This window comes from Lonchura striata, chromosome 11 (genome assembly GCF_046129695.1).
Source record: "Lonchura striata isolate bLonStr1 chromosome 11, bLonStr1.mat, whole genome shotgun sequence".
In the NCBI taxonomy this organism is placed as follows: Eukaryota; Metazoa; Chordata; class Aves; order Passeriformes; family Estrildidae; genus Lonchura; species Lonchura striata.
In genome coordinates, this window is record NC_134613.1 from 22,010,209 (window position 1) to 22,279,835 (window position 269,627).

General features: G+C 46.9%; 4 protein-coding genes and 1 long non-coding RNA gene across 6 annotated transcripts; all 5 read right to left on the reverse strand.

Moving 5' to 3' along the window:
* Window positions 1-3,112: 3,112 nt before the first annotated feature.
* PARP16 (poly(ADP-ribose) polymerase family member 16) lies at window positions 3,113-8,146 on the reverse strand. The gene is made up of 6 exons (XM_021552568.2): window positions 7,955-8,146; window positions 6,973-7,110; window positions 6,166-6,372; window positions 4,920-5,091; window positions 4,438-4,579; window positions 3,113-3,814 (listed from the first exon to the last, which is right to left on the reverse strand). The coding sequence occupies exons 1-6, from the start codon at window positions 8,144-8,146 to the stop codon at window positions 3,670-3,672; spliced, it is 996 nt and encodes a 331-aa protein (XP_021408243.2). The 3' UTR covers window positions 3,113-3,669.
* A 30,143-nt stretch (window positions 8,147-38,289) lies between these two features.
* On the reverse strand, window positions 38,290-133,809 carry IGDCC3 (immunoglobulin superfamily DCC subclass member 3). Its single transcript, XM_021552600.3, has 14 exons — window positions 133,693-133,809; window positions 123,511-123,816; window positions 76,913-77,057; window positions 74,034-74,164; window positions 69,446-69,583; window positions 62,467-62,625; window positions 55,112-55,277; window positions 46,121-46,368; window positions 45,409-45,573; window positions 40,507-40,695; window positions 40,179-40,283; window positions 39,038-39,176; window positions 38,611-38,818; window positions 38,290-38,486 (listed from the first exon to the last, which is right to left on the reverse strand). The coding sequence occupies exons 1-14, from the start codon at window positions 133,757-133,759 to the stop codon at window positions 38,322-38,324; spliced, it is 2,331 nt and encodes a 776-aa protein (XP_021408275.2). The 5' UTR covers window positions 133,760-133,809; the 3' UTR covers window positions 38,290-38,321.
* Window positions 133,810-137,554: 3,745 nt separating this feature from the next.
* Window positions 137,555-225,355, reverse strand: IGDCC4 (immunoglobulin superfamily DCC subclass member 4). 2 transcript variants are annotated; one of them, XM_021552575.2, is made up of 20 exons: window positions 225,196-225,355; window positions 195,115-195,444; window positions 188,317-188,458; window positions 183,164-183,297; window positions 167,128-167,262; window positions 164,472-164,627; window positions 163,532-163,942; window positions 162,669-162,833; window positions 161,537-161,674; window positions 159,937-160,107; window positions 159,123-159,356; window positions 154,738-154,845; window positions 154,281-154,464; window positions 153,536-153,663; window positions 153,159-153,329; window positions 152,516-152,653; window positions 151,911-152,016; window positions 150,765-150,999; window positions 143,770-143,934; window positions 137,555-142,207 (listed from the first exon to the last, which is right to left on the reverse strand). In XM_021552575.2, the coding sequence occupies exons 1-20, from the start codon at window positions 225,302-225,304 to the stop codon at window positions 141,683-141,685; spliced, it is 3,885 nt and encodes a 1,294-aa protein (XP_021408250.2). In that variant the 5' UTR covers window positions 225,305-225,355; the 3' UTR covers window positions 137,555-141,682. The 2 variants fall into 2 exon arrangements, with proteins under 2 accessions (XP_021408250.2, XP_021408249.2); XM_021552574.2 differs by having other exon boundaries at window positions 159,937-160,110.
* A 16,858-nt stretch (window positions 225,356-242,213) lies between these two features.
* Window positions 242,214-268,257, reverse strand: DPP8 (dipeptidyl peptidase 8). The gene is made up of 20 exons (XM_077785942.1): window positions 268,197-268,257; window positions 265,919-266,188; window positions 264,332-264,444; window positions 263,273-263,446; window positions 262,226-262,394; window positions 260,921-261,031; window positions 260,449-260,577; window positions 258,930-258,991; window positions 257,780-257,880; window positions 256,287-256,464; window positions 254,937-255,096; window positions 254,095-254,174; window positions 253,554-253,706; window positions 252,864-252,999; window positions 251,967-252,112; window positions 251,313-251,459; window positions 250,756-250,908; window positions 247,740-247,882; window positions 246,966-247,077; window positions 242,214-246,415 (listed from the first exon to the last, which is right to left on the reverse strand). Exons 2-20 carry the CDS (start codon window positions 266,175-266,177, stop codon window positions 246,293-246,295), a joined length of 2,649 nt encoding a protein of 882 aa, XP_077642068.1. The 5' UTR covers window positions 266,178-266,188; window positions 268,197-268,257; the 3' UTR covers window positions 242,214-246,292.
* On the reverse strand, window positions 247,908-248,385 carry LOC144246955 (uncharacterized). The gene is made up of 3 exons (XR_013340682.1): window positions 248,344-248,385; window positions 248,029-248,264; window positions 247,908-247,976 (listed from the first exon to the last, which is right to left on the reverse strand). It is a non-coding gene; the product is annotated as an uncharacterized LOC144246955 (long non-coding RNA).
* Window positions 268,258-269,627: the final 1,370 nt, after the last annotated feature.

The following is a 269,627-nucleotide window of genomic DNA, read 5'->3' on the forward strand; positions in this document are numbered from 1 at the left end:
GGAGACTCAGAGGTCTTCTCTGAGGAGCAAGAAATACTTTTTTCCTTGTGGGAAGGATTTTGCACCCCATGGGTACAGTAAAAAGGTAAAAATGGGTTTGGCTTCAGGGGGACTCGGTGATCTTGCAATAATTTAGATTGGATAATTTAGATCTCTATGAAGAGCAGGAAAATGGGGATTCTGGCAAGCATTTGTACTTTAGTCCTTAGGGGAAGCATGGCGCATTCCTTGGGACGCTTGCAGGCACTCCAGTGCTGCTCCTTTTGCCCATCTCTTTCACACCTTCCCTCCTGTTGCTGATGTTAGAAGTGACATCTTGTGGAGTCTGGAGTGTGGGCAAGTTGCCCAGTGTGATAGCTTTCATGAGAGAAGGAAAATGCCACTGAAAGTGTGTGCTGCTAAGCCATGTGTCCACTGCAGGCAGGAAGGGCTCAGAGCAAGCAGGGGGGCAGCACCTTCCTGGGGAAGCTGGGATCAGTCTGGGTCCTGCCAGAGGTGGACCAAAGCTCAGGCCTGGTCTGGATATTCCTGCATTTCTGATTCTGCTTTTCTTGTATTTGCTCACACTTTAGAGAGCACAAGATTTTTGCATCACTTATTAGGAGCATGAATCCCCATGTCTTGCTTTCCCCCTGAACTCAGGGGTGGTCCTGCTTTCTGTGGTGCTTCCCTCTCTCTCCCCCATTGCCTCAAACCCTTTGTCTCCAATAGCACCTGCCCTTCTCCTCAGCTGGCTCCTGAGATCTCTGTATATAAATATATATAAAATAGAGAGAGAGAAAATACTTTTTATATTTATTATCTATTTATGCTTGTTGGAGGAAAATTCTCCCGCTTCCTCAAAACCTGCTCATTTCCACCAAGGAAACACCACACTTCTTGCAGTCCCAGCCAGGATCAGATTTGTCTAATTCAGTAACAATTCCTTAATATTCACCACAGTAATGTAATGAACATATTAATAAGAGCAGGTAGCTCTGTATTTTACAACTCCTCGACCTCACCCTGGGCTGCCTGCTTCAAACACAGCGGCCCTTTGTTCAGGAGGAAATTCTGATTCATTCCCTGTTAGTGTTTTTATAGCACTGTTCATGTTCAAAGAGCCAAGCAAGTGGCTTAAGAGGCTAACACAAACCTTGGGTTAATTCATAATACTGTTAGTTACTCAGCACAATACCCGCATTAATCCAGCTGACTGCCCCTCGCCACGTTGGGAAACACATGCTGAAATCAGCAGGGAGCTCAGAAAACAAGCGTGGGAGTAGGATATTAAGTATTTTGCCAGGCTGCTAGGTAGGATCTGAGCACCTTAAATGTATTTACAATATTTTCCCATTGGTGTTGCCTTGCTCCACAGCTGTGGAGCTGAAGCAATGATGAGGCTGTGCCCAGAATCCCTGCAGGCCTGAGCATGAGGTATGGGGCTGCAAGCTCCCTAAGGGATACTCCAGACACATCCATCAGGATTCAGCCCACACCTGAAACTGCCTCCTTTTTTTTTTTTTGGGATCTAGTCAAACTGATCAAAGCAGGAAAAGCTGTTTTTTTTTTTTTTTTTTTTTCCTTTGATACCTGCTGATTTCATTGCAGAGCTGGACTGTGCGTGTCTGCCATGAGCCCCCACAATGCTTTCTCTCTGGGGACATAGCCTGGAACTATTATTGCTTCTGCTTACTCAGAAACTTTCCTATGCAAAGAAACCCTAAGAAAAGAGCTTTAAATCCCTGCTGTGTTCTTTTCATCTGGCTCAGGAGCTCTCAGGATTGTGCCTTTCTGTGCAGTGCCAGCAGACAGCCATCCTACAACTGCTGCTCAACCTCCTCCTTTTCCAAAGGGCCCCAAACAGCCCATCTGTTCCAAAAGATGAGGTGGGTTTTTTTTTTCAAAAAAACCCAGGCTTTTACAAACCAGTACCCTTTAGACAGTGTCAAAAATACCTCCAGGTTTTCTTGCTGGCACATTATCTCCCCTAAATTTGTGTATTTACATGGCACAACATTTAATATAACATGCTGAGGAAGATAAACATAGGCAAATATTCCCACGACCCCTGTGCACATCTCAAACCCCAAGTTTCTGCACTGAAATATCAAGGAGTAAACTATAAAGTTGTTGAACCTGTTGCACAATAAATTATTTGTTTATGTATATTTTAATTGCAAATCTCTGCTATAATTAGCACGGACTCTTCTTGGGCTGAGGCGCTGCAGTGTCCTTTGACAGTGAGCATTATTAACGGGCTGGAAAAGGCAATGGGGAATTGGATTATAATGTTCTTGTTTTGCAAGCTGTATAGTGAATAAATAAATTTGTTCTGGCAGCAAAATTAACTGGGATAAATGTGTTTAGCTCCAGTCACCAAGAAGAGGGTTGCTCTAAATGAACTTGTTCTCAGCCTTGAATTAAAAAATCTGATTACCAGAACATTATTTCTGGCAATTAGGTACCAGAACAACATCAGTAAAAGAAGAGATTTTCTTTGAAATATTTAATGAGTAAGGTAGTAATCACAGACTCATTTGCTGGAAATATGTGATGAGTTGGGGGTTTTTTGTGGTTAGGGTTCACTGTGCAATGAAAATCTGCATATATCACATCTACTAAAGGCTGGACTGAGAGACTGAACTGTGGCACCTATCTGACTTTTCCTTGCCTAGAATCCCTGGATCTTCATGGGGTTATCCCATCCCCAGTCACTAATTAGAGGACAGTGCTTTCCTCTTTTTTTCTGTTTCAGGCAGTTGTAGGGTGCTTTGCAAACACTAATGACAGGAGGGAGAGAGGAGAGAGCATTGCCCTGTGTATGCTGCATTACTAACTTGCACATGGTGTATTCTCTAACCAATCCCCAGTTTGGTAAGAACAATCCTTATTCAGTATTGATGCTGAAAACCCTGAGTTTGTCTAATCTGCACAGTAAACTAGGATAAGATAGATCAGGGCTGAGACCACAAGCCTTGTGGATGTTTGTGCTGGTTTTGTCTAGGATACAATGAATTTTCCTCATAGCAGTGCAGTAACTATGTTTTGGATTTGTGCTTAGCTGCCAGCTGGGATTAAAACGCAACCATGTTCTACAGAGGGGAAAAACACATACTAGAAACTGTTTAAGTTCTTCCATTTGGCAGTTGTTTTATTTCTTCTTGTTTTTTTTTTCTTACAATTATTATGCTCAAATATAAAAATTCCTGGCCAAAGTTAGTTTTAAAAGTTTAAAAGTAATTCCATCTGCATTGATACATGCCAAACATCATAAGATTCAATTTCTGAAAACATAATGATAAGACTCCAAAATAGGTTGCTTTGCCTGACATCCAGAAAAATCCTCCTTTCCAACTTGTGCAAACACACTTCAGCTTGACAGAAAATAAGTTACACCTGAGTGTTTCCATGCTTAGTTTTCATTAATCTTAACCTTTTTTCCATGGACCCTTAACGATTGGCTCATGCTGAGCTGCACCACTGTGATCCTTTTCAGCTGTACTAGGCATCCTCATGAATCCCAGGAACACAGAAATAAGAATAAATGCAGAGGTGCCAAGAGGATTAATATACTGGTGACAGAACTGGGCAGATTTATTTCCAGAGCTCTGGAATAGATGCAGTGCACTGCAGATCAGCTATTGTTAAGGCACGTGGTGAAATCAACAGTTTATCATCTCAGGTGGTTCATCTCTCCGAGTCAAACATTCTGTGCCAGTAGTAGATGAAGGTTGGTGAGTTGCTGGCACCTATCACTATCAGCAACAGCAGGTACAGCATCATCAATACAGCAAAACGGTGGGTGTAGAACCAGGAAGATTCAGGAGAAGGCCTGAAAGGGGAAAAGGGCATGAATTCTGTCAGAGATGCACAAATGCCTTGGCAAAAAATACTTCAGGCTTCATTATTTTAAGCAAATCCACAAAACCAGAAAGTTGTTCCACAATGCCTGTAAATAATGAAGCCTGACTTTTTTACCACATCCCTTTTTCTTAAGCCTCCATGCACAATCCTGTCTTTTCTCCCCATGTTCACACCTTTCCCTGTGGTCTGGAGCTGTAGCTGCCTGGCCTGTAGACGTGTAGCTGAGTAGCTGAGTGAACACTGCCACTTAGGATAGATAAGGGCAGATTAAAACTGAGGCAGTTTTAAGAGATGCACTCACCAGACATCCACACTTGGTTTCCTGCCACAGACACTTAGACCTCTCAAAGACTCTAAGTGCTTAGAGGTCTGTCTGGTAAAAAAGCAAATTTAGCTGAGCCTGGGAATGTCAAAGAGGAAGAGAGAGGCAACATGATGGTGTGAGACTTATTTCCACAGGAAATGGGCTACATCAAATTCTGGCAGTGCAGTGTATCTTTCTTGGTTGTTTCCTGGGGTTTTTTTCCATCAATGAGATGTGTTTATCTGGCTGTTGTAATAGCTTATCCCTTTAGACAGCTGAACTCTTACCTCCTATGCTGCTTCTGTGAATACACTAGCAAGTATTTAACTCGTAAAAGCTGGTTGTTTGTGACAACAAAGTATTTCTGTGGTACATCTCCCCCTTCGCTATTTTTCACTCTTGCTCTTTTTCTGTCTATTTCTTCTGAATCTGAATTGGGAAAAGAAAAAAAAAAATGCAGTAACTGTAAAAAAGTAAACAACCAACACCCCCATACACACCCCCCAGAAGAATGGGAATGAGATAACCAAAAATCTAGTCTTGGTATTCCCCTGAATCCCTCAGCATCCAAGAATAGAGTGAGAAGTTTGCTTGAGGCTATACCACTCCTAGTCATCCTTGGTATGGGTGACATTATGGCCCAGACCAGGGTGACAAGGAGGTAACTCTCCCATCCAGTGCTCAAGAAGCCACTGATATTAACAGGGAAAAGAAAACAACATGAAGGACAGAAGTAACTACTACACAGTTATTACTGTGATAGATTTACCTTTCTTTTTCACCTGGCACTTTACATCTGGGTGGTCAATGATCTCACAAACAGCCACACAGCTGAGGATAGAGCCCAGAGCACTTTGCTGCCAGCCGAGACCATGAGGGCTGTACAGCAGAGCCAGGCTCAGGTCACTGGTCAGATAGGTGCCTTCACCAAACAGGGATGTCTGAAAGAGAGCAAAAACCTACCCTAAAATACATGTACTGCAAACCTCAAACAACATACAAGTGATCTTTCCTTTCAGACTGGCAGTTCTGCTCCTGAAGGTAAATTACGAAAGGCCTTTCTGACCCATGCTGGGCCTGGTCCATGCACTGTTTTTGTCCTGGCACAACTTCCCTGGGGTGGGGCTGCTGCCCTCTCCCATCCCTCAAATTAGCTGCTTGGCAGAGCACTTGGTGTGGACAGATTCATGCTTTCCCGGATTTGGAGTTAGTTTGCCAGCAAAAGTATTTTACATCAACATGACTGTGCTGCTGTTAAAAGACATTTCATCGATTTATTGAGACTGTCGTCATTCAAGTAATCCAAACTCCCCAAACAAGGCAAGGCTTTACTTCACTTAAATCCATGTTTTACTAGAAAAGAGGAAAGAGCTGCTCAATTTGCCACACTGGCTAAAATTACTACTCCAGTAAGTCCATTGTACCCAGTAAACCACTACTCATTGAGAATGTGGGGAAAAAACATACTTCAGGTTGACTGGAATGTCGAGCAGGTGCTGTGTCAAAGCTGCCTCACAGCTGACACAAAAAGCCAAGAGTCTCAACTTCCCTTCCACTGAAATCAGAAGATGTGCAAATCCTATGGGATGTTCCCTAAACCAAACCATTTTAAGAAGGCTCCACTGGCAAGTAGCACCTGAAACTTTGCTGATCTAAACAAAAGGCTAGGCAGAAACTCTCCATTATCCTCTGTCTCTGCAGACAGGCACTTCCCACCTGCAGGCTGTCAGACAGGCCAGGATTTTCAGAGGAATTATACCTCCTTATAAAGAAGCAAAGGACAGTCATAATTTGTCACGCTGGTGAAAAGAGTTTCATGCTACTTCCAGTTTTTGCCCTCAGGCTGCACTAGAAAATCCAACACAGCCATCCACAAAGGCCTACACTGAAATGAACACAGCAATACAAGAGCATCAGCACATTTCATACCCTGAAAGGAATCTGGGCCTATTTTTAAAACATGTCTCCAGCTGCAAGTGAGCAAGGGAAGATGCTGTCAATGGCAGGAGCCTCACCCTGTTCAAGTGGCAGTGCAGGCCGTGGTGCAGGATGGAATGGAAGTTCTCCAGGCGGCTCCCATGGAAGGCGTAGATAAGGTCCCGCTCTCCCTTGGTCTCAGCAAACTTGGTGTTCATTTGATCACAGTACACGATCTCAAAGAGGTAGTCTGGAGCAGGAACCGCAGCCCCAGACATCCCTGTGAGTTCCTGGATCTTCTCGTACTTAAAAACAGGAAGGAATCTCTCCAGAAAAAAACCCAACCCTGAATTATAATTATGAATTAATTTATGATGTGAGGACAATATCCCAATTCTACTTTGGCTACTAAGACAATATATTCATCAGCTGATCTTGCAAGAGAAAAAGCCATGAAAACAGAAGTTGTTTTCAGCTTGCTGCTAATCTCTACAACTATTTTGATCCCTGTTACAGAAGTGCCTCAGTGGCTCTGAACCTTTCCCTTTTTGGGGCAGAACACAAGAGCTGTCTTTCTCAGTGACAAACAAGACCCAGCTCCATGACACCCGAATTTGTCTCTCTCAGACTAAATCATGCATGTACATGTTATGTTAACTGCAGTAACCAAATACAATCATTGCTCATCATCAACTACTGACACTGGTAACTATTTCTTCCAACCAGTGTTCCTGAAAATTTACTTAAAAAAACCCCTCTCTATATACAGAGAAGAATGGATTTATGTTCAGCTGTCAAGCTCTCACAAAAACCAACTTAATTCTGGCAGGAGGATATATTCTCTGAAGTGCAAGTTTGACTCAAAAACCAAATTCTAATTAAGATTTTCAGAATTCAAAACTTACCTCGTGTTTCTTAGTACTTTGTATCATGAAGACTTTAGATGATAGAATCCAACTAAACAGGTCCCAGGTCCTTTTATCTGTATTTGGAACAGACCCCAGAAGCTCTTTCAGGCTTGGCAGAGCCTTGGTATCTGCAAGCTAACAACAGAGGCATTTAGCAAAAGCTCCTTAGTGCCACTGCGATTAAACAGGGACCTCTAGTGAAAACAAAACAATATTTCACCCCAACAAACCGAAAAACTGGTTCTGTTCTGAGGTATAAACACTTGTTTCAAGTTTGTGGGGAAGTCTGACGATTGCTCTGAACGCAAATACCAGGCAAGTTACAAACAGTGATATTCACCAGTATCTGCAGGGTTTGTACAGGAACAGTCAGACACACTCCTGAGAGAAAACAAGCTGTGACAGGACATCCCCGACATGGGGGTGTTCAGACCATGTAATATGCAAATCCTTCAATATGAATTTGAATTTAATGTTGGCAAGCTCTCATAACAATTCACAGAACATTAGAAACATTAAGACTGGAAAACACGTCTGAGATGATTGAGTCAAACTCCTAAGGTAACTTTGCCAAGCCCACCTCTAAACCATGACCCCAAGTGCCACATCTCCATGTTTTCTAAACACCTCCAGGGATGGTGATTCCAACCCTTCCCTGGGCAGCCTGGTTAGCATTTCTAACCACCCTTTCAGGGTAGAAATGTTCCAGAATACTCAATCTTGAGCAGCTTGAGGCCGCTTCCTTTCGTCCTGCTGTCTCACTAGCTGTTACCTATCGCTTGTTACTTCACGCGCCGTCCACACCGGATCTGGGCGTTTCCCAGTGTGGGTTTATCGGTCAGAATCCCAGATACTCTTTTAAACCTGGATCTCTTGACTGGATGAACCCTTCATCCTGCTTTATCCGCTGCTCTCAGCTCTGCGGGCAGCCCGTGCTCCCCGCGGCGGGAGGTGCCCCGGCCCGGCCCCCGGCACTCACCAGCCCCTCGAAGTCCTTGCTGTCGCCGCTGGCGTAGCGGCCCGGGAAGGGCCTCAGCGCCGAGTCGCGCTTGTAGCTCTGCAGCGCGGCGGCGAACAGGCTGCACCGCAGGTCGGCGGCCAGCGGGTCCCGCCGCGCCGCCTCCCAGGCGCCCGGGGCCGCCTCGCTGGGGCCGGGGCCCGGCGCTGACATGCCCGGCGGCGGCTGCCGAGCGCCGGCCGCTCCGACGAGGCGGCAGCGCCCGCCCCGCCGGCGTCGCCCCTTCTGCCGCCGGGGCCGCGGCGTGGCCGCCCCGCCCCGCAGCCGCTTCCGCCCGCCCCGCCCCGCTGCGGAGCGCTCGGTCCCTGCGCCGCCGGAGCGGGGGCGGCCGGCGGTTGTGCCCGTTACGTGGGGACGGGGCGGAGGGACCCCCTGGGGGACGCCAGCCCTACAGGGGAATGGCGCCTTCGTCTTGGTAGGGACCGGAGGCCATTACAGAGGACAGTGCCATCTTCCCCTCAGGGAGAGCGGGGTTCAGGGGGCAGTGGCTTCTCCTCAGAGACTGGGACAGCGGTTCAGGGGGCAGTGGCATCTTCCCCTCAGGCAGAGACCGGGAGAAGGTTCTGAGGAACAGCGCTTTCCCCTCAGGCAGAGACTGGGGCAGCGGTTCAGGGGGCAGTGGCATCTTCCCCTCAGGCAGAGACCGGGAGAAGGTGCGTGAGGAATAGCGCCTTCCCCTCAGGCAGAGACCGGGAGAAGGTTCTGAGGAACAGCGCTTTCCCCTCAGGCAGAGACTGGGGCAGCGGTTCAGGGGGCAGTGGCATCTTCCCCTCAGGCAGAGACCGGGAGAAGGTTCTGAGGAACAGCGCCTTCCCCTCAGGCAGAGATCGGAAGAGGGGTACGAAAGAGAATGGCGCCTTTGCATCAGGTATGAGGAGGAAGTGGTGCTTTCCCCTCAGGATGAGACTGTGAGAGAGGTGCGGTGGGAAAATGGCGCCATCCCTCAAGTGTTGATCAAGAGATGGGTGGAGTGGGCCATGGCATCTTCCCCTCAGGGGGTGACCAGGAGAGGGGTATGGACAGCAGGGGCACCTTGCCCTCACGTAGAGATTGGGAAGAGGGGTACAGGGGAAAATGGCGTCACCCTCACAGGTAAAGACTGGACAGGGGTATGGGAGAATGGTGCTTTCTCTTCAGGTGGAAACTGTGAGAGGCCTACAGAGTACAACAGCATCTCCTTCTCAGGTAGTGACCTGGAGGGGGTAAAGGGAGCAATTTCATCTTCCTCTTAGACACTGGAAGGGGTTGTGGGTTGGGGGAAAAATGTCACCTTTACCTCAGATACAGACCAATTCAGGTCCATGGCCCATGGGGGAAGGAAGGACATAGAGGGGGACACCATCTGGGGAGTTTGCATCCGTTTGAAATAGCAGATTAACCAGAAGGGCAAGACTGCTTTTTGTGTCAAATTTGTTTTATGCAGCTCTAATTTTAACAGACAAATCAAAAACATGTAGATGTCATTCCCTTTATCATCCAAATTTGTAGTCTCAAGGAAGAATCCTGGTTTGTTTGGGTCATCTCTGCAGGCTGGCATTGCAGGATTAAGGGAGACGAATTCACTTTTTCATTGAACCTCTTCATCAGGTTGCATTCCCTATGTTGCTTGAAATTGAGGCTCAGTGTTCCTCCCTGGAATGCTGGTGTGGTGTTAGTGCTGCAAAGCATCTTTTCAGTCCCAAAGTGTCTTAGAAATTCAGGGTAGAAGCCTCCTCAGCCCAAAATACTTTTGGTGTCCTGAGTAAAATTTTGGAAATTTATATCAATATTTGATGTCTTCTAACACCTTTATTCGTTTCTTCATTCAGGAGGGATATTGCACATACCCATGAAGTAACTGATACAGGCATGCACAGATGCTCAGGAAAGTGCTAAGGTCAGTTGTGAATACCTGTTACTGGGCTCTCATCTCATAGCTGGATCTCCAGAAATAGCTGGAGCTGCAACTTTGCAGCTTTCTTGAACAGGAACACCAACTGTGTTATATCCTGTCTAATGCCAAACTGGTATCAAAGCAAAAAAAAAAAAAAAAAAAAAAAAGGGGAACTTGATTCCAAAGTGCAGAATTCCTATTCTTAACTATCCACTTGAATGGCTTGAAGTTGAAGGTTTTCATAATTGTGAATACACTTAATAATAAGGAGATTTCAAAATTTTGGATAGAACCAGATAGATTATAGCCTGTGCACAGTTCCATTAAATTGTAAGATATTTCACAGTGATATATATAATTGAATTGAGTTGTAGCTTTGTTTGCTTGCTTTTTACTAGTTTATCCAAAAAAGCACTTTTCCATAGCAGCTGCATCAAAAAGTCTCTAACAGGAAGCCATCATTTCTAGGACAGTACAAACACTTGCTTGGGTCTGACATATTTAATGGCAACATGTAGACAAAAATATTTTAAAGGTTTAGTTTACATTATTCAATTTAGTAGATATCTGTACATATTTTTATCTTTAAAACATTGTCCAGTCTGTGAGGTCTGTGCTATGTTTTGACCCTCTTGCTCCAGAGGGTCTCCCACATGCCAGCAGCATGGATGGGTGCCTTAAGAAGAGAACTAGCACCACACAAAACCTTTTCTCTGGAGTTATGGAAATTACCCAGACTTGAAATGCAGCTAGAGTGATTCCTTTCCATATTTCTATATCCTTGAGAGGATGTATTTTACTTTATCTGATGTGGTGCCTTATTCTGGTGTAAATATCTGATATCTCTGACAGGCTGTTAGCAACACCATTCAGTGATCCAGCTCAGGACATATTTATTATCTCCCATGATATTAAATTGTTCTGTGTGATCCTTTTGAAAAATCAGTCCTTGGCTGTCTAATTGGATGATTTCATTCACTACTAAATCATTAGATGTAATATTTTTTGGTGCCTGTTGAAGAAGTTTAGAAAATGGTAGAGATGTCTCTTTCAATGCATTTGGGTGGAATTTTACATTGTTATTTGAGCTTTTGAACTGATAGAATTCCAGTGCCCTCATTTAAGATACCAATTACTATGTTAGAGGAAAGAGAGGGAGTATTGCTCTTGATATGTGTGGGACAGGTAAAGACAGTCCATGTAGCAAAAGGTGTATCTCTTGTTTGGGAATTTCTGCATGCTGCATCTTTTACCTCACAGCATGCCCAGGGCTGTGCTTTTGGGACAGAGCATGGAGTCAAGAGCAGGACATGCAGGGCACTGCCTGCTGGGGCCCTGCTGTTGGAAGTGGGGCATCCTGGCATGTGATTAAGGAGTGGGAATAGGCAATAGTCCCTGAGGAGAAGCTGGAAGAGAAAGACAGTGTGGTGAAATGGGAATGGAGAGCTGGAGGGGAAAGGTTTTCCTTGGAACCACATCAGTTCTGGGGATGCTGGGCTTCCCGTGCCACCACTTTATTATTGTAAGAGAGTCAAAATGCAGTGAAAGACCTTCTGTGGCCTTGTTATGGTTTAAAGAAATGAACCCAAAATAGATCTAAAACATCACTGGCATTTTAATAGTTAATGGAGATTCTGAGAGCATTGATCCAAAACTGATGCCTACCTTTGGGATTCCAAATGGATGGTGCTCCCATTACGGCAAGCTCAGCTGCGTTTGGCAGTGACAGATACTGATGAGATAACAAGTTTGCTGTATTGATGTTGCCTGAGAGTGCTGCCTGCTCAAACTCATTTAACACTGGGCTAAACCCTGTTTTACAGAGCTGTCCCTAAGCCAGAGGTGAAGTGCTGAAAGCTTTTGGGGCTGTTTTAGGGGACGTGCCCCTTGGTGCACTGGTGATCCTGAACACCAGCCACTGTAAACTCAGGCCTGCAAAATGTGGGAGGATAAGCTTGGATAACATCATTGTTCCTTTGGAGGGGAAGCACAATTCCCCTCAGGGTTAGCTGCAGCAGATAAGGTTTTCCAGCCTGTGCCTTGCAGAAACCCCAAACCCAAACAGAGGTTTCTACTCATTTCTCTCCCGACAGCTCCAAGAGGCACTGTGGTGGCAAGGCTCTGGAGTCAGGAGAAATATGGAACAGCTGCTGGTTTAGCTTTGGTGTTGCTGCTTTTTAATTAAGTGCTGTGAGTGTGTGCCATGGGCTGGAGGTTGAAATTCAAAAGCATATTTCCAGTCCTCTGAAAAACAGCCCAATGAGCAATGTGTTGTGCACCTCAGCATTTCTTTGTGACCACATCCCACATTCCAAGCTTTCTCCCACACCTTTGCGCCCCTGCTTGGTGTGTTTCGATACCTACAGGCAGGCAAGACTGGCTGGAATATTGGCAAGGAGCTCTCCTTTGGTTTTTTTTAGAAGGGCCCTTCAAACATGTTTCTCTTTTCCCATTTTATTTTCTTAGATAGAAAAGCTATCCTTGGTGATTTGCTGTGATTCAGTGCAGAGATGGCTTTGTAAAAGATACTGAAAGGGTCGTTGCCAGTGCAGGAATTTGAATAACATAGCTGTGTGGCTTCTTGTGAAATTGAAGATCTGATTATTAAACGTAGACTGTAATAAAAATAGTTTCTGGTGTTGGCGGATGCATTTCAGCAAAGAAATGTGGCTTAAATGTCTTCATTTAATTCCAGTGTGTTTAAAATTGATCTCATGGACCGGAAAAGAGGTTTTTATTCCCCCTTAACTAGGGTCTGTGAAGGAAATTAATACAGGGAAGGGAAAATAGAAATACAATACCCCACTCAGTGAAACAAATGCTTATGACTGAGGGCCTCGTTCCTTGCTAGCACCACTGGAACAGCCAGCTGTATAAGGTATGTTTTATTATGGAATTAACCTTGACCTAAGGTTCAAAGAGAAAGGTTAGTTTGAAATAAATCAGTAGTATGGTCAGGTCACTTCAAAGAGTCTAAAGCTGAGCTTGAAGATTGCATGCTGTTTATGTGTATCCAGTTGGAATAGAACATATGGTAAAGATAATAGGAGTAAACTATTTATCTCTTCCACCCGCCCCCACTTTGGATTTAACGCCTTTTTGTCCTTTGCATAGATCTGCTGCAGGGGATGTTTTTATCCTGGGATGTTTATTGAAAACAGAAATGTGGAATGAAACAACCTTTTTAAGTCAGCTGGGTAAAGCAGTTTTGCCTTTAACGTTTTTCCAATTGCTTAGATTAAAGTAAACCATTTTGGAAGTAGTCATGAATATGGTGAATCATATTTCTTTGTCACTTGTCTCAGTGAATTCAGACAGTCTTAGGAAAATCAAAATAAAATGTGCTCAGTTTTGAATTATTGTTGTTCTGACCTAAAAGCAGGATCACATTTCACTGTTACATGTGGGTTACATGGATTTAAGAGCTTCCCAAATACCAGATAATTCATGAAACATCCCAGTAAACTGGGCATGAGTATCCCAGCTAGCACAGGGAATGGGAACCAAGGATGGTTAAGCAATTTATCCAAAGCCACTTGTAAACTGTAGCAAAACACTCATTTGTCCTCATGGCTGCTTTAGATTCCAACCCTTTTTGATGGAGAGGATCAGAACCCTGCCTGGGAACTCCTGAATGACACTCTGCTGCTTTATCCAGAAGACCAGCTGTATCTTTTAGTCCATGTGCCCTTATTCTTTTGCTTTCTGTGCCATAAGAGAAGTACCAGGACATGAAAGGCAGCGTGCCACCAGGTTCAGCTTTGTGTAGGTCACTGCATAGGGGAAGTAAAAGAACTTTTCTCTTCTAAACACATTGGATGAGATGTGGTCTATTGAAAGGTGTTCCTGTCCATGGCAGTGGGGTGGAACAGGATAATATTTAAGGTCCCTTCCAATCCAACCATTCTTGAATGGGATGAAAGACAAGGCAGATGCAGTGAGGGGCTGGCAGTTGTCTTAGATGCAGAAGTTCTCCTTGTTGATTGCAGCACTGAATTGCTGTAGTGTGAGGCCAACACTGTAGTTTTGCAGTGCTTACAGGGAAGCAGTGGGAAGAGCAGTGCTTCTGGATGCTGGGAAGCAGAGGGGATCCTCTGCTGAAATTAAAACCAGCTGCTGAGCCAAGACATGGTCACTTGGTAATAGCTTTCCTCCACAGATTGGTTTTTCCATAATGCATTACATGCAGTTTGCAGACAGTAGCATGTTTTAAGATTTATGATTGCCTTTTTCCATTAATAGGGAAATCTGATAATTGTCTATTTTAAAGCGATTGCTGAACAATAGGAAGGAGTATGCTTGTTGGAAGTAAACATAAAAGCGAGCTGGATCTATGTTAGGGTGCTGAGCCTTTGATAGATTTTCTCCTTACAGCAGTCTTTGATCTGCCACACCAGAAAATAAACTCAGTGGGAGACTGGATGGGATATAGAGCAGTTCACCTCTAGGTCATGGACACCAATCCAAGCCAGGTCAGGAGTGAGGCTCTGGGTCAGTTCTGTCGGGAGCTGGGGGTGGCAGCACCCCCAATGTCTGCATTGCACCTGTGTCATGGCACAGGGGGTGTGTGGGTCTGCAAAGGGGGGACCTGTTGCTTCTTCCCCACATCCCAAATAAGAGCTTTGCAGCTTTGCTAAGAACATAAATTACATGGGAATGCCCAGGGAAGTGCAGGGGCTCCATCAGGATTTGTCTCTCAGGAATGTTCTTGCTGGAGAAAGCTGAGTGTTCTGGCTTGGTTTGTGTGCAGGTTGTGCTCAGTCTTTGACACCAATCTCTGTGTTCTCTATCTCCTAAAAAAAAAAATGCAACAGCTGTACCTGTTAATTATCAGTTAATCTAAACAAAAGGGAAGTCTGCAAAGTTGTCATATCAGCCTTGTAGTAAGAGACGTGTTCATGTGCAGCAGCTGTCCTGGAGGCAGCAACATCTCTCTGCAAATAAAGGGTGATTTCCTGAGAAATATTTGAGCCCTGTGTCTCCCCATCTTTGGAGGGCTGATTTCAAAGGAAGAGCTGTGCAGCTTTATTTTGGAAGGAACAGAATGCAAATTTCTCCACGTAGGAAGCACAGCATATGTAACAGGTCACAAATAAATTGATAAAGTAGACTACCGTAAGGTTTTGGGGCTATAGAATGTGAATTTCTGGCTATGAACCTTGATATAAGCTGAGAAGGAACATGGATGAATTTAAACATCAGAACTGAAATACCAGAATTTCTCACTGTCAGGGAAGTCACTTGAATTTCTTTCTGATGGTTCCAAAAAGAGCAGAAACAGGGATTTTATTGCGCTTCAGCTGTGTCAGATGTGGGGAACTGGTTCTGTTTAATCTTGTGCAAGAGACAGCTGCCAAGCTTTATCTTTACAAGAGAGGAAACAGAAGTGAGAAAGGTTTGGAATCTCATGTAGCTCTGGCCAGAATTCTGTTATCTGAATGAACTGGTTATCTGAAGTTTGGCCAAGCCTCACTCTGCTGAAGAGTCTCAACAAGAGGCTAGATCTGTAGGGATAAATAGGAAGACCCAGGCTGTCTGCAAGGGGACTGGATTCTGAAGCTCTGGTCCAAATTCAGCACTGTGTGAACAGTACATAAGGAGCTGCCAGAGTGATCTGACTTAACTGAGTCCCAGCCTGGGACGCAGTGAGGCTTGTCCTTAACCTTCTGTGACTCACCTCCGTGGCTTTGGAGAGGATAAAGCGGCATTTAAAGGAAAATGTTGCCAGGAGAGGTCCAGCTTTCCCCTTTGAGCATCCCATCTGCTGCGTTGCTCTTTTTTGAGCCTAAGGATGCCTCTTCTCAGTGAAAACAGCCAAGGAGGGGCTTGGTGTAAGTGGTGTGTGTTGTGTCTGCTTTAGCTCTTGTCCCACAGAGAAGCCCTGTGCTGGATTCCAGTTGCCGGCTGATGGCAGCAGCGGATCTGCACAGAGGCAGCTCTGCCTCCTCACCTGCCTCTGCCCTCCGCTGCTCTGACCACATTACCCCAAACATTGCAATTTCGGGTTAGTCCCACTGCCCTGCTGCAAACCAGCCATTGCTTCTGATCAAGCAAGTCATACACAGGAGAATGGTGTGGAAATAATTCTGCTGCTTTGAAGGGGAAAAACTGCCAGAAACTTTCACTGTCTGCACACCCACCTGCTGATGTGTCCTTTCATGCACAGAACTGGTGAATCATCTCTAAAAATGTATGTCAGGTGCTGAGTTGTTCCTTTTTTAGACAGAGCTGATATTTCCTTGGGAGCTAGGAAACGATGGGACAATTCCCCCTCCCTTGGAGGGACTGTGGAGTTTGCCTCACTGCGACCCTGCTTTTCCCTGGGATGTGTCAGTGCATGGCATAGACTGAAAGGGAAAGATTCCCTGCTTGCCTTCTTAAACACAGTGATTTTAGGGGAAGAAAGGGGACAATATGCTATTGTTACATTGTTCCCTACCTCTGCCTCACACTGAAATATTTAAGGTCCCCCATGAATAATGCAGTCTCAGCCCCAAGCTTGTTTTACACTTCACACTAAGCGGGCCCATAAAACACCGGGATTGCTCCTGGCATACATTATGCTATATAGAACATCTCCTACTGAGCAAAGCTTTGTCTTCACTGCCACAAAGGCTGTTGGGATTTTTTCCTCTGTCTCCAAGAGAGATAACGAGTACAAGAGCTCTTGTTTTAAAATGTAAGTGGGAACAAGTCACCTGTGGTGTTTTACCTGCTGCTAAGTAGCTGTGGTCCACACTGCATCTTCTTATGCTGATCCCATGTCATTCCCTTTTAATCCAGTGGCTAATGGCTTGAAGTTCATAACACACTCTATACATCCAGCACGTCCCTTCCCAGGCCCCTGTAAAGTTCAAGAGAGATTTTTGTAGCATTTTAATGATCCTGTTATTGAGAACAGGATGCCTTTGGTGTCTGGTTTAGTCACTTCCAGCCATGCTGTGCAAAGGAAAACTGAGGCGAGAGGAAAAAAAAATGTGTGGCCTCAACCCCTTCCAATGAAGATACCTTTGCACTCACCCTAAACTACAAAGGTGAGGCTCTTGATGAATTTTGGATTAAAAGGAGCATTATGTCTCCCTGGACATCTGGTTTGTCATCAATAATGACATTAGGATCTGTCACATAGGAATTGCCATCTGTGATCCGGTCAGAGGCCTTTCAAAGGGAAGAAAATAGGACGATGGAAATCAAGGAATGCTTTGGTGCAGGGAAGAGTGACTTAGAAGCCCCAGAGGTGACCATGCCCTTCCCTCAGCTCAGCAAATCACACCATTCCACTATCAGCTCTAGGGCAAAGGTTTAAAAGTATTTTTGGGTTTTAGAAAAATCTTGGGAAGTGTTTGCTGAAGGGAGGAGATGAAGCAGGGAAAGATAGGATTGTATACAAGGTGGTTTAAAATAAAAGAGAACCATAGAATCTTAGAATAGTTTGGGTTGGAAGGGACCTTAATGATAACCTAATTCCAACTCCCCTGCCATGGGCAGGGACACTTTCCTCTAGAACAGATTGCTCAGAGCTCCCTCCAGCTTGGCCTTAAACACTTCCAGGGATGGGGCATCCACAGCTTCCCTGGGCAGTCTATGCTGGTGCCATCCCACCCTCACAGGGTAAGATTTCTTTCTAATATCTAATCTAAGCCTACTCTTACTGAGTGCAAAGGTGCTTTCTTGCATTGTCTGGGTTACACCATCTTCTAACTTGCCCTCAAACCAGTGCTGTTTGGAAAGCTGAACATCTCTGGAAACCCACCTAATACCAGCAATAATATTAAACCTCCCCAGGGACCCAATGATGCTATTTTTTCACATATTTTGTTTATCTCTTTATTAGCCAGGTATGAACTTTCCCCATTGATACTTAAGATTAATCAGATCATCATGCTATCAGCTGTTTATATAGAGGTAAATCCTTATCCTGTATTTTTGCCATCAATTCCCATTAGTTTCTCTATATGGGTGATTGAATAGTCCATTGCCTGTACTAATAAGCACCCATTAGTTGTCCCACAAAACTTTAGCTTTATTAGGAACAATTCATGTCAGTCTAGGCCAGAAGAAAGGCTTTTAGCTGGATTGTTTTGATTGCATTACTTAAAAGGTGGCTTTTGAGCACCTGGAAGGTTAGAGGGGTGCTGAATTCAACGGGGATGCTTTTGTGGAGAAATGCAGATGATACATCTGTGAGCAAGATGAAGATTTGCTGCAAGGACACACAAAATACATTTAAATCTGCAGAAATGGCTCTGTGGTTTGCCCTGTTTGGGTCAGTCTAGAAAGAATCTCCAAGATCTCAAAGTAAATGTTTCTGACACCTGTCTGGCTTAGGCCTTTGGAATGCCAGTCGATCTCAGGACATGCCATTGGTGTTTCTCTTCCTTTTTCATTCTCCCTCTTCATTCCTCACACCACCAGCCCAGAAATTTCCTTTTTTGCAGCATTTCAGGCTGCAGTAAGCTGGTTACAAGCAATTTGGCTTGCTGCTCTGCAGAAAAAAAAGTGTGGAAGGCAGGAGGAATTGCTGCAAATCACTATTCAGCTGCTCTTCATCACACTGGCTCTGGCTTCCATCTACCCGACAGCCCTGCTAAAAGGATAATAATGCTTTAAAAATTAGAGTCAGCCGAACAACTACTTCATAAATTCATGGCCTTGCCCTGATCCTTTCCAGAAGTTTTTCTTTCAGATTGAGTCCACATCAGACCTCGGATCTCTTCCCTTTGGAAATACTGCTGCTTTTCTACTTTGGGAGAACTCTCTGGGTCACCCACCTAAGCAAAGGGGGTTACTAATTATCTCTCATTACCTCAACAGAAACAAGCCTCATTTCAGGATAATCTTGTGCTCTCTCCTTCAGAGAATACAGGATAATCTCTCAGTGATGTTGTCTCATTGTGGGATTTTGTCCTTGATAGATAAACCGGTCCTGAAATCCTATTAAGAGATATTCTGCCTCCCCTTAAAACAGACAAACTCATAGATTAGACAAAATTCTGTGGAACGTGGAAGAGACCTTTGGCTTTGCCTACCTGATGGGAAACAGCTCTGGTTTGCAGCAGCTGTTCCCATCTGTGCAGCTTCTGAAAGCAGGTATAAAACAGCCCTGGCTTTTATATGGGACTGATGGTTCTTCCCATCTGCTCAAATCCACCTCATGCTACCAGCAGGAAACCACAGCAAATGGACTGGGGGCTTGCTCGAGATGTGTTGGGAAGGGAGCACTGGTTGAATGGGTGGTACAGCATCTTTTCAATCCACATCATGTCCTACCAAGTGGCAAGGGATGAACTGTCCTGTTGGCTTTTCCACCTGCTCCAAAGGTGTGGAGTGCTAGAAAATGTGGATAAGAGAGATCCCACCATTGCCAGATGGAGGTGAGACTCAGCATTATTGTTCTGCTTCATAATTTGAAACTCAGCAGGAAGAATGCCTGACTGGCAGCTTCGAGGGTTCTCAGCCTGGTCCGCTAAGGAAGGCAACCTCTTTGTGTGTTCTCCCAAAATAACTTTGGTCTCACTTCATCTGTGTGAAGACAAGGATGAGATTGCCATTCATGAAGATATTAAAAGGCTCTGCAAGCATTAAATCCCTTCAAATTTAGGGTCTTTATGTCATTAAGGAAGTTTGGACAATAAAAGAAAACCATATCCATCAGTTGTGAGGGAAGCTTGAAAATGTCTTTTAGAAGGAAATTATATTACATAAAATTGAGTGAGGTGTAAAAATGAAATCTCTTATTTTACAAATGTAACAACTGCAGCAAAGTCAGGTTGCTTCTCAAGGGAAGAGAGAACCTACCCAAGTCTGGGCTTTGTAAAACTGGAAAGAAAATAGTTGATGTTGTGTTAGATTTGTTTGGGTTTTTCTTATTTATTCAGAGCTATTCAGCTGTGGAGGACTCAAATCCTGCTCTGTATCTGTAAGTTTTGTTGTGCATAGAATCGGTGTCTCTCTGTCGCTGTCTTTGTGACTAAAAGTAGTGACAGTCATCTCTTTTCTTGGGTTCTTTTCTTAGCATTTTGCTTTTGGCCTTCTCTGAGCTTTGAGAGTCAGGGAGCTGCTTCACCCCTGACTCAGGAAGCACATCTCCTGGTTTTGGGATGTACGAGAAGGGATCACCACACTTCTCCATTTCTGGGGGGAAAAATGTATGAATGGCTTTTTTTGAAAGTATGAATATATGAGATATAGTAATATATCTCATATGATAAGAATAATTTCCTTTCAGTGGTGTATTTCCATGTTCCCCCAGTTATACACTCCCCAACCCCTTCTAGTGCCCTTTCTTTTGGTGCACACAATAAATGCAACTGTGGAGATTAATTTTGGTAGAGCTGCAACAGGGTCTAGGTCTGGCACATCTCCACATAAAGAGAGGCTCTCTCCTCCAACTTGCAGAAGCTGCTGGGGCTGTAATCTGTCTCCTGTGCCTCATCCTCGCCCGAGGACTGGCAAGCCTGAGCCCAATCTTCAAAAATAAATCCATCACAGCAGCAGGGAGAGGATGAAGCCTCTGCAGATATAAAGGTCAAACGATAAAGGCCATGTTAAAATATGCTCATAGGAAATGGCAGCTTATAAGTACTCTGTGATCTAATTACTTATGTCAGGCAGATAAGCCTGGACAGCAATTATTTTTAACCTAAATCACGCAAACAACTACTGTAGGAGCTTTGCCAGTTCTCAGCATTTATTTCAATTACTTTTGGAGCAAAATGAGGAGCTCTTCAGGACAAACAGCTGTCTTAAAGAATTGCTTTTCAGTTTTGTGAAGGTTTAGTTATGTATGGTTATCTTTCTTTTCCTCTTCTGAGAAAAATAAAACCTACATGTTATATGTAGTCCATGGGCAGCCCTGGTTTGCAGTGCACATGGAGCGGGACTGGGGTTTATTTTCCTGCTGGCATGGCTGGATATGGGCAGAGGGGAAAGCTGTAGCTGAAGACAATAGTTCCTCACACAGGAGGGCGTCAGCTCCTGGGATCTGCTGGGTTGGTGAGATTGAACAGTGATTTGGAGAGGGAGAGAGCTGGTCCCTTCCCTGCCACAGATAATGGCCTTAGGGGTTGAGCAAAGGACTGCACCTGAGAAAGGAGCCACACAGGAGTACATCAACTCTTGGTCTCTGTGAATAAAGGAGGTTCCATCTTAATTCTACACAGAGATGCTGTGAATTGACCCTAAGCCCAGAGCAAGAGCACAGGATAGGAACCTCATTGCCCTTTTGCAGGTGGCTGTCACAGCCTTCCGCTCCAGCCTGGCACACAAAATCCAGGTCTTCTTGGTCCAGCATCATCTTCCAGCACCTGCATGATTTAAAATTTTCCTTTGTGGTTCTGGAGAAGCTTTTTAGCCAAAAATATTTCTCTGTGCCTTAGAGAGAGATTTTGGGACCATATATCATCTTACATGATGCTTCAGTCTTGGCTTTTTGACCTGTGCCTGAGGGAGCTGCCACTGTTATCTCAAGGTCATTTGAATATCAGCAGAGATGTTCATCATCCTGGGGCCTCAAGGAAGGTATTGATCACCTATGATGAATTGGCACATGTGCTGTGCAGGAGGAATGAGTAGTTAATGGATGAAAGATGTGAGAGCTCGTGCATTCATCCAAGTCACTGCTTTTTCTCCTTCTTCACATGAGGGTCCTCCTGCCCCAGTGGTGTGGGAGATGCAGAGGGGAGAGAGACAGAGAAACAGAGAGCCAGTGGATGTTGATGGCCTTCTCCTGGGACACAGTCTGGTTGTTCCTACTTACTTTTACTTTCCAACTTGGCCTTGACTGACCATCTCTGAGCAGTGGGTTTGCAGCTCTAGCCATAAATGGTCCATAAGGAACACAAGAGATATGGGTGAGAGCCTGAGGCACCAGTGTGTAGTGGTATCATTTTGGAGTTCCATAGCTTTGGACTGAGGAGGAGGAGATGCTGTGTGCCTCTCAGTCATGCTGCTCTCCCAGCCTGCAGGAATTACTGCAAATGGTGATTTATTAAATCTTTGTAAACCAGCACGATATCGCATGCCCCACTGAGAACTCTTCTGCACGAGGTGTTATTACAAAGGGCTGTTTCTGATTGATTTTTTTCACCTCTGATTTTTGTCCTGTATGAATGTTTTGGAAGAAAAGCATATTATTCTAAATGTGATTAAGTCATTTGGAAGAGGATTATGGTGTTTTGGAATAACACCCTCTTATTCCAGAATGAGATCAGTCACACAGGGAGTTAATCGGAAACAGCTATTTTGCTCCTCTGGGGAGCCTCTACCAGCATGACAAACAGTCATGAAGGAGCTGCTCCTACCCCTGCTGCCCACTGGTGCCTTGGTCCAGGTGGGTCTAAGGCCAGGTGGTACATTATGGCTCGGTAATTTAGAGATATAATTTAATTACTTCTGGCCTTGACCTTCTGGATTTCTGTAGTAGTGAAACCTCAGAGTCCCCCACAAAAGTCACAACAAATATAAGCATTTTGTGACTGAAAATCAAGATGAATAAAGGAGGTGTCACCTTCAAGAGATGTTTGCTTCCCCAAGAGCCTCTGTGTTTATTTCAGTAAGTGCTTGACTGAGCTGCACCAGAGGCAGCTGCATTCACCCCTCTGCATTGCTCTCCCAGTCAGCTGTGGCGAGCTGCATCCCTTGGCCTTCACACCAATTGTCATGAAGACGTTGGTGTGACCCGTGGTCTAGAGCAGCCTGGTCTAGCAGAAGTGCCCTTGCCCATGGCAGGTGGTTGGAGCCAGCTGACCTTTAGGTCCCTCCCAGCCCAAACCATTATAGGATTCTACAGTGCTCTGATCACACTGCATCCTCTGCACACACGGCTCTGCCGTCGCACTTCATGATGCAACAACCCAGAAACTTGTGGCTTCCATATGCCACAAATTATATTTTTTTCATCCTCTGATACGTATTTATTATTGAAATTAAAGGGTTTCCTAAATTTTTATTTCTGAGCTGGGCCAAACACAGCTTAGGCAGTAAGCAATGCATATTTATTTCCAGCTCATGAAGGAAAAATATAACATCTTTCCTTGTGTTTCTATAATTTCTTTTCTGTGCATATGCAAATTGCTGGTTTATTTGTGCAAGATTTATGCAACTAAATGATGGGGAATTATAGAGGCAATTCAGTGCTTAGAAAGAAGAGACACAATTGCTGCAATTTGCTCGTGCCATGCACTAATTCCTTCGGAAAATGCTTTTGCTCATTTATTTGCACCGAGCACTGCTTTCTGCACCCCTAAGCAAGCTTGGGAAATGTTCTCTGGGCTCAATAGACTGCAAATGGTTTATATTTCTTTCTGCCTGTGCCATCACCTCTCCATAATACTTTATAGCAATTAGTAACAATAATGAAATATAGCTGTGATTTCTCAGCACTGGAGAAACGCAGCCAGCGGTTGTGAATCAAGCACATTTTCTGGTCAAATTGGCCATTTAAACATGCTGCTCAGGAAGCTTTAAATCCACCTCGATGGATCACTCTGAGCTAAGCTCCATGGGGGGCAAAACCACTGCTGGAAACACATTTTTTTTCCTTTCCAAAACTGAACCTGCTCTGTGAGGAAATGCTCACAGGTTTGGGAGAACCTCTCACCCAGGCACAAACCAACGCATTATGCTTGCTGACAAGCAGCATCCTCACTGCTGCAGGGAGACTTGGCTCACAAAGAGAGTGGCAGCAGGAGCTGAGAGAGCTCCTAGATTTTTCTTCACATGCCTCCTTGGTGTGGCAAAATAGGGAAATCCTATGGGGCTGGGATCATGTAATGAAATCAATTAGGTTGGAAAAGATCATCAAGATCATTGAGGCCAATTGAGCCTCCTTTTCTCCAGACTGAGCCCCCTCAGCTCCCTTCAGCCACTCCTGGCACTCCAGGCCTTTCCCCAGCTCCATTCCCTTCTTTGGACATGCTCTAGGCCCTCACTGTCTGTCTTGGAGAGAGGGGCCCAAAACTGGCCCCAGGATTGGAGGTGCCTCAGCAGTGCCTAGTACAGGCAGACAGTCACTGCCCTGGTCCTGCTGGCCACATTATTGCTGATATGGGCCAGGTGCCATTGGCCTTCTTGCCCACTGGACACACTCTGGCTCATGTTTGCTGTCAGCCAGCACCCCCAGGTCCTTTCCCACCAGGCAGCAATTCAGCCACTCTTCCTAAGCTGTCATGTCACATGGGGTTGTTGTAACCCAAGTTCAGGACCCAGCACTTCACTTAATGCCTTATTTCCGATGCCCGGATGGGGACAGGAGACAGGACACAGGGATGGAGGTCCAGGGCCCCAGGAGCTAACCTGGAGGTCCTGCAAAAGGACTTGTTGTAGTTAAATGTCACAAGACAGCTGGTGCCCAGCACTTAGAGAAAGGGAAGTGATTTAGTTTTGGTCATTATCAGAAAAACATGTGTGGAGGACGGGCAATGAGAAGAGCAGCCGTTTTCTATTAGGATAAGAGTAGGTCAGGTGTAGTTAAAACTGGGTAAATGGAGCAGGAAATGTGGCTGTATATTACTCACCCAAGATATATTGCACACATTAGCCTTGTTTGATCGGGTTATTCGGAGATTCGGTACTCTGAGTGGTGTTTTAGGGTGGCCAAATCCAGGCTTTGTACTCTATTAAAATAAATATATTGCTCATGTTTAATAAAGTCTCTGAGTTTCCATTAACTGAAAGTCTGCAAGTGGTCTTTGCTGGAGTCTTAATGAGTCCCTGTCTGCAATAGGCTTTTGAAGGTGGAAGGTGTGATATTAATATTGTTTATGTAGCAAAATAATTTATGAATATTCATTTAATGATGTTGCTGGCTTCCAGCATGTATCTGCTCTTGGGAGCTCTAATGGGTTTTCTCTCCTGCCAGAGAGCTGCCTCATGGAAGTGCCAGAGGCTTTGCTGTGAGAGCTCCATGGGCTGCCCTGTGCTGTGGAAGTGTATCAGACTGGTGTAGCAAAGAACTGCAAGGCTGCTCTGCAATTTGGCTGTGAAAACTACCCTAGTTTTGCAGAAGAATTAGGAAAAGTTGCTTTTCTCTATTAAAAAGGCCCATGCCATGCAGAAGGCTTTATTAGCACTGGATGAGACAAAATATATTAGGTTGGGTTTTTTTTTAGTTTGTTAGAAGATTTTGAATCTTAATGAAGTGTGTCTTCTCAAAAGAAGTTGAGAGGGAGGTGCTAAGATGGACAGTTATTATATGCTTAATTTTACTTTATTAGATTATATTCTAAGAAATAATACCTTTTATCTCAACTGTATCCTTTGCAGCATCTTTGTCTGGATTTAGCTTTGGTGCTCTTTGACCGCCCTTTGGTACATGGACAGGCATGTTCCTTTAGCTCCTTCCTAACCTCTTGGATAAATATGATGGATTAATACATGCTTCTGGCATGGCAGCATCCTGCTTTCCTTTCAGAGATGGAAGACTGAGGTCCAGGTCTCTCAAATACCTTAGTCCACACAGGCAGGCTCTTCCCATGGTAGGGTGATATAAAAGGCAGAGCAAACCTCTCTGGGGCAAACCCTGCTCTGCAGCTCAGATCAGCTCTCCAAGCTCGGGAACTAGACATCCCAGCAGGACAGGGAATGAGTACAAGCAGGGAACCTCAGCCAAGCATTGGATCCACGAGACTTCCCAAATCCTGATGTCCAAAGAGCAGCCTTTGCTGCAGCTAAAGATGATGCTGCACATACAAAGTAGGAACCAAACTAAGTATGGGGGCACTTTCCCAGCTCTCTTTTCCCTGGCTGCCCCAGGGCGATGCTCGGTGCATCATCCACAACCACCATCCCATCTGTGGGCCGTAAATCCAGCGGCAGCCATCGGGGCTGACTGCGGCTTCGTTCCCCCTTTGCCTCTGACAAAGCTGTATTGTTTAGGTGTGACCTGCTTTTAGGAGCCCCCTGAGGTCCAGCCATATATCTGTCCTTGGCAGATCCTGGAGGGTGGCTGGGACCCCGGCGGGGTCAGCAAAAGGGTACGTCACGGCTGGACGGCAATTATCCTCTGGGCTGGGAAAAGCCAGGGCCGAGGCTGTGCCGTGACCTGGGGTCTCTTAAGAAACCTTTGAAAGGTTCCAGGCTAGTGAAGGTTGGGTTGCTTTGCCTCAGTGCCTCCTCCACATCCTCCCGCAGGCATCCTCTGCTAAAAAATTTCACTTGTTCTGCTTAACAGTTACTTTATTTGGACATCATGTAGCAAACACATCCTGCTTTGCCCTGCGCTGGCACCCCTGGGCTGGAGGGAATGTCCTTTGACCCTTTCTTATGACATCCTGCAGGACTGAAGTACCCTGCTTCAAATCATTAGTCCCTTAGTTTCCCATTCTCTAGCTCTGGGCACCATCTGCCTGACAGAGTCACTAAATGGGCTTAAACCCAAAAGAAATGGCAAATTGTCCAAACTGCTGAGCTTGTGTTAATCAGGAGACAGAAGCAGAGTCTGGATTGAAATAACCAAACAACCCAGAAGACTGGTATCCAGGACAGCTCAGGAGGGGACAGCTGGGGAGGTGTCAATGTGCCCAGAAGACTGGTATCCAGGACAGCTCAGGAGGGGACAGCTGGGGAGGTGTCAATGTGCCCCTGTGATGGGCAGGAGGGGTGGCAGCCATTCTGGAGGGGAGCTCCACGTGCCACCTTCTGATGCTCGGCATCACTTTATTTCTTTAATTTCCTCCAAGCAAAAGCAGCCCAAGTCCCTCTCTAAGGAAGCTCCATGAATCAGTGGCAGAGCTGGCCAACCCCTTCCCATGGCTCCATCAGTCCATCAATCCACTAGAATAAAATAAAACTATGAGCAGAAGGTGTTAGTTTTGTGGGAAGGATACTGTCGCCCCGGGGAGATGCCAGTGTGTCCTGTATGCATTAATGAAACACTTTCTTTCCGGTTAGGACTTGAAGGATGCTCATTGAAAATCAGGCTGCCATGGAAACCAAAGGTGTTTAGTCTTTTGGGAATGCTGTTGGACAGAGGCAGGGAGAGGTGTGGGAGGCGGGAGAACAGTCCCTGAAGAAAAGGCATTTTAGCAAAACCCTCGATTCACCATCAGTCTGTGCCTGTCTGTTGCCTGTGGCTGCTGATTTTGGGAGGGAAGGGTTTATCCCTGTACTGGATGCTCTTCATGGCTCCAGGGGCCTCCTTGTTCTCAGAGTGTCCCTGGATGGATGGGGCATGTGGACCCTGCCGGCTGCAGGGACAGGGATTTGCTGTGGCAGCAGTGCAGGGTGAGGAGGGGATCGACAGCCGTGGAGCCCCGAGCAGCCTTGCTGCTGTCGGCACCAGGTCCCTGACAGGAGGCAGCAGTTCAGGGACCTTCAGCTGCTCAGGGACCCCGGTCCTGGCACCCTGCCCCTCCTCTCCCTCCTCTGCTCCTCGAGGATGAAACACAGGAAGGTGCAAGCATGGAGAAATAATGGAATTATTGCTCTGTCATGTACCATTCTTTTTAATTAACGCAGCATGCTGGCGCTGTGACAGCAGCATTAACGAAGGTTGGGAGATTACTCAAAACAATTTTGTCGTCCTACACCTTGTCACTTCCCAGCGCTGTCCCCTGACCAAATCCTCTCTCCTTCCCCTGTTCATTCCATTTTCCATTCTCAGGTCTTGCTGGGGGCTGCTCCCACTCCCTCTCGGCCCCGCACAACCCCTCACTATCAGAAGTACCTACTAACGCATATTTTAATTAGAATAATTAATAAGTTGCATTAGGGAAAGGACGGGAGTGGGTCCCTGTTGCACGCACAGAGCAGCTCTTTGTTGTGGCTCATACAAACCCTGCACTAATGCTGCAGGATGTTGTCATTAAGGCAAATTAATTGCAAAGATACCCTGTGCCTTCTGTTGGGCACCTTTGGACTGGGGGCTGCTCGGTGCAGCAGGGACAAACCCGCAGTGGCTCACCCTGGGCTTGAAGGCAAAATGCAAAGAAATAGATTAAAAGAGCTAACAGCCATCCTTCTTCCCATCAAATATTCCTGAAATCAGCACGTTCCTGCAGAAAACTTCAGCGCATTGGAAAATCCTCAGCGCTGAGGGCCGGGGCTGTCAGTGCCGGCTGCCTGAAGATCGATTCACCCGTGATTTGGATTTTTCCCTTCGCAGCAGTTAATGCTCTGCCCGTGTTTTGCCACCACATCCGGCTCCGTAATTACAGTGACTGCACGGATCAATTAGCACCGCTTAAAGCCATTAGCAGCCCAGCCCCTTAGCCTGCAGCTCACGGCCTGCAGCCCTGTGTGTGGGGAAGCCATGGAGGGACCCATCCGCACAGTATCTGCAGTGGGCAAGCCATCACTTCTTTTAAATTCAGCTTTATTTTGGTTTTCCATATTGTAACAATCTAATGATGGCCTTAACAGGGACACTGGGACACACTTTGTCTGGATGAGAATGTTTCATTTCACTGGGATTTCCATATTGTCTCTTGGGGTTGCCCAAAAGGTGACAATTCTGTTTTGTGATGCGGTTTGTTATCAGAAATTTATTTTTGTTGACTGCCAAATTCAAAGCCTCTGAAGGTCTGGGACTGTCTTGAAGCATCCATTTGCAAGGGAGTAGCAAAAACCTTTCCCAGTGTCTGATCCAGGGGGATGAGGGAAGTGGAGCGAGAAGCAGAGCAGGGATGAGAGCAAACATATTTTCATATCTGAAGGGGAAGACAAATATTCTCTCAGTGCCTCAGTTTCTCTTTTAGAAATGCAAACTCTGCCACTACTGCCCATGTCACCTGCAGACCCAGAGCTCTGTGGGCTTAGTTAAATGATTTATCAACTGCAGGAAAACCAGGAGCCAGCCAGCTCCAGTTGGGTTGCTCAGTTAAAGGATGGAGATGAAGATCCAGGCTCTCCACAAATTCATCCCAATTTATTCATGAGCACAAACACCTCAAACACCAGGTTTCCATCTCTAATACAACTATTTCCATTCATTTTTTGTCTTACATCAGAATTTTCCCAAATGAGGGCTTTTCTACCAAGGTCTCCCCTAAAAGCATAGGTTAAAAAAGTCCTAGCAGAAGCCATGGCTGTTAACCAAATTTTGTAGCATTAACATTTCCCATGCAGGGACTTTTCCTCTCTTTTCCTTCCTTTGATGGAAGGCTTTTCTGGGTTTAATGCTGGCATGTCCCAACCTGTGTCCCCAGGCTGTCCCTGGGCAGAGCTGGGTGTCCCCAGCAGGGAGGATTCCTGTGTATTCAAAACATAAATAGCTCCAAGGTGCTTTCATTTTTTTTTCTTATTTCTTATTTCTCATAATTTTATAATATAAGAAAAAAATTAAGCTGGTGTAAACCCCATAGTTTCAACAGGAATGAATAACCCCATGTTCTGGAGACCCCACTGGGGATATGTTGGTCCATGAGGCAACTTGGTGGTCCCTGGGAGAATCTGGGGGGAGGGGGAGCTGATTTCCCAGGCCCAAATCATAAATCATGCATATAAAAAGTCACTCAGGGCACTCTAGCCCAGCATGGAGCAACTGTAAATATTTTTGATCTAAGGGATTATTTCCTCTTTGGGCAGTGTCTCACTCTGTGTGTGACATCTCATTCCTAGATCAATGTTTTATAGGCACGTGGGCCCTTGTATCTGCTCATGGTTAGTCGATAATGCCAAAACATATGGGCTGTTGTGTGCCTTTCCATGTATTCCTGCTATATAGACTCCGAAAATAACTTGAGGGTTAAAAACTAAATAAATCTCGAGGATGGTATTGTTTGTGCTAGATAAAATCCTGTGAACAAAGAAATTGGCATCATTTCACTTGCAAATTGAGCAGTGAAGCAAAATACCGTTTATGAAACTGTAATTTATTCTTGGAAAATCAAGCACTTACAATGTCGGCTTGTCGCAGGTTAAGTTACAGAACAGGGAAAAAATAGATTAATGATGAACGTGACAACATTTCAGGGGAAATCATCACAGCTAAAGCCTTTGAAAAGCCTGTTTGCTCCCTGCACAAACGGGATTTTTATTTTTTTCCTCCCAAGAATATTAAACCAGGGATTGCTTTGGGTTTCAGTGGTGCTGGGAGCAGCTGAGCAGGCAGTGGCAAGGTCCTTGTACCCCCTTTACCCCCATTCTGCTGCATCCTGTGTTGGGGAGCCCTCACTGCTTTTGGAAGCCAAAAAGCAAAGTCTGGCTCTTTTTTTTTTTCCCTGCCTACAAATAGTCCATTCCTTAAATATCTTCTTTCTTGCAGATGTTATTATATTCACAGAATCACAGTCTAGTTTAGGTTAGAAGAGACCTTAAACACCATCTAGTTCCAACCCCCTGCTATGGGCAGGGAAGCCTTCCACTAGCCCAGGCTGCTCCAAGCTGGCCTTGAATGCTTCCAGGGTTGGAATATTCTTATGTTTTGGTTCTGTACAACTAACACCAGGCAACGTGAACAAGCAGCTCCCCAGTGGGGACATCACCAGTGCCAACAGTGGGGCATCAAACCTCATCATCAGCTCCTCCATATGATCCACAGATGTTCCTTGACAAAGATCTCCCAAGGTCTCTCATTTGCCCTGGCTTTTATTCCTTAGCCCTCTTAGCTTTTTTCCTTCTGGCCAGGAGACCATTCTCCACTGACAGATACGCCTTGAGAGTTGACAGACACCATGGAGTTGTTGCAATGGGGATGGGAAGGAAATGAATATAATTTGCACAACAGGACAGAGCTCATCAGAATAAGTCCATAGGTGATGAGGAGGCATAGCCTTGTCCCCTGCCATGTGAGAGTTTATGGACCAGTTGGAGCCACAAATCCCAACATCCCAGAGCTGCACTCTGGGTGAGAATCTTATATCTTTATTTAAGGAAATATCAGCAAATAGTCCTAATCCCCACGATTTCTGCACCAGCATCTTTAAGGTCTCACTATTAAGTCCCAATCACTGCAATGACAAGGTATTTGGGGCAGGAACGGGTATTTCCATGATTCTGGCCGAGGCATCGCTCGTCCCCCGCGGCGCTCGCTGAAGGTGACGGTAAAACAGAGTTCACAACCCGAGGAGCGATTGCCGGCTGTAATAGTGTGTCACGTATTAAGGGAGCATGTTTGAAACCACGTTATATTATTAAAATTCATGGGAGTGATTTATAGGGGTTTTTAAAAACAGCAGCTTGCCAATATAAATTGGCTTAGGAAAGTCAACTGTAATCCACCCAGGTCCAAATAATGACATTTCCTCCAATACATCCAAAAAGCTGAAAAGCAGAAAATAATATCCAGGCTCCAGAGATAAGGCGAGCACCCAAGGGAAAAAGGACTCTGAAATATTCATGCAGCCGTAGATTGGATGGTGGAAATGGCCATTCCCAAAGGCTGCGTTTAGGGACTGATGAATTTAGTTACTGTACCTTTATATTTATCGCTCAATAAACAAGACAAGCTCCTTTACAAGGCCGAGCAAGACTAATTTAGCTATTTTAGCACTAAGGAAATGGCTTTCTGAGCAAGGCGAGGGGTTGGTAATTTTGCATGAAATTAGGAGACCTTTAATTTACCCAAGGCAGCGAGCACTGGTGGGGTCTGAAGGTGCTGGGAATAACAGGGCTGGAGATGACATCTGAGGGTTAAATCCCCCCTGGAGCAGTGGGGTTGGGGTGATCACCCTGGGTTTTGGGGGACCCCACACTGAGAGCAGAGCTTTTTCAAGCCACCTAGACCTGCTGATGAAGATGTTCCAGCTCTTGATTTTTAAGATGATATTTGGAGGCTTAGGCCATTGCTGTAAAGGTTTTACAGCAGCCGTGCTGGAATCAAGTGTGGCTCTGTAAAAGTGTCAGCAAATGAAGCGGTGATACCCGAGTGGTATTAACGCCAAAATGACCTTTGCGATAGTTAGGGCTTTATGGGATATTATAAATTCTCCCTGTGTTGGCAGGGTTATAACTAGGACATTAGCAGTAACATCTCCAGTGAAACCTGAGGCACGAACGCAGTGTTTGGAGCTGAAAACACCCAACTTAATTTTTTTTTTAGTGTTTCTGTAGCTGAAGAGTTGATTTGAGGTGTTTCCAGCAGAAATTTGAATGCACATGGTCAAAAGGAGATTGCTTCTACTTAAGACGAGCACTCAAGTAGGGTTTTTTGGAGGGCTCTTAATATTTCCAACAGCCCAAAATCAAAGTGACTTAAACATATTGCTTGGGTTTTTTATTTCCTTAGTTTCTAAGACTTCAGATTAATATTGTCAAACCTTTTTTTTTATTGCCATGAAGGCAGGGAAAGTCCTTTTTAATGAAAGCCACAAGCTCTATACAATACCTTGACTCTGCAGCTGCTATCTGCAGTACCAGATTTCACTGAACTTACATGAAAATCCCCTGAGTGAGCCCACTCTGATCTTTTTTCACCTCTTGCATTTCCACTGGGAAATAAAATCAGTTTTTATGCTGTTATTTATTATGAAGTATATATTTAGACAATCCATGCTGCAATTTAGCAGTTCCGAGAGCTCTGGGGAGTTGTTTGCAGCAACTTTTCACTCGCCTCCTTATTGAAACCTCTTTAGAAAGTGCTGCTGGGCTCACTCTCGCTCATTTATTCTTCATAGCCTCTACTTTGCCTGTCCTTTGGCACTGAGGGCAGCAGCAGTAGTACATGGGACAGTGGCCATGGTTCACAGCCTGATTTGGGGAAAGGATACATCTTAGAATCCCAGAATGGTTTGGATTGGAAGGGGCCTTAACAATCATTCTGTTCCCACCCCCTGTCGTGGGCAGGGACACCTTCCACTATTCCAGGGTGCTCCAAGCCCCATCCAACCTGACCTTGGATACTTCAGGGATGGGGCAGCCACAGCTTCTCTGGGCATTTGTGCCAGGGCCTCTCCACCCTCACAGGTGCTGTCCTGTCAGTGCTGCAGGCAGCGGGAAAAGCAGCTGCAGCAATAGCTGAGCAAGAGCCAAGAGTAATTGGAAATTGATTTGCACTTCTCAGCACAGGTGTCACACTGTGACCCTGGAGGTCTCATCTCACCCAGCTCCCAAAGAGAACCCGTGCTCCAGCAGGACTCTGCTGATGGCTGTGCTGGAGTTTATGAGGAAAGCATAAAAATAAAAACCCTTCAGCCCTTAAATGCTGAATTTTGGAAGCTGCTCTTTGAGAGGAACCAGATTCATTGCCAGCCACTTGAAATGGTGATGTCCCAAATCGTCCTGAACAATCCCCACACCACAGTCCTGCATGTGAAAAGAAAAGCTCCAGACAGGCTCATTTATTCTAGTTTTATTTTTCTTGTACAAGTAGCCACAGGCTAAAATCTAAACAGAGCAAACTACAAAAAACCTGGGTTTTATTTTATTATTATTTTTTAATACAGAGCTAACAATCGTGGGATCAGTGGGATTTCAATATCAAGACAGTTCAAAGTAAGAAAGGTAGAAAATAAACAGTAGAAAAGTGCTTTGCAATTTGGGTTTTTTAGTATTACTCCTAACAGTTTATTCCCAAAAAGGGCTGGGACAAAGGTTTATCATTGGTTTTATTATGACTTTCTTACAAACGCAAAGATATTGCAAGTTTAAATGATGGAAATAGGATCAAAGTACAAATCCCTCTTTGCTTTTTAAGTCAGACCCTGATCCAAAGCCCCGTGAAATCAGGCTTGTCCCCGACTCGCCGGGCTTCGCACTGGCCCCGTCCCTTCTTCTCACATGATGCTGAAGTCCAGGCTCTGCCCTTGGAGGAAACCTGGAGCCATTTCCCTGATTCCCAGTGTTCAGGGGGTTTCAGTGCCATGGCCCTGTGCCAGCAGCACTTTCGGCTGGGGCTGCTGGTGCTTCACTCGTCCCCATCTCCCAGCCCACAGCTCCAGCCCAGGCACCTTCCTTTTTCTTTCCCTTTTCTTAATTTGGCGGGTGAGGGAAATAAATGAGCCGGCATCAAGTTGCTCGATGGGATCTGTAACCTGCCTGCTCCGGCGCACACAGGGAGGGATAGATTTCCACACACTGTTTGCACAGATGAAGCAAGGAGCTCCCCCGCTTTGTTTTCATAAGCTTTTAATTTCCTTTTTTTAACCAATTTTCCCAGACTTAAGTGCTGTCAGAGAGGGCTCAGATACTGCACTGATCCCCCCTGAAATGCCATGGGATGGTTATCCCAGAGGAACACCCTCACAGGCAGCAAACTCTTCCCTTCACTATCCAGAAGCAACAACACTTCATAGCTTCTTTCCTCTTTTATTGCCAACTTAAAACCTACAGTCCCATGGTATAATTTTGGATGGAAGCTTTAAAATTCCCAAACTGGTCCAGCACTTAAATATATCAGCCCCTTTACAAAACAAGGAAGAAGAAAGATAATGGTAGACAAATAAATACCTGAAATCCAACAGTGTGAAAATACCCTGTCACAGCATAAAACTATTCCCTGTTCAACTAAAGACAATGTGGATACTATCCCTGAGGAAGCAGCCGTCTCTGGTTAACTTGACATCTCTAAGAAGAGGTTCTGCCCATTATGGGTTACCAAAAATAATTTAAAAAAACATCAACTTTTGGATATTTATTCTTTCCTATAATTTCATCTCACCACAGCCAGAAAATAAGAGGGGTTTTGGGATCAGCTGAGAAAAGGCAACAGGTTGAATTAGTGTAATTATTTGAAAAGTACTATAAGGATGAGATTCCTACCCCAAACACAGGCAGTTTCCAGCAGTTTGCACTGGATCCAACACCTGCCCATCATTCAGTGGTTTTACCTTTGGGTAGAACTGTTTCCTCCCATCAGGGAAAAGTGGGGGAAAAAAAAAGGATTAAGAAACCTGGCAAGCTGTTCCTTAAATGTTATGGTATGTAAAGGAGTGAGAAGGGAGTGCTGCCCTTGGATGGCAGGTGGGTGCTGATGGTGAAAGGCGCTGGGAACCACCCTGGGACTGTCTGGCTGCCTCAGCCTCTGGTCTGGAGACATCAAATGATGCCTCAACCCCTTTCCTATAGCCTATCTGCAACACACGGGGACCTGCTTTCCCATATCCACCCAAATACAATATGTCTACCCAAGTACAACTTGTCTACTTGAGTACAACTGTGCCCCAAACACAGAATGAAATTCCAACAGTTTCCTTCAAAACCAGGGCAGCAGATTGGATGAACGAAGGACAGACTGTCCCCCATGCTGAAAGCAAACACAAGCTCTTTTTAAAATTCCTTTTTCCTTCTCATTTCACAGATTAAGGGCCAGACATATGCTAGGTGATGTTTTCCCAAGTTTTGGACTGGGACAGCTTTGCTTCCAGCCCTGTTCAAGCACTGCAGTACAGCGAGTGGGGCTGTTACGTGTCACTGTACAAACAGCTTAGCGGCAGCCAGAGGCACAAAGCCAATATGTAATTTCGAGTGGGTTTTTTTTGCCCAGTTTGGTGGACTTAGATAATTTAGGGAAGACCATGGATCACCAGACTTCAGCCTCATCCCTTCAGGGACAGAGCTGCCACAACCGTCTGTGTTTGGTCCCAACGGTACTAATTGACAAGAGCAGAAAAGAAACCCCAAAAAAGAGGAAAAGCTAAACATCTAAAAATAGTCTTTAAAGATTTACATCCATCTTCAACCATCTCAAACCAACACAGAATCTGCATTGGTTTAAGCCACCATGTTTCTGCATAATTATAAAACAACAAAAGAAAAAACTCTATTCTTGACATACTATTGTAATCCAACTAGTCAAATGGCACAGAATTTCCCTTTAATAAAAGGAAGTAGTGACAAATACTTGTTACTATTACAATATCACAATAATATGATATTAAATTAATAGCATGTTCACAGCTCCAGGAAGTCTGAGCTGAACACTACTCTAGGTTCTGTGTTCACTTTGGCAACGGTACTTATTCAATGTGAACGGCGGTGTTACACACACAAGAAAAACAATAAAAAGAAAAACTGGGCTGGAGTGGGAGTGGGATGGCAGGAGAGGGTCGGGTTATCTTTGATATGAGGTTATAACTTGAGCTGTTTGGTGTCTTCTCCTCCCTCCTGCCTTGCCCTAGCCCTGGCATCCTCTGGCTCCTGCGATGGGGTGGGCTGTGCTCTTGTCTCACACAGCACTGTCCCCCCACAGTCCCTCCCCAGGCTGTCTCCAGGTCCAGCATCACAGGTGTGAGCAGGGATCAGCTGACAGCCCATTTAGCCTCTTTGGTGGGGTGGGGAAAGGTTGTTTGGGGGTGTTAATGAGAAAATTTAATCCTTTCCATCTTTTCTGTTCTGCATGATGTCTACAGGAGGACGAATTTTAATGGAAGAGGGCTAGGAACACTGAGCCTGAACAGCTCCTTGCTCTTGAGGTTGGTGCCATTACATCTTCTTGGGCCGAGCTGGATGAGGACAGAGTCATGTTTGCAGGTAACCCTGCCCTGCACCAGGACTCAGCTCTGGGAAGAGGCATTTGCTTAGCCTCCTATGTATTGTACTATTTACACAGTCATTGGTTGCATTCCATTGCCAGCTGGGCAGGTGACAGGGGTGTTTTTGACACAAGGGACTCTCCCACTGGTACCATTTAAAAAAATACAATTCATACTTTTTTTAAAACTTAAATGATTTTCCTTTCCTGATTCTGTTCACTGTCCTTGCAAGTACAGCAACGTTTGATTTACCACCACCTACACAAAGAGATCACACCTTCACATTTGCCTGGATTTAGCCACCTCACACAGCAGGGAAAGGGCTGCCCTCTGGCACCAGCTGGCACCTGGTGTCCCTGTCCCCTGTGTGTGCCCCCATCTCACCCATGGATGATGCTGGTCACACACTGACTCACAAGGCTGCATCATGCCAGGACAACCCAACCTCCACAGTGTCAGGTTGGTGGTTGATCTCTGGAGGGGACAAACCCTCTCTTTGGTGTCAGGAGCTCCTCTGCCCACCATGGGCATGGGAAGGGGCAGCTCTGGCAGCCCCCAGCAACCTCCTTGCCTTGTCCCTCCCAAGGAACCGAGCCCTTTTTGGCTCCACTCATCCTTTGGACGTTCCCTGTGGCTGGAAAGGCGCTGGAGGAGCTGGGGGCAGCTCAGTAGCATCTCAAGGGATTCTGGAAGTGGGTTTCCCCACGGGTTTCCTCACTGTGGTTTCCCCATGGGTGCTCCTGATAGCAGGGTGGGCTTTGGGACAAGACAGTGATGTCCAGGTTCTCACCTCCCAAGGGTGTTGTGCTGCTTATGCCAGCACATGCCATAGATCATCCTGGTGGGAATCAGCCTTGGGGAGCAGCACACTGATGGGGCAGAAGGGTGCTCTAGCCCCAGCACCGGAATCTGAGCACCCCATCCCTTCAAACCCAGGATGACCAGTGCCCAAATCAGCCCTGGAAAGGCAGTGGTGCCAGGGAGCCACAGGGCATCACACTGCTTGTCTGTGACCTCCCCAACAATCTTTAAAGTAAAAAACCACAACACAAATCTCCGCCACACAAAATCACACTGGAGCCCGCAAAAGTAAAGCTCATAACACCGGTGAAGCATAGTGCTTCATGTGGGGCTGGGTGGGAGAGGCAGGAATTGAGGGAGAGGGGAGGATACACACACACTCACACACACATGCGCACACACGAGTTTCTCTCACGCTTGAGGTAGAACATTGCTTTCAAAGGTTTGGAAGTGCTTTAGATGGGAACGACAACAAGGAAGCCACCAAGGTGGCGGGTACAGAGCGTGACTGCTGAGGTAGGACCATGCTTGTACTGACCAAGTGCTACACTACTTGTTTGTTTGAACACGAAGGAAGACGCAGGTATTTCTGCTTCCCAGAAGACATTCATTCCGGTTGAGGTAGGTTCTGAGTTCACTCGGGTTGTCTGTCCAAGTCTTTCAGTAGCCCTCAGGCATCCTTTGACACACACACACTCTTTTTTTTTTTTTTACCTTTTTTTTCATATTATTTAGAGTCCATCAGCAAAAAAAGTATCCTGAGAAATAGCAAAAGTGTACAAAATCATCAAATCCACGGAGAGACAGCCTTCCTAGGCCTCAATTTTTGGAGTCAAGTTAGAAGGATTTTTCCAAATCCAGTCTTATGGAAATAAAAATAGATCCAAAAAGTAGTTCTAAAGCTGCTGATGAAGGAAAAGTCTGGGATACCAAGAGATGGGGGCTCCACTGTATCCCCAGTCTGTCAGAGACTGGAGAGTTTGCCAAACTCTGCCAAGGAGTCTGTTACATAGCAGCTGTGGGGAAAATCCATCGTGACCAGTCTCCAGAGAGCCATCATTGGAAGAAATACATTGAGAGGCTCAAGAGAGGTCAGAAAGATAAACTTCACAGAGTTTCCAAAAGGCTGTATACATATATATATATATATATTTATATATATATATAAAAATAAAGCAAAACAAAAAAATAACAATCACACCATAGAAATCTTCAATTGACCTGAGATTGACAACTCGTAAAGACATCACCAGCCGCGGGTTTGGTTTCTGGTAACTCCTACAAGAGGCTTTGAATGTTGGCAGTTTTATCCTTCATTGGCAGGACCGTGGTTGGGAGCCGGAGCAGCAGGACTGCTGCCATGGGGGTTTTTTGGGAGGGGGTCCGGCTGCTCCTCAATGATGCTGAACTCATCCAGAGGGAGTGTGGAGATCTGGGTTTCATCGTGGGGGGCTGACAGGCTGTGAGCCGACTGGAGAGAGAGAGAAAAGGGGACAATGCAGTGACAGTGACAGTGACAGTGATAGTGACAGTGACAGTGATAGTGACAGCTCTCCAATGCACAGCCAGGTGTGCTCCCATGCTGCTGGACTTACCATTATTCCCTTCTCCTGCTGCTCCTGGGATGGGGATGATGGGAATAACCTCTCCAGCTCGTTCATATCCAGCTGCTTTCCATTCAAGTCCCGGTCGTCCCTGTCCCTACGAGTGGCCCCATTCAGGACAAGGCCCGTGGCACTCCGCTGGCTCCGGGGGATCTGAGGGGTTGACAGCTGCTCCTGCACATTTTTGCACATCAGCAGCCTGAAAAATAAAGAGATGGAGCCTGAGAGTGAGAGGGGTGGTTCATCCTCTGTTCCTTCCCCCAGGCTGGCATCTGCCTTGTCCCTGTGCTACATTCCTTCATCCTTCAATCCATCTTATAAAGTTCAACATTACACTGGGGATGTGAGACTCAGGTGGGCACACCCACAGTACCAGGGAGCAGTATACCCTTGTGAGCAGTGGCATGAGCATCCCTACCTTCCTCGGTATCCAAACATAAGGAAGAGGATGCAGAATATGATGCATGTGACGCCGATGTGGATCCCGATGATGATGCCAGTCGTGGAGGTTTTATTGTTCTGCTCGTCCTTCATGCAGTCACAAGGAGGATTCAGCACTGCCAGGAAAAGGTGGATAAGTCAGTGGTGCTACTCTTCTATTGCTCCTCTGCCTTTTGAAGAGCCCAGAGCCAAAGTCAGAGCCTTGAGCAGTGCTGGGAGCTGTGTATAGGAAGAGGAGAACCATGTGGGAAGCAGGGGCTTGCTCCTGCCTATGCACCTCCCTTGCTCCCAGCACCCCAGGAAGGGAGACATAGCAAGCACAGGATTGGAATATCTGTAGTGAGCCAGCCCCATTACGTGGTTACTGTCATTAGACACAATTAATGAAAAAAATCCACTCTGATGATAATTTTTGCAATACCCCATGCTACAGTGGGAGGTAAGAGGCAGTCACCACACCAGAGCAGGCTGAAACTTGATGGAGTAGACAGATGCCAATGAGATTAGTATTTACTCCAGCACAGACAGAAGAGTAATAACTATCTCTTGAAGATATTCCCACTGGAGGCTTAAAAGGCTTCCAAGAGCAGCAGGATGTTTTTTACACATAGATGAATATGAAACGTGTGATAATTTAAAGGATTCCCTCTAGAGATTTCTCCCTTGCTGCCATGTAACACAGGGCTCATGCTCTGCAGCCATTTCCCTTTCCAAAGCCACGAGTCCTCTCTTTTGACCAGTGAAGGCCAAAATACCCAGGACAGCTCCAGGAGAGCAGAGATGCTCAGTGCACCATATCTCACCTGAGGATGGCACCTGGTACCTTATACATGGGGGGTTGTTCATATTCATAGCTTCACCTCTGTCTCAAGCTTAGGGGACAAACCTGGCATGTGCAAAACATTTGGTCTGTCTTCTCCCCATTGGTAAAAAAGCCATCCAGGTGCTCTTAGCCCTGCAGAGTTTTGCTCAGCATTATTTGTGATGCTGAAAATAAATGAGTGTCTGAAGGTGAGATGAGGGTAATGCCACAGGGGGCACACAGGATGTGTTTGGTCCCACCACCTTCCTGCAGAGCTGTTTCCCAGACCAGCACTGAGACCACGGTCCCATCTCACCTGTCCTCTCCACAGTTTCCCTCAGAGACACAAAGCGGACAGTGGAGTTTCCGTCCCCGTGCTGGTTGTAGGCGAGGAGTTTGACTTCATACACCACCGACGCGTCTGCCCAGGGGGACACAAGAGGGACAGTCAGGTGGAACCATGAGCCTTATCTCCCCCAGTGAAGCTTATATGGGAAAGAACACCTTACCAAATACACACGAGATGTTGCAAACAAGTACCTGTTGCTGGGAGCATTTAGGGGCTGGGAAACACATTTCAGCTCTCTCCTGCTAATCACAATAGGGTGGGCAGAGGGGACATGTCAAGGTGTCACCATACTCACCCAGGTGGGTAATGTTGTAGGCTGTGATGTTGCTGGCCAGGAGGACTGGACCTGTGTACTGGGAGAGGTGGACTTTGCGGTAATACAGCTTGAAGCCTTCATGCTGGCCCAGTTTGATGGAAGGTTCCCACGTTGCCTGCACAGTGGTGCTGTTAATGACTTTAATAAAGAGGGATGGCATGGCTGGGACTGAAACAGAGAGAGAAAGACAGTGGGTTGCATGTGCTTTTTCAGTCTGCATGATGAGAAATTCCCCAGCAGCCTTTCCCTGCAGTCACTGCACCAAAGAATGTGTCAGCTGAGACTGAGAAAAATCTGAGCAGACCAGAATCTGGTTTAACAGCTTTGAACTTCTTCAGGGAGCTGCAGGAGATTGCAAGGGTTCCCTCTGCTCAGATGAGCAAGGACAAACTACTTTTACACTTTGGCTGCAATATGATGCTCAGTCTGGCCGGGTCAGGGCAGGAATGCAGCAACTTTGGCAATACATTCTCAAATTCCAATTTTTGCCCTCACCCTGAGGCACAGAACTTTCAGAGTGATTAATCCCCCTGAGAGGAAGAAACCAGAAGGGACAGAGCTGGAGACATCTGTCTTAAATGTGTGCTAGGTACCTGTGCTGGCTTGCAGGGGGCTTGCTCTCCCCGTCAGCTTGAGGAGGGGGATTTGTGACTGTGCTGGGGATTCAGGGGAGAACCAGAGCATCTTCATCAACAGCTCCAAACAGCTGAGCAGCCTGAGATCCCTGCACAGCTGGGGCTGGCTTGTTTTGGGGGGCAGGCACTTACCTGGCCTGAGGGGCACACAGGGGATTAGCTGGGAAGATGTCCCTGCTGCTGATTCAAAGTCCACCAGGAACATGCTCCAGTCAATGCCCCAAAGCCCTGCCCTTGTTCTCGGGGTGTGCTGCAGAGTGGGTCAGACCATTCCCTCTCCAGATCCCTAAAAAGCTGCCTGTCCCCATCCTGCCCCATCGATCTTGCTTGAGAGGCAAAGATCTGCAAATTAAAGCCAATTTTCTTGTGATATCTGGGTTTTCCAAAGCTGGCTGTGCCCCAAGCCCAGCCTCATGCCCTGGGCAGCACTGGGGCACACAGTCCATGTTTTCCCCTCCCTCCCTTTCTCCTACACTGATCACACCATTACCAGATGTGTTGCAGCAGGACATTTCACTGATGATTTTTTTTCTCATTTCCACCAAACAACCCCAGGCTAAACTCTCCCATCAGTTCCCCAACCTTTGGCACCATCCAGAATGTGGATAGCATGAAGTGCTGCAGTCTCTGCCCTGCCCAGGGCTCTGCTCCAGCACTGACACCAGGAGGGAGAAAAGTTTTTGAGCACCAGGTACCAAGCTCAGCTCACCCCACAGCAAAATCATCCAGCAGAACAGCTCTACTTCTCCAGCATCCTCCAGGCTTTGAGGATTTTTCCAATCCCACAGGATTACAAGCTCAGCAGTTCCCACATACAAGGCTTGCTGGGCTTGCACTGGACCAAAGCTGCTTTCTGTCTTGTTTCTCCCCAAAGGGTCTCTAAGGATGAGTGGTGCAAACCCGACCTTTGGCAGAGAGTTCAGCACAACCATTAGTGAGCGATGTGGAAAAGCAGATGAAATGTGGCCATGTCAGAGTAAGACTGATGAGAGCTAAAAAGGGCATTTCCTCAATTTAACAGTAAATCTGCACAGCACAGCCATTTGCCTTTTCCCGGGTACTGAGAGCTCAACCTTTCCCATAAGGAGATTTTAGAGGAAGGATGGATGCCTCTCCAGTTGAGCAGGAGGGTCTGGGCAATCCTGTCTCTTCCCCAAGTGTTGCTCTCCCTCAGGCTGCATGGGCTTTGCTTGATGTCCTCTGAATAAGCCCATGGAGGTGAACAAGTCCCTGCTGACTGCCACATATCTCCACGTGGATTCAGGAGGAAAGACCCAGTGTTCTGAGATAAATGAGATTTCATCCTGCTTGAGTGCTGCCAATGGGAAAAAAATGGGCTGAAGTATTCCTTCTTGATAGGATTTATTCTGATGTGCATTTCATTGCTGGGAAGGCTGAACTTAACAATTCCTGGGTGCAAAACACAGAGTAAATTCTATTTATATCAGAATGTGTCATTCTTCCCAAGGCTGCATATTTTTGCAGTCCAATTAAATTCTCCTTTTTTCTTATTCTCCCAATTCCCTCCAGGACAAAAATTCCCTCTCTGAGAAGTTGGACCTTTGCTTAAAGCATCACTTTTCCAGCCAAGGGTGAAAACACCACAGAAAGGGAAATTATCACATTATCCCATGGACAAAGAAAGACTTATGTGGGCCATCCTGATTTGTGAAGAGTTGGCTTTATTTTATGGTTGCAGAGCCTTACATTTTATAAAAACCACAAGAATATCTCTCCTTTAAAATATGGAATATAATGTATTTATTCAAACTTTGAGTATATATATATATATATGTATAATACTGATTATAGGTATATGCACTCGCAGAATGCATGTGCTGTTTATAATGTGATTACACAAATAAGTGTATACAATGGAATATATCTGTCTGTGTGTAAATATATGTACACACACCAGCAGATAGGTGCTTCACAGAAGTATATATTAGACATAATATGGAGCTAATATAAGTGAGGCATCTCCCTCATGCTAAGGGCTGGGATACTTGTTTTCCTCTTCCGTGCTGTTTGGAATTTTCCCCAGGTCATTTCAACTTTCTTCTTGAAGGCGTCTTTAGCCGAAGATGACTAAAGGAACAGTCTTCATCCTAGAGAAATGTCAAAAAGTCCTGGAGAAAACCCTAAAAAGCATTAAAAGACAAGAACAAGGAGTGTGTGCTGCTTAATGAAGCAGAGAGCGTTTGAGATTTAAAATACCATGGCATTTGTGAAATGGCATAAAGAGAACGACAGGGAGGAGGCAGAAAGGCCTTCCCAGAGAGTGAGGCTTATGGAGGAGGGCAAGGTTCACTCGAGTCCCTTCTCTACAGCATCTTCCCTTCTACTCTCCATCCAAAATCAGCGCTGGCACAAAGGAAGGAGCACTGTGTCCCTAGAAAGCATCAGAGGCTTCAGCCAAGCGCCCTCTCAGCGTGCTGCCAGCCCTGAGAAGCTGATGGCCCCAAGCCAAAAGTAACCCTGTCCTCTGTTTTCTGTAGACTATTTCATATTCCTGCTCCACATAATACCAGCATAACATGGTCACTCAGAGCAGTCTCCAGCTGGCAGCATCTCTGCTGCCCTGGCTCCACTGAGCTGTCCCTGGTTGCCAGATATGGCATCTTGGAAAATGCATCCTTTTCTGAAGCTGTTAGCACAGATCCAGAGGCTCCCCAAACTCAGGGGGAACTCAGCTCTCCTGTGCATCATTGTGAGGGCACAGGGTGAAGTGGCCTGGCCATGAGAAGAGACAAATCTGTGTGAAACCTGAATTTGGTGACAAAAGTCACTGGGCCCTGGCTCTCTGAGCCACTCTCTCCTCTATGAGCAGAAGGCAACAGGCACCTGAGTGAAACAAAGTGAACAAATGAAGCCAGAACTGGGGCTTTTAAATGTTTTTACCTTCCTACAAGGCAAACACAGGCTGGGTTGAGTGATCTGAACCGAGCCAACTTGTCCATCCAGAACAGGGAGCTAATTCCTAAAGCTTTGTTACACAGGACAAGCCTTTTTAAAAGGACAGCATGTCAGAGATACCTTAAAACTTCAGAGAGCCAGGAAATTTATGATCCCATTACCAGATACCTAACTATTCCTGTCATGATTGAAGGTAATAATGACAAAAAGTTCTCTCTCACTTGACCTGGACTTCTGTACAGTCACCAAGCTCTATAGAGCATGGCTGTCTTGTAGCCCCTGGGGCTGAACTTAGGGCATCAGGTCAAGAAGTTTCAAGCTTCCCCATAGGCCATCCTTCTGCCTCTAAATTGTGAGGAAAAACAAACTCCAAGGGTGACTGATTCCCTGCAGAGTACCAAGGAAAATAAACTTGCAGAGCAACAACCCAGCGGGTGAGGATTTACTGGTGTTTTGGCTTAAAGTCTGTAATAAATATCTGCAAGGGCTGAGAACAGAATGAAAGGGATCCCCCACCTGGAAGTCAACACACTTCCATTTGATCCTAAATAACATCCTCACACCCAAGGCCCTCTCCGTTGGAAATTCATAATTACTGAATGTTCACAAGAATGACTCCTAAGAAATTAGCCTCTCTATCTGAGACAAGCCAGGATTCAGAAATAGATGAGTCTCTAGAAAAACATTCTTCCAGTTCTGACTGACATATCGCACTGGGGCTGTGGTTTCTACCTGGTACCTGTGTGCAAGGGTCCTGTATTAAAACCCACTGTCTTTCTGAGGAATCTAACTGGTGGCTAAGTCAGAAAAAAAAGCCTTAGAGATCACCTTAACTTCCCACTGAAACAGAAATCTGCTCCAGGGCATGGATTTATAGGTCAGGACAACTCAGCTCTAGTGTGATTTGCCCTGAACAGAGCAGAAAATAATAAAATCTTTCAAAGTATGGAACTTATCAAGTAAGAGCTGTGAGTACCAGAGCTGCTGGAAGATGATGAGATGCTGCTTGAACAGGAAGTCTGCATTTAGCAAGGAGTTTAGGAACAGCCCAGAGCAGCTGCAATGCACAAGGCCAGGCAGGTTTGCACTCACCCCCTGCTACAACATCAGCTGGGAGAGGCGATGCTGTGTTTAATCAGTGAACCCCCCTGCAAGGATACAAGTGAGTTTTACACAATATCCCAGAGTACGAGGAGCAGCAGGAACAAGGAGCAGCAGCACCACAGGCTACAGTGCCGCAGCGCTGCGGGGCGGTGTCGGGGTGAGTGGCGCCGCTGCTACGCACAGCGGGCGACGGCATCTGAGGGTCCCTGCACAAAGCGTTCCTTACCTTCCCCCAGCGTGCTCACCACCGTGACTTCTGAGGCTTTGCTGGCACCCCGGGACGTGTAAGCCTTTATATAGAAGCTGTAGCTGGTCGAGGGCTCCAGATCAGTCACTAGCTGCTGGAAGGTGCTCTTGCTAACAGCCTCCTGGTACTCCATCTCTACAGGATCTGAAATGCAAAGGGAGAGAGAAATGAGTGGCGTTAGGTTTTGCAAGAGGTAAAGAGAATAAATAGATGTTGCATGCAGTAATTTTGGTCCCTGGGGTGGATATGTACCTTTTCACACACATTTCTGGTTACATTTCAAGGCCATTGAAATTGGTAATATTGGGACACGGTTTAACCTGATCTAGTGGGAGATGTTCCAGCCTCTGGCAGAGGTTGGAACTGGATAAGGCCCCTTCCAACCCAAACCATTCTATGATTCTCTGATTCTGTGATCTCTGTATGCTTTGCCAGAGCTAAATGGGCAGCAAGACTTGACTATGCGGCTTCATCCTCCCCGCCTTTTGATAATTACAATGGTATATTTAGTATTTGCAGGTATTTACAGTATATTACAGCCTCCTCTCTGCCCTTCAGAAACTGGGAGGTGACAGAAAACAGTGATGGCAGCATGGACCACTACAGTGCAGCGCTGGTTTTACTTAATGGGCTGTGTGGCTGAATTATGGGGAGGCTGAGGGTGCTCTGGGCAGTGGGTGTAACGCTGTACCTGCAGCTTTCCGGATGTGCAGCACGTAGCCGATGATCTCCTTGGTGTTCTGCAGGGGCTTTTCCCAGGACACCTGGATGGTGGTTGCAGAGACAGTCTCTGCCCTCACGCCCTGAGGAGGGCTGGGCAGCCCATCAGCCCACAGCACGGTGAGGCGGGCGCTGGCCTGCGTGGAGCCTGCACTGTTCTCGGCCAGGCACTGGTAGATGGCTTCATCTGCCTGGTTGATCCCATAGATGGAGAGAGTGCTGTGTGGGGACATGAGAGGGACAAGCATCACACTGACTGCCGTGGTCCCTGTGCTGACTCCCATGGCAGGGCATCCCACGGCCTCTGTTTCCACAGAAAGCTTTCTGGAAGCTATGGGCTGGTGCTTTTGGGGAAGAAGTCCAGGAGATGGATGTGTCATTCCCTGCGACTGGGCAGTTTCTCTGTCTCAATCTGCAGATACTGTGGTTCAAGTATAGCCAGATGTGGACACAGAGTGGGACAGGGACCAGCAGGATCTAAAGGTGTGGATTCAGGAAGATCCCAGCCACACCACAGAGCCAGTTTTGTGGCAAGTGCATCCACACAGCCAAAACAGCTTTAACTGGCTTAGCTCCAGTACACACCAGTGAGACCCATCCAGGCACTGCATGTAGTTACAAAGCCAAGTCCAATCAAACACAGCCAGAAAGCCCTCTGGTGATGCTCTAATTGCATTATAGCACACTAGAGCTGTCTAAGGGTAACACTGGGATTAGCTGATTTATTCAGCAGGGTTATAGCCTCAGCTCCCACTTCTGCACTTTCAGAAACACCATCACCAAGAGCCAAAAGCTGAAGCTTATGAGCAAGTCACAAGTTTTGTCTGCAGAACCTCTGAGTGTATTTTTGATGCTTGTGCATCAAAGCTTGCTGCCTTCAAGGGAAACAACCAGAGCAGTTCTTCCAGCCTGCTGTTGGAGGTTTCCATATCAGGTTTAGATGCTGTTTCCACCATCCAAGAAATGACAGGCACTGACTACCCTAGAAAACACCCCTAAAGCAAGGGGAAAGCCAGCCATGTACTAGCCTCCCAAATCTCTGCACAGGGACAGCCAGAATTTTAGTACATGTGGCCACATGAACTGGAGCCCCTTTCTGCACTGCAGGACCCTCCAGCAATGGCTGTGGACAACTGGAGCAAGTTCAGAGCCAGCTCAAAAGTTGCAACACCCAATATCTTTAAAACAACACCAGTGAATACTGACTTGGAAATAATTGTGCTCCACATTAGCTCTGTCTTGCCATTTGAACTCACAAAGCAGCTTTTCTTAATAACATCTGTTCACAAACAGGGACCCATCAATGAAAGCTCCACTCAAAGCCAAGCCAGAAACAACACGATTCAGGATGTTAACACATCAGACACAAGGCCTCCTAAATAAATAAATAAATAGAAAGTGTATCTCCCTTCTAAGGCATGGCATGGTCACTGTCACTACTGGGTACAGCTCTGAGCTGGAAAGGCAGATTTGACACAAGATGTTTTTTTACCCAGCTCTGAGACAGCAGCTCAGGTGATGGTAAAATCTGCCTACAATGCCTTTGGTCCTGGGAGGACCAAAGGACATCCTTAGGAAAGCTTCAGAACATGAGCTTTTTCTTACTTTTCTGTAAGAAATGACCAAAACATAACGAAATCCATATCCACTACTTGCTTCTAAGGAGAAACAAATTACTTTTTTCTCCTGAAGTGAATTCTAGGTGGACCTGGAACTTGACTGCACATGAGTAAATCCCAAGCATCCCTGCTGATGCAGGGGGCATTTCAAGGCTTTTTGGGAATCACAATCAAAGCTGCCTTTTATGTAAATGAAAAACTGAACATTGGAAATGGAAATGATAAATAACCTGCCACTGCCTGCCTGTATGTCAGAAAAAATGCTTCTTCTAATTGCAGCAAAATATTGGTCTTCATATATTAAAATTTATTATTGCTGTTGATTTAACATTCCTATTTCTGCCTTGCAAATTATCAGGGGCATGGTGAGTGAGCAAATGTTTAACAGTCATCTATTTATGTCCTGTGCCTTTGTTTCCTTGGAAACATTGTAAATGGAATATCAAATGTGATGGTTTCAGCTGATATGGTGATTTTCGAGAATCAGCCCTAAGCTCCTCTCATAGCCACGGGCTCAACGTATCTGATTAAATGGAAGGAGAAAGGCAGAAGTGGGAGAGGGCGCGGGGAGGAAGGACCCGATGTGTGGCTCAGCTGTGTCAACAAGGGCTGACTCCTGTGAGGACAGATGGCAGAAGGCAGAATTACACCATCCCAGAGCTGCACTCCCAGCCCTGCACAAAGCAGATGTGTGGAAGAAGCAGCAGCACTTCCTTCTGCCCCATGAATGCAGGGATTATTTCCATGTGGCTGCTGTGCATCTGGGAACCCAGAGCGGTCAGGCCGGGCTGCCACACAGGGCTAGAGCAGCCTTAAGCTTCCCAAGCACAAAGCAGATCTGGACCAAGGAGTATTTAGGCTCCACCACCTCCAGGTGCATTTACTTGCTCTGCTTAAAGAGAGGAAGATGTGGAGCGAGGAAGGAAGAGGGGAGGTAGGCTGAAAAGCAGTGCAAGGAGCCTGATGGCAGCGCTGTGATTCTGTGACCAAAGACTTCTCTCTCCTTGGAGGATTTGGGGGTGAAAAAAGCTCCTCGTGTAGGACACAGATGATGTGAAGGATGCCATTGGTCATGGAAGAATAGCACTTGGACACTGGGATCTGGAGCTGAGCAGAGTCTCTGTCACACACAGTCAAGTCAAAAGAAATAAATACAGTATTTTCTAGGAAGTTGGCATGGCACATAGCTGGAAATTTGCTTCAGGCTTCAGAAAGTTCATTTTCATGGAGATTTCTTTGGCTGTGTTTGGATATGCTGTGCAATGAGAGCCTTGGCCATCCATTACCTGGAGCCCACATCGCCTAGAATGATACACAGGCAATGGGACACTAAAACAGCTGGAGTTTTGGCTATGAGAGCATGCAGAAGCTGATGAACAAAATGCCCAGCATCTAGACATCAGCTCCATGAGAATCACCTCCCAACATGTGGAGGATGCAGTGCAGCAGGGCCAGTGTTCAGTCATAGGTTTTGCTGCTTTTTGTCTTTTTTTTTTTTTTTTAAGAAAGCTCAAACAAAAGGAAGATCTGTAGTTACCATGTGAGAAGGCACAGAGCGTCTCTGTGTGTCAACCATGTGAAATATGCAGTGTCCTTTTATTTCTTCCCATCAACATGAAAAAATCTGTCACTTTGGGACATCTGCTGCTGGAAAACTTTCCCGCGAGTGCCAGACTGGCAGCGCCGCGAGCACGTCAGACGAGGCGAGATGCCAGAAGGCTTTCTGCTGGTCACCAGAGCCGCTCGGCGAGCCGAGGGCTCCATCACATCTCCACACAATGCCCTGACAGGCATTGATGGAAGTGGGGAGAGGAGCTGCTGCAGATTCACACCCGGCTGAGCTGAAACGAGAGGCCTCCGCCGCTTGAAAGCCGCAGTATTCCCAAGCTGTCTTCCCAGTTCATAGGCAGTCAGGATGACTGATCTGGCTCGGGTCAGGGGTCCAGGCCGGTGACCGGAGATCGGCTTTCCAAAGGCTCTTCTGAAAAAGTCTGTGAACTGAAGGAAGCCTCTTCATCGATTCAGGAGCACAAAGAAGAGGGGCCCATCTAGGAAGGCATCAGCCTGCGCGCGCACAGGCACACAAAGGAGGGAGTGTGATGAAATTAATGCAGAGAGCAGGCTGTGGCTAGCAGGGACAGCATTCTGAGTGCCAGCAGATACAGAAAGCCACCAGTGCCACATTCAGATGCCCATCCCTACTCTAGCTCTGTTTGTCATGGCCTATGTTGTGCTGTGCTGCACTGAATGATCTGTTCCTGGGGTTGGTGGCCTGTGACATGCTGGGAAGGATCCTTTGTCCCCCAGCTTTGCAGAAATTCCCTGTATTCTGAAGGTTGCCTCATACAGGCTGAAATTAAGGTGCAAAGCTTGAAAAGTGACACTCAGCAATCCAGAGGGACACTGCATATCATTCCCAGCATATATATGCAATATATATGAATATATGCATATTCTTATACATTCAGAAATTGAATATCATACAGAACATCCTAGGTGAAATTGGGTTGGGTTATGCAGAAGGACTAGTTTCTATTTTGCAGGTACTGCAGCTCACTGGCTAGGATTCCAGCCCAGTCTTGTGATTTCAGACTCATCCAAGAACAGCTTCTGGAAGGATGTTGCTCGTCCCACTCACTCTGTTTTTATGAGCCACAGAGTACAATCACAGACTTAACTGAATACTACCCCAGGAAGCAAAGAAGTCTTTACATCTTCAGGCCCATGGGGAAGCACAAAACATCTCAGGAAAAGCTACTGGAAGGGAGGGCAGAGCCTGTATTGGTAGGACTGCAAATACAGACATCTGGGAGAGCTCTCTGCTGCTAAATGGAAAGTCCCCCAAACCTTTTCCCAAGCAAGCAGCACACATACTGGAGAAGAAAAAGACCCAGCCAATTTAGGGGAGACTAATTTTAGGCTGCACCACGATGGGCTCAGTCCTGCCTCAAAGCCTCCTGTGTAAGGACCGTTCTCTGCCGATGGATTTTGCTGTGTGCAACAGTTGGAACAAACACTTAAACTCCTGACTCAATGCACTTCAAGAGCAGCTCAGTGGAGCAGCACAGAGAAATTACACAGGCAACTTGGCAGAAAAATAATCACAGCCACATGAGAAAGAGAAACTGATGCCTGTTGCCATTGGCTGATCTGGGGCTGCTGCAGGTCCTTTTTATGGGATATGGCTGTGTGATCCCAGCACAGGATCCCTGCTTGGAGCAGGGATCACACTGATTCCCCACTGCTTAGAGGGCTTTGTGCACTCGTGCAGCCATCCTCCTTGCAAAGCCATTTCCACGTGACTTCCAAAGCCAAACCCATAAATTATGCTTCAATCAGGAGCAGCGGGTTCACATCCCCATTCTCCATGTACTTATTTGTCATGCTTCTGGGAACTGAAATATGATTTGCTATAGAGCACTCTTCCCTCAATCAGAATTGTCCTCAAACTCACAGCATAAGGAACTGCAGGCTTGCCTGTCCTCCCTTATGTGGTCCAAAACCGTACAAATGGAAGTATTTGTAGGGAATGGGCACCATGAAGGGATATACAAACCCATCTGCACCTTTCCACGCCCAGCTAATGTAGGTTTTACAGCAAAAAGCCACATTGTGAATGACAGGCTCTGGTTTCCCTGGGTTTGGTACCAGAAGGGCTGTCAGGTCCCAGGTGCTGGGATGTTTGTACTTGAAGATCCCTCTCTGTTTCAGCACTGGGATTTAACAGCATGAGAACTGCAAGAAAAGCAAAGTTGCCTGATGTTTATTTACAAAGGAATATTTCCCCTGATGAGTCTTGAACATTCATTGCCCTGGAAGTGAGACATTTCCAGAGCATTAAACCAAGTGCAAACCGGTGAGGAGGAATTTACAAAGGTCACCGAGCAGAGCGAATGCCACCTGAGCCCAAATTCTAACAAAGCCTTTTTCCGGTGGAACAAATGAAGTCCCTTAATTACAATTTGTAAATATAATCTTCTTGGAAAATCAATATTTAGAGAGCCTGCCTTCTCTGAAGATGTTGGCCTTTGTTCCTTGCTATTATGGCAATATAAACCCCATAGAGTGATACACTTCCAGGCTGAAAATTACCCCCCTGAACCTGATTAGGTCAAAGGAAGAAAAGCAATAAACCTTTCACAGTGGTAATTTCGGGGCTATTTCATGCTTCCTTGTAAATGTTGAAGTAATAACCTAGAAACATAATTTTACACAAGCCTGTGTGTAAAATAATTTTACGCAAGTCCAACTTGGCCAGTAACCACACTTTCCTTCTGCAGCAGTACTCCACTTCTGGGATGGGCTGGGTAGGAATTTTGCTAGAAATTCCCTTTATACTGCTCAGGCATTTGGATCATGATCTATCAGAATCACTCCAGGAGCAACATGGGCATCTCTGATCAGCACAGAGGGACAAACTCTGCCACTGCAGGACACAGGGATGGCTCCACCAAAGGCCAAAAGGCTCCATCAGCTTCTCCCTTGGAGAGCTTGGCTCAGCACAGCATCACCTTGACAGCAATCAGCTGCATCCCCAGCCCAGGGGCTGCATGGCAAGGCAGCCCCATCGTCAGCTCCTTCAGTCATTTTTATTCACAGCTTTTAATGGAAAAGACCACAATTCCCTATGCCTGAGCCTTCATGCATTTTTCATTAACAATTATCTGCTATCCCAGAACTGCTTTTGATTTTTTGCTAATCATCGATTGGCTATTTTGTTCCCACACAGCTGGCATTTTCAAAACATAACAACCACCTCTGGAGAGGGCACAGCAGAAGGCTGATCTTTAATGCTAATGTGCCCAGAAACCATCAACACATCAGGTGATGGGAATTCACATCTGAGGGACCACGAGAGATGAGATACTTATTGGATGCAGCCTGTGAGGCTGATTTTACTGTGCTGAAAGCCTGGCAAGTGAATGTCTGATGTTTACCAGCAGTCACATCCAATGTCCAGTGAATCCAGTCCTGAAGCTGCATCCCAGCAATGAAGGGTTTCTGGAGTCCCCTCACCTTGTGGGGTTTGCTCTCCTTGGATATGCAGTTACTGCATATGAGAGACAGTGTGGGGTGAGGCAGATGCAAAAGAGCCCTTCACAGCTTTGGGAAGCAACAGATCCACTGGCTGTGGGTTTGTGCTGCTGCCCACAGGGCCTCAAGCTTGCAGGAGTAGAGCAATATCTCAGACACACCATCTTCTGCAGAAGAATAACCTTGCTTTTGGCTGTGTTAGTTTACAAAAATGAAGTTGCTCCCAATTACACATTTTGCAATCAATTAGCACATGATATGTTTTGGGATGATTTACTCCTTTTTTTCCCCTAAAAATCCCTTAGGGGACATTCGGGCCTCTATGACAATATTAAGCAGAGTTTTAATCCAAATGAATTTTGTAGGAAACCATGTAATCTAATTAAAAAGCTCATAGTGTAGTTTAGTAGCTTCGTTACTAGTATATTTGAGATCCATCTTTACACAGACAAATATTTTCCAAGTGCAATAGACTGATAAATCCAAGACATTACCACAAACTGATTCCACCTGGAACTAAGTGGGTTACAGCACTTAGTCCTGCCCATGAGAGTAAAACAAAGGGCAAACTTGAAAAAGCTCAGGTAAAAAATCATCCATTGATGTGTCTCCTCCACGCCATGGCACTCCCAGCCCTGCTGCACCAGTGAGGGCATTTTACAGACTGACAGCTTTGGAAACCACCAGGCATGGCCACTTGCCTGGAGCTGGAGGTTGGAGTCGACCAAGACTACTGTGAAAGACAACAAAAGTTCAGCACTGTTGAGTACAGCGGCCTGAGGGCTCAGCTTTACAATCGTGTTACTATAGCTTGAGAAGATGCCACGTGTCAGCTGAGCCCCAGGAACGGGCTGAGCTCCCTCAGCCTGTGCCAGATGCTGAAATCTGATCGTTCAGCTCGCTGTGGAAAAGTCTGATGCTAAATTGCATTAAATGACTCCCATAAGAAAACGATTACTGAGATGTTCACTGAGTTGCAGTTCATGGGCATGGGTAGCACAGCTCCAGGCACAGGGACCTGGCCAGGAGACGTGACCATGACCAAAGACCTGACCCCTGCTCTCCTCAAGTGAAGAGGAATGATTTCACAGGGAAAACATCTGGGCAAGACACAAAGCTGGATTCAGTATCAGTTTTGCCATGGATTTAATGACCACTTGGACTTCATCACTTTTAGCTTCACTTCCTCATCAACAAAAAGGGATGCACTAAGTTCCCTCCTACCCCTTCTGCTCTGTTCATACCATTAAGGGCAAACATGCCTCAGAAAGCCATGCCATGAACTAGAAGACCACAGGCCTGAACTGTCATCTGTGTGTGCACAAAGTTTTCTGAAGCTCTAAAAATTCCAGTTTGGAGAAAACCTCCTCTGATTGAGATGGTTTTATTACCACTCACAACTTACCCTTCTTGTATCACACATCCTTCCATCACTCACATAACAAAGCTTTAAAACCCTTCAAATGAGAAAACAAAAAGCCACATTATACAGACACTCAGAAAAAATAAACTCACTCTTGTCCCCTGAGGAACAAGCCATGGTGCCTGCACAGCACTTCCCAACTGTCTAAACTGAAGGTCCAGACCCTCCAGTGAGGCTGGGTAGTTGCTTTCCTGAGACACATTTGTTAATATAGAGAGCAGCTCTATGACACCACAGAGGTACAAACCTCTACCAATATATCAGGTTTACAACACAGGTGCTATCATTTTGTAGTATATTTTTTCATGCTATTTCCATAGAAACTACATTGTTGACTGGTAATTTTCACACTAAGTGCATCATTTCCTCAGTACAAACATCCCCTCCCCTCCCAGGAAAATGCAGTTATTTAGTACTCAGAGTACTCACTCTTCCCTGGTGAGATAAAAGGCTAAAGTTTAGTGGAAGTCAGGCTCCACACAAATATTATTTCTACTGTATTTGCATTTGCACACCCAGGCAGGTCAATGTTCCAGTGTTAAAGCACAGTTCCTCCACTGAGGAGTCTGTGTGGTCCCTGTCAGCTACAGGTACAACATTTAGCCCTTCCAGACACACACAGATGATGACCAAGACAAAACAGAAACTTTTCCTGGGTTCCTGCATCAACACATAAAAAATCATGGAGCACCAAACTGTAAGGCTACAAGGTGCAGCCAGTAGGACCGGAGTAGTGTTTCAGTTTATCAAAGCCCAAGCTGAATCCCCAGAACTGCTTCAGAACACTGCCACCTTCTCATCAACTCTTTGCTATGCAGAAGGAAATCCAACATCTCTGCCACTCCCATTTCCACAGCAGTGCAGAGCCCAGTGCACCAGGACCTACCTGTTGTTATTCTTCAGCTTGATGTGGTCGCTGGTCTCCAGGATCTGCCCGTTCCTCAGCCATGTGATCTGGGGAGGGGGTTCCCCTTGGGCCACGCATGTGAAGATGGCAGTAGTCCCCACAGGTCTGGAAATGGACTGGGGATGCTGCACAAACTCTGCTGGGGCTGAGAGGAGAAAGGAGAAAGAGGGTGAGAAAAGTTATGATGATCCCACTTTATCCTGTACAAAAAAACACCTCGTCAATAAGTCTTGTCTACCTGGGAATGTGGAATATTTGGCCAACCCACAGCACAGGCAGCAGACAACTCTGGTTTGGATGGTGTGTCTGTAAATAATGCAAAGCTGCCTTTTGGTTGCCCACCCTGGCAGTCATAGCTTCACAGGAGGTGCCTGAAGGCCAAATCAGAAGTGATGGAAAGCCAAGATGAGTCCTGTGGGGTTCAGGCAAACAGGACCAAGGTTTAAGCCCCTTCACCTCTCTCTGGTCTCCCATGGAAAGCACCCCCAGTGCTGCAGCTGGAGAAATGGGCTGTTTCCTCAATGGCAGAGCTTGCGCAACATCCTGGCTGTGTCCAAAGGACCTGAATGGTATTAGCAAACTGCTTGAAACGGAAAGAAATGTATGGATATCATACAGCAATCTGGCAGGGTGTTCTCTCCCCAGTAAATATCAGATTTCCTGCCAACTTTTCCTGTCAGCAGAAGATTAGGGAACCTTTTTTATTCCAGATCTTCAGCCTGGGGCTTCTGCAATCCTGCCAAGCCTTGCAGAAGACTACACCATGCCTGTAACAGCTGCTCACCTTGTCACCAAATGTCTTCACCTTTGGCAGAAACATTTTTAAATGGAAAGCGATCTCTTCCTTCCAGCAGCTCAAATTAGATTTAAAATCATTTATCAGAATAAACCAGCGTATCAGCCTACAGAAAGCAGGGCCTGACAGACACTGTCAAATAGGTGAGATTATTCAAGCAGTTCTGCTTCAAAGGGCAAAGTGATAAATATACTGCATGTTGCTACTGAAACCTAAAATCAGGTGGAACCAGCAGCAGACACAATGAAGACAAACAGATAAGAGGCACAGACCCATAATAAATTTACTGACTAACATCACATAACGGATGGCTGACATTAAATTTTTTTGACAAAAGAAAGATCATTGAGGGAGACATGTTCAAAGCCACTCACTGGCACTTTCTAAGCATGAGGCTGGTGGCTGTGCCACAAGCAGAGATATAGGGATTGGAGAAGAGAGCAAACTGGTCTAGCAAAATACACTGAGGAGTGGCCAGGCTGCAGGTGGGGATGCAAGAGTTGAGCATGGCCAAAACACCCCTTGGGGTTTCCTGCAGCATCTTGAGGGGATAAAGGTCTTTCTCAGCTGTGTGCCAGTAAGGAAGAACATGGCCACTGCTGTAACACAGCCAAACTGCAGGGACAGGTGCTTGTGTGAGAGTAAAAGTCCAGATTCTAAGTCCTCCAAGCAGGAAGACAGACAGGTGCTTGTGTGAGAATAAAAGTCCAGATTCTAAGTCCTCCAAGCAGGAAGACAGAGGAATTCATCACAGAGCCCATCCCCCTTGAAGGAGCACCCTCCTTCATTTTTAATAATCAGAAGGAAGTGGAGCATGGCAGGTTTGACTTACGTTACTGGCACAGGGTATCTGCCAGCAGAGTTTATTGTCTGGCCACCGCTGTCAGCGCTCAGCTCCACTAATGAACCTGATCACAGCAACCCAATGGACACGTACTTCCAGAACCTCCTGCTAAACTTCCCCATGTGCCAATCAATCTCTTGCCCTTTTACTTACCTTCTGTTTTTGCTCTAGACTTACAGATTAAAACAAAATTCAGGATGGGTTCAATAAAAGTTGGAAGCAAGGATAAACAGGGGAAAAACCCCTCATCCCTGCCATGAATGGCCCTTTTGTGGTGTACAGTGAGAGCATTAGAGACTTGATTTTCCTCAGCCTCCCGCCCTCCGCTTTGTGCTGGCGCAGTTTTGCAGGAGCAATTATTTTGCAAGTGGCTGTGCACCTCCCTGCTTTCATCTGGGCTCCCGAGCTGCACCCGCAGCACTCGCAGGTGCAAACCCACGATGCCAAGGAAGGGCACAGCCACCTTCCAGCTCCTCGCTGCAGCTTCATGAAAGATCCTCTTGGCTCTTTGCCTCTGCCTCCCCCTCGCTTCATCAAATCTCAAACCCGCCGTTTGTTCCAGCAGAAACAAAGTTGAAATATGGAAAGAAGCATCCGGCATAAGCCTTCTGGAACCACCGGCTCTCCTTATCCTCCCTTATTAGCCCGTGTCAAGAGGCGGTAATTGGAGCGGGGTCGTGTGTGACTCGGGGTAACGAACGTGCAGCTGCGGCCGCTGGCTCGGTGCCAGTCACACTGCTTGGTGCCATGGCCCGCGGGTTGCTCGGGTCCCTGCTCCCCTCTGCCATCCCTCCTCTTTGCTGCCTTGCTAAACACAACCCCAGCCCCTGCTTAACTTGCTTAAACTCTCTGGGGAGCAGGATCCCACCTCTGCTGTGCCAAGCTGTCCCCTGTTCCATGGCATCCCTCCCTACGAGACATAGATTGCCCTTCTACTGTTCCTGCTCTTCCTGGCTTTCCCCAGACATTGCTCTGTCCTGTTGAGGTCTCAACAGTGTAAAGTTGTAGTGCAAAAATGGCCCAGGTCAAAACAGAAACTGATGGAGTCAGAGGACATGGTCTGGGAACAGATGGAGTTTAAAGGACATGGATTGAGTGGGTGTCCCTCTGCTACCAACCTCTGCACCCAACCTCTGTTCATAACCAGTGCCCCGAGGAAGGTGCCCTCAGGCGACTGCTCATATGTGGCCTCAGAGCAAATGGTTCCTTTCCTGGGCAGAAAACCATCTCCTCTCCTCTCCTAGGTCCTCTCCCCTGCCCTTCCAAACAATTTCAACAGGATCCAAGAGTTTGCCTGGGTTAGTGGGGAAAGAGCAGAAGCCAACCCTGCCGACTGCCAGCCTTGTCTTCAGCCAAGCTCTGCCCACTGCCAGCCCTTCACCCTCCTCATTACTCATAATTAACAGAGCATCTTGTCAGGGCCCATCTCACCCTGCATGGAGGTGCAGTAGCCTGAACACCTCTGCGCCTTCCACACTACATGCCAAAAGACCAATGCAGGCAGCCAGAGGATGCATTTTTCAGTCCTCCATTAAGATTTAATAAAGATACTAATGGAGATCACTGTTAAGAGCAGAGGATTCAAACCTGGCAAGGAGGAGTGGGCAGGATCCAGCCCTGGCTTGTGAAATATGAAGAAACCAGAGCGTTGATTATTCAGGACTTAACGGGAGGGAGAGGATCATGCAGTTTTAATGAATATTTAAAGGCATGACATTGGCATCAAAAAGCAGTAACAGTTAATACTATCCCCAGAATTATTAACAAAGTGATTCAATAGCTTTTACTGTGCTCAGCAAACTGTGATAGCATGAAGATGCACTGCAACAGCAGCTTCTAACAGGAGACCCCTTTTGGGACATGTCAGCAGGGACCAGCAACCAGTGTGTCCCCCAAGGTATCAGGGAACTTTGCTGTCCTTGCTATGAGGTTGTGTTGTAGTGCTTATGGCAGTGCCTGATCGCTCACAGAAGATCCCAAGGATCACTGAGAAGATCCTAAGTTTGAGAGAGCACTCACAGCCAATGCTCTGGTGCCAGACCAATGTGTGCCTCTTGCATCTCAGTAGGAAGTGTCATTAATTCTCAAGTGGACAGAGTGGCAAGGTCAGGGAAGGAGGCTGGGGTGAAGAGAAGAAAGAATAACATGGAAACAACAAAACCTCATAAATTAGGCTACTGGCACCCACAATAAGGGTATAAAGGAGAAGTCAGGTCAACGGGGAAGTCACTCAAGCACAGCAAATGGTGACAGGAGATTTAAGACAACTGCTTCTCACTTGGCTTCTCTCTATTCACTCTAGAGGATACTCAGATGTTTACTTGAGTAACTTACAGTAGCAGTGAAGGGACTGCAATGGCCAAAGATGGAAACTGTGCTCATGTCCCCTGGAAAGCAGGCAGAGAACACTCAGGGGGGCTACCATGGAGCCTGCCTTTCATCCCTCATGAAATTCTTGTCCCAGCAAGGTGCAGGCTGGTGCTCCACAGCAGCAGGGTATGTTCCCATGTTATTCACAAGTGTGGTCCTGGAAGAATGGTCCACAGCGATCAGACACCCCAGTTCACTCCAGCATCCTGACAGACAAGATTTGAATATCCACCTGTCCTCTTGTGGTGGCTTTTCTTGAGAAGAAAATTGTGGACAGGAATGGAACTGCTCTTTGGGTGACTCTGACTCACACAGCACATATTGAAGCTGGTTTGCAAAATGAATTCAAGGCTAAACTCGAGGACAAACCAAGTACCACAGAGCCAAGCCTAAACCACAGCAACTGCATGAATTCCAGCCCCAGCCAAGGTTTGTGATGCCAGCAAGCAAGAACGATGGAAGAAACATCAGAAAGCGCAGCGGTGGCCGGAACTGCTGGACCAAGGAGCGCTGCCCAGTCCTGCCAACAGCAAGCAAGGCAAACAAGGCAGGCATTGTCAGCAGAGCCTTCAAACCCATGTCCTTAAGATGGGCCCTCATTTATGAGATGGGATCTCATTTTTCTGCATAGCTTTCAGGAGGAAATGAAGCGTGGAGTGGAGAACACTGGTGACCATCTGGCCATTCACAGCCCATCAGTTTGTTATGACACCAAACACATAATAAAGCACAAAAGATTGCACAGGAGGTAGAGGGAAAGTGCTTTGATAGATTTTTTCCCTTGCCACTGAAGCCTGCTCTTCCCTCGCCTCACTCACACGCACACCCTCGGTTTCAGTCGGCGCCGCATTCGGCCCTTCGACAACTCCCCCCGTGAGACTTTCATTCGAAGCCCAGCACAAAGCAATATTCAAATGGCTGCGCTGGGATCTGAAGGGAAAATGGAAACTTTCTTGTGTGAGAACCTTACAAAAGAGATCAAAGGAGCCTAAATAGCCAAGGGAGGGCAGGGAGGGAAGGAGTGGGGGATTGAGCCTTATCCTCTGGAGGGAGGAAGAATTCCCAGGAAGATAATAAAATGGTGTTAGATTATCTGAAGGGAAACCTGCAATGGAAAGGACATTACTGCTGGAGGAAGAGCAGAGCCCTGTGCTGGGACACCTCTGCCCATGCAGCTGCTGGATGGGACAAGGACCACCGCTGGCAGCAGGAGGGAGGACTCAGTGGTCTCAGTTCCAGCCTCCCGCTAACTCCTCGCCTTACAACAGGAAACATCGCCCTTTCTCCTCCAGTTTCCCACCTATAAAACGTCCCGCCTTCAAAAGACTGGAGCGAGTTAATTTGTGCCTGCAGGCACTTCAAGGGCCCCTGCATAAAGGCAGCAAGTACCTGGCCTGGTGTGCTTTGAGGATGCTGTATTGTTCTAGCCCTCTGCTAACTTCCTCTCCAACCAGGCTTTTGATAGCCCGCTCTTTGCTTTTCTTCTCTTTACGGATGTAATTTGCATCGCTGACATCTTGACAAAGATAAAACCCACAGTCTCCCATGTCAGTCATTATCAGTGTTTTCTTCCCAGACGAACCTGAACAGCAATCATTTGTACCTCTCAGCTGGAAAATTCAGGCAAAATGAGATGCAGAGGCAGGAAAAACTGCTTCCACAGGGAGGGTGAGCGAACCTGGGATGAGCTCAGCTGCCTGGCCAGGGTCTGCCCCTGCCCTGCTTGGGGAATGTTCCCCTAAAAAACCATGAAGCATTTTTAGAATGGGCAATACAGGCTGGGGTTCTGGACACTGCAGGTCCTGTCTAAGAGCTACTCCAAGGACACACTGGCCACATTTCTCCACACCACTGCCAGCTTCTCTGCTGATGCTGAATGCAGGAGGATCCTGCTTCCATAGAAAGACTGGGCTCCAATGGCCCCGTGAGTGACATTTTAGGGACAAATTCTTGTCTTGTCTTGCCAGAAGAAAATCCACAGTAATTCTGCATCAGCTTTGTTTTGGATCTGTCTCCCTGCCTCCTGGACATCATGGCATTTTGACTTAGGAGACCTCTCCTACATGCACCATGTGCAGAGCTGTCCTGCAGCAGCTCTGAAGGGTTTGTATCAGTACAGAGAGGTTGCTCTTAATGCTGGGGTTGATGTTTGTTAATAAGGGGATTCATAGCTGCGCCACCTGGGAGGTCCCCTCATTGCACTGCTCACCCAGAAATCCAAGAGCAATAGAAACAATGAGTTTTCACCTTGTCTCATTGTCTGATCAGCACTTGGGGCTCAGAAGGCACAGGCAGCCCTTCCTACATTGCTCCTCCATGGCTGGCAGGATCCCTGCCTGGAACTCCTGCGATCTGTTGGGTGACATCAGGGCTGGAGCAGGTTGAGCATCAGGGCTGGAGCAGGGCACTTTCCCCATCAGCAGCAGAAAGGTTCAATTAGCAGCTCCGGCAGGAGGTGTGTAATTTTAGATTCAGGATATCATCAGTCAATAGTTAATGAGTGAACTGATGAGAGCGTGAGATGCTTTAAGTGGACTAGCTTGAAGAGGAGGTGAGTGCCCGTAATCAGGGGCGGATTGCTGCCATTCAGAGCACACTGCCAGCTGGGTTTGCCTCCTCAAATGCTTGCCTGGCTCCCCTCACCATGGAGACTGGTCGCAGGGAGCATGTGGTAGGGATTTGTGTGCTTTCCCTAGTGCTGATCTCTATTTTGAGCTGAACTGCCCTTTACAAGTAGCATTTCAGGACAGTTGCTGCAGGAAGAGGAGCAACCTGCATCCCATGGCCACAGTCCCCAAAGGGTGCTTCACTAGGTCCTGGCAACTGGCTTAGACATAGTGTCAACTGCTACATGAAACAGCCTCACAGGCTTTTTGGAAATGGTTTTAGACTTAGTGGTGTGCCATTTCAGTTGAAAAGCAATACTCTGTGAGTGGCATCCACTGCTGCATATCACTGCAGGAGTCATATCTGTCATTCAGAGGTGTCCAGTATAAGAACAGAGACCATGTCCTTATACCACTAAGGACCATGAGACAAATTTGGCTGATCAATTCAGGCTTTCTGCTGAGATGTACAAGTATGGTAACAAGTAACAAGCAGTGTCTGCTAAGACAAAGCCTGTGATGGGGTGAGAAATCACTGTAGGCCATACAGCTGATGCCTCAGTTGAATCATACCTGGTTGTGACTCACCTGTGTGGGACACAGACACACACCCACTTGGGAAACCACATGTCTGGAAAAGAAGTTCTTTGTCTGGTACCACCAGAGAAGTGAAGTCAGCACCTGTCCAGCCCAAGCCCTCAGGGTCCCAGGGGCTCACCTTGCACCACGAGGCTGCCCTGTGCGGTGCGGCGCACGCGCGTGCCGGGTTTGTTGGCGGCGCACACGTAGATGCCGGAATGCTGCACCGTGAGGTCCGAGATCATCAGGTTTCCTGTGCCCAGCACCTGGATCCCCTCCACGCCAATCGGGCGGCCGTCTGAAAGAAGGGGAGAAGGACAAGAGTCACATGCTGGACCTTTGGGCAGGTTCTCCGAGGCACAGCCCTCAGTGAGATCCAGTCTAAGTACTTATGGATGGTGCCATGTTCTGCTACTGCCATTTGCCAAGTAAATTCAATGGGATTTAGCTGATGCTAAATCCCAAATCCCTCTTTGTTGCTGCTTAAAAACCCAAAATAATACCACAGGAAAAGTGAAAACTTTCAACCACATGTTCAGATTGAAATAAAGCACCCAGAACACAGTTCAACAGAATGGTTAAACCAAGCTAAATCAGGTTCCCTCAGTCATTGCCTGGGTTCTTGCATTAGAATCAGCAGGGATGCAATCAGCTCAATAGCCCATTTCCAACAGAAAGGTTTCAGGAAGAAGTCCACCTAACCTACTGCACTGCCTCCCTGATGCACTTTCCCAACCACCAGCAATTTATGACCTGCAGATTACCTGACCCAGAAGTTACACCACTTTACCTGATAACCCTTGATAAATTTTTGTGGCTTTTAAAAATAAGAGAACACTGGATTTGTAATTCCTTAGCCCTTGAACATACACTAGCTCAAGCCTGAGGAGCTGGTTTCTCACCTGGTGGTTAGATCTCATTTACTCTGGCTTGGAAGGGCAACTGAAAAGGGCTGCCCCCACCCTGAGTGCTGGATATGAGGCACGTGAAATAGTTCAGTATCAGGGAATTCACTTTTATTCTGGTTTCTCTGGAAAATTCCCAACCAGCTCTAATTACAATGTGTTTCATTAGTATCAGGCTATTGCTTTCTATTGTTTCATTGATTTGTGTTTTAAGACACTGTCTGACAAAGGCAGCTCTAAATCAGGCCTAGGACATGTCAGGGTGTCTGAGCAGAGGGGCAAGGCAGGGGAGGAGTTTTACTAGAGGAGCAGTTAAAGGGAGCATATTTTCATCAGAAAGGAATCAGGAATTCAGTTCCCTCAGGTTTGCTCACGGAGTTTAAAGAACCTACAGAAACCAGAGAAGAAAGAACCAGCCCTGGTGATGTTCCCACCTGACCTCCCCCTAAGACTTCCGTACTCATGTGCTCCACTACAGTAGAAGAGCCAGGTCTTGTGCTCCAAAGTGTGCTATAATCTTGCCAGGAACTTACACTTCAACACACACAGCATGCAGGGCTAGCTAAAAGTTACCCTGAAATCACATGTTTTGGATTTAATATCATGCTTTGCATAATAATAAATATTAGAGAATTTGGGTCATTCATAACAAACAGGTTCTGGAAGAGATTGGGAAAACTCCTTCTACACGGACTGCAGATGGATCTCTGCTTACCTGTGGAACTCCATGGGCTGCAGTGACACAGCTGCCCCACCACAGGCTGCACCCCAGCCTGCAGAGGAATCTCTGCTCTGGTGCTGGGAGCAGCTCCTGATCCTCCTTCTGCCCTGACCTTGGGGTCTGCAGGGCTGTTCCTCTCACATGTTCTCACTCCTCTCTCCAGCTGCAGTTTGCTCTTGTGCACTAACTTTTTTCCCTTCTTAAATTCGTTATCCCAGAGGTGCTACCACCACTGCTGATGGGCTTGGCCTTGGGCAGTGGTGAGCCCATCCTGAGGCTGGGTGGAATTGGCTCCATTGGATATGAGGAAGTTCACAGCAACTCCTCACGAAATCCATCCCTGTAGCCCCCACACTACCAAATCCTTGTCATGCAAACCCAATCCAACCATAGGAGTGAAGGATCCTATTTCAGATTTCAGGCAGCATCCTGCTAGGAAACATGGGCAAAGCATGGGCTGAGAGCTACAAAAGCACTTTCCAAACCTATCTCCTGCCATGCTCTGCATATATTGCTTTTCAGGAAATTTTGAAGCTTAAAGGTTTTATTGCTTCATTAGACAGGAAATGCCAGACTTCTTCATTATCTGCATCGCAAAGAAAAATGCTTGGGTCTTTTAGAGAGAGAAAAACAATGTCATTAAAGGATCACACTGCTGGCCAAGCCACCACCGCAGTAAATGGTTCAGCCATAAAAAGGACAGTGAAACACGACCTGTCCCACATTTAATGAGCAATAACAAAGAACCATTCCTTCCAAACAGCATTTGAACTGAAGTGTAAAGAGGTCTGAATTAAATCCAAATTGAACTTGATTTCATCTTTTAAATTAGACCTTTTGGAAATCTGTATTACAATAGGTGTAAAAATCAAATCTCTCTCTTGAGGGAGGGGTGGGACCAGTGAAAAACACAAAATGGTCGTACCTGGATCCTTCATCACATCACTGCCTTGAGAAATACCACGGAAATGTGACTTGAATGTCAGCAGTTTTACTGTATTATTTATAACGTGCTCCATCATTTAAGCATGCAAAGACAGCCCACAGCAGGTGCTCCCCCCTCAGTCCAAATACCAGCATCAGTATGCCCTCAATTATCTCTCTAACTCCAGCTATTAGAAGTCTGGTGGTCTGAGGAAACATCTCCTGTCCAAACATCTTTCATTTTCCTGGAGAACAAAGCCCTCCAAGCTCAGACGCCTTGGTGGATCTGCCATTTGGGTCAGTTTGGCCACCTCCAACAGCCAAAAAAGATCACTGTATCTGATCATCTCAGACACCTCTCACTCAACTCCTCCCTTTCCAAAAGCACTGAAAAGGGCTTCTACAGAAACATCTCTACTTTCCCAGTCTGTTCCATCCTTCTCACTCTACTGTGCCTCACTCAGCCTGAGCCATCCTGCAGTCAGCTAGAAGGTCTTCAGCTAATAGATCATCCAACTTAGCAACACTGACAACACATATAAATAATACAGAGTGTTTACACAAGAAATTCTTGCATCCTGAAAGCTCAGCACTTTGCAGAACCCCTGTGCTGAGGGACTGATGTCTCACACCTGCTTTGCAAAGGTTGCTATTTATTTTAACCCTGTTTTCTTTATACGGAGACCTGAAGAATAGTTTGGATCAGGCAGTCCAAACCCTGCAAATCCACCTTCCTTGCATCACCTGCCACCACAAAGTCATCTCTTCATGGAGGAGATCTGAAAGACTGCAAAACCCAACACTTGCTCAGTTCCTGAAGCTGTCAGGACCCAGGCAGGCTTGAAACCACTGCTCATTTAACATGACCTTCTACTTCTTTTAAAGAAGTCAAAAGCAGAAAATCTGAGGGCTGAAAAGAATCCAGTCTGGAGGGAAATGCCTGACAGATTTTCTCTTTCGATCCCTCAGCTGATGAGGACAAAAGGGGGAGGTTCAGCTCTTGTGAAGAGCAGAGTGACCTCTCATTAATAAAGGAGACCATTCTCCAAATGGGAGAGGTTCCCAAAAGATGCTCTGGCTATAGACAAGTAGAGACTTCACTGAATCACAGGATGGTTTGGTTTAGAAGGGACCATAAAGATCATCTCATTCCAATCCCTCTTCCATGGGCAGAGACACATTCCACTATCCCAGGTTGCTCCAAGCCCCATCCAACCTGGCCTTGGACACTTCCAGAGGTGAGGCAGTCACAGCTTCTCTGGGGAACCTGCACCAGGGCCTCCCCACCCTCACAGGGAAGAATTTCTTCCTAGCACCCAATCTAAATCTACCCTCTTTCAGCTTAAAGCCATTCCCACCTTGTCCTGTCACTGCACACCAGTGCAAAAAGTCCCCCTCCAGCCTTCCTTTAGGCCCCTTTAGGTACTTCCAGGTTCCCCATGGGGCTGAAGTCGGGATGAAGGATGCTTGCAGTTTGGGAGCCACATTATTTATTTTTCCAAGGTGTGTGTGATGCTTTCTGGAGCCCACTCTCCGCCTGCTGAGTGATTGGCACACCAGCACCAATTACAGAGCCCCTTAAAACGTGCCAGGCGATATGAATATGCAACAACACGAACGCCTTTCTTTTATAAGTAGCAAGTAGAAAGAAAGTAACAACTTTCTAATGTTGATCATTTAGGTCTTTTGTGAATTCTTTGTATTGTGTCATAGTAGCCTTCCACTTTTTAGACACATGGGTCTCCTGCTCCTGAGGACACTGGGCACTGTGGATTAGCATATTTAGAGTACATTGCAACAGTTGACTATTCAGTATGTGAAGTGGTGAAATTTACTCTATTATTTCTAAACACTTACGGGAACGGTGCTCCTGTCAACCAGTCAGCCATCTATTGCAAGCTTCTGTGTCCAATAAGTTACCAATTAATTGGCTCCTACAATTGTTGTATAGTTTACTTCTTGAATGGCTCCCTCTTTAGTAATTTCCTTCCCATTGTGCGGCCCTTTCTGACAACTTCTGTATAACGCTATCAGATAATCACTGTCCTTTCTTTCTCGCCTCACTTTTCTGTATCTCTCTAAATAGTTTATTATTCTGCTTTGGTACCTTTTATGGAGGCCAGCTCAGTGGCCTGTCAGTTAAAGGGTAAGGATACATTAAAATCGTCGTTCATTCAAAAGGCTTTGCAGTAAGTGCCCAGGATATTCATTTGTGCACACATACAGGTCCAAGCCTGAAGTGCGTAGCTCTGAAAGGAAAAGCCCTATCTTCCCTGAACAAACCCTTAATGATTTTACATCTCTCTCAGAGCCTGCTCTCTAATGAATGTTGACATTTCATGCACGGCAAGACACGAGAATTCTGTTTGTGGTCAGGGGCTACAACATATTCCCAAAGAAATTAAATTCAAAATTGATTGTGTGACACTCAAAAACTGGCCCAGAATTTGAATGATTTCCTTCAAGCAAAATATAGCTAGCTGCTTTTCCCACTGAAAACCGGCCAGGTTTTAGCAAAGCCAAAGCAAGAAGTGCAAATGGTGTTTATGGATTGCTTTACCCTGTACCAGAAAGCTGTGAAAGTAAAATTGTTCTTTTGCTCCTTTTTGACAGAAGAAATGCTACAACAATGTCAAAACTGTGAGCAACAGGGCTCAGAGAGAGTTTCCAAAAAGGCAACGTGCCCTGTGCAAAGCCCCAGCACAACAGCAATGCCACAGCTCTTCCTTACTTCTACACAGCAAAAAAGATGCTCACACAGAATTGACTTCTTTTTTGCTTAAATTAAGCCATTCCTATTGTTAAATCACCTGCTTCTCTCTAAGACTTTGTGCTGTGGATTTTTTTTATTTCTGCAAATGGATTAAAAGTGATTTTTTTTCTTAAGTTGAGTGAGTTATCTGTAGGAGGAACTTCAGGAAGAAGACCTTCACATGGAGGAAGCCAGAGATGACAGACACTCTGAGGACCTCCCTGTCCAGCACAAACCCCTCTCCTTCCCTGTGATCACACAGACAAGGAGACATGAAAGTGCTTCCGAAATGGCTACAAAGAGATGACAAACCCTCCAAGTCATCAGAGAACCCGTGCATCGCGTCGCTGTCAGGATCACTGTCATCTTAAATGAGACCTTGTGATGCTTTGGACAGGAAACATTCCTGCTGAAGGGAAGGGAAAAGAACAAGATCTTTTCCCATTCAGTAGCTCTGACTCTGCCACTGTGCTGCAAAGTAGCGTGGAGAGGGTATTTATTTTTGGTGGAAGGCAATGCTGAGCTCAGACCATCCAGACAAACATTACAGGGTGCTATTACATCTTCATTATTGCACTGCTCTGTAGAGACAAGTGTTTTGAAGAAGGTAATAAGCACTTATAATTAAAGCAATTATAAAGTAGTTTATTATAGTTGAGCACTAACATAGAGCTGTCTTGTGTCTAAGAGAACCAAACCAGTGATACAGAGTATCTGGGGAATTTTTAAAACAGCATCAATCTGATGCTTATGGCTCTGGAGGCAAAAATACCAGTTAGTGGTATACAAAGGCTGATTTTACAAGCCACTAGAGGATGCAAGGAGGGAAAACATGGAAAAAAATGTGCAATTGATACTGGATACAAGTCCTCATTCCCTGGCAGGCAGCTCTGGAGCAGGAAGTCACCCTGCTCATGAGCTGACCCTGACCCTCGGAGAGCCATGGGGGTGGAGTCCCACATCCAGCACAGCACCATGAGACAGAATTATCCCTGTTATTGCTTCACAGCCACCTTGGGAGACACTGGGAGATGAGCATCCCAAAGCTGATGTGACCTCGAGGACCACAAGATCTCTGGAAATCCCAGCTGAACCCAACCCCACTGTGCACACAGGCAGAGTTACAAGCTCTGGGAGATAAAATTCATCAGCTCTTCACTCAGCACAGGTTTCTGTAGGGAACGGCAGTGTTGCTCTGAGCAAAAGAGTTTCTAAGTTATTGTCACAAAGTTAGAACCTAAAATAAACCTTAGAGAAACACAACCCTTTGCTCCTTCTCACTTGCATGATGCCATCAGACACTGTCTCTGGTTTCTATGCTGATTTAAAAACATATCACGGACCCCAGCAGCAAGCATTTGTTTTTTCAAGGCTTCAGACACACTTTAAACACTCTCTCCCCCTTAAAATTGTTTTAAAACTCCCTGAACAGGCAGCAAATTTCTTTCAAGTCTGTTTTTATGTGAAAGATGTGTTTGTGTATGATTTTGCTTCTCTAGGCCAACAGTGGTGATGTTTTTGATGCAGCAGCAGAAGATGCTGTCACTTGAGAAAAGATAAAATTATCACCTTTCATGAAACATCTACAGGTTTAACCAACCCACTTCTCTAACAGCTGAAAACAGAATCTTGGCAGAGAGAAAAAACAAAGTGTAGACATGAGGATAAAAAGCACTTCAAGCCTACAATTACCTTCTGTGGGAAGGGAGAGGGTGAATCAGTTGTTGTATAAAACAGTCAGTGGCACCTACCTATTTCCTATAGGATGGCTACGGAGAGGAGGAGGAGGAGGAAATCCCAGTGACCCGGGGCTTACCGAGGCGGCTCCAGGAGACGATGGGCCGGGGGTTGCCGGTGGCGATGCACTCCAGCACCGCGGTCTGGTGCACGGTCAGCGTCAGGTTCTCCGGGCCCACAAGAATCATGGGGTCCTTGTACACAGTGGAGTGGGAGCCTGCAATGACAGCACCATCATCAGAATGCTTCTGATTCCCTCTTGTTTAAAGGGAACATCGAGGACTTTGGGCATCCTCTAAATATATCCCTTCTAAGTACATATCCTCTTTCATCAGGAGCTGTAGTGACAGGAGTAATGAGTTCAAATTGGAAGAGGAGAAATTTAGGTTAGGTATTTGGAAGAGATTGTTCCCTGTTAGAGGGGTGAGGCCCTGGCACAGGTTGCCCAGAGAAGTTGTGAATTCCATCCCTGGAAGTGTTCAAGGCCAGGCTGGACAGGACTCAGAGCAACCTGCTCTAGTGGAAGGTGTCCCTGTCCATGGCAGGGGGTGCAATGAGATGATCTTTAAGGGTCCTTCCAATCCAAACCATTCAATTTAGGATTCTAAATTATGTGGCTGGTGTAACCCTCAATAAATCTCAGATGTACAGGAAACAAAAGGAGCACAGTGTTTGTGTGACAGTCACACTGAACATGTTTTAAGTGTGCATTGATTATTCCTGGGGAAAACCCCTGAAGCAATGATTCAGACACAATCAGCCCTGTTAACACCTAGATATCAGCAGCATAAAGAAGGAACTGCACTGTGAACTGCAAAGAGAAGATGTTTGTGGTATATAAGGAAAACACAACAAGAAAGACAGTAGGAATGCAAATAAATGAGGGAGCTGCTTTATCTTTCAGCATTTCAAGCCACAAAGTAATCCATACAGACCACAATGCCTGTCTCTGTGAGGATCCTCTTTTGCTGCTGGTGTCACTTGCTCCAAAAGATCTGGCCTGGGACAAGGTCTTGGATGTGATGGAGACAAGTGATAGGACAAGTGATGGAGGCAACAGTCTCTGACTCCTGCTGAGGAGCTTCCTGAGAGGAAACTCCTCTGATGACTGCACCCCACTTTTTCCTACCATTTTCCTGCAGGGTGAATATGCATCCCATTGCATTGATAGAACTGTGACATATTGGCTGCTCATGATACAATCCTTTATTATCCTTTTATTCCTATAGTAGCACCAAGTGGCAGCAAGAATAAAACCCATCATGCAAGATGGATGTACAGACCCATAATAGAACAAAATCCTGGCACAAGGACCCTGGACACCAGACAGGCACAAGAAAGGCAAAAGAAAACACATTTCACTAGACAGAATGACAGCATGGGACAAAAACACCATCCTATGTTATGTATACCACAGCTGAACCCACATCTCCTGAGTCCCTAAAAAGTGCCTTATCCCTGGGCCAAAAGTCCCTGGTCCCATTTACTGGAAGCAAGAGATATTCTCAGTTCTCCATCAGTAAACAGGAACACTGAAAATTAGTCTTCTTCCCCGTCTCTGATGAGAGCTGGGTTGTACTCCAGAAATGCTGAGTTCAAAGCAGTGTTTAAGGAATTCCATCAATCTTACAGCTGCTGGCAAAAAAAGCTGTGTACACCTGCAAAGAGAAATACTGGGCTGCTTATCTGCCCCGAGCAGGAGTGGGGCACAGGGAGGGCTGGGGAGCACAGCCCTGGCTGGACTTTGCCATAGGGATCAAACCACAATGACTCCCGTACACGGACTTCCCAATGTTTGAAAGAAATCTATCTACAGGGGCTTTTCTCCAAGAAAAACAATTTCTTCCTGCACTTTTAAGTGTTATCCTTTCACAGCAGCTCAGGGGCTGGAATCAGGGCATAGCAGGGGGATTCCACAGTGGTCCAAGGGCAAGCACAGATCAGAGCAGCTTGTTTGTTAATTGTTCCTACGGGGGCTAAGCCGGGACCGATAAAGCAACTCAGAGCTTGTGTGTAAATGGGCAAAATCCAAGAAAAATCACCGTGTCAGTGTGACTTAAGAGCTGAATTTCTCACTAAATGCATTTCACTGCAAGCCATAAAATGCAGATTTTTTGATGAGAACCAGAATGCACAATAAATTCATATGACCGGCTGGTTAACCCCAAGAGATCTGAAAAACAATACCTTCCCCTCAGTACCTCAGAGTGCCTTTAAAACCCTTGTAGATTTATTGTTCTGAATCACAATACTAAATGTTCACGCTTAGAATAATATGGTATTATCAGCGTATTATACAGCGATTTCAATATTTCAAAACATGGAGAAATGAAATGAATTGTCCAAGGTCACCCAAGAATATCAGCAAATGGGAGCCAAGCTCAAAGCAGAATTTATGAAACACACTACTTTGACAATAAAATATTTAAATATCACATTCTTTGATTTCTACTCTGAGTCTTAGATATTCAGTTTTTTTAGTGTGGATTCAGCTCCCTGAGTTTGGGCAAATGCTGTCCAACTCTGGAAATGGCATTTCCACCACTGCTCACCTTCTCCTGCAAAGGCCATGGAATGGCCCCATAGCTCTGCTGCTGAGTCCACCACCCACAGCAGTGACAGCTCCAGGGCCAGCAGGGACTGGGACACAGCAGTCACATGCCAGCACTGCACAAAAGGGAACAACCATGTCCCAACATCAAGGAGGAGGTTTCCTTCTTCAATCAGACCAGGTCTTTGATGCAAGGTCAGGCAGGAAGGAGTGATAAAATGAGGGATTTTTGGCAGGCAAGTGCTGCTAGAGCTCAACAGGGTTCAGGGCAGCGCAGGGATTTATTCTGAAAAAGGAAAAGGCTCTAATGATGCCCGTGGCCCCCAGGGACTCAGCCAGCAGCAGTCACAGTGAGGATGGGGAGGTCCCCAGCACTGCCAGCAGTGACAGGCACTCCAGCAGGGATAGGAGCGTCGCCTGCCAGATCTTGATCAAAAGGACAGCAGCAGAGAGAGCCACAGCTCACACTGGAAAGGTGTCAGTGCAGAGAGGCAGGCAGCCCCCTCGGGAGCAGCTCCGCTGAGCAAGCACTTGAAAATAATCAATCAGCAGGACTGGAAGACATCTCCGTGCTGCTCACCGCCGGCAGCCCCGCCACCACCGGCAGGCAGAGGAGGGAGAGCGCTGCAAGCAGGCTCCTTCACTCCCCGCGGGCAGCCTGCTCCTCCTCCTCCTCTCCTGCCGGCCTTGGCAGTGCCCTGCAGGGCACAGGCTTCCAGAGCCCATTCTCACCCTTTCCATCCTTCCTCCCGAGCCAGGGCTTGGATTGGAAACCTCAGGTAGGCAGACCTGCTGCTTCTCTGTGGGTGAAGCTATGGCTGAAGCTGCTGCGTGGCCGGGAAAAGTGGGAGCCCTCCTGCCATCATGAAGAGCAGAGAGACCATTCCCTTCACTGTGACACAAGAGGGAGGTGATACAAAAGGTTTTCAAGAATTCTGCTTACCCCATCATGCCTAATGCCATGTGCACAGCAGCACTCACGTTAGCTCAGTATTTACTGACACAAAACCCACACCAGCAAAGCAATGCCCTGTGCACCTCTGTGGCTCACCACAGCCTCTGCTGCCGTGCCAAAGCCCTGAGTTCACATGCTAACACATACCTGCTGTCCTGATCTAACAGATATTTGTGTGTTCTTAGCAAACACCACAGAGTATAAACCTTTTCCATGGAGGTTTAACCCAGTACAATGAGTTTTCCTTGGAAATGTCCAGTTACAGCAGTGCAGGCAATGAAGCATGATCCAAACCCTTCAACAAACACTTACACACGGTGCCCATATACATCAACCAACTGCTTTAAGGAGAAGAAAAAATCACAAATGTTTCATGGACAGGAAACCTGGAAAATATCCATCTGCAATGAGGGATGGTCAGATGAGAACAACGAGAGCTTTCTGCCCTGCAAGAAAAAATAACTCCAGCCACTAAACTGACACAAAGAACTTCAAAACATTGATAATTTACTGCTCTTTATTCCCTCTGTGTGGCTACTGTTTGCATAGATCAAGCAAACAGATAAGTAACAGGCACCCAAAGCTCCCAGGTCTTTCAGAACCAGTTAACCTGCTTTCTTTCCCCTACACAGCAACACTTTTCCCTCAGCTTCACCCCATTTCACATGTGCTGCTGTTTTACCATCAGCAGAGGCTAATATGACACTTGGTACAGGTGTTAAGTCTCTGCTCCAGAACCACTGGCCAGGCAGTGTTTTGGAGGGTGATGGGAAGCTGTGAGATGTATGCTGGAAAGCCTGCAGCTCCTGGGTACCAGAAATTACGTGTATATGAGGGACAGGAGCATCACAGCTCAGGGGAAAGACCTTTGGCTGCATGTAAGAAAGAACTCAGAAACATCCACTCAACCATCCCTGGGGAGACTTCCCTTGCCTGTTATCTCCAAAGATGCAATCTCCATTTCCACAGGGAATCTGGGATGTCCCACACTGGAGGGGATCTTAAAAACTAACAGTGCAGAACAAGGAAGATGTTATGGCTGGACAGAGGAATGCCTCTCAGTGTGTTAGTCTGAAGCTCTCTTAAACTGTCCTGGTCCAGAACAGCAGTGGAAGAAGACAGGAAGGCAGACAGGACCAGTGCAGTGTAGCTGGCACTAACCGGACACGGTGAGTCGGGCCTCTCGGCTGAACTTCACGTTGGCAATGTTGGTGGCAACGCAGTGAAATATCCCACTGTCTTCTGCCCTCAGCCCCGTTATCTGGAGAACCCCCTTGGGAAGCAGTGTGTACCTGTGGGAAGAGAAAATAGAATCAAAAGCTTGCAAAGCAGGACACGATGTGACAGCAGGCTGCACACCCATCCAGGTGAGGCAAACTGGCTCCCTGCATCTCAGTGCAGAGGTGCCAATACCACCAAGATGTCAACACCTCTTTAGGCAGCCCACACCTGCTTCTGCATCAGTTTTTACTTTTTTGGGGATATTTGAGCCTCTGGTCTTCTTTTACGGGGATGGATGGATGGGCGGGGGGGGGTGGTGGTGGTGGTAAAAGAAATTTATCTCCTGATGCATCCTTGAGAAATGGTGATTTTTGTTGGAAGGCTACAAAAAAGATGCTTCCTATTTAACCCGTGGAAAAGCTCTGGCAGTGCATTTGCATGTGAAGACAGCTGACAGTAAAGTATTGTGATGTGGGAATTACCACTCATCAGCGGAAGCACAGTGACCATGGACAGGCATTAGAAACCTGTGCTCCATGCTCCCCACTCCAGGTGCAGGACTCAAATCCATATGACCTTAAAACCTCAGATGCATGAAAAGGTATGTTTAAAATAAATATTGAGTGGGCAAATGTAAACATCAATAAATATTTTATATCTTTAAAACACAGGCACATTTAAATCATGCGTGCATACACACATATATGTACACATACATTACAGGTTGCTTGGCAACCACTTGTTTAAATTGGCTGATAGTAAGTCATTACAGTGTGATGAGTTAATAATCCATTTCCGCCCGGAAGATGAAGAATATCTTTCTCCATATCAGCATATGGTTAAGTGCCTATAACCTGCTCCCTGCGCCGGTTCCAAACGTGTGGCTCTGTGTTGGTGGCAGCGTGACAGCAATCAGTTCTACATGGCCCGAAGTTGATTGCAATCTCTCTGGGACTTTAAAATGCCCATTGTTTTGGATGAATTATACTACAAGAAGCCTTCATTTTTGTTAACAATCTGCCCACAGCATTAGAAGATTCAATTCCAAGGCTATTATTCTGCCTTCAAAGCCTCCCAGTGCAAGACTCGGCATACAAATTTATATACACTTTATTCGCAGAAATGCACCAAGCATGATTAATGCAGAAATCCAATTCAGTTAGAGAAGCAACTCTCATCACCCAGGCTCTGGTGTCAGAGATTAATCTACTGAGCTGACAATAAAAAACTTCCCCAATAACTTTATTCTTACAAAAAGCCAAATCTCTTCAAAATCATGACACAAATGTAGGGAAACAGTTCCTAGGCTACATCCTCCAGGGCTTGGGCAAACTCCCTTCCCCAGAAGAGAAGCAGCAGGAGCAAGCACAGTTTGGATCTTTCTGGGTTGGAGAAAAGTCTCGGCTTCTTAGCCCTGGGGTTCCTCAGTCCTGGAGTTCCCCAGCCTTGGAGAAAAGAAGTCCTGGTCCTATTTAAATCCCTGCCACATTTTTGACCACAGCTGTGTCCCTGGGCTCAAATGCAAAGGATCAATGATGCATGAAGGACTTCAGGGGAACTTCACTTGTCCTGCAACATCTCACTGGGATGTCACAAGGCATCAAGCACAGTTCTCCACCCCTTACTTCTGCTGATGCCACCTCAGATCAGTGGCTCTGCTCTACCACATCCCCAGTTCAGCACCTGTATGAGTAAGAAGCCTTCAGAGGAGATCAAGTTCAACAAATCAACGCTGCGCTGGGCTAAAAAAAACTCAGCTGAAAAATGCAAGGAAAAACAAAACTTGACAGTTGCAGTTTTCCACAGCAGATTTGGGCCTCTTGGGTCCTTCTACTGTAAGTTCACTGCCACTCTGAGAAGGTCAGGCATTGTTCTAGCCCTCGTGTTTTCTCCTGCCTCCAAAGAGCCCAAACCACATTCTGCTGCAGAACTGACATTTTTAAGAATAGGGGCTTTCAGGAAAATATTTACACCTTCCTGGTTTCGCCTATTCCCAAGGCAGGGCCGTCAATCCGTGCTGGAGGTGTGCTGTGAGCGATTGTCTCCCAGCGCCGGTTGTGCGGCTCCCGAGCTACAGCTGGGGCTGCCGGCAGCGGGCACGCGTTTCCTGCCACCTGTCCCGCGCCGGCCGGGATCAAACCCTGATGGGGAACGTTTCCGGCGCCAAGGGAGCAGCCTGTCAAACACAGGAAGCGGCGACGTGCTGCTCCAGGTCTAGGCTGGGAAGGGAGGCAGCTGGAGTTTCTCTTTAGGAGATTGTTTAGGAAATGGCAGCTCAGGGTGCTGTGGGAAGCTCTCTGCAGAGCCCCCCAGTTGCCACACATGAGGGAGTCCACCTGGGAATAGCAGCCACAGTGTAATTCAGCACTTGCAAGAGTCCAGGACCAATATGCAAGATCCTAAGTCAAAGATCTGTTTCAGAATAACAGAAGAGTTACACAAAATGGAGCCATGGAAGGATGAAGGCTGCCAAAGCCACCCAGCTCTTTGAGGCTTGCTGGGCAGGTTTCAATGCTGGAAAATAAACCTCGAGCAGGGTTGATCAGAGACGATCAGTGCAAGCCCTTCAAAATCAGCTGACAGTTTTATCTACTTCTCCTGGGAAATGCCGGTACTCCTACAATATGTTTGGCCAAAAGGAGAACCAAACCAGAAAAGCAACAACACACTAAACAAGAGTCTTCCATGGTAGAAATACTGGCCAAGACCCTTAGCCCAGGTTAGTTGTGTCCAAGTACAACCATGGAAGCAACAGAAAATCTGGCCATCTTTTCCCACCTGGAGAAAGGCCAGCAGCACATGGCTTAGACATGCCTTACCTTTCGTTGTCTGTGTTGACAGGCATGCTGTTCTTATGCCATAGGATGACTGGCTCAGGCAATCCATGGATCTGGCACTGGAATCTTGCTACACCTCCTTCTTCCACCACTGCATTCTGAGGGTGGATGTGGAAGTCAGACATTGCTGGAAGACAAAAAGAGAGACAAAATTATTCACATGTGAAGAAAGACCCTTTGCTCCAAGGTCCTCAGCAAGGTCTGTTGGGGCAGCAAGGAACACAGACTGCACTGGCACTTATCAGAGGTCATTCCCAATAGCTTGAGCAGTCTTTGGATCCTAGTCCACATCTAAAGAGAGACAGATTCTTTCTGTTGCCATCAGTGTCTTACCTGTTGTAAATATCCTTCTGATATGTACAGCTTGACTCCTATTTAAATACCTTGAGCAGAAGAATGCCAAAATACCCTAGTGAAACATACAGCCCTCGATTTTCACCTGTTTGCATGTCCTCCTGCTCATTGCATACTCTGCCTTCCAGCACCACAGTAGGAACAGCCACAAGCCCAGGTTGGGGAGCAAAAGGATTCCGCCAAAAAAAAGAGCAGCTGCCAAGAGCTCAGCAAAATGAGGATTTTGGGGCTGGGGCCACCCAACAGCAAATGATAAGCCCCAGCACGCCCACACAGGGTGAATACAGACCAGCCCATTCCAGCAAGCCACAGCTGTAACCACTGTGTGGAAGCACTCTGGCATGCTGCTAGAGCTACATAAATAATACTGTAATCATTACTATTAATTAATTGGAAGGTGCTGCCTGTTGACTCCGCAATAAACATATTCAAAGCTAATAAACATCCCAGTGGTTATTGAGCTCATGATTCATTTAAAGTGCTGCATCCACAGGAAGGTCTCTCGCATTACCATACAAAACAAACTCCAGGAGAACCTCCTGCTCTGCCACCCCAGCCTGATGATGCCCCTCTCCCCAGCAAGAAAACCTCGTCCCCTTATACAAGCATCAAATGCAATGACTGTGGGTCTGCTAAGGAACAAGCTGCCTATGTGTCAGGGCAGCTTAATCATTCATCTGCAAACTGCAGTTGGGCTCAGGCAGATGGGAGATGGCCATTAGCAATCATACATTAAATATGTGTTGCATTAACCTGCGCTGCTCCCGCAACCACCGCTCTCAACCCGCTGATGGCAGATTTGTTAAGCTGATGGAGTAACACGGAGCAAAGACCCAGCTCTGCACAGTTGCAGGGTTGGGAAGGTTTTGTGGGTATGAGGGTGGGATGGGCAGCCAGCCCCACATCGGGAGCCAGACCAGGGAGTGGCTGCATAATGTTCCAGCCAGATGGCAACACACCAGCACAAGGTGAAAGAGCACAGAAAATTGTATTTCTCGTTCCCAGGATAAAAGCCAATGCAATTATCCTCTCTGGTATAGGATTATAGGATGGAGCCCAATGGTGCAATGGCAATTTACCCAATTCATATAGATTTAGCCTTGAAATGAGACTGATCATGGCCCAGAGCATTCAGACATGGAAAGGAACTCAAGGCTGCTAGGAGATCTCTCATCACCAGGTGATGCTGCTTCCAAGGTGGCAAGGGATGCTTCAAAAGATGCCTGCAGCAGGAGAGCTCAAGGGAGCCTGCAGAACATTTCAAGGCTGGAGACCCAGAGCAGGGTCAGCATTTTTGCAGAGCCCAAGCTTATAGATCCTCACCAAGAAATTAATCTAAGAATTACTGAGAATGACACAAAGCTCTCTAAGATAATTTTTCAAAAAGCAGGGATTCAGATGCCTGTAGGAAAATTCCTTTAAAATGTACAGGTGTTCAGTACTAAGGTTTTCTGGAGGCTGACAGGGTTGATAAAAGAGGGACGTGTGAATGAGAATAGCCCCAACACAGACTTCGTTCTGCTGGCTACAGAATTCATCGCCATTCCCTTATTTCAATAATATCACCTCTTATAGGTAAAACTGCAGCAATAACCTCTACTCTTAAAGACACCAGTATTAATATTTATCATGAATAAAACATGGCAAGTTATAAATAATTCAGTTATGAGGATGTTAAGTAAAATATTACTCTTCAACGACACTATAATGTGGCTTTGAAGCACAGTTTTATGTTAAATGCCTAGGAAACACTGTGACCCTTGCCAAGACCAGCTGGTTTGCAGAAGATGCATTAAAAATTCATGCAATGAGCTACAAAATGCTATTTTTAAAACAGTTTTATGAGTTTATTTACAGTTGCAGAGACAAAAGACTTTTGGAGCATCTCCTGTAAAACAGCAACAAAACTTCAATGTGAGTGATTACTGGGTCTTCAGCCTGGGAATAAATTGCCGTGGAGAAGGAGAGGAGAGGGATAGGAGCTCAACTGCTTCACACGGCATTGCCTGGAGGAGCTAATTCTCTGCTGACCCATGAGAGGTTTTATATGTGTCCCAACTGGCTGTAACAAACTCATGCAGTAGTGTTTGCTCCTGTTTGTCACTTGTCTTCCTGTGGCAAGCAGCAGGACCCTGTTACCAGCCAGGCGCTTTTGTTCCAGCCGCCAAGGAGAAGAGCTGCACGTCAGCCCGGGTGGGGTTGGCCAGCAGCCAGGGAGCTGCAGCTCATTTCTATGCTAATGGCCATAATAATTTTAAAAATAAATACATGCAATCACAATATTCATCCACGAGCTCCTAAGAGGGGAGGCACTCACTAATCCATCTGCCAGCGGTCTCTGCCATCCAGCAATGCAGCATCCATGTGCCAATGGAGGGACTGGTGCTGCCCCAGGCCTTTTTTACCATCATCAGAGGGCTGAGTGCCACCATTAAACTTCCCTTTGCCATCTCCTTGTGTCATCAAGCCATAAAAATAACATAAATCACATGCACACACATTGCTCCACATTAATGCTCCAAGCTGTGATATCTCAGCGCTTCTGCTATCATCCCACCTGGATTTTGGCTGTGGTACTCAGCAACTGCCATAGGGCACAGAAAGACAAAATTAGGGCTTACAGCAGACAGGGAATAGTCCTAGCAGCCCTTTGATGCTGCAGGCATGGAGGAGCCTGCCCAAGGCTAAAGGCAGATTGAAAGTTGACTGTCTACAGGCACACAAACACATGAAGCAGAGGAGTTACTCTTCTTGTCTCCTTCTGCTGTGTTATATAACTAAGGACCTCAACTTGGGTGATGCTGGATCACAGGTGAGGCTCTTCCATAAAGAAACTCCCATGCTTGGGATTGCCCACCACTTAACCCCCACTGGGATGCAGTCCCTGAAGGTATATCCTATGGACACAGGTGAGCAGCAACTCTCATCCTCATCCATATTCATAGAGGATTCATTCTGGGGTCTCCTCTAATCAAATAATAAGCACTTTCTCCATCCCAACAGGCCCAGTGGAAAGGCCAATGGAATAAAAATGAAAATAGCTATCGAGTGAAATTTTCTCTACTCCATAAAAAAATAAATTGAAACCATTAGTGGCCAATCCTTTTTTTTTGCTCAGTGCAGCATTAGTGCTAAGCCAGAGATTGACCTAGATTTGATATAGAAAAAGAAAACATTAACTTGGTATGTCAAAGCAAATCCCAGGCCTTTAGAGTCATTAAAACACAAACATTGTGCAGGCATAAGGCAAGGAGGAAGACTTGAAAGGTTCAGTGCCAAACATGGTGTTAGGAGAGCATTTGGGAAGGCCAGCTAGTTCTGCAATCAAATTCCCTCTTAATTTTAAATTACTTACAGGGAAACAGAGATCCAGGTTGGCTCTGACACAAGATGCTGGGGAGGAGTGAGCACCCACACCACCACAGATGCCACACAGTCCACAAATAGCAGCACACAGGTGAAGATCCTTTCTCCACATTTCTGCCACCAACCTGGTAAATTCAGACCTTTTCCAATGGAGGCACATGCTTAAAATGCCTCTCAGTTAACACAGTATAAGGAACAAGAGCTTTACAGGGATGTGCCTCCAGTACTGGAGTACTGGGCTTCCAGATGCTCCTACCAAGGAAGGCAGGATTCATTACCTCTGCCACAACTGAGGAAATTGAAATCTGGGAGGTAAATTATTTGCCCAGAGCAGAGTACAAGCCATGGGCAAGCTGTCCCCTTCCAAGATTGGCTGCATTCCAACAACCCTGAGCTGCTGATTTTTATACTGAATTTCTCTACTAATAAAATTGAATTCCTCCTCAGGTCAGCAGAAGCCAGGGTTGTTTTTAAAACACAACAAACACCATGCCAATTAATGCCAAACTTGAACCACTCTCAAATCAGGCTGACAGCTCCAGCAGAACCAACAATCAATATCTGTGAGACTCACGGAGCACCCACCTCCTTTTCCTGAAAGCCACCAGTGCCAAGGCAAGCAGAGGGATTAAATTTTCAATTCCCTCTTGGCTTAAGAGACCTTCACCACTAAGTCAGCAACCTGCCAGGGAACATTCTCAAAGAAGTCAGCAGGTGAAGGCTCTGCAGACTCAGGTCTTATTTGTCCCCTCCTCAGTCTGGAAATAGAAAATTTGCCAGTGAGAAGGAGCCAGCACAAAAGACGGGAGGTGTGTGGACACCACAAATACCATCCTCTCCTCTCTTCCCCCTGCCTTCAAACAGCAACGCCTGCCCAAGCCTTTAAGAAAAAGACACTGAATCTTCTTCCTATACTTTTTTTTATAAAGATGCATTTTTATAAAGCTAAAAAACAAGCCCATGGCAGGCCAGCTCGGTGGCTACTCCAGCTGCAGAGCAGCCTCTGCGCCTGCAAGCCGGCCCTGCGTGTCTAATGACGCTATTGTGCGAGGTTGTTGCTGAACTGCCATCAGCCCAATTTTGAATGCAAGTTGCTTTGTGCATAGTGAAGCGTGAACAACAGCGCCGCCCATTTATCTATTTAATTCTCCAGGAGTAGCAGGAGCGGGGCCCTTCGCTCACATCTAAAGGGAAGAAAAATCGCCTTTCTCTCAGCTTTGGAAAGGGAGGGAAATATTCAACAGCAGCCGTGCCTCTCCCAGCACAGAGGAAAATCCTCTCTGTCCCTGTCTGCTAATCGTAGCAGGGAAAATCCCAAATCTCTATTGTCCATGCTGAGCCTCAGATTTCAAAAGAATATGGGCTGCAAGATTCAGGAGAGTTTGACACAAGGAAGACATTTTAGAGGAATGTAGTTCATTTAAGAGGAACCTGGTAAGATAAAAGAGGGAGGATGACGCACCTTGGTCTGTGCAGAGGTACAGGGAAATGGTCAGTCCTGAACACTTTTTATTTGGAATATTTGCAAACAAGTGCTTATTCCTCTTTGGTTTCGGCAGTTGGTTTCTTCCCCTGGAGCTAACAGGATGGCTCAGAGCATGAATGGAGGACGGTGCAGGCTCTGTTCTCTCTGCATTTTGCATCCTCGTGTCTCTTGTTTTCACCCGCAATCAAAGCTGACTGGAAGAATTTAAAACAGGCTGAGGAGACAGCACATCATACAGACCTCTCTAGCTGAGGAACAAAGTCTCCACCTGGCCTGTTTTCTTCTCCTGTCCCAAGCTCCTGGGACAGGGATGTAAAGGGAAACAACAGAGATAATGCCTCACAGTGGGACACAGCAGCTGCCCATGGGAGGGAACATGCAACAGATATTTTACAAGAAGAGTAGGGGGGGAAATCTACTACTTCATGACTCAAGTCAACCAGGAGGCGAATTTTTGTCTGGTCTGGGACTGTGGCTTCTCAACTTTTTGCATAACACATTAAATGATTGTGAGCCAAATCCAGCTCAGGTCACCTCCCCGCTGCATCGCAATGAACAGCCCTGATGGGCGCTACTGACCCATGACTTATTGTTGGGTTTGCTGCTTTCAGAAGCAGAAAAAAGCACAGAGCCCTGTAGGGGCTGCTTCCGTGCAGGGATGATAAATATCCTGTGAAAGTAATGAACACATCTTCGCTGCATGCAGAGCAGGGGTCAGAGGGAACATCCTCAGGAGCCCCTGGGTGCTCTACCCACCCTGCATGAGCAAAGGAACCAAGCTGTGGGAGAATGATGGGTTCTTCCTGAAAAGGTCCCTGTAGGGTGGCACCTGGAAACCCTTTGAATGTCTGCACTGCAGCTCCACTCCCCTTCCTGAGCATGACTGAATGTGCTGCTCATTGCCAGCACACCCAGTCTTTCCTGCACAATCACAGGTGTCTCCAAACCCATATTCCAGTCCCAGAGAACTTTGTATATTCACGGTATTTATTATAGCTCACTTATTGGAAAATTAACCATACCACCATCAGTTGTTGATGTAGGGGTAGTCTCCTGTGAGTGGGAAAGATTTTTGACTAGATAAATGCAGCCTCTGCACCATGCATGGAAATGAACAGGGGCCCTATGGCCCAAGGACTGTTTTATACTGCAGTATCTCACCATTTCTATAAAACTCACAAAATGCTGCACCTCTAGAGAGAGACTGTCCCCACACTGTTCCAGTACAGCATGTGAGGGAGCATGCCCAACATTCAACAGCCCACCACCCATTTGTCTTAACTTAGGGGAGCAGAGAGCACCAGGGAGCTGCCAGAGGAAACCCTTGAGAGCATGTGGCATTTGCCATGCTCTCCCTTGTGCAGCAGCACTGCCCAAATGCTGCTTCCTGAGACCCAAGACCTACTACAATGTTGCTGCAGCCAGAAATCATCCCAGCCTGGAAGCTTGAGCAGAGAGTCCCTGTGCATTGGCACAAACACCCTCTCTGAGGTGCAGTGAGCAACCAGGGCTGTCTGAGCACACTCACACCTTTCCTATAAAGCCATTGCTTATTTTAGGGACAGGCACTAAGTGCCACCCATGGTCACAAATAAAACCCAACATCATCCCTCCCTTGAGTACCAATAGCACACTCTACCCATGAGGCAATGCTACGCCTTATAAACCACTTTGAAAGATGCATCTTGGCAATCTCATTTCATATTTCTCACTTCCCTCCATGCTCAGAGCACATGGCAGCATCCCATCATGTTACCTGCTATGCCAAGTGCCCAGCAGACAGCCCAGGGTAGTTATTCATCTTCCAGCACCCTCTTGTTTTGCAGGGGTATCAACTAACAAACAGCCCCTTTAGCGCTCTCAAATTGCTTTCAGGGAGAGAAGAAGTTGCTGGTGGTGAGGGAGGCATTGCTGGGAGAGACCTTTATCAGGGAGCTCTATTGCAGTAATTTTTCAAGATGAAATTGCTCTCTGGCTCATGACAGCATTTAGTGTATCCTGAGGCGACCATTTGTGAAGCCAAACCTGTGGTCCTGCTGCCCTGCTGCTGGAGGGAAGGGGGAGTATTAAATGTCATAAACAACTCTTAATTTGCCTGGGTGGACTGCACATGGGGCTGATGATTCTGCAGTGCAGGAAGGGTTATCTGACAACTGCACAGGGCTCCAGCACCAAGGGTGGTGTTGGCCAGGCAACACTGGCTGCTGTGACACCTGCCCAGAGGTACTACAAAGGGCTCCTGTATTTTTGTGGGGTGACTTCTTAAGAAACCCCAGCATCACACGAGGCGCCTCCACCCTAAAGCAGGCCTCCCCTCCAGCAAGATATCCCCTCCTGTTGCATTCACAGCAATGGCTTCTTCAGGACTTTCCTCCAAAGCACACATTAGCTCTTTGCAAAATAGCAATGATTTATCCCACTCAAGTGCCCCTGCAGACCCCTGAAGTAATGAGAAAATGAAAGGCAAGCTGCCCACAAGCCTATGGGAAAGGTTGGCTCGGCAAGGGCAGAGCAAAGCGTGCAGTATGCTGCCAGCAGGCAGGTCTCTCATGCCAAAATCCAGAGCTCCTCGTGTTTTTCCTACTCTGACACACACAATTAAGACAAATTACATAGTTACCATTTTGATTTGTTGCACAATACTGATGTTTTCCATCCCTCTCCCAAATATTGATGGAGATAGTAAAAGAGGAAGCTCCCACACAGCTGGTTTTGGCCCTGGACCACTTTGTTTGCAGCCAACTCCTTCCAATATCGAGCGCGGATGGACGAGCCATCCTGCTTTTCATCAGCTCGGAGGGGCAGCGAGCCAAGCAAGCACGAGGTGTTATCCTCAGCAGCCCTCACAACACCTCTGAGTAGAAACATCCCAGTTCAGACCTCCCTGAGCAAAGTCAGCAGCTTCCCTGCCTTTTTGTGCTCACAGACAAGCGCACACTTTGTTTTGGCATCTCCAGAGGCACTGGTGGAATCCGTAAAGGTGAAGGCAAGGAAGCTTTTCATCACGGCTGCCCACGGAAATGCCATCAGCCTTGCTTTCAGACAGGGAGCTGTCCTGATTTACAGGCTAATGAATTTTAAATGAGATGCATTTTTTAATTTTTTGTTGTCAGCCCCCATTTTTCTGCCAGCAATCATTCCAGTAATAGCTTTAAATTTTCAGCATCTGTTTTTACCAGCTCTCTTGTAATTAGTTTACTAATGTATTTCACTGCGCCTTTGTTATTTTCAGAGAATTACTTCATTCCCAGCTATCAGAGATAGTGCACTTCAGTCTATAAGGAGTTTGGCCTTTGTTCCCCTGTGGTTATTCACATGGGGGAAGATGGCTCAGTGAATGACAAGCCTTTCTATCACTACACATTCTCCATTTAATGTCTTTATACTGGCTCATTAATTACCACAGAAAACTCCTTTCCAAATGGAACCTGTGATTTATAGAAGACTTGGGCAAGGTGCCATTTTTATCGGGTCGACAGCAAACAGCAGCAGTGCTGGCAATTCACTCTTCATTTTCCTCCTGCTGCAGCAGGGTCAGCCCTGCTGAGGTGGGAGCTTTGCAAGGGAGCTCAGTGAGGGCTCAGTGCTGCTGAGCTACAGGCATCATGCTTGGCTGGGATGGGATGGCCAAGCCCATGGCAAATTGAGATGCAGCCCGTTCTGCCTGCTGTACAGATTGAGATATTCCCTTGGGCAGCAGCTGGGGAGTGCCTGGAAGAGGTGAAACTGCCTCTAAGATGATCTCTTTCCTGAATCTGGTGGTCCAAGGGGTGGCAGTACATACAGCAAAGCATCTCGTAGGTCTTGGCCAAAACCCAAGCACAGCATGGAGACTCTGGCTTTCATGGTGGAGTGGGCAGCCAGAGGTGATGGGCCCTGTGGCACCCAGAGGCACCTCTCTGCTGTGTCCCATCACACAGCAGGCCTAAATGCAAACTGGATCCCTCAGACCCCAAAGCATTACAGACTTGCAAACCTCCCAGCACATGGGGTCCAGGCAGGGGGAAGAGCTGCCCAAAGACACAAGGCAAAGGCTCCCTGTGGACCCAAGGCAGCCAGAGCAGGGGGGAAAGGCGGCTGTGGAAGTACCCCAAACAACGGTCTCTCTGTCCGACGGAAATTAACTTTAAATCCTTCAGAACAGTATGTCTTTCACCACGTCCATACTCTGCTGAGCATGATAAACTATTCCCCTCCTTTATTAAGGAACGACACAGAAGTGGAAATGGTGCACACGATAACTAAAGAAGTTATTTAAATAGAAAAATAATCACAAAAGGCTGGATTCCCACAGAGGAATTGCCTTACATCACAGCAAGGGAAATACTCAGCATCCCCTGTGCACAGGGAGAGGAGAGACCACAGGATCAGAGCACTGAGCCAGAGCAAGTGGGGCACAGGGTTAGCATTGCAAAGAACTGCTCTAAAGCTCTTTTCTGCTCATTTTAACTCTAAATTTCACTCAAACACAGGTGATTTTTCTAAATGCTGAAAGCTTCTCTGCTCCCATCTCTTGGTGTTGAGCACAGATATTGTGCTTCGATGTTGCCCAGTCCAGATTGAAAGGGATAATGTCAAAGCTGTAGAAAGGACTGACTGTTGTGATCCTGAGAAAATCCAGGTTCCTCCCAGGTCTGCTTTTCCTCCTAGCAGCAGCTAAGCCGTTAGCTGTCATCTCATCCCTGTGGCTGAGTTACTATATAAATTCCTGTTCGCTCCTTGGCAATAGCAACAGCTTCCTATTTTGCTGGCAGCAATCCAGGGGAAATTCAAGCTGAATTACAGCCATTCTTCAGAAAAGAGGCCAAATCCACGAAAGCAGGACACATGACCGCAGACGTAGAGCTCGTCGTTTCTTCTATTTATTTCGCGGCGAGAAGCCCCGTTGGCTGGAAATAGCTTATCTCTGGAAGTCCCCCTTTCCGTTCACGGCCGCCGCTCCTGGCTGCCAGCCAAACCATTACCACCTCAAAGAGAAAGTTCATAGCTCCAGCCTATCGGCCCCACGGTACAGGACGTGCGGTTTGATGTTTTCACTGATTTCTCTCTGGGAGCTCAGAGGAGATGGGGATTGTATTTCTGTGCACGAGGCAGTGAGTGTTAACTCCTTTCCTGCGCCTCCGCTGGGATGTGGGATGGGTGCACCTGGGGCTGTACCCCAGCATTGCCTGTCAGAGTAGACACAGTAGTGTGTATGCATGTGCACCTATGTGGACATATGATAGGAATAAATTTTAACCTGTGAGGGTGGGGAGGCCCTGGCACGGGCTGCCCAGAGAAGCTGTGGATGTCCCATCCCTGGAAGTGTTCAAGGCCAGCTTGGACAAGGCTTGAAGCAATCTGATCTGGTGGAAGGTGTTCCTGAGCATGGTAAGAGGTTGGAAGTAGATGATCTTTAATGTCCCTTCCAATGCAACGCAGTCTAGGGTTCAATGATTTCATGATACAGTATGGGGGTGGCAACACAGGTCGGACTCTGCGAGCAAGGGTCCCTCCAGACACCCACTCCCACGACAAGGTGGCAGCTTCCATTTCATGCCAGGTCAATGTGAAGAAGCCACTCTATCAGAGCACCTCTGCCACCACAGTGAACCTTTTCTCCTCCCTGTGCACCCCATAGCATCCTAAATATGACTGGGAGACACATCACCACCCTGGCAGACAAATACAAGTAAGGATACAAGAAAATGGTTAAAGATAAGGATGTGGAAGATGGTGACACAGAGGAAGGAAGTGATAGCAGAGTTAGAAACCAGCAATCTCACCATCTTTATCTTCCTCGCTATCATCAAACCACCACTGAACCCGAGGAGCAGTGATGCATTCCAGAAAACACAGTTCTCCAGGGAGGACTGGCTTCTTGTTGATAAGAAACAGGGAGGTTTATCACCTAAACCCACTGTGACACCTCACCCTGGGCCCAGTTTATCAAATTAAACTCATTACCTTTGAGGACTCATTGAAAAGAGGTGGCAGGAGAAAAGTCACGGGTCAAGGAGGCAGCACTGCCATCACCCTGCAGTGCTGCTCCTGGATCAGCGTGTCCTTTCCAGCACGTGCCGAGCAGCGGTGGCCGGTGGGACAACACTGCCTGGGAAATCAGCACCAGCACTGAACCATCCCAGAGCAGCACATCAAGGAAGCAAAGTGACAGAAAAAGGGGACACACTGATTTCCTGACAGGCTCTCTGGTTTACTACACCTAGAGCTACACCAAGCAGGGCTTTGCTCGCCAGGTGAGATTCCTGATAGAAGATGATTTACAAGACCAGGTTTCAATACAGTAGAAAAACAACCTGGCTGTGCCCATGGGAGAGCCACAACTGTGATCTGCCATCACCCAACCTCTGTACTGTGTCACAGGCACATACAGAACTTTGCATATGCATCTCTTACTGCCACAGAGAAATAACCAAGTTCTTTATGTGAGGAATTTTTTTTAATGAGCAGTCAAGCAAAACTAAATTTCAGCTTTGAGCGCATTGCTAAGGCATTCAGATATATACTTCAGATGCTTCTAATTTTTTTTTGCTTTTTTATCCTTGATTAAACAAACACAGGTCACCTCAGGTGGTGCCTCTCCTCTTTTTGCAAAGACCTTTGGTACTGTTTATGGGCATAGGATATGACAAGAAGCCCTGGGCAACAGGAGGAGAGGGCAGTGAGGCTCAGGAAGCCTTTGAAGAGCATTCCCATGGGATGCTCCAGGATTAGATAACTATCAGCTTGAAGGGCTACAAGGAGGGGCTTTATCAATTTGTTGGGAAAAGAAGAGGTTGGAAGAGCCTGTGTAAAAGATCCTACTGTAAAATTTGCAAATATTTCACCCAAATGTTTCTGCTTCTTCCTATGTTTGTGCACCCTGAAACTCGGGCAGGTTGTGGGGGGAAGGCAGCCAGACCACCTGAGCAGTGGTTCCCTGGCTAGGAGTCACAGATTCTCCTGTGACTACCAGCACCTAAGCCCTCTGCAAGTGCACCAAGTCCCTGTACCCTCCACTGATCTCCACTCATCCTACCAAACAACCCCTGGCAATAAAATTCAGTGCCATGGACGAAAGACAAGAGGAGGTGCTGAAAAAGAAACCCAGCATACAGTGCCAAGCCTGGAGAAGAGCTCAACCCTGACATTGCAGCTCCTGCCAAAGGAGGAAGAGTTAGAAGACATACTGGATAGTCAGGCAGCCACACAATTCAAACTTAAATACCAGCATTTCCTTTCAAAGACTGTCAGTGATGGGGCAGCCAGACAGTCCTGCAACTGCCTGGGACTCCTCTGTCCCCATCCCTGCTCATGCACTTGCTGTTCTCATTTGCTTCCCAGACTCATTCCCCATCCAGGTGCCAAGGTTAACATCATTTAGCCACTTAAGCTCTCTGTCAGCATGAAAATTCATTTTAATTAAAGCTTAAGTCTGGGATGCCCACATGAATGTGGAAAGCTGCGTGGGCTGGAGTGATGATAAATGCCAAGCAGCAGCACTGCAAAAGTGATGTGGGTTTTAGGGAGCAGGCAGAGGTCAAACACTGCACCTGAAGGGAGGGATTGCAGAGGGGCATTTTTAGTGAGTTTGAGCTCTGAACTTGAGCTTTGCCCCCTGTGTTTGCAGCACACTGGGGAAATCAGAGCCAAAGCCCTGTAAGCCTGACCTTCAGGGGGCCCTTGCAGGGATGCTCAGTGTGTCCTGTACCAAACCTGAAGAATCAGTCCTCTCCCTCCTAAAATGTGCATCTTCATCAGGAGAAAACACTTGCGGCCCAAAACAGATGCCCCTCCAGTATTAACAAAAGAGATGAAAACTCTGTAACAAACAGGTGATTGTAGCACAGACTGTTAAGAGACCTGAAAAACTGCTGGAACACCTGAAATATTCAGGCAGGCAATTAAATCTATCTTAACAAAACCTCATGGCATATAATGGCCCCCCAAGAGACTCACTGTAATACCCTAATAAGTTGTTTATGTGACCCAAATGTCCAATGATGTTCTATGAGCGTGCGCATGCACATGGGACTGTGCACCCCACATGCATATTCAGGAAGAGAATAAAAAACAGGAGAAGCAAAGTCCTTAAGATACTTGTGTGGTGCAAGGCAGGAGCATCCGCATGGAAAACACTGTCAGCAACTTCACAGCCCTCGCCTCCACAAAGCAAATAAATAAATAAAGAGAGCTGCAGGAATTAGCTGTGAGGGTGACAGCACTGAAAGAAAATGAAAGCAGAAAGGGGGGTAAGAAAAAAAAACATCCAGCCCGGCTTGCTTTTGTGTTCTCGCACAATGGGGCACGTCAGCTCCGGAGCCTCCGCAAGCCATCACCCGCCATCTGGCAGCGGGCTGGGCCGCTAATGGGAGGCCCGGAGCCCCAGCTGACTCCAGAGCCACAGGGGAAATCAAGCTGATGATCTCCCCACATTAAGCCATCGAAATTAATGCAGATGCGTGGCCCGATCGCGAGAGATTCGGGCGGGGAGCGGCGGCGAGGGGAGCGCAGCGCAGCGCTGCCCGCAGCAGGGCCGGGCCGCTGCGAGCCGCCGCCGCTCGTCCGCAGCACAAATCGGTGCCGAGGGGTTCTGGAAGCGCTGCCCTTTCCATCCAGCGCTGGCAGCTCGGCTGCCAGAGGCACAGCCCCGACCAGATGCGAATTCTGCAGCAGCGGGGACAGCCCAGATTAACTCAGACCGTGCTCTCCGAACCAGCCTCATTAACTAATGTCCCTGTAATGCCCTAACGGAGCAGACTGGCTGGGAAATTACCGTGCCTGGGGTCCAGGCAAAGCAGGGGATGGAGGTGTCGATGTGAGTGCTCTGGGCCAAGTTCGGCAGCAGGAGCAGCCCCGATGGTTTTGGCAGGGTGAACCCCAGAGGACGCAGGTCCCAGAGGAACGTTTGCAGCCATGAATGTCTGAATTCCCTAAGCACTATGGCACTGGACAAGGGTGCAGAGCCTGGCAATGAATCACAAGGGAAAAGTCAGTGCTGGTGCAGCAGAGGACTGGCTGAGCGCCTTGTCAAGGATGTGAGTTCAGCTCCAGCCTCTCCCCTTGCTAGCTGTTGCATGAGGATCAAGAGAACAAGCCACAGGGGGTTAAAGATGCACAGTGCTCTCAAGGCATGGAAATGTGTGCTGGAGAGGGAATCTTCAGCCCAAGGGGACACACAATCCCTCCTTTTCCCCTGCACCTAACACAACTGTGCCTCCAAATTCTCCCAGGTGCTACCCTAGGGACATCTGGATGCTGATCCATATCTGTTGCAGGTCAGAGCTCTTTGAAGAGACTGAGCTCTGGCTGGAGCAATGCACAGAGATCTGCCCCCTCCATCTTGGTGCAAACAGGAAAGTCAACCTTCAAGGAGGAATTTTGTTTCTGCCCTCCGTCACTGGCTTCATGGAACTGATGGGAGCCCAGTTCCTGTAAACAGCAGTGCCACTTATCATCAGTGCCAAAAAACCACCACATACCTCCCCAGAGTGAGCTCAACCAGCAGAGGCCTCCTGGGAATTGCTGCGACAAACCTCAGACCATGTAAAACCCAAACTTTTAACAACTGAGGCACATTTCAGCCTCCCCAGGTCCAGCTGCTGTTGCACAGCCCAGGGAAGCTCTGGGGGTGGCAGTGATGCCTTGCAACAAGCAGGTATTTGGGGATCCATCACTGTCACTGACAGCTGAGATCCTGCTTACAGCACCAAGGGTAAGCCCAGACCCTTTCTAATGACTTTGAATTCATAACCTATTCCCCACAGATGGAAAATTTTATTCCCAAATGCACTGAGACCCACATGACAGCAGCCTGAGTGATTAAAGTCTCTGCTATCATTTGCAGGGAGGCAGAAAACCCCCCCATTTTACCTAAAGGGGAGGGTGGTAGCATATGGTAGGCGTAGGTTACACTCAGCCCCAGGAGCAAAGCTGCAGCCCTTACACAGCTCACACTGCCTCTGAAGCCTGTTCCAGGTCAGTAATATCCCACCAGAAGAGAGGCAGAATTTTTCCTGGGGTAGGAGAAGGGGAGAAAACCTCCTCATGCAAAATTTGCTTCCAAATTCAAGCTAGTTGAAATAATCTGTTCATAAACACAAAGCACCATTGGGGTAAAAGCTGAGTGGAGGCCTATATTAAACAAGCATCTTCAGATGAAAATATCACTCATCTAAAAGGCATCACTATTCATTCATGCTCAATAAAACACAAAATGGTTACAGATAGAGCTGATGGAAAACGAGAGAGAGAAATGGAAGTAAAGGTAAAGCTGCCAGGCAGGAAACAGCACAAGAAAGGAAAAAAAAAAAAAATCACTGTGAAGAGGTTGATTTAACATTCTGCTCTAGGAGAAATTTCAAAAGCAGGTTTTAATATCTGATAAGGCTTCACTGCTGGTTGCCATACTGCCTGACAGAAGCACAGAAGGGGACTAATAGCCCTGGCATGCGACGTGATAAAACATTTTAAGCCGCATAACTTCACTTGGACTTGCCACTTTTCAGGCCGTTTTACGGTTCACTGCTATCCTTCAGTGTCCTACCAACAACCCCTGAGCATGCACAAGCTCTACTCTACCCACCAGGCAGGTAGCTTCCCCCAAGGATGAGTTTTTCCAGCCTGCAGATTGTCACAGGTGAATATTATCATTTGGCAGCATTGCTGCAAGAAACTGCAAGGGATGAGTGCAGGGTGCCCAGGCTGGTGGCTCTGGTCTTCTCACCAGACATCTGATTCCTCTGGGGCTCTCATCCCACTAAAACAGGATCCCTTCAAAGTCCTACATCATCCAAACCCTTCATCTGCCCAGCTGGATGCTGCTGAGTTGGCATTAACAAAAGACGTGGGGGGCTTGGTTTGAAATACACCTCTGCTTTATAGATGATTTCCCAACCTAATAAAGAGACAAAACATTATCTATCTTTCCTTCTCTTATTTCCCAAGGAACAGCAAGAGTAGAAACATCTTTCTGCCTCACCAATAAAACTTTTATAACCCACTTCCCTGGTGGCTTCTAAGCAAAGGCCCTTTTCCCAATGAGAAGCCTGGGAAAAATAGGGAAAGGAGAGGTGTGATCTGTATTCACAGCCCATCCTAGCTCTGGTGGTAGCACGAAACACTGGAGTCATGCCTGGATGCAGGCAGTAAAAATACTCCTTTTCCCTGGCTGCCTAGGGATTGTTCTTGCCAGGTAATCAATGCAGAGGGTTATTGGATACAGCACAGGAAAACTACCATTACCAAAACTTAAAAGCTACTTGGTTATTTGAAAAAGAAAAGAAAAGAAAAAAACAACAACAACAAAAAAAAACCAAAAAAAAAAAAAAAACCAAACACCAGGCAACTGAAAAATAAGGCAATTAAAAAAACAAAGGCAACCAAGACCAAGATAGGGTGTATTGTTTAGGTTATTTTTTTCCAGTGAGCTGGTACCAGCTTTATCTACTGGCATCTATCCTGCCTTTTACAGTTTAATTTTACAGTATGAGAGGAGTGGAAAACTGGGTGAATTTGGGCACAGACTGGGTAGGTTTACCTACACATCCCTCTGGACACAGGCCTCTCACTTGTAACTCTGCATTTCCAGGACTGCCAAACTGCTACAGGTGTATGGCCAAAACAGATGACACTACAGAGCTGGACATACTTTAAGTTAATTTTTTAAAAAAGCACAGGATTATCAGCACACAAATACATCAACAGGTAGCAGTATCTCCACACTGTATTTCCAGCTGGAAGGAGGAAGAGCCAGCAGAAAACAGGCTGTCTGTCTGCAAGCAATAGTATTTCTCACGGTCTGCCCTGTGATTCTGACAGAATAATACTTTATAAACAATCACAAAATCGCAGAATGATTTGGGTTGGAAGGAACCTTAAAGCCCAACACATTCCACTCCCTGCTATGGGCAGGGACACCTTCCACTACCCCAGGCTCCAAAACCTGTCCAAATCAGTCCTGAACACTTCCAGGGATGGGGCAGCCACAGCTTCTCTGGGCACCTTCTGCCAGGGCCTCACAGGGAAGGATTTAATCTCAAAATCTAAGCTAACTCTGAGCTCCTTCATTTTAAAATCACTCCTACATGGGAGACAAGCTCATCAGAACGTGTGAGAAGGGGCACAAACCCACTGACTCACATCACAGCTCCAGCTGAGTAAGGACAGGATGGGCCAAGGCAGGTGATTATAACAAAGCCCTAATAAGAATGGACAGGAAGGACATGGAAATGGAAAAACATCAAAGCAATATGCTTAACTATCCTGGAGGAGCCTATCCCAAATGATTTGCTACAGCCTCCATCCACATATAGTTATCTTTTAAGATTGTTTCTAAATCCAGGAAACTTTTCCTGGCCATGAACACAGGGTCAGGAGGGGGAAGAAAGGAGAAAGCAAACTACTAAGGAGGAGAACAGGAAACTTATTTTTTAAAATCACATAAATCAAGCCAGGGAAAAGACTTCATGCCTCAGAAACCCAAGGCCAGGTTACTCATACATTCAATCATAAACTCCAGGAAGGAGAGGTCATTCCTTTCCTTCTGCAAAATGCTTTGGGTTTTTTTGGGGGTTTTTTTTGTGGTTGTTTTTTTGTTTTGTTTTGTTTTGCTTTGTTTTTTTGGTGTGGGTTTTTTTTTTTTTTTTTTTTTGTCAGGAATGGTTTTAATTAGTGTGCCCAAAGCTTGTGAGCAGCTCTGGGAGCTGAGAAGCCTGCTCTGCTAATGGTCTCAGAGAAAGTCAAGCACACCAGCAGGATTTGTCTCAGCTCCCAAATCTCATCCCTTTGGCTCCTTTGGAGATACCATTCCCATTTCCCTACACTTCTTTAGCCCACTCTTTAGTAACTGCTCATTAAAGCAGCATCTTGTTTAGAAGAGCCCACACCTCCTCCCTCTACATTAAAACAGCAACCTGACCTCAATAAAATATAAAACAATTAACTTACTAATTAGTCAACAAATAACTGTTTCACCCAAGTAGATACCAAGTTGTTAGGAAATCTATTAGCATTTCCACTGTAATTTCATGCTTTGCTGATGATGAATAAAACAAGGTTGAAAGGGACCTATTCATGTCCAGAGCACAATGCCCAGTGGCTGTAAGATATTTCGTGGAAAACTTCCTCAGGAGAGCCGAATACCAGCACCAGAACCAGAATCTGGACAATGTCACCAACACCACAGCAGCACCAAAACCTGGCAGGGTCCGTGTAAGGGCCAAAAGGAAGAGCAGAGGCTGAGAAATTCTGCCTGTACTTCCCAATCAATGTGTAGGACAAGTTCAAGTGTATTGGGCCAAATAACCCCAATGTTTTGCTTAAAATGATTCCTTTAAATTCCCTCAGTCAGCTCAACCATGGACAATACAAATCCTACTAAAAAACCCTCGGTTTTAGACACATCTCCATGTTTCTTTGTGCTGTGGTCAACAAGGAAGGCTATCAAAGTCTGCCCTCCTGCAAATGTGAGCAAATATTAATGTGTCTGTTCTGGTCCCAAGGATAAAAATTTGGGTCTCCCAGATGACATCCATTTTCCTCTTTCCGTGCCATCCTCTTCCCATGTCAGGACATGCTCCTTGGTTGCATTCTGAGAAAGGAACAGGGGAGATCTGAGAGCTGTCTAGTCCTGACTGGCTTCATGCCTGCCCTGGGTGTGCAGGTGGATGGGACCCCATCATGGCAAGGAAAAAGGACACAGCCAGCTCTGAAGTTAAGTCTACACAGTCTTGGATGAGCACACATGTCCAAGGATGTTCTGACAGTGATGGTAATACCTAAGGGACAAAGCACACAAGTTGCTGTTTAACAAGATGTACCAGAACTTAGGTCTCTGGTCTCTTTCCTACCTATGCATGTAAATCACCTAGAAAATGGGTGTGAAATTTGGATCTCATATAGTGAATCACTGGGTGCCCTGGACTGTCAGCAGGCACAGTCTGTCTGCCAGGGGCACATTCAGCCCACACCCTGACTTCACAGCTGCTCCCTGGCAAGGGCAAGAAGGCTGTAGACAAGCTGGTCTGTTCATATGGAAGCACATGGACAATCAAACCCCATGGAATGGGTCTTATGTAGAGAAAAAAATGAGTCACAATGCTTGGATCAGTGAAATATTCTGCAGCCATACACAGCTCTCCCCTTTCAGGCAAGGGGCTGCTGTTTGGTTGCATTTAACCAACACTTCATTCATCCAGAAGACAACATCACCCTTGCAATTCCCAGAGAGCTTCTCAGAGACCTTGCACACAACACATCCAGGTCAGCACATCCAGCTGCCTGCAGAGAGCCCCATTCCACCCACACAACCTACACCCATGAAAAACATCCATTGCTTTCCTCTTAATCCAGCATCCACCAGCGTTGGAAAAAATTTGCATGTTAGAACAATTAGATGTGAAACATTACACGCCTTATCTCAGTGATATTACATAATTGGATTTGCGGCGTACACAGATAATGGAAGCCAGAGCTTCCAGCAGTCAGAAATATAAATCATACGCTGGATTTTCTGCAGTTAAAGTTAGGAATATTTTAAGAGGTCACAGCAAATACATTGTTTATATTAAGAAATTGAATAATGTTATTAGGCTCACTGTTCATCTAGTAAAATCTTTAAAAAGCTCATAAACTCGTTACTTTATTAGTTCAGACTTATTATATGTATTTGAAGCAATACTCAGAGGTATTGTTAAGCTACTGCAGGCAAGGGTTACAGGCCTTATGCATTTTCCTTTTGGTAGTACCAGATGTGTTGGAGGCAGCGGCTGTGCTGAGGGTTTGCTGGGAATCTCAAAGCAAGCCCAAGCAAACTTTCATGCGTGTGCTCCTGTTCACTGGAGACCACCGGCACATTTAGTGCACAGGCAGCTTTGCTTTTTCCACGGATAAATCTTCACCTGCCTGCCTGCCCACCCCTCCTACCCATCCTCACTCAGAAGAGGCCACCTGAGGGCTGCCAGTGTAAATGCAGCTGTAATCCTGCTCCAGAGGAAAGGATGCCTGGATTTCTTGCAGTAATTAACCTAAACAAATTCCTGCTCTGCATCACCCATGGAGAGTGTGCAAGACCCTTCTCTGCATCACCAAAGCACCCACAGAGGGTGTGCAGAACTCCAGTGTGACATGTGTATCAGGGAATCATTTACAGTGCTGCTCCCACAGCACTTCATTTCCACCATCCTGTTGGATCCAGATTTATGCAAATAGCTTAATGTGTTCATTTACATATTTGATGAATATGCATTGTCACACACATAGAAATGACAGCAAACATCCTAATTACCAGCACACAAGCCTGATCAGGCTGCAGGATGGAAGGAGCTTGAGAGCTGTGCCATGTTTCTGCTGGCTCCAGCTCCTCCATGCGCTGCCCAGCTGTTCCTGAAGCTGCTGCCCCTCATCCCATCAGCTCCTGATGTGCCCTCTGCATCAGGGCCCTCAGACTTTGCAGGGGCAGGTCAAAGACCATCTGATCCCAGAAGGCTCCCGGTATTGCCAACACATGTGCTTTGATCTCCAGCCTTGCAATGGCCAGAGTTCCTTCCCAGCCACACTCGTGGGGACCGGCAGGAGGAGCTTGGCTTATTGGAATAAACAAACCCATCCCTGCTGGCTGCAGAGGAAAGTATCCTCTAAACATCCATAGCACAAATTCACAACACCAAAATGAGGGTAGTTTTCTTATCCTTTGGCAATCCTGTAATTTTTAACCCACTCTGTTGAGTTTTTGGGGTTGGACCTGACTCAAGAAAGCTGAAGTCTATCCAAAGCAGGATGTACGAACACAAGGACATGGAGCACCCCCAGCAAGCCTAAATCATGTTCCAGAGTCTCCAGGAGATGTTCAGGACCCAACTAAATCATTCTAGGCAGCAGTGCTCCAGTGTTCAATGCTTTCAACAGTCACTCTCACACAGGCAGGGCTTCACACCACCATCCCAGCACCATGAAAGATCTGCCCAGCCTGAAAACTGCACACCGAATTTGGCAGGCTATGGGGTAAAAGGCTCTCCCCACACTGCCTTCTCCATCCCTCTGCTTTCCCTGGGCTCCCTCCTCCTGGAGCAGCTGTGCACCAGGTGAGCTGGCCTGCAGGAAGGCTGGGCAAGGGGCTGGCAGGGAGGCTGGCAAGGGGCTCACAGGCCCCCTGACCCCACAGCTCCTCTCCCGCCTCCCCGGGGCCTGCCTGCCTTTGAAGCCTGGCTAATGACAAAATGACATCCTGCTCCCTTCACCTCCCCCTACCCACCAACGGGCCCCCTCGCCTGACCTTAAGGTGTGACGGCTCCTCAGGTTCAAAGCAAGGAGAGGATGCTCAGAGCTGAGCCCCAGGGGAGGTTGAGGGGGGGTGAAGGGGTTGTGGTGAGGAGCCCCACATCAGTCCACACTTCAGCTCTCCCCTCTGACCTCTTCTGACTGCTGGCTGAGAGGAACATTGCCATTTTGCAGCCACAGGGATGACAGATCTAATGGACAAGTCAAACCACCACGTTTCTCCTTCTACTGCAGCCCTGAAAGGCTCCAGAGATGGTTGATTTTCTCTGTCTCCTTTTGGTCAGCTGAAACCTCAGCAGATTCAATCACTACACTGAGATATTTTACCTGGAAATCAAGTCCTTTCCAGGTGATCAGCCACTGCAGCTCCCTGTGCCACCAGAGCCTAAATTCTTTATAAGGTCTAATTATTGATGCAGACAGGCACTGATCACTCCTCAGCAGCATTTCAAAGAGGGATCAGATGAGAAGCAGCTCTCTATTTGATATGTCATTAAATCAGGTTTCCCTTACATGCTGCTCAGCTCAAACACTGGCAAAGAGAGACAATGTATTTCTTACAGTGTTTCCTATCTCCTCTTTAAATAAAACCACAACAAACCACTAAACTTGAACAAAGCCATCCAAAGCTTTCCAAGCAGACAGGGAAAATATTTTTCATCTCTCCCTCTGCAGTTTAATATCAGCAATCAGTTACCACTGGCTCAGATTTATTTAACAGGATGTACAGCATGAACAAGCAACCCTCTACTATTAGAAACTGGGGATGCAAAAACTCCATCATTGGCGGCTGCAGCCATCGTAAAGGCCATTAAGGGAGCTACTCTGCCTAAATGCACATAATCAGCAAATTTATGGCCTGTTTCTTCTGCTCAGAGAGGAATTGGTAGAGTCTACAAAGATGTGTGATGCTGACAGCTTACAGGCAGGGCTGATGTGCTAGCTCAGAAACACTCTCAGCCCCAAAAGCGCAACAGTTTGGTGCACAAATGTGCCCCATGCATCTCACGGCAGCTCCATCAAACATGTGCACAAAGCTGCCCCCTCCACTTTAATTGATTCCCCCAAGGGCTTTGGGATGGGTTTTATAGTGCATAACTAATACTGATAAGCAGGCGTGATAAGGTAGTGTTATTACCCAACTAATGGGTCACTTCATCCACAAATACTTTCTAATTTAATTGAAAACAGGAACATGAGCTGCGAACAATCAAACCTCGGGTATCATCTGCACCAGCGTTCCTGGAATATTTTTTACTCTCCCCTTCCCACCTTCAGTAGCTGATGAACCTCAGCAGATGTCACAAATCCGTGTTTTGTGGCTACAGATTCACAGTTGAAGATCTCTGGATTCAATTCAGCCACGCAGCGAGGAAATGCAGCTCCCAGGAACTTCAAAGAGAATTGTATCCATCACTTTCAGCAGGGCTGAACTGGCCTTTGCTTATACCTACCTCCCTAGGTCTGCCCTGGAAAGGAAATTCCTGGAATAACTTTCATGTGCTTAACCCTTCGGAAATGGTAGGCATTAATAAAACCCTCCTCAGCATCCGCTTGCCTGGCAGAGGTTGGAGGCCATCCACGCCTGATCAGCAGCAATGTTTGCAGGTCATTAGCAGAAAAACATAACTCTGAATTTCCACTGTGCTGGAAAAGAGTGTCTTTCCAGTCTCTCCCGAGGACATTCCCGAAGAGCACAGTTACCATTATGCAAATTGCTATAAGGAGAACCTGGCCTCCTCTAACAATACCTATGACCAGACAGAAATATCAGATTAACTTCTCAGTTACTGGGGTACTGTGGAAAAACACAGTGATTTCAAATTCAGAGAATAAAGTCTTTTCTCCATTTTCAGTTGGTCAAGTACAACTTCTCCTCCTTGGGGTATTTTTCCCTGTTCTCACCAATCCTGTGCCCAGTACCATGGGATGTTACCACACTGCAATGCTCTAGCTTGGCTCACACTTGTAATCAGACCAATGTGTAAGGCTCGAACCAGGAATTATTAAGTATTAGTGATTACATCTCCCCCTTGTGCCTGCAAATGCTGTGAGAGACTACAAATCCATGTTCTGACACTGTTTCGCATCAGAAGTTTTCTTTTAACTGGGAGAGATAGACCTCATAGCAAAACTGAAGCCAGTCTAGCAGCAGAGGGCAAGGGCTTGACATGGTTAGAGTACCAGAGCACTGCTTGTGCCGTGGGTGGGCACACAAGTGAGCTCACACCAGGAGTGCACACCTCATTTGTCAGAAAACACTGGGTTTTTCTAAACTTTGCAAATCAAATGCTTCCCAGACTGTCTGTAAGTGCATTTCCCTTCATTAGCACTAAGATCAACAATTTAGCAGGAGGCAGCTAGGGGATAGCAAGACCAATCCAAACAGTTTTACTTAAATTCCATCTAAATGAACCCAGTTTTCTGGGCTTTTAGCAATAGAGGGATAATGTATGCCTATTAAAGAGCGTGTCAAAGTCCCAGTCACACAGTCTGGGCATTCAGTTAAAGCGAAGGTCACAGATCTATGCCCTGGGGCCAGGGGAGAAAGGCTCAGAGGAAGAGGAGTGGCCATCTGGTCCCTCACTTATGCAGAGGTCACTGCTTTCTGTCACCCCCCCACCCGTGGCCTCTGACTTCTAGGACTCAAAGAGAAGGAAAAAAAAAAAAGCCAGGCATGATGAAAGTGGGGCCCTGATGTGCTGAGACAACTCGCTAAAAGAGCTCTAACTAAAAACAGCCACATGCTCTGCGTGGTTAAAGGGATAGCTCTCCCCTTCCCAGCGCACGCTGCAATGCCAAGATCTGCACGGGTGCATTTTTCCACACGTGGAAAATAGCTGGGATAAAATACTAAGCACGGTAAAAGCCGACCAAGCCTCCAGCAGCCCTAACGGGGAAGCCATGAGCCTTTTGTAACACGCAAATACAGCAGCAGCATGACTGGGAGGGAAAGAGAGGCAAAAAGCAGAAGTACAGCCTGTTTGCAAAGCTCTGTGAAGTGCCAGATACTTGCACATGCCTGAAAATCAGATTGATGCTATTCATGCCCGGCGTGCTCGTTTCCTGCTTGGCAATGGCATGTGCACTGTATCGAATCCACTAATTGTTTGTCTGCACCACGATTTGCAAACGAGATCGCTTAGGAGCCAAAAGAAAATAAATGAGGTGTTTATTAGAAGGAAGGCTGATTTCATATTCTTCATAAAAGCAAAACAGTTCAGATGCTCAGTGCCATCTCCAACCCGCCTTTCTGGTTGAGATGTGACTTTGAGCTGCTAAAGCTTTTATTCCTCTGGAGATACTTGTTCAGCATTCAAAGCAGAAAGGCATTATAGCAACTCTGCCATCTATTTTCAGAGTAAACAGGTTTCTTATTCATTAATTACATGGGTCTTCAGATAACACACAGAATTTCCCATTACCTGGACTCTGTGCAGTTTGTTCCCTGCATGCCAGCACACTGCAGACTTTTTATCAAGCAATTCTACTTCATTTTCATCTGTGATTTATCTGAGGGCCCAGCATCGATGCCTGAAGGGTATTGTTTAAGTAACAATACTGACGTACACATTCCCACATCAAATGTCAAGGGAGAAGAGGGCTGCTCCAGAGGATGCATGGGCTCAAAGGAAATCATTAAAAGCCACTGGCCTGCAGAAACTAAATTGTATTTGAAAAGAAAAACTAACAACAGACAGGAAGCTACTGGCAACCAGGCATTGCTTAGGAAAGTGGCTCTGAGGGGGAATAGCTCGGTTTCCTCTTACAAACTCTCATCATGGCCCAGATTTCTTTCTTAGGCAGTGACAGACACAAATTTAAATTCCAGTTCATACACACAGCCGCGGTGCATGGATCGGTGTTGTTTGGATTTAATTCTTGTTTTTCCCCAAAGTGCAGCAGAGTCTCACCACATCCCTTTGAGGCAACAGCAAACCTGCCACCACCCATGGATGGAGCTGGGATTTCACCAGCCTTCCTCACTCCTTGCCAGCTTTGAAGCCACTGGAAATTAGTGCAGCCCCATCAAAAGCAACAACTCCAATTAAAAGCTGTTGAGAACCTTCCCCACTTTATATCCCAAATGTGTTCCTGTTAAAGCACACCCTCGAGCAAGCACAGATCAGTCTCGGGAATGCCACAGTTTTGTGACAACAGGAAAAAGAGATATTTCATATTTGCTGACTCTGTCTATATTTGTTCAGGAAAAAAGAAATATTTATTTCTAGGATGTGATCTGCACTGTGATGCACTTAGAAGCTACTTTTAAATTAAGGGGAGGGCTATTTATAAGTGAATCAGTGCAATGCAGGGAGAAAGCAAACCATTAGTTTGGTCAGAAAAATCTTAAAAAGAGCTAATAAAGCAAGACTTCATTATCTCATTCCAGCTGCTCAAAAAACATCAACAGATGCTGCTAACACAACAAGGATGGAGGCAGCTTCCAAAGGTGTTGTGCAAAGAGCCCTCAATCCAGCGGAGCAGCAAAGCACCTACACAATTTACAGCTGAGAGTAATGCCACCAAGTGTTGACTTTGTGGCTCTGATCCCAGAAAAGTTAACACTTCTGGAGACTCCAAGGAGATGGGTCCTACAGCTGCTGAAAAGCCCCAGGGTGCTGGCAGGAGCCCACACAGATGCCATTCTCCACAGACACATCATCTCTAAGAGTTTCCAGCTCTGCATGTACCTGTTCCTTGAGGGAACAGCATATTTTAGGGAAGTATTTGGGGCAGCTCTTCGAGCCCCACAACATCTCTTTTCCTCCAAGAAGCCCAACTCTTCAGCAGATCTTCAGGAGCACATGGCACAAAGCTCTGCAGGACTTCCAAAATAAGGGAGCTACATAGGTGCTATTTCTTTAAGAAACCGATACAGAGCAGAGGGAGAAAGGGAGGATACTCTCCTTATTTGGCACCACCCCACTTCACTAGCAGGCAAAACCACAGCTACTTTAAATGCATTGTTTTGTTCAAAAATTAGACTGTTTTACTTTGCAGCTCCAGAAGTCCACATTCCTGGCTCACCAATATGATGGCTCCTCCAGCAGTTAGGAGTTCACTCACAACTGACACATCAGCACAGCTGACATTGCCTGATCCAGGCCCAATTCAGGAAACATCCCACATAAGAACAGCCAACCAATAGGCTCAGCCTGGATTTACAGGTTCTTCAGCCCACAACGCCATGCTGCCTAAGATAAGCTGCAAGTCCAGCAGATCTCACAGATCATCTCTCAGAACAATACAAAATACTCTCATCTTCAGGGAAGAAAAAAAAAAACATTTCCAATGTACTTCACGCTAAGGAAGGGACAGAGGAATTAGATGCTAATTCATCTGCAAGTATAATTAAACTCTGCAACACTAAGACTTCACTGTTAATTTAGTTGCAGGCCCATGTCATATGTGCAACAAATCATAAACAGGCCTATTAATTTACAACTTTACATATAATATATTCAGAACATAGCATAAAATAGCAGGAATAGAGGCAGTTCCATCTAAAACTCTGCAGTTGGTAAATTAAATCTATTTGCAGCAAAGTAAATTGAAAAACATACTGAACTTATTACTGTCTCTGGTTTAATATCTACAAATGGGTTGGATTTCTCCAGGTGAATATTAGCCATATGCACTGAAAGAAATTTGGCTGTTTCCATCTCTCTGCTCAGAATATTGCTCTCATCCTAGAGGGGCTAATCAACCCTGACTGGCACTGGGGTTTGGGGTGAATGACGTGGCACGTAAAAGTTTCAAAATTTGCCTGTTCTCCAAACATTTATAGGAATAAATATTGTATTTTCAAAACACATCAGTGCCTTGTAGTGACACTGCAAGGTGTCAGAGGCACAACTGGGAAAAAAAAGGTGTTTTGGTCTGTCACAGAAGCATTTAGATGTTTTCATACCCTGGGGACCATCAAACATGCACTCAGGAAGGTCAGGGATGTCCCACAGGCTACTACAGCTGAGGCTTAGGACACAATGTAGGGTTGAGCAAAAATTTTAGGAGGAAGAAAATACTAATGTAACATCTTTTTTTCCACCCAAGACAGTTTCTAGTGGTAGGACCCCTTCACTCCCAAGCCAGCAAACCCAAAGGCAGTTGGACCAAATGTCTAATCAAGACACCCAGCCTGGGTGTGTAAGGATTTCCTAACTTCAGAGAGAAAATCCAGACCAGTGTGTGAGACTGTGCATGAATTTCATGCATCCCCTTTCTCCACCCCCACCACACTGCCCCTGCCTAATGGGCTTTATTTAAACTGGACTCACCAACAGCTCTGCCCCCATCCCCCTTAATACTTTCAATCCATAATGCCTGAAAGGCTCTTTCCCTGGACCTTGCACGGTTTATAGGGTTAATTGAATGCACACTGATCTACTAAGTGTCCATAAGAAGAAGCACCATTCTTTAAGATGTCATTTCTCCCCCTGGCCCCCTCCCTGGCCCCCCGGACAATGCTGCGGGGCTGTGCCCGGCCAGGCTTGGCCCCAGTGAGGTATTGTTCCCCTGCCGGGGGGGCCCTTGGAAAACAAAGCAAAACAAAAGAATCCCTCACATGCCTAAAAAAGGAGACTTCATGCCAGAGCTAACCTTTGAAGATTTATTCCCCGCTGCCCTTGTGACCCAATTCAACCTCCATTACTCAGGAATTCCCCAGACGAGCCCGGAAAGGCAGGGATGGAATTTCGGACTTTCTAACTCATTTGTTTGTGCAGGACAGGGTGGTCTGGCAACCCCAGCCAGACAGGGAACTCGTGTGCTGGGAGAGGCTTTATATAAATATACATCTGTATTTATAGGTACTTTAGGTATTATATGTCATTATCATGACGATTCCCTCTCCCTCTGCTTAAAATTGCAAATCCTCACCTTGCACAATGTGACTGGATTGTAATAAGCTTTTGTGTGGTTGCTTCCCTCAAGCCTTAGAATTCACCGCCTACTTTTGGGGCTGGAAACTGGAGGGGAAAAAATAAAAAGAAAGAAAAAAGAGAGGCTCATCTACATTATAAAACTGAAGCATGCTTCTCTTGAGAATATCTCTAGTGGGGTGAGAACTTGGGAAATGTTCTTTTGGGACATTTGCTCCAAAACACCTCTTGCAACAAAGCCTTGGGAGGGCTGCAGGGTGAGTGTGATCCATGATGTGCTGGGCTGGGCAGATCTTAATGCAGGGCCTAGGGAAATGCCCACAGAGATGTGTCTGTGCCTGGCAAAAAGTCAGAGAAACCTCAAAGGAAAGACATAAGAGCTATAAAGTCAAGACAGACCCACCCCAGGAGCATTATCTCTGCATCACTCTTCTGTCTGCAGATGGCTTTCCCAATGGCACCGGGGCGTCGGGGGAAGAAATCCAATTTTAACACTAAAAACTTGAAGGAAATAGCTTGGGAAGGAGTCATAAAAATGTCACATATGCCTAGTCTCATTAGTCCAGCAAGAGATGTGTCCCCACCCCCAGCATGCTGAACGCAAACTCATAGGGAGTGTGTGATTATCCCAGGTCCAGTTTGAGCCCTGGGTTTGAGCCCTGCTCTGCTGGGTGGTCACAGTCCACGAAAGCAAGGCCTTCACAGCCACTGAGGTCTGGGGCAGGAGCTGCACCCTCTTTTCAGGGTCCACTTTCTCTCGCTGTGCAGTAACGTGTGTGAGCTTTTTGGCCTGTATTTTGCTCAGGGCTCACTAATCAGCCATGGTTACCCTTGGACCCTTCCTCCAGGATGGCAAGGGGGATTTTACATGCCTCAGGTGCTGGGAACAATGAGATCTCGAACTCTGGAGGAGGGGGGACATTCTCTCCTTGTGGGTAGTGGTAGGTGACAAAACCTGGCTGAATGGAAAATAACTGCCTGGCTCTCCTGCTGCCCACCAGGAATGTTCTGCAAAAACAGATGCAAGCTGGCTGCAGAATTCCTCAGTTTTGAAAGAGCTCAAGCCAACATCTCCCAAGGTGGAGGGGGACCTTTCCTGAGAATGCTCCCTACTCCAGTCCAACTGCATTGTGCTTGGTTGAGGAAAAATAACACTGTTAGAGCTGCTGAACACCTCACAAACTGAGAATCCAACAGAGGTTTATCTACAGAAAACCTCAGAGACACATTTGTCTTGAGACGAGGTGATCCACACTCCCACAGCACAAAATACTGTTCCAAAAGACATGAAACTGCCTGCCTACCTACCTGGGCAACAAGGCAGGAGCAGAGAGCTCTCACAGGCCATTAAGCCATGACATGAAAATATTCTGGGCCAAATGGAGTTTATACCCCAGCACAGATATAGCTCTTTGGAGAGCAGGGAGTTGTTGTCTGGTTCCACCACCATCCAACCTCAACAGCTGGCAACACCCTGCTCTTCACGTACAACACCAGAAAGATTTCACCAGCTCAAGAGTTACTCACAAACAGAGTGTCAAATCACTGAAGCTGCTTAAGTGCAATAATTAATGATCTTAGTGCCATTTGTGTGTTAAAAAGCATCGAATTAGAATGGGACCTTTTGATGTTGGCTTTGAATGAGCACGAATGACTCCAGCAGAGCAGGTTTGAATTCCTCCCCAGGCAGGGCACGCAGCCCCATCAAGAGACTGCAGGCTTTCCTGCTCCACATCAGCGCTGCAGCACAGCTCTGGACTGTCTCAGCAGCATCCCACCCCTCTTATTCCTTCCTGTGCCCTCTGAAAAATGACAGTGATACCGTTCACCTGCTCTGCTGGCCCTTCATGAATTCCCTCACTAATCTTGGCGTAGTTCTTTGTAGATGGAGGGCTGTTCTCGGCTGGAGCTGTGCTGATACAGGCCAGCTGGAGTTCTGTTTCATTAAGGGGTAGGTGTTGCTGGGGTCTATGCTCAATACCTAGGAAACAGGCTTGAGAAATGAGGTTATGCACACAGCATGGTGCTGCACGTGAACTAGTAAAAAGAGCTTTACTTCTGCCTAGTTGCTGCAGCCCTGAGTGACTGCCTGATTACTCCATCTATATACAGTAAGGCTACACTGTAAATATGTCAGCATGGTGTCATACAGACCTCAGAAGTGGTAAGTACAAGGTGAGACTCTGGAATGTAAAAACAATCCCCCTTTTTTGCTGGTGTCTGCTAAGTACATTGGCTAAATGTCTAAACTGTTATAGGCAAGATCTTCAAAGTGACTGTCACTCAGCACAGCACATCTCAGGTGGATGCAACACAGCCCCACACTGGCCAGGGAAAAGTCATCTGCAAAATCCACTATACCATTATCCCAATCATTTACAAAGTCACACCAGAAAGCTTCCTGGATTTATTCTAAAACCTCTCTCCCTAGGAAAGACTGCAGAGGCCCTTGAATCCCATGCAGCCAAATCATTCCAGCCAAGCTAAAAAGCCCTGTAAACCTAAAATGCAGAGACATCTCCCAAACAAACACAAAGTAGGCTGAAACACCCTCACTAAGCAAAACTCCATTAAACTCCTGACCCTCCTCATTAAGATAAATGAGGTCTGACTGTCACTTTAACTTGCCACCCTTTCACTTAAAGCTGAGAAGGAAGCAGATGCTTAATTAGCATCCCTCATGGGTGTTCACAGGTCTCAGTGTAAGGAGGAAGCAATCTGCTACTTCTTCAAAATCCTGGGTGACATTCTCCATGCATCGACAGCAATGCACACTGCTCAAGTCCTTGGAGGAACAAAAACTCCAGGTGTGAAACTTGGGCTTTGCTAGGAGCCCATCTCTCACCTTCCTGTCCCAAGGCAGCCCAAGTCAAACACCTACAGCTACAAGGTCCGTGTGGTCTCTGTAGCTGTGGATAAAATTAAAGGTTTGCTGGCTCCTAGCCAAGGTAACTCATTCACTCCAGTTACAGACCCAGGAATGGAGTATTGTACAGATAAAAATCCCCATACGCTAATAGATGTGCAGTAAAAATAACCCAAACAAATAAATAAAGAAACCTCACCAAACCCCCCAAAATTTGTTTTCAAAACTTTTTAAATACCAAGGGTTTAAACCACTCATTTGAAGACCAGCAGCTACAAGGTGACTCTGATACAAACCACAAAACTCAAAAAACAAATGATGTGTATACAATGAGTGGAAATCTTCAGCCTGTTTTCAATCCTACAAAGACAACTTGGATTTAGCACCTTCATGAATTTCCCTGGGAACTTGCATCTTCCAGTACTACTCACCCAAATATCAGGAAGGAATTACTACAAGAAGCACTAAGAGGGAATAAAAAATCCCCAAGGTGCCAAGACTGTCTAAATAAATCACACTTTGAAGAGCAATTCAGCTATTCTTGTTCCCACCTGACAAGACACTCGGTGACTTTCTCCAGTGAAAACACAGCAAGTCTCCAAGTCAGAAAGAGCAACAGATTAGACTCCTTAGGAAAAAGATAAAATGGGCTATTGGTTGTTAAAGAGTCCTTGATTTGAGGATGGGATTGCAGTTCAATTTTATCAGCTGCTCAATAGGTACATTTAGTGAACCACATTTCTCAACTCAGGAATTAGCATTGAACTGGGAGAAAACAAAGCAATTTGACATAAAAACACATGACTGGAGCAACATAGGATGGAGACCACTTTGACCTCCACAACACCGTGGAAATTTGCAGCTGAACCCATTGAGAAGTCCACAAATACCCTGGATTAAAATCCCAAAAAGTCACCTTTAAGCACCCCCTTCCTTTATTTTCCATTAAAAACTCCTGGTTGTGTAAATTGGATTCAAATGAACGTATTTACATTTGCAGTAGGAACCTGAAGTCAGGCTGTCAAAATGTCACTCTGTCACTCATGTTTTCATCACACCCCGTCACAACACCAAGATGTTTCACTCACCGCCTCGACAGCCTCCTTGGACACAAGGGAATGAGTGGCAGGAAGGAAGGACGGCTGCTGGGAGGGTGTCTCGTAAGGATGCTCTAGTGGAAAAGTGTTATTTGCCTGTGAATTCTGGCACACCAGGCTCTTATTGTTGTTGGATTTCAGCCAAGCACTGCCAGGACACAAAAAGTTAATTTATTTCAGGATTTTCACTGACTCACTACCGCTTGTCCCTCATGGTTTTGGGGCAGCTTATTATTGAAGCTGGCATTGGCTAAAAGAATACTTACTTTTCACGTAACCATTCATCCTAATTAACAGCATGCCAGGATGGAGAGTAAATTACAGCAGGACAAGATCATCTTCACTGTGAAAAATAGTGTGTTATTAATCTGGGACAAACTATTGTACGTCAAGGATTACATGATTCCTCTCATCTTAATTTAAAAAAAAGAGCCCCCAGGGAAAAAACCAATTCTCTAAAATCAAACAGTTTAGAGCCATAAAATCCCACTCTTCTACATGAAGTTTCTGAAGGCAGTAGAAATCTCCAGAATGAAAATAAATCCCAAGCAGGACCAGGATTTAGTACTTGAGGCTCAGCTTTTAAGGGAAAGCATCACTATATTGCTACTTTATGTTCTGTAACAGGATGCTCACAGTACACTGGACATGAGGATATTTGCATCAGTCCCTACACAAGGACAGAGCAATGATGAAGAACCTAACCCCATTTCTTCTAGTTTTTGTTCCCAGAAGTGTTCTTTCCAGACTCTCTTTCCAGGTCTTTTGGGTAGCAGCTCCCAAGCATTTTGGAACCAACTTCAGAAAGCAAATCAGAGATGCACATGGGATGGTGTGAGACCAGCATTGTAGAGAAGACACTCACACAACCCAAGGGCAGAAATTCACCTCTTTTTTGGCTACTACCTGACAGATATTCCTGCAGAAAGAAACATCCAACTGCTGCCTCTCAGAACCCTGGTTTCACTTCTCTTCAGGAAAAATACCACAAAGGCCAGAACTGCTGCAACAGGATAAGGTTTTTCAGCTCCTGTCTAGTTACCTACCATGTCAGAGCAGTCTACTAGCTTTCCTGGCCCTATACTGGAAAGAAAAGCTGGAAAACAGTATGTTTACAGTCTCCAAAACCAGGACACTAGCCAAATTATCTCTTAGGAATCACCTCTTAAGCCCAGGTTATGATTTTTTAAACATAGCTACTCCCAGTCCAGAGATGGAAGCACAACCCATGAACCAGAATATCCAATGTTTAACTAATTATTTTTTAAATAAAAAATACTTATTCTCGATACCCCTATGTTGCTCTTTTCTCTGAACCAGCTGTTTTGGACCCTATCAGAATCAGGAGATTGCATTAACCAGAGCTGATGTACTAACCCATCAATTCTGCACTCCTCTGAGATGTTGCCTTCAAGCTCATTATCCAAAGCCTAAATTGACAGGAATCAGATACATTCACTCTGCATATCAGCAGGAAAAGGGGGAAGGAAAAAAAAAATCAAATATAATTTACAAGCCCACAATCTAATTAGGAGAAAAACTTCTAGTCCTGAAGCGTTTGTCAGTTTTTCATCCTGCAAAATGCATACTAATCCCCTGTCCCTGCCTGCTGCCTGGGATTGCCATTACTCCGCTTCCACAACATGCCAGGAATGATCAGCATTAGGCCTTCCTAATGTGTCTCCGAAACAATAGCAATTACAGAGTCGTCCATTCATATCTAAAGGCTTACAGACTACAACTTCCCTCAGGAGGCTAAAGACATTTCATCGAAGCAATTATATTTATGTAGCATTAAAATACTTTCTTTAAAGCCATGGCAGTCACCTTTTTGCATTCAAAGCAGAGCAGTAACGAGGAGCCCTCTCACCCCATCCAAACTCCTCCAAGCAAATTTTTTGCCTGTTTAAAGATTGCTAACGCACACACACCTTGGGGGTTTTGCTGCCTTATTTTTAACGTTATTACACTCCTTTCCCCAAGGGATCTGACATGCAGATTGGAGCCTATTTACATGACAAGGGACCAGAATGGAAGAAGCTCATCAGTTTATTCAGCTTTCCCAGCTCTCATCATGTCATCAAGGAGCTTCTGATGTCTGGCAATGCCGTGAAACCCCAACTTCCAGGATTTCACAGTTCTGTCAACCTTAGCTCTCGTTATGCTAAAAGCAAAATGTTTTCAAGCTTCTTTTTTTCTCACAAATCACAAATGCTGGGAACATTTTTAAAGTGCATCAGCTAAAAGTCAATAGGCAACCTAAAGGAAATAATAATTTCTTATTTTTAAATATCAAAAATCCAGAGCAAGTGTTATGATTTTGGGAGCGAAAAGACAGCTCAGACCAGGTTTTTAACACTGGAAGCTGTCAATACAGAACATCATTTATTTTCCACTCTTCCACCTCACTTCTACAGGAAGAAACACAGCTCCCTAGAAATATTCCACCTATGAATTTCACAGTATGCCTCACAAAATCAAAACGTGAAGCCTTGGCGTGACGTCTCAAATCTCTGCCATTCAACAGCTGATCATATTTTCCCTTTGAGCCGCACCAGCTGCACTCCACCGGCACGCCTGGCTCGCGCGGGGCTGCCCGCGGCAAGTTTGGCATCCTGGCTTGAAAAGACATTTCCTTCCAAAGCAAAGGCTGTGCCTTGCTCTGGTACAGAGGGGGGATTTTTTTGGTGCTTGAAACATTAACAAGAGGAAGGGATTCCTTGTGTTTGGCCAACATTTCCTTGGATCTGGGCTCTCTACCTTCCTTCCTGAGCTCTTTGTGTTGGTGGGCAAGAGCCATCACGACTCTACAGATGAGTGCTGCCCAGCTCGTGACCTCAGAAGGATCTCCTGCAGTTCTCCTGTGCTTTTTATGAAGTGAAATCACCAGCTTTGAATTTTGAAGCTAGTAGAGCACCTTGCAGGCACGAAACCTTACCCCATCCCTCCTGACTCCCTGAGTTCTGCTGTGGATGCCACAGGCTGGACCAGCTCCTGGTTGCTTTACCACGCTGCAGCCAAGCATTGTCCTGGCCTAAGGATGAACTTGTTGCCATGGCAGGAGTCGAGGCATGCGTTGCGCTGCCGGCATGGCGGCGAGCAGCAGCTCGGAGCGCCGGCTGCTCCGCCACAACGGCTTTTTGTTGTTCCTTTCTCACAGTGCGCCCGTCCTCTCTCCGTGCTGAAGCAGCCTGGCAAAACCCAGCTGACCGTAAAGCACAGTAGCACTGTGGCTGAGGGCTCAGCACTGCTTTTCTCTGCTGCAAACTCTTCCTCTTTCCTGCCCGCTGCAGGGCACAGCATGGGAAAGCCAATCCCATGGCACAGGTGAGCGTCCCACTGCAAAGACAGGACGTAAAGGGAAGCCAAAGTTCTGAGGCAGGAGCTCGGGCAGAGATTTTAAGAGAGGGGAGATAGCATCACTCCAAAAGGAGGTTGTCCCCAGCTAATGCATTTCCTCACTGCTGCTGGAATGTTTGCACAGGACAGGCTTAGCTTGGCTGCCTTTTAAAACTCCCTTACAGCTTTGATTAGCCTTGCTAAAACTAAGGGCATCTCTCTTTCACACACTAATTAAGGACAGGCTCAGAAGAGGCCAGTATCCCTCATTGCTGCAGATTTTAACAAGAAGAAATACAAAGGTAGACTTAAAATTAAAAGCAATGCTCCTTCCTGAGCAGTGGTTTCAGTGCCTCAGAGATTACAAGCCAGCCCCGCTCTGCGTGTCAGCAAGCCTTTCCAAAATAATGAGCTTGCTTCCGTCCCAAGCAGCTCCTGTTGCACTGGAGAAATGAGCAGAAAGGTATTATGGGCTCACACTCACCAGATGGATGTCCTGCTTTGTTCTCCACTTACTGAAAACCCTACACATACAGTTTGGATTATCTTCATTGTAATTCTAATCACTACCTCTCTGTTAGGGAAAGAAGCAGAAAGGGAGGGATCCTTGCCTCTGTCAGGAGAGCTAATTAAAAGTTGTGAGTCATCCAGACTTCTCCACACATTGGAAATGCTTTTGGAAGTTCAGGTAATCTCTCATTCTTGGGAGAACCTAGTTAGTAAAAGAAAAATTAAGCAGGCTCCCCTTGGGCAGGGAGCTGTAGGAGAACAAATCCATTTTCTGCACGGGATGCAGCAGTGTGAATCATTGAGGTGCTTCAAACATATGCAAACCACTGTCTAAAGCAGAAAGGCTCATACATGTTCCACAGCACAGCAACACAAACACTTCCCATGCACCTACACCATGCCAGCTTTTAAAACTCCTTCTCCAAGAGGCTTTTACATATGAATATCTATGGTGCAGGGACTTCTGTTTTCCCATGAAAGAACTTCTGACCCCTCTGGCTGGTACCCGGATGGTTAGGCACAAGCTCAAAGGTCTCAGAAAAGTCAGAGCCAGAAGGCTCATGAAAATCGACAGCTGGCAGTGGCGTGAGGTGCACACAGTGCCCCAACTCCTCAGCCCCGATTAGGCACAGAGCAATCAGCACCGAGCAGCCGCCCCGAGGCACCCGGCCTCCCTGGCCCCACCGCGGTGGGAAGGAGCTGCCTGTGCTGGTAACGAGCTCTGACAGCTCCAAGTGGGGCAAGGGTCCCCCACACCAGCTGGGCAAGGACAGTGTGCAGGCAACGGGCCCCCAAACCCAATAGGAATGGGGAGATCTGGGGAGGACCAATGCCACCATCCCTAATTCCTAGAGATGCACAGTTGTCTGAGATCAGTAACAAGAGCCAGGCTTCCCAAGGCATCAACCAGGACACTGCTTTGGCAAAACAGTCAAGTCTGAATCCTTTAAGTGTAGCACCCAGACTCTGTATTTAAGATTTTGACCAGTCCCTGTCCTTTAGAGGTGGTGAGTGCCTACAGAGCTTGAGCCTGTGTGAAGGTCTACAGCACCCATGGATGTCCCAAGGGACAAGAAAGCTGTTTTCTCTTTGGTCATGCAAAAAAGCTTTAAAAAAATGGTAATTTCTGCTGTCATCGTTCCAATGGCCAGTCCAGCATGTGAAGACTTTTCTTCTCTTTCCCCTCCCTTTTTTTTGAGAGACAGTTCAAGCTGACCCCCTTGGGGCCCTGTCTCTTCTCCTGAGCATTAGGATCACTGATGGTAGATGCAGTCAGGACTTTCCCTCCCACCCCTTTACATGTTGCCGTGGGAAACTGTGGTGAGCTGGACACTGATGCTGCTCTGAGGAAACGAAATGCCTTGGCAAGCGCCCTCACCTCAGACACAGCTACCCTGCTGGGGCCCAAAGGGATGTGACTGCATTGCTTGGCCATTCAGGCAATGTCACCACAGGAGTCCAGGAAAAGAGCAAACCTCTGGACTCAGTGCCTGCTGGGGAAGATGCTGAGCTGCAGGGAAAAATATGTTTGTGGGCAAACAACGCCAAATAACAAGGGAAAATGAGATGCACTGCTGCTTCCACCTGATCATTTTGGAGATTTGATTGGTACCATAAATCTGTTTGGATTCAAATTCATTTAGGCTTTGCTTCATGGGAACCCCAAAGGCCCTGGAGAACTTCTTGGTGAAAGAATGCTCCAGCTGATGTTCCTACCTTTCTATTCGAGGCATATCTGGTCAAAAATAGACACAATTTTACCAAAGCCATGTGCAAACTAATTTTAACTGGCACAGCCTGGGCACCTGGACATTTGCAACCAGCCCATCCCAAACACACACTAGTCCTGACATTTTGTTGTATATTAAGGCTTAGGAAAATTGGAATCACACTTTTGCAATACTTAGTGAAGCCATGAATCCAACTGGTGCAGTCTTGTTTTTCCTTGTCCTCCTTTCTGAATCCATGACATTCTCCTTGATGGAAGTTCACTGTGTCCCTTCCCTTTCTGACACCTCCAAATCAGCATTCCTCTGAGTCTCAGCAGACAGTGCAATCCTTGGTGGGGTGAGCTATGGCTTGGGATGAAAAATGGGCATCATCCTGCCCACAGAGCTGGTCAGGGACTTCCATGCACTGCACTCAAAAGGCACCAGGCAACGTGCAGTGTCATGCTCCAAGATGGACAAGGCAATTAAAAAATACAAGCTCCTGCTCCTGGTCAAAAACATCTCACAGGGATCAGCAATGACTTGATCTGGCAGGTTTGCTGTTCCTGCCCTTCCCAGGCACAGCAGGCAGGAAAATGCTTGGTTTTTCCTTGATGAATAAGCAACAGAAGAATCGATCAAATGCAGCTGAGTACAATGCTACAGCTGAAGTATGCACACACTGAACTCTTCTGCCACTGCAACACCGCCACTCATTTACACATTAGCAGCCTAAAACTATCTCTTTTGTACACCCAAATTGATCCTCACTCTTAATTAGTGCTCTCAGTTGCAGCAAAATTTCATTTGTTTCATCCAAATGTGGCCTGATCCATTGTCCCTCTCCCTTGACCTGTGAAAATTAGTCATTGAGCTCAGTGACAGTGGTAAGTGCAAAATGCAGCATCAAAGGGACATAATGGGGCCTCTTAGGACTGACAAAAAAACACCATTAATCAAGGCCTGCTCAAGAGGTGCCAGCTTACTTAGGCATGTGAGTGGCGCAGGAGTGCAGGCCATCCCTCAAAAGGCAGAATGCAGAGGGATGCGTGGGTGCAGGAGAACCCCCCCTGCCCCAAAAACTGCAGTCTGCCCCACACTCCCAAGCACTCACTGCTGCTTCATGGGCAGATGGCCTCTGTTCTGTATGTCCCAGGCATTTGTACACCGGATTTCCAATAGAGGTTAAGGAGATGCACTTTTCCAGGCTGCTCCCTAGCTTGGAGAGCAGGAATGGAGTTCATCTTTAAAATGCTCTTTAAAGCTCTGCTTTAAGCTCGTCTGTGGCCTCTACTCTATCAGGAGTCATGTACAGGATGGACACCAGATCAGGAGGGAGATGTCAGCATCTGCTTTTCCAGAGCTAACACAAGAGTCTGCAGATTGACAGAGGTAAACACATGACGCTGTCCCTCCAGTAGCACCTTGCACTGACCCCCTTCTGTGATCCCAGAACCAAGCTAAGGGGAAAGACACAAACTGCACACACAGACCAGAGAGCTGTGGTGCTGGGGAATTAGACCAGGGATCAGGACCCAAGAGACCTATGGAGAAACCTGCACAGGTACAAAGATAGGGCAGCCCTGCAGTCAGTGAACTTTCAGGGCAGCTGAAAGGGTAAGGGACCAATTTTAGCTGGTCTTGCAGAGAGAGTTTTAACATCAGAAAACCAAAGCAAAGAGATAAATCTCTTCAAAATTCCTACCTCAGTAGCAAACAGTGTGTTTAAACCCTCTCTTGCAAATCCATGTCATTAAACAGAATAACTTGGACTCGGCAAATCCAAATGACTCTCACTTTCAAGGTCCTGCATTCAGAAGCCCACAATGGAGAACAATGAGGTGGGGAAAAAGCTGAGGATCTTGACGCTGCATTCAGGAGGCCATCTGGTCTGGCCAGCACAGCCAGCGCTGGGAACGGGCAGCGTCATGGGCTGAGATTTAATCCGAGCCACTTATTGGGTGACCTCAGGCGAATCGTTTGACCTCCTTTTGCCTCAGTCAACCCAACTGTAAAATTGGGTTTAAAGCAAGAACCTCTCTGAAAACCATATGCTGTGCCTAGGAGGAGTGGGAGCAGACTCCTTTCCCAGCAACAGGGTAAGCCAAAACCAGAGCGGAAGAGAAGGTGCATAGTTAGAGCCAGCATCCCTTGGTGTCAGGAGGCTCTGGCTGATGTCTTTCCCAGGTCCCATCCTGCCACCTCTGGGACAGCAGCTTTGGCACCTGTCCAAGGGACTCACCTATAAGAAGGGATTTGTGAGGTCTGACCTCACTCATATCATTACTGCACGCAAAGGCCCAAAACATTCAAAGAAAGGTCCTCAAAACCCAATCTCAATGGTTACTCTCTAGATCAAGAGCATTGATTGCTCTGGTGATATGACCCCCCAAATTGATTCCTCCTCACAGTCCTGCCAATGAACAGTGGCAGAAAAGCAGCTTCTCTCTCACCTGGGCCCCAGTCTGGCCCCAAGACCCCTTGGAGAGAAGCAACAGTGAAGATGAAACACCATGGCCAGCTAACCTGGCTCCCTGATAAACACAAATCAGCAACTTGGCCCCCCAGTGTTCACAGGAGTGCGCAAATCATGGCACTGACTGTAGACACATGCTGGCTTCACAGAAGGGAAACTGAGGCACAGCAGGTGCATGGATGTCACTGGCCACAACATAGCCAGCTGGGACCCTTGTAGGGCAAAATGAGAGTGCAAGCCATATAAGCAGAGACCTGCCCTCCTGACTAAAATAACACAGGAGAGTGGCCCAATACTTTGAGGAGAGGCTGGAGCAGAGCAGCAGGCAGAAGGACGAGCAGGGTACGAGCACATAGGGCTGGGCACTGTGCTGTCCCCACAGGACTGCTCATGCAGGTATCAAAGAGCTTCAACCCACCTTAAAAAAGAAGCAGAGAACTGCCTCATACTGCAGGTGCAGGCTGCAGCGATGTCAGAACTTCCTCAGCTGTGCTCCAAGAGTTAATTGAGACAAATAACTCAACAGTGCTGCCATTAATGAAATTCTTCTGATATATTTCCCCTGAGCTTTCTATAAATGACTAAGTGACATTACTGCCTGCAGTGCAAACCCCCTATATGAGAGATAACGCTGCCGGAGCTAAGGTTGGCGCATCCACGTTAGAAGCCTTGGAAAGAAGTGCAAGATGATATTTAAATAACTATCACACTGCTAAGAAATGAGCAGCCAAAAGAAATATGGTCTTATAATATGCTCAAGTCTCAGGATGAATCCTGGCTGTTATGTGCAGACGCTGAAATGCAGTGGGTGGTAAGTGACAAACTCTTTTAATCCTGCAGATCTACTAAAATTCCCAGTCAAATCTCCAATTTTCCCCTGGTGACTCCTATATTTGTACATTTGTTTTGCAACACACACAGGGCCAACTGTACTGCAACAGTACAGATGTGAGAGGCAGCGTCATGTGAACCAGCATGTCCTAGGGGCAGCCAAAAGAGCTGATGGAGGGAAATAACCCATTCACCCATCATATCCATCTTCTGGAAACCTCTCACAGTGTTTCTGCTTTACTTAATTTCTTTTGCTTTCCTTTTTTTCCTCTTTAGTAATTCCTCATGGGTATTTTTCCCCTCTGCCACCCACTGCTGCAAGCCCAGAATTTGCTCTGGGCTTGCCATAAGCACTCAAAGCACAGACAATATAGAAACATCACTGGCATTAGGGCTGAGCCCTTCTGCTAAGCACTGGAGAAGAAAGAGCAATAAATATGAGCAGAGCCACAACAGGGGTGGGGGAAATCTAGTTTATGGATGGAGGAAACTTGGTAAGTAACACCAACAGTTAAACTGCAATAAAATTCAAATGACCATTAGAAAAAAAGTTCCTGGGAGTAAAAGGAAGATGTCTCCAGAGCTGTAACTGACACAAGGGCAGACCTTTACCTCCAGCACATTTTGCACCAGTAAAGCAAGGAGTCACAAAAGTATCCCATATCCAAATGCAAAAACAGGTTAACTTGTCCTAAGCACAAGCCATAGGTAGGGCTCTGCTGCAACACAGATACTGTACAGGCACAAGATAAACCACCAGCAAACCCACGTGTTTAAGGTCTGCCTCAATGTTTTGAGCTGAGACTTGCAATCTGCATCCGAACAGTGGCATTGCCCAGGAAATACCTTGGTGACAACTTTGGTGCCACCTTATTTAAACCTTAATTTAAAATGCTAACTTCATAATGAGTGGAACAAAACTGTGTAAAAACATTTCCCACTCTAATCCTGGTTTGATCCCCCCCAGTATGGCCTTCTTTTGTAATTACATCCCTTTGTGATCTCACTCTAATGCCTTGTATTGTGACCCATAAAATAATCAGCCCCCTTTGTCTCTCCCTAATCCTTTTAGACTTCCTTCTTGTCTCTACACTCTTATAAATGCTGCCATTATTTGGGCTCAGCAGCTCTTCCCACCACCCCAGAGCCTGGAAAGGGGGCTGCAGGTTAAATCCTGAATATATTCTGTGCAGAGAAGCTGAAACGATGGGAAGATCTTTGGTGCTTTAAAATCCCTGTGATTCCCAACCTCCTCCCATAGCCACACAGCTTGGCAGGGAAACCAACCTGCAAGTTTGCATATGCACTAGCCCTCTCCACTTCTGTATCTTGCTGATGACCTGAAGACCTTTGGCCTCGAGGTCACAGTGGCCAGTGTGTTTGTGGGGACCAGCATGCTTGTCCCCAGGCTGGGTGAGGGGAGCTGCTGCTGCTGTCTGCAGGGATCCATGCAGAGAGGAGTCACAGCATCTGCCTTGCCCAGGCTATCAATCCTGCCCTCCTGCTGGCAGGCTAAGTGCCATGGGCAGCCACACTCGGTGGGATGGAGGAGCAGAATTTGGAACAGGATGCAGAAGCAAAGGGGGTCAGGGAGAAGAGAAGAGCACAGGGATGTGTTCTGCTATGCTAACTACAAACCAGTCACCCTGCAGCAAGACATAGTGCAGAAAATGTCTTTACAAGCTCAGATCTGTCCAGAGTTATTATCAGGTCCTGCAGTACTTCAAATACTGGGCAGGTCCAATTCACCAAACTCCAAGAAATCTATTTGGCTGTAAATTGCACCATTGACTTAATTCCCCTTGTTCCTTTTTTTTGGTGTGTGGTTTTCTTTTGGTTGGTTTTAGTTGTTGCTGTTGTTTTTGTTTGTTTGTTTGTGGGGCTTGGTTTTTTATTTTTAGTTTTTTAAGGGTTTTTTTAAGCATCAGATCAAACAGGGAAAATTGCTACTCTCAAGCTGGATACGTGCAGAGCCTGATCTGATACCCAGTTTGATGGTGATTTCCAATTAGTAGTAACTGCTTGTTATTGAGTAATATAATCAATGGGTCTTACTCCACTGGCTCGGCTGTGATTTATGATGATGTAGAGCCAGGTCCATCAAATTACAGCATCGGCAAAAAGAGCTGTAAATGCCACGAGATGACACAATCAGAGCAAGTGAGGCCAAGTTAAGCAAAGGGTGGTGATGAGAAGAAAGGTGGCTGTGTTCTGGGGAGCCCACCTTCCTGAGGAGTGGACTCTGGATGTTAAAATTGCTGAGAGGGCATCTTCATCCACAGAGAGCCAAAGCATGTTCAGCTTCTGGCATGCATAGGGGAAATCCAGCTCCTCAGAGACCTGTGAATACACAGCCAAGTGGTGCCTCCAGAGAACACTCTGACTATGAAACTGATTTTAATTAAGACAGCTCACAGTCATGTGAAGCTACGAAACTGTCACTGAGAGACAGAAAAGATCTGTATTCAATAACCTGATCAGATTATAAAAACATGTTGCATTCCACAATCTTTTAAACTAACACACCAGGGTTTGAACAGACACAGAAAGAGCAACTGAAAGAATTCCAGCTGGGGTGTTAGGCAGAGAGTAGAAAAGCTGAGGGCCTCCCTGCTCAGTTCAGTCACACGTAGGCTTCTTGCACACTTGTGCTTGTTCAAAAAAAAGTTACACTACAAAAATGTTAACAATGTTTTTAGCACCTGACCAGTCAGTCCACAAACCACCCAAGGTCCACTCCTTCTGCTGAGTATCTTTGATTAATAATGGTGACATACAGAAACACCCCAGAATTTAATGAAATCAATTTACTGAGTTAATTTTAGGAGGAAGGGTTTAAGATGCACCCACTTGGTGAGGAAACTGCCAGCACCTTGAGCCCATCAGGGCCGCACGTGCAGCGGCTGAGAGCAGCATATTCTTCCAGTTAAATTTTACTCAATGCCAAGTGTTGAAGTAAATTTGAAACATAAAAATATTATATCCAGCCCACATTTCCTGAATGCAAATATGTACATTCCTCTGAGCCAAGAAGATTATATTCCAAGCAATAATACAAAGCCCGGGTCTGTAACGGTGATACGAGACTAACAGCCTGCCTTTGAAGACAGCAAAAAGTGCAACAGAGCTCTCAAGGGGCTCCACTCTGTCAGATCTCTTTTATTCCTCTATAGCATGGCCTTGATCAACTTTCAAGATTTTTGTTTGTGAAAGGTTTTTATTTCTCCTTTGCTTTTGTGTTCAGATGTCAGGCTCAGAGGGAAGAAGAGATCAGCACTGGGATGAGGTTTTACCCACCGGCAGTATTTACTCTGCTCCGCAAAGGTCTGCTTAGCGCTTGGGTTTTTTTTTCCTTCCAGGCAGCCAGCACCCATTCCTTCAATGCAAAGGTACCTAAAATGGGGATAATTACCCTTCTCCTTTGACTTGCTGACTGGGACTTGGAGCAAGGAAAATCACTGTCTCTTGTGTGTAACCACCCTGAGACTTCAGGGCTCAGGGTATAACTGTGATTAATTCTCAGGAGATTTCTTCTGCGATTAAGCAGAGTCCTAAGTGTAAGTGTGTGTTCCTGTGGCTCAGGCACAGCAGGGGAGCTTGCCCTGAGCAGCAGGTTACATTTGCCCACAACATCCTGTTTTATTCCCATTATTTGCACGCACCTGTGGCATCAAGGCTGAGGGGGCCCTCTGTTTGTGCTGGCTTCACCCAGACCTCTTCTCAGGGCTGGCAACAAACCAAGCCTGAAGCTAGAATAGAGTCCAGAGTATTTCAACACGATCCCTTTTTCATTTTGATTCATGTGAAACTACAGCTACAAAAGGAAACACTATTCAGGGACACACAGCACATCACATACATATTGATGCAGGAGCCAAGATAACAGTGTTTATTGACAATCCACAGTCTCAAAGGTAATTCCTCTGGCTCTCATGTCTCCAGTTTACAGGTCCAAGAAGTTTGACATTGTGCTTGTGCATGAGTCGGCTTCCAGCTCATAAATGCCAGAGCCATTCACCAAAAGTGCTCCAAGGTTTAGCACCACAAGACTGACAAGTCTGAGATCCAGCTGCTAATCTGGCACGGCCCCAAAGCCCTTGGCTCCTGGACAATGTCACTTCTTACACTCCTGAAAAGCTAGGTTTGCAGATGGCCACTTCATGTACTTGGGAATTGTTATACACAAGGGCTGGAGTGTTTCCTTGGTGGGCTGCCAGCCGGCCCTGGCACTGCGGGGAGTGGGCGGCAGCGTTCCAAAAGACCCCCTAGTTTGGGAAATGCACACAAGACCTCAGCCCCCAACTTTGCCTTTGACTTTTCCAGCTTTGCACCAAAAAATCATAGTGATATTTGCAATTGCAACAGAAGCATTAGTAAGTTGCTTGCACAGAAAGAAGAGCAGTAGCTATCTCCCAAACAAGTTGGAGAATCCTTCAGAAAACTTAACAAACCAGTGTTCCACCAGGTCTCACAGCTGTACCACACACCCATCCTCACACTCACATAGAAATTGCTCCCAGCAGCAGCTTCTGGTTGAATGCAAAAAGAATCAGTGGCTGCACTCCCAGAGCCCCCAGACAGTCTGTGGGCAAAGAGAGCCACCAACACAACAGGGACAGAAACCACCACGGACCCCCAGCTCTGCTGTGTGTCAGTCCTGGGACAAAAACCAACCAGCAACCAGAGCTGACAAAGGAGAACCAGGAGATCCAACAGGACAAACTGCTCTGACCAGGATAAAGCAATGGGCTAACATCAGGAAGTGTGCAAAGCTGGAGTCACAGCCTGCCCTGGACTTCTTCCTCCCCCACCTTTAAATTTCATTCCCTCATTGGCATTTTCATCTCTCTTCTCCTCCAGGCTCTCCCATCAGACAATCTGTCTGGTGTTGTTAGCCTTGCCCCCAAAGGCACTGCCACGCCAGGTAGTAAATAAGATCTTGCTGCCTCTACACTGCCAGCATTAAATAACAAAATGAAAGATACCATGACCTTCAGGAGGTCTTTGCCTATGGTTTGGGAAGCACTGCCTGCCAAGCAGAGCCCAGCTGTGCTGCACAGCAAAGGGGCTTCCAAACTCACTGCAGGAGATACACAAACCACAGACTACTTCACCACATGATTTTAATGTAACTTACACCTCCAACACAGAGAATTTGCTGTTGGAAGGTTGCTTTTAGTTTTCTACCCAAGAAAGCTGATGAGCTCTTCTTTCACATTTGGACAGCTACATAGATGCCTGCCAGATTTTGACACCAGCTCCAGGGCTTTTCTCTCTTCCCTCTCTTTAATCCCCACTCCATGAAAACCCAGCACCCACCATGCTGCCCTCCTGCTTCCCAACAAAGCCAGTGCCCCTTGTGGGATTGCCCTGTGAGGTGGGGGTGGGACAGTGTCTGTACTTACTTGCTGCCTGAATCTTCGCCTTCCGGCTCACCAGCAGCCCGTAGTGGTTCTGTGCCATGCAGTCGTACTCGCCTTCATCCGAGGACCCATCTCCCCGGAGCCTCTGGAAGCGGGAGACGTAGAGAGACCCGTTGGCCAACATAAAGGCGTTCTCACTGTCCACGATCATCACGCCATTCTTCCGCCACGTGATGGTGATGGGCTGGATGCCCTCCACCTGGCAGTAGAGGATCAAGGGTTGCTCCTGCACTGCTATGTCATCACTAGGCTCCACAACAAACGCCAGTTCAGAGGAACGGCCAAAATCTAAAATGAAGAGAGAGTAGGGCAGAGTTAGCAGCATGTCCAGGAGCAGCAGGAAGAGTCAACTGCTATGGCAGGAAACTGGGGATGATGGAAATATTTTGAATGTGCTACAAACTGCAAGTGTTTCCGAGAAACACAAAACCCACAGGAGGCAGGCTTTGCCTCCCAAGACATTACTCTCTGAACCTCAGGATACAATTTCTTAAAGCACAACCACAGGCAAAATCCTTCAAGGCTGCCTTTGGAGGCTCCAGTGAAGGGGACAGGCGGGCATACCCCTCCAGCAGCTTGCCAAACCCTAGCTCCACTCCATACTCCCCTGAAGATTGCCTCTTCACCTCCCATTGCAGGTGTGCATCGTTAGACAATTAAAACTTGCACAAGCATAGGGCGTCATCCATTCCCTGCCCAGGAGAAGTGCACACCAGTGCTGGAAAGCCATTCCTCTCCTGACATAACCAGGCAGAGGGGCTGTGCCGTGCCCCAGACCCGTTTGCAGCACAGCCGGCGGGGGTGAAGGGAGGATCAGCAGCTCCCGATTCAGACCATATTGCCACCGGCATCTTCCCGACACTTCTCCCGCCTGGCAGAGCGGGAGGCTGTTTGCCTCTCACACGCAACACCGTGCCCTTCTGTCGCTTTGGTCTCTCTCACGCTGTAACAGGCAAAGCATGGTGCTATTCAGCCCTTAATGAAGAGCAAGTTAAGCACCAAAATACAAATGCACAATGTTCCGGCTCAGCCACACAAAAGGTTTCTTGCAAAGCAATTACGCTAAACGATGTCCATGAGAGATAAGTTATTGCAGAATTTGTACCAACAATAGGGAAACCCTCACTTCCCATGACACAGATATGTCCTAATTTACTTCTTTTGCCACAAGAACATGCTTAAATGCTGTGTCTTTGGCACATTATGCTTCACTTGGTCACAGCACACCTTTTGAGGGTATAATTTGCCCTACAGTCATGATCAGACACTACAGAAGATGACAGAAATAGAACTATTGCTTAAAGACTGGCCAAAATACATGGAGACATGAAAGACAAAAAGAGACCAAGAAATGGGAGTTATATAGATATTTGAAGGCTGTAAATGCAGGAATGGAGGTGAACTGGGTTTTTTTAAAGAGGAGCAATGGTGAAGAAATTCCAGCAAAGAAAACTATAGTTTCATCCAAATATCGAGAGAGAGCCTTTCTAACAGACCCTTCAAGGTGGGGATTTCCCAACCTGTGATACAGCTTCTTTCCTCTTTCACAGGCTCAGGGGAACCAGTTTCACAGATGCTCACAGAATTGGGATGCACACAAGCAATATCTCTTGCCAAACACCAGCCACAGCACGGGTTTTGTAATGCCTGTCCCTCATACAGACCCCACCAAGGATAGGATTCCCCCACATTAGGCTCAAAAGCAGGGTGGAGGGCAGACTGTTAATTCATAGTAAGAATAACAGAGATGAGAAGAGGCAGTTACACTAAAGAAAGAGAAGAAAAAAAAGCTGTCTTTTCTGCTCTGCAAACCCAGTGAGATTTTTTTTTCTTTCTTTCTGTAAATCCCCACTGCTTTCTACGGCAACTTAAATTGGATTACGGGGGATAAACATTGAGTGCAACCTGAGCCGAGGCAGATGGACGGAGCAGACAAAGACAGCAGTGGCACTGCAGGGCCAGGCCAAAGGTACTGCCAACGAGGTATGAGTGTGTGCAAGGAATGGACAAACCCCACTTAGTGACAGGCACCTAAAACACACACTTTATTAACCCATTAAGTCTTAAAATGTCAGTCTAGCTCCAGCCATCTCGGTGATCTATCGCTCACTGTGACTCTTTTTTTATGAGATAGCCCTGGGGTCCTCTCAGCAAGTCAGACTGCAGCCAGCACAAACCCATCAATTACTTTTTTTTGGTGAAAATTAAGGAATTAGATGAATGCTCTGCATTTTTCTGCAAAGTGGCCAGAGTCTCAACACCATGCTGGGGCCCCATTCCCTATGTGGGTGCTCTGGTGAGTTAGGTAGGATAAGGACCCTTGCATCCTGATACTGAGCCAAGAGGGACTTGTGACTCAATTTTCTAATTGAAGATTTCAGAATTTAGCCTAATGCACAATCAGAAAAAAAAATCCACAATTAAATAAATGCCCCATCTTCCCCCAGCACCCCTGTACTCTTAGATAAAACAGCTTATTATTATATGTACAATAAAAGGAAGAATCAACATAATTACATGCCCTTCCTACAATTGCTGTCATTATAACAACCATCATTAAGGCCTGTGATTGGAGATAATCATGTTTGCCTCCATAAACATTCGGTCTGCATCCTCACTCCAGGCTGCTTGAACTGCAGGAGTGATGACGCTCGGAATTAGGACGGGGGTCCTCAGACACTTGCTGGAGTGGGGACAGACACTGGTCCTGAGGTTTCCTTGGGCTGCACTCAAGAGCAGGACTGTGCCTTGAGGCGTGACTCTGTGCAACTGGTTTGTTACCTGTAGACACCTTGCAGTGTCCAGAAGCACCCAAATTCCAACTCAACTCAGGTTTTTCTCATGGGATGTTTATCAGACTTTTAAGAAATCTTGCTGCCTCCTTCCTGGAGTTTCAGGCCCAGGTGACCAGCTAACCAGATGCATGGGGAGAAGCTAGTTCACCCTATCTGGGGATCTGGGAGAAGTCAAGCTCTGTCTTTCACCTCTCTTAAAGGCAGACTCTGAGCACAGAGCCCTCTTTTCCCAGGATGCTCAGGATGAGAGACAAAAGGACAGACACTCCCAGAGGAATCTCCATGCTGGGACAAGAAGGTTCCTGGTGTTTGCTCTAGAGATCAGCTCAGAGGAGCCAGAGGGAGAGCACAGAAAGGATAAGGAGGCAATGGTGGGAGAAAAGAACCCACCCAATTCCATCAGCATAAAGAACTGATTACGGTTACCAGTGAGGCACAGAAATTATTCTGCAAAGTTGGAACTAAAGACACTCCAAAGACACGTGGAAATAGTAAAAGTGCAATTAATTGAGAGATCACAAGGAAATTGCTGAGGCTGTGCACATTCACTCAGGGAGTCTGAAAGCCCCATCCCTCTCCAACAGCTGGCTGTGTATCTAAACCCCTCTGATCCCACACAAATCCCAGGTACCTCCCAAAACAGACTGTGAGGCAGCGTGGCTCACAGGCACTCCCTGCTCGAGGCAGGAACTGTACAACTCTGCTCGTGGCAGCTCCAGTTTGCAGTTGGAGTCGGGGCATCAGGCAGGCAGCTGAACAGCCCGCTTGTCTTGACGCCGCAGCGCGCGAGGGAAAACTGCTTTGCTCTCTGCAAAGGGATGGAGGGAGGAAGCGTGATTAGCTCTGACATAAAGGCCACAAGAAAATTACTGGAATCCTCATTCTACAAGTCTCCTTTTGAGAAACATTTACCATCTCCCTGAGCAATATAATATGTGACTATATGTGCAAATATTTAACAAAAACTATTTCCCCTATTGATCAAGCAGCCAGGCATACTCAGAGAAACCAATTAGCACTTGTGCTTTTGAACCAAGAGATTTATTTAGTGCTGAGAGAAAGAACTTTGAATTAATGGGAAGCTTAAACGACACTTTGAAGTACATTTAAAAAAAAAAAAGTTTAATTATTTTTTACTTGACACTGTGATGCACATTCAGGGCTTCCAAAGAACTTGCTTGTACCCCTCTATTGTCCTTTTCCATTTGGGAAACACGATTTTGGCTTTCCGTCCTGTGTTTCAGTGGCTGACTAATGTCACCACTCTAATTAATGGTGACATCCATGGCCAAGGACCTCAGTCACATCCTGGCTCATCCTCCTGGACCCTATCCAGACCCACAGCCAGCAGGGCCATCCCTGCCTGGGAGCACATGGTCCTGACAGATGAAGCCCATATTATACCTCCTGTTCTAGACAGGGAACATTAATCACAGAGGGATGAAATAAGCTGCCAATGGCCCGTTCTGAGCTTGTGGCAAGGCAAGATATTGTGGGAGCAGTTGGGTCCACCCCACTTTTCCTGGTGCAGCATCATTGGGAGCACTGCTGGGGAGACCGAGGTAACATCAGCTCCTTCCTCATCACACAAACAGCACGACATCCACCTGCAAATTGCCTCACATCAGCACAAATTTGCCCCCTTCTGATTTACTGTGTTTATTCCCAGCATAACACAGCCTTAATCAGCAGCATAACCACCACCAAGGATAACCGCTCCAGTCCTGCTCCAATAAAGCCAAAAGATGTGCAGGACCAGAGGATTTTAGTGGGATTTTATAGGTGAGTATCAGGACCAAAAACCTGGATGTAGATTGGGCCGTGCACATGAAAAATAGCTCCTGTTTTTCTAGTGGTGGGTTGTTTTTCATTCAAATCCTTCTGCAGATGGAAGGATATGGAAGGAAGAGATATATGGACCTAAAAGATGTTCTCCAACAGATTATAACAAGCTTCAGGCTCATGAAATTGGCAGCCTAAAAATCCAGCTGGTGCCCTCTTAAATCTCCTTGAGCCTGACCCAGACCCTAAGGAGAAAAGCACTGCACCGCAGTAAAGTGCAAATTGGCTCTTTAGGGCATCCAGAAAATTTACATTTAAAGAAGAGGAGAATAGGCTGTAACAGGCCCCACATCTTGCTGGCAGTAAAGTTTACTAGCTCAGAATTTTTTATTCCCTTTCCTTTTGGACAGGAGGTTATATAAAGCGATTTTTCCATCAGGGAGCATAAACCACATCCACTCGTTAAACGATTGCAGGAGGTCTCTGACCTCCTAAAAGAGAGGGATAACACAACCTCTCAGCCACCTGACAGAGAGCCCAAAAACACCCAGCATCACTGACCTCACTGGGGACACCGATTTTAGCTGAGGAAGGGAAGGAGCATGGAAAGCCAAAGAAGTTGCCCAAAATAATTTTCAGATGTTTGAGACCAGACTGAGCAAATCCCAGGAGGTTGCTTGTTGAACACTGTGGAAGCTGGAAGCATTCACAGCACAAAGAGCCTTTCTAGGACAAGCTCCAAGTCCTTGTGGGCTCCCCCATCTCTAAAGAATGCAGAATAAAACCTGTTGGTATAGCTGGAAAGGGCAAAGACCTTTCCTGAGCTAATTACCCACAGTAGCTCCATCCACAGCAAGGCATCCTGAGAGCATGGCAGCAAGCCGAGTAGGATGCGCTGTTATTTGCATTCCCCACGTGTTTAACAGCCCTGACCAGATCACAGCCTCACCGCAGAGGGCATCAGCGACACAAACACAGAGCAGGAAACAACCGTGCACAAACACAGAGCAAAGGCACAGCCAAGATGGGAAATGCTGTGCCAGAGCCAGGGTCCCCCAGGCTTCAGCTCCCGAGGCTGCTTTAATGTAGGACAGGGGAACGGCTGGTTCATTCTCCAACCCTGCAGGAAAGCATCAGGGAGGTGGCTGTCCCCACAGCCAGGCCCTTGCACAAACCCAGCAGGAAATGGACTGGCCACTCAGTGAGTGACAGTGCTCATGGATCAGAGATGGTGGCTGGCATGATGGCACAAGGCTGCCAAAAAAGCCACAGGCACCTTGGCATCACAGTGCCAAACCCCACCAGCCAACACAGCCCTGCCACCAAGCCCTTGAATTTCAGCTTGAGTTCTGGCAGGCAGGGATGGCATGCAAGGAAAAGGAAAGGAAGGTCTTTCCCACAGGAAAGTTAGTGTGACAAACTGTGAAACTCTTAATTGTATCCAGGGGATACAATTAGTAGCAATACAATTACAAAAAGCAAACTCAGCGCTCTCTCCTCCCTGCTGCTCCCTCTGCCTTATCACCTCCCACCCTGAAATTCAGGATGGAGGAAAGCATCTTGGTTCTTTTCAAAGAGCAGAGCACTGCATGGATCCCTGCTCCTCCAAAACCAGCGCCTTGAAACACGAGCTCTTCTCTCTCTTTTCACGAACTCTCAGGTTTCAGCAGCAATGACCCTTCTGCAAAAGCATCTTCACAGCTCAGCAGAACCATTCACCACTACCCACATCCCCTGACTTGCCATCAGCTTCATCAACACTATCTCATGTGCTAGAATAACAACCACAAAAAAACCCCAAAACAAAACAAAAACAAAAACACCAAAACTGGCAGCAAATCCTTGACTCCACTCTGAAACTCTGGTTTTAAATTACCAACACGGAGCAGGTCTGGGTTGTTAAGTGACTGGGCTGCTCTCGAGTGGAAGGTGCGATACAATGGTGACATCTGATATAATAGCAAGGCCAGATCAGTGTGCTCAGAGCTTTCCTCATGCACTTGCCTATTTGCCTCTCGTCTCTTAAAGTGCAATTATTGACATGTTCTCCTTCTTAACCATCAGTTTTATATGCTTGCCAATGACTCCTGAACATGTGTAAACAATTATTTTTATTTTCTTGCAAAACCAAAATGTTGGATATTCTTTTGGATAAGCAGACTCGGGTAGATTTTCATGAGCCCTGCTACATAATTTATTAGTTTCTAAACTCTGTAAAACTAAAAGCTCCACTAAAGTTCAAATAAGTTTGTGATTTCAAAGCAATTTTGAATGGACTATTCCTGTTTCTGACTAATGTTAGGCAATTGATTTAAATGGGAATTCTTAATCTACAGAGGTAGATTCTTGCATTGTTTTGTTAGTTAAATAAAAGGACAATATCATGGGCCAGAAGCCCGGGAGTGCAAATTATGAAATATTGTGGGGAAAAGGGACAGAGAAAAAAACATATTCTGTCCCAGATCTGCTGCAGGCTCCAAAATTAAGTGCATGATCTGCTCATCCCATGGCTTTGGAGCAGAGTCTAAGGGTCTGTGAAGCAAGGGCTGGCATGGGGTCTGCTTGGCACTTCACACACTGTGACACAGGACCCTTAAGAAATAAGGAAATCAGAAATAAAAAAGGTCCAGCAGACAGAAAGAGGGACAGAGATTTTCTCATTTGCACAAATTAAATTAAAGCAGTTTTGCAGCTCTCTGCCAGGCAGTGTTGCTGAGCTTAACCATGCTGGCCCATGCCAGGCTGACAGCACATGGGCCAAAACTGGGATTAAACAGGATAGAAGGGAGTGGGGAGCCAAGCTGCAATCCTGAATCTGGGATTCTCTGCCCAGATCCTCTCCCCTGGAACCCTCTACAAGCTCCTAAGTGAGCATGGGAACTTGTTCTGTGCCACATCCAGAGCCTGACAGGTAACAAGAAGAAGCACAAGTACACCAGCTTAATATTTCTAACTCCCTTTGCCAGGGGTGGTGAGGCAGATTAGAAAGGGAGAAACCTGTCCTGTTGCCCCCTCTCTCACCTTGCTTTATGCACTTCCAAAGTTTAATTTTGGCACCATGATGCCCCAGCAGGCACCTGAGTGCCACGAGCACAGATGGCTGCACACTCACACTGCTGTGCCAGCTCTGCCCCGAGCACAGGTCCCAAAGGTGGTGCATGCTGACACAGCTGTGCGACGCCTGCCCCATTTCATGGGCTGCCTGCTGCTTCCACGCGGGAAAACCACGTCCTGAGATTCTCCTGTTGAACTCCCAAGAGAAACAAAGTCCAAACGTGGGCTTGAATTTCATACCAAGTCTCTGAGCGTTCCTGGGGAAATGATACCTGATACTCTCTATGTGTATTAAGAAAAAAGACAGGGTATTACACCAATTTAGTAGAAAGCAATCCTTCTTTTTTTTTTTTTTTTTGTCTGAAAAAAGACAACAAAGCCATACAGAGTAGAAATTAGTGAAAGCTTATAGCTTCAATAATTTAGAAGTTAAGCCTACTTAAACATAAATGACGATGTTTAATTCCAAGGCTGTTACTGAGCAGAGCCGGGGAGCCTCTCGTATCCTATGCCTGCCTTTGAATGCCGGGCTCAGCAATAACAGACAAAAGCTGTCCACCACCCAGAACAAAGAGCTCCAGGAAATTAAAAAAAAAAAAAAAAAAAAAAGAAAATACTGTCGCGCTGCTGAGCCCACTCCCGCACGCTGACCAACAGCTCCCCGTGCCTGGTTCACAGTCGCCAGACAAGCGTTCTGGGGAGTTGGAAAACCACAGGGCTGGGAGTGGAGCATCGTGTCCCGCACTGCTCCGACACAGCATCCCCGGCGAGGCTGCTCCGGCGCTGATGGACACTGATGCGGGAGGGTTTATTAAACTCAGCAGAGCGCACAAACACCTTAGCTCGCTGTTATCCACGTCGAGAGCACAGAAATCCACCGAAGGTGGGGGGGGGGGGAACCGTCAGAACCAAAAAACTTTGAAAGTGTAGTCAAACACTCCTCAGCGGGGCCAGCAAAACACACTCCGAAGTCAGGAGCCACTGACCCGCCAAGGCGCAGCATAAACAAACACAGAGCAATTTGGACAGCAGCAGGCGATAAACCTAGACACAAATTCAAGTTGCTAAAGTTCTGCTTTTAAATATTCACTTCTTTTCATTTCTTCTGTCAAAAAAATAAATAAATAAATAAAAGAAAAAACCAAACCAAAACAAACTTTTTAAACCATCCTCATTTTACTACTCAGGAATCTTAACATAATAACAAGATCCACTTCTATTTTCCGTAAGTTACACTGGCTTCTCCTCCTCGAGCGGTTGCTACGGACCACGTGGCGAGATTTATGATACGACTAACCCACAGCTTTGCTTTCCAAACACCCTAGCTGCTAATCTTTGATAAATCTAACACACATTTTTCTCCCTCTGACCATGCTGGGCTGCTTACACGGCTTTTTTTTAATAGTTCATAGAATAAGCACAGAATGGTTTGGGCTGCAAGAGACTTTAATGACCGTCTCATTCCAACCCCCCCTACATGGGCAGGGACATCTTACACTAGCCCAGGTTGCTCAGGTCCTACTTTTCCTTATCTAGAAGGCTGTTAAAGAGAGACTAGAACAGGCTACACACGGGTATTTTGCTGCAGAACAGCATCTTTGTCAGATTAGACCCATGCTTAAGTAGCATCACCAGTAGAAGAAAAACACTACCATTTCTCTGCAGGACATGTGCACAGTAGGTCCAGGGAAAGCTCTCTTTTGATGTTTTGTTGTCCAGCCTGGTGGACTGTGTTACCAATGCGGACAGAGCCGGCGTTAACAGGAGAGCACAACATACTTATAAGTCTGAAGTTGATCGCCCTCATCCCTGCAACTTGTCTCCCAACATCTCTTCCCTGTCGCTATCAGAGCCTTTGCGGACGAACGCGACGCGTCCGTCGGGCGCTGCCTCCCGCTCCCACCGCGGTGACGATCCCGGCGGCTCTTACGATCCGGGCACGGGTAGATGGCCAGCCACACCACTGCCCCGGCAGCCACCACACCCCTTCCCCAGCGCCAGCGATGGGGGCTCGGGCTCCACAAACACCACCGTCCCTCCCTAGAGCCCCCCGCACTAGGGGTTTCCAACTGGAAGCACAGTTTCTGGGGAGCACTTCGGGATCTCTGCGCATGAAGGCGCTGGACGGGCTGGTGTGGGATTCTGCAGCCCCAAGCCACCACCCCTGCTCGCCCTCCCGGAGGGGGATGCTGGCCCGCGGGGACCCCACGCCGCCCGGGCGGACACACGCGGAGCTGCTCGGCCCCGTTCAGCCCCCGCGGCGGCCCGGGGCCACGGGGAAGGGCAGAGCGCGGGGCTGCCAGTGACCGCGGGCGAGCGAGGGAAACGGGACCGGCGGCGGGGATGGCGAGGGACAAGGGGACGAGCAATGCCCTGGCCAGCTCGGGGGTGATGAGGGGACGCGAAGTGCTGGAAGGACGGACGGACGGAGCGGCCGCGGGGAGCGGCGCTGGTGCCGGGTGCGGCGGCGGCAGGTCCATGTCCGCGCCCCTGCCCGCTCCCCCAGCCCAGCCCAGCCCAGCTCGGCTCTTACCTCCGCGGCAGACAAGCAGCAGCAGCCCCAGCAGGCAGGCGGGCAGCGCGGAGCCCGGCGGAGCCATGGCATCCCGGGCGGGCGGGCTCGCCTCCCTGCGCCCCACGGGGAGGGAGCAGCCCGCCGGCAGAGAGGGAGGGAGGGAGGGAGGGGAGGAGGGAGGGCGGCCAGGCGAGAACCACCCCCAGCTGTGGGGAGGGCGGGAGAGGGGGGAAAAAAAGGAAAGGGGAAAAAGGGGAAAAGCGGCTCTCAGCGGTGCTGCCCTCGGCGCGAACACGCCGCCGCGCCGGGCGGGCGGGGGGCGGCGCTGAGGGAGCGGGGCCGCCGGCGGGCGGGGGGCGGGCGGGCAGCGCCTTGCGCCATCTTGCGCATTCGCCGGGGCGCCGGCAGCGCCGGCCGGGCTGAGAGGCGGGGGCTGCTCCGTGAGGGGCCACTCCGCACCCGGGACCCGCGGGGAGTGTGCGGGGAGCCTCATGGGTCTGCCTTCACCGGAGCCCCCTCACGGCACTCCCGTCACAGAGCACGTCTCAACACCCACTCACGGGTCGAGCCTCACCGATCTCCCCTCATGTGTCTCGCTCACCAGAGCCCCGTCGTGTTTCTCCCTTCACAGGAGCCCTGTCTTCAGAACCCACTCACGGGTCTCCCCTCACTGGTGCCACTTCACGAGGCTCCCCTCACAGGGCTGCTCTCACCGGTGCCCCCTCACGGGGCTCCCGTCACTGAGGCAGCCCCACAGGTCTCCCCTCAGCAGAGCTGCTCCAGGAGTCTCCCGTCACCGGTGTCCCCTCCTGTGTCTCCCTCACCAGAGACCCCTCAAGGGTGTCCCCTCCCTGCCACCGGAGCCCCCTCACAGATCTCTCCTCACCACTTTCGCTTCCCGGGGCTCCCTTCACAGAGCTCCAGGGATACATCAGGGGGCTTCCCCTCACCTGTCTCCCCTCACTGGCGCAACCTCGCAGGGACACAGAAGAGCCTGGCTTGTCCCACCTCTGTGCTCCTGGTTTTAATGCTGTCCTAAGTGACTTACCCGAGTCAGTAATGCAGGTGTTGGACCAGCCCACTCACCTGGGAAGAAGCCCCAGTGAGGAAGGGCCAAGTAAGGGATGAGTGTGTTCCTAAATACTAAAGGACAGGACAATTTTCTGCCCTCCTGGCATAAAATAAGGATAACGTGTTCTCACAAGGCTCTCACCTCCTGTGCCCACACAGTATTTTGTGCCTTCCAACTGATCCTACCCTGTCCCTTGGCCCATGTTCTCCACAAACATAACTCATATCATCACTTCGAGCAGCAAAAGCCAGCTCTGCAAAGACAGCTCAGTGTTTTGTGGTGTTTGCTTGGCAAAAAGGAACTAAAATGAAATAAATGTCAATCCTAACCAATTTCTTTCTTCAGACTAAAACCAGATTTTGTGGACTGGGTTACTAAACCCTGTAACCATTCCTAGAAACCTGGGGAAAATCTCTTTTTGAAGAGGAGCAATGTGAGGCTTCCCTGGATGGTGCACCCTGAGCCTGTCGGAGTCGGCTAACGAGGAAAGAAGACGTCACTACATCTGCTCCACATTAAAGCTTCCTTCGTTTAGCAGAGGGTTGAGCTGTACGAGGCTCCTTCCAGCTGGGGAAGAATTTGCTCTGGCTCCGCCAGCCTCACGGTAACATCTGAATTTCTGTGCTGTCCCTGACCTTTTGGCACCAGCCATGCTCTTGCTCCGACTCCCTGGCTCCTGCCATGAGGCCCCATCAGCATTTATGTAATGCTTGAAGCCATCATGGACTTGTGGCCATTATTACTGAGGATGGCTTGTGGGAATTAATAATTCCAAGAGAAACTGAGCACTATGTGCTTTACAGGGCTGCTTTCCCTGTTAACCACAGATTTTGTGTGCTTTTGCTGCCATGTGCCCTGGCAGCAGCCATGGGCTGGGGGAGGTAGATACGTGTTTAGGGTATCACCAAGTTCACCTTCACATTTTGCAAATTACACTGGTGCCAGCACTGGTGGCACATTCTGAAATCATCCACTGTGGCCAAACAATAGGACTTATATGAAAAACCATGAGATCTTTTAGGGAATAGGCAGGTTTGGGGCTTTTGGAGCCACCTAAGAGCAGGAATTCAGAGCACTCATATGTAAGTATGAGGGCTTAGAAAAGTTGCTTTGTACTGGAGGCAGGAATTTGCTTATCATACTGCGAGCAGAAATTGGAGCCTTTGGAAAAGCAGCTGGGTTACAGGAGTGACGGTGTCCAGCCCAAACTGAGGCTCCAAACCCTTTCCTGCAGAGCAGTTGATGGGTCCATTCTTCTGTCCCCCTTGCTGCTGAGGGGCACAGGATCTGTCTGTCCCTCTGCCCTCCCTCTCCATAATGCCCTCTGAGGGCATCGCTCACCCCTCACTCCCTGCACAGCAAATCTCCATCAGCTCCAATTGTGCTCCTGATTTACACCAATTAACTGCAAACTGAAGTCCCCAAGACACCATTAGTAGTTTCAGTGGATGAAGTGGGAGATTAACTTGTCTGAATTCACTCCATTTATTATTCTATGTGTAATTGTGGTTACCCTGCCTGCTAACAGCCTGGGAGCTTTTCCCTTATGTATGAAGATGCAGGGTTTTAGCATCCACTTCATGGTCAGTGAGCAACGGGGAGTGGGAGCTAAAATTGTGGCACTCACCTTGAGGCACTGAGCCAAGAGCCATGCCAGCAGTGCTGGGACAACCCCGGGATCTGCTTCTGGAAGATGTTTTCCCCAGCAGAAACCGTTTTCTCTGAGTCTGTTGAGAATCTGTGAAGCAAACCTGACCACCTCACTGCATCACACAGCCCACCGTCTCATGCTGTGCCTTGTTCCAGAGGGCTGAGTGGGCCATGCACTGCACTGGAAATTGTAACTCCCTGAATTACCTGAGACCAGGAGAAACCCAAGCCCACTGTAGTGTATTTCCAGCTGCATCCTTACACAGTGTGTCGGGGTGACAAAGGTTGGGAAGAGAAAGAAATGCAACCTGATGCTTTGCTGTTCACTTCTCTCCTGTAACTGCTGTGTCAGTCCATCTCTGTCATCCATTCCATCCCACCGTGGCTCCTCTCAGCAGCCTCCAATCAGCATCCTATGCTGTGAACTGGGAGCTGGAAGAGTGATTTGCAGTCACCCATCACCCCCTCCAAGGTCCTTCCTTGCTCGTTTGTGGGGTTACCTATCATTAGGAGAAAAACTCATCAGAGTTACAGTCTGACAGAGTTCCCTTTAACCACTATCAGAGAACACTGTGCTAAGTGCAGATTTATTACCTCTGTAATGCAGATAAAATGAGATTTTATGGCTCTGTAGTCGTGGCAGCATAAAGTAATAATGGAAACTATGTACTGAAGTAGGGAATGCATCCCAGGAAGGGAGATGCACAGGAGGGTAATAGTAGTGTCCTTGGGCACTGGCAGGTATCCTCTCACCAATCCTGCTGGACACAAGCCACCAAGGGCTCAGCCCAGTGTGCCATCCAAGAGAACTCTCACCACTCATCTGCTAGATGCCTCTACTTATTTTTACCATTAAAGTTTCCCAACAAGATAAAGCATGAAACTGGACAAATAGTTTTTCCTAAAGGAATCAGTTCAAAACTGAGAAAGCAGCAAGCATCCAGAAATGCCTAATGAATCCAAACTCTGCTCATGTCTGAAATTCCAGAAGAATCCCTAAGGAACCAGGTACCCACTGGTAACATCTCACAACCTTCACAGTGATGAGCTCTGGTGCTGAAGTGGCGTGAGTGTGAATCCTGCATTCTGCTCCCACCACTGCTTCTGCCAGCAAGGTACAGCCTCACACAGCAGGAGCAGACTTAACTGTAAGATAAATTCCACTGTTTTTAAAAAAACATTTTATTAATAACTCATTAGTTAAGGAATATAAGGACAATGTATTACACTTTAACACTAAAGAGTATTTGTGGAGTAAGAACAGTGTCTGAAGAAAGAAAGTTATAATAAAGTACAGTATGGAACCAAACACAGACACAACCTTCAAACAAGATCAAGTTCTGGTTACACATCTTTATGCACTGTGCAGAAAATGAAATTTAACTTGAAAATACAAGCAAGGGAATACAGTAACAGAAGTAGATGGTAGATTTCTGCTGGTTAAACACTTCTTTTCTAACAAAAGTAGCAATTAGAAAAGACACAATGATTCCTTCAAAACACCTATTACTAATGAGATCAAAACCATATACAGCGTTCTATTAAAATGGTTGGGTTTTTTTACACAGCAATATTTCATGGGCTGATTGTTAGCTAGTAATGTAAAAAAAATCACAACTCTAAATCAGAAGTTATCTCATTTGAACTATTTAAACCAGAACTTTGCTGCCTGTTAAGTAAGAAATCAAGTCAACAAAAAGTTGATAGAGGTTTTTATCTGAGTTGCATGTTTCATGTAACAAGAAATGAAAAGAAATAAAAGGATGAGAATTGTGACTCTCACAGCAGCATGGGGAATATACAGTTGTGTAGCCAAAAAGTAACATTAATACTAGAAAATTATGCCAGTGAGACAAACCTGACATTTTAACAATGTAAAACAATATACACCAGCAAAAAAATTGAACAGCAATAATCTTTAGTGTTACTGAAAGGAAGAAAATGAAGAAAGGAGCCTGGTGTGCAGGAACATTAAGCATGATGGGTAATTAAAGGTATCAACAGTTTGTGTGCCTGTGAGAAATCTGCAAGAAAAAGCTACTTATTTCATGATAAAAAAATAGATGCACTGGTTGTTTCAGCTTTACACATCAGAAGTGTATTATGTGTCTTCGATTCAGTTCCAGCTGAGACTGAAAGGTCCCTGCACGTTCAGGGCAGGGGGGACCTGGAGCACAGCTGAGTTGGACAAGGACATCCAGCACTGTGTGGACGTGTGCTCATCCAGGGACAGCTTTGGTGCTGCTGGTCAGTGGTGGCCTCTTGGCTCCAAGGGAACTGTCTGGCTTTTCTGCAACTCAGGTTTGCCCTACCAGACCATGGCCTCCACAGTTCTTGGACAGCCAAACACTGCCAGCTTCACACCCTAGTATAGTTTGGTGAAGTGTAATGAGATCAGAACAAGCCTCAGCATACGGTGACAAAAGTGTTTTGGGGATGCATAAACAAAATTGTTTGTGGTCTGCTGCATCTCCCCAAAGCTCTCTGAGCCTCTAACTATTGTGTGGTTTGGTCCTCAGACCAAAGTGATCCAGGGGAATGGTGCCCACTGTTCCTGCTGCAGTGAGCTGCAGTGACAGGCAGGGACAGCCTTCAGGCAGCTCAGGGCTGTAGGACTGCTGAAGGCTGTACAGGCAAAGCAGGGGGTGCATGTACAAGGGAGCACCCCCAAAAGTGTGGCACACTCCTACCATCCTGGATGGAAAGTGGCAATGGCAGTGTGGTTTGTGCAGGGCCTGTTCTGTCACTGAAGAAGGGCAAGAACTCTTCATGGAACTGGGACCTGAAGGCCACCCTCTCAGGTCAATGTCCCCCCACGCACTGCAGCGAGCGCCTGGCCTTGCCCAGCTGGAGGGTTTGTACGTCTGTGACTGCATCGCTCCCAGGGAACTGTGAATTGCCCTTATTGCCTGCAATAACACTTCACTGCTTATCTGTAACCCTGCTAAGTCATGAGTTTCAAAGTCTTGTGGCAGTGGGTTCTGGAGGTTATTGACACACTTCCTCTGCCCAGTTATGTTTCCTTGTGTTTTCCTCGCTCCAATAGCACACACACCAACTCCTGCCTTCACCTGCTCACTGGCACTGGTTTCCAGTCTCTGTCCCACAGATTCCAGAGTCATGGCTAGCTAGAGCACGGAACAGCATTTCTGAGACTCCTCAAGACACCAAGCTGGAGAAACAGAGCAATCCCAATGACTGGAAATACAGCTGGTTACCAGAACAGTGTGTCATACTGGGAGGAGATGCTGCCAGCTGAGGAGAAGTGGAAGCTCCAATATTCCTTCCCATCAGAGTACATGGAGGCTTGGAGGTTCTCATTTGCTGAAAAGCTGGAGGTTAAAGGGTTGCAGGGTGCTGGTGAAGTGACGTTTGCCATGCTGCAAGCAGTGGTACCTCCAACCCAGTCGTCACCAGGAAAAACAAAATCTAAAGTCTTTTACAGGATCTCAAGTTGGCACGCAGTTTCCCCATATACCCTGGGGAGAATTTCAGCAAGAAAAGAGGAAGGTGGGTATCTTTTCCTTCACTTTTTTAACAAATGGTGAGATGTCTGAATCCTCCAGGAAGGCAAAACATTCATCAAACACCCATGAACAGAATTATTGATCGTTGTTAACTCCAAGCAGCTGGTCCACTCTTGTAGCATTTGCAGTCAAACCATGCAAGCCTAGAGCAGGACAGAGACCAGCTAAAAAAAGTAGAGAAAAGTCCACCTTCATCAGGGCCAGGCTGAGAGACATGTCAGCAGTAAGCATACAGCATCAGCAGGAAGAGTCAGTGGATGATTTTCAAGCCAGACTGACTCGTAGGAGACCAAAGATTTAATTTTAAGGCTCTGGTGGCGCTCTGCTTTAAAAAAAAAAACAAAAAACAAAAAGCACCCAAAAGCACTTTGGCCAGGACTATCAGAAGTGACTGGAAAATTTCACTTGTTCATCCAAGGCTTTCAGCAAGTCCACTGTTTACAGAAGGCTGGGTGCTGCTCTCTGTAAACCAAAACCATCTGAGATGTCTCCACACAGGCACCCAATAAAAGAGAAAATAAATACCTGCCCCCAGTATCACAAGTTACTTTTGCAATTGCTGGTTCTTCTTTCTATTTGTTAGTATAAGCTTGTTGAGGAAAGATGGATCGACATCCTGCCAGCTAAAGCAGTCTCCTTTGGCAGCTGCTGCAAAACACAGTCCTACAGAGAGACACAACCCAACTCTCTGGCTGTAGGGAAGGTGTCAAGAAACAAAGCATGAGAGACATCAGATCTGCAGCACTATGTGTTAAAGAAGAGTCAACAACCAGTGCAAACATATTCTTTAGAAAAAGGCAGTATAAGAATAAGTTAAAACCTATAATGGACTATAACAAATGAGTAGATCTACTGCTTTTTTTTTCCAACAGACATGAGGTAGTTGTGTTGTTAGGGAGGAAAAATAAAGAAAGAGAGAAGTAGTAAAAATGCTACTCTATACCACACACTATTCCACTTTATAAAATTAAATAATATAAAGATGTTCCAAGGAAATAAAAATACATGTTGTACATTAAAAGGACAGATGTGTACCTAAAATATTAGGTACAAGAACCTACATAAAACAAAGCCCAGGCTGGTGAAAAGACCCAGACGCTGCAGAAGGTTCTATATAGTACAAGTTGTTAGAGGCACTCGTAGAGTGTGTAATAAAAGGCCACTACATCAGCCTGCTAGTAGTAGTTACTGCAGCAGCGCACACAGAGAGCCTGGTAATCCTTCTAACCACGGGAGGGCAGAAAAGGCTGGTGCTTACAGCTCACTGCCTTTGTTTCTGGGGCTTCCACCCGCTCCTGGGACTCCTGTGCCAGAATTTATCCCAACGCTGCCAGGCAGTCAGTAGTGCCCGGGCACTCCCCAGGGAAGAGGCAGTTGAGAAGGATCCCTCGGTGCACTCTGCCACTTCCCAGTGTTAAAGGATGTCCTGCCAATCGCCTCGAGGGCCATGGTGAAGTGACAGCCCCAGACTAGTGCAGAAGGCTCTGTTCCATCGTGGTTCCACGGCAGACTTTGGCAGATGGCTCAGTCCTGCTCCCACCAACACTCAGTTCTTCAGCAGCTTCAGTGGGAGGAAGATGGGCCCTTTCCAACCCACCTGGCTTCCCGAAGGCCTCTGTAGAGCTGACAGGTCCAAGCCCTGCTCTGGTGAGATGCTGCACCAGCTCCTGCTGGGCTCAGCCAGCTGAGGGCAGGCAGCACCTCATAGGGACAGGCTCTCCTCGTGCTTCAGCCCTGCTGTGATCAAAATCAGTTTAGTTCATTCTTTGTGATTGTGGACATGTGGCATGTTCTCAGATGCTGAGGATGGACTGGTTAAACCAGAGTTACTACAGAGCAGGTCCTCCTCAGGTGCTGTGGAAAGCAACTGGCACTTGACTGGCTGCAAATCACCCCTGCCTTCCTGGCTGGAATCCGAATCTCCACTCTCCAAATCCAGACTTTCTCCATGCCTGTGGAAGCCATTGGTGAGCCCATGGATGCAAACAGCCTCTGGTTTGTCAGTCTTTGTGTTGGTACAGAGCAGCTCAGCCTGGGCCTGAACCTCCAAATTGTCCACACAGTCCACCACCACTTGGCCAGTGTCCTGCTGGGAACTGGGAAGAGCCAGCTCTGCTGAGGGGAGCTCTTCCAGCTCCCGGTCCTCAATTTCTGTCTCTTCGCTCTCCAGGGTGTGCAGCTGGGAGTTGTAGTCTCTGTCAGAGGCTGAAAAATCAGAATGGACGATGACTTCTGCTTCTACATGGTGGAGGCTGGCTGGCAGGTGGCTTTTCTTTGCTTCATTCTGTTATCAAGCAGGGGAGAAATTAAAAAAAAAAAAAAGGTAGCATAAGTGAAATTCAGATAACTGAGGCTGTGACCAAACCAAGCAATAAAATTTATTTATTTTTAATCCCATTGAGTGCAATGGGATGTACACATGTCTCTATTAAGCATTATCTTGATATGTTTCTCAGGGCTTAGGTCTTAAGAAGCAACTCAAATCATCTCAGGATCATTATTTCTATTTTACGTTTGAGAAAGCCAGTCCCAAGGGATCAAAGTGATTTGCTCACAGTTTCTTGGCAGGCTGGAGCAACCATTCCTCCAAGCTTCTGTCAAAGACCACAATTTTCAAATCTCATCAGTGTGTTTCCATATTAAGGGCCAGATTGTTAGAGGCTGAGTGGGCAGCACTGTAGGAAACTGGCTTCTGAGATGGATAAAGGGGCTCCCTTCACTTTCCTCATTTAATTTTGGCTACATATTACAAAGTGTGTGCTTGTTGAAGCCCTGGTCACAGCCTGCAAAAGTCTGTGTAAATTCAAGCACTTTAATTCAGAAAGAAAACAGTAAGTTCTGCTCCGCAGTGCTTAAGTGGAGTTCAGGCTACAGATCTCCACAAATCTGGCTGAGAAGCAGGTCATTTTGTGAGATTATCACTCAGTAATTTACCAGACAAATTATTGTAGAAGCTCACAAAGAGCTCCCTAGGCAATCAACGCTCAGATTCTGGGCTGAGTGTGATGTAGCAGCAAGAAGACAATTCAGAGTATGGAAGTGATATCCCACGTGTAATTTGCACTTTCTGTTGAAGCCAACTTTGAGCATCATTTACATATTTTAACACTTTTCTCTTTTGTTGACAAACTCTGATGGGTAAGCTGTGCTGTATATGCTGCCCTGTAATTGGGCTGTAAAACATTGTCTTAACTCTATCCACAATGTTAATTACATCCTGTGTATAATTGATTTTCACACCACAGCCTAGGTAGGTTACTTAGAAGTATTTGCTGGGGAGGGGGAATGAACTTTTTCAAAGAATAACCAAAGAAATCTGGTACAGAGTCAGTCTGAGCAGGTGTCAGCTTCCTTTGCTAAGACAGTTACACAGATGCACACTCTCCCAAACACAGGAGTGCATATTTATTCCAGTGATGCCATATCAGAAACAGGATTTCCTCCCAGAACACAAGCGCACTGAAAATTGCTCTGCCCTATCTGGAGAAGGGAGTTTAAATCAACCCTTGATCTTTGACTCCTCTTACAGCCAAAAATACAATTCCTCTGTCAGGCAAGCATGCTGTAGATCTTACTGACTGTGCTGAGCACTGCAGCTCCTAACTCACTCAGGCTGATTGCTGCCCAGCCACAGCAAAGACTGCAAGCAGACTGCTGGTGCCTGGCACCAGGTCCTCAGGAACCAGAACTGCCACAACCCTGCTGACAATCAAGCTTCTGACCCCACCTGGCCATCACCAGACCACCAAGCCCACAGAAAGGGGCTGGAAAAAGGAGAAAGGAAGATGGAGAAATAAATGGAAACCCACATGAGAACACACAAGTCAACAAAGCATCATCACCCACCATCACAGCGTCATAAACCAGGGCTTGTAAGAGAAGCTTCTGCCCTGCACTGGAGGGGAGCTTCAGTGACCCATTGACAGCAGAGAGAGGCTCTTTGGTGATGGTGTCCCCATATCTGGTGATGCTGTTTGTCCAGGCCTGGTTGGTTGATTTATTCCATGAAGACTGCAGGAGAAAAGTGGCAGGAGAAAAGATGCAGTTATCACAGACATGTATTCTTATCCTCATACACATGAAATGAGAAGCAGCTTGAAAAAGGAAAATGCAAGTTGTGAAAATACCATAAATGTGGAGGACACTTCTGATAGCATCAAAATAAAAATGCTGTGCAATGGACTCACACGGTCCCTGCCTTAGAACTGGCTTTATTGCTGTTACATGGGCTGATGCAGAGCACAGGGATAAAAGATGCCAGATGGTTCACAACTGGTTGCATAAGGGGCTTTCCACTGATTCAGTGGGTAAATCATGGCACAGACATCATTTAGAGGTCCACTAAAATCAACTCCCTGCAAAGCTGCAACAGCCCAGAGCAGAACAAGCCTACTGAGAAATACCACAGAGCTGGGAAGGGACAGGGAAATCTGGAGCTGAGTGACCACAGTCTTTGCTTTGGCAGAAGCCATGCTCCCCATCACAGAGGAGGACCCTCACCCTTGGGCAGTGCCCTGTGTGCTCCCATAAGAGCTCGACATTCTGCTAAACCACTCGCTCTGCAGCACAGACAAAAGCTCCTGCTCCAAGCCAGGACTTAGGAAAACACTCTGCCATTCCTCATCAACACAGAGGCACAAAACTGGGGGCTTTAATTTTTTTTAATTTTTTTTTTTTTTTTTTTTACAACAGACCACCAAGCAATTCTTTGCTCAGCTTTAAATCCCCTGGGCAACCAGTGTTACCTTGTTTGTAGATCTAATTAAATTATATGGGCTGAACGCAATTTGTTCTGGGTTCTTTCAGCTTCCCCTTGCAATAAACTGTTGAATGCACACCTCTGTGTATGGGAAATGTGTGTCTTTAAGAGCTGAAGTTATTTAACAACTCAGACTATTAGTTCACAGGCAGAAAAGTATTTTCTTTCCAGGTTTTGATTTTATTGGGCTGTCCTGCATGTACCTGAGGTAAGTACTTGCTAGTACTCACATACATATACACATGAACACACAACTCATATTTAAGGACCACACAGGCCCATTATCTCTGGCTTTGTTCCACAGATGCTACATTATTGTGTGGGTACAAGAGAGGCTGATGCAGAGAAGAAGAGGAGAAAATCCTGACACGACAACAGCGACTTTACACATGCATGCAGAACACTGGTGATGTGAGGATGATGTTGTGTAGGGTGAAGATACCCTGCACATCTATTCAAACCCATGGACCCTTTATTGCTCACTGCCAGCAGAAGCCCAGGTTCCTGCTCTGCATATGTGGCTGCTCCTTAGGCCAAATCTATTCCAACAACTGCCAACGTAGTGTGAGTCCAGCTGAGACAGCGAGGAGATTTCTGACATCAGCCTGACCTTGGGTGAGTCATTTGACCTCTTTGTGCCTCAGCCCATCTGGCTGAAAATTAGGTAGAAATACACCACCAGATGTTGTATGTGAGCCAGGCATTCCTAAGTCAGCTATTTAGTAAGAAGCAAATGCCACCTCGTGCTGCCAGGGCTGGCAGAAGGACACTGCAGCACTCGTGTATGTGCTGAAGGGCAGCCAGAGCTGCTCCCAAGCTCTCTGTCCACCTTCACTCAGGCACCCAAATGGCTCAACACCTTGTGGGAGGCAGAGCCATGTTACATCCCAGCACCACCCCCAAGTCACAAAAGCTTTGCTGCTGCCTCAGGACAAATTTTTAGCAAATAAATAGTGAAAGGCTTCATTGATATGCCAACACCCTGCAGAACAGTGATGTCCAAGCTCAGCACTGTGGCTATCAAACATTTGCTAATTTAGATGTGGATGCTTGAGGCAGTGTCTTTTCCATTTCTCTCTCTGCAATCCTCAACAATATATTCTGAGCCAAAAGCCTTCCCTAATTGCTCTGTTTCTAAGTGGACAATCATTAAACTACGCTTTAATAGCGAGAAATCAACCAAGCGATCACAGAGAGCTCACAATAAGGAATATCTCCACATGCGAGTGCTCAAGGAGCGTGTTCAATTTGCTTCTGCTGCCATCTGAAAAGCTTTCTGCAGCTACATCCCTGACTGATGGCTTCTGTGCCTCTTCCAAGGAACATACGTTACTGAGCAAATAGTGCCTGGAAATTTCAGCGCTGAACCTACACAAATCTGCACACATGCACCAAATGTGTGTCCTGTTAAGAGATGCCTGCATGCATATTTGCCATCAGAGAGATCTGAGCATCATACGCAGACACACACACAGAGCAAACTTGAAAACCTTCTTGCAGGCATCTTGTGAATACCAAAAAACGTGGAAAGAAACAGGCAGCTCTACTGCAATCCCCCATGGACCATCTGTTAGCGGAAATGTCAATCTGCCATGTTTACATAGGTTTTGATGACTCTGGGAACAGCCTGTTCAGCTCTGGCTGAAATTGGCTGCAATGAAGAACAAACTTGTTTTGTACCAGTTTGCAACTTTCAACAAACAGAAAAAACCATCAGCCACACAACATGGCCTGTGTCCCACATGTTGTTCGAGCGCATTATGTTTGAGAAGGGGAAAAAAAAAAAGCAAAAGACAAACCCCTCTTGGGGCTTAGCCTCTGAGGTTGGGCATAGCAATTAACTCTAGGACTGTTTTCATCACAGACCTGAAGAAATCTTGTGTGCCTGAAAGCTTCACTGCTTTTTTAAGCAGCATTTTTTGGTGTAATAAATGATACTATTTCTTTTTACTCAAGGGAAGCTAGTGGGTGGCTGAAGGAAGGAAATATTGTCTTGGTTTTTACAACACAGTAATGAAGGAAAGGAGCAAGGAGTGTCAGCCTAATACTAATATAAAGAGGGAAGAATCTCTTTGTCAGTTCACTGCAAACACGAGAATGAAAACTAATAAAAACATTTTCCAATAAAAGACATTTCCATTACAGCTAAATCCTTATCAAAGCAAACAAGCCTTTTCATTTTAGCCTTTTTATAGAAACTCCAACTGGTAAAAACGTGCCTAGATCGTGTTACCTTCTCAGTGACAAGTCATGATTTCATGCAAATATATGAGCTGAGAATAAACACATAGCAAAAGTTCAACTTGAAACCTTCCCTGTTTTTTCAGGGTGGTTATTTAAAGTAGCTTGAAGTCCTGTGCAAAACCAGGCTGGGGATGTTTCAATGTGCCCAGGTTTTGAGAGTGGTGCAGCAGAGAGAAAGGATTCATTGCTGAACAGCAGCGGGTGGGAGTGGGAAAGCTCCGTGTCACGCAAACACAGCGACATCCCTGCCTGCATCTGGGATGCAACACAACACAGACCTCTGCCAGCAGATAAAGGAGTCTCTGCTTGCTGTCACCAGGAACACAGCTTTCGTCTGAAGCTTCTCAGAAAACACTGGGACTTCTTTTCCATGCAGAAAAATTTCAACATGAAAATGACAAACAACCCGGGTAGATCCAAGTTCCCTGATGTGTTACAGCTTCTGCTCTCCGAGTCACGGGGATGCTTCGTGGGAAGCGCAGTCCTGTGGGAAGGAGGCCCACAGGGAAGGAGAAGGGCAGCAAGCAAGGAAGGCTCCAGCTCACAAGAACAACAACAGCAAACATTTCCAAACCAAAATGCTTGGGTTTGGCTTCATTCAATGAAAAGCTGACGTTTTCCATGGAAAGCAGATGCTTTTTAACATTCTCCTCCACCCTTTAAATTGCTTGGCCCACAAGCAGCAGTGACAGAGATATCTGGAGCAGAGCCATTTTATCATCCTCAGCCCATCTGTCAGAGGAGACAGAGCTGCATCACCACAGCCTGTGCACAACTGTGTCATTTATAACAGGGCTACTGAGGGCATCAGTCCGGGGGGTGCTAGTAAGGGGAAGAGAGTAACAGAGGAAAATCACTTGTCAGTGTATTTAGAAATCCTTGTGTGTGACCACTGGAAACACATAAAGGAAAGAAAATGAACCACTGAATGGCAGGTTGTGAGCATCCAGAGGGGTCACATTATGACACCTTGACTGCAGTATTACCCTGCTGTCCTGGGGTCCAGGAGGTTCCTTTGTGACTCTCCCACCTTCCACTTGCACCAACCTGCACCTCCAGCACTGTCTGTAACAGCTCAAGAAGAATCACAATCCTAAATTTGAAGGAGCTGATGATCTTAACCTGAAAATGACCAAGGGGACATCTCACAACTCTTCCCCACAATTCTTTGCAGGAATCAGCTCAAATCTCAGAGTTTTAAAGACTTCCTGCCCTCAGTCTGTTCTCCAGTCCCCACACCTGTAAAATGACACTCACTCATTTCTGACTCCATATGGCATGGGGACAGTCCCTTCTTTGTGTCTAACATGGAGCATCCAATCTCCACTGGAACCTCAGGCTGCCACAAGCATAAAAACAATAAAGAATAATCCATGGAATGGTAAGTAATGAGTCAGCATGGGAACAGCCTGCAGGGACAGAGCAGCCACTGCAAGTGCCAACCAGCCAACACAAACCAGGTTTCAGGAGAGTAACCTGAGGAGAGAGGGACAAGCAGGCAACTGGAGGTCACAGCTACACAAACCTGCCCTGCAGTGCCTGCAGCCTCAGCCCAAGGGTCTGCCCCAACCAACGTCCTCAGCTCTGTGGTGACATGATATGCTGCTAAACAAAAGGGATTCTTGAGGCATTTCTCACTCCCTCTCTTCAGTGAATAAGACTGTAAGTCATAGTATCCAATCTAGAACACCCTGGGGAGCTTCCCCTTGCCAGGCTGGACAGGAATTTCCTTCCACAATGATTTTCTCTTTCCTGTGCCTCTCTTGCATTCCTTGCCATGGATTTTCACAGCCCCAACTTCACACAGCATGAGAGGAAAAAAAGAGAAGGCAACAAAAGCAGCTGGTCACTGCAGGGTGCAAAGCTTCCACAACACTCTGTTCCAGGCAGGGTCCCTGGGGATTTCCAGCTTTAATGGATGCTGGGGGAAGATATTTGCAGCACACAGGACACCCACACCCACTCCACAGCCTCAGAGGCATTTTGTGTACAAGCAGGGAGATGCACACACTCACAACTGCTCCTGACTTGGTTTACACCCAGTGTAGGCACTAGGCATGTGTGCACCACTCTAGCCATGTACCTGAGACCTGCCCAACTCCCTGACTGCCCAGCCAGGTAACATCTCATCACCATCCATGGGGCCTCTTGGCCACTGCAGCATAAAGGTGTTTCTTGGCCATATTCTTTTCACGCTTGATTATACAAGTCAGAGCAGAGAAAGGAAGTGATGGTGCTCAGGTGGCACTTCCAGCAGGAATGGGGCAGTGCAGGGAGCAGGGTCTCCTGAGTGGGAGCACATCTCCCTCCAGTGCCCGCTCCCAGCAACAACAGCCTGTTGCTCCCGGCCACCACTCGATCTTCACCTGCCGGGTCACCCTCCTGGTCGGCACGGGTGACAACGCTGCTCTCCGGGTGGCTGCTTCCCAGTGACCCCTGCTTCTCTAGCCACATCCATCAAAAAAACAAACCTCTCAGTGAATTTATCTCTCAGTGGCCGCTCCCCATCCAATTATGGAAATTCTACAGCCAGAACAGTCCATCTCCCACAAAGCTCTGGTCTGTGACTGTGACTCTGCTGCTGGGCACTGCCCACTCTGAGGGCCCCCAGCTCTCAGGCTGGGCCTCACGTGGCCACGCCTTGGCACTGCCCTCTCCAGCCCCACTCTGCATGTATTCAAATCTTGGTGTAAGCCCTTGCGGGCAGGATTGCTGCTCTGGAAGAGAGAGCTGGATGTGCTGCCCCCAGAAAGGCCTCACAAAAAAGGAACTTCCCCCCACCCTGACCTGTTCTCAGGGGTAAGTCCCCATCACTGAAAACATTTGTTCCTTATTTAACTGAAAGAGCTGTAGGAAATTCCTCACACTCTTCGGCTTGGGTCCAGACAGGCAGCCACATTCCACCAAAATCCATAGATGTGGCTTGGCTGCAAACAAACAGCCTCTCCTCCAGCTGAGCGCTGGTCTGCCACAGCACGCAGGGATGGCCACGGGCACGGCTTCAGCTCGTGGGGCTAGTAAAGCCAGCAGAAGACTTTGTGTTTCCCAAAGATCACACCTGCACTGCCTCTAGCAGGCTCGTGGTCAGCCAGGTACCTGAACTCACCTTCCCTCCAGTGACACACGAGTGCATCGTTGATGCAAACGTGAAATCCCATGTGCTCACAATGCATTTGTTTTACTGAACCTCCTAATTACTTTACAGGCTCTCCCAGGGCTACAAAGAGAGACATAAACAGATTAACTAAATTAGGCCAATTAAAGGTTCCCTAATGGAATGAAATGTTTCAGGCAAGCTTGAAAGAGGAAATGGGCAGGGAAGAATGAAAGACAATGCAGTGTCAGGCAAACCAAGTAGGGCAGGAAAAGACTACTTCAAAAAACAAGGTTCACCAAACCCTCTTGTTTATCTTCAAGAGTATTCCAGTGAACACACTATTTATGGAGACAGCTCCTTTTAGACAACCCTGGAAGGCACGTGTCTGCTCTAGACATCACACTTCCTCCCACCATCCACATGCCACAGCAACACGAATACCACAGCTTTCTGCAGCACCAAGTTTGGCAGCAGCTTCTCAGACTGAGGGGTCACTGTCCCAGGAGATGAAAATGGGTGATAGATTCACAAGGATCCCAAATGATATCCAACAGCCAAGGCTGAGCCAGTCAAGTTTTACAGAGAGGGGAAATGTGTGTCTGCCCAACACCAGCCTGCAGCCAAGACTTCTGTCACTGCAGAGCCAGGACAGGATCCCACCCTGGCTTCCCAGCAGCCACACACCAAACAAAGGCCCTTGTCAAAGGTGGCAGCCCAGTCACCATGTGCATGGGTCCTTACCTTCCTCTTCCCATGGAAGATGTCCTCAGGGAGGCTCGTGTGGATGAGGCTGTGCACTTCTGCCAGCTCGGTGATGTCCCCCAGGGGCACAGGTGCATCTTCTGGTACTGGAGACATGAGGGACTCGAGCTCATGTGAGTCCAAGGTGGCACTGGGAGAGGCCAACCCTTGCCTGCTCCTGTGGTAGTATGTGTGGTTGCCAGCAGCCTGGGAATCCAGGCCTGGCAGGGCCTCCCTGAGGGAAAACAAGCAAGAGTTGACATCTCAGCTGGTCCTTGTACAAGTGACTAAGCCGAAGTCATGCCCTGCCACTCCTGGGGATATTCTTTATCATCACATCCCACCATAATACCGTTCACTGCAGATGTATCTCTGCACCACCCTGGTTAATGCCAAAGCTCAGACAAATCCTACTGTGCGATGCAAAGCTGTCCCTCTGCCAGCAAACCCCAACAGCAGGAGATACTACAAGTCCCAGCACAAGCAAGAGCTCATCCACTCTGGTCCCCTGGTCCATGGGCAGCTGTGTCACTCCGGTCACCTGTGTTTTACAGGTTAGACATGCAACAGGACAGGAAAGTTTAGTGGCCACATTAGGATGAGACTTCAGAAGGTCTTTGTTGCTAACCCTGAGATCTGCTGTGAGCTCAGAGCTCTTCTGAACAACTGAGCTGTTTTCTGCTCATGGTCTTTTTCAAATGCTTGTGGCTGATCTAGATCCCTGGGACAGCAGAGGGCTTTGGGCTCTATCCAATCCTCCTTAAACTCACTACAAAGTCTTTCGTCATTTTCCCATGGAAGTTAACAAACCATTTCCAAACATCCTTAGAGCTGTTCAACCTCAGAAGCAAAATACTACCCAAATTAACACACACAGGTAATAAATCGGTTCTTCCATTTTCTTGGGGATTTCTCTTTCTCTGAAAAAACCTCTACTAGTCTAAGAATGCAAATTGAAGAGAAACTACTGAAAAAATAAATCAGTGAAAAGATTATACTAAATATACTCCTTATCCATCCACAGGTCCAAGCTGTGCACTAACTGGCCCCTACACCACATCCCAAGCAGCCCAGCTGAAAAGGGGATGCAGCTCAGTGTTTTTGTCTCCTTCTACAGCAGCCCCCTTTACCTGAGGTATCACCCACCTGTGCTTGCTGTTGCGGAAGCTGGCACACATGCAGAAGAGAATGCAGAGCAGCCCCAGGCACACCCCCACGATGATCCCTGTGACAGAGTGGATATCCAGGACATCTACGAAGGGAAGGAATGACAGCCACATCATTTCAGCTGCTAGCAGGAAGAGGGTACAAAGTGTCTCATGTTCAGAGAAGCACCAGCTGTACTAAACCAAACAGGTTTAAAAGGCCCTTCTTACCCAACTGTTCTGTGGTTCTCATTCTATGCACATAAACCAATAAAATTCTTTGGCAGTGACAATTCAGAGCAACTTAAAGCAAACTGGCATCTATGCCTATTCATTAATGTCATGCTACAGCAAGATGAAGGTTGCATGTACCCTTCCAGAGGAACCAGGATGGGGAAGAGATGAAGTTTAGCTGTGGGATGGGTTCTGGAGCTGCACATCTGAGGGCTCTGCTGTGATCCTCGGCACTGCCCTGCAGGGAATCCTATCTCACATCCTACACAGCAACACCAGGCAATTGCTTGGCAAACAGAAATGTCACTGCTGACAAATCAGTCTCCAGCCATGCAATTCCCTTCCTGCCCTGGGGTAAGGAGGAATTCATACCAGACAGCTTCTCCCGGAGGGTGTGCACATCCTTAACGTTGGAATAGGGACCAGATCCCACCACTGTTTTTGCTCCCATCTTGAAGAAGTATCTGGTATCACTTTCCAGGCCATGCACTTCAGTGCTGAAGATGTTTCCTGACCAAAAGCAAATCAAAAGATATTTAAAACGTTCTGTTTCAAGAGTACTCAGAGGCTACAGAAAAGCAGCTGTGGAATTTCTGGACCCTCAGAATTGAGGGATTTTGTGACCTTTTTGTACATTTCATACACTTCTTCAGTAATAATGAACTTCCTGCTTACAGATCCAAAAATACAGACTACTCATGATGCCGCTGACACACATTTTTCTAGGAATTGCTGGCTGCCAGGCTACATCTGTAGATTATTTCCTGGATGATAATGGCTATTTCAGCCCCAGACACACATGATTTCATGTCTCTCAGTAGCCATGTCCCTGGACTCTCTGCTATGACCAGGTACAGCATATGCTTCAAGAAAATTACCAGGATGAGCTCTTGAATATTTATCTGTATGCAAAGTGAGGCAGAAATCAAGGCAGCAGGACTGAGCAACCAGGCTCCAGAGAGAGGAAGGGAGGCAGGAGGACTGTGGGGTATTGCAGTACCTGGAGGAGGCTCACCTTCTCGTGTCAGCAAGGTCCACATGTCATCTGGCTGTGTGTTGTTGGCATTGTACAGGATGAGATACTCCACAATGATGCCATTGGGCTCCACAGGTGGGCACCAGTGCACCTGGACAGCGTAGGGGTTGAGAGGGTGCAGCCGCAGGTCAGATGGAGGAGTGGAGGGCCCTGGCAGAGACAAATAAAGAGCCAGCATGAGCAGCAGGAAGAGGAGTAGAGCTTTCATGCCCAGAGGGCCTCCCAGCATGGACTTAAGGCTGTCAGAGCTTTGAAGGGGTCTGAGATCACATCTCTCAGGGACACATTAGGAAGGATCTGATAGAGACTCAAGGAAAGCCAGGAGAAATGAGGATTTGGTTCCCACAAACACTCACGGTCGGGCAGGGTGAAGCGCTCCACCACGCTGCCAAAGGGCCCATCGATGCCAACACCGTTGGACTGCACAGCAAACTCATACCTGGTGTAGGGCTTCAGCCCACTAATGAGAATGTCTTCATCTGAGCTGGAGAGAGAGCACACAGCACAAGGCCGTGAACACCTGAGGGTTCTCCCAAGTCACCTTCACACCTCACCAGGAATACTCTAAGAGATTATCCTAACTCTGACAGTATTTGATTTTCCATCTCTTGCAGCCATGTGAATGCAAGAACACTCAGCTCCCATGGACAGAGCAAAACAGTTCCCAGTCTCCAGGACCATTTCTGATGTACTTGCAGGGAAAAGTGGAAGCAGCCTGGTTAGAGGCTAAAAATGGGCATAAGTATACAGATGTAAAATACATCCCCAAATGATAAAACTCTTAAACTCTAGCAATTTATAGACCAAAATTGTGAGTATCATCTCACAAATCATGAATGCATAATTGCAACCAGCCATGTTGTTAACAAGTCTGTAAGGTCAGCAAAAAAAATGCAGAGACCAGTTAATGATTCCTTAGTGTTCAAGACAAGTCCCACAGCCACATCTCAGCAGTCCTAAACATTATCTGTGACCATGGCAGATATTCCCAGCATATGGAACACCCAGGATTTTGCTAAATTCTGGAAATTCCACACAACTTCCTCCTGCCCTGTGTTCATTCCTGACATGAACAACACATGGCAGATGAACTCTCTGTACCTGGTGTAGTACGTCACAAGAGAGGCGTTTTTCAGGCCCCAGGGGCTGAAGCGCACGGTGTAGTTGACAATTTTGACTGTTGTGAAGTCAGGCTTCTTCCAGCGGAGCCAGATGGAAGTTGAGCTGTTGGACTCTGCATAGACTTGGACTGGAGGCAGTGGAGGCCCCTTCTGCACAGGGGGATCTATGGTGCAGCACAAAAAGAGATGTGGAGGTGTACATGACAGTAATGCCACTCACACCCAGTGGAAGAACAACCCTAATGAGAAGGGGGTATTTTCCTCCTTTCTCTCCATCCCAATGCCTCCAATGCATTTTGCAATGTCAAAGAAAGTTCCTTTATGTTATGACCTTCCCTATTTTGGTATTGTCCTTTTTGAAGTCCATCCTCTGTAATCCCTCCTCTGAAGCCACGTGCCAAGCAGAAGAGATACAACAACTGAAGGGCATTCCTCACCTACTGCTGTCACAGGTGCCTTTTCTGTTTTGCCCTTCCAAACCGCTGCGTACCCATCTTCGTGCTTATTGAATGCCACCAGCTTCACCTCGTACAGTTTCCCAGGAGCTGGAAAAATCAATCAGGGTTTGCCTTTGGTTATTTTTGTCACCAACCCTCCCTAGTAAGACACATTTTCTTTGATCCTGCCAGCTTTTCTCACCATCCAAGAAAGTAGGTTGAACATAATAAATATGTTTTTGTTACCTTATACCTAAGTAAATATCACCTAATACCTAAATTACAGCAGGGAGTCCCCCTTCCACTTACAGGCTTCCCACACACAAACACTGTCTCACAGCTGGTGTATGTTATCAGCACAGCTGCTTTTTGGTTCTCCCCTTGCTTTTGACAGAAATTATCAGCAGGAAGTGGACTTGCCCCAGCCCTCAAGGGCTGACCAGTGTGCTGGCCTGTAGCAATCTACTCAGGATCTATAGATCTTCCTCTCTTACAAGCAACTAAAGAAACCTACACAGGCTGACTCCTCTCTCCACCATGGGAGTGACTGCACTGCACTGTTTATTCCTGAGGAGTGAGGACATTCTCTTCTCCCCCAAAATGCACCTCCTGTTCCTGAAGTATTTTCTGATTTATTCACTACTGTGAGGATCTTCCTTCCAGCAAGTCCTCAAATGCCCTGTTAAGTCACTGGCAGCCTTTGTTGCATGGTGTCTATTTTGCCCTCACAGTAGAGGTTTCCAATTTGCAATTAGAAAAGCAACAATGCACAGAAAACCCACACCAAAAACCTGAGGGTCCTCATTGCATGCTCTTCCCATCAGAGAACCTCACACTCTGAGGAATCTCAAACTGAGCTGCAGGACAGGGTATTCTGTCTCCAAGCAGTGCTGCCCTGGTCTAAAAACCACTTCCCTCTTCCCTTCATCAGCTTCTTCATTTCTAATGGAGATATTTAATCGAAGAAACAACCTGGGAGATAAAAAGTTCTCAAAGAAGACATTCCCTGCAGCAGCCAGCCCCTTCAGGAGCTCAGCCAGAGAAGTCAACACTGCCTTTTGTTGCCTTGGCTGCAGTACATTGAGAAGTTTGTTAATTTGGGACATGCCTCTTCATTCCCTGCCCTCACAGATCACTGCTCACTTTGCCAGACAATGTAAGCAGAATGAAACCTTTCTTATTGATGCCAATTTTATTATTACTGCCCTGATTACATTCCCAAAGGCTGATGGTACCAATTACCAAAGGCTTTCTCTGCTCCACAACACATGCTCGCGCTCAGAATATAAAAACAGTTCAGCCACATTTTTCTCCCCCAAAGAATCCCAAAAGCAAACAGAGTTTTGTCTGCCTCCAAGACAGCCTGATCTGCATTTCCACACTCTCCAGCCACAGAAAAATGTTTTAAACACACACAAGGGGGATAAGGCCAAAGAGCACTCAACCTCCAAAGGGCTGGGACCACAGGCTCAGTGGAACAAAGAACCCCCAGCCCATTTCTTGCCAGCACCACACTCTCCTTCTGGCTGAGCCTTGGGCTGGGCTTCACTGGGACATGAGCACATCATGGACGGTGCAATCCAAAACGATGAGGAAAAGCTCACAGATGTGAGGCAGCTGTGGGCAGCTCCTGTTGGAGGATGGAGTGAAGAAAAGGACAAGTCCTCTGTCTCCATCCCTGGGCAGGATCAATACAGCAGCTGCTTACACGTGACGCCAGGGGAGCTCGACTGCAAGATCAAGTACCTTACATCCTGAAAATAGGGGTATTTTGGATTTCTCAGTTAGAGGATTGGCTTCAATTTTTATACACAGGCCCAGATGTTCAAGCTCTTAGAACAGGCAGACATAAAACTCTATCAAGCTGTCAAGAAGCTGGTAGACAGCATGAAAACAGATGTATTTCACTGCATTCCATCATACATTAAATATAAGCAGAATAATCTAGTCCAGATCATTTTAAATCACTAATCTGGATGTCTGCGTAATATATCCAATATGCTAAATATGTTGCCTCACTTAGCATTTCAAGGTGCTCATATTGGCCAAGTGCCAGAAGCCATACTTTCCTTTAAGTGGGAAAACACCCTGATTTCCAGAGAGCAACTTTCAAAGGAATGCAATCTTCCTTCTTGGGAATGGGGAAGACAGGCTCACATCCCTGCCATTTATTTTTCACATAAATTATGGCCCTGGTAGTTGCACCTCAGTACAGGGAGTAAGTGCTAGAACATTAATGGAAGTCACTAAGAACTTCTCAGAGGAAACCCCTCCTGGTGACTCAGGAAAACTTCCTTCTGATTTTGTGGACTGATGAAATTGCTGGATTTCCTGTGTGCTCTTGACCAGCTGCCCATCTCTGACACAGGACTTCAGCACACACCTCTCAGACAAGACACATGGTACCATTAGTGATACCATTCTAAGGAGACATGGTTTGCTCCAGAGATTAGCACGAGATGGGAGAAGTCTTCGCTTTCAAGCCACACCTCAAACCAAGGCAAGGAGCAGAGCGCTGGCTTCAGTGACACTACAGAACTGTGGAGCCAAGGGACATGTAGTGACCACGCTGGACCTTGTCTGCACTGACATGAAACACACCACATCTGAGCTCAGCCTGGTATGCCCAGTGCCCAACCTGGGATTTCCTGACACCACTTCAAACACCAGAACACTTCCTAGAGCCGTGGTCGGTGCCTCAAGCCAATCAGTATCTAAAAGACAATTGGACAGAATTTGCTTTCATTTTTTATCAACACTGAGGTACCCAGGCAGTTGGACTCAATGACTCTTGAAGATAATCCCAAGAGATAGTGTTGTATTTGCTTTTATAGAGGGCTCTTAGGAGAGGTTTCCAGTGCTGTGCTTTCCAGTCAGACAACCCTGATCTGGGGAATCCCCCCAGCTAATTCCCCATCAGCCCAGATCACATCAGGGCAGCCAGCCCTTCCTGAGACCACTACCTGCTCTGTCTACAAGCTGCAGCCCTAGGTACTGGTACAGGGCAGTTCTGTGCCACAAAACTAAACCCTTCTAAATCCCAACCACTCCTCCTTGTTTCATGTGCAGAGCCCCTCCCTTCCTCAGCACAGCCAGATTCCTGACCCTTCCTTTACTGTGCGTGTGCAGGAGCACATCATTCAACAGCACAAGGGGAGCAGAGGGAACGTCCTGGGCTGGGAGAAACCCGAGCCTGCGCTCCCGACACAGGGATAGCCAATACACAGCCGCCAGATCATACGGAAACCATCAGGGCTTGACAGATGCCCAAATTCAAGGAAGTAATTACAGAAGAACAAGCAGCCTTCTCAGCATCATCGTGCCAGAGCATTTGGAACCAATTCAGCCCACTCCCAGCCCCTGCACCAACTGACTTGCCAGTGGTTGGAGCAGCACGTGATGATGTTCACATGTGGTTTCCTCTGCACAATAATTACAGACCTATATTCTTCAGAGAAACTCATCACTGTTACCACTCTCAATGGCAAGATGGCTGTGACAGAGCTGGAAACTCCACTTAGAGATGGCACAAACAGTCCTTCCAGGTGCTGCAGCCTGACCTTTACACTGTGCATAATATATATGCTACAAGTGTACGATGAACCAGCACAACAGACATGCACCCTACAGTCTCCACTCACTGGGCAGTAACAGGGTGAAGCATAAAGTGGGGGATGGAAGAACTCTAGGAAGCAGAAAGCCTCTTTCAAGGGTGCATCTGCCACGACTCTCTCCTCTCTCCATCTGTATCAATAAGCAAATCAATTAATTAATACAAACAGATGTTAGGAACACAACCCCTTGTGGGAAATGCCAAGCACAGTGAGCCAGGCAGGCAGGTCTCACTGCTGCTCAGATCTTCTCCAGTCATGGACACTCACTCTTCCATCCCTCTTCCCTTAGTGGGAGGTGGAGGAGAATACTGGGCTAAAATTAGTATGCTGTGAATTATCCCATCTCTGCATTTTAATACAGAGAGATTTCAAACAGCATGCAATTATGGAGCTCCTTAGAAACAGACAGGGAAGGAGAGATAATTGTCCTGACTGGAGATTTCAATCTTGGCACTCTTTATAGTGACACAATAAAAACACTAATTAATTAAGAACCACTTATTAGCATATACAAAGTATATTGGTATCTTGGTTAAAATCCCTGCTAAATTGGCAGCAGAAATTTCTGTGCTTTAAACTCTGCTCAATACAAGCCTCAAGAGCCCCAGTCCAGAAAAGATTTTGGATGATCTTAAAACACCTCAGATGGTCCCAGCCCTATGTATCTCCAGTCATGCAAACAACTCTTGGGAGCATCCTGGGATGCTACAAAGTGCAAGAGACAGGCCCTGGGTTTCCACACCAAGTGGTAGGAAGATGAAGCCAGCTAACCTAGTCGAGTCAGCTCATACTGCTTCACTTTCTTCTTTAGTTTTATGGGTCCTACATCCCAGCTCTCATCTTCAGCACCATCCAAAGGGCTCTCATCACTGGACTCCTCTGGGCCCACCTCTCTGTAGTAGAGCTTGTAGCCAGATATCTGGGCATGGTTTGCTGGGGGCTGCCATGTTATCAGGAGAGACTCCATCTTCGCTCGGACTTTTAATTCTGTTGGGGCAAATGGAACTGGAAAAAGAAGACAAGAGAAAAAGATTGAGCCACATGTCTCCATTTCCCTGGTCTACTGAATCCTCCTGGTCCTCAGTAGTCAGGGAAGAGTGTGAGGAAAAGGCTGTCCTGAGTGGGATGTCTCTACTCCCTAATAGTGGAGAGTGGGACAGTCACACTCTACCACTGACTTTCCCAGCTGGGTGATATAGGAAACAATGATGTCACAAAGCCACTGTGCAGGTTTCTCAGTGTGTTCTGAGATATCACCATCTTTAACCACTGCTGGGGTCTGGCATGGGCTTGGCTCTGTTTGGCAAGATTGTCTATTCGCTCCCAAATGTCATAACACTGGGATCAGGAGTTCTGTTTGTTTTCTTTTTTTTTTTAAGAACTTTCACAGCTGCACATAGAGGGTGCAAAGTCCCGCTGCCCAGGCAAGCAGTGAGATGTAGAGGGGCTGCTGAGCAGCAAAGGTGAGCACTTTGGTCTGACCAAAACCAATGGCTGTAATTCCCAAAGGAAAGCAAATATCTCTGAAAATCCCTAAAGCTCCCCACACCCTATCCCAAACCCCAGGTACTCCCCAGTCTCCTACCATGTGTCTGGTTGTCTCTGTCAGGAGTCCGATGCTGGGTCCACTCGGAAGGGGCCCCATATCCCACACTGGTGCTGGCTGCGATCCGAACTTTGTACACTTTGTTGGGATGGAGTGAGTACAGGGTGATCTGGGTCTCATTTCCACCCACTTCGATGGAGGTGACCTGATCTGCTGGAACCAAGGGGACACCACTGAAAACAGGGATTTCCCAGCCAAAGGGAAGTACAGCTGAGCAGCCACAAGCCTTGTTACCCCCTCGTGGTCTGCACACCCTGGGCTGGCTTGGCTGTGCTCAGAGCAGTTTTATGCCACCAGAAAAAAACTGTAAGGTTGGGCAGAGCTGATATTCTGACTGACAACTCCCTTCATTACATTCTGAATTGCAAGCTGCCTTTAGCACCACAGAGCCTGCCCAGAGGGAGCTGTCAGAAACCTTGCTCTGATGATGTGATGGTGGAACATGAACACAGCTAATGGGAGCTGATGGTATGTTCCAATGTTTCTCACTGCTGTATTTAAACCCTCACCTTAATGTGAACCAGAACTGTCCAGCAGCCCTGCTTGCTGCAAAATTCACACCCTCATCCACGCCAGACAGAGGTTTTACTGCTCCCTCTTCAGCCCACCCAAGCTCATAAGGGAGGTAACAGGAAATTTAAACTGAGAATAGCCTGGGATTTTCACCATATCAGCTAACTGGTTTTGCTGAAGATTCATGTTTAGAGTACACAAAGGTCTTGGTTTTAACTTCCCTTGGCGTTAACTCAGCCAGGAGCACTGTCCCTGCTATGTAACAGCATACTGCTGAGTGTGATCCCTGGACTACAAGTGTTTCCAAGGTTTTATGGTGCCACTGAGCCATGTGCAGGCTCAAGGCAAAAGAACCAGAGCCAGGAATCACAGCACAGACTACTGAGCCAATTCAAAGACATGGGAACATGTCCAGCACCTCATCACACTCACCATCCTTCTCTCAGGAAGAATCATGACCCTGGTAAGTGAGAAGCTGCAGAGATTTGACAGTTTTAAGAGCAAATACCCAGAAGGATTTGCAAAGCAAGCACACATGGAATTGGAACAGCCACATCCAGCAAACATAAATGTTACCATCCCTGCTGAACCCTGCTTAGTGTGCCTGACAATGTAAATAAAATCAGATAAAACTCGGTAATAGAGCAACACAACCTGGACAGGGTATTTAGGGTTTTTTCCTACAAGGATCACTTTGATTGAACTCCATTTTAAGGAAATTGAAAGCATTTACTCCTCTTCCCCAAGCAGCATAAAGCTCTTTCCCCAAAACACAGTGCAGACAGCAGTGAAGGGCTACTCATGCAGACACTTCTGGGACAGCACAAACATGGGTCAGGCCATTCTCCTGGGGACACAGCTCCTCCACAATCACACAGAAAGGCACCTCGAGGTGGTGTGAAGTAGCACTGCCATAACCACCAGACAGAGCCAGGCTATGTAAGGGTTCTCCTCCCTTGGGTAAAACGGGTCCCTATTTTCAGCTTTGCACCACCTGCCCTTCACATCACAGACTGTTAACATCACTGGAGCAGTCAACACAACCCCCAAATGGTGTTTCCCTCACCTTCCTTGAGGGTGCAGTAGTCGATCTTGTACTTGGTTATCTTGCCATTACTCAGCTCAGGAGGAGGAGGCAGCCACGTCACACGGATGTCACCAGGAGTCATGCTCGACAGGGACAGCTGAGGGGCTGCACTGGGAACTGGGTAAACAACCAAGAGAAGTCAGCAAAGACCAGAGCAACACCTCAACACATCTCTGCCAGCTCTCTGAGCTGGTTGGAGGCCACTGCCTTGTCTCTACCACAGCCACTGGTGATTTGGTGTCTGTCCTGCAGGAACCAACACACCACAGTCCTTTGGGGGTGTCTGGGAGGGGAGATGCTTGGCTGCTCCACTTCCAGGCTGACCAGAGCCTGCTGGCCCCAGCCACACTGCTCCCAGGGACCCGGGTCCAGGGCAAACTGGGCAGGGTGGCATACACCAACTCTCAGCTTGTGCTGTACTGTAGAGCATGAAGGAGACACAAAACCAAATGGCTCACAGATCCAAACTGCAGCCTGGGAATCCTCATTCCCTTGAGAACCACAGCTCTGGGCTGCAGGCAGCTTTCATGCTTTCAGCTCAGCCTTTCAGGCTTCAGACACACATGGGACCACGCAGGTCACCATGTCAGGAGTATTAAAAGCACATAATGCACATGAGGTCTGCCAAAACTATCTCTGCTTGCCTCTGTCCTGCAGCCTGTTGAAAGCTGTGCATGGCCTCCCGTTGGGCAGCTGTGCTTCTGGCACTCTGCCTTTACTGCTCACAAAATGCTATGTGATAAATGGTAAAATCAACACAAACTACTGGCTCTTAAGGGGTCTGACCTCAAGGCTCCTCCCACCCCTACAAATTGCAATAGATATTTCTTCTGAGCTGAAATCCAGTTTGGCCCAGAATGAAGCTTAGAGCAATATCACATGGGTTAGGTGAAAGCCCTTAGGAGCTGCCTGCAATTCCCAAAGGATTCTCATGGGCCTCACCATCAGCCAGGGTACTTTCATACCCTTCATCACCCAAGCTGATGAGGAGACTAGGGTGCAGGTTTAGGTTTCCAGGAGCTGCTACCACTCTCTGTAGCACATTCAGTGCTCACCATGAACCAGATCAAGAACATTTCCTAGGCACCAGTACCCATCTAATTCAACGCACCATCCTCCAGGGTCTGGACGACGATGGAAGAGGATGTCCGGCTGGCTCCGAGCTGGGAATATGCAACCACATAGAAGACATAGTTGGTGTTTGGTTCCAGATCCTTGACTTGCAGCTCAGTTGTGTCGTTATTGACAGCAAACTGGTATTCCACATTATCTGTTCCTAGAGCCAAGGAAACACTGATCAGCAGGTCAGTGAACTGCCAAGATACTCCTGAAAAAATCACTTAATTCACAAGGTCGACAGACTAAATCCACTTCAAAAATCACTGTATCTTTTCCAGTTTCCCCAGCACCTGCACAGCCTCATCTCTTATGTGAGTTTTTTGGGCAGAAATTCCAATGCCTCAACATTAATGTCTCCATTTAGACTCAAACTCCTTAATCCAAGCTGAAGCAGCTGCAGTTACCAGTTTAATTTTCAGAAGAGCTCTGGCAACAGTTCAGCAGGAGCATTGGCTTGCTGGCTGTTTGGGAAGACAGACCCCAAGACAGCCAGTGCCGCACTTCAGATTCTGGGTGTGGATAATCTAGTGATTGCCCAACACAATGCAGCTAGTTGATATCACTGTTAGCAGTCACACTCTTTGCATACAAAATCATTATGTATAAAATCAGCAGTGCCTGGTGCCATAGAATCCAGACAACTCAGCTGTGTGGACATGCTACTGCCAATCAAGAAGTTAGAATATGTTGGCTAATGTACAGGCACTGTCGCCGTCTGATACTGACTCCAGGAGAAAATTCCTTTACCTGAAAGGAAAAGGGAATTGCCTGATACTTGTGACTAGCTGGGGAAGAAGGTCAGCCTGTGCCTTGTAGCTTTGACAGAGCTGTGCTGCCTAGGGAGGTGACACCTACCCACAGCCCGCTGGTAGTGCAAGGAGAAGCCGATGATCTGCTCGCTGTTGTGCTCCGGCCGCTCCCAGGACACGAGGACGGTGGTGCTGGAGAGGGACACGGCTGAGACCTTCTTGGGAGCGCTGGGCAAACCCTCCCGCACGATCACCGAGAGCTTGGCAGTGGCACAGGCCATGCCCAGGCTGTTCTCAGCCACACACTGGTAGTAGCCAGCATCCTCCAGGCCGATCTGGTTGATGACGAGGGTGCCGCTGCTCTGCACCTTCACGCGCCCGTTGGAGAGAATGGGCTCCCCGTTCTTCAGCCAGTGGATGGTGGGGACTGGCTCTCCCTCTGCCTTGCACACAAACCTGGCTGTGCTGGCTCGGGTGCGGGAGATGGTTTCAGGGGCCTGGGAGATGCTGGGAGTAGCTGGGAGGAGAGAGAAAAAATTAATGCAGGAAGGAGGAGGAAAAGATAGCAAAGCAAATCCCTTCTCCTCCCAACTCGGTGCTATGTTTTATTCAGTAGCAGCTTTGCTTACAAGATGGGATTTGCCAGGCAGACTCTAGAGGCTTAATTTAGACTGTGTCCAAAAGGAAAAATAAATTCTGTATCAATCATGTGCTGCATTCCCTGATCCTAGGCTGCTCTCCCTGCTGGCTTCCAGGATACTGAAAGTTAATTGCTGATAGAGATTTCCAACGGGGAGCCCTGGAGAACAAGAATAAGGCATAAAACGGTTCAGTAAATACCAGGAACTAAACCCCAAATTAAAGAGGAGACACTCCCACTGAGAGCAATCCCAGCTCAAGCTTCCTGGCTCTAACCTGGTTCCCATTTTACCCAGCACAGGCCACAAAGGCCACAAACCCTTGGGGATCTCCTGGATTTTGATTCATGCAACCCACAGCAAGCAGGTCAGCATTTGTACCTGAGAATTTGCCTGCTCTCTACTCACCGAGGATGCGGAGCTCAGCTGCGGCGGTAACGAACTGCCGGGTTTGGGGTTTGTTGGCTCGGCAGACGTACACCCCGGAGTGATGGGGCTGGCTGGAAGGAATGAGGAGATTTGTCCGGCCCAGCACAATCACATCTGTGGAAATGGACTTTCCATCTGCAGGAAGAAATGTGCACAAACATGGGAAGGAGCTCTAGGCTGCCCTTTATGAGGGCTTGTAAGCAATGCCAGGATCACAGCTGGGGAGTGGAGAGACCCCCAAACCACAGCACAGACAAGATTCCTGCCGGGACACTCCTCAGTGCTTGGCAGCCAGCTCAAGTCAACATTGCCTCAAGGTTTAGTTTAGCCTGTAATAATCCAAAAAGTTCTGATTTGGATCAAAACAGTCTCTGATGCCTAGGGTGTGCCTGCAATGAGAGCCCTAGAAATAGCCCATTCAAGGGAAAGCTGTGCTAACACACGGTTTGGAAAAGCTGCTGGATGTGCCTGCTGACCCCTATCGTGAGCACAGGCACTCATTCATGCAATGTCAGCAAGACTATTGAATCACTGACAGCTCAGGGGCTTCTCCTCCTCCTCTGTGTCCTGGATGTGAACCCAAATTTACTGAGATTCCTGATCCATTCCTTGTTCACAGCTTGGCTGTGAGGTGTCAAAAAGACACCTGGTGCTCCCTGGGACTCTGGTGTTTATGTCAGACATGGGCCATGAGTTGCGTTCTCCTCATTCTCCAGGCTGGGTGCTCAGGACTGCTGAGTAGGGAAGGAGGAAAGGGCAGCTCCGTATCACCGGCCAGAAGCTAAGATGTCCTTCTACAACTTCAAGTAGCCCTGGGTTCCTCAGCATCACAGACAGGGCAGAGGCTGGTGCTGGGCACTTCATATTCTCAGCATCACTCTGAGGTGAGTAACTCAGGGATATGGCATTGGTACCTCTGAGAGTGTGTGGGAGACAAAGCCAAGAGCTGGGGACAAGCTGAGGAAAGGCTTGGATGGGAGGTCTGGCACAAGCCTACACCCTGGGAGAACCAGCCAGTTTGTGCAGTACCTGTGCACCACCAGACCTTGTCCCTCTCCACCTGCTGAAGTACCTCTTCAGCACTGCCTACCTTTATCTGTCCAGCTTCAGCTGAGCCTGGAGCTCACACAGAACAAACTCCCCATCTCCCCTGTGAATAGCTGCACTGACTTAGCGCTACCAGGGAATGTGGCTGAGAGCAGATCCTCTGTCCCCTCCCTGCATTTTGGGGGTCTTCAGATGGCCTCACAGTTCAGTGGCTGCACACTCAGAGCACACAGTCTGCACATCCCGTTTGCACTGGAGCGGTTGGTTGGAAAACTGACTCCAGATGGTAGCAATTAGCTGACACCACCAAGGCTGGCAAGAGCCAAACTGGAAACCTGGAGGTATATCCTTGGTATTCCCCACATGACTTATGGTCCAGTAACTCAGCCTGCTCCTTAATGAAGGCTTGGAAATAAACTTGTGTAACTCAGAATGACCTGTACTGTTACTCCATCTTTTTAAATTGAAGAGTCCACACAAGGAAGGAGAATGGGACCAAGAAAGCACTTGAAAATAGAGCATGGAAAGAACTGGTTCACCAATTCTTGCCCCTCCACTCTTGTCTTCCTTCCTTACGAAAAACTCTCATAATGATAATTAACTCTAATATTATCTACTTTACCATGGGCATCAGCAGCTCTCAGTAAAACAGTAAGTGATCTAGCATGGGAATGCTGAGCATTCGTAATTGTAAAGTGCATGGGATAAACTAAAAACATTTCTGCCATAACATTTAAGCCTTGCTCACTTGATTTCTGAAGTGGTATCCTCTGAGGGTTTTTTTGCTCCTTTTTTGTGGAGAAAAGTAAATATTTTTATATGCTAAAATCACCGCCTGCGGACAAATCTGGGCTGAAAACCAACCACAATAAATGGTTACAGGGGAGAGGAGTCTTAAATCATGACCTGGATTTATGAAAATGACTGAGAGCCTTTTCTAGGGGAGAATCAACCTCTTAGCTGAGAATATCTTCAGTCAGAGCCTTTGAAACACATCTGATGGATGTGACTCTCAGTGAAGTGACACTGGCATCCAACTCATGACTTTGGCTATCAGCCCTGGGTAACATCTGCCAGCCCAGCTCATTCATACACCTCTGATGAGACTTAAGCAGCTCCTCAATCCTACAATTTAACAAAAACCTCCCAGTAACAGTCCTAGTCACTCCAAGGATTAACAGATTTTATCAAGTTTTATAATGCTGCAAGACAATACAAGCTATTTCTCCAGTGCAATGGTAGATTCCACAGAATCCCCTGTGAAGCCTGGGGAGGAGTGGCACCTGACCCCATCTCATGACCTTTACTGCTCCAGGTCCCATGAGAAAGACTAATTTAGATCAAAAGGCATCCAGGCACAGGTCAAACAACTATAAATTGAACTGTGTGCTTTGTAACCTTCAAGATTTAATTAATAATTTCACTTTAGTAAGGACACCCCACACTGCGACACCACCTGTGTCATTAGGTATCGATGTTACAAGCAATCTTCCTGTTCCAGATTTTTCCACTCTTAATAGATTTTCGGACTGTAGTATCCACAGGTTCCTGTGGACAACAGAAATGTAGTCCTGTCCCTCATACTCACCCTGTCGTATCCAGGAGACAAAGGGGGTGGGATCAGCAGCTGCCATACACTCCATCACCACGCTCTCCCCAGCCACCACCGTGGTGTTCTCTGGAGCAGCAACGATGGTGACATCTCCTCCTGCTGCCTGGGAACCTAATGTCAAAAATTTAAAAAAAGTCTGTCCTTCCAAGATGCAAAGTTTCCAGAAAAAAAGAGCATTTAGAGTCCTGGCCCCCTAGCTGCGCTTCCCTGGGCAGTCTCATGTGTGGAAATGGCTTGGGCCCAGCTGCGGGAGAAAAACAGGTCTTGCTTTTATCTGACTACAGAATTTTTACTAAAGAAACAAACAATCAGCCCAGCAAAATTCACTCTAATCATGAGGGTCCTAATAACAGGATTTCCACATGGAAAACAAGTAGAATTTCAACCCAACACCTTAATGAACTGTTGCTACATGTTGCTTTGTTAGATGAAACAAGACACCACTGTCCTCAAACGGAGCAACACTAACACTCACCCTCCACCAAGGCACTGGAGCAGCTCAGAAAGAATCCAGTCACTTGGCTAAAGAAATTCTAATAGCCAGATGCTGGATTGTAAACTGCAATGCAGAGAGGTCATGGCTGCGTCCTGGCCTTCACCTGACAGCACAAAAACTGATCAATCACCCCACATCTGGAGGAGACAGTGCTGTGTAGCTTGTACGTGCACAGACCAAGAGCCAACACTTAAATCAAGCAAGGTTTACAGGAAGGTCTCCGGGCTGCATTGCACAGTGCCTTGAGAGTGGGATGGGGATATTCTGCTTGAAATGAACCTTCTGCCTGTGCCTGCCCACTGCTGAGCAGAGGTTAAGGGAAGGTTAAGGAAATGCCTTTGCAGCGGCCAAATTTCTGTTGTCAGATGAAAACAACCGGAGCAGTCGTGAGCAGACCAGAGTGTTCATGACCCTCACCAGTTCCTCCAGCTCTCTCAAATACCTCTAACTCTAGGGGACACTTTTGTTGTTGTCCTCATGAAGGGAGAAATAACTGTAGAGGAGTCACGTAGTACCAGTAACACTTAGGTGTGCAATGAAAGTTATTGGCAGCAGGTATCAAACAAATAAAAGCAGGACCTTTCTGAACTCCGTGTATCAAGACACTGCAGAGTTCAAAACCCAAGACATTCAGACATGCTCAAAAAGGACACATTTACCAGGACTGTTAAATATGGTCTCATTACAGTCCCCAAAATGTTCCTGGCTGCTGGGACACTCTGACTGGGACTCTGATTGTTAGATGCTGAGGGAGATGTCCAAGAAAAGCACCATATCCTCCCTGCTCAGTTTCTTTACATGCTGTCTTCTAGCACCTGCTCTGGTCACTTCTGGAGACCCTCACTGGCCATTCATGAAGCATCCAAACAATTCACCCATATGTGAATTCCTTGGGGATACAAACCAGTGGAGCTTCAGCCCCACACACAGAGCTGCCTCCACGGCAGGAGGCCCACACAGGGCTGCACTGAATGTGCTGTGCTCAGCCCAGCCCCAGGCTCGGTGCCAGTCAATCTAAGCAGGGCAGTCTTGCCAAAGCATTGGTTCCACGCTGAAATGTTCTCGCAGTCCATACGTGCGTGAAAGGGATTTCCATCTCTAGAATTACATGAGCACAGTCAAAAGGAGCCAGCAGAATCCTGAGGCACCAAGGGAAACTGGGAGTGAGCAGGAGCCAGTGCTTGTCCAGCAGATGGAAGCAGAGACCAAGGAGCGCCCACAGTGCCTGACCTGGGGCAGTGGCCGGACCACATCCCAGCCCTGGGCAAACTCCAGCAGGAGGAGCTGCCCTGGGGCAGGGAACAGCCAAGCCAGCTGTCGTCCTTCCAGCAGAATGAGTACCCTACACAGAGAGGTTGCTGTGGACAGGCAAACCTAGTCTCCTTCTGGGCTGGCCCGGGCTTTGCTCCATCACATCCATTGCTGCTCCCATCGCCCACATCCACAGACACCTTCAGCCTCACAGCCAGCACACCTGGCTGCAGCAGGACAACTTGGGGGACAGCACAGGGACAGGAAGAAAACTCAGCAGATATGGATTCTGAGAAGTCACTGACAATCAGATCAAAATCCTGGTCACTCTGAACTACTGAGAGAGAAAATGGGCTTAATGCAAAAACTGGCACGAGAGCTTCCACCCCAGATACATAAACTCAAGGATCAGAGAAACTCAAGGCTTTCTGCAACAGCAGCTTTCTTTTAACTCCAGTTCTAGTTCAACAAAGCTCTAAAATCCACAAGATATCATTAGTCCTGCACAAGAACTGAGCACAGGGACTTCAGTGGGGCCCAGTTTGATGGGTGAGGCTGCTCTGCACATTGTTAATACAAGGTCTCTACCCCATACAGCACATAGGGATGAGGCAACATCGGAGAAAGAACAAGGAGAAGGAGATTTCGAGCCAAGATTTGGAAGAAAACACATGAAAGATCATCAGAAACAAAGGCAAAGGGTTTACAGCAGCCATTGCAGGGAAGGTCACAGTGCTGGAAAGACACTGGAGAACCCAATCAGTTGTGATGAGTGAGCTGGGGAAAGCAGTGCAAAGGAGCCAGGTGAGGAACTGCTCTGTGCTTAGCAGGGCTGGATGTCGTCACACATCTCCACATAGCCTAGGCTCAGGCTCAGCTCACCCTGCACAGGGCTCAGAGGGCTCAGTGAGCCTAATCTGCTCACCCTGGACACCAATCACTCCCTGCAGGGCCACTGCAGCTTCTGATGAAAAGGAGCAGGGCAGCAGCTGACACCATATATCCTGGGAGCAGGAATATCCATGGTAGGATGTCCATCCTACCCTGGGAGTGAGATTCTTTACCCAACACCACCGGCTACCACGCACCTGCTGGGCAGGACATGGCTGAGGCATGTCTGTGTGCAAAAAGCTGTCTTTTTCTGCACTACTGGGGGAAAAAATAAATCTAGAGTTAAAAAAAAAAAATAACACCGGCCAGATGGTAATATATTCCCTGACAGATTTCCAAGCAGCTTTCTCTACCAAGCTTAGAGAAAGAAAGAAAGCTGCTCAAACCTGACTGAAACACTCATCTGTTCTTTCAGGTACATGGCCCCAGGTGTTGACTGGCAAAGGCAATTTACAGGTTATAGAAGCTTCACCTGAAGGCACTTGTCCTGTATCACTTGGTCCCTGACAGCTGCCTGGTAGTGCTGTCAGTCACTAGGAGAGGGGTTTTACCTCAGTTTCAGCCTTAAAAAGCTATTGGGAAATTTATTAGTGCAGGCCCCGTATCTGATTATTACTGAAAATTATATTACAAATATAAACAGTTCTGTTTGCTTTCTCAGTGCATTCCTGGGTGTGTGCATGGATGAATGCCCCTTACACTTCTTGCACACACAAACACATTTCTCTCCAGCTTTGTATTCCATTGTGGGTGTCTCAGAGCAAGTCCACAAGTCAAATTTCTCTTTAAACTGAGCCACTTTGGAGCACATTTTCCCCTTGCCACCTCTCTAGGCTGGTTGGACATAATGGATTGCAAGTTCACCCCTACAAACTGCTTCAGTGAGGAGTTCCCAAGAACAGTACTCAGCTAACCAGGGAAACTTCCACACAGGGGATTCCAACATGCATCCAAGAGTAAAACCAACGTGAGGCTTTTTGTCTCCACTGCCATTAAGACAATTTCAGGTCAAGAGGGAATATTGTCAGAACAAAAGCAAAAAAAGAGCTGCAGTTTCCAAGACATCTTTCACTGCCTGAACAAAACAGGTCACTGAATGCACCTGCGCCATGCTGGCTGCTCTGGGGCATTAAAAGCTTTCACAGAGCTGCTATTTAAAACTTGGGCTTTGAGATTTCTCCCCCTCTGCCAGCTTTGTTTTGTCTCTCCAAGCAGCAGAGCTGCTCCAGGCAAAAGCTTTGCACAGCCCAAGGCACAACCCATGGATTCACATCAAAACTCTCCATCACTGAGGCCTTTGTGGACTTTCTGCCCTTCTGAATCAGATGGATCAATTTTACTCTTTTCACATAGCGGGTGCCAGGAATGGCTCTGAAATCACTGTGAGTAGTGAACAGAACTGAGGGAAATCTTAAGGGCACTGAAAGAGTTTGAGAAGGGAGCTCTCTTCCTTCACACTTTGTTAACTCAACTCCTGCACAGGGAGACAACAGAGGTGCTACCACAGACCAAGAGCCCAAACTTACTGATCAGCTGCAAAAACATTTCAAAATATTGCCTGCAGTTTACTGTTTCCAAATGACTCACTACAGAGGACTTCTCAGTTTGTGTTTTTCTACTTTCCTGTCACGAGACAGAGGAGTCAGGCCAAACCTGGGTATCCACTTTGTTGTACCACTGCTCTCACCAGCAACCCTCAGTGCCTGGAGCTGTGTTTAAGACAGGCACAGAGGAAATATAACAAAGCATTTATGATGATGTGTGTTATAAATCAAAAAGGAGGTGGGGAGGGGAGCACAGGGAACCTGTGAGTGAGTGGCCAGACACACTTCAGCACACTCCAATTGTGTCATTTCACAGTGAAAGTGAACTCTGAGCAGGGGTGTCAAGGGAGGCACCAAGGGGAGTGATTGGGACAAAGCTCAAAATGTTTATTTGAGTTTATGGCTTGAGTTATAATATCTAGCAGTGATTTCAATCTCCAAGAGTTCATAACTTGGCTCTGCCTTTAATGCATCCATAATTCAAGAGCGATCCTCTCCCGCCTCCCTGCTCTTGTTAGTGCAGAGTATCAGCAAAAAATTCAGACAGTGCAACAGGAGGAAAATGCTTTTTGTTCAGCCAATTTGTGATGGTCGTTTGCAGTGACAAGAGGATGACTTCTTGGATGGGAACTAACACCTCTCTCCTGATTCCACGAACACTCTGCCTTGGCTAAAGTGCTGGAAGGTTATACATGACTTGCATGGCGACACATTCAGCTCTCAGCTGTCAGCAGGTCAAGATTTGGAGATCTCTGACAATCAAGCAATAATCTTCTGTTCTGCGAACTTTCTCACCCTCTCTGGAGGAGGAGCATGAAACCTTATTCATCCCTGTGAGCCTCCTCCGGGAATAGATCCTAGCACTGAGCAGCTGTTCATTAGAGAAAGTCAATGCTGTCACTGCTGTTATTCTGCAGACAATAAAGGAGCAAATTACCCATTGCAAAGCACACACCTTCAAAAATGTGGGTGCTGTGTTTGCAGAGCATGCCCTACTCCCACTCCCCAGCTCTCTCTTCCTGAAAAACTCACACACCTCCTGGACTGCTAGGGAAGAAGCTGACAGCAACTGTGCAGGAGAAAAACATCAGCCAGACCTGCCCTTCTCCTCCCTTTACACTGCCATGGAAATTTATCTGTAATTTATTTCTACTTCAGGACAGGATAACTAGCATGTAAAATCTCTCAGCAAGATTCTTGCCCAGTTGTATCCAAACACACAGAATATTTGCTTTTGGGGCAATATAAACAATGTCAGATCTCACACCTGAGCATGCTTAGCAATAGGCATTTCTTCTTTTATAACTGTTCTTACCCGAAAATGGCAAGGCACGGCTTTGTGAACAGGAAAGCAAAAAAAAACTGGCACAAGGGAGTTTTCATAAGTGACTAGAGAAGGTGAGTGTTGCCCTTTTAACACCCTAAATCCGGTGTTCCCAAGTGTCTTAAAAACTGCCTCCTCTTATCCCCAAATGCAAGCACATATCCTTTCTGAAACTTACCATTTACTTTTTGGGGTTTTTCTCCCACCTTTGCTGTATCAGTGCCTGTGGCACTTTGGATCCAAGTTTTCCTGTCATTGAAGGATGGGATGACTTTTGGTTACAAGATTATGGACTCAATTCCCCAACTTTAGTGCTCTCAGAACTCCTGCTCTGCAGCCTTTGGTCCCCAAGCCTTGCAGGATCCTTTAGGTGTGTGCCTCAGCAGAAACCACAGCATGGACAGTGCTTTGGTACTGGGAATACAGAGGTTGTCCCAGTACAATGTGTCAGCACCAGTGCTCGTAGAAATGTTCCTTTCCCTTCACTTCCCAGGCACCTGTGGATTATCTGGGTCAGCACACAAGTCATCCAGGAAGGGAGGCTGAAAAGGAACTTGGCTTCCATGGCTCAGTGTATTGAAGTAACAGGTTATTTCTGCCCAACAATACAGATGAGCTCAATAAATCAGTTTTGTATTGTCTTTTTACCTCATGTCTTCCCAATGTTTTGTAAGCAATTATGCATTTGCCAATGCAAATATTGAACTCAAAAGCTGAACAGGGAAGAATTTATCTCCATGTTTTAAAATGTCTCTCTTACAGAGTCTCTCTTCCTCCTTACTAAGATGGTGCTGCAGCAGAGCAGAGATATATCCTGTCATCTTTAAAGCAGCACACAAAGAAACATGTGGGATTAAAATACAGAAGTTCAGTAATTTTTTAGTGCTATTAAAAGACACAGCACTTGTATCACAAACTACAATCCCAAAATCCCCCAACGAATAAGTCAGCAAACAGATCCTAAAATATATGGTCCAACCTACACATTATAAAACCTGCTCCTCTACTGTTTGCATATACATGAAAAACAAAGAATTTAACAGATTAAATATACTTCTCTGATTAAAAAAAGATGCAGAGAGATTAATTAGTTTTGATGAGCATCCATTTACTATCTGGGTGCACTCTTCAGACCTCCACCTGCCACAACTTCTGGGGTCTCTCCACAGAGTGTGGCAGGAGAAGCTGCTCCAGGAACAGCTTCTTGTTTGGCTTAAGAAACAGCCTGTCCAACATTTTGCCCAGTTCCATGTCTGTGTCTGGAAGCCTGGGAGCACATGGATCCCAGTCCAGACAGGCAAAGGGGCCATCAGGCAGTCCTCTTTCATTCCTCTCAACTTCTTTATACAGCTGACAGATTTCAGCTCAGAAATTAAATCCATTAATGTACTAGCTCAGCCACAAGCTGACACCCTGAACTCTCTGTAACCAGAAGCCCAGGAAGAGTGGCAGGTTTCCAGAAATTGCCTTGGATTTCTAGGGGGGCTCTTCCCCCACTCCCCAAATCCTTGATCCTTCAGGCTGTGGAGTTTTGTACGTCCTGGGTACATTTAGCTCTGCTGCAAAGCAGTCGGAGTGTGCTTTACCCACCACTCCAGCTCTTGTAAAGCTGTCAACATTGGCTCTCTGTTTGCGTACACGCATTTGGAACTGCTCCTCATCACGCCAAGAGGGACAGGAGCCAGCCAGACTGCACGACGCATTCCTGCTCGCTTCCCCAGAGCGCTTGGAAGCGCCTCCATTTGCACCGCTCCGAGCCCGAGCCAGGCAAAATAAACAGGAGGGGCTGTGCCGGCAGCTGCGGCCAGGCAGCCCCACTGCACAGAGCTCTGAGAAATGGGGCTCTTCTGGCTTCTGCCACAGGCCAAAGGCTTGGACACCTCAGGCCTTCAGGCATCTCAATCCTCAGAAGCCTGAAGATACATCACAGAGAGTTTCTGGGAAGCAGAAGCAGCAGCCCATGGAGCCGGAATATGGCAGAGGGAATAGGAAACCCCAGCTCTCAGGGCACAGTGGATGCTGAGACCTAACAGAAAGACTGTGCTGGAGCAACACTGACAATGTCATCATTTTAGATAGTAGCTACTGATTAATAAGTCTGTCTTGGCACATTGTCAGAGATTTTTGTGCAAACAAATTCCCTATAAGAAAGTTACTCAGTGTACAGAGGGAGTTGAGCCTCTATATCAGGTGAGAGGCCAACAAGGAGAAGTGAAGAAAGGAGCAGAGATACCTCAGAGTCTTTGTGTGGAGAACAGAGCAGCCTCTCTGCCCTAACCCTAAGATCCAGACAGTTTACGTAGCTCAAGCTGAGCCTTTAAAGCACTGCACACTCCAGCCATTCCCTTGCAGCTGCCAAACCCAGGGACTAGAAAAACAAGGGCTGCAAGAGGCTGTTTTGAAAAGTCACCACTGCAACTGGAACCTCCGTGGTACACCAGGAATGTCCCACGGTTGACAACCGTCAGGACGATGTCCCAGCTTCCGGTCCAGTGGCTCAAGACAGTCTCCCACGGTCTCTGTCACTGACTCACTGTGCTGCTCTGGGTACATCTCTCGGCATCTCTGGGACTCCATCTGTTCACAGTTCACAACACAGCTATTCACAGAAGTGAAGGTGCAAAAATAATAGCCAGAGAGCATCAGAAGACCCTTAACAAAAGCCACAGTATCCATAATTTAAATAGAAATGCCTCCCAAATCAGTAAACATGAGATGACCCTGGGGACATAAGCTTGCCAGCCTCTGGGGTTCAGTGGGAACATCCTCATGCCTTTTTAGCCATCATTACACCAGCTCTCCTTGTCATTGTCCTAGGGCAGCACACCAACTTCCAAAATGATACATGAGAAACCTCCAAGAAAAAAAAAAGCTGTAAGCCCTTTTTTCTTTACCTCTTGCAGAAAAATGACACAGAGATATGGTCAACAGAATACCATTCTGGCTCACAAGTAACTCTGAAACTCCTCCTTACTCACCTTGCCTCAGTGTCTGGAGCCATTTCACTCCAGTCACTTCCTCCTTGTGCTCTGAGGATGATGCTTCCCAGGGGCTGACACCTATTTCATCAGATCTATTTGCAATTCAGATTTGTATTATCAGATCCATCTGCAATTCAGGCACATCCAGCAAGAGCAGAGAGGGATGAGGCTGGAGGCCATCCGCTGTCCTGAGCAGCCTTGAAAAGAAGAACTGTTGGGAAGGGATCTTGCAGAGGGGTCTCCCTGATGCCAGGTACACAGAATGCTTCCCACAAGTGATGCTACGAACACACAACATGCTGGGAGCCCACAGTAACACAGTCTGGCAGCAAACTGAGACTGCCAGCTTGGAAGGGAGAGAACTAAAAGCAGATGGATGCATCTGCATTCACTCAGGACAATGCAAATCTGTTTTTCTAGGAAAAGTCCGGAAGAAAAGCTGGCTTTCCATGGGGAAAGAGCATTGCTGATATCCACAGATTCTGTCAAAGCCCTTTGGCTGGACACTTGCTCGATGCCACAGAGAACCCTGATGCAAGACTGTGCATTAAGACAGTGCTTGATAACACCACCTGCCCCTCCTTATCCCATCCTTCCTCTCTCTTCCTGCTCTTCATTCTTGTCCACAATCCACTTGCCATTGCCCCTGGCTGCACCAGAAACAGAGATGGGCAAGAACATCTCTGAAGACAAACTCCCAGCTGTGTTCTGAGCAATCCCTAGCATCCAAGCTATCCAAGCGAGGGCTCAGAGCAGCCCAGCTCTGCTCCTGACTCAGCCTCCCCTGTGACCCAGGCCTACTCCTCCCATTCCTGTTCCTCAGCACCCCTGTAGGTACTGGTGGGTCTTGAAGACAGGGACATCTCTGTCCCATGTCAAAAGTAATGGGATTAGACACCACTATGAGCTTTGCTGTGCCTTCAGACACTTCCCAACATCCTCACTGCAGCTGCTGGACACTGTCAGTGCCAGAGGGCACTACCAGCCCTCAACTTCAGAGAACTTCTGAGGCACAGCTGTAACACCAATGATTAATAATTAACTAGTGTCATCAGGAGCCCAACCACATCAACCTTCCTGTCCTGCAGCCCACTGCAAGCTGCTGACCTAATTATGGTCTCTACTCCTAACTCCATTCCAGCCTCCCCATGCAGGCAGAGCCTGTCCCACACCCTCCAGGACAGGCTAGGTGTGATCCCTGTAATGCAGATGTGCTGATGCACCACAGGACTGCACCACCACCAAGGGACTCTGAGGAGAACTGAATTGGACCAACTGACTCTGAGGAGACCTGCTTAAATCCTCCTTCAGTCCAAGCCTTACCAAACACCAGTTATTTCAGGAAGCCTCAAAAGTGCAGCAGACCTGAATTAGTAAGAGATGCATGTGGAGAACACCAGAGGACCACAAACCATGCCTGAATCCAGACATTCCTCATCTGCAGGAGCTGAAGGCAGAGTAACACACGAGCCTGGCCACATCTGACAGCTCTAACATCATGCACAGCTACCACTGCATGTGGATTGGACCAGTTTCCCCTTAGGACCTGGAAACAGCTCACCTATTCCCAGCTGTACATCCCTTGTTCTGCTCTATTATCCTTGACACCTCTGTTGCCACTCACTTCGGTGCCATTCCCGGGCTTAGCTGTTGTGCTTAATAGGAGGTGAGGGCTCTGCATTTTGTATCAAACCCTCTGTCACTGCAGGCTGCTGTAGCTGTCAGGAGTGCAGCATATCATAGCCCCACGGAACTTCACAGACAGCTGAGCTGGAACTCCCCTTGGGCTCCCAGAGCAGTCTGCTGACACTGGAGCTATGAGCAGCTTTCCCTCAGTGATGGGAGGGGTGTGATGCATCTTGGCCCTGTAGGAACCCCAGCCAAGCAGAGCTGGGTGGTTGGATGGGTGCCCGACACACATCTGCATCAGCCTTTCACAAGTTTCACCCAGTATCAATGGGCTCAATCCTGTTCCACGTATTCTTGAAACCCACCAGCAATGACAGGCTCAGTAAAGTGAGATGGAGTTAAAGTTTACAGCTTGTTAGGGAGAAGGTCACTTCTAGCTTTGAAGATCTATTTATTAAGCAAGAAGTGTTGTGTACCTCCTCCTTGATCTTGCCATCCTCTGAATTCACACTTGCCATGGCTTGCTTAGCACCTTCTGCCACATGCAGGAGCAACAGCATTTTACAGAATCCATCAGATGCATTATGCAAACAACTTCAGATACCTGCTTCCCAGGAAACCAGAGCTAAGAAACACTCGTAAACAGAGTCCTCATGGCTGAGCTTTTGGGATGTCAAATGTAGAGCAGTTCCCTGCTTAACTGCTAGTGAAGTGAGAGACCAGAAGGCAAAGGAAAACAGAAGGATGCTAAAAGGAGATAGGGAAAAAAGTGACAGTTCTGTGTCCGGCACAGGAGGCACAGCGAACAGGAACATGGCAATTGCAGGCTGGAACTGGGATGTCTCCGTCTCTAGAGGTGATGCATCACTGATTCTGCTTATGCCAACAACTCACAGCAAAAATGCAACTCTGTTATCCCATCCCACACTTTCTCTCCCTACACATTCCCACAACTCATGTGTCCCAGAAGAAGTGTGCCATGCCCGCACACATTTGTATATAGCTCTGCTCCCACAACCACACAGGGCCCTGCTGTCCCTGCAATGGGTTCCTGCTGGAGGAAGGCCACCCTAATCCAGGTGGGACCACCCCTCCACTCTGGTTAACGCTGCCCTTCACTGTTTCTGGCAGCACACACAGGGTCAATGCCCAGCTGCAGTCAGGGAGGTCAGCCCAGAGCACCACTGACCCAAATCCAAAGTTCCCTGTCCCCTGGCTGCCCGGTACCTGTGTTGGAAGCCGCGAGGGGAGCAGAGCACGTGGCCAGGGCTCAGGCTGAGTGCCAAGCCAGCATCCAGCACGTCATTCGCACATGCAGGGACTGAAAATCCACTTGTGGTAACGGCACGTCTGTTTCTGCGAGGTGGTGGCCAACTGCGAGTGCTGCTCACTTCATCACCACCTTCCCCTCCATCCCTAAAGCTCATCCCAGTCAAGAGCTGCATTTTCCTACAGCCCTTTGGAGCAGGAACCACCTCCATCCCAGGCTCTGTGTGGGTACCTGCAAGCCACTGCAGCACAAACACCAAAAGAACAAAAAAAATGAAGGTGCTTCAGCTGCCCCCAAGCTCTATCCCTGTTATCACATTCATACAAATATTTGGCTGAAAAATCCATTTCCTGGGACACTGCTGCAGCAAGCTGTTACAACTGTCAGCGTAAATGATGTTCTGCCAGCGGCAATCTCGCAGTGTCATCTCTAATAACACGGCACTAAATCCCAGCTCGCAGGGGATGTGCTCAGCTGCTGGGAGACTCCTTTGTGACTCCTCAGCCCAGACCTCCACCCATCACCCTGCTCTGTTCTCCAATTTCTGCATTATTGCAGCCCAGGGATATTCTGATTCTTGCCCATCTGATTTCAGGCAAGGGTTTTTCCCACACATGTCACGGCAGTCATGGCCACCCCACATGCACAGACCAGGAACAGGGTCCAGAGGACACAAGGAGGGGAAATCCCACACCCACACCGAGACACATGTCCACACCTCTCTCTTTATGTACCCCTAGATGGCCTCCTGCACCAAATGCCCATAATCATCCTCCAGACTGACCAATCCCTTCCAAAAGGACAACTCCAACTATTTATTACATTATCGCTATTTACAGAAATTTAAACATTAAGGAACTGATTCTCCTCTGCAGCCCAGCAACAGAGAGGGAGAGAGAAGCCAGGAGTCCTGGCTCTCAGAACTGTGCTCTGACAATCCTTCTGCAATAACCAATAAATATGAAAAGACACAAACACTGAGATCTGCACAAAGGAGCTCTGGGGTCAGGATCTCAAATTTGTTTCTCTCACTCCAGTGGGAGAAAACTATTCTATACTAAAATTGCCAAGATTTAAACTTTCTTTAGGTCACCTGCTTAGACGTACTCAAAGGGATTAAAAAATAAGGAGGAATAACAATGTGTTCAAGATTCCCAATCCTTTGCAACTAAAACTAATAGGATAAATCACAGGGAAGTGAAATGGGGGTTAGCTGTGGAGAAGAGAGATCCCAGCATTCATGCAATGAGGAAGATGGAATGAAAATTACAGGGAGCCACACTCCTTGTGACATTTAAAAATAAATAGATCAAATCTTTGTAAAAGTTTACTGTTCTTGCAGCAGCACAGCTTCTGACTGTTATTTGTGCTACTTTGTGTGCCAGTTGTAGGGCAAACACACAGCCAAGAGAGAGTCCCTGTTCCCATGAAAACACACAAAGAGCACGTGTGTGCATGACATGGAGGGGGAAAGCAAAGTGACAGGCAAAGTGACCTGCTGAGACCACACGTCATTCCCCAAGCCCTTTTGCTACTCTTCTTTGAAAGGTTTATGAAGCATGGCAACACTTCTGTGTGCATGTCAAGAACCTGGGAACACGACCTGGACACATAAGGAATTAGTTCTTTCTAAGTTCAGAGTAGGGCTCCAGAACCTACTTCCAGAAAAAGACACAGCTGACCCCAAGGAAAGGCAGCATGCACAGTTGGAGCCTGGGAAAGCATCCCACAGCCAGCTCCTAATGTCCTTTTTGGCAGAGAGAGACACAGTGTTCATTCATCACCTGTCCAGGTGAGGGGTGAAGGGACAGAGCTGCCAGATGTGTTTGGAACTCCATCCACTGGGAAGCAGTGGAGATCCAAGGGGAAAACCCAAGCTATCCCTGTTTCAGCAGCAGGCTCTGTTTCAGGGCTGTCTGACTGTATCCCGCTGTCCCGTCTGCTCTCTTCCCTTCCAGCTCCAAATGCTGCTTCCCCAGGGAAGGTCTGGAAATTTGCACCATGAAGTCTGCACAGCCAAAACATCTGCAGCCCGCCGCTGCCTGCCCTGCCTGGCCACAGCCAACATGTGCTGAGCCACGGACACACAGCACAACCCAAATTCCCCACAGGATGGGAAGTCACACTGCCCAGGGAAATAACACTTTTGGGGTTTTTAGACAGTGCAGATAGGACAGAAAGGGCTCATGTTAATTACTGCTTTTAACTGGGAAAAGGCCTTTAATAAGGGAGAGGGAACAATTCCCAGCCATCGTACAAGGAACAGAGAGGGAGGGGGGAGGAACAGGACAACTGGGCAGAAGAGCTGTAGGGAAACTGATTCTTTTGCTATGCACAGCTCATTCAGATCCAGCCCTGGCTGGAAGGCAGAGGCATGAACACAAAATGTTCCCAGGCCTCATCCTTGGAAGCATTTGCATTATCACCAGCAAGACTCCAAAGTCTCCCAGGAGCACAGCCTCCAGGATCGTAACACAGCACTGCCAGTGCTGCCAGTGGGACAGCAGGTAAGGAGGCACAAAGTCATACTGCACAAACCTTTTCCAGGGGCCCTGGCAGTGCAGTGGGACTGAAAGGCTGGACTGTCACCTTATCTTGGCACAAAGGAGTCCCTTGCCAGGAGCAGGGAGGGAAGAAACAGTTTAGTTTCTCCTGTCTGCACAAGAGTTTGGTCCCTGAAATTTCCAAATAAGCAACACCAAATAGCTGTACTTCAGTCTGTTGTGGGTTTTTTGGTTTTTTTGTTTTGTTTTTTTTTTGTCTTTCAGTTTATTTTTGGTTTTTTTCCTAGAATTCTTTGTTTTGGTTTAATTTGGTTTTATTTTTCACAATCAGGAAAGGATTTCTGCCTGACCAGTTCACTCCAACTATTATCAGCTGCTTCTGAAAAGGGAGGAAAAGACTCCTCAATCCAGTCCAGGCATCCAAAAATGTGCTCTGATGGTGAAGTGCTGAAACAAAAAAGGATCAATACCATGCCAGTCACTCATGGAGGAGTTTACAGCCTACACAGGTCACTGCAGTTTCCCATCTGTCTCCAAGATACTTCTCCCCAATTATAAAAAAACCCAGAGATTTAACAGGCATGTTTTTCATCACTATCAGCTCAATCTGGTGAAAAACTCAACCTCACATATTTGTTTTAGCAGCCAGCGGGTGGTGTGGTGCTGCAGAAGAGAGATTTGGGTGAGAACTCCAGGCAGAAATCTGCTCAGGCCGGCTGGTGCTCCAGAAGGAACGGTTCCCATTTAACCTCTTCCATTGCCTCCATTTGCAAAGCAGATTAAACATTGCAGAGCTACAAGATGCAATTATGCAGAATGAGTTATGATGCCAAGGACATCAAATTCACCTTTGCAGCTTGATCGATATTAGTTATCAATAGCACAGCAGAGCCAACACAGGAGCTGTCTCTGGAGCATGGAACTGCCCATAGGAAGCACTCCCCTCGGCTCAGAGCTTCATTAAACACACAGAGGATCTGGCAGGGACTGGCAATTAGACACAGAGCATTCAACCGCTCACGAATTCTCTGCAGATTCCACCCAGATTACCTCCATGACACAATCCATTGATCAGAGGTGTGTTCTCAGGCTCCACAGTTAATTACACTCCCTACTGATGGATGAACAGCAAAGCCATTGCTGGGAAAATACATTGGGAGCAGAATGCCAAGCAACGCAATCCTAAACAAAGATGAAAGGGGCTGGGGAGGATTTCAGAGCTTTCAAGGTTAAAGCTGCCTGCAAGATACACCAGGGTCAGCACGAACAGGAGACAGAGGTGGCCCGGGGCACTGTCCCAAGAGAAGGGACAGCTCAGCCAGACTCCCAGCCCTGGTGAGTTTGTCCATTTGCAGGACAGGGTGAAACAAAGCTGGGGAGGCAGCCAGGCAAGCTGGGAGGATGCTGGAGCCTGGAGACCCCCACTGCACTCACGCTCTCAGCTATGTCCTCATGTCCAGACTTGCCTGCTGCACTCTTGGCTTACAAAGGAAAATGCACTCAGAGGCTGAGGCCCAGATCAGGAGATGAAGGACAGCTTGCACCCAAAGCCTTGCTCCAAAGACCTGCATCACCAGAAGAAATCCCAGCTGGGGCCATTCCCAAATACCACATAAAGATCTCTGGAGCTCAGCAGAGCTCCAGCAATATGGACACAGAACACAAGTTGGATGTCACTGTGTTCAGCCTCCTCTGGACTGTGCTGGGCACCCTGGATAAACCGTCCTGCCAGCTACTCCAGCCTCCAGCTACTTCTCTTGCTTGCATGGGAAGCACCTCCATCTGTCCATGCCAGCCCTTGCTTCTCTTGCTATCCAATGCCACTGCAAAGAACACCACCAAAAATGCTGCCCTCCCCAAGGAGCAAATGGGCTGCCTCATCCCTTCTGATCACCCCAGAGCACAAAGGAGTCCTCCCAACACAGTCTCTTTTTCCCATCACCAGCAAAGAGAAACCTTTCATGAAATGCCTTCTCTGCAAGTTTTAACCAAAGCTGGCCATGTGTAGAGTCACACCAGGAGGGGAGATGGTCATTGGTACTTGAGCCCAGCTCCCCCCAGCACACACAATGATTACCTGGCAGACCTGCACCTAGCCAAGAGGCTGCTGGCAGCACCTCACCTTTCACCACACTGAGGGTGGCATCGTTGCTGTAGCGCTTTCGGGCGGCGTTGGTTGCCACGCAGTGGTAAATCCCAGCATCGCTCTCCTGCACATCCAGGATTTGGAGGACACCATTGGGAAGAGTTATAAACCTGAGTAACCAAAAGGAAGAGTGTGAGACTTACCCCAGATATTCATCACCCCAAAGCCCTTTTATCCCTTCCTTTTCTTCTGAAAAATCTCTCACGTCAGGTCCTGGTAATGACAGTAGAATTGGATCAGGGGAGCAATCCAACCCATGGTTTTCAAAAAGCAGCAGGTACAGACCTATCCATCACCTCGGAGTCTTCCAAATGCAAAAGCTGCTTTTGGGAGACCAGGCTAACAGGACTTTGCTGACACAAACCAACTCAACTGGCCAGTACAAACCAACTTGATACACTCACACTTTTACATACACATTTGTTTCCAAGCTTGAGCACATGCTACAGCCATTTTCAGCTCTTGCTTTTTTACAAAGGTTTAGTTGCCAGACAAAAAACACACTGCAAAGAAGTCTGAACATCATCTTTTTCTCACTGCACCTCAAGTACATGAAAAGGGACCAGTTGATACACAGCTGCACCTCCATGAGCCAAAGCAGCTACAGCACAACCACTTGAACCTGCCCCATTTCTGGGTTGTAGTGATTCCTTTCCTTCTTCCATAAGTTTCTGGCTTTCACAAGGTGACAAACTCACAGCTGGGCATTCAGTGTCCTCTGATTTGCCCATGGGATGCGACTTGGAAACACTTCCACAGACTGAAATGGCTACATTGCTCACGACATGAGCACAATCCTTGCTGCATTACACTGAACAAAGCAGATGATTAGCAATTAGCATAAAAGTAGGAGCAGGCTGTCAGCATCTCCATTTTCTGCCTGGATTCCTAGATGGCAGCCTCTTTATTCTTGAATGCAAGGCGCAAAGCCTACGTGATCCTTTTTAATTATATATGAGATCCATTTTTAATTGCAAGTCTCTATAAACAGAGCTGCCGAGGTTTGACAGGCAGCTCTGGGTTATCAGTCTTCATTATGAAGAGGACACATTCAAAGGCAATTGCTAAGGGGAGGGATAGCAGCTATTCCACAGGAACAGCACAAAGGCAAGTTATAACCATGAATGCCAGTCCTGCCATCCACAAAGATCACAGTAAGTCAAACTGTGGTTCTCCAGGTGCTGAGACAGCTGGAGTGCCACGAGTGAGGATCACTTCAGCCAGGAAGACATGAACAGGTCACTCATCCTATGTTCAAGCCATGGTCACCAACAGAATGCCTGCTTCTGCAGAGATTTATCCTAAATCTGCACTCATGGAAACACCTCCCTTGCCCTTAGCAGTCTGTTCCAGAGACAAATATCCCTGCTGTGAGTCTTGCATCGATCCTGGACCTCAGCTACTGCAGTTGAGCTCATCATGTCTTGTCCCCTTCACAGCTGATGAAGAAGGAAGAGCTACAGGAGCTCCTCCAGTGACCATTATGTCTCCACTGAAACAATCCTACAGCCTGATTCACGGACACAGACAGGCTGAAGCTTCCCATGTATAGAAATGCAATGCCTTACATCCCTAAAGCCACATTCCTGCTACTTACAAAGATATTTTGCTCAGGATCAAGCTCCAAAATACCTCTGAGGAGGTGATACCCAAAAGCCCTCATCAGGATGCCTCATCAGGACTTGGGAGAAAGATGACAAATATTTGCATCCTCTCAGCTCTGTGGAGGGAAAGCCTCCCACTGCGATAATATTTATTTTTGTCGTGCATCTGCTATTTGAGTCTGTAATTAATATCAACATATTTCAAACACCAGGCAAGGCATCTCCCAGCCACAAAAAGACACTTCAGTAATGAATCATAGATTCACTGAGGCTAGGACAGACCTCTGGTCTGTGACCTTTCGACTCTCAGAGCAGGTTCACTATACCAGGGCATTCAGGACTCAGGTTCTCTTGAGGGCACAAAACAAGCCACTGTGTCTCTAAAGGAAGTAGGAGCTAGAAACAAGGGAGTTGAATGGGGAGACTTCCTCAAAAGAGCTTGAGACAATCCCTTCAGCACCAGTGGTAGAAATCTACTCAATGCAGTACATCCTGTTGGGAAAACATGGCAGCGGTGAGGATCGCTCTGCTGGGGAAGCAAGGAGGGAAGAAAAGCAGGATTTCTCTATCCACCATTTCTCCCAGCAGCTCACAAAGCCTCCAGCTCTTCAGGGTCCCAGCCGCCCTGAACTAGAAGCCTTCAGGCAGCCTGCAAGGGCATTTGCTCTATCCCCAGGCTCCCTGCAAGGAAATTTGCCTGATGACTCAGAGCAGACAGTTGTCAGAGCTTTTCTTCCACACAAAGTGCTAATCTTTTTGTCTGCTCACCTTCACCAAGCATTAAGTAGGAAACAAAACCTAAAGGACAGACAGATAAAGGCCCTGGAAGCAACAGAAACGCTGGAACCTTGGCAGTCCCAGGAGTTTTGCTGTTGATAGCTGCAGTGTCAGGATCTCAGAGAAGCTTGCCTCAATGGGGGTGAAAGGCAAGCCCCCACCTGGATTACACTGAAGGACAGCACACTCGGAGCAGGGCCAACTGCCAGGGCTCCAAAGGCAGCAAGAACAGGGCACACCCATGGAGCTCTTCCCCTCCCTGGCAGCACTGAGGGGCTCAGGGCTGCTCACTAGAGCAGTGCCCAAGAACTGAAATCATGTGCCACTGCCTCGTGTCTAAACCCTGCAACCCTACAGCTCAGAGAATATCCTAGCATTAACAGCCCTATTCCCTTTCTTACCTTCTCCCTAGTAAATTGCCAGCACACCCTATCTTCAGCCTTTTGAAGATGCCTAGGACAGCCCAGAGCTGTTCTGAGCACAGTGAGGAACCTGCAGCTCTGTTGCAGGCTCAGTTTGGAAGCCCTTTTGCTCACAGTTCCAGAGTCCTGTACATGAACGTGAGCCACGTCAAGGCACTCCTGACACAGCACAGAAATAAACTCTACACACAGCTAAAACCCTCACTTAGCCAAAATGTGGAAAAATATACTGTGATTGCAGAGCATGTGGTCTGTAGGTTATGGATTTGCTGTGCAGACCTCCAAAGACCTCCAGTTCCCAGTAAGTGCTCATCTTGGCTCTGGAGAAAATAAACAGAATTTTGGAGCCTGAACGTGAAACCCAGCCAGCACCTAAACCAGAGATTACGCCAAGAGATGTTGCACACACCCAAATCAACTGCAATCTCAGGGAATCCTGTGAGCCACCTTTCAGCAGCTGCTGCAGATTTAACACTGTGTTTATTCAATGTGCTTCAGAGCCAGAATTGCAAAATTATCTGTGCCTTACTCACATAGGGAATTTAGATTTTTGTCCTGAAGAGGGACAGGAAAGGTATTCCAAAAACACCAATCAGCACTTTGGTACACTTTAGGTTGTTTAAATATTTTTTTAAGATCAGTTTTCAGTACCTTTGAGGTGGCACCATGCTAGAACCTGCATCCAGGGGCAGAGGCAGAAAAGAGTGCCCCAAAGATAAGAACAACAAAGAAAAGGGGAAGGGGAAGAGGAAAAAAAGAGGGGAAAAGAGCAGGGGAAAGGAAGAAAAGAGAGGGGGAAAGGAAAAGCAAAGTGAGTTTAACATGATTATTCTATCCCTCTTAAATCACAAACACTGATGTAGTAGCACTACTCCAGGGCTGTACCTTCAATCCCCAAGCCTGATTTTGCACACCCTCCCAGCCCTGCTATTCTGGAGTATGAAATCATCCCCCTGACACCTGCCCAGCAAAAGGGCTACAATTTCACAGGCTCATCCCAAGTGTGCACAGGAGGGAGCCCACAGTAATCAGACCAGCCTGAGATCCCATCCTCAGGCACAATGCAGGGAGGATAACAGAGAGCTCTGGTTGGCAGCCAACATTTCCTGGAATTCACTTAATTCCTTCGAAAGCCGGTTATATTAAATCCAACAACAACTAGACAACAACAAAAAAAGCAAATCCTTCTGAAAAAGCATATTAGCTAGAACATGATTTAAAAAGCAAGATCTGCAGACAGAGATTATGGCCTCGCTTTTACAAGGAAAACAATTTTCAGGCTGCCCGTGATGAAAGCAATCTCTGAGCAAGTAATTTCACAATATCCATCGAGCTGTCTCATTAAAAAGCCATTGTATCTATGACACACTTCTCCCTACAATCTCTTCTTTTTTTTTTTTCTTTTTTTTTTTTATTAATTTTCTTCTCAACAGCCTCCTGTGCAACAGCCTCCTATGAACTTTTAGATGCCACACTCCAGACTCAAGGCTATAAGTGGGTATTCTTATAGAATGTCACTGCTTCAAAAGTATTTCTAAACTTCCCCCCCAAAACCCCCCTCTTTTTTCCCCTTCTGCAACTTGGATTAACTTCCCCAGGAGGGAAACACCTCTTTCTGAAGAACAGAAAAGGAGTTTTTAAGAACTAAAGGACAATTCAGTTACTGATTCCCTGCAGAAGTGATGTCTACAGACAGATAGCCAGCTAATGGTTTATCCCCCTCCTCTGTAACGGACTTTCATGAAGGAAAAAGTATCATGCTGCAGGACTCTCCTCTTTTATCCAGAAAAAGAAAATTCAGCGTCTTTTACTTGATGGTGTCTAAACATGGGAGTAAGGCAAAGGGAAAAGCCTTCCAACAAAACCACAAACAAAATCAAAGAACATCCACAAAATGGAGTTCAGTTGGGTACATCCAGGTCACAAATCCTCACCCCAGGCCACAGTGCCCCAAAGAATTCCATGTTATTTCACACAAGATGACAAACCAAAGCAGTCCATGCCTTGCCATGCCCCATCCTGGGTACACACAGGCTTTTGCAGGGTACAGGCTCTGTGCTGTAATAACTAGCACAGTATCAAGGGTTGTTTTTCCTTTGTGGTTTAACTATTTGGGGGAAAGTTAATTTTATTTAGGTGTTTACGGACCTTTTTTTCCTCAGTCCCTTTAATACCTCCTCTTACATCACTTAGTTATCAGGTCCAAATCTGATATCACGTATCACCTGTCTTGTCATTCTATCATTTTATACAATGATTTCCACATCCTAAATGGTCGTGTTTTGCTTTGCTCTTTTTCAAGCTGAGAAAGCAATCAGGGAATCACCTGGGCTCTGCAGGAACAGCTTCATGGTCCTTCTCCCAGGTGATGACAGGGGAGGGCAGCCCCTCGATCCGGCACTCAAACCGGGCCATGCCATTCTCTTCCACTGTCTGCGACTCCGGCTGCTGGAAAAAGCGTGATAATGCTGGGGAAAGAAGAAGGGAAGGAAAGTTAATAACTCAGTGTTTCTGCTGAGAAATGCAAACCTGTTATGATGCATGAGCTAACAGAAAGGCTTTTCTCTCCTGAAGACAGCCTGAAATGTAATTCCTCCCTTTCCTGTGCTCCTACAGACCCTCAGCAACAGTAACTGAAAGGTTTCAATGTATAAATTTACTGCTTTCCTCATTTTCTACCTTAAAGCAACAGTGTGAGTGAAAGACAGGCAATCCGGCAGCTTCAGCAGTTACCTTCCTAAATTGCTTCCTTATATGTTCACTTGCTCCATTTGGGAAGGACACAGAATGAGAAACAGAGGGGAAATGCCACAACACCAGAGATGAGAGTTTCTCCCTTGCCTTGTAGCATTCCTACAGCCACAGGAAATTAAAACAAGGCAAGAGGAAGAAGAAGCCAGATGTCAAGTTACACAAATCAACTGCTCACAGACTGGCAGTGCTGGAGACCAGAGGCAGAGCCCATAAAGGTTTTGACCCTCCTTCTACCTGCAAAAACCAACTTCAACCTCGTCAAGCAGATGGGAGGCAGCCAAGGGGATCCAGACACCCTGGTAAGAGGAGGATGGATTTCATACATGCCAGGACACTTGTTTGCTCTCCAAGGCTCACCTCTCTCTATATGTCTTTCCATAGTAAAGTCACTGAACTGCTTTGGAGACAAAGCACTAAGGTTTGGAATTGCTCTTGGACCACAATCCACAGCTGCCTCATCTTCCAACCCTTCCATGCACACAGCAAAACCCTGCAGCAGAAATCCTCCCCCAAGGCTGTCAGCATCTGTCCAACCAACAGCATAACCCAAAGGCAATCTCAGTCACAGGTGGAGTTTTGAATATTCATGCAGGCTCCTGGATGGGGGCAGAAAGTCCCCAGAAGAACTGGCTTCTGCTTTATCCATTTCTGTTAAACTGCCTTTGCTGTGAAACCTACCCTGCTGGACCAATCCATTCAACAATGCTCTAACACAAGTGCCAGAAACCCCAAACATGGAACAAGAAACATGAATTTCAGCCAAAAACCACACTTGAATGCTGGGTTGAGCACAGCACTGTGCTCAGAAGGACCCAAGTGACCTCCTGGCCCTCCAACACAATTATGTCCTTGTCTCACCACTGCTTTCCAAGAACATCCATCACTGCTTTGGATTTTGTAGGACTCCAAACTTGAAGTTTTTCTTTGCAACTCTCACACACACAAACATTCATGCACACATATACATGCCTTATTGCAGTGTGAGCTTGAGAAAGTATGTACAGTTGGGAAAATGAAATGCTTTTGCATGACCCATTTTAACCTCGGCATATTCTCAGCTGTCATTAGTGTTTTTCTTTAATTTAAATAGTTATCACATGTTTCAAGCAACTCATTGCTCTCCGCAGCAGCTACAGACCAAATTCTCCCACCAGCTGTCTGCCACATTTAGTTTTTCAATTCAATGCAAATGGAATGAAAAATGTTTTCCTGGAAAATTTTGAAAAATACATTAATGTGTTAGGCCTTAATTCAGCCAACTGGTTTAATATTCTCAAATATACACTGCAGACCACTTCACCACAGAGTAATTTCTACAAATTACAAAACCTTTTAAGCTCATGTTAATTAAACTTGCTGAATCCAAGAGTTTAAAAGAAAATCCATCAAATACCAGTGCATATTCAGGATGGCACCATCAAAACAACCTTCTCCTGACAGAGATACCCTTAATCCTCTTTCCCATTATTCTCCTCTCATCCTACAGGTATCAATGAGAATATTTTGGCAGGCTCAGGAGGGTCATGTACTCAGGAAGATCACGATGGGAAGCAGGAATCCTAAAAAATGGTATTTGTGGCATTTCTGTTTCCTCCACTTCACACAGCATCACCTGTCTCTCTGCTGTTCATTATTATGAGACATCATCTTGGTGTACAAAAAGACAGAGCCTCCTGGGCTCCCTGGATTACCAGGCAATAACCTGTCCTAATTATTCATGGCTATCATCTGCCAGGCCTGCTCCTGCAAGCTTTAAATTCCCAGCTGAGAACCAAATTTGGCCATTCATCTCCACCCAGCCCTATCTGCCCACTGTGCTGGAATGGCTCTTCCAAAGCCAAGAAAAGCACCCCTGACAAAACCTCACTAGGATGTGGAGGAGTGTGACCAAACAGCGACCCTGATTAGGGAGCATGGTGTCCCTGTTGCTCAGAGCACACAGAAACAGCCACACTTCCCAAGGGAAGTCACTGCTCATGGCAAAGCCATGACAGGCTGACAGCTCCGTGGGGGCTGGCGGTTCAACCATGACAATGCCCAGCAAACCATCTCAAAACTCTTGGGGTGGGCTTCAGAGGCTGAGCAGCTCCATCATATTCCTTTCACAGCACGAGGTTAGGGACAGTGGGGAAAGGGATGGGCTGGAAAAAATCACCCCTGCAAGCTCTGAAAGAAGCAACCTGCAGACTCCTCCATGAAGGAGAGGACAGGGAACTTCAACTGGGATCTTTTGAGCACAGAAAGTAACACCAAATCAAAGCAAGAGAAGTGAAGAAGTTCCTTTGATGCAGAACTGAGCAAGATCCCTGGATGTCAGCCCTGAAAGGGTCAGGCAGAGACAGACTTGCTGGCTGGGCTCATCACTGCTCCATAAGCATCTGCACCAGCTTAGGGCCAACATCACAGCATGCTGTGATCCCTTGTGTTCCTCCTCTCTCATCCTCAGGAGTACCAGGGTGGAATGGATGAGGCAGGACACATACAGCACCTCTAGTGAGATTCAGAGCTATGTTGCAAACAGCTGGTGCTGGGAGGGAAAAGAATCAGGCAAGGAAGAGAGGACTGGAGAGCAGGTCCTGCCACTTGGACATGCTACACGGACATGAGTGCAGGTCACAGCAAGTGCAGGACAGGCTCCAGCACACTGCTCACCCTGGGGCCACAGGATCTTTGGCTGTTATCCTCCCACAAACACAGTCTGGGCTGCTACAGAAGTGCTGCACAATGAGAGGTTTTCCCATAGGGAGGCAGAGAAAGGAGATGCTTGAGGGGAAAAGGCAAACAAAGATGACACATACTCAACATTATTTTCAACTTCTCAGCTAAGGTTTAGCTTGCAAAGCCATCCTGAGCCACAAAATCTCCCAGCCCCCTTGCACTGATTATCCTGAACACCTTAATAGGCCACTCAGTAAAAATTACCCACTGCAGGTGAGAAGGTGAAGAGCATTACAGCAAATTGCCCTCAGCAACAGCCGACCCAGTGGGCTCTGCACCTTCAGGAGTGGGGCAGGCAGCTCCCTCCCTGCTGACATGTTAAACCCAGCTGGAGCCAAGCCGTGTGTGCCAAGGCTTTTAGCCCTGAGCCCAGGGGTGACTGCAGGATGGTGAAACACAGCACCCTCCCCCTCTCCCAGCAGCGTGATCCGTGCAGGAGGCTGTGGGCTTGGAAAGGCTGCCAGCCAGCAACACTACACCCCAGGCAGAAAATGCAGTCTATGCAAGGAATTCAGCCTTCTGAAAGGGGCTCGCTGCTCTCTCCCACAGCGCTTTGCCCCCAGACTCTCCGTGTGCTCATTCTCTTTGTACCTTCTACAATTACTAGGAGGTATTTCCAAGGTGGGGGCAACATCAGCCCCCACTCAGATCTCATACACCACCCAGGCTATCCCCCTCTGAGTCACTCACCTCTGAGCAGGCCGGGGGTGGAAGGGGAACGCTCAAAGAAAGTCGTGGGAGTGATTTGCCACGGCCCCCGGCACGGCGCAGGCACAGCCAGCACAGCGCTCGTCTGCAGGGCCATATGGCAGCACAGGATTGCTCCTGCTCTCCACAGGAGCCAGCTCCCCACCCACCCAGAACAGCATCTAAAGCCACATTTAAAGTCATGGTCCAGAGCCTGTGCATTCATCTTCAGGAAATTTTTCTGCCCAGCATGGTTCTGTCTACAGCCCCTGGCCCTCACTCACCTATGCCCCTAATTCACAAAATAAATAGGATAAAATCTATAAAATAAATCCTTAAAGTAAGAACGAATCCTACTCTGACATTCTTCAAATCCCAGATACACAGGGTGCCACAGAGAAGACACACTGTCCGTGTGGAGAGAGGACGATGAGAGATCCTGTGTGTTAATTCCTGCTGTGGCCTGTCCCTCCAGGTGCAGGAACACTCCAAACCTCTCCCGTGCTCCCTGCCAGCAGCCACACAATGCTGGCCCATTCCCTCCAGGCAAAGCAAACGTCTTCATCTGACAGTTACAATTACTGTAATTTTCTACAACCTCCCTTGCACAAAATGTTTAAGCTAAATTAAAAGCTTTAACAAATCTTCATCAATGTAGTTGTTAATAGGTAGAAAGCTACACCTTCCCACAACTACAATTTCCACATGGGAGCACATGGGGCTCAGGAAAACCTGCAAACCAAATTTATCAGCCTGAGCAGCTGCTTGTTTAACATGCACACATGAGCCCTCACAGCCTTGCTCCTCCCCCATTTGCCATGGCCGCTACTGCCATGAGGTGTGGACAGGGACCATGCCATGGATCCCTTGGTGGCACACAGGGTGCCAGGGAACACTGGGCAGTGAGCCATATGTTTATCCAGTAAAATGCCAACAAACTGAATTCCTGGACCATGGTGGAAGGATGGAAGCCCTCACACTGTCACAGCCTTCACATGCCATTCAACCTCCAACACTCTAGCCTGACTGCTCCAAAAGGCCTCCTCCAGCCTCTGGGCTCACTGCTGCCAGGAGCATCCCCTCCCTCCACTGGGAAGCTGGCAGCCCTTAGAGGTGCCAAAGCTGCTGTTGGGGCTATCAGGGGGAGAAGTGGACTCCCACAAGACTGAAACATGGCAAATGACACCACACAGCACCAAACCAGTGCTGAGCAAGGGAGGTGCTACAAGTACCCAATGCTCTGACTTGTTACTGCAAGACTCAGTGGCACAGAGAGCCCTACAGCCCTGCATGGAAACCCCATTCCAGGGAAGGAAAGGACCTGCAGGACAGAAAATAACACATCCCACCTGCTGAACAGGTTTTCTACTACTGCCCTGTCCTGATTAGCAGTCCCCAAGGCAATCAGCACAAAAAGTAAGTCCATCCACTCCATCCAGCTTTGGATAGACTGTGTTCAGTGGCAGGGGAAAAAATGAAAAAACCCAAGCCTTTACAATCCTCACTTGCTCCAGCTGAATGCTAACAGAGCAAGTGCTTTTGCCCAACCCTTGGAACAAATCAAAGCGAGAGATGCATTTCATTAATCAATTCCCTCGCTGCTCCCTGCTCAGAAATGGATGTGTTACATCAGGTGCATGTGTGTGCCATGGAAGCAGCATTTTCCCTGTGCAGATGGTAATAAAAGGAGACATATGAGTACACATAAGGAAAGAGTTCACCTCCAATTTCCCATTTCTGGGAGAAACACAGAAGGAGATGGAGAGAGGCATCACCTATGTATGCTCCTCTGGAAAATTCAGGAGGAGAGAAGGCAATTTAAGTCAGCCTCCCCATTTTGAGATGTCTCCACTGTTCTAACTCGTAAGACACCAAACAATAAATCCAGGACCATAAAAGAGACACAGCTCATTGCCACTGGGCAAGACACAGCACACACTTCAACATAAGTCACCCCTAAAAACATATATCCTAACTCAGACTGTCTGGAACTGAGGCAGGAGCAGCTAAATAAATCCATCTGGACTAATGACAGCTCCTCCCAAACAATACCTGTGTGCAGGACCCCTGACTGCATGCTAAACATTTTCTGAGCAGAAAAGGAGGATGTGTTGCAAAGGTCAAAGATTTTTCCCTCATCTGGCAAAGCTTCACCAGCAGTTCTGGTTTCTACAGCAGAGTGCTCATAGACTGAAACACTCACTTGGCCAAACCTGGATGGCCCTGTCTAGGGTACCAGAGCCTAAAAACATCCCAGTGTAAAGGGAGTGTCAAGACATTATCTCTGCACCTTTACCCCCCACAGGTCCCATAGTGTGCCTGTGCAGCTGTTTTTAGCAACATTTAACATACACAACTAACTGTACTAGACAGAAGTGTTACTGTATTTGCATTATTTTCTAGCCTCGCCTATTTGGCAGGTCAAAGAATCGTTTATTTGCACTCAAAACAAACCCCAGGAGCCAAGCCTGAATAGAAAGGAATTTTATTCTTGAACTCTGTGCAGAGATTCAGCAGTTCAGATCTCAGAGTGTCCTTCTTGATCCAAACAAAAACTGTCCTGAAGAACCCTTTCTTTCATCTCTTCCATACAAAGAGATATTCACCTCACAAGGCTGCCACAGCAAGATTCCCCCCCAGCCACCTCTCCAAGCACAGGGTGCTGCACTCAGGCCTCTGAAGTTCTCTGCAAAAACAAGTACTGTCTTTTGGGGAGAGGAGGGTCCTGTTTTTAATTCATAGCTGATGGCACTTACCTGGAAGAGTTACACAGGGTGTTAACAGTGGGGTAACAGGAAGACCCCACACCACTGCTAATTTGTGGACTATCTCCAATCCCATCTATACATCATTATGACAATTTTATTTCACAGACATTTTATCTCAAGCTCCTGGGGAAGCAGATTTCTGAATAAGTACCAGGAGGAAAAGGAAAAAGAATGAACAAAACCCACAGAACACTTACTTGAAAATCTGACTGCAGCTATTTGACTGGTGACAGTCCCTAGGGAGGTGTGAGACACACAGGAGTAATTACCCTCAGCACCATCCCTCTCTGGATATTTACTGTCCTTTGCCACAGCCTGGGATGAAATGAAGAGTGATCCATTTGGAAGCACATGGAGATGTTCTTGCTCCACTAATGGAAACCCATTCTTCTTCCAAGTGATATTGATCACTTGCTCAACAGGAGTCAGGTTACAGTCCAAAATCACCACTTGGTTTGGCTCCAGTATCACCTTTGCAGGACCAGCACTACAGCTCAGCTCCAGAGAATCCCCTTCGGACAGCCTCCCTGCAAAGAAAAGACAGTGTTGCAGTGGGAGTTACTTTCCTTGATTTAGTCACATCCCAGTTTTACACAGCCAAGGAACCATGGCTGGAGGTACCAGGTGAAATTCAGCCCTTTTGGGTGACCAGCACAGTCCATGACTCTTGTGCACTGTGCTCTCCATCCCTCATCCCTATGCCTGTACAACCTGCACCATTTCTGCCATTCTCAATGGGCCCAGCAGCCACCCCTGTTGTGCCCTGTTGTCCACATTTGTTTCCATGCTGGATTCAAGCAGAAAGCAGCTGGAAGAAGTGAAGAGGTGGTAACAGTAAGAGCAAGCACAGAAGATGTGGAAGGGCCCCAGCCTCCCATGGCTGGCCATGGCAGGCTTCCCTCTCAACCTGCATGTCAGAGCCTCCTCCAAGGCTGATCAGCCCCCACGTGACAATTAAATGCAAGGAAAAGTATCCAAGCCCCATGTGGCACTCCAGTGTCAATGACCACAACCTAGTTAGAGCTGCTCCCCGTCCTCTTACTGGCAGTAAGAGCTCAAGTCCAGTTGGGAAAGCAGCAACTCCTACTGATGTTCATGTTCTGGGAAACACATTTCAAAGGAAAGACAATAAAAGAACAATTAAAAATATGACCTGCTGTCTCTGAGTATTTTATCCCATATAAGTGAACCCAGAGTGAGAATGGATGGATGCATTTTCTGCACTAGAAAAGGATATTCCGATTATTAGCAGACAGTACCCAGCGCGTGCCCTTAGGCAACCTTCCTGCTGCAGCCAGAGGCCAGAGCAGTGACCAGCAACAAGCTCAGCTGAACAGATCTTGGTCTGGCTGACTTCCAAACCCACGTACTCGAGGGGGCTCCACCTCTGAAACAATGCTCAGCATTTCCTAAAAGAATATTGCCATTAATAAAATGCATTTGCCGTTAGAGTTCTCCAGAGACACTAAGTCAATGTTAGCTGGCAGCGCTGCTTCCACACACCAGCAATTTCAATCTCTGCTGTGCTCAAACCATCACCATCCACTCTTTTTATGGCTCTGCTCCAAATTATTTTGTCACTGCTCCAATCAGAAATGTTTCCTGCCTCTATAACAAGTTTATCAACACTGGATATGAACCACATGGCTCCCTGCCCATCTCCTATCGCAGAAGGCTACAGATTAATTTTATAGGAATTCAAACACCCTATTAAACCTGCTACTACCTACTGCTGATAAAGGGGCTGCACTTTAAAAAGAGTGTGTGTTAAGCATGCAATTAGGGGCAATGACATGCAAAATTACATATGCAAGGAGATGGAATTGTTTCAAGGCGTGTGCTAGAAACTGCAGGTGCCCCTGGAAGGAAGGGCCTAACCCTGTCCCCATGCGTGGCCAAGTCAGTGTCCATGGGGCTGGGAACTTGTCAGGTTTGTCATTGCTGCTGGCTTGTACAACGGCCACTGAGAACTCAGTATTGGCCAGCTCTGTTCCTTCAGTGACAAGAAGGCCACAAAAGAGCCCTGCCTGTTGATTGTCATTGTTATGGGACAGAACAGACCCTCCTCTGTCACCTTCACCAGGACATCCAGGGGGCAATTTCCCAAAGACAAATCCAGCAGGATACAGAGATGCCCACATCAGAGTCAGCACAACAGCCAGACACTGTACTCTGTGGCAAAGGGGCAGCCATTGCCAACACAGAGCTACCTGCAACTCCCTGGATTTAGGGTTTTCCCACATGGATGCTTCCACCATGCTGCTATCTCATACTCTGCAGGGAGAAAGCACAGGCAGAAGCAACAGACATCCCTGAGCTCCCAGCGTGTACACACCACAATGGAATTCCTGGATTTTTCAGTCAGCACAGCCCTGGCAGGTCCAGGTCAGGCAAATGTCACCAGGTGCCCTCCTGTAGGGCAATTCTGCCCATTCATGTCCCCTAGGGCAGATTGGTCCTTTGAGGATCACATCAAGCTACAGAACTCAGTGGCTCCCCAGGAGGATAGATGGTTCCCAGGGGAACATGAAGCTGAAAGGCTGCCCTGGATGTACTGGAAAGACACTGCCTCTGGAAGCCTTTCATGCAAGACAGCTGGTATCAAAAAACTGTATGAGTAGTGAGAAATTTAGCACACCAAATAGCTGTGCAGGTGACATGGGCAAGCACAGGAGAGGGTTAGCAGCTGGAGAAAACTCAGCTGAGCTCAGGACAGGAGGCATGCCCAGATGCTGTCATGAGAACCCCCGTCCCTGAGAATCCTCATCCATGGAGGAGCAGTGACACAGACACTTTTCTGAAGGGATGTCCCTGCAGCAGCTGCTGCTGGCAGCATGTCACCAGGGCTCAGGCAGCCTGGGTGTACACATCACCTCTGTGGAGGCAGGACTGCTATGGCAAAGGCTGAGCTGTGTGATGCAGAGCTTATTCCAAAAGATTTGAAACTTTGTTGAGTAAAGTCTTCATTCTTTGCCTTTCCTTACATTTGCCATCTTTAGAAGCTCCTGTTCATCACTTGGGAAAACAGCCTGTATATGTGTCCTATTTTCTAGTTTTTTCAGACAGTAATTAGAATGGCATTTTGCTGAAAATAATCCTCCTCTTCCAAAGGTGAAGTGCGAGGGGACAGCCAGGAATAGAGAAGGGATCTGCAGTGCAGCTTCCCACAGTAAGAAGCAATTATCAGCCTCTCAAACTTCAACTCCTTAAAAAGTCAACTCAACCTGCTTGTAGCAGAGTAAGAATAGAACATACTTTCCATCACATAAAAAAAAAAAAAAAGTATTTGCTTTTCAAAAATATGTGGTAATGTTTCTATATCCCAAAATCACCCAGTTCTTTTCCCCAAAGTCAAATATACAGGGATCCAAGCTTCTGCTTGGTTGGTCAAACATGTGTGACCACCCCTCCTTGTTTATTATTTACATAGCCTGCTGGGAAGGCCTCCAGCTGAGCAAATGAAGTTCCCACCCAACACCAGTCGGCTCTGACCTGTCCCAAATCATTCAGCCCTCCTTCCTGCCCTTTTGGCCCCAAAATACTGCAAGTTTATTAGTGACAAGCCATTTGCACATACAGAGGTTGAGCAGCAGGGTCCAGAGTGCAGACTTGGCACTGCAAAAAGCCCCAGTATGACTTTTGTCCCAAGACGTTCAAAGAACTGCATAAATACTCCCTGATTAAGGAAAAAATACCTTCCAAGCTCTGGAAACATTAGGAGGAGGTCTGGTTCAAAACACCACACTAAATTAGCAAGCCTGACAATGAGATAAAAGCCCCTTCAAGGGAAGGGATCAGAAGAGAGTAAAATTTGTCCAAGTGAGATCAAAGACAAATGAAATCAGGAATGTTAAGTGCTTACAGAAGCTGCTGACTATTTCCAACCTCCATTCTTCATCCTGTAGTGACAGAAATGGATAGGATCGTGGTTAAGCACAGAGCCATGTGTTTGTGCAGCCTCCTGCTCACCTCCACCCTCTTACCTGCCAGAGGTGATGCTGTAATGAATGTAGTCAAGGTGGGCTTCCAAGACAGGAGCCAGAAGGGCTTTTTACACATCAGTCCTAGGCAGGTGTTCCAGCTACAGACCTGTGCTTTGGAGCCAAACAGATTTTTGCTTTTGACTCCTGCTGGAAGTAGTTTCAGCTCCTGATCTATTCCAAGGTGGCTAGTAACAGCTTTCAGATCATAATGTATATGCAAGTAGACACTCACATGTAGATACACATGACATGTGCATTCACATACAGAGTTCTGGGGGAATGCAGATGTATTCAAACACAGAGAATGCTCTGGAATGGAGGGTCTTTGATGTAGCAAGTTAAAAGCATTTTGTTCCCATGAAAATTATATTTTCTGACCCAGGCTCTGCAGGGTTTTTTCACTCTCCCTCGTGTTGCTAACCCCTAGGCTATATTGTGCATAAAAACAGCCCAGGAGAAAATGTTCTTTTTCTCCCATCTATTTCCTAACTTCCATCAGCCATCCATCCACCTCCAGCATCCAAGCCCAGTGAAGTAAATTAAAAAGTCTCCTGTTGAGTGGCATAAAAAAACAGGGCGTTTCAAACGAACAAAGGTCGTCAAATCTTCAAGGCACAAAGCTGTCCTCTGCCCTCCATGGGAGCAAAGCCCCTGCCAGCCTGAGTTCAGATCCAAGGCAGGCTTCTGAAAATCCACATTAAACCAGCCAACAGCCCTTCCCCGGTCGCACGTCTCAGCGTCCAGCCAAACCCCACTCCTATTATCTCCTCTCCCCAACATCAAAGGGAGGCAGGAATAGCCCAACATACCACTGAGTAAAGGGGAAAAAGAACGGATTCTGTTGTGTTTTAATTTTTAAATCTATAACTAAGCATGAGAAGTGTGAGCGAGCAACACAGCATGGTCTAACAGATTGCTGACAATGCAATTACTTGGGCAGAGGTGAGACCGTCACAGCAGTGGTTTTACATCCAGGGCATGCAGTACTCCAAACCCAAGGGTTTAGGAGCTTTCACTTCATGACTAAGAACAGCAGAACCCCCCACTTGTATCCTTGCACATAAGGCTATTTCCCATCCCTTCCCTGAGGTTTAACCACTTAAATCAAAGTGGAAAAACCTAGACAAGGGAGAAGGTTGTTCTGGTGAAATTTTGGCTATCACTAGTAAACATGTCCTTGAGCTCTGCTACACAGCACGAGCAAATAAAAGGTTACTGTTCAACAGGAGACAAATGGCTTTGTGCAGAGGAGAACGAGTCGTAGTTTAGTAATTACTGTGAAAACAAAACATTCAGGCATAAACCAAAAGGGATTCAGTGCACTGGCATATTTGTGTTCCTTTTCTAGCACAGCTGAAATCACCTGATCCACAACCCCTGAGTAAGGTCCATAACACTGACAGCACATCTCCATCAAGTCTATCTTCTCTTGCAAGAAGCTCATTCATCTAAGGAAAGCCAAAGACATTGAAGCACACACAAAATCTCAAGGCACAACCACTCCTACAAACCCCAGCCCACTCAACAATTCCAAGGCTCAGACCTTCACTTCAAGGCAGGGGAGGCCCATCTTTAGCATAGCTGAGTGAGGCCCTGGGAGCAGCTCAAGGACACCCAGCCCAAAGCAACTTCCAGCACTGACAGCCTCCAGTGCCTTGCTGTGAAAGCCCTCCAACACTCCCAGCCCAAAACAAAGAGAGCTGAGCCAAGCCAGACAGGACCCATTACGGCACAGGCCTTGGGAGATTAATACTTCACAGGGAGCAAAGTACAAGGGTTTCTAATCTGACACACTTCCAGAGCTGACATCACTTCTAGTTCTTGGCAGCTGAAGATTTTCCTGGGGAGCTGCTGTTGTGCTGCAGGTCCCACAGGCTGGAGCCTGGCCAGCACGTTTCCTATTCCACACACATCTGGCACTTTGAAACTGGCTTGTGCACCTTGCAGAGACCCAGCCAAAGAAAACCTTCCCAGGAGCAAGAAAGTGGCTCAGGCAAGGAGAGCAGAGTGCTCGGTCGTCGTGTGTGTTCTGTGGGATATCAGGCAGTAAGAGGAAAGGGTTCCTCTCTCCCCTCCACATCCCACAGGAGGTGGCAGGAATTCAAACTGCATTTGAGCCTCTGCACTGTCGCCTGCCTTAATTTATGTATTTATTTTGGATGTTGAACTCCTGGAACTCAACAGCACAATTAATCTTATTTAATTGGGAGCGAACAGCACTGAAGAAAAGTGAAGTTACTCCTTCCAAAGGGTTTTCCTACCTCTCAGCAAGCCAACTACTGTGCCATTGTTCTGCTTAATGTAACCTTCTGCCGATGCTCTTCAGAGGCTCTTAGGAGCTGTAGAAAATCTTTACGTTCCCATTGTCTAATTCAAAGAGTGACTATACTTCAGTGTGTCCCCATTAAAGCCACACAAAGCTCTCTTTCTTCTTGGAAACTTTATGCATTGACAATTACAAGTCAATAGCTTGGTCTCAGTCTGTTTTTAGGGCAATTGCACTTGGCAAGTGGTGACCCAGAAAGAAATCTGGAGGAAGATCTCCGACAGTCTGCGTGCTGGGTGCTCAGCAACACCAGCACTGAAAGCAGAACCAGAGGAGCTCTGGGCCTGGAGCACCCCACTCCCATGATCTCTACAGAATGGGAGGCTGAAAGAGGAGCTGGACACCTAAATCCCCTTGTGCATCACTTGTTCAGCCTCCCCACGGCACAATAAAATAGAAAACATTCTTCCACTAAACTGTAAGGAGCCCTGTGAGACAGAAGGGTCAAGATCCCTACATTCCCTGCTTAGTTACCAGATGTTACTGGAACTTTCCACCTTGTAATAGCAACAGGAATAAGACAGTTACACCTTCAACACCCATTAAGCCTCTCTGGAACAGAAGGCTCCTAAAACTAATCTCCAGAGCTGCTGAAAAGACCATTTTATTAACACTTGATATCCAGGCACAGCAGAGCAGTTCCAGTGCTGAGCAGTGCTCAACAGTGGGAAGCCAACCTTATCCTAATTCTGCATATAAGCAACCTGGATGGTTTATTTAATAATGCAGCATCTCCCACTGCTGCAGGAGTATTTATCCAGCTGGCAGCAAGGGACTCTCAGATCATCCCCTGTCACTAAGCTGATCCCAGCCTTTCATGAGCAGCTGGGTGCCAGCCCGGCACTGCAGGCAGCATGTGGAGAGTGTCACATTGTCCCCATATCAAGGGGCCGGGTAGGAAGCCATGCCAAGAGCATGCCCTTCACACCCTGCACACACCCAGCTGCAGCCATGGTGTATGTACAGTGTCCTGGTCACTCCCCAGCTTGGGCCTGGTACTCCTCAAGTCCTGGCACACATCCGGACGCTGGGTGACCACTGGCGGGGAAAGCTGGGGCATGCAACTCTCCCCAAAGAATAATGCTGGGTATGAGCCTCTGGCTTTTGTCCTGTTCAAATCCCCAGGTCAAAACAAAAGAGCAGAAGGGATGGCATGAAAGAAACATCTAAAACACATGCAATACTGTTTATGGGCCATACCTGGAAAGAATGATATCATCTAAAGCTGTAATTACAGTAAACAGACGTGCTGGTTTGGACTGGGATTGAATTAATTTTTTTCACATGGGGAAGTGAATACCTTTGTGTATAAATAATACACACCAAGGAAAACACCAAGGAAATACAACAGCTGAAAAGGTCTCCATGGCAGTATTATTGAAAATGTTCCTAATGCTGAAGTCAACTGAAGCTGTTCATTTCAGCCACCAAAGACCATGAAAGCCACCAACCCACACAGCCCTGGAAACTCCAACCCAGTAAAATGCCAACCAATTTCTAGAAAGGACTAATCTCCTGCTTCCACAGAAGCATCAGATTTGCACAAATATCTGTCTACAGATGATGCCTAACAGAGAGGAAAAAACACCACACCAGCTCTCAAGATTGAGCTCCTTCTCATTGAGACGTGTGTTATGCTGATGTATCCTCTGCAACAAATGGTCCAGAAAGATGAAACAAATCAATAGCAGTAGTAATTTATTCATTGTGTTGAATTGTCAATGGCAATTATAACAGTGAAGTGCTTGACTTTCATGAAGATTAAGCGTTCACTTTCTCCCCTCTGACCCCAGAAGGGTTTCTGAAGGCAGAGGAAGCCTAGAATTTCAAAATCCAGATTTGCTAAACTCAGCGTTTTTCAGGTCTTCTCCCCAAGGTGTCTCATAGCAGAACAGGGAGAGTTGTCCTGTGTAGAGCAATATAAATGTGAGCCTCCCTTGCACTGAAGGATCCTCAAAGTGCCAAAGTGACTTAAACACTAAAATCCCTGAAAGCCACTTCAGGGATCCCCACACTGCCTGATCCAGGGAGGACTGAGCTGTTCCTGGGCCTTTCCCAGCCACTCCACACCCACCACGCAGAGCACCAAACCTCAGGCTTCACTCTGCAAACATCTCCAAGGCAATGTCCATCTCCTGGCCCTCATCTTTCCCTTAAAAAGCCAGTGAGGAATGCTGAGATGATCCCTGCAGAAGCTGCTGCAAGCACGGGATGCACAGGGAACTCGGGACAGAGCCCTGGGTTTGCATTCAGATATTTACAGTGTGGAGGCGCATTAAAATTACAAGATTGAACAAGCGCACTGGAACAATAACACATCACAGTCCTGTAATTGGGTCCTGAAATACACTTAGTGAAAAATACAGACCAGCTGCAATGCTGGAAATGCTCCTAATGCAATCCAAGGTAATTATTGGTAACAGACCATCAAACAAGTGCATTAATATGCTCTGATCAGAGCGAGAATCAGATGGACAGTCTGGCACAGCAGCTTGTACCTGCAAATTATGTAAATTATTTGAAAGAGCAAAGCCCCAAAGCCCTAGAAACACTAACTCTAATGAAAGTTATTAAATGCTATTTTTGTTATCTGCTGGTGTTAACATCAGAAGGCCCATTTGCTGCAGTGACTGTAATTGTGCTGCTGAGGGTCCAGGCTGAATAAGCCTGAGATTTGTAGACTAAAACAACTGCCTTGGATTTGCATGATCTCACCAACACCCGTTTAAACACATAATGACTTCCTGCATTTTTCACTGATGTTGGAAAGGAAACCCACTTATTTTGCTTTTGTGAGATGCACAAGTTCCTGATTTTACTTCATCATACATACACTTTATCTGCAAATGACACAGAGGAGTCTGAAAGATCTCCTGTTACATTACCTATTTTTATACTTCAACTGTTTCAGTTTAGCATACTTTTAGGATACACTTTCATCTCTTCAAGTCTGAGAAAACTAAAAGTATGCAGTATGATACAAGTTTCAGTATCATCCCTTGAGAAAAGCCTCTTAACTAGAAACTGATATTGCCAAATAAATACACAAAAATCCTTCACCTGTGGGCTACAGTTCAAGAGTGTTTTGTAGCTCTTTCCCCCTGGGTTAATGACTTTGCATATTCCAAAGGTATGAATATAAATATATTAAATTTAAAAATGTTCAGTTCCGACAGTGAATATTTTATCACTCAAGTTCTCACCACCCTACAGTATTAAAAAATAAATAAAATAAAAAAAAAAGGAAGCATACCCAATGCTAAACCTTAGGAAAAGTCAAAGAGGAATGAAACAGTGTCCTCACTCCAAGACCAAATCCAACAGGCAAACTTCCCAGCTAATACATCTATCCTCTCTACCAGACAATTCTTTAGCCTTTGTAACTCAAAATTTTACACACAAAATGCAGTGCATAGCTGTGGAGCAAGCAGACAGAGCCCATCCTGCTTCTCCCTCATTTTAAAGACCTCTAGAAACTTGGGCTATACTTTACTATTTCAAAAGAAACATATCACCTATAATCTTATTTTCTATTTTTTCACATTGTAAGACAGGCACACTTCCAGCTTTAATGGTGCACCCAAAGACTCATCCACCTCCAGCGAGGGTCAGAGGTACCTCCATTGAATTTCATGGCTGGTTCACTGTCCATCCTGCTTCTCAGCATGTCAGGCATGTTGCACGTCACCATGGACAGCAAGAAAGCTCGGCAGCAAAGGAAAGAGGAAGAGTATGTTACAGAGAAAGCACAGAAGCCCTTTGACTCTGCCCCTGTTTGGGCATAGAAGGCTTGTGCTTGGAGTGCCAGCTTGGCCCCAGAGCCCCAACTCGCCCAGCCTGGCTCTCTGCAAAGGAGGCAGGAGTGACAACAGCTGCTGTAATTTATTAGTTGTGTCTGTTCACGCTCACCAACCCTCCCTGGGACGCACCGCTTCAATCGCAGCCAGACGGAAACGGCGAGTATGACTCGAGGCAGCGGGAAAAACACTTCTCCATCACGTGTGCTTTCCCCTTCACAGGCTCCACTTCCAGTTGTCTTGCCTGTCATTAAAAGGAACTTACAACCTGCTGCTGAACGATGTACTGTAATCAATACAAACAGCCACAAGATCCCCTGGAAAGGATGTGGGAGCACTGCTCAGCAGCGATATTTATGAGTGCAGGATCCCACAGATCAGAGCAGTTCCAACTCTCCTGAGTATTTCCACTATTTACACTGAGATCAGAAAATTAAAACGATATTTTATGCTTAATGGTTTGAACAAGACCTGTGAAGTCCTTCTCTCGGTCCCATTTACAACATAAACGCCAATGACAGAGCACCAGATGGTCAGAAACACTCCCCTAGAATATTCAGGCGATTCAACTTGAATCTGTGCCCAAATCATTTAACTTTAATGGATTCTTTCATTAACAACCAAAGAAAGGGAATATGGTTGCCAGGACATTAAAATCACTTTTTCAATTATACTGTTATAAAATCAAACAAATTAGCTGTAATTCTTAGCTGAACCTTAAATGGAAGCATGACTTTATGAAAGAAATTAAAATTGATTTGGATTAGTGGGCATCAAGGGCTTTTTAAAAAATAACAAGATTCTTATGACTTCATAGCATGGATGGATTAGCTGGAGGTTTTGCTGCCCTGTGCTTGCTACCTGCCAAAGCATGGCAGCTGGCTTCACAGCATTCGTTACAGTGGGGTTTAATTAGACTGAGGGGAGAGAACACAAGGATTGAAGCTGGAAACAAAGTTCTAGAGAAAGAGGGTGGTGTCTGAATTCACCTTTTGGACCCAGCCCAGCAGTGTCTTGGCAAAACTCAGGGAAATCATAAGCTCTAAGCTTTAGCAGGACAAGGTCTATAGGTTGTAGCGTTTAGCTTGGGGTGAGCTTGGAAAACTGTACTGGATGCTTCAACAACAAAAAAAATCAAGCCCAAGATGTCTGTTGTAAAGAACACACAACTTTCATGCAGGCTACTGGAAAAAAAAGCAAAAAAAAAAAAAAAAGCAAAAAAAAAAAAAGATCCAACATACCACAGACACCCAGAGCAGGTAAGGATTAACAATGGGAACAGCAGAAAGAGCAATTCATAAAGGAAACAGGAACTGTAACACTGGGCACCAGGATGCAAGTTACCTACAACACAGAGCAATGGGGTCACACTAAGAAGAAAAATGTCCTTTATATTGTACAATATAAACTTAATGAAAGAGACCTTCACTGAACACAACTTGCATTGATCCTAAAGACCAGGAACCCTAAGATGTACTTTAGAGAGCCATCCCCCTGCCAGGGAAGGGAGTGATTTGGAACTGTTGCCCAGAAAAAAGAGACTGAAACCAAGCTGGAGACTTTTATACCTGCACTGGACAAAACCTTTTAACATTTATTTATTTTAAAAAAAGAAAAAAAGGCACCAGTGGGAACAATCCTGTTTTGACCCCTGCGAGCTGGACGGGATGTTCCAGTACTCAGGCTCCACCCCAAACAGCTCCAGGATGATGCACTGCTGAGAGCACCTGCCAGCTGGCACAACTGGCCTCTCTGTAAGGTAAATGCAGCAGAACATTTCAAAACCATTTTCATGAAATCTTGCAACACAAAGCACTTTAGATGACTCCCCTTTACAAGTCAGCATTTCATATTTAGTTATTTCTGCTCTTTATTGCAACACAGCGGGTGGCAATTTGCATCAGTAAAAGCTGGCTGGAAAAGTTAATCTTTCTTTGGACAATCCTGAATATTACTGCTTTGCCATAATCCTGCTGGTTTGTCACCCTGTATCTGGCCTTCAGATATGCCACAGAATAATGTTCTCCAATAAATCAAGAAGAGCTTTACCCTTTGAACCAAGCTTTGAATCGCTGTGGGTCTCCATGTGCTTGTTAGCAGGTCTTATATTTAAGAAAACAGAAGAACACATTTTAATCCAGAACCTTTCAAGATCCATGTGTCTTTGAGTTCTTTTAATGATTTAAAAATCAGAGCACCCTCTGGTTTTCTGTTAGAACTAATGGCAAGATTTGGCCTAGTAGGGTGGCAACTATGCACACATAACACACACAACCAAGACCTTTATCTCATCTAGGGCAGCAATCTGAAAAGCCTGGAGTTTGTAAGAAAGGAGACCCCTGGATGAGACTGTCACTGACAGTGATCTCTGCAGGGCCAGGCAGAACTGGATTCTGCAACCAATGTTTTAGACCAAAGCTGACTTTTACTTTTGCACCACTGCAATGGCACAAGAGCAGGCACATCAAATTCAGGTGCTTCTGCTGAACGGCAGCAAATGTCACAGTAGGGAACGGTAATTTCCAGACAGGAGCACAGGAGCTTCTTCCTGATCCAACCAAGCAGCACAGACAGAACTGTACCTATGAAATCTGGCCTCCAGAGTCACATTACTCCCACACAGGAGCAGGTAGAGGAACTGCCACTGTAGGAACCAGCACCTCTGTCCATGAACTGTGGGTCAGAAGTACGTACAGGGACTTCTGAATATCCATTTTGACTTGTCTACCAGTAGAAGCTTATTATTATCATAATTATTAGTAACAATTATACAACTATTATATATGTTAATATATGTCAACAGAATAAGAATATTAATATATTCTCTACAGGGTATTTCACAGAATTAATGAGATCTCATAATGAGCCTAACCTTTATGACATCTCACTGATACTTATTTCTAAGCAAGCTACTAAATTCAGTATGCATCTGCTCCAGCATTGAACTGGCTTGCAACTCAACCCGATACCCCTAGTAAAAAGGAAGTGAATGCTGATAAAGGGAGGTTTCTGCCTTGCTGAGGGCAGTAGTAGAAGAGGAAGATGTATATTTCCTCTTGTTGCCTTTATTTTCAATCTGGTTCCCTCTACTACAGGGAGCTCTGAGCAGCCAAGTCTTAAATCACCCCAGCTCCTGCTGCAGTGAATGGCAGCAAGTCCCCAAGAGCTCTTTGCCATTGACACATCAATTCAAGCACACCACAGGGCTGTCTCTATCTCCAGTCCCAACTCCTCCCCAAGACCTTCAAAGTCAACTCCAGCAAGGCTGAGGCTGCTGCTCCCAACACTGTTTTCCTAGTGGTCTTAGCTGGCATGAAGGGCTTCCCACCCTCTGGCACCTTCTCCAGCATGTCATAGAGAGGGAAGTGAGCACTCTGCCATGGACTGGGAAAGAAACCACAGTGCAGTCCTACAGTCAGTGAAATGTACCCTCAACATCCTCAGAACCAGAAACAGCAGAACACCCAGGGGCACACAAGGTACCTCTTGTGGTCATTTGCATCCTACCTCCAGTACAAGCTGAGATTTGGGAACAAGAGGTAACTCATTTCAGCACCAGATCCTAAAAGCCCTAATTCTCCGGTAGTGAATTCATCAGCAAAATTCCCACAAAGAGAAGGGTTTAGCTCTCGAGAAGTCCAAAACAAAAGCAGCATCTGTGACTCACCCATGAGACCCACAGTGACAACAGTGTAAAAATTACATTCACATGAACTTGATGCTACTCATGGAAAATAACTCTGAAGCCTTTCCCCTGGCAGACCCCATCTCTGAACACTCTTCTTCCCCTCTTTTGTTCTTTATATGACATTTGCATGGAAACAAGAGCTCCGTTTCTCAGCTGCTCATCTTGTCCTGCTGTCTGCCCTTCCTTAACAGAAGACAGACTTTTCAGAGAGGCTGTTCTCAGGCAAATAGCCTGGAATGACAGAAGAACAGAGCACATGAGCACCTGCCAGAGCCAGAGTGCCAGTACCAAGCCAGGGATATCCCCTGTGCACAGACAGCCTCTCACTCTTTTGGTGATGAAAGCTGCTGGGTACACGGGAAGAGTTCACTGGGAGATCTTCAGAGCATCTTCCATGAAAAACAAGACTTACTTCAAGACCATGGTGAGAAGGTCCAGTTGTGTGGGATGCAACATCAATCACCAGTCAGGAAAAGCCCTGCTAGCCCAAGGTACCCCCAAAGTCAACACTGATATGTGGCACCATCAATATGAAACTCAGGCTCCTTCAAAAAAACCAACCCAACAGTTAGGGCAGGTTCAGATTCTGCTCTTGCCCCTGAATCTTCCTGTAATTTTTGCTCTTTTGTAAGCATATTATTGTTGTTCCAGTGGGGTTGCCTAAGTGGAAAGTCTAAGCAAAGGGGGGGGAAGCTGACAGAGACCTGCTCCATGTATCTAACTCGGAGTGTGAGCCAGACAGCGCTGTCAAAGGGCAAAGAATACACTCTGGAAACAAAACCTCTTTGTTCCTCTAATTTTGTTCCAGTTAAGTCAGTTCAGCTGTTCCATATAGCCAGTCAAAAACATTCAGCATTTCCCAAAGTATTTTAAGACTTCAAAGTTGTAGGTTTTATTTTGACAGTTTTAAAGTGCATAGCTTCTTTTTTCTTTACAGTTTTTTTTTGCATTAAAAACAAGGCTGTTTAATAAATTAAGCTTTACAACAACCACTGCTGCTCTGCTTTTATCATGGCTTCAATTAAAATATTGTTTTCTGAAGACTGCTAACAGCTTCTGAGGAAAAAAAAATGAGGGTGTTTCACTGAGAATATTTTCAATAGACTCAATTTGTTAAAACTTGTGATTAAAACCAAACTCCAAGTAGGGCAGGCTCAAAACCAGGGGGGTTTAAAGCTGTCCAAGTTGCTGATATGAACACAAAACTTCACAGCCTTAAATGAGCATACCTAAAAAGTAAATTCTTCAACACCCAACAATGGAATATTTAGAAAAAAGTGACCTCTCCAACATTTCCTGATGAGGAAAATGTAGGAAAAACACATTTTAGAGCAGTACCTGGCAGCTCAGCAGAGATGGGAGCTCATCAGGAGCAGGCTGTTCCAGAACAAAACCTCTCTACATAACCCAGAAAACAGATCTGACCTTTACATCTACAAAAAACAGTCAGCCCACCAGTGAACTTGTTACTGGGGGAGATCTGCCCCTCAAACCCTTTTTTTTTTTCCCACAGTCTCAGGGCCAAACCTATTCTGACACTGATTGCCTCCTGTCAGGAAAGGGCTGGAACAGCTTAGGGACAAGACCTGTAATGAAACCACACCTGTCTGAGCTCTCCCTGTGTAACCTGAGCTTCACACACCCGCGCTGACATTGCCACCACACTGAACAGGAGCCAGGCAAGCAAACGAAGGACCCGTGTCTTCAAAAGCAAACAAAAGAGGGTTATAAAAACTAATTAGCTGTTTGTGCTCGCTGCTGCTCTTCTTTGCAAAGCTGTAACCACAGTGAGTACATCTCTGAGGGCTTCTCAACAGCAGCTCTGGGATGGCCCGGGCCGGGCCAGCTTCACGGTGCCAGCAGCACAGGCCCTAATCCCACAGTTTTGAGGTCAAAGCTCCACTCGCACAGTTCACAGTACAGCCCACAGCCAGCTGTGTCAGCACAACTGAGAAAGCAGGATCAAGCAGCCGTGGGGACGAAGCTTTTAAGCCTGCGATGCTGCCAAATGCTTCGTATCACAGCCCTGCCTATTTGCATTTCTGCCTTGGGCCCCATCTGTAGCTTCCCATCCATGTAAAAGCTGTCCCCAGGGAGAAGAAAGGCTACTGTCCATTTGTTCAACACTTCTCAAGTGCATCCAGCTTCAAATGAAATAGGTGGTAAACTTTTCCATGCAGGTCTGACTGTCTTGTCTGGAGGCAGGGAAGACCAGAAATGGAAGTAGCTGGTCCAGTGGCTTTGATCAGTCAGCACCAGGCACCAGTGCAGCTCTCAAGCCCTCCCAGCCTTCCATGCCAGCACCACATCCTCACCATCAGAAACACACACACTTAATTCTTTCCTCATTTCCGCTTTAGATAAAAGATCCTACAAAGTAGGTCTCCAAATGAAGTATCAGTTAAATCACTTTGTAAAAACACACAGGAATATCTTTAAAATATGGTTGCATCCTGTTACAGAAGTCTTAATGAGCCATATTTTTAGCCCAGGAACAACCTGAAAATCAGCAGAGACACACTGCAGCACTAAAACTATGTCACTGAAAAGCTATTTCATTACAAGCCATGGCTCTCTTTGCACAGATAATTTCTTCCAAGAGCCCAAGTAAGCTGTTACAAGGTTTTCCAGTAGACACATGTGTAGAGCAGCCAGAAATAAGCCTAGTCTACTAGGCAAAAGTTGAGAATCCAGAGAAAGAAAGGAATAAACAAAGGAGATGGGTCCATTTCAACACACGTGTCCCAGCAGAGGTCACTGCAATGACTGGGAGCTGGAGGAGGGCCAGGGCACCATGCATGCATCTGCCAGGGATCCCACCCAGGCTCCAGGCAGGCACCCTCACACCCACGACAACTGCAAGGCTGGAGAAAGCAGGAGCTCCAGCTGAGACCACCCAGCCTCTCGTGCCTCGCATTCACTACCTGCAGTGACAAAGTGACTGACACAGCCACAGCTGCCAGAGCTGCAGGAGGGAGCACAGACCATCCTCCAACAGCCATCTGCACCAGCACCAACATCCAGAGGTGGAACACACGTGGAAGAGAGGCAAGGCCAGGCATCCGGCACCTCAACTTGCTCACGCTTCATATAAGAAGCAAGGAGTAGCTGAGGTACAAACAGGATCCAGACATGACAGTGGCAGGCACTCCAAGGACATTTCTGCTTGTGCCCAGGGGTTTGAAGAATTCAGCAGCACCCACAGCTCATTCCCAAAGCCCTGGCCTGAACACTGCACTGCCTGGGAGTCCTGCATGGCCTGTGACCTCAGACGGGGCTGAGGAGAGGCCTGGACACAGCCCCCTTCATCCACGTTTCTTGGGAGAAGGCGCTCTCTCTAAAGAAAACAAGTTACAAAGACACCCCAAGCAAATGACAGTGTGAGACTCCAGTGCCTCTCAAGCTCTAGAGAGAAACTCTGAATTGCTTCTCTGCAAGTTGCACCTTCCCCGATCCTGGAAGAAAGCTGGGGTAAGGGAATACCCATACACTGCATATCTCCTTAACATGAGGAAAAGAAAAATCTAAAATGGGCTTCTATCAATCAGCTCCAAAGCTATCTCAGAAAAGCTGCATTATCTCCCAGCAGCCCAAACCACTCCTATTTGTTACAGAATAATAAAACCATTACTACTGAGCAATCACACTATTACACTGTTGTTTTACATGGCTATAATTTAACAGTTCTTCACTGTTTGCTTTAGAAAATCTGTTCTTGAAAGGTCTATAAAATTATGAACTCTTGTTCCAATTTGAAAATATAGGCATGACACGGGATTTCTTTTTTCTAATAAACTACATACCCCTACTAGTAAACACCAGCTTATAAGAAACATCTTTTGTTTATTGAAAGTAAATAGCATGTGGACATTTTAAACAAAAAGAAGGTGGGAGGCAGAGGGGGACAGACAGATTATGTTTTTCACTTTCATTTTGCCTTGTGTCTAAACAAACAGTTCCTAACAGCTTTGTTTTCCAAACCAACTTTTTCCCAGCTGCTATATGGAACCACAGAAAGGGAAAGCAATACTCAAGATGTACAAAGATTACTTGACTTTGCACACTCGTTTTACTCAGCAATCAGTGGTCTGGCTACACAAGCCACAGGGAGAGTTGCTAGGAATAAGCAGTAGCCTTGGAGAGTGGTTGGCTTCACAACAGATCAGTTCTGGGAGGGCTCACTCAGACCCTCACATCGTGCCAGGGGAAACCAGCACTTTGCCAAGCTTTTATGACAGGTCCAAATTTTGCCACAGGAACTGATTCGCTGCCTTCCACTTAACCACAACCACACAGAAACTTGGAAGATGACTCTGAACAACAGCTTAGAGAGAAGGTCAGAGAAAACAGCTCTTACAGACCCCTCAGGGGCAGCTACCTGTAGCATCTGAAAACAAACTATCACCTTGATCCTTTTTAGCCATGGTTTTTACTGTTTCCATTAGGTACAGGAAGCACAGAGATACTGACCCAAAAAGACAGAAGAAATTAAACTAGGATGGAGCATACTCTAATGTTTCTGAATTTTTCATCATCTTCAAGATCAAAGATATTAATCTTCAAAGATCTTTCTCATCCCTCTGCCTTCAACTGATGATCAAGACACCAAATATTCCCACACACCTTTTTCTTGCCTTCTTGCTACATAGTTTAGTGTTACTTAGACTACCTCTACCTCACAAGTTCCTTGCCCACAAGAGATGTAGCAACACTTCAATAAAGTTGCAGGGTGGGAATAGCTAGAGTTAATATTTTTATCCCTTTCTTTCCAACAGCAGAAGATTCCTTACATCCAGGTATAAACACAGAGACATGACTCTAAGAGAGTCTCAGAAATCATGTGCAAATACATGGCTCTCATCACAGCTCTCACACACCGCTGAAACTTGCTATATTTAACCCACCACTTTCTTAATTACACATCATGTCACAACTGAGCAGCCCCTCCACAGGCAATGGTCCAGCCCCTTCTGAGCTGGACCTTCATGACCATACCCAAAAAAGGCATTTGAAGGGCCTCAGACTGAGTCCAGAACGTGGTAACTTCTCACTTACACCTCATTCAGCCATCCAGGTCTTGCAGGAAAGCACCTGTTCAGCTGGAAATGTGCAGGCAGCCCGAGCCAGCCTGCACTGTGGGAAGCAAACTCTCTGCACAAGCCCTTTCATGAGGCCTTTTTCTCCCACTGCTGCATAGCTGCCACAACAGCAAAGTCCCCCTGACAGCACATGGATTTTACTGCTAGTTGCAGTGCAAATGAGATAATTAAGTCAGAAATCTTCAAAGCCCTGCCACTGCCATGAGTAGTGAGATTTTGGAGCTCACCTGAAAATAAAAATGGAAGGAGAAGGGCAGGTAAAGCTCCTTCTCTACCAACAGCCTGAAGTCTAGCTGTGAAACCACCCAGGAAACAACTAAGTCCAGTTTCCATCAAGAAGACGTCCTTCCTAGCAGCTGGGAAGTCACTGTACGAATACAACCCTTAAAAAAGAGGAGCATTCATATGGGAAACCCAGGGTCACAACAGATTTGCCAATAAAATGCAAGGTATGAGCAGCCAAACTGCCACATTTTAATCAGTTACAGCCCTCTTTTCTTGCTGTGTGATGGCTTTCTGCTTGCAGAAAGAGACCAGATCACATCTCTGTTCTTATCTGAAATACTGTCTCCAAAAAGAAGAAGCAAGGAACCCTTCTGCAGGGGTGTCACTTCAGTGACAACCCAAGACACACACACTCCTCAGACTGAGCTGAAAGCTTTCACAACAAGCAAAATCTCTGGCATGTATTTAGAACTATTTATTGTACAATTCTGTCTTTTATAAAAAAGTTAAGCAAAGAGCCTCCCTTGTTTGTTCTTGATAGGCTGTGGCTCAAGACTGAAGTGTGTCTTCAGGGCAGGGTGTAAAGTGCCATAATGCAGAGCAGCTACAGAATGTCAAAGAACAGCTCTGGTTTCAATCCTACCAAGTACACAAGGAAATACACATTTAGACCCTCTCCCTGCTCCTTGTGCTTCCCAGCTCTCTCCAAACAGCCAACCTGTCCTGCAAAGTCCCTGTGGAAAAGCCTGGATCTGCAACTTGTCACTCAGAAAGGGCAAGAACCAACCCTCCCATGCTGCATTGGAAAAAAAATCATCTACTTCCAAGAAGAGAAGTCAGGCTCCTCAAATTCCTGCCAACTCTCCTGCATTTCCCAGGTAATTGCACAAACCATGAATTAATAAGAAATAATGAGCCAGTACACAGGGGAAGAAAAGACAATTCAGAACAGCAATGAAGAGAACTAACGGAAAAGTACATTTTAATAGCTCAGTGCAGACGACTGTCACTGCAAGCCCACAATGCCCCAGGAGAGGTGTCACTTCCCGGAGAGGACACAAGGACACACACCACCCACACAGCACAGGAACACAAGGCAAAGGTGAGGGGGGCTTAGGGTAGGAGTTAATTTTGCAGAGAGAACAGACAGCGTGGGCAGTCCTGACAAAGCACCAGCCTGACCAGGGATGGCCTTGTCACCACCCACCACATGGCCTTTGGGAAGTCACAAAACCCATCTGGGGTTCACTGCCTGGCTACAGCTGCAGTGTCTGACACCAGCTCCCTCCATGGGTGTGGGCCACCCCTGCTTTATCTAGACCTGCTCTGCTTCTTTCTGTTATCACCCAACCCCACAGGTATGTTATCAATGCAGCCAGCCAGCCTTGCTGGGACAATAGCAGATAAAAGGGTAGGTCTGACAGAGAAAATAATAAAATGGGAGATGATAAACTGTTAAGTCAAAGGGGTGCTCACAGCTAGACATGCATGGTCTTACCAAGGACTTGACCACCTTGGGAGTTTAATCCTCCTGGCTTAACTTCTTACCTATTCCTGTTTGAAAAGACAGTATCTGTGATCTGGAAACTCAGTTATTATTGAAAGAGCAAAGTGACTTACAGCTCAGGCATTGTGTTAGGAAAAATAGTAACATAATGACCATATCTGTGGCTACAAGGATGTACATAAAGGTGGAGGAAAACAAGGAGCAGTACAAACTTTTGAACATGGGTAGGATCGAGGGTCAGAATGGGTGGAAATCTGCCCTCCCGTTTCCAAACTTAAACTTACATCTATCATAACAACAGAAGGAAAATATATTTCACAACCTACTTCAAAAATGCCTCACACCTACTTAGCTGTTTAACTTTCCAGCATCTACAGTGCATTTACCCACTGTCAGCAAAAGTTCAGAGCACATAAATCTTTCTGTTTTCCAAAGCTGCAGCCAGCTGAAACCTGACAGTTTGAGGACAAAGCAGTAAAAGGCCCGGGTCTGCTTCCAAATGGTGAAGGACATGCCTTCGATACACACTATCCGAGCAGCAGAATTCTTGTGGGGACTGTCACACCACTCTGGGGCCCTCCCGGATCAATGGGGGTCTGGGCCTGGATATGATGCTTCTCCCTGGCTTCTCTCCTGGGCTTCTGCTTATCTCACTGAAACATATCTGAAAAAGAACACCTGGACTTAACACTGGGATTTCAACAAAAACACCCCAGATCATGCACGTTTCTCAACAGTGAGGACAGTTTTTATCTCTGTGCATCCGACTGCTGGATGAGCACTACAGATGGTGGCTGCTTTGGACCAAGGAATCCAACCTCATTTATTACTAAAACCAGGTTTATTTCCATTAATCTAGACTAATTACTGCTGCTGCTCCTCCTTTAATGAGGTCCGTTGTGCCTCAGCACATAACACCAGCACAGGAGAAATCCTCATCTTCATAACTAGGCAATTTTGGGCCACTTTGAATAGCTCCTTCTCTACTTTTAGAAACAAATGATGAGAACAATGTCTCTTCCAGAGAGCCAGTTTTATTTCAGGGAATGCTGTGTGATCATTCTCACGTTCAGGTCAACAACAGCCTTGCAAAATCTCCTTTATCCAACTTTTACTGCTGAGCAGGGATTAACATTAATTGAGCCCAACCCATATTAGCCAAGGATTATTTGTTAGTCACCAGCCTATAATCACTTGCATTTTCCAGCAGAAACCTTTACATTGTTCAGATAACTTGCAGGATAATCCAAGTCACCTTTTTAATGAAATCTATATAAAAACACACATTCACATCATTGTCTTCCTCCTTCTAAAATACACAATTAGTTCAGCTTAGAAAATGCTATAAAAATTAGTTCTGTCAAATTTGCAGTCCAACAGGTTTCTGGTGAGAAGGAAATAGTCCTTATGACGGCAGTATTTTTTCAAACCTCACAAATTTTTAAATCCACAAAAAAGTATTCAGGAATTTTCATTTTCAGGTCTGCACATACCACATACCAAATACCAACTTGGTTCTTCTGTTTAAAATCTAAATGGAAGTTACACAGATGTGCCCCGTCCTGATGCTTCCTCTGGTTTCCTGCACGTGAGCCTCCTGCTGCAACACCCCAAATCTGCCTCGGCAACGGCTCAGCTGCACCACAAGGAGACACTCTGGGGGATGAAGGTTTCCTTCCTTTTCCCTCAGCTGGCTCTGATCCCACCACATCTGGAAAACCACATCCAGTGCTGGCTGTCAGAGCTGAATGGCAGCTCTGAACTGAGCTGGGGGGAACTGGTGCCCTAGGGACCTGCATGGTCCAGATCCAAGAAGTCAGGCTCTGAAAGAGTTCCCCAGCAGAGCAAACACCTGACTGCTAAGAAAATCAGGGCTTACTTACTACTGTTACTATAGAAGGCTGAGATTATGGACAGAAAACAGGTGAAAGACTGAAAGAGCTGCATGTACTCAGCTCAGTAAAGAGTAGGTAATCAGGAAATTCAGTGAGCATACACATCCTCGCAGGGAGGCTCTTCATACCAGTACCTGTCTTCACATACCCACATAAACCCCAGGGGGCTGAACTCAAACTGAAGGTGCACATTGCTGAGCGAGGACATCAAGCCAGCCTCCTGAGGGGCTGTGATGGACAAGCACCCACGGCAAATGTTGAAGTCAGAAGTGGGTGTTGCTTTTTTTAAGAGATGCTCTTTTTCAAGCACAACCATTAAACCTGGAACAAGAAAAGTCTCAGCTTGCCACAGTGCACAAGAAGGCAGCGCAATATACTGCTTGCCTTAAACATACTGAACTATCGTAAGTGCCTTCACTGGTGTAAAAACAAAGAATGATCTGACAGCTCAGCCTCCTACCCGGATGCTGAAGTGTTGCTGAAGCCTTTCACCCCTCACTTAACTCCTCTGCTGCTAAACAGCAAATCCTGGCAGCAGCCATAAGCATGAAGTAAATGGGAAGCTCTTCTCTGCCACAGCTGAGAGAAACTTCCATCTCTCCCCCCTTTGCATGTACAGAAAACTCCACAATAGTACTTGTGCTAATGCTGCTCGCCAGATTTTCCACTGACAGACTCTTGAGGAAAGCCTCCAGATAGGAAACCTGCTCCTAAGGATCCTCTTCAATTGGATGACTTTTGACTTTGGGAACGTATGGCTCATCTTCTTGAGGAATGGTTCCTTTTGTTTTCAGTACAGAGAAAAAGAGTACAAAGGAAAAGAAACAAAAGTTGCATTTACTGTGACCTGGGGAACACAGAGCTAAATAAATTTGATCAATATTTTGATTTCTCTGACAAAAGCTGCAATCAGCACTGACACAAACAAGTCGTTAGCAAGCTGGGGGGACAGGAAGGGTAAATCAAACCGGAGTTTCAAGATACTTATCTTTCCATCACAACAACTACCACCAATGACAGTAATTTACATGGCTAATAGGCAGTATTATGTTTACAAAACCATTCTGGGGAGGGAAAATCTAAACAATTTTTGCCAGCCCAGCAAAGGAGCTGGTGTTGGATCTGATCCTGGGATTTTTTTTCCTTTTATCTTATCTGATGGTATTTTGCCAAGATGCCTTGCTATGGAACAACACAAAGTGCCTACAGAAGTGTCTTCACAAACCACACAGACCTGTGGAGGACATGATCACCCTTCTGTCACAGCCTGAATTCTCCAACAGCAGGGCTGCCCTAGCCTCTATAACAAGAGGAAATACCATCAAGCAGAAAAACAAGGGAGCCAAGCCAGCAGTCCCAGCTCCTCCATCCCACGCCACGCTCTGGACCCCTCTGCTGAAGATAACCTCCAACGAGCCCCTTATCTCCCACACAGGGGCAGGTCCCATCCCCAAAACACATGCTGACCCCCACAACATCAGCCTGAACACCTGCTAATTCTCTGCCCTCCCTAGCCCTTGGTTTGGTTTTTCTTCCCATGAAAAGCTCCCTGTCCCTTTCTTACAAGCTCTTTCAAGGCTTTGCCACAGACAGACAGACAGACAGGTGGGACTGTGAGGCCACAGTAATGGACTCAAAAAGGCTCAGTACCTCTGGGTCTACAGAATTAGGAGGATTATGCTCATCATTCCTTTAAAGCAGCACAGATAACCCCAGAAAGGCAAGAGCACATTTTCACTAGACTATCAGCTAAAAAGAGACAAAGATTTCCAAAAGAATATAAAAGCCTTTTCACATGCACAGAAAAAAAAAAAAATCAGTGAACTCTTGACTAGTTTTAATATCGGGGAAAATTCCGCTTTTGTCTGGAAAATACACGGACCCACTTCGCAGCTGTACCCAGCAGCCAGCCAAGAGACACAGAGAGGACAATCCGGCCTTAAGTGCAAAACCTGAGGTAATTTTGGAACCTGTAAGCACTGATGATGTTTCTGAAAAAAAGAAAATTTATCACAGCCCTGAGTGCATGAACAATCAGATTTTGCTAAAACTCTCAGTGCATTGACAGGGCATGGGAAATCCATTTCATTAAGTAATGACCTTTTGGTCACACCAATTAACTTGATCATCTATCGACAGTCAATTTAGAAACGATCAAGGATGCACATTTCCCAGCACACAGTGAAACAGATGAAGGACTTTATCACATCCCTGCTGCCAGCCTGGCATCAATTCTGCACCCCAGGTTTGCTCCACCAAGTTCTGCCATCCCAGCACCATTTTAACTGTTTAATTTCCTCAAGTCTTACATTTAACAAGGTGCTAAGTCATCCCAAAGAGAACTTGGTTCAAAGACCTGAGCAGGAAATGAGACCAGGGAAGTCCGTCGGAACAAGGGAAAGAGCCACAGCAGACTGAGAACAAATGCAATACTTCACATGCTAGATTTTAATTCTCCCACCAATCTGGGCTGAGAGCAAACCTTGAGGATGCTCACATTTCATTAACACACCTTTAATATTAATGACCTGTCCTCAAGAACTCCATGAAAGGTCTGGAAAAACAATTAAAAAATGAAAAAACAAGAAAAGATAGAATAAACCAGGTTATTCCATAGCTCAGCTGAATTTCATAAGGCAATAACAGGCAATTGTGTTTAAAATGCTGATAAAGACTTTTAAATTATTTAAGAACATCTAATACAAAAGTTTCTCTGGAACACAGTAATTGCTTATCATAACCACCACAAAGCATGTTTATTACCCACGGAGATAAGGCACGGCAGCTGCTGGACTTCTCAGATAAAACAAGCCCATATCACAACAGCAGGATCACCTGGATTAGGACCAGAGAGGATCTGACTCAGAGACACCAATGGGCATCAGTGACATGAACAAAAACATGTCCAAGGGAGAAGCTCCATGACCTACACACAAGATGTCCTGACACCTGCAAACAGGACAGTGTCAGATAGACTCAGACACCTGGTTTGGCTCTCCCATGGAATTTTCCTTCTCAGCAGCTGCAACTCCAGCAGATTTTTACCTTCTTGCAAGGAAACACTGACTAGCTCTTCCTCTTCCCTGAAGCTTTCATTACTCTTCAGAATTAGGAAATTCAATGGTGTTTCAAGGATGACTTCAGCATACTAGTGATAGACAAACTAGAAGCTCTTCAGACTTCCCCCCATGTCTGGTGGAAGGTTTGGCAGTACTAGAAGGGCTTGTGAAAACACAGCTTAATGCTGCTTTGTATGAAGGTGGCAGATTCAGTTTTAGCAACTGTGGATCCTCTCACCAACAAGCTGTTAAGTCAGAAAAGCACAAGCAGCATTTGGAGGCCACTTACTCAAGGGATTTTAATAAATGCAAGAAGGGTACTTAAGAGTTATGGTGTTCTTCATGTTCACAGTGTGTAACAGCATCTTCTGCTCAGTGGAAACAAGTGGGGAAACTGAGGCAGAGACAGCAAGTGACTAACACAAAGCCACAGCAGCTCCAAACCCTGTGTTTGGAAGTGCTTTCCCAAAAAAAGGGAGGAAAGCAAAACAGACACTAAGCCCCGTAATATGAATGCTGATGTAACCGTAAGTTATGTTTTACAGCAGAAAAGACTTCAAAAATAAACAAGTGAGTACAAGGACTTGAGATTGTGATTTCTTGCAGTTCTGTGTCTCATCCTACCCAAAAGAGGTTCACTATCTGCTCAAAGCTCCTCCTGCCATCAAGGTACTCAGGTTCCTCCACAAGAGGGTTTTCCAGGTCCCTGTCCTTCAGTCCATGCAGAAATGCATTTCCCTCCTCTACTTGGTCACTTATTTTCAAAAACTCTGAATTTTCTTTGTCCAAACTAGTTATGACTGATTAGCATGTCCAGGAATAATTGGGAAAAAGAAAAGGGAGATGGACAGACATGGAATGGGATAATTATACCTCTTCACCTTCAAAGACCAGCTAAAAATACTGTAGGCAAGTGGATCCAGTTCTTCTCCAGAAAGTAACGAAATTGCACCAGAGTTGATTTTGGCCCAACACACACTTGGGAAGTACTGATAACACGGATTTACCATATCCCCTCTAGTATTACAGCTGACTATAAAACAAACATTTGCTTCCTACTGATAACAAAATGACTATGATCACTCGGAGTTTGTAAAGGTTAGGGTTTCTCTGTCACCCGAGGCAGACCTGTAATTCCCAGTATTCATGCAAAAAATACTTTGTATGTAACACTGATCTCAATTTTCCCTCAGATACCCACTCACCTCATGCAGAAATACAGTTTGGGATGGATTCCAGCAACAAATTACAATCAGATTAAATATTAATTTCCATCTTAATTATATAACCATAACTAGGCTTAATGGCCTTGAAGTCATTTAACCAAGAGAGGAGCATGTAAATTGTGCAAGCAGCATCTCTTACACTGCAAATGCCCAGACTGGTTCACAAGCACCTGGATTTTTTCCCTGGGAGAACAGCCAGCCTTTGGAAAAGCTGCTTCAAGGGAGGTAAGAATTCAAATCATCTGGCAAGCAATATGGTATCAGGAGTCACAAACCCATGGGACAGCACAGTGCTCTGCCCTCAGGATAGCTGTGAGCTAGAGTGAAAAAGATTGTATATGTGCTGAATACTTATTGATGAATTTCATCCTCACCTTTGACAGAGAGAAGCATCTCTACATTTGGCTGAAGTGGGCCATGAGGTTGCCAGAGCAGATGAAGTAACTGGTCCAGGACCACAGTGGGCACTCAGGAGAGACCTCCTGTATGCCACAGCCCACCCCAGCACTTCACAAACTCAGCAGGCCCAGGTGCTCCCAGTGCTGAGACACCTGTGTTGTCCCACAGAAGCCGCCTCTATCTCCAAATCAGACTATGTGCAGGGAAAATAATCTCCTTTCATCCCCAGGGAAAGGCAGATTGCCAAATATTTTCTTTTCCAATTCTTACTTGCGCCACTCTGAAGCGCCTCATGTATGACCAGAAGTCACCCACCCCCACAGGGCCCCCACAGCAGATCAAATCTGCTGCAGCTGCCAGGAGAAAGTCTGCTGCAAAAGAGGGGGATATGCCCGAAAATTAGCCCATTCTGCTTCACTTTGGACTTCAAGGCAGTGAAGGCAGAAAAGCCAACAAAATAAAAAAGGAAAAACCTAGGGAAAACAGAAGAGATAAAACCAGAACTAAGCCCGAGCAATTTCGCCTTCAGCTTCACAGACTAGAAGAGAAACAGAGAAATGCCACCAAAAGCATTCCCCATGCTGGAACAGCTCCTGCCTGGCTTGGAGACTGGCTGTCACAAGAGCTCCAAGCTCCGGCACGAGAACGCTGCCCCTGGAAACGGAATGCAGGTGAAGCCTCGCCAGCGCTGCGTGCACCGTGCTTGGCACGGTCAGTGTCCCCCGTTTCTTGGGGCTGTAGGAGACACCCCATCCCGGTGACACCGCAACGCCACGGTCACAGGGCCGGCGGACCCGCAGGCAGGTGACATCCAGCGAAGCGCAGCAGGCACACGCGATTCCGAACAATGGGAACGCCGACTTCCCCGGCACAGGCTTTCGCGGCAGGCAGCGGCTGCGGGGTCACGCCGCCAAGGCGAACGCGACAGGAAGGATAAAACAAATCACAACTCAAGCGAGGTGGTGTCGAAAAAGGAAATAGCAGGAGAACTCAACCACAAAACCGAATTACACAAAACCAGATGGATTTCAGCTTATCCCTCGGATGGAAAGCTCAGCTCACTTCCCACCAACACGTGTCCTGTAGAGAGCCCAAGGAAAGGAACGAGCACAGCCCCCTTTTTGGAGTCAACTGAAAAGGGGATGTTTAGTGCTTGTTTTTTTTTCCTTAAACCCCTTTCCTGCTACTGAAGGGAAAACAGGCTCAAAGTCAGACAGCAGAAAGCTTTCAAAAACACTGGATCACATCCCCAGCAAGTGTACACTGGCACTGCTTCCATCAAGTCCAGAGGGGGGAAGGTTTTCCATTCTACTTCTGTCCTACAAACTTCATACCCAGCGAAGCTTGAACTTTGTATCAAAACACATGCGGCTTTGGGATCAAACACACTTTCCCAAAACCATTTCAACTCTTTGCCAAATTAATTTCAGACTGAAACAAGTCCATGTTTTTCTTCTCAGAATCAAACCCACCTGTTGGAAAGCACATCCACACGTACCCAGCGGCACGTCTGAGGACTGTGCAGACACACTCACTGCCTCCCTATACAAAGACATGTCCCGTCACTAGAAAACACACAGCAACAATTTTCACAAGTTGCAAGAAACACCAAGAAGCCACAACTGCAAATTCTCGCAAAGCATCTAAAGTTTTCTTGTTGAAGTGGGTTTTGGAAAAACAACATCTACTACACCACCCCCATTTTTTGGTTTTTTTTTTTTGTTTGTTTGTTTTTTGTTTTTTGGGTTTTTTTTAATCATTGTTCTCCATTACATTGGGATCCACGTAGCTGTTTGCTCAAACACACCGGAGACACAGCTCACACTTAGTCCAGCCTACTGGCTCGACTGCTGGTGGGGTCACAGCTTGCCACCCATCTAGGAAAACCAACCCTCTCTGGTGACAATGGGCCATTTACATGGACCGTTATTCACCTCCACAACAGCTACCATAAAGCTGCACCTATGTTGAATCATAACCTAGCCCTAACGTAGCTCACAGTGTCCTGAGGAAAAAGAAAAGAAAAACAACCCTGCAGCCATCCACGTGCTGTTATTATGCTCTGCTGAACCTGAATGCATCATAAAAGGAATAAAAATGTACAATGACATGGGGATGGCTCCTCCACCACAACACCCTGTTTATGGGGGATTTTAAATGAGAGCAAGTCCCTGGCACACGCTCACATCTTTTGGTGCGGTTCTGCCAACCTGTACCTTTCCAAACCCTTCTCGGGGATGAGAACAAAACCTTTTGTGGGCTGTGCATACACAGAGAAAGAATCCCACACCCCAAGATCTGACAGTTCAGCCGACCCTCAATGCCAACTTCAGTGGCAACCACAGAGTGCCACCAACACGCCTGGTGGCCGCGTACGTGTGTCCTCGCACGGCGCTGTTTGCGTAACCGTTGCAAAACACAAGCGTGAGGAGCATGGCTATTCCTGGGTCACTTCCTTGACCAACGGGGTATCTGCCTACCCGTGTGTCCCACACCGGTGGGAGAAGGGCAGGGGAGGCGAGGGGCCCCTCCACAGCCCCTGGACACTTGGGCCTGCTCTGGGCCACGCTGTGCTGGCCAAGCTCTTCACTCCCCACCACCCTGGCACAGTCACTGTCCCTCTGGTGGAAACTTGCCACTGTCCAGGCAGAGGCTGTGGAATGCTGCTGCTGCTGGTCTGCTGTCCCCCTCAGCCCATACACTGACGGGTGGGGAATTGCCACCCTCAAAGTGTGAGGGTGTCACCCCCAATGTCACCCCCCACATGATGACTCCAAAAGAAGCACCATCTAGGCATGGGCCACGAGCACAGCTATCCTCCGACTTGGAGGAAAGAAGGGTACGGGGAGAGGGGGGGGATGGCCACGGAGGGACGGGACGGCCGCTACGGGGAGAAAGGACGACTGGGGTAAATGGCCACGAAGGGGGAAAGAGGGCTGGTACAGCGGGTGACCGGCCATGGAGCTCATCCCCGCGGAGCCGCCCGCTACCCATGTGAGGGCAGGTGGCATCGCTGCCGCCCGCGGGCTGGAGGGCACCGACCCCTTCCCTCCCTCCTCTCCCTCCTCACCCACCTTGCACGGCCAGGACGGCGAGGGCGGAGAAGCAGAGACAAAGCAGCAGGTCCTCCAGCGCCATGTAAGCCCCGCCGGGCGCCGGGAGCAGGGGCCGCCGCGGCCGCATCTACGAGGGGAGCGCGCTCTCCCGCCGCCCCACCGCCATCTTGTGCGAGCGCCCCGGCCCCAGCCCCGCGCTGCCCGCCGGGCCCCGCTGCCGGGGGCGGCCCTGGGCTGCCGCTGCTCCGCCTTTGTCAGCGGCCCGGCCGCCCCTCCGAGGGGCTCCTCCCGCCGCCCGGCAGCGCCCGCACCAACAGGTTGCTGCCAGCCCGCGGCGGGCGGAGCGGCCGCGTTCCCTCAGGGTGGGGGACGGCAGGTGCGGAGCTCCTCCGCCCGCCGGTGGCTCCACAAGCCGCAAACATTTAGAACATTTTATGTGTTTTTTTTTTTTTTTTTAATAATTTGTTTCTTCGACCTCTTTAGTATTTTTCTCGGTTTTGCCACGGGTGAGCGTGGAGGGTACCGGGCCGCCTTCAGCAGCCGCGCTCCCCTCACGATGCCTCAGCCGGCCCCGGGAGTGGCCCCGCTCCCTGAGGGGCTGGACGGCAGGTGCGGGACTCTTCCGCCCGCCAGCAGCTCCACAAGCCACAAGCATTTGTAATATTTTATGTGGCTTTTTCAATTAAAAGTCCACCTCACACGTCTTTAGGGGTTTTTCTGCCCGGTTTGCCCCGGTTGCTCCCGCCGCCGCGCTCCCCTCGCGGCGCTGCCGGGGCTCAGCGCGCCGAGCCCGGCTGGCAGCGGAAGCAAACGGACACCAGTGACCGCATCGCCATGGCTTTGCTGGGGCTCAGTTTCGAGGCACACTCCTTCATGTGTATATCGTTCTTTGGTTGTCAAAGCCTTGCCTGTGCTTCTCAGCTGACTGTAAAAATAAAGCAAATAAAATACATGGTGTGGCATGTCTGCACCCCATCGCTGAGGAGAGAGGCAAGACCTGTCCACCAGCTGAGCCAAGCAGTGGAAATGAGGCAAGGAGATGAGAGATGGAGTCCAAAGCTGCTGCCTCCCCGTTTGGCTTGGCTGGGTCCCAGACACAAACTCGCACCACATGTGTGTGCGTAAAGCCACAGGTGCAGGTTTAATCCCGAGAGCAAATGACACCAAGTCCTTTGGGCAGTGGTACCTGGCACCAAACACAAGGGCAGTCACAGAGTGGGTCTCCTTTGTCCTTCAAAAGGGTACCAAGGTGCCCAGCACACAGGCGTGTTTTATCACAGCAGTGAGGAATGCAGAGGGGGCTTCAGCTATGCAGAATGAAAAAAGAAACCTTTTAAATCCAGACCCTCCTATTTATTAGCTTGTATAATGAACTATGAAAACTTAAATGAAACCAGAAAGGCTGTGTGGTGGGAAGCAGGTTTCCCAGGAGTGTGAGTTATGCAATTCTAAGTTCATATTTGGCACTGCCAATACAGACAAGCCCTGAGAGGCAGCAGCCCCCTACTCTGTAGGGATGTGTAGAGAGGCTTTGCCCAACATCAGGTGGGCACTCCGCTGTGCACTTTGCTGGGAAGGAGTGCATAATAAGGCCACAGCATTCCACTGGCCCCATTCCTGCACCCTCTCACCTCCCTGTGGAAAGAAAAGTGGGTAGTAATATCCACATCCTTTTCTGCACCAGTCCAGCATGGAGGTAAAGATTAACATCCACAAACCCTTCTCTGAGTCCTTCCCACCTGCTCCTTTATGTGTGAGGTGGTTTTAAGGGTGCTCTCAATTTGCTTTAACTAGGCTGCAAAGAAATATCTACTTGTGTCTGCCAGTGTTTTCTTTCAGACACACCCCTGACCATTTTTCTTCAAATCCCAGACATTTCTCCTTCCTTTTATGCAAGAAAAAACTTTACCTTGCAGTGAGGCAAGTCTGACATTAATATAAACAAGGAAAATTGCTAGTTGTCTACAAAACATTAAAAGCATCTGCCTAGGTTAAGGCATTGACCAAGCCTCCATGTCAACAGGCCAGGATTAGACCAGGTTTGAAAAACCCAGGTTTAACCCATCTTAGCTCTCTACCTGATCTTAGTGTTACTTGATTCCTCTCTGGCACCTCTTTGTCTTCCCACATGTCTGTGGAAACAGGAATGAAAGCAGTATTTCGACAAACCCAAGCTTGCAACATATATTCCTTGAATATCTGTCCCTGGGGAAAAGAAAAAAGCAGCGACTTGGCAAACAGCCCCTGAACTGAGGGAGCAGCAGAAACATCACCCGGAGCACCAACTCCTTCACACTGACAATACCTGTGCTCTGCAGGAGCAACACCAAGTCCCAACATCTGCTCACAGAGGTGAAATGATTCCCTGTGGCACTTACAGAGGGAGAGCCTGGCTAAAGAGCCACTTAGTAGATTTGGGAAGGATCAGATAACTCCCTGGCTGTCAGTCTGTGGCAGCAACCATGCCAACAGAAGAGATGTTCCTTCCCAGACAAAAGCACTTCTGCCCCAATACTCAAGGTAGCAAACCCCCATTTATGTGCTACAGACTCCCCAGTGTTCCTGTTCCTGTAGACGAGGCATTGCTGCCTTTCAATAGCTGCAAACCTTCCATACTTTGAGAGAAGAAAGTGTGACAGGTGGAGCAGCAGCAGTAAGTGGCAAGTGTTTGTAGTTCAGCTTTTTGTTCCCCCTTTGAGAGACATTATTTCTGTGCTACATAAAAATTTTGGTGAGTCAGGTGTATGGGCAGTGTATCGTACAGATATCTTGATTTGTATAAGATCCCAGGAATTACAGCCCACTAGGGAAATCCAGCAAAAATCTGCTATAAATTTATCTAGCTCAGCAGGAATTTTGAACATCCAAAGACACATTTTTACGGTGTAAAATCCCATTTTAAGGGTCAAAAAGCCTCATTTTTTAGGGTTTTTCCCATGCAGGTGGCTGGTAGCCAAGGGGGATCCATGCTTCTTGTAAGGCTGTAGTAGTGCAAGAGACCTTGGAGCAGAGCAACACATTACAGAGGGTTCTGAATCAGAACTTCTCCAGCCTCTGAATCCAAACCCACATGAAGAAGTCCATGTCCACTTCAAGCTGTGGGATTCAGACTACCAGGATGTAGTTATATGAGTTACTAAACAAATGCGGGTAAAGAATAATACCTGCTCCAAAAAAAGACACCCTAAAATAAAAGAAACCTGAACAACAAGGAGAAGGTATTTCAGAGAGAAAGCAGTGAGGAGCAAAAAGATTCACAGCTTAGGTCCTTTCTCTCCCAAGCAGGATTAAACTTCCCAGTCTCAAATATAGCCTTGCTCCGTTTTCTGACCATCCCTGACTTCAGACGTGTCTGCAGTGCTGAGGTTGACATTTATGATGGATTTAAGCAGCTCTAATTACCAGAAGAGTTGGCTGCTCTTTCCTTTGTGACGGCATTAGTGCTTGAATGAGCCTGGAGCTGGACAGAGGAAAGGATGGTGCTGAAAACTTAATTGGCGACAACATTAACAACAAAATCGGGGCCCTGCTCCAGCTCCCTGTGCAATCACTCAGGAGTTTGTGCCAGCACAAGAAAAGCAATGGGAATAGACAGACAGACACATGAGGAAGTTTTCAACAGCAGTACAAAGCTGGATCAGCTCAAACTCACTGCAAGACTTCACCCTTGGTCTTCCCAGAAAAGAAGTCTCTCGGGGACCTTTACCACTAGGACTCACTTTGTTCCCAGACTTCTTCTGGTCTGGCAGCAACTTCGGCACCGGAGGGAACGTTGACTTCCAGACGAGGAAAGTGACGGTAGCCTCCTGTTCCGTATGCGTGAGCAATGCCAAACAGGAGCAGCTGGTTGCACATAATAACATGCATGGTGTAAGTGAGCAACACAATGAGCAATTTGCTCAACAACCCAGGGACATCAGGACAATTCTGTATCACAGGGAAGAAAGAAAAGAGGAAAAAAACATGTGATGACCAAACCCTAAGGGAGACTCAGCATCCTACACATCCATTTCATTACGCTTGCTCTTATAAATATTTATTACCCAGCCTATCTCATCATTCTTCCAGGAATGGGTGTTGTGTTATTGTTATACCCAGGGAGGGCTTTCCTTCTTCCTCTGGTCCTGCTGCAGGCAGTCAGCAGTTGCCAAAGATAGATTGGGAGCAAGAGTGTGACATTAACTATGGAAAATGCTGCTTAAAATGGAGCTCAGGGGCAGATATTGGCAGGTGCATTGTTAGGAGGAAAACGAATGGAAAAGGCAGCACGTAATGAGATTCGGAAGCTTGTATTTAAAATGTGTTCATGGCAAAAGGGATTTCTGCATGCAAGGGCCCTGGTCCAACAGCCAGAGCCACGGGTGAGGAGGGACTCACACCCTGAAAAAACCTGCATGGATCCAGAATGGGGGAGTTATGATGTAGAAGGTGCCAGGCTATGGAGCAGGAATGAGAGTAGGGTGGATTCTAAGTACCAACGTCATCCCTCTGCCTGCACATAGAAAAATATGTTAAAGCATTTTCCAGCATTTGCAAAGCTTTGCAGATCAAACTTGAAGTGGGTTTTTATGTCTCTTTGATTTGTATTGCTGCTGGGTGTCCCGGTGCCCTGTTTCTTGCTCTTCCTGGGACTTATAACCCGGATGAGGCTTTGCTAAATCAAATGTAAATTTACCTTACACAGAGACACATTGACTGATTCTGAAAGGAGCCAACAAAAAAGATGGGAGAGGGACTTCTAACAAGAGCATGGAGTGACAGGAACAAGGGAGAATGACTTCATACTAAAAGAGAGTAGGTGTAGATTAGATATTTGGAAAAAATCTTCCCTGTGGGGGTGGTGAGGCCCTGACATAGGTTATCCAGAAAAGCTGTGGTGCCCCATCCCTGGAAGTGCCTAAGACCAGGGTGAGTGGAGGGAGATTTGAGCAACCTGGTCTAGTGGAAGGTGTTCCAGCCCATAGCAGAGGTTGGAATGAGATGATCTTTAAGGTGCTCTCCAACTCAAACCATTCTGGGATGCTGTGATCATTTGAGATGAGTGATTTGCATTGGATTGCTGACAGTCCAGTTCAGAAAAAAAACATACCAAGACAATCCAGGCTGAGATTGTAGATTAAAGGAATCTGTTTCATTTCAGTTATTCTTCCTTACTGTCACAGACTTTTTTTGTGTGTATTTATTAACCAGCTCATTCACTGTCAGCAACAACCAAATAAAAACCTACTAGAACCATCCCAATGAGCCATAAAGCAGTCATGTGGAACATCACTGTCTTGTAAACATACAGGACTAGGAAAAATAATATTTGCTCATAAACAACACCTGTGGACTTCTCCCTAGAGCAGTTACCAAGGACCAATAAAAGTTTTGATCCTAAATAGTCTAAATTTTATAAGCTGCTCCAGTACCCACTAACTGAGCCTGGATTTAGGCATAAAGAGCACATGTAACATCAAGGAATATGCATAAAGAACACATGTAACATCAAGGCTCCATCAGGGCTGCCATCAGAAACACCTGGCAGGCTCATTTGTAGTGGGAAATATGCTCATGTGCCAAAAAATAAGGATCTGTTCCAAAGTTTTATTGGATCTACAGAGCTGGCTATAAAATGCCATGCAGCAAAGCAGGGAGGCTGCCTGGTGCACATCCTCATGCCACCCTCTTGTGGTTAATCCCAGAAAATATAGTGCTATACACCCAAGGACACAGAACAAGCACCACTACGGCATTTTTGGGGTGCCTTGCCCCCCCACTGATGATCTCATTACAGGGGCAAGCAGGAAAATCTAGACTGGTGACACTTGAAACCAGTTTAGGAGTGAAAAGCAAGGTTGAAATAAAACCATTCCTGAACTTGAAAAACCTTGAGATCTGGATCTGATCTGAGGATGAGATTTCAGCCAGTCCAGAATGCTGAAGGCCTGCAGATGTTCATGGATGTTTGGACAGATGTTTGATTTCCACAACCCTGGCTATTCTCTGCTCAGAAATTGGGACTGTCTGGTAAGATACTTTCAGCTATAAAATTGTGTCCTTGCTAATATTTCACACAGAGAATTTGATGCTTTTGTGCATTTCTAAACCCTATTTCCTTTTACCTTCCAGAGAGTTCCCCATATGAGCACCAGAAAGGTGACTGGGCAACTCTCACACCCCCTGTCTCCATCAAGAGTTTACTCAGAAACGGCCAATCTGCCCCAAAAGCAGGTGGTGGCTTTCACAAAGTCCTTGGTGCCCTCGTTGTATAATTCAGGCTATTCCCATCCATCAGACAGTTCTGCAAACCTAAATAGATGATGTATTTATTTATGGATTACTGACCACAAGAAAGAGAAGCTTTGCACTATTGTCAACCTCACAGCCTTCGGTCTCCTATAAATAATGCATCATTGTTCGGTGTTGGTTTATGGTTTAAGTTCCAATGAGCGGCGCAGACCAGCAGACTCAGCAAAGATGAAGGCAGCACAGGGTATTAGGAAGAGAAATTGGACCATCTGACCAAGAGTGTTAGAAAAACAAAGCAAAAATGTAATGTTCTCTGAGTTATTTTAACGTCAATTTCAACAGACCTGCTTTTACCTCTAACTGAGAACGACACAAATCTCTGCTTATCCCCTGCTTTTCACTCTGCTTTCTCGCAATTGTGAGCTAATTCGATTTCAGATAAACACTAATTAACACAAGAGTTCACTGCCGTGGCCAGCAGGCACCGTTGCAACGTGGCATTCAAACACACCAAGAGATCAAAAGAGCCTCCGCTGCTTCCTTTGAACTACCCAATTAAAACTTGCACAAATAAAGCTATTGTTTTACATCTGCCTCATCCAGGCAGGAGAGAGGGCAGGGAGCTAAGAGATCATTGCCTTTAATTGGGCTGTTTTCCCTCTCTTCTTACAGGTTTCCTCCATGTGGGTTTTTTCTTCAGACCAGTAGAAGAAAATGATGGCCAGACCCTCTGCGATGCAGCGATTACACGGCAAGGCTACAGCAGACTGAAAGCAAAGCCGTGGGGAATCCAATTTCCCTCTTGTGAGCAAAAGGGCATCAGTGCCTTTCTTGGAAGGTTTGATTGATAGCCCTTAAGAAGGACTCATAAAATGTGCCTCTCTGGCTATTTAGGCAATTCTCTTTTGAAGATGAAGGAGAATATTAGATTAATCCAACTGCTGTAACAGCATTATCTCCTGCTTTTAAAGAAAACATATTTTATGGCGTCCGCGCTCTAACGGAAACAACCTGCGGCCGCACGAGCCCTGGGCTGGTGCTTTGCTGCTAGACACCCCACGGCAGCCTTGGAAGGGGTTTTCATCCAGATTCTGGGGAGCTGCTGTAAACACCAAACTTGTACCTCCATCCCACATGGACAGCTTGTGGGCAACAGAGGAACCAAGGCTAGGGTGCACCACAGGGTCTGAATTCCACTCCTATCCATAGAGGAGCTCACTTAGACTAAGGCAAATTAGCAGGAGTGTAGGGAAAAGGCTACACAGCAAATGCCTGGGCTCTACACACTTGGAACATCAATCTTGAGAGCTGTAAGCACAGAGCATTCTGTAAAAAAAAAAAAAAAAAATAGATGGAAACACTGAGTGTCTGGTGTTATTCACCTGGAAAAGGTTTAGGAATTGTCAATGCTGGGGAGAAGATGGGTGCACCCCTGTGAGAGCACCCTGTCAAGTGTGTCCCACAGGAGGGTTTCCATCCTTTCTACAGGCAAGTCACACTAAAATCATCATCCACTACCCAGAAACGTCCCTGAGGAGGATGGGAAGGGAATGCAGAGCAGGTAAGTCTCAGGTGGGACATGTCAGCTCATCTACACCTCTGCCTGCTCTGTTCCCAGTTTGGGTCTGCTTCTGGCCGGGGGAACACAGCAGCTTGTGTTTGGAAAGATCTCAGGTCCTTGAGCAAGGAAGAAACAATTAATGGATTATTCCCTCCTGGAAATAAATGCTATCTCTTCTCAGTAGCACTGAAGGGAGTAAAAAACCAAGATTATGACCATAACAGAGATCAGCCTGTGGCTTATGCTCACCAATGTCTTAAACTCATCTTCTGAGAACTCATTTATTGCTGCCAAAGGATGAAAAAAGATCGTGACTCCCCAAGACCAGAGCAGTTGCCATGAATTTGTGAAAGTCAATCCCTCACCTGGTCCAGAAGCTGTGATGAGCTCTGCCCAGCTTCTGGGTCTCAGGGCAAAGCCAGAGTGTCTGTTTTTGGGCTGCATCTCCTGTAGTTCCATTCTTGTCCCCTGATCCACCAGCTGAACAAAACTGATCCTGCAGTGAAGAAGCTGCTTTACCTTAAAATACTCATTTTCCTTGTGATGTACTCCTGGATACTGGAAACGCTGCCTTGCTTGTCCCAAGATTTAATCAGATTAATTAAGCGCACTTGTATTAATTTAAATTACAAGTATCTGAGGGCTCAGCCAAATCAAGTGATTTATGGGCCATATCAATCTAATTAATACCACCAACTCCTAAAATAAAAACCTAATAAATGAGTTTATTATACATCTGTAAGATCAACTTATTAGCTTTGGGTCTCTAGTGACACAGCCAATTTGATGGAAGTTTTATATCCTTGAAAAAGGGTGTTTTTTTTTTCTTTCCCTTTGCTGCATTTTTAAGAAGTATCTTCTACAGGCAGGAGGAAAGAGAAACAACACAAGCTCAGTTATCAAAACACCAGCCAAGCCAAGAGGTTCCCAAAGTCCTGCTGTACACGAATTGTGGGGGTTTTACACTGGTGAGCGCCCACAGGAGAACAGTTTATCTGACTTGTTGAAGGCAGAACCTGCCCTGGTCTGTGCCTTCCAGCTAAGCAGCCTGAAACTGTAGCTAGGCAGGGAATGAGGATGCAAAAGGAATAAGAAAAGAACTAAAAGCTTCTCAGAAGCAAATCTGAGCAGGAAGGAGCTGGGATGCTTTAGAAGGCACTGGTCATCACGGTGACTTTGCTGGGCTGACCTTGCACTGTCTGCAGCAGTGATAAAATGCCCCTTGCACAGAGACAAGTTAGAGATGCCAAAGCTTCCCTTTGTCACTGCAGTGAGGGACTTCAAAATCCATCATTGCAGTTAATTCCAGGGAATGCAGGAGGCACCTCCAAGCCACAGCCCAGTGGAAAGAAGAGTGGAGTAAGGAGGAGCAGGGCCCTGCTTGGCCGTGCCCTTGCCCACCACTCCCTTGGCAGATGGGCTCTGTGTTGATTGGCTTTTCAGCCGTGCTTTCCCTTCAGTCCTGGAGATCATGCTCCATTTCCTGAGCTGTAAGGTCGTTTCCCTTGCTTTGCAAATCCCCTTGGAGCAAACAGCCACGCGATGGAAACAGGAGCAGGCTCACTTTCTTTACCCTTTGCTTACAAAATAAGTTCTTCAAATGCATTTGTCATATTGTGTTCAGGATAACAACATGCTCCAGCAAAGAGAAGGGACTGGGAGGCCTTTCTGGGGGAGAAAATGGGGCAATTTATGGAATAATTATATAAAGACAGCAGCATCCTGTGTGTCTCTCGCCGTGATTTATTATAGCTACACAGAAAATTGGCTGCTTGGACCATAAAAGATGGCTGCAGGCAAACGTGGACCCCTTTGCTTTCCTCTTTGCCACTCCACACACACAAGTCCAATGAATTAACTCAGCAAATTTGCAGTAATGACCCATCATTTCTGTTTTCAAAGAGGTGCCAGAGCAAAAGTGCTGTGTGGAGCAGTTCCTCAGACACAGCCACATTGGCTGTGCCTGCTGCAAAGCCATGGGCTGACTCTTGACATGGGAAACCTCTGCAGCCCCCTGGTTCCTTTGCTGATGTACAGCAGGGTCTGGGAGCACTTTGCTCCATTCCATCAGAGTTATCTGGGTCATGCTGAGGGATTTTTTCAGTACCTCTTGCCTCCTTTCTGGCTGTCCCACCTTTGATGTGATCCTGCTGTATTCCACCCTTTCCATTCACTGCCCATAATTATCACTTTGCATTTGCCTACATCCAGCTGCATTTCCCATTTACCACTTCACTTGGCTAAAAAAATCCAGATCCATTTTGTATCAGACCAGGTGGCTTCTACTGCTTTCCACACACCACTCTCCTTTGAGTCACTTCTATTTATGCTAAAATAATTTTAGTAACCAGAGGTGCCATTAGCTGCAAGGGCAGGGACTCTGCTTAGGAGAGGACCAGACAGGATGAAATTTAACTTCCAGCTGCAAGGATGAGAGGATTTGGGCATTTTCATTCCTCCTCAGCACTTAAGACTGTAGGTCACCCAGGGCTGGGAATTCATTCTTCCACAGATGTTTAATCATGGGAAAAGCTTCCAGCTGCTGCTGGGCAGCTCTGTCAAATCTATACCAACACTTACCAATATCTTTTTTCCAAGGCTCCATGCTCATACCCAAACAGCCTCTCTGGTCCAACAGCTACAAGCTCACATATTTCTTCATTCCAAATCTCAGCAAGAGCTTGTAAAAGTCTATCCCTTTGGTGCATGGGCAACCTGCATTGTATCCCACCCCCACAACCCCTTGTGCAACTAAAGAACAGCCTCTATTCAAAGGATGGGGCACAGGAGGCACAACATAATGGAAAGAAGGGGGTTGCAGTGGCACCTGGAAAAGGGGCTTGATCCTTAATCCTACCACAGCTCACCATGGAGGCAGAACAGTCTGAAGGTCCCCATGTCCTTCAGCTTATGATGGCAGCTCCCACACCACCCTTCACAGGTGAAGTCCCCTGGGTTTGTGTGGGTTGTGTATCACAATGTACCTGGAACAGGCAGGCTAAAAGTGATCTGGAAGGAAAACAACATAAGTATATGGAAAAAACAAGCTGCAGGATGATTTACAGATGATCCAGTTCCCTGCAAAGCCCAGTGGGGAAGGTACCTTATGGGTTCCAAAACACAACTCTCCAATAATTCCTGCTCAGTTGTTAAACTGCTGCTGATCTTGCTGAAAGCAATAGTAGTTGTTGCTTCAAGCTGGTGGTTGACAATCTGCTTCTGCTCATCAAAAAAATAAAGAAACATCTATTTTAGCTAAAGCAGAACTCATTTTTATCCTTCCCCCAAAGGAAAGTTACCACCACTCCATGTAGACCAGCAGGCAAACCTCAGAGACTGTAACTTGCAATGATACATCAAAATTAATTGTTTAATTATAAAATTCTTGGAAGAGGAAATAATTTGAGGTACAAATATATTTTATTAAAAATAATTATATTCAGGAAGAGCAGGGACAAGTTTTATCCCAGCTGTGGTTCCAGACAGCATTTCAGGGTCATCATAGCAGGGCTCTGGTAAAGCCATGTCTGGATGTGGGGCCAGTTATCACACAGATATTTCTGAATAAAAGCCTGAACTAATCCAGAAATGGTGTTAAAAGGTATGAAATGGCTGAATTGCACGGAAATGTTTAAATTTGTCCTTTGCTAATGGGGAAACTCTGAGTAATACAACCAACCTCCAGCAGAAGAGTCAGGTCTGGCCAACAAAAGATGAGAAAAAAATAGTTGTGTATATAGAGAAAAAGTAACTTTTAGTTCAGTACAGTTTCAAGCTGCATTGAAAAGGGTTGGGTTTCTTTCTTGGATGGTCTATATATAAAAAAAGACAACCACTTTAATTTAGTACCAAGTCATAGTCTGGCTGCAAACAAAAGCCAACCTTGGTGTGAAATACAATTATGAACTTGGGATAACTGAAAACAATAATCCTGAAAATCATGTCTGAAAGCAAAACCAGCCCAAGGGGCTGATGCTCCCACAGTGACACAGCACAGATTTTGGGAGGAAATGACCCCACTGGGATGCTTTACCCTCTGGAATTTAAGCTCTGCAGTGGCCTGGGGTGTGTTTGCATGTGTACATGTGCATGAAGGTGCTCCAGCCAGAAAAGAAGAGACAACCCAAGATGGAGAGGACATGGGCTGGGATCCTTCCAGGGCTGCAGCACCAGCCCTGCTGGGCTGGAAAGGCTCTGGGAATGTGTTTACTGCCCAAGGGCAGCAGCAGGGCTGGTGCTGCCTTTCCTGGTCCCGACTGATGCAAGAGGCAGGCGGAGCTGGGACAGCTGCGGCACGGCAATGGGAATTCCTCCGACCCAGAGAGTGCACAGCAGGGAAGAGCATAATCTCCGTGATTTACAGGCTGCAGCTCTAGTTTAAAATACATTAAACTCCAACTATTTAATTACTGGGCACTACCAAATCACAGAGACAGAGGAGTCAGTCACGTCTGCTAATGCCAACATTTATCATCCTATTTATCTACTCCAGCTTCTGAGACCCATATCGAATCACTTTCCTGTATTAGCTAATAACAGATGAGTTTATTCCTTGTACCTCTGGGCGGCCCTCAATGGATATTATCGCACTGCTGGCAGCACACATCCACCTAGGGAGAGATAAACTGGTTTAGAGCTTATAAAGAATCATAATCACCAGCCAAAACTCAAATCCAAATCAAAGACTTTTTCCCTGCTGCCTCCTGCCCCCAGATACTAATTCTCACCAGAGAGTGAATGCAAACAGTGCTCAGCCTCTCTAGTTTAAAGGCTGAAAATCTCCTGATACTTCTGAGAAATCATTAAATACCTACATTTTATAGTTACAGAAAAATGAAGTGACTGACAGAGTGGGAGAGCTCCAGCAACATTCCCCTGTCCTGCTCACCTGCACAGAGAGAGCAAAAATGAGCTGGTACAGGCATGGAGACAGAACACCCATGAAAGAAAATCAGTAGGTGAAGCAAATTTATCCAAGGAAATATACTGGGTGTTCAAAGAACAGCAAGAGGAGAGTGAGGAACTGTCAGGTGCTCAGCAAAGCTGCTCCTTGTGCTCAGCCTGTTCCCAGTAAAGTCCTGATCAACCCAGCATGATCTCCTTCTGTCTAATTTTCCCACTGGAAATGCTATGCTTTTTATTTTGCTTGCTTATGCTGCCTTTCACAAGGAAAAAAATTTAAATTGCTCTATATGGAAACTTTCAGCAGTCTTATTTTCAGAAAAAATATTCATCATCCTCTCAGCTTTGCACAGTTGTCAGTCTTTAAGCTGAGCACGAAGAGGAAGAAAAAGAGACTTTTCCACTTTTTCCTGTTCCCAGGAGTCCAAAAAAAGCATAATAAAGCATATATATTTTTATTCCATGGCAGGTTTTGTTGCTGGTGCTTTTACTTACATCACTATGATGATTATCTCATTATAGCTTATTTATTACACCCTGTCATAAATATATATATATATATATATAAAATCTGGTGATTTATTATTAACCCCATCACCCTCTAGCTAATTCTACTAGCCAAGCAGGTAATCCTGCCTTTTGATGCCTGAAAAACCTGAATACGCTGAGCCCTGACCAAGTGGTCATAATGGAAAAAGCAGCTACATAAGGAACTGCAGGGAAATCAGGGAAATGATCTGTGGATCTTCACAAAGTCCCCTGGAAGAGTTCAGACATGGAGCTGTCTTAATTGACAGCATGGCCACTTAGGGGACCAGTATCCATAGAAACTCCAGGGCCTTGACAAGATGACAAACAACACCACGAGAGCCTAATAATAGGAGGAATAATGAGGTGTGGCCAAAAAAACCCAACAACAACAACAAGCCAGGCATCTCATGGCAGCGAATGGGTGGGCCCAGCTAATGAAAGCCTGGCAGATCTCCGTGACGGCCGGAGGGAGGCAAAGCACGACTGGAGGAGGGAAGAAAAGAGTCGCCAAAGCCGGACGGGATTCCAGACCCAGGGAGAAGCCCCGCGGCACTGGAGATGTGGCTGTGGGGCTCCGCTCTCCGTGCACATCGGCCATAAACTGTCAGCAGCATCACTGGGAGCATCTCACAGATGATGTCGTGTTTTGCCTTGGGGGTGGTGTTTTGGCCACCGCGGATGTCCAGTCAGGTTGGGACCCGTGGAGCACTTGGGAACCGCGGCGGGTGGTCTCAGCCCCTTTCCAGAGCCTCTCGCCGAGCTTTAATCACCTCTTGAGCCGAGCCCGGCTCTTCCTTTCCCAGGCGGCGGCGCCGCAGCCCGGCTGCCGCCCGCCGCTCGGGGCTGCGCGCACGCCGCTCCCGGGGCGCCTTGCACCGCCGCTCCTCATTGTTCGGGGAGCCTGACCTTCTGCTTAATTAGCTTAAAACCGCACAATAAAAAAAAATCTAGAAAGGGGAAAAAAAAAGGAAGGGGAAAAAATAGAAGGAAAAAAAACCCTCGGTAAAAGCCAGTCGCAAATCAAAAGAGGCAACAGTGAGAGCAAGCAATGTGTCACCACAAGTGTCCGAGTCAATGGAAACCTTGTTAGGTGGGGAACAAGGGTCTGCGCTAACAAGCTCTTATCTGTGTTTTTGTTTTCTATTGAAGGTGCATGTCATTAGGAGGAGTGTTAACAAGAGCTCTCAATAGCTTCATATGGCCAATGGACTCTGAATATTCATGAAGGTGTGAACAGAATGTGGGAAAGCGGTGGAAGAAAAGGCAAGAAAAGCGGCAAGAGGGCTGATTGTGCCGAGAAGAAAGGAGCCAGGGCTCTGTGGGAAAAAGGGATCCTGAATCCCTCAAACAAGAGCGTATTCCCTAGGCAAAACCTGTCCTTCAAGCTGTGGGATGGTATTGATGGAGCCAAGGGGGTGGGATTTTTCTGAGCAGTGCTGGCAGGGAACCAGCTTCTGGCATTTGAGGTAACAGTGCCCAGGTTTTTTTTAAACAAAATCACAGCAGCCACTGGCACCTGTTTTTGGAGATGTGCAACCCTCTCTCCAGGCTTGTGGGATCACAGGAAGTGGTTTTCCCTGGATGCCCGATATTGAAATGGGGATGAACTCACAGTGGATGGAGAAGACGGGAGGCAAAGGAGCAAGTCTGCATTGTGCTCCAGCACTGCAGTGCTCATCCTGCCGAGGGAACAACTCATCTACACCCAGACAAAATCATGGAATCACAGAATCAGAGACTGTTTCATTTGGAAGGAACTGTAAACATCATCTCATTCCACCCACAGCCATGGGCAGGAACGCCTTCCACTGTCCCAGATTGCTCCAAGCCCATCCAACCTGGCCTTGAACACTTCCAGGGATGGGGCAGCCACAACTTGCTCCACATCCTCCTGATGTTGGGAACTCCAGTCACACATTGTACACCTGCTGCCCAGCACCCGCCTCCCCTCCTGCACCTCCCTGCATCCCCAGCTCCAGAGAAATCCCTCATTTGCCTCTGACAAGAATCCAGCAGGGCTTCCCAGGGGGCAGGCAGGATAAGGAAAGATGCCTTTCCTATACACCACCTCTGTAGGCTGAGCAGCCACTGCTTCTACCCCGTCCTGGGGCCAGAGATTTCAGCTGGGTTGGTTTAACAGAGCTCTTGCTCTGCTCATTTTGGAGCAAAATTATACTGCAGAGTTGCCTCTTCTTGAAAGGCTCCAATCTCGTGTGTCAGTGCCAGATAAATAGTTTTCATTCAACAAATCAATGAATAGAAACAAAGTACAGCAAAATAATGTCAAGTCATTTCACTGATAACGACAGCTGCTGGGCTGCAAGGAGACAGGGAGAGCAGGAGGGGGTGTGGGGGAATAGATTAAAAAATGTAAAAAGCAATGAATCACAGCTGGGGGGAAAATCATAAAACCACAAGCCACTGCAGCTCCCACACAAACGTACACGGTATTTACTCATCTATTTCTAACGAAATTGCAAGTAGAATAGAAAGGAAAAGAGGGAGGGCAATGGTGAAAGCAAATTGTTCAAACTATCTTTGTTGGAAAAGCAAAAGGGCTTTTCTTCCAGCAGGAAGCAAACAGCATGGCTCCAAATGCTGAGGGAGGGAATGCAGTCCCAGCCCTGCACCACCACTCCTTCCTCCCACAGGTCCCTACCTTGCTGCTTTTGGGTCATCATTTCCTTGCTGCTGGTTTTCACCTTGGAGCAGTCTCTTGCTGTTTGCTTTTACAAGAGGAAATCCTGATTTTGGGAATTCCCTGGGAAACATGCAGTCTCATAGGGCCAGTCCATTGGTGTTGCATGCCTGTGCCAAGGAACAAAACTGAACCAGCACTGGTTCTCCATAGGTCTGTTTGGCAGGAGCAGTCTGGAACAATGATTATCCTGAGAAAAGACTTGATGCAGGGGAGGAAAACACAGCCCTTTAATCTCAGCTGACATTTGCAGTTTTGTTATTAATCCTGTAAAAGGACAGGAGGGTTAATTATCCTCAGGCCCTATGTTCTTCCAGGAAAGATTTTCCTGTTATCCTGTCCCAGACCAGCACTGTGACCCCAAACACTAAAAATATACCATGCCTTTAGCCTGAAAGGACTTTGCAAAATCTTCACTCCTTTGCCTCACAGCTCAGAAGCCTCCACAGATGCACACTAAGGATTGCAAACTGGGAACCATATATAGAAATGGGGCACAGCACAGACCAGTGCTTCCCCTCTTCCTGAACAGGGGGTGCTTCTCTGTGGGTGAAAAACCAGGAATGAATAAAAACATGAATTTTATCTGCCTTGAGCAGACCTTCAGGGATAGCACTACATGGAACGGGGGTGCCTGCAAAGCCCATTCTGCTCGGAGAGACAAACAGGAGGCTGAGCACAAGGTGACTGCATGAAGGGACATCTCTTGCACTGCCCATTCCATTCCCACAGGTTCCTCCACCGGAGCTCCGGGCCACCTCTTCCCCGTGGCCCTTGTCCCACCTCGAGACCTCGTCCTGCAGTCCCCGGTGCGACAGCTCCAGCTGGTGGCTGCCGAGGGCTGCGAACAGCATTCACATGGAAACACTGGGAGAGGGAACATGGCTGTGCCAAGGAAATGCCTGATCTTCCTGATGGTATCCATCTCCCAAACCTCAAGGGACAGGAAACGTGGCAGATGCTTTTGTGGAACACCCAACGTGCATCAAACACACATCACTGCTGCTTTCCACAGCGCAGCGAGGGCACAGAGTTAATTACACACAAGCTCTCCTAAATCAAGGGGAGAGACAGTTGAAAATAGGGTAGAAAAAAACCCAACATTTAATTCAATTTATTTAGCAGCATCTTTATTGCAACAAAGGTTTTGTAATAAAACGCAGCAAAACTAATGTCTCCACTTTACATGATTAAAAGCCATGGAGCTTGGGAGGGGGAGGGAGGGAGCCCAATAAGCCCACTGGAGTGAGACATGCAATTTTGTTAACGCAAACAGCAGGCACTTCATGTTCTCAAATTAAACACCTGAACTTCTACTGTGCAGAACAGCCAAGGAAAAACCACAGGAAGAGCTCTCTGCCCCTTCCACAGGGGCACACGGAAAGTCTCTGCAGGGTTCTGGCACTGAAGGAAACAGGCAGCCCAAGGCAGGGCCCTCACCTGGCCAATGCTTCCCTTTCTCAAGCTCTGTTATTGCCTGGGCAGGGGTTGGGTGTCACGGCAGCAGCAGGACAGCCAGACACACGGACACACACAGCAGGAGCACAGCCCACTCCTCCTGGCAGGGAATATGGGTTGGAACTCAGAGTATGAGAATTCTCCATAATTTCCTACCCAGGTTCAGGCACAGGTACTCCAGGGCTAAAGCATTACTACACTATCCCACTCAAAGTTTTTCCATAGCCTATTTCCAAATGCCACTAGTAAGTAGGGAATGCATTTTCCATTCTAATATAATGAAGTTAGTAATTTTTCAAAGCTTTGCTTGGTGCTTTGAGCTCATTTTCCTACTGAATTTGTAAAAATTAAGCAGTTCTGGGTAGATACTAATTTTACTGTGTTCTGAATAAAAAGAGATCATTGAGAACAAAAGGAGGTGGGGGTGAAACCCAACAGCTTTGCACATCCCACACTGACAAGGCATCACTGGAAGCTGCACTAAAATGGGGTGAAAGAACGTGCTTTCACCAGGAATGAACACAAGCAAACCCAACCACCTCAAAAGACAGGAAACTGCCTACACCAACACACAACAACTTCGGTATCTCAGCACCCAGATCCCCATATTTCATATATGTTCTTCAACATTCATCTCAAAGACACCTGTGCAACTAAATATCAACCATGCAAGGAAGGCTCAGTCCTCAGTCCTGCTTCTGCTCAGAGCAGGGCAGACACAGAGCCTCTGGAAGGCAGAGGGACATACCAACCTCTGGTTTGGGAGCCACTGCAAAGGCTCCTCCTCACACCTTTTTGCTTCACGACCTCCCTTGCATGTGCTCCCCCAGGACCTCACCAGTTCTGCTTAAAACTCACATTAACCAAGAGATTTTTTAACATGCAGGAAGTGACAAAGTACAATCCCAAATATCAAACAGGCTGGAAACCTCCTTAAGTGACATTCCCATCTCCAGGACTGTAAGGCACAGCCTTGTCCTGGTCCTTGGCCAGGCCAACACTTCGCCATATGAGGTACAGGAATACCACTCCCCACAAAAAAAAGGATGCAAAGTCCCTCAGCACTAACACCTTCCTACCTCTGCAGTCTCCATCACAATGGGGCCTTTCTCCACTGGGAATTTAGTTGGAATCAGACTTCATCTAAGGCATCTCTTTTGCAAGAACTACAAAACTCTGGCAATAAATCCTTCCAGCAATTCCACAGGATAAGAGAGCACGGGGTCTTAAAGTGCTTAACTACAGTAAAAAGAAAAGAAAATGGTAGGAAAGAAAGAATCCATAATTTATGTTGCAAAACAGAGCAGCTACAGTATATTGTACTTTAATAGCTTTTAGATGTCTATATTTTAAACAGTGGAAGGATGCATTATTAAAAATTCTATGTCAGCACTTATAATCACATCCTGCCTCAAATCCAAACCCAGCCGGGTTTACTCATGTAATGTTTAGCTCTTCAGTCCCCCAAAAAAGCACTGTTTGATGAAGGCCATTTTTGTTCTGTTTTTAAACAAAAGGATCAGTTTCATCTTAAAAATCATATACATTTACATTCAAGGGTAATCACCTCTATAAAAAGAACAAGAAGACCCCAAAAAAGCAAGTTAATTTAATATTGAACAAAATATAAACAACCTTGGAAAAGGTGAATACTATCCATGGGTAATTTTATACATATATGTATATATGAACAGATATAGATATATGTATATATAATACAGCATAAACACATTGGGAACACAATGGAATTCCAGAGAAAAAGCTTATTTTTGTCTTTACCCACTGTTGTGTTGCACACGTCCTCCTCTCTCGGTGCTGACTCTAAGACACTCCCCAGGGATGCTGCCTTTGCTTCAGCCACAATTAACTGCTGAGAGAAGACATTCCTGGGGCTGGGCTCCTTCTCTGCCATGCCCTTCCCAAAATCAACCTGTTACTGACCTGCTAATGGTGTTTTAACTGATCCACTTGTAACCACCTCGATCTGAACACCAGCAAACAGCCGGAACCAAGGCACCCCACTGCGGAGGGAACTCCCTGCACAAAGCCAGGGCTTTGGCTCTGGCTCCTTTGTGTATCCCAAAAACCAGATCCTGTTGTCACACAAGGCTTTTATAACCGTGTAACTGCCCCAGTTCCCCTGGCTTTGGTGCACATGCCCAGCAGTTTAACTGAAAAACGATGCAGTTTGATCCGATACAGCCAGACTCTTAAATCCCAGAGTTCTGGCACCAAGCTGAACAGTACAAAATCAAGGGAAGTACATTACAGCATGTGGAGCTCTAAGAGCGTAAAGACTGAGAGTGATTCCAGATTTTCAGCAGATGAAAAGAAAAACATGCTCTGCTTCTCTCTAGTACCAAAACAGAAAGAAAAGGGAGTTCTTAGGTTTCTAAGAAAACCATTAAAATTATCAGAGTCTCAGAGGCAAGTCCCAAAGGGAAAATTTACTGGATTAATGAGAATAATTTTCTATTGATTTCTATCCTAAACTACCTGTTGCCAATTAAAAGTGCCTTCACACACTTATGCTTTTCAGCCAAGCCTGCTGCTTAGTTAAAACCTCAGTAGCAAAAACACAACTGGGATTGCAATTCCTTGAGGGTTACCTGAAGCTGTACAGAAAAGGGTTCTCAAAGACAGCATCATCATCATGCACAGTAGTGCTAGAAAGGACCCAGGAACAGGGGACTGGACAGGGCATGAGCCTGGGAAATAGCCCCTCATACATGAGGAAATTCAACATTGCCTCACATGTAAGGTCTCCCCACACATACTCTGCAGACCTTGGAATTAGAGTATTGAATTTCTACATTTTAACAGGATGCATATGCCAATATCATGCTGATGTGAGGGTGAGGAAGGAGTATTGCAAACCCAGCTCCAGAGTGAACGTCAGCGAAAAATCTCAACAGGATGCACTGTGAAGCTTGTTTGAAAGTTTACAGTTTCTGATTTTTAACTTAAGTTAGTTTGCACCTCAGAATGAAAGATTCTTATGCCCATATCACAGTAAAGTATCAATTAACTTCTCCACTGAAATCAAGTACAATCAGGATAGGTTCTCAAGCTGCTGGAAGAAAAGAGAATGATTTATCCTAAGAGAGAAGGAATCAAAGAACCTGGCATCAACTGATCTGAATCCAAACTTTAAATATGTTAAGAGGCAGCTTAAAAGTCTTTCTTCTTAAAAAACAATTAACATCTAAACAGGAGATGTGTCCAACTTGTGACCACCTTCTAAGGAGTGAGACACATCCCTTTCACAAAGCATAAAAGCTATATGATAGCATTTAAAATTAATAAAAGTTGTAACCATTCAGGTAAACTCTTGCTGTGTAGTGAGTAAATCATCCAGTATAATGTAATAAGATACCAAGGAACACACTGTAAAAATACATCAATTATGCCATAATTCTTCTAAAAAGTGAAGATCTGGTGCTGTAGAAGTACGTTATTTTCAGCTTCAGCTCGTCCCCCAATAGAACACCCATGGTACTGTATTATACCACAGACATTGGATTTTATTTACAGCTTAAACTTAAAGTTTAATAACTAAAGTTATTAGATCACCGTACTTTAATTTCCCGTATGGCACCAAATTTACTTTTAAAAAAGTGTCTGTGAGGGTGTGTACGTGTGGCAGGCACCAGAAAGCAACGTTCCATTCTATTTTCTCTAGTTTCCTACACCTCCCTGTCCGCAGAGCAGCTGGAGCAGAGTTCTGAGGGCAGTCACATGGCCTTCATGGCAGCAATGCGAGAGCCCAGGTTCTCCTGCAGGTAGTAGAGCAGGTGCAGCTCGTAGTGCTCCCCCGACTCAGGGACCCTGATGCTGTGTCTCTCCTGAGGGTAGATCTGAAATGTAAAATAAACTCGTAAATATCCACCGGAGTTGAAGGCGCCAATATCTAAATCAGTCCCAGAGCCACATTCCCAATGTCCATGGAATGTCTCTGCATTAACTCTGCACCTGAACTGACACACCTCATCCTCCACTGCCTGAACCCAGGAGAACCCACTGGGACCCAGCTGTGCTGGAGGGGATCAGCCTGGCTGAGCAGAGGCAGCTCCTGGCCAGAGCACATTCCCACTTCTAGGGTGTGATGTGGGATCCCTGGGCTCCACCTGCACTGAGCCAGCAAGGTTTAATTAAATGCAGAACCCTATTCCATGCTGCATGATCACTGCTGCACTGCCTTCCAGCTGCAGATCTCCTCCGGAACAGCCTTAACTGCTTATTTGCCCATTTTTATTTTTTGTTAATTCATAAAATATTAACATTTAAAAAATGCTTGGCTCAAATGTTACAATTTTATCCTAGAATTCCAAGCTGCCCAGCACAAGTTCCAATGCTGGACTCCTTGAAGGCACACACATTAACTTTACACCCTGGTTCTGGCCTTACCTGTAGGTCATAGGGTTTCCCAGCTCTCACCAAAAAGCTGAGCAAAATACTGGTGTGTGCAAAGTGAACATTCTCATCCAAGAATCCGTGCAGCAGCAGCAAACGGTTTGGTCTGGGAAAAGCAAGAGGCAAACAGTTCTAGACAGCATCCCACTCATTTCACAGTCCACACACCCCTACAAAAACACTCCCCAGAAAAGAGTATTTGCATTGAAAGCAGTAATTCTACAGTTGTAAACTGCTCTGGATAGACACATTTCTTGAACCTGTTCCTTCCTCCTCTGAAAATTCTTCCTGTACATGCATATTACAGTCAGATGTTTTACCCGAGTATCTTATTTATTTCTCAGCAATGCTTCCTAGCTTCAAGAATATGAGGCCTTAAACCTTGCTGACTGTCAGCTCTTTTGCAAGAAACCCCATGGCCCCATCTTGCTCTGCTGAGACAGCCTCAGAACATACAAAAACATCTCAAATAACTAATTTTTGTTTAGCTTAATGTAGATCTAAAGTGCTAATCAAATTGAAGACACGTTTTGTTGTTTCTTTTGACACAAAATATGCATCTAAAGAAATGAAATATTCTCTAATTATGCAAATGTTCATTTGAGTATTAAGTTTATTAGTGTTGAGTATTGTGGGTTTTTAAAATATTATTTAATGTGAGCATTTGTCATTAGAGAAATACCAAAAACAGGGAAATAAAAATATGTCTATGGAGCTTATACTTTCCTGGTAGGAAAAAGAAGACAAGAGCCAGAAGCAAAAACTTACTCAGAAGGAAACTTCTCAGCCTGCATGGCCACGGATCCCAGGTAGTAGCCCTGCTCGTTGTGCTCCGGGTGGCCCATGTAGCGCTCCGTGTACCCCGTGTCGTAGAAAATCCACAGCGTGACGGGGGCTCCAGCTATGGCCACCTGCCAGTGCCACAGAGAGGGGAATGACAGCACTGCCCCTGACCTGGGAATGACAGCACTGCCCCTGACCTGGGAATGACAGCACTACCCTGACCTGGGAATGACAGCACTGCCCTGACCTGGGAATGACAGCACTGCTCCCCGACCTGGGAATGACAGCACTGCCCAATGACCTGGGAATGACAGCACTGCCCTGACCTGGGAATGACAGCACTGCCCCTGACCTGGGAATGACAGCACTGCCCCTGACCTGGGAATGACAGCACTGCCCCTGACCTGGGAATGACAGCACTGCCCAATGACCTGGGAATGACAGCACTGCCCAATGACCTGGGAATGACAGCACTGCCCAATGACCTGGGAATGACAGCACTACCCTGACCTGGGAATGACAGCACTGCCTAATGACCTGGGATTGACAGCACTGCCCCTGACCTGGGATTGACAGCACTGCCCCTGACCTGGGAATGACAGCACTGCCCAATGACCTGGGAATGACAGCACTGCCCAATGACCTGGGAATGACAGCACTGCCCCTGACCTGGGAATGACAGCACTGCCCAATGACCTGGGATTGACAGCACTGTCCTGACCTGGGAATGACAGCACTGCCCCTGACCTGGGAATGACAGCACTGCCCAATGACCTGGGAATGACAGCACTGTCCTGACCTGGGAATGACAGCACTGCCCTGACCTGGGAATGACAGCACTGCCCAATGACCTGGGAATGACAGCACTGCCCAATGACCTGGGAATGACAGCACTGCCCGTGACCTGGGAATGACAGCACTGCCCAATGACCTGGGAATGACAGCACTGTCCTGACCTGGGAATGACAGCACTGCCCAATGACCTGGGAATGACAGCACTGCCCAATGACCTGGGAATGACAGCACTGCCCCTGACCTGGGAATGACAGCACTGCCCCTGACCTGGGAATGACAGCACTGCCCCTGACCTGGGAATGACAGCACTGCCCCTGACCTGGGAATGACAGCACTGCCCAATGACCTGGGAATGACAGCACTGCCCAATGACCTGGGAATGACAGCACTGCCCAATGACCTGGGAATGACAGCACTGCCCGTGACCTGGGAATGACAGCACTGCCCAATGACCTGGGAATGACAGCACTGCCCAATGACCTGGGATTGACAGCACGTCCCCTGACCTGGGAATGACAGCACTGGCCCTGACCTGGGAATGACAGCACTGCCCCTGACCTGGGAATGACAGCACTGCCCCTGACCTGGGAATGACAGCACTGCTCAATGACCTGGGAATGACAGCACTGCCCCTGACCTGGGAATGACAGCACTGCCCCTGACCTGGGAATGACAGCACTGCCCAACGACCTGGGATTGACAGCACTACCCTGACCTGGGAATGACAGCACTGTCCTGACCTGGGAATGACAGCACTGTCCTGACCTGGGAATGACAGCACTACCCTGACCTGGGAATGACAGCACTGCCCAATGACCTGGGATTGACAGCACGTCCCCTGACCTGGGAATGACAGCACTGGCCCTGACCTGGGAATGACAGCACTGCTCAATGACCTGGGAATGACAGCACTGCTCCCCGACCTGGGAATGACAGCACTGTCCAATGACCTGGGAATGACAGCACTGCCCCTGACCTGGGAATGACAGCACTGCCCCTGACCTGGGAATGACAGCACTGCCCCTGACCTGGGAATGACAGCACTGCCCCTGACCTGGGAATGACAGCACTGCCCCTGACCTGGGAATGACAGCACTGCCCCTGACCTGGGAATGACAGCACTGCCCTGACCTGGCCACGTCCTTCCCTCCCATGCCTTCATCCCACTGTAACTGTGGAAGGAGCAAAGCAATCCTCCTGTCTCTGCCCCAGTTCACACACAGCACAGCACAGCTCAACTGTGATCCTTGAGCGCAGGAAACCAGGAAGAGCCTACAGCTAAATTGGAAACAACTCTAAACACACCCCTGCTGAGGGAAGTGCATTCTGTGAGGTTTTGTGGGTTTGGGTCCATTTGCATGTCTAACAGAAACAGCTTCCTAGGACTCCACAAACTACCCTGCATAGCTACTACCAGCTTGCAGAAAAAAATACCCAGGCGAAAAAAAACATCACAAAATCACCTAAAACCCCTTTGCAAGGCAGGTGTTTGTAACGGCAAAAATACAATTGTTAAAGATTTGAGACAAATAATGGTCAAACGTCCCAGAAATATTAAGGTTGGACTTAAAGAAAGCAAGAGTAGCCACAAAGAACAAAACACATCTCAATAACCAGCTTTTCCCACACCTGTACCCAAAGGCAGTCTGGCTGTTTATTATAGTGGCCTGAAGTCAGGCAGGCACAACAACCTCTTTCCAGTACCTCTCCCCCTCCCCAGGCTGTCCCCCTGGCTGCTTCAGAACACACTGCTATGCAGCAGCATGGGCAATTTGATCTGGCAATAGATCAGTCTGCAAAGGAACTACTCTCTCAGGGCCAAAAAGAGGATGAGAAGGAGGTGTTGTTTTTCACCAGGATCATTTCCCTTACCTGGTTCACAGCACAAACAGCTCAGCTGGCACGAAGTGAGCAGCAGTTGACACTACCTAAGGTACCTTCAGCACAGGTGACCAGAGAGAGGTAGAGGTACAGGAGCACAGCTAAGTCATTGCAAGCTCAACAGTCCAACAATTGCTAGAAAAGCAACTTCTCTCTGAAGTCACCCAAATAGAAGAGTGTTGAAAAAAACAGCCATTGCACTGTGTCCTAACTTGTTTAGAGCAAACTCCAAGGTTTTTGTGCTGTCACCACCCATGGAAGTCACATTATTAAAGGAAAAATTTTGTCTGCACCACCAGAGTAAGTACTCAATGCATGAACATACCCTGAAGATATCTGACCTCTGTGTTAAAGCCATGAGGGAGAGGTAGCCTCCGTAGGACCAGCCGTGAATGCCCACACGCTCCAAGTCGATGAAGTCGTACTGCGATGCCAAATACTGCAGCCCCTCCACCTGGTCATCAATTTCTATCTGTCCCTGGCAGGGCAGAGACAAAGTTCTGCTAGTTATAGGCAAAAGTTACATTCTCAGGATTGCCCAAGGTAACCACCTTCAGAGCTTTGTACTCAGGAGTGATCCATGCTCAGAATGCAACTGTCCTGTTCACGTGAACTGCAAACTGTATCTTTGAGGAGTTGCAGTCTTGTTATGAACCACCCTGTGTCAGGCTGCAGCTGGTTCACAACCCCAAACCATGACATTTTATCTTTCCCACATCAAGCATCTTTCCTCCCTGAACTCTCACCTATACATATTTCCTGTCCCCAAACCCAGAAGTGTCACAAAGGCAGTGTGCGCCAAACCAGTGCTTCAGTGCGGGTAACACTGACACTCAAACCCATCTCTGGCTGAGAACAGAGCCAGACTCAGAGCCCACCTACCATTTTGTATTTAAAGGCTCCTTCAAACTTCAGCCCTCGGTGGCAGGAGCCCCTGTTGTCAATGACAACGACAACATAGCCTAAAGAGGCCAAAGTGTTCAGTCGGAAGTACTTGATGCCTTTAAACCGGTTGTTCACCAGCTGTACCTGGAACACAAGAGCAGCACAGAATCCAGAGGTCATCTATTAATCCCATTTCAGATTTTATTTATATTTACTTTTCTTTAAATCTTCAAACAATTTTATAATGTAAAGTTTTCAAGATCCCTACTCCCTGCTGCAGGATTCCCTCTCCCTGTTATGCAATAAACTCTTCTCCCAGTAAAACAAACCATTCTGTGTTAGGTATGAAGAGCTGAACTGAGGTCCAATGAGGCAACTGGAGAGGAGGAGGAGACAGAACTGGGAACAAGGACTACCTGATTCCCTTTTCCCCCAGCTCCAGCTCTGCTACTCTATACCTGTCCTCAGGCAAGTGGCAGTGCCTGGATCCATGACCTGGCAACAACGAATCCTTACAGCACCTTTGGCCAAGCATCTCCTCACCAAACAGGTAAAATGTCACCTGCTGCTCTCAGCACAGAGCAGGAAGTGTTCCTGCAGGAGAGCAGTGGAGTGATCTCTGCCAGCCCATCCCACTGCCTACCAACTCACCTGAGGGCCTCCATAGATGAAGAGCACCGTGGGATACTTCTTCCCAGGCTGCAGGTTGTGGGGTTTGTACATCATTCCATACAGTGTGAACCCCGTGGAGCTCTCGAAGGAGAACACTTCAGGGGGAATGTAATCGGGAAGAGGACCTGCCATGGGAGGGAACAGAGAGCCTGGTTTTAACAGGAATGGGTGAGTAACACAGCTCTGCTGCACCACTGTCCTGTCACCAGTCTCACTGCAATCCCAGTGGAGCTCTCCCACACTTTCCAGTGGGTGTGGCTGGATGCAGGCAGAGACTGGGAGTGCCCCAGCCCTAGGTGAGCTTTCTGAGCCCTGTCACATTCCCATGCCTGCTCTCCTGTGAATGGCAGTAACTCTTCTTCCCTGACACAGCCATTACAAATGTCCTATCTCTTCCTAATCCCACTTAGGACTCCCTACATTAACACATGGAAAGCATAGGACATGGAGTATGCCTCAGGTACGGAGAAATGAAAGGCAACAGAAATCCAGTGGAAGATTATAGCCCAGGAGCTGTCTCATGAAGACACGAGTAGGCAGCAGCACACACTATTTAAGAAGTGCACCTCCCTCCCCAGGAACACACTCTTCACCAGGCACACAGAGCAATGAGTGCACTTAAATTGCTCCTTGAGCTAAAACTGACAGGAGAAAAATGGTAATTTCCATTCTAAATTCCTTCATGGTCTGTTTATATCCATTTGTTGCTGAGCTGAAAACGTCCCTCCTGTACTTCACAGAACTCCTCACACAAGCCTGAGTTCCAGAGACAAGTATGGTCAGTCACAACAGCAAATCTCAAGCAAGCACACGCTGAGATATCTTTTATTCTGTGATCCTGCTTGTCCTTTTCCTGTTCTTCACCCATGCCATTACCTGCTGAATCTAAAATGGTAGCCCAGATTTCCTTAGTCCTATGAGCTGCATCATCTTCTGATCCAGTCAGCCGGTACAGTGACACACAGTGGGGGTTCTTCTGATTACTGTACTTGCTAATGAACATGTCACAATCCTGGGGAGAAAAAGAACATGCCTTGAACTCCTCGGTGCACAACCACAAGCAAGTGATAATTTCTCTTGCATTTGATATTTCAGAAGATGCTTAAGGACCAAATTAAACCAGAAATCTGAGCACTTTTGCCTCTGAAACACTGCAGTCCTTAACATGCCAAACCCAAAGATACACCTGAAAATCAAAGAGCGGCATGAGGAGCTTGTCACACACGTTCTTCTGGGCCATGAATTCCCAGCTGGATTCCTGGAACTCCACCCAATGCTGCTCAGGCTCAGTTCCTCTGGTGATTGCTCTCTAGTCCACTGCAGGCAGAGAGTCAGGCTCAAAGAGTTTCAAACAATTCATCCCAGCTCCTTTTGCCTGAAGTGAGCTGGAGAGCAATGGAACCGGGAAATCAAGTCTGGTTTTGCACAGACTGTGCAAAGTACATGAGGGCACAACACAGCCTAAAATCTGCTTTTGTTTTATATCAATACTGCCCTGTCTGCTGAGTGACAGGAGAAGCCTGCCTAAGGCAGAACAGCCCAGCCAGCCCTGGCAGGCACAGGTACCTGGCTGACACAGCAGGCGTGCGAGTAACCGCGCTCCGTCAGGCGCTTCACCTCCCCGGGGCTCTCGTAGCTAACAACGTACAAGTGATGCTCCAGAGGTGAGTCTTTTGTGCCTTGAAAGTACACCAGTTTTTTGGCTTCATCCACATAGATCTGTCAGGAACAAAACAAACAGCACATCCCTCAATATGCAGTTCTACCACCCCAAAGTCTACCCTAATCACTCCTGCCCCACTTCCATAATGCTGAGCTGGAGCCCAGCAATCTGCAAGGGATAAACCAAACAACTGCTCTCACTGTCTACAACTCTGTCAGTTTGATTCAAATGATCAAAGAATTCATCCAGCTCAGAGCTAGAGGAGCAGTGGTCTGGGGACCATTCCCTCCCTCCTTGTGCAAGCTCACAAGTTACACAGAACAGAAATACTGTGTATTTTGGCTAAAACCATACTGGATTAATAAACTAATGCTGATCCCTCCAAGGAACCATCTCCCTGCAGTGTGTGTGGCAGGATATCCATGAAGCAAGATCAAGACTTACGTTGGATCCATGTCTGCCAAGCACTTCCCACTCCCCACTGGTAATTGCTATCTCCTCTTTGATGTGGCACTTGAAATCACCTGCAAATGGCCAATGTACAGAGATTTTTATTCCTAAAAATATTTTGCCACTTGCATAGAAATAAAGGTTTTATACTGAAAAACAGGCAGGCAAAGGAAATATGAGGTGTCAAAAATACAGAATTTTGCAAGAACTCTGCTTTTATAAGATTATTTCATTTCCCTTAGAATGAGAGCGACTTAGCAAGAAAAACAACTCAGATGCATTCAGAGAAATCTAATCAGCTCAAGATATAATGCTATGTGGGAAAAAGACCCACAATAGTTGCATGAACCTGGAACCTCTAGTAAAATTAGGTGTATTTTTTGTGCATACAGAGGTCAGTAGGTGCCTTCAATACACACTAAGTAAATTAAGTATCACAGCATGAAACTGTGAATTTAAAAACACATGCTGTGGAAAAAAACACTCTGGGAGCTTTGCACACAGCAATTTCCTGCATCTGAGCAAGACCAAGCTCCAGCAGTGAAGAGGAAAAGCCAACTATGTCTCACAGTATCACAGGGAGCTTGTTTTCCATCTGGTTTTTGGAAAATTTTCCATCTATTCCATAAGGAAGGATCAGGGCTAAAACTAATGCATGCTGAAAATAGAATAACCCCTGTACAGTTTCCAGAGGAACGACTGTGCACTGAAGTGCTTTCCTGGACAATAGCAGAAGTTTCCAATAAGACAGTAATTTCTGCCAGCTGGAAGGACATTTATTTCCTCCCTGGTCAGCAACAAATGTCCAATTACAGCACCAGAACAATTCCCCTTACTCGGAGCAGGGAGGCTTCCACAGGACCGTTTGTACTTGCTCTCCTTCAGAACCGAGGTGACCTTGTACAGGTGCCGGAAACCAGTTTTGCACTCGGAGGCAAAAATGAACTCTATCTCATCTTCCTGGGTTTGAGGGAAGACATGGAAGATATCATGGATCTGAGGAGACAGAGCAGTGGATTATTATCAGCAGGACTCTGGCACTGCAGTCACACAAATTATGTTCCTCCTGCTGCTCAACACAGACCACACAGTCCAGGCTAACTGGGTGCAGCACTGTCCCTTACTGGGAGAACCAGTCACCCTTGGAGCCAGGGGGGTCTGCAGCCAGTGCCACATCCCTGCAGCTCCAGCCTTCTGCCAGTCTAACTCTGTATCCTGGTCACCAAAGTAATTAATTTTTTCTGCACCTGTCCTTCTAGCTTAGACAGAGGTGGGTCCAGCTCTTTAGACCTCTGTCCTGTGATGCCTCCAAGTGAAGGATTATTCAAAGAAGGATGAGCTGACATCATCTTCCCATTCATCAACAGCTCTTGCTTCAAGGGACAATCTCTGGAGGATTTGGGAGCATTTTTCTTCACAGTATGAGCTGCCAGTCAAGAACCACTTCAGACAGTAAGAATAATGGAGAAAGGGAAACTCACTGCACCATCCTAAAACTAAACACTAAGGAGAGAATGTGGTATGTAAGAGAACACTTGCTGTATAATGACCATTCACTGGAAGGCTTCGTGGAAATGTTCTCTGCTGAAAAATGCACCTGTGTGCCAGTGATTGATGCTCCAAGGCACACCTCCAAGGGATGTCACTGCAGAGTTACATGCAGCAGTGTGAGGAGAGGCACAGTTTACAGGAGTTACCAGGCACACCCATGACTGCTCTCAGCACAGGCCCTGCAGCTCACCAGAACATAACACCCTTAATCTGTTTCACCAGACCAGATGTAGCTCGAGGGGGGTTCAGTGCCTGTTAACTGACTCAGGACTGTTCACCCAGTATCATCTTGATCCATCTTTGTTGCCTGGAGAATATTTCATCTGGTGGCACTGCTGGTGCCAGCAACTGGCACCAAGAACCTGGAAAGTGCCAGTGACACCGTGGGGAAGGGGCTACCTGGGAACACCCAGAGCCCTGGGCTCTACTACTGGCTCTGAGTATTGCATTAACTCAAGCACAGCAGGTCTGTTTTCACATCCCAAATCTGTTGTCTAGATCCTGTTTTTTATAGCAGGAAGCACTGAATGTGCACAGAACTTGCAAGATGGGATCACTCCCCTTGGCAGCACAGTAACATCAATGTTGCTCGAGTGCTACAAACTGTCAGAGAAGGCTGAAATTCAAATTCTTACATTTATCCAGATGTCTGTTGTTTCTTCATAAATAATGAAAGGTGTAACAGAATCTGGTACAGCATCAATAAGTTTCTGTCTTTCCATTGCATCATCTTCTGTGGGGATGAATAATGCAGGAGGGATCAGGACTATCTGAAGCCGAGTTTGGGAGCGATCCAGCAAGATGGACCAGATGCTGTTGAGGACACAGATATTAGAGAAAATAACAGGCAAACATGAGTATGACACAAGTCTGAAAATCTCAGCAGACACTCAGTAGCACTAGGCTTTTTGAGGGAGTCAAGAATATTCTATTGCAGATTAAGTCACGTGCAAAATTTCACCCACATAAACAAATCTCTTCCATAACACAAGAACCTATTTCACTTCGTTTTAATATTGCATAAGCACTGCAAGTTCAAAAGTTTAACTCATTCTGCTCTCCCCGATTTGAACTGTGCTTCAAGGGAGAAAGAGAAGAGAAAAATCAGAGGGAACAATGAAGCAGAAAAAATTTCAGTTGAAATTTCAGGGTGCCTGTGAAAATACTATCGTTAGATCTACACTTGGCAGAGAATAACACTGGCACCTAAAGGGACCAGCAGCAGCCCCTGCCATATTCTGATGGCTTTATTTGTAGCTCCAACAATAATTCTGCAAAAAACAGGATAATACAGCGAATATGTCCCTGGATTTCTTCCAGACTTGGATGGGAAAGAAATTTAAAAGGTGAAAGCCATCTTTAGATTCAAAACCTGGAGGAGTGCACTTCTAGAAAACCATGGAAACATTTGGGGTGGAAAAGACCCTTAAGATCAAGTCCAACTATCCCTCCAGCACTGCCAAGCCCACCACTAACCATGTCCCCAAGTGCCACATCTACACAGCTTTAAAGTCCCTCCAGGGATGGTGATTCCACCACTGCCCTGGGCAGCCTGTGCCAGGGCTGGACAACTCTTTCAGTGAAATATCCTTTCGGAGAAGCTTCTGCTGAGTTAGAAACACTGTACTACATCATCTACAGGGTTAAAATGACATGCAAATGTAAGTAGCACTTACAGCAGGTTTTCTGATCAGTAAGTCTGGTCAGCAAGGATGGTCCAGTGGTTAGGGCGCTAGCCTAGGGCCTGGGGGACCTGGGCTCATTTCTCTCCTCAGCCACAGACTTCCTGCGTGACCATGGCAAGGCACTTAACCTCTCTGGGCTTCAGTTCCCCATCTGTAAAATGGGGATAATAGCACTGCACTCTCTCTCACAGGGATGCTGAGAGGACACACACATCAAAGGCTGCGAGTGCCCAAACCCAAAGCAGTAGGGCCAGGGAGCAGAGAAAGACACAAGGAGGGCTCTGGTTTGGCTTTTGGAAAAATGGTCCCCTTTGCACAAACAAGTTGGTAGCAATGTAAAAGTGAAAGCAGGCTTAAGCTGGAGGAAGACAGAGACCACTACAATCTGCTTCTGACTGTATGACCCCAAACCCTCTGAGCAGAGACAGGATTAACATACGCACTATTTTCCTTCTGGCGTCCACCCAGCTCTAGCAATGTACTCTACTCCTTCAAAGAGGATCTCGAAGGGCTGAACTAGCTCTTTATCCACAACATCTGCAATCTGTTGACAAAGCAGCAATTCAGTGACACTGAGATGAACCCCCACAACCAGTTTTTCATGCACCATGAGAGCCTGGACACAGAAGACTTTCTCTGTGCAGCTCATGCAATTTAGATTGTTCAGCCTTTGCAACACAGGGGACTGAACCCTGTCTGTAGCCAGACCCCAGCACAGCAGGAGAGCTGCACACTGCCAGTACAGCCAGGGCTGGGACCAGAGAAATCTGGATGCTGCTCACAAAGCCATCATTCATCTCTCACAACTCATTTAAGTTCTCAGTTCCCCCCTATAAAGGCGAGGTGATTTGTACCAAGCTCTTTTGTAGGATTTTCACAGATAGGTGCTGAACATCCTGCATGACACCCAGTTATCAATGTGGTTCTAATCCACGAAATGCAGTGCTGCAGTCTGTCCCTGCTGGGACTGGGAACAAATCCCAGTGGTACCCAAAAGGTCCTAAAGGCTTTCCCTGTCTTTGCTGGCTGACACCAGCATCACTATCCCAGCAGGTAACTACTGATGCCTGAAGTAGATAAAGAGTTGGGAGAATTCCAATAATTTATGACTGCTAATGTATCTATTTGATAAGATTAATTTCCCATCTGTCCAGAGATCTTGGACAGATCTGTGCTGTGGAAATTTCTGCATCTGTTTAAAACATCCCAGGGCAAAAGCAAAGTTCATCTCTTTCCATATGTTCATGCTTTTGTAAGTTGATACACTGTTTTTGCACTCCAATTTTCCCAATATCTGCAACCAATCAAGAGATCAGTCACATAAGAAGGTCCAACCATCCAGACCTACATTTCTCTGCTCTGCAGCTGAGCTCACACACCAGTGGTAGCAAAGAAAAGCACAGCCTTGAGAAATACTGCTGCACACTGAGTATCTGCACAGGAATGAGCCAAGGGCACTGCCCCCAGAGAAGCCAGGAAGCCATCACAACCAGGAAAGTTTCTCTGTATAGAGCTGAAAAATTATTTTCACCAAAAAAAAAAAAAATCAAAGCAATTAAATGTATTTACCAAACAAACAGAACATAGACTTACTCTGCCTTCTGCATTGATTGTCACTTCAGAGATCTTGAAAGTGACCTTTGGATTTGCTGTACCTATAAAAACAGATGTTAACAGTCAGGCATCAATTGCTTGCTGTGCATTATTGTGGTGTTATTCATACAGGACTGGAAAAGGCAAACAGCAGAATGCTCTTTGATCAAATAGCCTCCCTGCATGTCTGAGACAGCACAGAACCAGGCAGGGAAAAAAGAAACTGCAAATGTGGGGCGATTTAGAGGATGTAATCCTGCAAACAGATCAAGAGCCATGCTACTGTCCCAGTCAGTCTTCTCTCCCACAGTCAGTGCATGCAGTTTCAGGGTGGAAGTAAATGCTCAGGAGTGACTGGGATAGCAAAGCAAGCTTTGGTTCACTGTTTGGTTGTTATTCCAAGTGGTACATAGAAAGTGACCCAGTGCTAAAAAGCATCTGTGAAAATGAAACACTGAAAACCTATTGCCATCAGTAGTGCCACGACAATAATAAAGCTACATATTGTTTAAGGGATTTGGGCTTTTGTTAGCTTGTTTTCTTTGTATTGAATAGAGCCATGGCAAAATACTCTCAGAAATCTGAATATTCACAAGCACCAAAAAACCACAAGGTGTCACCTCTTGCTTCTCAGCCTCACACTGATCCTTTCTCTATCCTTGATACAAGCAGTAAATCAGGAAAAGCTTTTCCAGTGAATTGGGGAATCAACAAGATCTTAATGAATTCTTCAGCTTGAGAAGGTCAGCCAAACAGAAGATATTTCTCCAAAAAATGAAGATTTCAGGAGTGAAGAACAGAGAGCAAACCACTGTTACCTGAGCAATGTGTCCTGCTGTGACTGCAGGGACATCTCAAAAAGGTTGAATTGTTCAAACTTGCCCCACACCTGACAGTGAATCAGCCCTCAGTAAGTCTGCTTAAATTCCACTTCCCTGTTTCCAGTGACACTCCACTTCAAGCCTGCCCTCAGCCCTTCACTGCTGAAGCCTCCAGATCATCCACTGTGTGCAAATGTGATCACAGGTGGTTTTTCTGGCAGGGTGCAGCAGGATAGGTTTGCTGTTCAAAGTCCAACAGCAAACTTGGAGATCAGAGTCCTCCAGAACTTGAACTGCCAGGGCACTGCCAGCATCTAAACAGAAACCCTCCCAAAACCCCAAAGGCTGTAATTGTGGAGCTGCTCCCTAAGAAACACAGGGCTGTAATGAGAATCAACTCCTCAAGAACTCAGGTTTTCCAGGATCCCAGAGAGTGGCTCAAACAGTGACAATGAGAGCGGGTTCCTGCCAGCTCCTGACACCCAGAGCCCTCAGTAATCACACGGCTGCAGTATCAGCACAGCCACCAGTGACTCACCCAGCCTCCAGAGCAGCTTCCCCAAACACATTTGCACCACTTGGACACCAGTTCAAAGACTCAACACCCCTCTGCTCTAGTCTTGTAGAGTCACTGCTGTCAGGAACATGGAATAAAATAGGTGTCTTCCAGAAACAGGGATGTAAGTTCAGGGTCTCACCAGTTTTGGGGTACCGGAAGGAATCTGTTCTTCTTGTCTCCAGCATGGGTGATGTGACATGGATAATTTCTACCTCTGACTCATCGTTTTCTTCATAAAGAATCTGAAGAACTTTACCCCCATCCAGTGCTGTAAATGAATTAACATTACAGAATTATAGAACAGAATTATCAGTTATTGCAGGCATCAATATTCTCTCAGGAGCTTGAGCTGATTGGAAGGATGAAGAAAAATCCAACAAAGCCTGTGATTCATGTTTCATTAAGCAAAGCACTGAGACTCCTACAACTCCCACCTCTGTTGTGAGAAGGGAATTCTCTCTCCCCACAGTACTCACAAGACCCCTGTAACCTGCCCCTGCTGCAGACAGCTCCAAAGGAGACAATTTCCAAATTACATAAAGATAAACAAGAGTGAGAGAGAGCTTTGCACTGGACAGGGCCTGTCAGACACCCTGGATCCCCACACTTACTGGGCTGTGCCTTTGGGCACCACCAGTAGCCAGTGTATCTGTCAAACTCCTCCTGCAGCACAAAAGTAGCCACGCCAGCAGATTTTGGATCTTCCTCAACATTGGCCAGTTCTAAAAAAAGACACCAAAGAATTAGTTCATGATGTGCTGCAGAACCAAACCAGTTCTGCATTATCCCAAATACAGCCCAAGTTCAGCCCCAGGGGAACAATTACATGATAGTAAATCTGACTTCTCAGCAGATTTGTTTTCTGCTTCCAGCCTTCTCTGTTCATATATTTAGGGAGGATTTAATCCTCTATGACATGGTAGATTCTTTTAGAAAAGGAAAGCCATTCTCTCTTCTTACTTCTACCTAATCAGGCTCTCAATTAGTCAAGGAAAGAAAATGTTCTCTCTACTTGAGCTCAGTGAATTGGAAGTACAACTTTTAAGAGATTAAATCAAAACCCCAAACCTTTCTGAACGACTGAAACGGAAACCATGAACATTCAGAAAAATGAAAGCATCAGTATTTCATTCACTGTACATACCAAAAGTAACAGACTTACATAACATCTCAACATGATGGTATATCCATAGGGCTTCAATATTTTTCCTGTTACCCTGGAGGTAACTTAGCAGCACTCCATAAATAATTATCATCTGAGAAGGAGTCACTGCTACAGTTTATTTTTACTGTACTTACATAATATTTTAATATTAAGCATTTAAATAGTCTAAAGCATTCTTATGAAGTGTCAGAAATTTCAACGACTAAAATTTAAATTTTATTGTTTAAATACAAAATCAAATTGATTTTTAAAGTGTTTATCCACAATTTCCCATTTTCTTTCTTCCATGATAAATGCCTAAAACAGAGTTGAAGAGGGTAAGAAGTGAAAACCTAATTTATTGAGTATGAGGGGCCAACAGAAGCCTCAGTGCTATTCAGAAACTGCCTAAATTGTTCCTAAGTCTCTGCAGCCTGATTTCTCTGACAGAAACTTTCCTCCAGCTCTATTCCACCCACAGCTCCTCCACACAAAAAAGGCTGTTCCAGTGAAAAGCAATGTGCTGTGTTTCAGGAGAAGAGCCCTTCCATATGTATCCAACAAATAACTCATTCTGCCAGATTGCACAGTGCAGGGAAAAGAATCATCCCACAGTATCTGCACTACAGGAAGTCTATAAATGTGACAAACAAGGTGGAAAAAACAGTGGCCATTACCCCCATTTCAGAAGAACCTTTAGTGCCACTGCTGTATGCAATCTAGCAAGAACAAGTGCAGAGGAGGTAGAAGAATTTAATTCAGGATGCATTACCATTGTGCACAAACGTCAGCCTTCTTTCTTCCCTGGATTCTATATTAGATATCCAGATGTCATTGCAATGGATAAATGCAATCCAATTTGGATCAGCTGGACAAAGCTTGGGATCCATCCGGATATTTGGACAACTGGTCTCTACCAGAATGGGTCTTAAAGGCTGTTGCTATTTGGATTAAAAAGAAAAACACAGCAAGATATGATAACACAGGAACACATCCGCCAAGTACCCTCGATTTCAGAAGACTACAGTAGTGTGGACACTGACTTCAAATACATGTTTAGAGAGGAATCTACCCACTTTACACACAGAAAAATACCATGCAGATATTTTATAGGGAAAGTTGTGCCTCTGTCATGGTCCCACCAGGCCTCTTTACCCAGAGCTGAGGATCAGCTTCAAATCAGAGGGCAGCTTGTGTAGAGAAACTTGGTACATTCTTAAAAACAGCACCCTAAAAGGGGCTGGCAGAACATGTAACCTTGTCCTTCAAAAGCTACTCAAGACACAGTAAATTACCCCTGGCAGAGGGTTAGACAAACACCAGGTATCTCTTATACTAATAATAAATTATTTCAGCTTTGAAGGCCAGCTTCAGCACCAGCAGAGTGAAGGCTGCTTGTTCTGCAAGTTGTACAGTTCAATGGTGTAAAAATGGTGTAAAACATCCAGCACTGACCATGGAACAGTGACCTGGAAACTGCAGCCTGGGGACAAAAGTTGTCTGTGACATGATGTCTAACTTCATGAAAGAGCACAGAGCCTTTTGTTGCTTTTTATGGATACTGTTAGTCATGAAAAATCAAACAAATCTGGTATCCTGCCTTGCTGCCACAGTTTACCACTTCTTGTAGCCCTGCATCTGGGTTTCTACAATAATGGAAACACAACCCTGTGGATAACCCTGTTTCCAGGGTCATCAAGGTCACTTCCTGTGCCAGTGCAATAACTGCTGATGATCTGCGCTTTGCTCTCACTCCAAGCCAGAGGAGCTCCTTGCCAGAGCAAGGTCCTGCAGAGAGACAGAAGATGAGTAAACTCACGGTGAATCCATGGGGGCCTCCATCTTTCACATGGTAAATCCCACTCCCTGCCTGGAACAGGAAGGTGCCGCTCTCTCTGTGGTAATCATAGGAGGCAATCCCAACGGTGCCGATCCGCTTCCTCTCCCGCAGCAACTCCTCCTCCCGGGAGTACATCCCATAGTCCAGGATGGCCTGAAAACAGGCAGAGAAGTCCAATCAACAGCTCTGCTCTGCACACCTTACCCTGCTTCCAGGAGCAGATGGCTGAGCAGACATCCTCCTCCTCCAGAATCTGCTGCCGGCTGGAAGCCCACTCCTGCTTTGCCTCTGCCATCAGCACTCGTAGGTGCAGGCCATGATCAGATCCCACACAACTGTAAACTGACAGCCACTCCTCCCATAGCAAGGCCAGCATTATTCCAAATATTCCATGGTAGAAGAAAGCTCAGACTGAGGGTCTCTTATTAGAATGAACAGGAGAAGCTTTGCTCACTTTCACAGACATGCAGTGACTGGTCTGGTGGGAGGAGAGCACAGCCAGAGTTTCATGTATGGCTGACAGCCCCGGGAAATAACACAGGGAAAAATCCACCTCATTCCATGTGGGGTTTGTCCCACCTCCTCCAGCCTGTCAAGGTGCAAGGGATGGGATGGTGCAGGCTCGCTATGTGCAGCAGGGAAAAGGGAATTCACATCCCAGTGAGTGGGAAAGGGATCCTCTGCTCCAGCATGAGTCACGGAGCCACTGACTGATCCTTGGGGGAATCATCACTTCCCCTGCAAGACAGCAGGGAAGTGATTGGAGACTCCAGGCTCCTTCAGCAATCCCCAGGATCTCACAGTACAGAACTAGATGCAAATTAGCACTTGCCATCTCTGCCAGCAAAGGAATCAACCAGCAAGCAGAGCGCATGGAACTCCAAACACTGAGAAGAAAGCTGTGCTTCATTTTGGGATGGCTGCAGGGTTGGCATGGACAAGGAGAATCTTTACATTTTTAAGACAATAAACTTCAAGTTTTCACTATGAAAACCCCAAATCCCACGTGCTTAAAGCAAGAAAGAAATCACGACCCACCGGAAAAAGATCCAGAAGAGGCTTCCAGGAAAGCAGCAGGACGGCAGCTTTGTTTATGGTTTTGGGAATTTCAGAGTAGAAGAGCGTGTTCTCCCTGTTCTCCCCAGACATTGCTATTATGAAAATGAGGTGAAAAAAAAGTATATTAGCTTTCTGTTAATAATCCAAACACTCTCAAAGATGCCCAGGAACAGTTTCCCAGGCATTTCCTACCAGTGGAAGTACTGATGGTCTCTGCACTACTGCCTCGCTCTGGGAATCCCCTGCTTCACAGAAGTGCAAGTCACAGAGAAGGCAGAGAACAATGACACCCAGGCTTACCCCATGCTGCTCTAAGCACTCTGTGTCTTCTTACTGCCCTTTTATTCCATAAGCTTTATAAATCAAGGAGGGCTTTTGTGCCAATATCCCTGTCTGGGATATACAGCCTGTGTTTCACAGGTAACTGACCTTTAGGGAGGTTTGACCATCCCTGTCCTGCTCCTCTCTCTCAATGATACTCAAGATTTCTGAAGGCTCCTGCCCAGGCCCATGGGGATCAGCACAGAGAGAGGCAGGTGTGCTCCAAGGAAAGGCCAAGCCACATCTATAGATCAGCAAGTGGCACTTGGGAAACCAGAGCTCGTCCTAGGGGAATCAACCTCAACCCACCCGTGACGTGACTGAACTCAGCATCATCCAAGGATTATGACTCCCATCTTGTGAAAAGAGGAAAATGACCAGCAGTTTTCTGATTATGTCACTGCACAGCACATGCAAAGACTCTGTGAATCACAAACCTGAGCTTAAGCAAGTAGGCTAAGTGGCAAGCAGTGGGGCTAGAACATAGTTCTGGCTCCTAGGCCTCTGCTTCAGCCATTGCTTCTCTCCCTAAACCAGGTTTTCATGGATTTATGTTCAGCTACTGCAGCTCCTGACAAAAGCATTCCTCCACCACAAGGCCTGCTCCAAAAAGCCACTCAGGGGGTTGCCCACTTATGGTGCCAAATCAGTTCTATCAAGTGAACATTAATTAGTGAAACAATGCACAAGTGAGGCACTGAATCCAAGAACAACAAACTAAATTAAGTTTTTTATAATTAATGCAAAAAATTCTGAGAAAGGTATTTATTCTTTAAGCTGCCCCTGACCTATGCTGCTATTTATTCCCCACAGGATTCCTGGAAAACTTGCTCCATCGTCAACTGAGGCACAAACGACTTTCAAAATCTCTGCTTTGGAAGGAAACTTTGAAGAACAAAGTTCCACCCAACAGCTGTAATAGGAGAAAGGAGATAAACCTATATAGCTTTTGCAGAGAGTATTACTTGGAGTGACAGAAAAGGGACTGAACAGACTTCCAGCTTGGGAACATGCCCCAAAGGACATTTCCCAGCTCTTTTCCAAGCCTAATGGGTCACCTGCAATCATGCCACTCTCATGGGAGATGACCTCACAAGTTTTAATGAGGTATTACGATCACAATCATGACTTTTGACCAGCAAGTGTGGCCTGGAATCCCTTTAGATTTAATTGCCAGGAACTCCCAGCTGTCAGGAACAGTCAATCCCAAAGAGCCCTGCAGAGCCACTGTCACAGCCAGCTCACCCAGATAGTAGATCCTGTCGGAATGAGGTCCTTCGGGATCATTTTTCTTCACAAAGGTGAAGTCATGAGGGGCTTTTGCCATCATGTATCCATGATACTTCCGTGTATCTGTGAGCAGTTTCCGAAGCTGGCTCCAGGAATGCCTCTCTACATAGAAAGGTTCCAGTTTTGGCTGCTCCTCCCTCGGGACCTGCTCCTCATGACCCGCAGTCTCAAAGATTTCCAGGCCCGGCTGTTCAGTTTCCATGGCTGCTGCCATGTTGCATGTTTCTGGAAAAAACAGAACAGCAGAGCTTCAGCTCTAGCAAACCCTCGCTGCACACTCCCAACACACCCCACAGCAAAAATGCTTTATAATAACCATCCTTTCATGTGGGGAATAAAACCCACAGCAGAAGGAAGAAAACTAGGAAATATCTTTCTGCTCTGGAAAACAGGTTGGCACCACTCAGCCTTTCAGCAGGGACTAAAGACTTCACGGAGCCACAGATTTATTGTTGTGTTTCCCATGCCCACACATACCAACCACTCATTTTAGGTCATGAAGTGGAGAAATTCTTCCCCTTTAAACTCCCACCTGCTTATTTCCCTCTGAGACCTCCACAAATCACCTCACTACACTGATATCAGAACAGGGGATGATTAGGAAAGGAGCAAAAGCAACAACTGCTGAGAAGAAATAACACTGGTAGCTGATCTGGAACCATCAGGCCACACAATAGGCTTAGGCAGCTTGTCCTTATTCCCATTATTCTCCATAACTTCTTGGGTTTGTTTGTATCTCCTTTCAAACTAAGTTCAGAAGGGTCTAGCAGTAATCACCACTATTATATTGTCCCAGTTACAAATACCAGAAGGGGACACAGTAAAAAAAGCATTTCCCAAATGCAGAAAAAAGCATTATCTGCAACACAAGCCTTATCTGCCCAACAGGCTGTTAATTCAGCAGATATCTCTTCCGGCAGTCAGCTGGGCTTTACAAAGTGTATCTGAGCTGAAATTGTCAGCCCAGAGGTCTGGCATGAGGAAACCAAGTCCTCCCACTATAAATCCCAGAGCTGAGGGCAGCTCCAAAAGGATCCAAGCTATGAACTCCTGTCACATAGTTCATTCCTGGAGAGCCCAAGGTGTAAGATTGTCAATCCTCAAAGGCAGGGAGGGGTGTCTATATATAGCATGGAAAGACTGCACAAGTGCTGTGTACGCTGCGAGGGCAGAGCATGTTGGCCTGACAAAACACTAATACAGCCTAAATAAAGCATTTCCCCCGAGCAAACAGGACTGAAGGATCACTGGAGCTCAAGGCACAGGCTGGGGCAGCTGGCAGAGCTCTCTGATGGACTGGCTCTCCAGAGCAGCTGAGACATCCCCCCCAAAAGGAGTAAAAAAGAAATGATCTGCACCTTGACACAAACCCATCTTAAATAGCTTAGTTTCACCTTTGGCAACACAAACAAAACAAACACTGGTCTTTCCTTTGCTCATGCTATTTACAGCATAAGAATCCAGAACAAAAGAGCCCTGTCCAACTGGAAGGAGGGTCCAAGGCATGCACTGAGCAGTGCTGTGCTCGAGTCAGCGTCAGGAACTGACAATGAACCTTCAAACCCGAACTGCAAATTTCGTTTCATCTGAAGATTTCCAACAAAGAACAAATCTCCTCTCCCCACCTACCCCCAGATGCTGCTATTTCTTAACCCGACCTACTTCTCGCATGAAAAAGGATAAAAACCGAAGAGCAGCAGACGTTAACGAGCCAATAGCAGGGGGAACGGCCACCCGGCACGGCAATGTCAGCCCGGGGGGCTCTCAGCTCCGGGGGCTGCTCCATGGCCGGGGCAGGTCCCGGGGGGGGCGGCGGGCAGACCGCGGGGGTCCCTCCACGGCAGGGGACGGATGCGGGGGACCCTGCACAGCCCGGAGAGCACCTCGGGGCGTCCCTCCACGGGCAGGGGCAGATCCCGGTGGGCACTCCCCGGCAAGAGCACATCCCGGGGGAGCCTCCACGGCCAGAGTCAGATCCCGGGCGAGCCTGCACAGCCAGGGGCAGATCCCGGAGCGCCCCCACGGCCGGGCACAGATGCCGGGGTGGATGCGGGCAGAACCCGGGGGTCTCTCCACGGCCGGGGCGGCGGCCAGGCCTAGCCGGGGGCGGAAGGCCGGGCCACCCCGGGTCAAGCCCCCTCCTCTCGCCCACCTCAGGAGCCCCAAGGCCCTCGGGGGTCCTGCCCGAAGCGGAGCTCCCTGCCTGGCCCCCGAGGCTCCCCCCGGTACTCACGGAGCTCCGCGGCGGCGCTGCTGCCGAGCCGCCCCGCCGGGCCGCCACTGCCGCTTCCGCTTCCAGGAGCGGCCTCGGGCCCCGCGCCGTGCCGGAGACAGCGCTGCCTGCCGGCCGGGAGGACCAGGGCCGGGGATGCGACACCCCCGGGCACGGGGACCGGGACACGGGGACCTTTGCACTGGGGCTGCTCACACACATGTGTCATGTACGGGGGTCAGGTCATGCAGCCCCCAGTGCACAGGGACCCTGCCGTTTAAAAACCGCGGTTTTTTCCTCCCCAAAAAATGCTGCTACCTCCACACTGATGTGCTTGTTTCCCATAAGGAAAGAAATTCCTCGCTGTAATTATGAGTGTTAAAGCCCAGGTACACCCAGGGCACTGAACCCTCAATACACATTCAGCCCCCAGCAATGTGAGCCCCCCCAAACAACCCAAGGCTCCAGAGCTGTAAGTTCCCAGCCAAATGTTTCTACACCCCCGAATTTCCCTTTGCAAAGCAGTCCCTGTCTTCAAAGGAAAATGGGTTTTGGAACGCCTATAAACCAGAAAAAATAACTTTCTGCAGGTGCTCCCTCCTAATGCACATGCAAGTGGAAGCTCTGGGTCACACTGGGAGCTGAGGGCTGGTTTTCCCCACATACTGCCCCAAAGGGTCTGTGGGGTTTGTGTTCCCAAATAAATCCTCCTGGGACCATTGCTACAGCTCACCCCACCTTCTGTGGCAGCTTCACAGCACCAGGGGCTGGCAGAGGTGGGAATCCTCCATGCAGGGCCAGGCTGGGGCAGAGACCTGCTCTCCTCAGCAGAGATTGACACAGAGCACCCTGAGGCTGCCACAATGGGGCTGAGGGAGGATGCATTAGCCCTTGGAATGAGGATGGCCACGGCAGGGGGCCCTTGTCTGAGCTGCTGAGGGAGTGAGTGGTGTGCTTTTTGGAAACAACAAGTCGCTGCTGTACCTTTTTATCCTTGTTGTGATAGAATCATGGAAAAATGTGGATCAGAAGGGGCCTAAAAGCTCAGCCAGTTTCAACCACAGGCAGCACCTAAATCAGGCGCCTCCAAGCCTCATCCAGCCTGGCCTTTAACACTCCCAGGGATGGGGCAGCCACAGTTTCTCTGGAAAACCTGTGCCAGTGCTTGGCCAGCAGAAGGTGCTGGGGCACGTAATAATGACAGTGTAAGAGTTTAAACAGATTGCACAGCTGCAGGATTGCTATTTGCTAAATTCTTATCAGCCTCTCCTGTCATGGCTGAGATGGAGTCAGTCTCTTTTACCACGTAACACGCTACAGGACAAGGGAAACAGGCTGAAGTTGTGCCAGGAGAGGTTTAGTTTGGGTATCAGTGAAAATTTCTTCACAGAAAGCCTTGTTGAACAGCCTGCGGCACAGGGTGCCCGGGGCAGCGGTGGAGTCCCCATCCTG

What these genes read in the sequence shown, in the direction of transcription:
- PARP16 (XM_021552568.2), bottom strand. Translation starts at nt 8,146, where the DNA reads ATGTCAGCGCCGGGCCCCGGCCCCAGCGAGGCGGCCCCGGGCGCCTGG. An exon ending in GCAAGGACTTCGAGGGGCTG is followed by an intron (nt 7,111 to 7,954) that starts GTGAGTGCCGGG and finishes CTCTGTTGTTAG; the next exon opens with CTTGCAGATACCAAGGCTCT. An exon ending in GTGCCAGGTGAAAAAGAAAG is followed by an intron (nt 4,580 to 4,919) that starts GTAAATCTATCA and finishes TTCCCAATTCAG; the next exon opens with ATTCAGAAGAAATAGACAGA.
- IGDCC3 (XM_021552600.3), bottom strand. Translation starts at nt 133,759, where the DNA reads ATGGCTCCGCCGGGCTCCGCGCTGCCCGCCTGCCTGCTGGGGCTGCTG. An exon ending in GGTGAGCACGCTGGGGGAAG is followed by an intron (nt 40,696 to 45,408) that starts GTAAGGAACGCT and finishes TCTCTGTTTCAG; the next exon opens with TCCCAGCCATGCCATCCCTC. An exon ending in CTACAACATTACCCACCTGG is followed by an intron (nt 40,284 to 40,506) that starts GTGAGTATGGTG and finishes CCCCCTGGGCAG; the next exon opens with ACGCGTCGGTGGTGTATGAA.
- IGDCC4 (XM_021552574.2), bottom strand. Translation starts at nt 225,304, where the DNA reads ATGCGGCCGCGGCGGCCCCTGCTCCCGGCGCCCGGCGGGGCTTACATG. An exon ending in GCTGTTCCTGCAGAGCCCAG is followed by an intron (nt 183,298 to 188,316) that starts GTGATTCCCTGA and finishes TTGGTTACTCAG; the next exon opens with GTTTATAACTCTTCCCAATG. An exon ending in AGCTGAGCTCCGCATCCTCG is followed by an intron (nt 163,943 to 164,471) that starts GTGAGTAGAGAG and finishes CTCTCCTCCCAG; the next exon opens with CTACTCCCAGCATCTCCCAG.
- DPP8 (XM_077785942.1), bottom strand. Translation starts at nt 266,177, where the DNA reads ATGGCAGCAGCCATGGAAACTGAACAGCCGGGCCTGGAAATCTTTGAG. An exon ending in CAATCAATGCAGAAGGCAGA is followed by an intron (nt 257,881 to 258,929) that starts GTAAGTCTATGT and finishes CTTTGTCAACAG; the next exon opens with ATTGCAGATGTTGTGGATAA. An exon ending in TACCATTTTAGATTCAGCAG is followed by an intron (nt 252,113 to 252,863) that starts GTAATGGCATGG and finishes CTCCCATGGCAG; the next exon opens with GTCCTCTTCCCGATTACATT.